The sequence below is a fragment of the Dryobates pubescens genome, chromosome Z, assembly GCF_014839835.1.
Source record: "Dryobates pubescens isolate bDryPub1 chromosome Z, bDryPub1.pri, whole genome shotgun sequence".
In the NCBI taxonomy this organism is placed as follows: domain Eukaryota; kingdom Metazoa; phylum Chordata; class Aves; order Piciformes; family Picidae; genus Dryobates; species Dryobates pubescens.
Window position 1 is genome coordinate 22,786,279 of NC_071657.1, and position 267,122 is coordinate 23,053,400.

Here is a 267,122-nt window from a genome sequence, read left to right on the forward strand (position 1 = left end):
CAACTTCTTTACCCTATCTAGATCGCAATATATCTGAACATCATTGGGGGTTGGAACTAGATGATCCTCATGGTCCCTTCCAACCCTGACTGACTGATACTATGATCCAACAGCAAACCAGTACTACTGCTTTGTTTTATGATAGAGCCAATACTCAGTAGATCATTCTCTTCAGTAAGTTGTAAAGTTGCATTTTGTTCATCAGCATCACATAAAATTGGTTCTCATCAGATCATTCCCAGGAAAAAATAGCTAAAAATCCTGCTTCAATAGTGTTCTGTGGAATAAACATGAAGGGGCAGCTTTCTTTCCTATGTTTTTACAAGCTTTGTTTTGTTTTGTTTTGTTTTGAAGAGCAAACCACAAACAAACAAAACCCCCCAGATGAACCAACCAATTTGGACACACATCTGAACACCACCTTTCAAAACTCAGCACACTTTTGTGCTGATCCCTCTTCCTTTGATTCCTTCCTTCATGCTTGGGATTCTGGCCATTTCTTGCAAAGCCCACATGCTCTCCTCGCTCTAGCAGCATTCCTCACATCAGAATGGAACCTGTGAGAATGAAACTGCCAACATGCTAAGATGCACTGCGATGGATACAATATGAAATAGCTCCTAAAATGCACTAGGTCTTCACATAGGATGTTGGTGTTCAGAAATACAGTGGTAACAGTTTTATACTGCAATTTAGTTTCCTAACCCTGCTCCACTTTCCTCCCAGACACATGTCTCTTTATTCAAGGAAGTATGCTGGGCTGGACAGCCTGCTGCCTGTGTATTTCATGGGTGCTGTACGTTCCATTTCCTTCAGCTGGCAGTGAAGATGCAGCAATGCACTTGTAAGCAATCTGTGTGGGCTACAAGAACTTCAGAGATAATCCAGGCTTCACATTCCATTACGCTGAACCGGGACAATGTATCTGAGAGAACAAATGCATGTTTAAGGAAGAACAATAAAAGGTATATTCCAGTTTTTCATTTGAACCAGATTTCTCAGCTTCCCTGAATTTCTCAATCCTCATAATAACATGCAGCTTTCAGGAGTGAAATGCAATTAATTTAAATTTTATGTATTATTTTTAATGTATTTCTAAACAGATTCCTTATGGAAAATCTGTTGCTGCAGGATGTTCTGGATGATTCCAGAAACAGTTTGTTTTCTCAGTGTTGTGTGTGTAATAGGAAGTACTGTAATAAGCAGGAACAAAAATTAAACACAAGTAAAAGCTTGTTTACAACTGACAATATCCATCAGAAAACATTTTCTTGTCTTGCTAACAGCACAAGGGATGGGTCCAGTGCAAACCCAAGTGCCAGAACAAACTAGTTAAGCATCTCAACTATAAAAAATGAGAAAACACCAACAAGAGTAATTCTTTAAGCTTCTTCTCTTCTGCACTCCATACAGAACTATCCTTGATTACTATAAAGGCAACTATAAAGGCAACTATTTCTTAAATTCACAAATATTCATCTCACCAGTTTCAATTTAAATTAATTGCAAATTAATCATAACATTTCTATAGTGCTGAATAGTTTAAGTAACAGCAGGAGGAGGGAGAAAAAACACCACCAACAACAAACCCACCACCAAACAACACTGTCATTAATCTAGTTCCTGAAATACACATCTGACTTCTAAAGGCAGAAGCCTCCAAACCACATTAAAATGGATGCATGGCTTTGCTTAGAGAGACAGAATTCTTTCCACACACCCTTTATTCCCCTCTCTTTCCCTGCTTCACCTGCTCAAGAGCGATCATGTGCTGCTGCTGCTTCCTGCATTGACCACGTGGTGGGGGCAGATTGGTCATGGACTCCAATGTGATCATTGAAGACATTTATTTAGAGCATCTGAGGGCCTTAGATACCTGCCCAAAGATCAGTGATGCAATGCATAAAAATTACAAAGACCAGAGCAGTGTCAATTAGCTATTCGAACACTGGCATAATATATGGGTAAAGATAACAATCTTGCTCTTACACTAGAAATACAAACATGCATTCCTTTCATTAGTCTAAATTGTTTCTACTTGCTTATCTGCAAGGTCAGGACTGTCTTGGATAGTAAGATGTCTTCATACTGCATTCCAAGGCTTCGAGCTTACTTGCACAGTCTCCTTCGTTTGTTTAATCTGCTATCGCTGTTCCAATCCCCACATCTCCCCCTTTTCTATTAATAAAGATGACTCAATTAACTGTGTGAGTTATCATGCCTTGAGCTCAGTGTACACAGGGAACCCAAATCAAGATGCAAAGACCTACAAACATATCAGACCCGATCTTCAGCATTGCCTTTTACAGTCTGCTTCAAAGGTGTGAATGTTACGCCTCTGCCTTTTCCAAAGATGGTTAAAGGGTGATCTGTGAGGGCAAGGCTGGCCAGGATCCACAGATGGGGAAAATACATGTAAGCAGAGAGCAAGGGTGAATACACCCTTTCACTGGTGTGAATTTGGTCTGATTACACTATGCACTGTAGTTTCTGTATTGCCTCCCTGCCAGAGTGACATCCTGAATATTCGTGGTTCTGTCTAATGTAGCATTAAACACAACACAATAATCCATTTTTACTGATCCTAACATATTGATCTCTTGAGGCTCTAATTCAGCTAAGGGAAGGTACTGAGTCCTTATACTCATTCCTACCCTTGGCGTAATGTTTTTTCTTTCAAATTTCTCCCAACTAAAGCCTCCAAAATTTTTATCCTCCATAAATTTTGTTAAACTGCACTTAATACCACATATAAAATGAAAATTTGAGAGCATAACATACTTTGACTATTCTTTCTTGTGACATAATACCTGAATTCCCCCTTTTTGTTTTTCATAACTTAGAATGAAAATGTCTTTTGTGCCATAATCCATTTTGACATTATTACTTAACTATGACATTCTGGCAAGTTAACATATAAATCCATGTGAACATGTTTCCTGATTACATAACAATTAAGCAATCATGATATTCATTCCTAATTCAGATGTCTTCTGGTGACATTCTTGTGCAATCAGCCTCAGATTGATGCTTTTGATCTCACTTTATCATGGTGGTCATTATGGTCAGTCTTTGGTCTGCTGATTTTAAGCTTCACGGGCACTGCTGTTTGTCCCATCCTTTGATTCTTGTGCTGTCTTTTGCTGAGGTGATTGCAGCACTGAGTTGCAAAATTGGTGTTTCCTGGTCATGGCATGGGTTGGCTTTTCCTTGCTGGTATCACTAAAACCTGTGGGTGATAACACATGTATCCCTTTCCTAGACTTTTTCTTTTCCTGGGATAAACGTTCTTGTGATGTATCAAAAATTCTCCTTTTTTTATTTTTCTTTCTGGTAATTCTTATCTTAATGCTATTGTGAATACAAAGAAAGGAGAGAAAAAACACCCAAACCAACCCATTTTATAATATCCACATATGAAACTCCTAACTTATGATTAATACCAAAAATTCCTAAAAACATTAAAGAATCATGTTAAAATTAAATCATCAAATCATCAAAGCTGGTTTCGCCAGTTTTCAAGAGACAATGTGAAAGGACCTGCCAGAGAGATCCAGTTTCTGGGAATGCAGTGGCAGGATGGATGCTGTCACATTCCAGTGAATGTGGTAAACAGAGTCTCTACCATGGCAAATCCCCTGAACAAGAAAGAAACTCTCTGTTTCTGAGGTACAGTGGGAATTTGGAAACTGCACATTCCTGGATAGAGTCAGATTGTGAAACCTCTGTATGATGTGACTTGAAAGAGAAAGAGTTTCCAGTGGGGTCCTGAGCAACAAGCAGCCTTTGACCAGATAAAGCAAAGAGCAGTCTATGGAATGGGTTTGGGACATGTTCAAACATTAAGAACATTTTGTACATGGCTGCAAGTGACAATGGTCCAACCTGGTGCTTATGGCAGAGCGCTCCAGGTGAGACACACGGATGTCCTCTTGGTCATAGAGGCTGCTGTAGCTGAGTACGTTTTGCCACCCAGCTTGTCTATCACATCTTGCTGCTCCTGCATCAGAATTGGAATGGACGCATATGCCTCAGGCTCTGTCAGCCAAGTTCAATCTGATAAATTCACATCTGCAGCTGTCACAATAAATATTAGCCAGAGTTCATTTTTCAGAGCTCTGGGTCAGCAGAGCGGGAAAACAAGTGACTCTCAATCAGAAATTTCTCATTTTTTAATGACTGATTTGTCATAAACTCTGAGAAAATAACATTTAAAACAACACAAAAGTCTCCATTTACAGATTTGCCATGGGGAGCCAGAGGCCAAATCATCTCTGAAAGGAAGATATTTGAAAATGTGTCACAGCTGGAGACTTTTCATATCTGCACATGAGGGGCTGTATAGAAGATGTGTTCTCTGTGGTTTTGTTGACAACTTCCAGTTCATGAAGTTTTCTTCTGCAATCTTCCTTGATACTTGAGCTAGTGCATACAGCTGAAAACTTTAATTCTTAGAAGAAAGACATACTATTTTTTAGAACTTCTTTATTTTTCATTTACTGTATTATGGGGCTCCTTGCACTGGAAAACAAGAAGATTTTTTTTAAAATATAAAGCTTACTTGGTATTTTTCTGAAGGAAAATTGGCAAACTTTTGTGTTTCTGCAATTAAATCTCATAATGAACAAAAAGACAAATTAATGACAGATAAAAAGACCAATCAGTAGCAACTCAATCAAAATCCCTTAACATGACAGCAGATGCTGATTTTAAAAAGCCATGGCAGAAAGAGAAATGGGTAAGAAACTCCTTTAGGCTTGCCTTTTCATTAGTGCTAAAGCCTGTGACACATTCTGTGGGTTTATGATCTGCCAACAAAATTATTCTTTGAATTTGCCATAGCAAAGTGGTTTTTATGTTAGTCTATTTCCTAGCAAATACCATGGTACTAATTTTTTACTCTCTTTTTCTCCTTATGCATGTTGAAAAAATGATGCATCTTGCTATTTTCATTAATTTAACATTTATATTCTTACACTGTATAAAGTGATTCTGAACACCATTATATTGATGCTGATCAGCATAACTGTGTATCTGACTCTCCTTCTTGGAAGGATGCAGGTAATTTTGGGGGGCAGAATATGCTACATTTTTACTGAATGTCTCTTTGCATGCTGTCAGTTATTTTTTTTTCTTGTAAGCTGTTTCCACAGCTTTGTGTTTGACTGGGAAATTAATGCAGAGGTATGGAGAAATGCCTGGTTCTGGTGGGTTGAGATTTCCCCCCAACATTAACTTTGCCAAACCATCTCAGTTGGAAGCTGATGCCTGGAGTCCACACTGCCAAAGCAGCAAGGAGGCTCCCCTAGTCTAAGTGGGCTTGACAGTGTTATTATCATCGGACAGATCTCAATAGGTGTTCTGTCCAGTAGGTATCAAGTAGCTTCTACAAAGGTCCTGCTTACTTCTATAAAATAGGAATTTCAATGGTTTTAAAACAGTATTTACTTGCTGATCCATAAAGCAGCAAGAATACAGTAATTATAAAAGCCACATGGATTATTACGTGCAAACCTTGTTCACTCTGCTTAATCAAATTGCAATGATAGCACTCTCTGTGAGTTTAGCTTTCCTGGGGAGTGTTTGTGGTTGTGATGGGTTGAGGCAGACCCTCTCCCCACCACGGGCAAAAATGAGACTCAGACAAACGGATTGCAAAAGTGATGGAAAGTTCAAATGGAAAGCGGTGAATGCTTACAGAGAGCCAGAAGCATAGTGACAAAAGAGATCCCAAAGCACACTCAGAAACATCCCATCTCCACCTGAGGGTACACCCAAAACCCCCACTCCTCCACTGCTAGGCTAATCTCAGCTGGCCAGATCTGAGATTGCCCATCCCCCTGGCCTTGGGCCTGGCTAGGCCCAAAAGGCTGGGAGACACCTGCCCCCAGTTACCAGGTGACGGCGAGGGAAGAAAAGAGGAAGTGCCAGGACCCCGCTGAGATCTTATAGGAGAGCAGGGTATTATGGGATGAAATACCTGGCTTCTGTGTCCATCCACTGGGCTGGACTCCTTCGGGACCCAGGAAGCGTCCCTCATATGAACACAGCAGGTGGCACCCAGCCCAAACTGCTACAGTGGTAACAGTGGGGAAAAACGAGGGGAGGGAAGGATGGAGATAGACTGTAATCATCACCTGAAAGGAAAGCCTGAAACAAACTTTTGCAACTTGTAACTAAAGAGCTTTTCTTCTGTGGCTCAATTCTTACCACCTCTGTTGAAAATCTGAAGTACTGTAAATTGTCACACATGGATGCAAGATTCAGAGGAGAGATCCTGAAATATTTTTTTTTTCAATTCTTGCTGCACAGTGAAAAATTCTATTTCTTGAAAGAATAAAGTAATATGTTTTATATACATATTTACTCACTAACTTAATTAGTGTGACATTACAGAATATATCTCTTATATATACCTTATCTCTTATCATCTATATATCTTATCTCTTATATCTATCTTAGAATATGTCTCTCTCGAGATGTTTATAGGTTGCTACATAAAAACTGGGGTGAAAATTTTCTAATTTGCCCTTAGGCTAGAGTGTATAACAGATTTCAAAGCAGCAACAGCGTAAATTGACTACAAAAAATTCACATTAAAGAGGAAAAGGATGAGGATGTAAAATGCTGTAATAAGATACGAACTGTTTATGGGCATTAATGAACTGATTTCGTATTTCTGCTCCTTTGAACAGGTTTGGTACAAGAAAAATCACTCTTATTTAGAAATCCCTCTCTACATTTTGATCTCTGTTGTAGAACATACGGTCATCTAAAGGTGTTCAGTAGTCATTTACTCAGCAGTCTCTGAAGCTGAGACTGCATGGTGGTTTCTTTCCTTTTTTGTCCTGTTGTGTTTTTGTATTTATTTTTGATGTTGGTATTTCTTCTAGTTTCCTCTTATCTTTTAGCCATTAGCAAAAATTCAACTCTACAGGGATGGTGTTGGATGGACAAGGATAAGGGCATGGCTCAGAGCAGTGTGGAAAGAGGTGGTCCAGAAAGTACGTAGTGAAGAAGAAATCCAGAGGACCTCTATAGTTTCAGTGTTTTTTGTCAGCAGACATCTGAGAGGTCCTTTTCGTAATTGCAGGCCAAACCTCCTTTGTGAGCCACAAAACTGTGTGCCTTTTACTTCTGCTTAAAGGGAGAATTGTCTGATGAGCAGAAGCAAGGAGAGGGCAGTTAGACAGGGCAACAGAAACTGAGTGTAATGAAAAATGAAATTATTTGGATAAGACACCAGAAAGCAGTTGAGGAAGATTAAGATAGAGGTATAGGAAACTCGAAGATGGAAAAAAGGGACAAAGAATGAACTAAAAATTGGAGTAGGAATTCTAAGAATAAATAAAATGTAGTACTGCATAAGTTGTCATTTGTTAAATTCTCAAGTACCCCTTTTGATGCTAGATACATGCTTTTAATTTTCCTCCTCTGTTGGCTACTGCTCTATGCTCCCACTAGGAACAACTTAAATAAAATATGTGGAACATAACACATATTGTGCTGAATTCTAAGAGGTAGTATTTCTTAAAATTGTCTCAAAAGCTGACAACATTTTTTCTGTTGTGCCATGCAGATATGTGCAAAACTATTTGGCAGAAATATGCATTAAAAGTAGCATAATGGATTAGAGAGATGTTATCTGCTCTATAGCATGTACTGTAAGACTTGCATTCCAACATATTTTGTTTCTTTTTTTCTGAAAGTTATGCTCCAATTCAAAATAAAATAAGAATCAATGTCATAGTAAATTTGCCTTGATTCTTGGTAAAGTATTCCTGTGTTAACTTATTCTTATAGGGGTGGATGAAAAAGGCACCTTGTTCTGTACTGTGCCACAGTTCCACTTCTGGCAAGTGGGTATTGTTACATATTTCCTGGTTATCTTGAAAAGTCATCTGTTACTGTTCTACACTTAGGTGGTGGAGTTACTTGTGCATACTTTCTTTGATCTCTTAAAAATTGCTCTCTATGACTACCTGAAAGGTGGTTGTAGCCAGGAAGGGGGTGCTCTCTTCTCTCTAGCAACCAGCACTAGAAAAGGAGGACACAGTCTCAAGCTGCACCAGGGGAAGTTTAGGCTCGAGGTGAGGAGAAAGTTCTTCACTGAGAGAGTTGTTCATCATTGGAATGGGCTGCCCAGGGATGTGGTGGAGTCACCGTCCCTGGAGGTGTTCAAGAGGGGATTGGACGTGACACTTGGTGCCATGGTCTAGTCATGAGGTCTGTGGTGACAGGCTGGACTCGATGATTTTTGAGGTCTCTTCCAACCTTAGTGATACTGTGATACTGTGAAAATTCTCTTAAAAATGTATTTTGCTGAGGTGATTGCAGCACTGAGTTGCAAAATTGATGTTTCCGGGTCATGATATGCGCTGGCTTTTCCTTGCTGGTATCAGTAAAGCCTGTGGGTGATAACATATGCATCCCTTTCCTAGACTTTTCCTAGGCTAAACTTCTGTGTGATGGATCAAAAATTGTATTTTTTTTTTTTGATAATTCTTATCTTAATGCTATTGTGAGTACAAAGGACAAAAAAAAAACCACCCACAACAAACAAAACCCCACACCGTTTTATAATATCCACATATCAAACTCCTAACTTATGCTTAGTACCAAAAATTCCTAAAAGCCTTAAAGAACTATGTTAAAATTAAATCACCAAATCAATGTCTAAAAAGGAACAAAAAAGATGTTACATTTCCTAAAGTGCACCTTTTTAAAAATGAACATTTGTTTACTATAATCCATACTTATATTGCAGATTACATATTACATAGAGCTCTTTTGAGAAAAAGAAGGTTTGAACCAGAAAAACTTAGGGTCTGAACTTGTAGAATAACTTATTCTACTGGAAGTTACCCATTATCACTTATATCTTCTTATTATTAATTACCATATTTATTTTATTACTAATTATAATAGTATATGATAATTATAATATGCTTATGGCATTTCTTTTAATTACTTATGATTATGTATTATTTGACATCCTTTATTACAATTACTAAATGCTTATAAACAATCATTATTCCTTATCATTACCATAGAATATAACTATTGCAAACATAAAGATGACAAATCTCCAAGATCCCTTATAATCAGCAATCAATGCTAAAATCATTATCCATATCAAGTTTGCATCTACAATATGCTGAAATATCTTTCTTAGCAGAACTTAGCACTGTTACTTTAAATCTTATATACCGCTTCTGCCAAGCTACAAAAAATGCAAGCAAGGGAGAGATTACAGAGAGAGAAGGAGGGCAGTGAAGCGGGGGGGGGGGGGGGGGGGGAGGGGGGGTCGGGGCTTTCTGCTCCGAAGTTGCTTTTTCGCTAGTTTCTTGGTGATGAAAAATAGAATGGTATTTCTTTAAATTATCGAGGGCTGGTAGCCGCCGATGCTGCTGAAGTAGGAGAGCTACGGGAGTCGGTGCCTGCGCTTGGGCTATAGGAGGGGCTCTGCAGCTAGAGCAGCTGCTCGCCTCTCCTGTGCTAAGGCTCGAAATGGCCAGAGCTGGAGCCGTGGCCTTCCTCTGCTTCGTGCTGCTTGTTGCGCTGCTCACAGTATCACAGTGTAACTAAGGTATAACTAAGAGACCCCAAGGATCATCAAGTCCAACCTGTACCAACAGACCTCACAACTAGACCATGGCACCAAGTGCCACGTCCAATCTCCCCTTGAACACCTCCAGGGACAGCGACTCCACCACCTCCCTGGGCAGGCCATTCCAATGACCAACGACTCGCTCAGTGAAGAACTTTTTCCTCACTTCGAGTCTAAACCTCCCCTGGCACAGCTTGAGACTGTGTCCCCTTGTTCTGGTGCTGGTTGCCTGGGAGAAGAGTCCAACCCCTTACTGTCTACAACCACCTTTCAGGTAGTTGTAGAGGGCAATGAGGTCACCCCTGATCCTTCTCTTCTCCAGGTTAAAAAAACCCAGCTAATTAACAGCAATTAAGCAGCAATTAACAAGGCCACCAAGGGCCTCACCTGCCACCTAAAGGCGGCCCCCGAGCCACCCGCGTAGGCAACTCCAAAACAGCTCGAAACACCAAAGGCTGGGGGAGAAGCTGCAAAAGCCTCTGCTGCCAAAGTCTCTGGATATTGATGCGTTCAGGCTGTCAGCACATTGGTCACAGCCAGATTTCTTAAGTCACACAAAACTCTTTGGCAATCGATGTTTCCCACTTTGTTCTCCAAGGCAGCTTCAGCATCAGACATCGCTTTAATCGCTCCGATCTTGTCCTTCTTAGCATAGTCCCAAAACTTAGTTCTGATCTTATCCCAGATCCCTGGATCATACACTGTCCTTCTAGTGATAGAGAAGTGGTGCTGAAGAGCTGAAAAGAGCACCTGCTAAAAAGCAGAGGTACTGATAGATTTCTTATGTTGCTTAAAGATTTTCAGAAAGGCTTCCAGGTCAGGTTTCTGCTCCCAAGCCATACTTTTCCCCTGGTCTTTAACAATATCTCTAAAAATGCTCAAGGTATTTTCTTGTATTAATTGATTCTCCATAGTTCACAGACACTCACCATTTGTCCAGCAAGAAGGTGACTGTAATGTGCACATACTTGTGTTTCCTTTCAACACCTCTGTCTCAGTTCAACTGTGCTCCGCCATCAGTTCCCTTCCTTTCAGGGGTCTTGCCTAGAAAATTCAAGTCCCATATGCTGGCACCATTTGTCATGGTGGATTGGTCACAGACTCCAATGTGATCACTGAAGATATTTATTTAGAGCATCTGAGGGCCTTAAATACCTGCCCGAAGATTGGTGATGTAATGCATAAAAGTTGCAAAGACCAGAGCAGTGTCAATTATCTATTCTAACATTGACATAATATATGGGTAAAGATAACACTCATGCTCCTACACTAGAATAACAAACATGTATTCCTTTCATTAGTCTAAATTGTTTCTACTTTCTTATCTGGAAGGTCAGGACTGTCTTGGATAGTAAGATGTCTTTATACTGCTTTCCAAGACTTTGAGCTTACTTGCACCGAGTCTCCTTTGTTTGTTTCATCTGCTATTGCTGTTCCAATCCCCACAGGGGCCTACATTCCAAGCTGCATCCACGCTTTCTGAAGAACTAAATCCACTTGCATCCAGGGAATACAAGGGCATCCAGGCTTGGTTTTGCATACTTTCCTATTTTTCCTTATCCCTTACATTTGTAAACCCTCTCTGCTATTGCTATATATACATTTTGTTAAAAAATTACCTCTTTTACTTCCAAACCAATTCCAGACTATTTCTTTCATTAATTTACCTCCGCTACCTGATTTTGTTTTACCTTAGCTTACAGGGAAAGGGTGTGACCGTTTGAGGCTGTGCCTTCAAGAAAGGTGCACACTGGCTAAATGTTTATAAAATATTTTTTTATTCTAAACGAATTTCATTGGCTAATTAAGGGGAGGTGAGATTGTTGGACCCAGCGCAGCTGGGACTTTCCTTTAGTTTTCTCTTCCTTCGCTGTTCCTTTCAGCTGGACTGCTTCTGGGCTTCTGGCCAAGAGATAAGAACTAACTCCTATACCAGGCCTTCCTTTTTTTCTGCCCTGCTAACCACCCTTGTCTCTTTTTCTACCTCTTTGGGGGGAGAAGGGAGGTAGGGGGGTGAAGAGGGCATAGGGGGAAGCCCCCTCTGTTGGGGGTCTGGTTTCTGGTTGAGTTCATTTGCTGTATATTCCTGTATATATTGTAAAATACCTGTATTTGTGGTGTTACATATAATCTGCTTCCTATATATGCTTGTAAATATATAGTCTGCTTTTTCTCCAGCTGGGTTTAGCTGTGGCTTCTTACTCAGTGGGGGAGGGAAAGCAGAGCCCTTTGCTTTCAACCCACCACAAAGGGAAAGGGAGGAATCTTAATTTGGGCTTTTAGACTCCAGGTAAAGCTCAAATCAGCACAAAGAGTCACAGCCACGGTGTAAGGAGAAGCAAGGGCAGAGAGGATGGCCCCAGTGCTTCTAATTCATAAACTTGTTAAGGACAGCAAATGCATATGATATTTTACATTAAAAACTTAGGGTGTTGCAGCAGTTACTTAGCAACTTCTAAATATTTTTAAAACATTTAGAACTATTCAGGCACACAAGTTATTAAAGCTGTCAAATGCAGGAATGCAGCACTTTTCAGTTTGCTTAGAACATGCAATGCCTTTCTTTTTTCCCCCTCAAAAGCTGTAATCTCAATATTTCCCATTTCCCATGCCCCACTCCACTTTCTGTGAATCCAGTGACAGCAACATCTACCTTCTGCATTGTACAAAATATGCAAAACTTTGTCACTTTGCAAGGCATGCCTCCACTACTGCATCTATGAGAGCCATTCAGAATCTAAGGTCCACTTTGACTAGCATACCAATGTGGCAGTAGCATCCTGCTTCTTGGACGCTGGGAAGCTACCACCACTGAAAAGTTATGGGCATCTCCTTCCTTCTCCATACACATCACACAGCAGTTTTAAGTATGTGTTGAATCTTTCATCTCCTTGCTCTTGCTTTCCATACTCCAGCCATCCTCTCTTCAGAGTCTAGGGCAAAAATACCTCCTTTACAATCTCTCTGCTATTGAGAAAGGAGAAAGCATGCAGCAACTCAAGTTTAAAACTTCATCAAACAGCTTGAACAAGGCATCTCTTCTGTGGTACTTGGCAATAGTAAGAGCGTCTGCTGTATGAAAGCGCAAACTAATAAGTAAGAATCTCCTTGTGTTGCAAACTTTCCAAAGAGCATGGGAAGTTTTATAGAAGTTAACTAAATTCAAGTGTCATCTGCAGTCATATTGCTGTGGTAGGGAGAATCTGGAAGCTAACTGAAACAGGGACACTTCATATAAAACCTCCATTGATCCAAAGTAACGTTGAGGCTATTTCGGTCACAAAGACGACAAGAGAAAAATCTAAATACCACCAGTCCCCCACTGCTCTTGGAGATGGGCGGAACAGCATCCTACCTAGAGAATGAGAGGTTATTAAATGAAAGCAGTCTCCCAAGAATCTGTGTGGCGTCAAAGCACAGCTGCATACCAGCCAAATCCAATGTACATTTTTGGACCATAGATTTTATTAGTTTTTTTAATAACTTTTTTTGTGTTCTTCCCACATCAGCAGCTCCAAAGCTTTCATTTTTATAATATTATTGTGAAAGAGAGGTGAATGAGGATAAATCTGTATTCACACCACATCGATACAGATACCTGCAAGCTCTGAAGACTGCCTTACATACCTTCAAACTTCAGCGTCATAGCATGACAGCCACTGTTTACCACTGCAAGTTTTGCACACCATTCTGGTGGCTTTAGGCTGTGCCTTTAAAATTCAGTTACAGATTTTGAGCAGAAAAGTGGAAAAATAAAAATAAATCACTATTGGGTGTAAAAAGGAAAACAAAGGATTGTTCTAAACAAATTAATTGAGTAAATATATGGAATAAGATGAGCTATACCATAGCAATTCTTCCCCTTTTTCTTCTCTTCTGATTTCTGGCTGTTTTTGCTTCACTTGGGAGAGATAACCTGCTTATCGACTGGCTTTGGCTAAGTCTAACTTCTCTGCTCCTCTCTTGTCCCTTTTGTATGGGTCAGGACAGGGGGAGGAGGCAGGGAGGGAGAAGCTAGTAACTTCCCCTGGTCCTTGGCCAGGGGGATCCTTGTGCTGTTTGCTAAATGTAAATATCTGTATAATATTGTAAATACTGTGTATTTTGTACATATTCATTGCATTCCATTGTAGACTGTAGTTCTTCCTTGTAAATACAGATTCATTTGCTTCTAAATGAGTTGGCCTGGCAAAGTTAATATTGTGGGGGGAAACTTCAACCCACCACAACCATGACAATCTTCCACTGTGAGAACAAGCTGATGACGCACAGTCTTTGCACTGAGATACAGAAAGCTTTAGAAACCAGAAGTAATACATCCTAGCAAAGTCTGTATTCACAGTGAGTAACTTTTCCTGATTTTTAACAAAATATTATAAAATTTTCCAGTTTTCTATTTTTCCATCAAGACTTTGAAAATGTTGCTAGCCATTTACAGAGGTGAAAAAATATAGGACAATTATTCCCAAATTGTTTTATAGTATCAGAAAAATATATATGTTATTGTTGCTATTTCATCTGTAGCAGCCCTTTAATTATTCATAGGTGCTTCAAAGAATCCCATTTCTTCAGTTAGCAGGTTGTTGCTACATCTAATTGCATTTGCTGAATGGAGTGTCTATCTTGTGATCTTCTCACCAAGTACACACACTAGAGCAGTTTAGACTTAGTACACCACAATCAAATACAGCATTCAGTATTCAATACCTCTATGCCTTGACCTGTCATCTGAACCAGACCTAGACTTTACTAAAAATTCTATAGCATAGCATGAGAAAGAAAATGGGAATTCATTTATACTTGTGAAAATTCTGTCTTTCCCATTTTTGTTGCTTTCAGTGAGCTGCTAAAAAAAAAAGGGGGGGAAAAGGCTCCATGAAACACTATTCTTCAACCTCCTGTTGTTACCTCCAAAATCTCTGTTTGAAACCAAACCATTTTTCCAGCCCCTGCAGCTAACCAACCACTGCACCTAACAAGCAAGTTCCCAATACAGCACTGCAGCAGATCAGATCCAGAATGGTCTCACTTACTAGATACAATCAGTTCCCAGATAGTCTACTAAATATGCCATGCAGCCCTTCAGTGAGACTCTGTGGGTACATAGGTGTTGAAATTGGACATGGATCTGTCATTAGCTACAGTTACTTGCAACTTCAATTACATGACAATGACTATAGTTTCTCTGAGGTCTCAGAATCACTTGCTGGTGCATGCCCATGTGTCCTGGTTTGAGTTTCCAGGGCAAAAACCCACGGGACAGAATGTAGGTTACTCCTCTCTCCATCCTCCCTCTCCCCCCATACGGAAAAGATAGGCAGGGAAACATGAAAATGGGTAAACAAAAAGACTTGCACAGAATTGGACATTAAGAAAGCAATTTTAGCAAAAATAAAGGGTATTAAGGGAAAAGGGATGGACAGAGAAATTGGGGAAGGGCATAGAAAAAGATATATGTATATACAAACTGAATCAGCAATGGATTAGGCCCAACCACATGGCAAACAGCTCTCAGCCAGCAAGAAGCTCCCCACCAGGCAGCAAAGCAAAAGGGAAGAGAGAGCTTGCCAGAGATTCCTGGCCCTTAAATAGAGGGTAGGCAGGAAAAGGAAGGGAGTAACATAATCCAGTGCCTCCCCCTGAGTTTGGGTTTCCACCCACTGGAATTGAGTTCCACATTAGGGTCCATCCATGGTAAGTTTGATCACTAAATTAAAGTGTCAAATTACATAATAATAGTACACATTTAGATAATCATAGAATCAATAAGGTTGGAAAAGACCTCAGAGATCATCCAGTCCAACCTCATGACTAACTAAACCATGGTTTCAAGTACTACATCCAATCCTTTTTGAACACCTCCAGGGACGGCAACTCCACCACCTCCCTGGGCAGCACATTCCAATGGGCAATCACTCTTTCTGTGAAGAACTTTCTCCTCACGTCGAGCCTAAACTTCCCCTGGTGCAGCTTGAGACTGTGTCCTCTTGTTCTGGTGCTGGTTGCCTGGCAGAAGAGACCAACTCCCACCTGTCTACAACCTCCCTTCAGGTAGTTGTAGAGAGCTGGCCATACTATTCCTGATCCAGGCCAGGATGCCATTGGCCCTCTTGGCCATCTGGGCACACTGCTGGCTCATGTTGAGCCAGCTGTCAACCACTAACCCCAGGTCCCTTTCTGCCTGGATACTCTCCAGCCATTATGTCCCCTTCTTGAGGTTTAAGTGTCTCATACTTAACCATTTGTTATAGCTGCTAACACCAAGCACATAGTTCTCCAATGTGTTGCAGGTTCAAACATTAAAGATCAGATTTAGGCTTTGAACCTACAACCACTGCCAAATCTCAAAAAACACCAGGATTCTGCAGAGCATAGCTAAAGGAAACAAAACAAAACAAAACAACAGATAGGTGTTTAATGCTTAGTACCTAATTAAGAGCCAAAACCCAGTTGCTGGTACTGAATCCTTCTTAAGATTAATTTTAACAGCTGGAAGCCCTCATAGAACACTTGTATTTATTATGTGAATACTAAGACTAACACTGATATAAAGACTGTGGTGCAAACTTACACATTAGCCAAGAAATACAGCTATATTATGAAAGGGAACTGTTCTTCAGGGGCACTCAGGAGGCTGAAAGCTTCTCAGAAAACCATAAGAAACTATTACAAATTTCTAATGGTACTTTAAAAGGTGACTGTATCCAGTAATATGCAAATATGGTAATACAAATCCACTTGAAAAACAGCAACATACATCCATGTAAACTAGAAAAGCAAACAAACAAAACAACAAAACCAAAACCCAAACCCAAACCATAACCAACAGGATTTGGGGTCATGAGCAAAACTAAAACCATATAAGCTGAAAACAAAACAGTTATAGAAAACATTCGAACCCAAAAGGCAAAATAGAATAGAACAACTTACAGTAAGAATTCTCTTTTATTCCCTGGCCCTAGAGAACATAAACATCTCAACCTGTTAATATTTGCTTTCTTGTGGTTGTTGTAATAAACTGAGTGCAGTTGGTTGGATCTTATCAAAAGGAGAGGAATAAATAGGTGATTTTGAAATGCAGAGTTTTACTTCTCCTACAGAGATTACTTTAACTCAAATACAGAGGTTTTGGGTTGCAGAAGAAAAAACATAGCCTCCAGACTCACACAGGCCTTTATGTTTACAACTAACATGTCTATAACTAACATTTTAATATGTATGAAGTATAGCACTTAAGAAACAGCTACAAAACTCTGCTCTGGACCCCAAAAGTAAGAGCTAAATAGCCAAGCAAAAATTTAAGACACTATGTAAATCTATTAAGGGTTACTTCTACAGCCATTTGCCAAGGAAGAAAATGGTTTCGTGGGTGGCCTATCAAAAAAGAGCAGTCATAAAGGACCACTCCAGAAAGGCAGTCAAGCAAAACTGTTCTGACAAAAATTATACTAATACTATAGTTTCATGCAGCAGTTTCTACAGATTCTAAGTAATCTGAGTTACAATTATTTAGTTAAAGCAGCCTTCATAGGAAGTTCTCAGAATACTTCTATTGTTACCAAAGGTCTTTTTGACACTTAAGAACAATTCTGGAATACGTGAGCATGAAAAAGGTATCTCAGCACATGCTCCCAAATACAGCCACACCATTACTCCCAGCAACAACAAATTACTAAGTAAAACAGATACCAGTTATGGATTACACTCTAAGTTCAAAGTATGTTTGGACAGTATAAGTCATTCAATTGCTTTAACAGATATCATATATGTACGTTGATAAACCACACAGTTAGGACAAAATTTATTTACTGATCTCCTTGAGACCGGCCCTAATGAAAACTGTCAAATGATCAAACCCATTGCCTGATTACAGCAGATATCACTAGCAGAGAAGTGCTGAGCTCCATAAAACCCAGCAGCTCTCCCAGAAAAGAATAATTAAATAGACTCACACAGCACTATACTTGGTTATATAGACAGTGTTTTCCTCAGAAGGTGATAATAGATATATAATGTTCTAATCTGTTCAAAGCAGCAAAATATTAGAGCTCTATGAATAGACCTCTATATTTTCTTTATGTTAGATGCTAATACTACCAATGTACAATCTCTTTTATCTCTTCTGGTTTCACAGGTCATAATTCCAAACCATCTGAATTAAGGTTAGAAACATGCCCATGAAATGCCACACCACCATTCCTTTGCTACTATCCTCATACTTCTATCAATCCTATATACCTCAGAATTACTGCTTTGAATTTAATGTGTGTACCTCTGCTTCAGAGACAAGCTCAAAAGTGTGAAATACTTTACACATTTGACTTGTGATAAAAAAGACTGCAAGAGCAAAGCAGGTTCCTCTGTTCAGTCTGCATTTCACAGAGCACCAGCTGTTTCTCCACATAGCTAAATAAAAAAAAATGGCATCACATGCAATCCCAAAAGATGCCTTGTTTAGTATCCTTTTTGGCACTTAAACCTGGGATTTTTAAGCATCTGGGTATTAAAAACAACTATTACCACATTAAATGTTGATGAAGACTGCATTGATAATAAACCAACAATAATACCACCACATAATAGTGCAAAATAAAACAACTTAAAACTATTTGCTATATTTTTACAGGCATAACTACATCTCATGAAAAGAAATCTCTGAGGCATTAAGTTTAAAAGTACTGAACAGTATACTTTGCATGAAGTAAAATAACGGACTTTTACATTAAAATGAAAACCAACTTTTAAAGAAACTGCTTCTATTTAATGATTATTTTTAGAAATACAAACCTCTCACATCACCTGAACATGCAAATTCCTCAAAATTTCACTGGGCCTACTGGCATTATATAGAAGGCATATTTCTTAATCTGTTTTAACTGTCTTTTACTACAGTTTCAGCATATAAACAATTTCAAAACAAGAACAGAGGTTTGAAATGTCTGTCTCATGTGGTAACATGAGGGTAACAGGCAGCTCTACCCTAAATAATCTGCCATCCTGAGATTTATAGGGCCTTGCATTTTTTTGCATGGGAAATTATGACTGATTTAATCTTGTGGACAGACTATCAGTGCTCAAGTCAGCACATAATCCTAAGCAACATGTTTGCTCCCTTTCATCTGAGCCTTAAAAAAGAGGACCTGTCAGGTCTTGTTTCATAGTAACCTGCCAATGCAGCCATGCTGGTTGGTGACTGTACACATGCAGATAGAAAGAACATATGGGTAAGGCACTGGGAAATAATTTTAAAATCTTGACACTGCATGAAGTAGTAAAGGGGGGAAGGAGGAGGTGAAACTAATAACCAGTGAAAGCTTTCAGTGAAATAAACTTTGCTTTCACCTGCTCACTTTTTACACTGTGGTGAAGGTGCATTATGGCCAGATATTGAATCTTGTCCCAGCATGTGGACAAGCTCCCCCTCCTTTCATGGAGGGAAACATTAGCCAGGACGGCACTGACCCATCACATGGGATGCTTGTGCTAATACCAAGAATGGGCATAATTCTAGCTTCACGCTTCCTATAGGCTGAAGCCAGTTGTTTACAAGAGTGCCCATTGGCCAAATCAGGCCTCAAGAAACCTATAAGTATTACCCCAATTTGTAAACACTTCGCCTCCTCTTTCACTTTCTCCTCGCTCCTTGCTCGAGCCTAAGCTTGTGCCATAGCCTCTGCCATTGAGCTCATCGCTATTGCCTTCTTTCTCATATGTGCAAGCAAACTAGTAGCCTCTGTACGACGAGGAGAAGCCAGCATGCAGGCAGACCCGTTGAGCCTCAGCCCTGAGAGATCTCCAGAGATCATCACTTAATCACATGCCTGTGTAACTCCGCCATCGTGGGAGAGGAGTCGCTACTGCGGCTCCGCGCCCTGTAAACCTCAGGGAAATCCAGAGCACTGTCCGTGCCTGTGATCCAAAGCCGGGACCGCTCTGAGAGGGTCCTACCGCTCCTTCGAGCCAAACAAAGGGGAAGCCGCCACTCCGCGCAGCCACGCTTCTTCCCCGGGGCCGTCCATGCCAGCCCCGAAGCCTGTTGCCGCAGGGCCGACCCCACCAGGTCTAGCCCCGTCTGCTACTGCGCCAGATCTGAGCTCCAAGCCTGCCTACCAGGAACTGTTGCCCCGCCCTGCTGTGCATGCCGTCTTTGAGCGTCGGCCCCGTCCCGGGAGTAGCCCTGCCGGCCCTGCCGGGCTGACCGCGCAGGACTGCTCCCTGTCGTGTGAAGGGAACTGCCTGAGTCCTGCGAAGGGAGCCTGCTTACCAGCTAGCCTACTAGGTTCCGTCTCCTCTCCGCTGCCACAGAGAGAGGATTTCCACCCACTGTTGCCGTCTGGACCAGCCGAGGAATCAGCCCGGCAACAGTAGTCTGCTGGAACCTAACCTTGCTACAAACAAAGGACACAGTGTGTCGTCCATGTGCTTTCCACTCACTAACATTCAGTTCAAAACACCCGCATCTACCAGCATAATCTTTCCAGTCCAATCCTCTGATCTACATGGGAAGATCTCTCTATATAATTAGCAGCAGCCAACGTCCTGTTGAGTCGCTATCTGGTGGACAAGCGGCAAAATTGCACCCTTCGTTATATAAATAGAAAGTAATTCTGTAAATATTCCAATTGAGTCTTGATTATAAATACTAAACCACTTATGGGATGTATTTCAAAATCATGCACTAGAACATGTATATAAAATAGTGATTCATTGGGTATTAATAATTTTATAATAATATTTACATATTTTGTATTCTGTGGCCGTTTGACGCTGTGCCTTTAAGGAAGGGGCACACTGGCTAAATGTTTGTAAAATATTTCGGTATTCTAAACGAATTTCATTGGCCAAGGATTGTGGGAGGTCAGATTGGACCCGGGGAAGCTGGGAACTTTCTCTCAGTCTTCCTTCCTTCGCTGTCCCTCTCGGCTGGATCTGCTTCTGGGATTCTGGCCAACTAAGATAAGATACTAACTCCTGTGCAAGGCCTTTCTTCCTTTCCTGCCCTGTTAACCGTCCATATCTCTTTTCTACCTCTTTTGGGGGAGAAAGGAGGTAGGGGGGTGAAGGGGGCACAGGGGGAAGCCCCCTCTGTGGGGGGTCTGGTTTCTGGTTGAATTCATTTGCTGTATATTCCTGTATATACTGTAAAATACCTGTATTTGTTGTGTTACATAGAATCTGTTTCCTTGTAAAATATAATCTCATTTCTCCGACTGGGTTTAGCCGTGGTCTCTTTCTCAGTGGGGGAGGGAAAGCGGAGCCTTTCCTTTCAAACCACCACAGTATTCATAAATTAATAACCTCTTCATCACACACACTTCCTATGACTGGCAAGGGAGAAAGAAAAAAGGAAAATCTATAGTACAACAATACAGGAGTATAATAAATGCCTGGCAATGGATTAGCAGGAACTCCTCACAAACATAGGTTTGCAAACTCCATGTCTTGACATCCATTATGACAGCTTTTAAGATTTTCAGCTGGAAATTTCACCCCTACACGTATGTCAAGTATGGGTAACAGCTCCTGCTATATAGCACAGTGTCACAGAAGGTGCCTGTGATGGGCTGAAAATTACCCTCCAACATATAATTGCCAGGCCAGCTCAGTGAAAGTGAATGAAGCTACATTTACAAGCAAAACTATAATCTAAATATTAAATGCAATGAGTATGTACAAAATATACAATATTTACAAGTATTTACAATTATAAATAGCACAAGAACCCCTCTGGACAAACCGTTGGGCTACTAATAGCTTCCACTTCCCTGTTCCCTTCCCTTCCCCCTGTACATGATAAAGGAGAGAGAAGAGCAGAGAGCTGTTTGTTAATACTCAATCAAACAAAGCAATGCAGCCAAGGTCAGCAGTGCCGTCAGAAACTAGAGCTAATATCTGCTAGAGTGAAGGAAGTGAAGAGAGAGAAAGCTAGTTTACCAAACTAGCTTTATGTTTGTTATATGTCCAATGGGATTTCCTAGAACTTATTATTTTCCATTTTACAATCAATAGTAATTTATGTACATTCTACTACTTTCTGTTCAAGATCTGTGGAAAAATTTCTAAGCACAGCCTAAAACTACCACAGTGCCACCTCAGGAAAAACACATGCAGATACCCAGCTTTCAGATTGTGAAGCAAGAATAAAACAAAGTTAAGCATAAAAGCTTTCTGCTTGAGTAATGAATGCCGAGTTTTTATACAAAACATATTTTCATTTCAAATACAAAGCTAGGGGTTGTGAAATGGGTATGTCCTAAAGGCTAAAATTAATTGTATGGCCTTTCCTACCAAAGAAAATACATCAGGGGAATGTATTTGCTTGGCACAATAAGTACTTGGCACAATTATTTTGGAAATAATTAGGTAAAAAAAATTTACTTTCAAGTTTTTGGGACTTTTAAAAAATCTTATTTTGTGACATAGTTTTACTTACTTGAAATACTTTACTTTTCATTGAGTGTTCCATGCAATCCCAAATAAAGCAAATAAATATGGATATTTCAAAGATGTTCTGCATAAAGTTCAAATGTTTTTGAGAAGATGGGCACAAATGCAAGCACCACAAAAAGTAATCACACTTGAAAGAAATTAACTGCAGGACATACAAGACTAGCAGTGGAATCACGAAACACTACATGCATGCAATACTCATAGAAAGCCACTCTTATTTAAGCATTATTTTACAAGAATTTGTTCTTTCATTGAATGCCTTCAGTTTGAAGACAGCAAATGAAGGTATTTCCATAAACTATCTTAGCTTTAGTTCAGCATCATGAGAGGAAAGGCTAAAAGGGCCCAACTAACACTTCAGTAGCAGAAATGGTTGTTTCAGTACTGAGGAGCATTTGGGTGAGAAATGCAAAAGAACTTCAATGGCAAAATACCTCACTGGATTCCTGAACTTTAATGAAAGTTTTATTAGCGTAGTATCTGTTACAAGCTGTCCTGGTTTAACAGAGCTTGTTCTAAACAAGCCTCATTCTTACCATCAAGAGCAAGCAAAACAACACAAAAAGCCCTGTGGGTTGAGCTAAGGAGCTTCATGGAAATTATATGCTATTTCACCGAAAAGCAAAAGTGGAAGCAGCAGCAGAAGGCAGCCATAAAACAACCCCCAAGCCAGCAGCCAGGCCAGTGGAAAAGACCAACCCCCCAAAACCAGAAACCAGAAGCCTCTCATGGTACAATCTGAACTTCAAGTCCCATGACACTTTGCTCCAGACAACACTTCTTGTTTTAAACTTTGCATGGTATCAGCATGGTGTTGAATACTCAGCAGCAGATTCAGTTGGCTAAACCCATGACACAAGCACACTATTTTCTCTCAGAAAGTTGGAATACTGTTTTGAAAAATAATTATCTAAGTTCCTAAAAGAACATTGAAATTCTATAAGGATGAGAGGAGACAATGATAAAAATCTCACTGTCACACTATTCCTGATACAGGCCAGGATGCTGTTGGCCTACTTCTTCACCTGGGTACACTGGTGCCTCATGTTCATGTTGATCTGCTGATCAACACAGTATCCCAGTACAGTATTCCAGTACATTAGAGGTTGGAATGGACCTCCAGAGATCATTGGGTCTAACCTCCCTGCCAAAGCAAGATCACCTGGGATAGTCTGCACAGAAATGCATCCAGACAGGTTTTGAATGTGTTCAGAGGAGACTCCACAACCTCTCCTGGCAGCCTGTTTCAGTGTTCCATCACCTTCACTGTAAAGAAGTTTCTCATGATGAGGTGAAATCTTCTATGTTCAAACTTGTACCTGCTGTTTCTCGTCTTATTCATAGAATCATAGAATCAACAAGGTTGGAAAAGACCTCAAAGATCATAAAGTCCAACCTGTCACCACAGACCTCATGACTACTAGACCATGGCACCAAGTGCCATGTCCTGTCCCCTCTTGAACACCTCCAGGGATGGTGACTCCACCACCTCCATGGGTAGCCCATTCCAATAGCTAACAACTCTCTCTGTGAAGAACTTTCTCCTCACCTCGAGCCTAAACTTCCCCTGGTACAGCTTGTGACTCTGTCCTCTTGTTCTGGTGCTGATTGCCTGGGAGAAGAGACCATCCCCCTCCTGGCTACAACCTCCCTTTGTATATTTGTATATTCTGCTTTATGTTCAAAGAGCCAACCTATCCAACAATGTAATTCTTTCAGCTGTGTACAACATACATTAATCATACACTACTGCAGATAGTGTATGATTAAATAATGTCAATGTGAAAAGATACAAACACAGTAAAAGTGTTTTGGTTTGTGGGAGGTTTTTTGTTAGTTCTATGTTGTTCAAAACGAAATTGTATTCATGGTCACCTGCTTTCCTGATAAAAACATTAAATCAATACAGAAAAACATACACAGTGTATTCCATTAAAGCAAATCAACATTGCATAGTATGTGATACCCTGAAAGCAAACAGAGGATTAAGTGTGAAAACAGTGAACCTTAAAATGCCTAAATCGTTTAGGCTCGAGGTGGGGAGAAAGTTCTTCACAGAGAGAGTCGTTAGCCATTGGAATGGGCTGCCCAGGGAGGTGGTGGAGTCACCATCCCTGGAGGTGTTCAAGAGGGGACTGGGTGTGGCACTTGGTGCCATGGTTTATTCATGAGGTCTGTGGTGACAGGTTGGACTTGATGATCTTTGAGGTCTCTTCCAACCTTGGTGATTCTGTGAAATAAGTTATTTCTCAGGCATTCATGACATCATCGTTAAAGATAAAACAGTGCACTCAAGGTGCTTTTAATGCCCAGGTCTTATTTCTTACATCCACTGCGAAATCCAACAGACATCAGTTTAGACTGCTGTATCAGCCAACCATGGATTTCTACACAGGTAACAGGCAAAGGCAAGAGCAAATCACACACAGGGCACTGAAGTGAGTCAGTATTTTGGGGCTTTACTTTTTAAAAATTGGCTTAATGCTGAAATAATTTTGCAATTCATTCCTGGGGGTTGCCTGTTTGAAGTTAGTTTTTGATCTACAGTTTTGGTCAGTGTTCCTAAACACTTACTCTTTAAAGCCTGGTTATTTGGTGAGGTACATTATGCAAACTGTTGTATCTCTGCAGCGCAGGTGAAGGGTGAGTTTCTAGCAAGGGAGTGGCAGCACTAGCATATGTAATGTTAGCTCATCAACTCACTGCACTACAGACACAGACTTCTCCTCTGGCAGTGGTTATAGCAAGAGATGCTGATCCCACATCAGGAGCTTTGACTCCTGAGAGCTACACTGAGCTGGATTGTGCACAAACAGCTGCCACAGAAAGATAAGCTTTTCCCAGTCTGAGTCTGCACCACCTTAGTTTAAGATCTGTATCAAGTTTCTTGCTTTCTTTCAGAAGTTGCTGCGGGCTGTTTCTCCCCTCCGCTGCCATCAGAGCAGCCAGAACTGTATCACAGGTGTGTTTAGTGTCCGTGTAGAACAGCAACAGCCAGAAAGGGGCTTAAAGATGTTTTCACCTGCATTGAAGCTCTTGTGACACCTTCAACAAGCTGAATTAACGCCAGTGAAAAAGTGGATTGGATGATGCAGGAAATAATGCCCCAGAAGAAACGCTCTAAACAGAACCTTGCAAGCAGGGTCAGGGCAAGCTGGTACTGTCTCACCCCACTCCTCAGCACAACGCCTTCAATACCAGATACCAGAGACAAGCACCACCATGCTCTCCCAGCCATGGGACAAACCACACAATACGGTAAGGCATGCAAATACCGCTTCCGGAGGCTGCAGTTAACTTTCACCCATCATGCCACATCACAGCATCACCACACATTACATTATGGCCTCCTCACAATGCCTGGACACGTTTGGGTTTGATTTGGTTTCCCGCAAAAGAAAAACACCCAGGCAGCAACGCTAGGCGCACAGGGCTATGACAATTTGCCTGTCCTTCACAGCGCTGCCGCACGCTGGGTAACGCCGGCTGGGACTTTAAACGAGCCGCCGCCGGCACCGGCAGGAGACATCCAAATCAGCAGCCCGCTCGCTGGTGCTTTCCCGCTTCAGGGACCGGCAGTCAGGCAGCTCGGCGACGGCAGCCGGCACTCACCCAGCAGCAGCAGCAGCAGCTGCTTCAGCTCCTGGCAAGAGTCCCGCTTGTACGGGCGCAGCTGCCGCTGCATCTCCGTGCTGATGCTCTGCGACTCCTTCTCGGCGGAAAGGCAGCGGCCGGCCATTGGCCACAGGCATCCTCAGCTCCCGCTGCCGGAGAAGAGCCAAGGAAACCCGCCCTCAACCGTACCTGTGCCTCGCCTTGTCAAGGGGCTGCCACCTTCCCTCCAGCCGCTGGAGGGGCTAGGGGCCTGGGCAAGCAGGCGGCTCCTCCTCCCGATGGTTAATGATTGCAGGTGCGGCAGCGCCATTGCTCTGGAGAAGTGGGGCGACGGGCCGTGCTCTGCAGCCTGCAAGACGCCGGGACGGGTGGGAGGGGAAGGTAGGCGGTTGCTTCGAAACAAAACCCGTCATAAACACAGGAAATAAGTTTAACATTAAGAAAAAACAAAAATCCCAAACAAACCGCACGCATCAAGCTACTAGGTGAAAGGGAGAGGGTAGCGAGCTCTCACCGCGGAGCTTCGGCTCCCCTGGCTGCCTGCTTGCAGGGAGGCGACTGACTGCAGCGGGCGGCTGCCTGTTTGCAGGGAGGCGACTGACTGTCGCGGGCGGCTGGCCTGCGGAGGAAACTGCTTAAGGGGGTCGTCTCGGTCGCCCCGCTGTCACCTCTATCCGAGCCCGGTGAAGGGCACCGGGCCAGCCTGAGCAACCGCTTAGCGCTGTAAAATCCCTGTCTGAGGCTTGCTTGCCCTAATCTCACCTGACCCCTTTGCCTCTCAGTAAGGATGGAAGTTATGATAGACAGAACCTGCCTGCCTTTGGTGTTGTCTGGTTTTAATTGTGGAGTTGTTTTGAAGTTAGCTATATGTCATTCTTTGCTTGCTTAATTAAATCTGGCATTTACCTGGCTTCTATTTTGTAAGGAATACAATCTTGGAAAATCTTTAACATCTAAGTCATGCCTGCAGTACTCTAAGTAGAAAATTAAATAAAATAGGCGAATAAATAAATATTAAATAGAATAGGTCACTGAAATAACTGGAACACAGTAGAGAAAGCATAATTGTTAGCTTGTTTCTTTAAGACAACACAGAATACAATGGGAAAGAGATCATCTTTGAAGGTCTCAGATAAGGAGATGACAGATTGCAGAAGGAAACTGTGAAGTAAGACTTTTTTTGAAGATAAGAAATAAAAGAGACTGTTCTAGACAATTAAGACTTCCACTGTGGTGGGTTGAAAATTCTCCCCCAACAATTTGCCAGACCAGCTCAGATGGAAGCATATGAAAGCTGTAGATTGTAGTTTTGCTTGTAAATACAATGAAATGCAATGAATATGTACAAAATAGACAGTACTGTCCTGAATGGACAAAAAAGCCTCAAAATTGCTCTGAACCAGACAATGAGGCAGAAGCTAGTAGATCTGGTTCTTTAGGCTTGCCTGAACATGTTTCAGAGCCAGAATGAGCCAGGTGGGTGTGCTTTTGGCTGCGTTTGGAGAGAAGGCTTTCTATAGGTTGCAATACCAGGGTTTTATCCCTAGGTCTGTGTTGCTACTGGCCATTATTGCCTCAGGAAATCTGTAAGTACCAGCCCAAAGAGCCAGAACATTGTCTTGCAATTGTCCACGTTCTGGAAGGAACCACAAGCTTCGCTTGGAAGCTGAACTGTATTTCAGTTTACCCAGACAGGACAGCAAAGACCCCTCGCTGTTTTCAGCATTGTAAAGCCCAGGATCAGACACGCATCTTGCCGGGCCGAGAGGTGAAACCCCAGAGGAGCTGAGTCTCCGGGACAGTTTCGTTTGACTGAAGAAAGGAGCGAGGGCTGCTACAAAAGGATTACAGCCAAGGAACCTCCTCTCTACAAAGCTTTCAGCTACAAATCCTTTGGGAGCAAATCCTGCCTTGGCAATAAGCTGCAGACATCAACAGAAAGTGAAACTGTTCTCCTGCAGCCTCCACAAGGTTGATGCCATTTTGGTTTGTCTAGATCTTAACGTGTGCCACGAGGTATTAGGATCAGTGAGGAATTACAGTATCTGATTTTTGTAAGCATCTATTGAAGATCTGTTGCCTTAGGGAATTCTGGAGTTCCCCCCACTGTTGTGGGCAATCGCTGGCTTCATTGCCGAGGTTCCTTTTCTTTACAGTTTAAAGTGCTGTTTGTTGTTTCTGGATTTTTGTACATATTGTTTAAATTGTTACTTGTTCCTGCTGCTGAGGTATCTGTTCCACGACCGAACATCTCGAACCTGTAAATAGGTTTTAATTAATGTTTTTTTGTGGGATTTTTGTGATTAAAAAAAAGTTAATATTTTTATTAATTGCTGCACTTATTGAACATTAATATATCCTTTTTATAGACCACAACAAGTACTCACAATACTTACAGCTATTTACAATTAATAAACAGCACAAGGACCCCTCTGCCAAGGACCGAGGAGCTACTTCTGTTTCTCCCTCCTTGCCTCCTTCCCTCCTGCCCTGTACACAAAAGGGAAAAGAGACAGAACAGAGAAGTTGTTATTAATACCAGCCACAACAAAGCAGTGAGGCCAAGGTCAGTAAAGCCAGGAGAAGCATGAGCCAGAGCCGAATAAGCAAAAAGAAAGAGAAATTATTTACCAAACTAATTCTTATAGTAGGTAACTCTCCAATGAGGTAGTTTAGAACTATCATTATTTTTCTTTTTACACCCAATAGTGATTTATTTGTATTCTATTGCTTTCTGCTCAAGATCTGTGGAAAATTTTTAAAGCATAGCCTAAAACAGCCACGTTCACTAAACAGTCCACACCTCTCTGAGCATGTGTGAACCTTCAGGTCACCTTGCAAACAGATTGAGGAACACCAGAGCATCAGAGTGGGACAGAGTTGGGGGAGAGCAGCCAGGCAGAAAGGGACCTGGGGATAGTGGTTGACAGCTGGCTCAACATGAGCCAGCAGTGTGCCCAGGTGGCCAAGAAGGCCAGTGGCATCCTGGCCTGCATCAAGAATAGTGTGGCCAGCAGGGAGCTGGGAAGTCATTGTGCCCCTGTACTCAGCACTGGTTAGGCTACACCTTGAGTCCGGTGTCCAGTTCTGCTCCCCTCAATTTAAGAAGGACATTGAGATATTAGAATGTGTCCAGAGAAGGGCAACGAGGCTGTTGAGAGGGCTCTAGCACATAAGGAGCCCCATGAGGAGAGGCTGAGGGAGCTGGGATTGTTTAGCCTGGAGAAGAGGAGGCTCAGGGGAGACCTTATGGCTGTCCACAACTACCTGAAGGGAGATTGTAGCCAGATGGAGGTTGGTCTCTTCTCCCAGGCAACCAGCACCAGACCAAGAGGACACAGTCTCAAGCTGCACCAGGGGAAGTTTAGGCTCGAGGTGAGGAGAAAGTTCTTCATAGAGTGATTTGCCATTGGAATGGGCTGCCCAGGCAGGTGGTGGAGTCGCCATCTCTGGAGGTGTTCAAAAAAAGGATTGGACATGGCACTTGAAACCCTGGTTTTGTTAGTTATGAGGTGTTAGGTAATAGGTTGGACTTCATGATCTCTGAGGTCTTTTCCAACCTGGTTGATGCTATGATTCTGGGAACTTCCTACTTTTTGTTAGTAGGGGTAACATACTGCTTTTGGATTTATCTATTTTCAAATACTCTTCTCAAGCCATTTGTAACCCATTCCTAATACAAAGATAATCTCTTAACCAAATACTGAACCTTTATAAACCTTTATAACTTTCGTATATAGTTACATGGGAGGTAGAGCCAAATTAATAAATAATTTATATTTTTAGTAATTTCTGACTCTATTACCTTTTATTCATAACAGATTGTGGTGGTTTGAGCCTTAACTGGGAGTTAAGAGCCCAGATGGGGGCAAGGCTGAGAATATCTCCCCCCTCCTCCCTCCCAACAGAGAGGAAAAAAAGGGAAAGGGAAGGAGCAAATCCATCAAACAATAATTTGGAGCCAGCTTGGAAGTAGAGAGGTAAAGAGTTGTCTTTATATATATGTATATATATATATGTATGTATATATACACAAAACAATAACAGGTAAGGTTCACAAGGGCAAGGAACAAGGATGCATGGGGTGGGGGGGAAACACAAGAATACAAAACCAGTCTCTCTCTCTGAAGAAGCACAGAGGCAGCAGGGAGAAGGATCGGGGCCAACCACATGGCAGAGGAGCAGGAAAGCAGCTGCAGTAGCTCTTGTCCAGGAGAGGCAGGAGCCAAAAAGGACAGCTAATGACTCCAATGCCCTCCCTTTTATACCCTAGCTGGGCAGGGAGCGGGGAGTGGAACAGACTTAGTTTCCCAGGGGGAAAATGCCCTGCAGGGAGGGCAAAGCACTCGCAAACCCTCCACCCTGTTTTCAGAGTGGGCGTTAACCCACCACATGGATGGGTAGCAGGGTTAGGCTTCTAGATGAGGGTGGTTTCTGCCATAATGTAGTGATGTTCTAAACAGTTTTTCAGTGACTGAATTTCCCTACCTATGAATTTTTTAACAGGCTGATGAACTCTTCCCAACCTATTACATGGTATTGCACCTATTTTGTAATCTAAGAACAAGTTAGTACAATGTAAGAAATTCTTTGGCCAGTTTAATACTGGTGTGGTCTAAAAATGCTTAGAACTCAAATAGCTGATTGTCTGATGTGCATGTTGCTGGAAAGTAGCTGAAAAAGCTGTGCTTACATTAAGTTGGGAAAACTTTTAAATCACTTGGGTTTTTTTTAAGTGAGGTGATAGTTTTGTCTGATCTCATGCAGGACAACAGGATTTTCAGTATATTTTCAGTAAATATCTTATAACAAAGTCAGGAAACAGCTACAGGTGCTTCCCGCTTTTTGTTCTGCTTGTACACTGTTAATTCTTCAAGAGTAAAGGTGCACAAAATCATGTGCTGCTCTTTTCTGCTGATTAGGTTTTCATTGTTGTTACACTTCCTGAAGCATAAACACCATCTTCAGATCAGGAGGGTAGAAGCTCAAATGACCAAGAAACAGTCTCTGTAGTGGCCTGGAAGAGAGTGGATAGTGTGGTCTGGGGTAGAGGTAGAAACCTGGAAAAAGCTACAGTAGAAGGAACTTTTAGATGTTTCATAATCTCATGTTTTATTATGTGTTTTACATGGAAGTCGTTGGTTGAATAAATAAGGTAATAAGTATAGAAGCAGGGCTTTAGAAAAAACAGGAGCAAAAAAGTCTGTCTGTGTACATTCAACGAGAGAAGTAACTTCAGTTCTGCTGTTTTTATAAGTTGGGTCTTTTTTTAGATGGTCCCAGTGGCTTCTTGGTTATTGATGATATGTAGAGAGAACTTCAAGGCAGAAAACTTGATAGGAATACTATTTCAGTTTTGCTCCTGAATTATGTGTCCTAATCTGTTCTTACATATCATGAGTGACAGCAGCAGTAGAAAGGTATTGAAAATCCTGCTGTCATTCACTCAGGAAGTACTGACAAAATGAGAAATTGGTATTTTCTGGCCCTTCATAGAGCATGGTCATTTTAACCTGTGAAAAATGGTTACAGGACTTTCATTTGGTAGTGATTCATAACCACTTTTCTTAGGAGTAAACATCTGTATAGAATACAGAGATTCAAAGAGAAACAGACTCTAAATGTTATGCATTTTTCAAAACTAGAAGATTAAAATAAACACAAATTTGCTCTAACAGTCGTGTGGCTTTCTCTCTAGGGTGGGTGGTTTAGTTTCTATTTGGTTTGTTATTTTACACAGTGATAAAGTTTCACTCCAGCTGACTTGTTTATTTTCCTTGCCACTCTGTGTACTTTCTGTGTGTCTTTATTCAGTAACTCACAGTAGCTGTGTTCCTTTAAAGGAATATATTCAGAGACTCTTTCTTACTGGCCCAAGCAAGTTTGACAAGTTCAATGACCCCAAATACTGGTACAATGAAAAATATCCCAGATTCAACCACCCTCCAAGTACATGTTATTTAATATACTCCTTACCCTTACAACCAAAATGCCTGGATTAAATGATACCATTTAAAGTAGCACCTCAAAAGCAGACAATTAATTGGACAAAAATCACAAACCAGTCTAATTCTCAAAAGGCAAAACTAGTCATTTCAGTAGGAGTACTTTGAAAACAGTCATCAGCAGCTCAGGTTTCTTTCTAACAGATAACAGAGGTATCATAGTGAAATATTGCTGATTTTGCTAGCATGGCTTCACCAAGGGCAAGTCCTACCTCACCAACCTAGTGGCTTTCTACACTGAAGTGACTAAATCAGTGGACCAGGGAAGTCCAATGGATGGCATCTATCTGGAATTATGTGATGCCTTTGACACGGTCCCGCACAGCATCCTTCTGTCTAAACTGGAGAGATATGGATTTGATGGCTGGACTGTCCAGTGGACCAGAAATTGGCTGGATGATTGCATACAAAGAGTAGTGGTCAATGGCTTGATGTCCAGATGGAGATGAGTGACAAGTGGTGTCCATCAGCAGTCCATATTAGGACCAGTGCTGTTCAATATCCTCCACAATGGTAGAGACAGTGCAATTGAGTGCATCCTCAGAAAGCTTGCAGATGATACCAAGCTGAATGGTGCAGGTCACAAGAATGAGGGATGAGATGCTCTCTAGAGGGACCTGAACAGCCTGGAAGTGGTCTCAGGAGAACCTTATGAGGCTCAATAAAGTGAAGTGCAAGATCATGTGGATCATTATCAATACAGGCTGGGAGATGATGAAATTGAGAGCAGCCCTGCAGAAGAAGACTTGGGAATGCTAGTGGATGAAAAGCTGTACACAAGCCAACAGTACACCCTCGCAGCCCACAAGGACAATCATATTTGAACCTGCATCAAAAAGAAGATAGAGGTGATTCTGCTACTCTACTCTGTTTTGGCGAGACCTCTGTCATGGTAGGGCCAAACAGCCCCAGCACAAACCCAGACAGACACTAAGGTGTCAAGACATGGTCCCCTTCTCTCCCCTACTTCCTGCAGAAAGCCAGGGTAACTCAGGAAGAGGAACAAAGGGGACAAGACCATGCACGTCTGGTAAACAACCTTGTATCTATGGTAAGGGCATGAGTTCTGGCCACAGCCTGGCAGAACCCCTTCCCATTGGGTAACTATGTGCTAGTTTCATGCCCTGTTGGTCCAATCAACCTCGGGCAAGATTTATATACAGGCTGATTTCTAGTTGCCTGTGCCTTGCTTTTGCCTTGCTTAAGACTTGCTGAAGCCTTTCTCAGCCTTGCCAAAGCCTTGGGGGCTTGAACCTGCTTGGACCTTGTCTGGCTTGAAACTGCCTTGAGTTGCATACCCTCAAGTTGCCTGGTCCAGTGCCTGGGACAAAGCCATGAGCATACACACCACAAGCTACGAGAGAAGCCAAGAGCTTAGGAGTCAGAGCCAACCCTGCTTCCCCTGGCAACCAGGATTTTGCTGTGCCTCAATTCACCCAGGACAAAGTAAGCACCTGTCGCGAGAAGCGTTGTTAAGTCTGCCATCTGCTGAAGCCAGACCAGCCATTGAAGACCACATGGCATTCCTGCTGGCAATCTGCCATGCCTGGCACATGAGTGCCCCAAAGCCTCTAATGCACAGCAGCAGTACTCCCTACTTGGGTACAACCAGTTGTGAGTAATTAATTAACTGCCTCTTTGGCATAGCGGCTCTTGTTTGGTCTCCCCCACACTGTGGTCGAGTGCCATTTCGCTCCCAGGGTATTCTCTTTCTGTTATATTCCTCCCAGTTTGCTTAAAATAGTTAAATTGTTATAGTTGCCCAAATCCTGTGCATTCCCATTAGTAAATATATCTAACCATACATTGAACCTTTTGATATATTTTGGCAATTTTCATATTAATAAATGTTATTCATATGTTGATCATTTTTAATAAAGGAAATATTATATTTCTTTTTGACAACCTCATCTGGAGTAATGTGTCCAGTTTTGGGACCCTCAAGAAAAGAAGGACGTAGACCTGATAGAGGGAGTCCAGAGGAGGATCACAAAGATGATCACGGGTCTGGAGCACCTCTCCTAAGAGGACAGGTTACAAGAGTTGAATTGTTCAGCCTGGAGAAAGGAAGGCTCCAACGAGCCCTTATAGGAGCTTTCCAGTACCTGAAGAGGACCTACAGAAAAGCTTAGAAGGGCTCATAGTGACATGGTGAGGGGCACTGATCTTAAATTAGTTCAGGGTAGATTTAAGCTAAACCTTCACAATGAGGGTAGTGAAATACTGGAACAAGCTGCCCAGAGATGTGGTGGAGGTCCCATCCCTGGAGACATTAATGGTCAAACTTGATGGGGCTCTGGGCAACCTGATCTAGTTGGGGATGTCGCTGCTTACTGTAGGGGGGGTTGGGCAAGATGACCTTTGAAGGTCCCCTCCTACCCAGTGCATTCTATGATTATAATTTAATTCCATAGGCTAATCTCACCTTTGCAAGGTGAAGTTACCCGCTATTTTAGCCACTGTGAACAAGTAAACAACTATGAAAGCAAAATAAAACTGCTGATGTACTTTATCTCATGAGAGAGAAAAAAACAACATTAAGGAGAATGAACAAACGAGGGGAAAAAGATTGTCATTCTTGTAAATGGAAGAAGAGGAGGACTCCTCACTTAAATCCTAAAGATTTGATTAGGCAGGATAATTTTCCTGTGTAACTCCACATGCGCATGCTGCTTTCTGTAAAGGTTTATGTGCAGGAATAAAGCTGCTAGTGCACATATAATTACAAGCCCACAATCCTGTTGTATGAGGAAAGAAATCACATAATCTTACTATTAAACCCACTAATTAGAATTAATGTTCTGTAAATGTTTCAGTATCTGTGGAGGAATTAAACCTGTCATCTTCTGTTACAGTGATAAACCCCAGCAGCAGGCTCTAAATTCCATCAGGTTCAAGTATGTTACAGTGCTGATAAAAACACATTAAATAATGGCAGGCTCAAAGAAGGACTTAGAAACATATTGGATTACAAAATGTTTTGGAAAAACATACGTGTTTCAGTTGCTGGCAGAACCAACAAACTTCTGCATTTATATATTATTGTGGTGGGTTGAGAGAGAAGGCCCAGCTTTCCCTCCCCCACTAAGAAGAATTAACCACAGCTAACTCAGCCGGTGAAGCAAAAGGGAATGCTGTATTTACAAAAGCAATGTGAGACACAGGGAATTTATGTACACAAATATACAGAATTTACAATATATACAGAAATATACAGGCAAGAAGGATAACAGGAACAAAACCCCTGGACAGAGTGGGTTCCCCCCTGTACCCCCTCTCTCTCCCCGCTACCTCCCTTTTTTCCCAAAGAGGTTTAGAGAGAGAGAAAAGGCAGTTATAAGAAGAGAAGAATTTTAGTAGCAAGAAATATTAGTGCTGGATTAATGTTTATCTGTTATCTGTGGCCCTTCTGGCAAAGCGCCCAGAAGCAGACAGGCTGAAAAGGGAAAGCAAAGAGGAACCGAATAGGAACTGGAACTGAGGGAAAATTCCAGCTGCACTTATACTTAAAACTGCACTCCCAATCATCTACCAATGAAATTCGTTTAGAATATCAATATATTTACAAAACATTCAGCCATAGTGTCCCAGCAACTGTCCCTTTCTTAAAGGCACAGCCTCAAACAGTCACAGTTATGTTTTATTGTGTAATATAAATTTCACTAAAATGAATGCATTACTTCCCCCAAAAAAAGCTGTTTGGATGGGCTGTTTTTACTCCTTGTGCTTCACCAGTTCAATCTGAAAGGCAGGAGAGCAATGAAACCATTTTATATGGATCACACAATGACTATGGACACAGTCTCAACCTGTGCCAGGGGAGGTTTAGGCTGGATGTTAGGAAGAAGTTCTTCACAGAACGAGGGATTGGCCATTGGAATGGGCTGCCCAGGGAGGTGGTGGAGTCGCCATCACTGGAGGTGTTTAAGAGGAGACTAGATGAGGCACTTGGTGCCATGGTTTAGTTGATTAGATGGTGTTGGGTGATAGGTTGAACTTGATCTCGAAGGTCTTTTCCAACCTGGTTAATTCTATTCTATTCTACATAAATTCTTGTCTGTTCTTCAGTTTAGCATAAAGCACTCAGTAACAGTCAAGCATTTATCAAAATGTTTACTTGTGCTGACTGATGGCAGAATTTAATTAATTAAACTACAGTTTATGCTAGCTCAACAGGAGCACTCTTCCAATCTTCTGGTATTTGTCTTGGATTTCACAATTTATTAAAATTTTCTTCAAACAGAAAGAAATCTCAAAATTTTTGGCTGCAAGTTATCTGGGTCTGTTCTAATTCCTGCTCAATATTATTCACAATTAGTCCCTAGTTACTAATGGATTATAAAGTGTGGTCAGGTGACAGCACTTCATTGTTCCTTTCAGACATCTGCCAGATATCAGCTTATGGTAAACCTGTTCCTTGGGGACACAATTTAGTGGTAGACTTGGCCATGCTACATTAACTTAAATGATTTTACAATTCTAATCAGATTTTTCAGAGAATATGTCCTGAAGGGACAAAGCCTCAGATGTGCCCTGCACCAGACAATGGAGCAGGAGCCAGAAGGTCTGGTTTTCCAGGACAGTGCCTGTGTTACGCAGGCTGGTCTGAACATGCCCTGGGGGTCCAAGTGGGCTAGGTGTGTGTGCCTTAGGCCATGTTTGGAGAAAACCTGATTCTATAGTGTGGTGGATTGAGAGAAGGCCCAGCTCTCCCTCCACCACAGAGAAAGAAATTCCACAGCTAGCTCAGTCGAAGAAGCAAAGGAATGCTATATTTACAAGCAGATATGGAATGCAGGTTATATATATATACACAATGTATACAGTATTTACAATATATATAGAAATATACAGTAAAGGAAAATAACACAACAAAATTCCCTCCTCCGGACAGAGGAGGGTTCCCCCCGTACCCCCTCTCTCCCCCTACCTCCCTTTTTTCTCAAAAAGGGGTTAGAGAGAGAAAAGGCAGTTATTAAGGAAGAGAGTTCTTATTAGGCTTCAAAGTACATGCAGGGATTAGTTTTGCTTATCTCAAGGTCATTCTGACTAGTTTGCTCAGAAGCAGACAGGAAAGGCAGAACAGGCTGGAACTGAGAAAAATTCCCACTGCACTAAAACTTACAGTTGCATTCTACCAATCTACCAATGAAATTCATTTAGAATATCGATGTTTTCATTGTCTCCACCAAAACATTCAGCCAGGGTGTTGCAACACTGTCCCTTTCTTAAAGGCACAGCCTCAAACGGTCACATATAGGTTAAAGTATCAAGTTTCTGTCTCTTAATCTTTGTTGCCACTGGCCATCATTGTCACAGGAAATCTATAAATGCTAGCCCAAAGGGTGAGCAATTTGCCTTGTTTTCTGGAAGAAGAAACAAGAGCCACTGCAGAGGTTGCAGCTAAAGAACCTCTCTATAGCAGACAAAGCTACAAAAGCTGCCGAGCCCTGAGCTGCAGGGTTGAGAGCTTCTCAAAAGCACAAGCAGAAGAGATACCCCAAATCACAGCCTGCCTGGACAGCCACATCATCTGCCTGCCTACACTGTGCCAGGGATGCATCCTTCACAGAGAAACCTTAACACAGCAGCATCCACATGCAGATGCCACCACTGGCCAGCGTGAGTTAAAATGCACCACATGCTCTTGTGGTTACAAGCACAGCAATCAAATATAGTGGACTGGAGTGTTCTGGAGTGACCAGAAAATCTGATTTATATAGGCGTCTCTTAGCAGGTTCTGTTGTGCCAGCTGCTCTATTGGGTGACTTCTAGAGTTGCCCTGTGTGGGCAAAGCCAGCATGTTGCCAAAGTCTTTCTTTACAGTTTAAATTGCTGTTTGCTGTTTCTGGTTTTTGCCAACATTGTTTAAATAGCTACATGTTCCTGCTGGTGGATACCTGTCCACAATCAAATATTTCAAATTGATAAATAGGTTTTATTAATAGTATCCTCAGGATTTTTATTAATAAAGTGTGATGAAGAGGTTATTAAATTTATGATTATGAAATATTAATATGAAAGTATTTTTAAATTAATGATCAAAATTAGAGAGAATGCAGCTCTGTCGAGTGGCAGCTTCTTGTTTACTTGGCTTAAAAGGGCAGCGGGACTCTCAGAGCGGTCCCGGGTATAGTGCAGTATAGGCACAAACGGTGCTGTGGATCTTCCCTGAGGTTTGCAGGGCTCAGAGCAGTGCTGGTGGCAGCTCCTCTCTCGGAATAGCGGGGACTAGGCATATGTGTGGACTCAGTCTCAATCAAGTCCCTTCTCCCCAGCAACTGGGCAGATCTTACCCTCAGAGGTTGGTCCAGTCCTCCAGTGGCATGGTGGGCTCTCCCGGTCGGTGTGACTGGCTGTGATGATGCTGGGCTTCTCAGGCTCAGTGAAGGTCCTCCCTCTGGAGATAATTCTCAGGTCTGCTTCTCACAAAGCAGAGGCTTTCAGTATGCGTGCATGTACGAGTAAGAGAAGACTTGATAGCTATGAGCTCAATGGCAGAGGCTAAGGCACGAGTGTTGTGCTCTCAAGCAAGTACAGACAAAGTGAAAGAGGGGGCAACTTGTTTACCAACTGGGGCGATACTTATAGATTCCTCAAGGCTGGGTTTGACCAATGGGCACTCTCATAAACAACTGGTTTCAGCCTATAGAAAGTGTGAAGCTAGAATTATGCCCATACTTGGTATTTGCACGAGCACTGCATGTCCTGGGTGTGTGCTGGCCTGGCTAATGCCTTGGCTTTTGTCTTCCTCCTGAAGGAGGGGAAACTTGTCCACATGTTGGGACAAGATTCAGTATCTGGGCATAATGTGCCTTCACCACACACAGATCTTTTGAAAATAGCTTTGCAGTTAGTTACCACCATCCATGTGGGATTTTTTTATTAATAAAGTTATTAATATTTTATTAATAATTCCACCTATTGAATATTAATAACCTCTTTACTATCATAACAGTGTCCAAGGAACAACTACTTCTGCTGCTAAAGACTGGAGCAATGTAGGCATTGAACATCTCAGCCTTTTCCTCATCCTTTGTCACTGTATTTCCTCCTGCATCCAGTAAGGGATGGAGATTCTCACCAGTGCTCCTTTTCTTGATAATGAATTTATAGAGGCATTTTTTATCATCCTTAATGGCTGTAGCTAGGGCAAGTTCTAGCTGTGCTTTGGATCTCCTAATTTTCTCCCTGCATAGCCTCACTACATCTCTACAGTCCTCATTAGAGGCCTGCCTTCTCTTCCAAAGGCCATAAATGCTCCTTTGTTCCTGAGGTCCAGCCAAAGGTCTGTGTTCAGCCAGGCCAGATGTCCTCCCTGCTGACTTGTTTTTTGGCACATGGTGACTGCCTGCTCCTGTGCATTTAAGACTTCTTTCTAAAAGTGCATCCATCTTTCCTGGGCTCCTATAACCTTCAGAATGGCTTTCCAAGGGACTTTGTCAATTTCCTGAACAGGCCAAGGTGGCAGTTTTACTGACACCCCAGCACCACCTTCTTGCTTCTCCAGTGATTGAAAACTCAAAACTTTACTCCAGCCTTTACTTTCCCCACAAGTTTTTCTCTATTCACAAAAAGCAGGTCCAGGAAGACACCTTCCCTGTTTGGCTCCCTCAACAATTGCATTAGGAAGCTATCCTCCACACACTCCTGGAACTTCTGGGACTGTTCTCTCTCTGCTGTATTAAATTTCCAGCAGACATCTAGGAAGTTGAAGTCTCCCATAAAAACAAGGGGTAGTGATTGTGAAATGTCTCCCAACTGCTTATAAAAACCTGTATCCTTCTCTTCGTCCTGGTTGGGTGGTCTATGTATCAGCCTTGTTTGCTTTTCCTCTGATTCTTACCCATAGTGACAACCCTATAATCACCTTCATTAATTTGTACACCTTCAATATGTCTCCCTAACACAGAGGGCCACTCCACCACCTCATCTTCCTCATCTATCCATTCTGAAAAGTTGGTAGCCGTAGATTGCAGCACTCCAGTTGTGAAAGTCATCCCACCTGGTTTTCATGATTATAGCTTTCCTGTGATGGCAGCTTTTCTGTTGCACAATAGCCATGAAAGGCCTCCAGCTCCTCTTATTTATTGCCCCTGCTGCATACATTTGTATAGATGCACTTCAGCTTGGTTAATGTTCCTGCCACTTTTTTGTGGAGAGAAGCCCTAATTCCTATCTGACTATTTTCAGCTGCTTCCACAATTTCTGACCTCTCAATGAACCCACTGTTTTTGCTGCTGCAAGGGTCACCATCTCTCATCCTCAATGAGACAGCAGACTGAAAGACCATACCACTACACTGCCCCATGAGCAGCGGCATGCCATGCCCAGGCTTCTCTCTGGCAAGCCTGGTATCATCCCTATCCCACTGTGAATCTAGTTTAGAGCTCTGCGAGTTCTTCCCAGGATCTTTTGCCCCCTATGAGATAAGTTAACCCTAACTGTTGTGATCAGGCCTGGAGCCATAAAGAACAGCTCATGGCCAAAGAAGCCAAAGTCCTGCCAGTGACTCCAGACTCAAACCCAGGAATTCATCTGATTGCTCTTCTTATCTAAAAGTTCATCACTCCCTGCAATAGGTGGGATAGAGGTGAACACTGCTTTTGCTCCTGATCCCTTAACCAGCTGTCTCAGGATGTCTGTAGACTTCTTGATTTGAGTTCATCACTGTCTGCTTGAAAGATTAATAATGGGTCCAGTAGTTTGACTAGGCTGAGAAGTTTTCTTTTCATTGACTCTGGCCCCAGTAAGGCATCAGACCTCTGAGGAGTGGGTCATTTCTGCAAATAGGGCCTTCCACTCCCTTCAAATTGAGTCCGCTTTTATTACAGGTTTCTTTGCAGTAACTGGCTTCATCACAATTAAGCTTTCAAAAAGGCTATTTTCCAGTGTGTGCAAAGATACTATGTTTTAAAAGTCCCAACATTCACTTTTATAGAAAAAGAAGTGATCGTTTCTGAGTGGCTATTGTTTGTTCATTTGTTTTTGTTTTGTGTTGTTGTGGGTTTTTGTTTTATTGGTGTTTTTTTTTTTTTTTTGAGGGTGGTGGTGTGTGGGTTTTGTTTGGGTTTTTTGGTTTTGGTTGGTTTGTTTTCAAGTAGGCAGGGGCTCACTTAAGATCCTCAAAGCTTTGAGTTGTCAGGTACTGAAGACCCGTGTGTGTTCAACTATGAATGCCAAGCAGTCTATTTTATGCATACCTTTTTAGTGAAGTGGTTATAACGAGGTATATCTGCTCTATTCCTGTAATGCTAAAAAGAAGAACCTCCACTCTTTATTGGACCCAGAGGGGAATATTGTAGCTAAAGATGTGGAAAAGGCAGAGGTACTAAATACCTTCTTTGCCTCCATTTTCAACCATAAGGCAAGAGGACTTCAGAATAACTGGCCTCCTGAACTGGTAGATAGGGTCAGAGAGCAGTATAATGCCCCTGAAATCCATGAAGAAGTAGTTAGGGACTTCCTGAACCACTTGGATACTCACAAGTCCATGGAACTGGATGGGATCCAACCTAAGGTACAGAGCTGGCAGATGAGCTGGCCAAGCCACTCTCCATCATTTTAGAATTATAGAACTATAGAATTATAGAATAAACCAGGTTGGAAGAGATCTTCAAGATCATCGCGTCCAACCCCTCAACCAATCCAACACCACCTAAACAACTAACCCATGGCACCAAGCACCCCATCAAGTCTCCTCCTGAAAACCACCAATGACTGCGATTCCACCACCTCCCCAGGCAGCCCATTCCAATGGCCAATCACTCTCTCTGTATAGAACTTCTTCCTCACATCCAACCTAAACCTCCCCTGGCACAGCCTGAGACTGTGTCCTCTTCTTCTGGTACTGGCTGCCTGGGAGAAGAGACCATCATCCGTCTGTCTACAACCTCCCTTCAGGTAGTTATAGAGAGTGATAAGGTCACCCCTGAGTCTCCTTCTCTCCAGTCCTGGCTCACCAGAGGGGTCCCAGATGACTGGAAGCTGGCCAGTGTGGTCCCCATCCACAAGAAGAGCCAGAAGAAGGAACCTGCAAACTCCAGGCCTGTCAGCCTGACCTCAGTGCCAGGCAAGATTATGGAGCAGATTATCTTAGGGGCAATAACTGCACACCTGAAGGATGGCCAAGGAATCAGGTCCAGCCAACATGGATTGAGGAAGGACAGGTCCTGCCTGACCAACCTGATCTCCTTCTATGATCAGGTGACCCGCCTGGTGGATGTGGGGAAGGTTGTGGATGTAGTCTACCTGGACTTCAGCAAGGCTTTTGACACCATCCCCCACAGCAAACTCCTGGCCAAGCTGTCAGCCCATGGCTTGGACAGCAGCACTCTGTGCTGGGTTAGGAACTGGCTGGAGGGCCAAGCCCAGAGAGTGGTGGTGAATGGTGCCACACCCATCTGGCAGCCAGGTACTAGTGGTGTCTCCCAGGGATCCGTGCTGGGCCCAATCCTATTCAATATCTTTACTGAAGATCCAGACAAGGGAATTGCATCCACCATTAGCGAGTTTGCAGATGAAACCAAGTTGGGGGCAGGTGTTGATCTTTTGGAGGGTAGGAGAGCTCTTCAGAGGGACCTTGACAGGCTGGACAGATGAGTAGAGTCCAACATGATGGCATTTAACCAACCCAAATGCCAGATGCTGCACTTTGGTCACAACCCCATGCGGCACTACTGGCTAGGGTCAGAGTGTCTAGAGAGCAGCCAGCCTGAAAGGGACCTGGGGGTAGTGGTTGACAGCTGGCTGAACATGAGCCAGCAGTGTGCCAAGGTGGCCAAGAAGGCCAATGGCATCCTGGCCTGCATCAGAAATAGTGTGGCCAGCAGGAGCAGGGAAGTCATTCTACCCCTGTACTCAGCACTGGTTAGGCTACACCTTGAGTCCTATGTCCAGTTCTGTTCCCCTCAATTTAAGAAGGACATTGTGATGCTGGAATGTGTCCAGAGAAGGGCAACGAGGATAGTGAGAGGTCGAGCACAAGCCCTATGAGAACAGGCTGGGGGAGCTGGGATTGTTTAGCCTGGAGAAGAGGAGGCTCAGGGAAGACCTTATTGCTATCCACAACTACCTGAAAGGAGGTTGTAGACAGGCGGAGGTTGGTCTCTTCTGCCAGGCAATCAGCATCAGAACAAGAGGACACAGTCTCAAGCTGCACCGGGGGAAGTTTAGGCTCAAGATGAGGAGAAAGTTCTTCACAGAAAGAGTGATTTGCCATTGGAATGGGCTGCTCAGGGAGGTGGTGGAGTCACTGCCCCTGGAGGTGTTCAAAAGAGGATTGGATCTGGCACCTGGAGCCATGGTTTAGCTAGTCATGAGGTGTTGGGTAATAGGTTGGACTTCATGATCTCTGAGGTCTTTTCCAACCTTATTGATTCTCTGATTCTACTTTGTTCAGTTTAAAACTATTGCCTATCACTACACTCCCAATAAAGCGCCTCTCTGTCTTTCCTGTAGGACCCTTATAGGTACTGGAAGGCTGCTGATAATGACTCTCAGAGCTTTCTCTAGGCTAAACAACCACAGATCTCTCAATCTTTTGTTGTAGGGGAGGCACTCCAGTCCCTAGTCATTTTTGTGGTTCTCCCCTGGAATTGCTCCAACAGGTTCATGTCTTTCTTACGCTGGGGCCGTGAGGGCTGAACACAGTACTCCAGGTGGAGTCTCATAACAATGGAGTAGAGGGTGAGAATAACCACCGTCAACCTGCTGGCCACACTTCTTTTGACACAGCCGAGGATGCCATTGGTTTTCTCAGTTGCAAGCACACATTGCTGGCTCATAATCAGTTTTTCATCCACCAATACTCCCAAGTCTTTCTCTGCAGGGCTGCTCTCAGTCCACTTGTCACCCAGCCTGTATTTGTGCTTTGGATTGCTCTGACCCATTTGTAGGACCTTGCACCTGGCCTTATTGAACAGCATGAGCTTTCCCTAATAATTTTTTTTTTAATGCCTAATGTACCTGTAGAAGCTTTACTTGTTGCCCTTGATGTCCCTGACCAGATTGAATTCTACTATGGCTTTAGATTTCCTAATCTGATCCCTGGATGCTTGATCAGTTTCTCTGTACTCCGTCCAGGCTACCCATCCTTGCTTCTGCTCTTTGTAGGCTTCCTTACTATTTTTCAGTTTCTCCAGGAGCTCCTTGTTCATCCATGCAGGCCTCCTGGTGCTTTTCCTCATTTCCTCCTTGTTTGGGTGCATTGCTTCTGAGCTTGGAGGAGAAGAATATTTACCAGCTTTCTTGGGCTCCTGTTGCCTCCTTGGTACTCTGTTAAGCAGATCAAGAGGCCTGCTGTCTTGAAGTCCAGGTTATTGAGCTTTCTGTGTACCCTCCTTGCTGCCCTAAGTATCTTTTAAGTTCAAAGCTATCAAGAGTATTAACTTAGAGGCAGTTGGTAAAGTAATGGCTTGCCAGGCATTCACCAGGCTGTATTTGCCATGTGTCAGAACAGCATGATGTAGAGTGAGCTTTATACCTCTGAGACCACAAAGATTCAGGCTTTAACAGCTCACAGCCTGTGGCAATTCTAACAAGAAAGCTGTGTGCGCTGTCACGTCAAGCAGGCTTTTCTGTTGGTTCCAAATTAGCTAAAGCTGCCTCCAACACTTCTCCAGAACTAGTGGGGAATTGCATGGTGCTACTGAGAAGCTAAGTGTTTTGGAAGATAGGAAATTGTAGTTGGGCAGTTAAGATAGCCAGTCAGATCCATTCATTGGCAGACTGCACAAAAATATCGTACCAATACACCTGCTGTACAGATAAGATACTCCTGGAGTTTATGCAGCCTCAAGATGGGACTACGTAAGGAAGTAACAGGCTTGAGGAGCTGAGGGAACAGAAAGGCCTTCAATGAATGAGTTTTGTTAATAGAGACAATCACCATGGGAGTGTTTATTGCTCATTTTCAGAAGATGCAAGCAGTTATCAAAAAAGCATGCAAGGGTGACTGCACAGAAAGACATGTTCTCTGATGTGATCTGTAACAATGTAAAGATTTTTACTATTCTCTTCTTATAACAACATAAAAATAAATAGCAACTTTGTTCAAAATTTCTAAGCTTACAAAAAATGCCTAATGATCTTTTTTATGAGAAATAGGTGCTTCATTAACTCATACATCTTCAGTATTTTGGTCATTTTATATAGTTGGGTTTTTTTGTCAGGAAGAAAACCTCCCCATATTTCTGATAAGATTTTCCATCATCCTGGTAGCTGACTGCTTTCAGTTTTGCATGGAAAAGTGACTGACATGTCATTCACTTGCAACCTACTGGTGACATTTAAAATTACTCAACATTAAATTCATGCCCACTGAGAACAGAGGAAAATTGTGGGAAAAAAGTACCAGAGGCCTGAAATAACCTTCATAACTTCACATTTAATTTACTTGCCATAAGCATTCAGTTTTCAGCTACTTGAACTAGGAACATTCATCCACCCCAAAGCAGTATGTACAGCTCCTGAAGAAGTTAGAAAATATCTTTGGAATTGGTAAAGTTGGAATTTTGCAAATATATTGGCAAGAAGCTTATGAAGAACCTGTTCTGTACAGTGATGGATAACTCATTAGTATGTGCATAGGCCATTGACAATTTTTATAAACGTGTTTTCTCTGTAAACAAAATTGACTACATTTATTTAAAGCTATTTGCTTATGGTTCACTCACTGTGGAATTGTAGCTAATCTACAAGTATCAAACTCCTTGGATAATCACAATGAATTGAAGACTTCAAATACTGGAATCAGAACCAGATATTTGGATTTTCACCCCAACACAGAGACAAGCAAAGGAATGACAAATGCAAGTCATTTGTTTAACTGCTAATCCAGAGGAGATAGAAATTCAGTCAAGAAACAGCATTGTCTGTTTTTTTCCTTCTGAATTTGACATTTAGATGCGCTGTGACCCTGTAACTAATGTTTAAGCCTGGGAAAGGTGCAAACCCTTTGCCAATGGCAAGTCATGCATGGGAACTACATGACTCTTAGAATTTGCTAAGTGCATGTTTGTTTTTAAAATACTCACTGTGACAAGTGTTTGTTGTGCTACACCATGGGTGATGGGAAAAAAAGGGTCTTATTTCTTTGGTGGATAAATAAATCTCTATTAACATTTTTCTGTGAACACAAACAAAATTTTATAGTAATTGCTAATTAAAATAGATTAAGTTGATTATAAAACTAGTTCCAAATTAATTCAGTATAGTTCTACAACCCGAAAAGCTGAAAGTCATACATGTAGTATTAACACTACAGACATCTCAAAGGGCATCTGAAGGACATCTAAAACATTTTTGCAAAATTGTGGCAAACAGGCGAGGAGCATGAGGACTGGAGGAAAGCAAACATCACTCCAGTCTTCAAAAAGGGCAAGAAAGAGGTTCCAGGAAAGGGTCAACCTCATCTACATCACTGGAAAAACAATGGAGCAGCTCATTGTGGAGGTCATCTCTAGGCACTTGGAAGAGAAGGTTATCAGGAGTAGCCAGCATGGATTTACCAAGGGGAAGTCATGCTTGACTAATCTGATAGCCTATGAGGACAACATAGACTAGGTAGATGAAGGGAGACCAGTAGATGTAGCGTTCCTTGACCTTAGCAAGGCTTTTGACGCTGTCTCCCATAACATCCTTGTGAGCAAGCTTGGGAAGTGTGGAATTGAAGAGCAGACAGTGAACTGGTTTCAAAATAGAGTCCAAAGAGTGGTGATCAATGATGCCAAGTTCAGCTGGAGAGTTGATACCAAACTGGGCTGAAACACCTGAAGGCTGTGCAGTCATTCAGCAAGACCTGGACTGACTGGAGCACTAGGCAGAGAGGAACCTAATGAAGTTCGACAAAGATAAGTGCAGAAGGAAGGAATAATAAACTGCACCAGAATGGTTAGGAGGTAATCTGCTAGAGCAGCCCTGTGGAGAAGGACCTGGGAGTCCTGGTGGACCGCCAGTTATCCCTGGGTCAGCAATGTGTCCTTGTGGCCAAGAGGGACAATGGGATGCTGGGGTGCATTAAGAAGAGTGTGTCCAGCAGATCAAGGGAGGTTCTCCTCCCCTCTGTGCTAGTGAGGCCCTGTCTAGAACATGGCATCCAGTTCTGGGCTCCCCATTTCAAGACAGACAAGGATCTACTTGAGAGAGTCCAGCAGAGGGCTACAGGGATGATTAAGGGATTGGAGCACTCCCTTATGAGTAAAGGCTGAGAGACTTGGGGCTTTTTAGTCTGGAGAGAAGAGTGAGAGGGGATCTAATAAATACACATAAATATATGAGGACTGGGTGTCAAGAGGCAGGGGACAGCCTCTCCTCACTTGTGCCCTGTGACAGGACAAGGGGTAATGGATGTAAACTACAGCACAGGAAGTTTTACCTCAACATGAAGAACAACAGCCTTACCATAAGGGGCACAGAGCACTGGAACAGGCTCTCCAGAGAGGTTGTGGAGTCTCCTTCTCTGTAGACTTTCAAGACCCATCTGGATGTGTTCCTGTGTGACCTGTGCTAGATTCTATGGTCCTGCTCTGGCAGGGGAGTTGGACTCAATGACGTCTGGAGGTCCTTTCCAACCCTTAACATCCTGTGATCCTGTAAAACCTCAAATGATGAGGTTTAAATCATGAAATACACAAAGACATCTGGAATATATATATATATATGTATGTATGTATGTATGTATATATACTTGTTTTTTTTTTTTTTCCCCAGACAGCTACTTCTGGCATTTTGACCACATACATTTTGTTTGTGTTCTAGCATCCATGACTTTCTCATCACTGCTGTAGTTTGTGAAAACTTACTATTCTTCAGCCACTAGAACTGTTGCTGTACTTATACAAGATACTAAGACACTCAGACTCTTGTAGAAAACACCTTTAAAATAAATTTGTCTAAGTTAAAAACCCAATCAACCAACCAAAACCCCCTCAAAACAAACAAATAAAACAAAGCACAACTTCTAGTTTTCATTAAAATCCATGAAATGACAATGTTTTTTCAACATCTCTCTGGACATTCATGAAGTAGGTAAGTATTATCTGTAAGACTATGGCTCTCAGACATCATAAAATGCCCCATATTCTTGCTATGCTAACAGAATTGTAAATGTAGATATAAAATACTTAGAATTTTGTACCTGTCTGTCATGAAAGATGTAAAACTGTGTGGCTTGTCATTATCCTTTCTTTCTGACATTATATACACTACTTCCTAAGTGTCACACAGCTTCTGCATTTATAGCTAGGTAGGATATGGTTGTGGATACATTCTGAGCCTGAGTTTTCTTTGACAGCCTCAAAGTCTTGGCAATATGACTTGGATTTCACCTTTTTATGTTTTCACAAAGGGTTTTTATTAAGTGGTATGATGATTTCTGTGCTGTTATTTTCAGTATACTTTTGGGCTAAACATAAGCAGTTACTCAGTTTTCCGCAAAAGAAAGTTCCCTCCTCCCGCACCAGTAACTTCACCATGTAAATACTTCATAGTGTTTGTTTTCACTGTTGTTTCAGTACATTATTAATGGCCATCTATCATCTGCAATTTTTCTGGCCACTTGAGGAACTCTAAACTTCAAAATACCTTTTACAGCATCACTAAAGATGTCTTCCTAAATAGCAAGAGGTATCTATGTATTTTACAAGTCAACTAGCAAAAGCAGTTTCACTTGCTTTATTGGGGATACAAGGTTTGCCTTCCACGTTTTACAGCATTACACTGTTCCCTTCTGCTGTTATTTGGGGGTATCCTTCTTTTTGAGCACTCTGCAACAGCATGTGTTGTTCAGCTCTTGAACACCAGAATAAGGGAGGAAGGAATCTTGCTTTTTTTTTTTTTTTGACAGGTGCTGAAAGAGTCTTTAAGTGACATGCTAAAATAGTAGCTCATATGCACTTACTTATGAGCCTTAAACAAGTGAACATTCTCCTAAATGATTCTCCTGTTTACTTAAGCTTTTCTCTGCTTATGAAATTCTGCTCATTTACACTCTCAACACAATCATCTAGAACCAGTCCTTTAATTTTACCTTCTAGAGCTATGAAATGTTTTGCTCATCTTGCTTTCAAATCAAGAATTACATTTTGCTGTTTTGACTGAAGTTGCTTGTTTCACATTAGCAGAAATGCAATCAGCATGTATGAACGTGTATATATATAAATAAAAGATAATTATTTAATCCATAAGCACAGAAATCTTCCACTTCTGCCACCATTTTTATACTTTCTTACAAGAGTTGCAAACAATTTCTAGACCATATTAAATACTGCTGGAAATCAATGATCTGTTTTAACAAATGTTAGTCATAACATCATTTGAACACTGCTGACATGTGGTAGAGGATCTAAATAATGTGATTAAGTAAATAAGATGAGGAGAATGGATTCCTTCTTATTCTCATCGTAGCGTCTTGCAATTCAAGAAGAATAGCTCCATCAGCTAAATTATACTGATATTATTGATCTGTTAAAAGAAAGTAGTATTATACAAGGGAGGTATCCAATTTTGGCTTTTACTAGCACTCAGGTTGCTTAACTTAGATAAAGTCAGATACCTAAAACCAGGGAAGTTCTAAAGTACTTGAAGAAATGGAATAATGGATTTTACAAGGAAGTAAATTCTTTAAGCTAAAATAGATCAGATCCTATCTGTAACTGACGGTGCTTCTAGGACACGGTGAGAAAAAGTAGCAATCAAGACATTGACACAAAACATTGTTGTTTCCCAACATCAGCATTTAAAATAAACCAAATATTTGACAGTGTGCAGTAACAAATTGATTAATCTCTAGCATGCAATAATCACAATTGTGGGCAGTTAGTTGTTAAGAGACTCCAGATACTCCATCTTCAGATAAATGGGATTTTATTTGTGGGGAGTGAGTCGTCTTTATTATAAATGTATAAAAGTACAGTATCTATTTCCTGCATGTAAGTTGTCTCTTTTTGTTAGCATCTTATAATCTTATGCAATAACTTATCTCTGCAAGAATACATTGAATTTATTGTTGAATTAATGCATATCTTGAATGTCAGCCTGTTTGTTCCATTAACCACCTTATATAAGAGTGCAGGGAAAAAAAGCAAATATTCAGCAACATCTTGGCAAACAGTTCTCTATTAACAATGCAAACGACATATTAAAATGGGTATTTTGGCCCATTTTGGCCTATACTAACCTACTGTATCCTTTAAATGACTGTATTATGACTAATGGTGTTACAGTTTTGATTTCCGAAATGCCTGTCCACAAGACTTATTGGATCCACCAGTATTATCAATTCTGTAATGATTACCAGAACTGAATCTGGTATGTGAAGCAACCTTCTTTTTATGGGAGACAGGATAAAGACACACACACACAAACTATCAGAACAAGATGGCAGAATCATGGAATATGACTAAATAAAAGGGGTGTTCTTCAGCTGTACTGTACATCATCAATTGTTGAATTTTAGCAGACCAGTTTACATTTAATTCACAAGGGTCAGAAAATACTCCGGCGTGTACACACATAAAGCAGTACTGTAAAAATATTTTCTTTAGGTGGCAGGAAGCAATTATTTGGTGTAATAGATGATTATGAATGGCGAAGGAAAAAGCACCTTGGAACAGGTGTCTTGCAGAGTGACATGGCATTTTAAACACCTTAAGAATGAAAACCTTTTTTAAAAAAGATCTTACTTGTAATTTTTTTTCTCTCCTCTGAGACAGATCTTACATTTTTCCATCCCTACCACCAAATTAGTCAGCTTTAGTGTGACTAGAGTTGGGTTTAGTCCGTGTTTATAAAAATTTGTAATTCTTAAAGGGGAGCAGAAGAGTTCTGATTTTTTGCCCTTTTTTCTTTTCTTGTTGTCTCTTTTTTTCTCTTTTCTTTTTTTTTCTTTTCTTTTTTCTCTTTTTTCCTTTCCGTTTCTCTTTTTTTTTTTTTTTTTTTTTATTTTCTTATTTTCTTTGTTTTTTATTTTCTTTTCTTCTTTTTCTTTGATTTTCTTTTCCTTTCTTTTCTTTTCTTTTCTTTTCCTTTAATTTTCTTTTCCTTTTTTTCTTTTCATTTTTTTTTTCCCTTTTTTACTTTTTCTTTTCTTCATTTTTTTTTCTCCTTCCCTTTCCTTCCCTTTCCTTCCCTTTCCTTCCCTTCCCTTTCCCTTTCCCTTCCCCTTCCCTTCCCCTTTCCCTTCCCTTTCCCTTCCCTTTCCCTTTCCCTTTCCCTTCCCTTCCCTTCCCTTCCCTTCCCTTCCCTTCCCTTCCCTTCCCTTCCCTTCCCTTCCCTTCCCTTCCCTTCCCTTCCCTTCCCTTCCCTTCCCTTCCCTTCCCTTCCCTTCCCTTCCCTTCCCTTCCCTTCCCTTTCCCTTTTTTTTTTTTTTAATTTTCTTTTTTAGAAAAAAACTTTTTTTTTTAAAAAATTTTATTTTTCTTTTCTTTCATATCTCCCCCCCCCCCCCCCCCCCCCCGCCGGATGTAAAAGCAACCAAGACCTTTCAAAGAGCAATGCTTTCAAGTCAGAATATCTAATAGACCATGAAGTGCATAAAAAGAGTTTCAGGTACCTGTTCAGGATTAGGTTTTGAAAGGAAGGAGACTCACTTGCTCCCTTTTCTTCTAACCCCTAAGCCTTTTGTTAACACTGTTTTACTTCTTCAGCTTAGTCAGCTTAGCACTTGTCTGAATGGTAGATTTGCTAAATCAGTAGAAATCCCTGAAAATTAGACTACCAAACCAGTCAAGCAAGAAGATGAGTGGGGTTTTACCTAATTTATTGGCTGGCAAGGTGACATGGCTGATGTAAAAAGGGAGAACTCCATGCAGCTGGGACCTGGGGACTGAGGTCTTGGAGGGTAGCAATGACCTATGTGAGGTCAGCCGCCTTGATACTAGATGTGGTCCCAAGGAGCTGTCCTCTGCGTATTTTGTGCAATCTCTAAATGCTCTGGAGCTCCTAGATGTTTTGGATAGTACATTACAAAGCAGTTGGCCACCAGGTGATGTGATCATAGTATGCAGTGTAAGGTTTTGTCACAACTACACACAATTTATCACACAAAGTTTCTACATCTATTTCACGTACCTAAATATCATCACTTACCTGGCATTTTTGTTCACATTATCTTCACTATCACATAAAGAGAAAATAAATCTTTCCCCACTGACCCCTCTCTTCCTTAGTTTGCAAAAAAAATGAAATGTCAGTAACTATTCACTTCAGTCCTTGCTTAGGTGAACTTGTTTGACTTGAGGAATCTTACTTAAACTGCTGCGATCACACAATAGAGAACACATCATTTTTGCAGCTGGCCTGAAATTCTGTTTCTTCAGTAATAAAGATCTGACACCACTGATGGTCAATCAGGTATGAGCCAGACTCCTGAGAACCAACACACAGGCATCTTCCCATTATTCCCATCATCACACATGTGAACAAGACAAACCAAAGAAACAGCCTGCTCTTGTAATACTACTGCAGTCAGATGTAATGGATACTGAAGAAATTCACCAATTTACAAATTCTGAGAATGTTCTATTATTGAGACTCAGGCCGTTACTTCTTCCCCCCCATGCTTCTGAGTTTCCATTGTAACATAAGCCAAAAAACCCTTTAGCAATACTGTCAGGTGACTGTCTCCTTTGTAACAAACCTTTTGTATTTTGAATGTTCTGGTTGTAATATTCTGGAAATTTTAGTATTTAGACAATAATGGCAGAGCACATATAATTAAAAAGTAATAATGTAATAAAGCATCTATCTGACATTTATCATAGCAAGAATCATTTTAGGAGAACAGTAAGCCCAAAGAATTTTTCAGAAAAGCTAAATTTCAAGGAATAAAAATATTATAGTATGAAGTTATGGTCAAAAATACTGTATTTTTAACCAGAAACATTTTTGAGGGGTAGTTACTGTATAATACTGTGGGGTTGGTTTTAAAAACCCCATTCTGTCCCTGAAGCACCACACAATACATGCATTTGACACTTTAAGAACAGCAAATATGGTTTTTATTTTTGAATACTGCAAGTTTAAAAATGTATCTGACACATCCCCTCAGAACAAAATGAACATTTAAAAATTGGTCAAATAAGAATTTCCTGCAGCATGGTAAATAAGGAATCCAGCAACAGACTTAAACTGTACTTTGACAGAGAAAAAAACCCAAACCAATAGAATTACAGCAAAATTCATCTGGCTGAATTTTCACACTATCTTCAAAATCCCCTTGTATTCCTTTCTTCCTTGCAGCATGGCTACCGTGAAAAAGCTTGAGTGAAACTTGAAGTAAAATCCTTTAAATTGTGACCCTCCATGTATTCTTCACTACCTAGAAATGTTTCTGGTCTGACTGATAAAACTCCTAAATCTTATGGGCAAGCAATAGCCAAAAAAAGACGAAGTATCAGCAGCTTCTCAAACTAAACGCGTGGTTTTGTAAAACTTCTGCTATGCTAGTCAACTGGACAGGGACAGGTGGGTTTACTTGTTTGATGCTTGATTAGATTTTAGAATTTATGGTTTATGTCAAATGAGGGACTGTATTTACACAACTCCGTGTTTCTAAAATACTGTATTAATTACCTACACCAGGGCATTTCAATTTCCTAACTTACGATGGTATCTCCAAAACTGGTCTCTTAGCTAGAGGTAGGCAATTTGTACGTTTTGTTAATACGCAGTGCACATTTCATTACTTCACTAATGTAACGATCTGCAGGACAACCATGCACAGAGCTCCAAGAACAGCAGCACATGTAATAAATTAATTGGTTATATTTTATTTTTATTTCATGTGGGGTAACATGTCTTTGCTTTCTCCTAGCATTTCATTCTTTTGTGAAGAATGTGTAACAAGGAAAGGATCATGAGGCTGTGTGATCTGAAAGTCTTCTCACCTCACAAACAAAGGCTGGGAGTCTAGCAATGTCTTCATATGCAGCCCTTTTCTCCCCATTTAGAGTTTTTGCAAATGCAGTCAATTCTGACTGATATCCAGCATAAAGTCTCTTCTCCACTTTCAAACTTAAAAAAGTGATTCACAATCATGTGGCAGTATGATTAAAAATTACAGTCCATATACCTTGACAATCAAAAGAGTCTGAATTATAAAAAGTAAACTGCCCTTATAGCTGCATCATCCTATATATGTAAGGACAGTGCCAGTTAAATTTCTGAAAAAGGCAAGTTTAAGGTTTCTGTAAAACATGTAAGAACAGCTTTCTTGTGCTAGTGAATATTTAGAATACATGGATTCCCAAGACATTTTCCTTCTCCCCCACTTACGACATTCAAAGAAATCGTATCATTTTGGCAAAGCTAAAAAGGTTTCTGTCCTGATGTTTTTGCCTTCAGCGTCATATTAGAGGCACAAACTTCTGGACTCAAGCACTGTAAGGCGTAGTAGAAACCACCAGATAAAACACCACCACCACCACCACAATGGAATATACTGCAATTGGGAGCAGCTGTGTCATTTGAAAAGGAAATGTTTTTGTAAACTGTCACACTGCAATGCTGTGTTAGGTGATTCATGTAAAGCTTGCCGTGGCATGGTGATGATTTTAGTTTTCCCCTAGAACATGCTCAAATTACCTAAAATACCAGAAGTAGCCCAGTGGCACATACTCTTGAAAACTTTTGCTATCACAATATATCTGTAAAGCATGAATAAACTGGTTTTGTTTTTATACAAAACTCAGGACCATGTTTCCTTCTCCCTTATCAAATATCCCTCTTAAAAAAATAAAACAAAACAAAACCACCCCAAACCTTTGTTAGGCATTGCTGGCTGGGTTGTCATCCTTTTTTTTCCTGCCACAGTTCCATTTACCGCACTGAATCCAGCACAGGCAATGTATTCCCAGGTTAAAAGAAGAGATATTGTCAACACTGGCACTGTGAAAACAGCAGCTCTGATGCATTTATAGCAAGTTTAGGACCAATTTTGTTATGCTGTGTGCAAGAGTTACTGCTCTGATCCCCTATTCAGAATGTCAGTGTTGCTTTTTATAAGCTAGATCTATCTGCTTTAGCTTTATTAAATAGAACACCTTAACTCCTTAAAATCATTAATAAAAGTGACTTTTTGATGGTTGTTGTTGCTACAGGTTGTTATTATATATCTAAGATTTCTGCCGTTTCTGAAAGACTGTTTGACTGATCTGATGTTCCGTAATTCTTCATGGTGTTTTCAGGGCAACAGTGTATGCTGTTTAGTACTTATGTACAATGCTTTGAAATGCCTCTAAATTTACTTTCCTATTAAAGCCCATCAGAAGAGTAACCTAAAGTGAATCTGCCAAAAATAAATTAAATTTATAATTAAAAGCTTGTGTTCCAATCCTAGATACAAAGGTGTACGTTCTTCTAATAAGACTTGTTTCTACACTTGCTTAAAGCCCTGACAAGATTTAAGCATTACTTTGTATGTGAATGGCCTCAATATGGGTGTTTCCATATTCTACTCAGGAATGTGCAAATGATTTTATACAGCACGATGCTAGTACCACTCTGTACTACAGTAATTTTTTTTCTTTTGTAAAATAAAAAACAACAAATCCCTAGTCAGAAATAAACTGACAAAATTTACATTCTTCTCTCTTAAAAAAAGTAAATAAAATAACATTATTTAAAATGTGAATTAGCTATAAGACATACAATTACATAGATACATATCAATACAGCACATTCAATTTGCCAAAAATTAATGATTACAAAGCCAATATGGATGCTGCCATATATATATATATATAGATGTATGTACAATGATTATAGCATTCATAATTGCACTATACCTACAACCAGTTTTAAATTACAAGGTGTTTTAAGAGGGAGTCAAAATTAGCAACTGTTCTTATTATTGTTGTTTTGGAGTTGGAAGGGTTAAGGATGAAAAATGCCTCATTAGTATTTATCGCTAACTTTGGTAAACAACTAACAAGCCATTCTCTTTACCACCTCCCATATGCTGCTTATGAGGCAGCAATTTCTGTGTTACATGTACTCTATTGCTACTTGGCATTGCAGGTAATTGATCCAATCATGTCTCAACTCCTGAGTTTTCTCAAACTTGCTGGCAATCTTGGACCCAGTCAAAAAACACCTTTCCACCTAAGCTGCAGAATAAAGGCTCATCAATGTGTGCTGCATTTCTGTTGTTAAAAAAATTGCACATTTAAATTCCAAGAGAATTTTTCTCACTGTTTCGCTTGCATTGATGTATCTTTTCTAAAGAGCTCTGAGAGACTGTTTCGAATAAAAGCCTATCATATGTCTGAGAATCAATTAACAAGCAACCTTGTAAAGAAAGGTTCCTAAAAGTGATCTCTCACAAACAGTTTTCTTGTTTTACAACTAATGGTGCCTTGATATTACAGAAAACAATCTTATGCCATGTTTGACATAAGGAGAGATATAAGCTGTCTGTAAATTAGTAGACCACATGTGTGTACATGGTGCACCTCATAGCATATTCACTCACACTTGGTTTTGGCATTAGAAAATGGAACAGTTTCTAAAAAAGGGAACACACAAGCTGAAACTGTGGTTGTTTATCATTTGGCAGTTGACTCATTCAGATCAGCTCCCAACCCATCAGTTTGGCGTTTCAATCAGTATCTTCTGTTTCAAGAGCATTGGTTTTATAAAAAGCCAGGTTTGGCAACAATCATTTTATACAATAAAAATAATTTTTCTGCTGTGGAAAAAGAACACTTAAAAAAGCTCTAACTTAAGAAAAAAATCCCACACAACTGAAAAAAACACCCCCACTGTTTCAGGCTGTAGCCACTGGGGAAAACGTAGTGTCTATGACATTTCTATTTGGCATTTGTGAATAAAAGAAGAGAGAAAAAAATGGCACATGGCAATTAAAAAAAGATTCTAACATACTACACATACATCCCAGGTTGTGTCTTAACTATTTCATTACTGTCTTCTCTGCCCCTTCCTGAACTGTGAAAATAAGGCTAAATTTAATATCCTTAGAAGTCTGTAATTCTGTTTAGCAATCCCAATATTATAGTCTCAAAAGTGAAGACAGAATGAAGATACCCATGTCAAGAATTTAGAAACTACAGTATCAACACTTTTGATTATTCAGAGAAAGCACATACTGTAAAATTAGAATGATTGATGACTTAGATTCTGACGATAGCATTTGCCTGACTGAAACACTCAACAGAATGTATTTCACCCAGGAATGCAACTGGAAAAAAGGGAAAAAAAAGGCCATGGTACCTTGTAAATGGTAAGGGTGAAGGGGAAGAAGGGAGAGAGAAAGGGACAGGGAAAGAAGAAACCAGTTTAATTTTGCTTCAATAGCAAAAAACTGCTATCCTTTGTAAATGCACAACTGAGAATTTAAAATACATTTGAGTCACAAGGTTGTGCCTAAAAAAATGAGGAAATGTGCTGTGACTGTACTTCAGCATCTTTTGTTTTTCCTCAATATAGTTTAAATAAAATCATAATATTAACTACAAACTCTGTGGACACTCACAGAGTCCAGGCCGGCAATAAATTAGTATTATGCAAATTGTTTTCACAGATAATACAGTCCCTCTGGAGTATCTTCAATCACATGAAGTTGGTTTTGTAGGGCCTCTTAGGCACAGTTAGACCAGGTTGTACTCCTTCAGGTTTAACTGTAGGATTGTGTCCTTGACAGCAGCAAAGACGAAGCGGATATTCTCTGTGTCTGTAGCACATGTGAAGTGGGAGTAGATAATTTTGTCACTGTCTGGATTTAGGTCCACGAACATCTTCAGGATGAATTCTCGTGCTGCTTGTGCATCTCGTTGTGGTCCTGGTAAGTAAGAAGATGATGTCAGTTTTCTCAAGGTAGATTCATTATTGGATTTTAAGAGAAACTACAAAAGGCTCAGTCTGTGGGTGTGATGTAAGGTAAGACAGGGAACTTTTTCCTAACCAATAGTATCCTCTATTTGGTACTTTCTTCCTGGTAGGAACTATGAAAAATAAAGATGAAAGGAAATTTCAGCAGTTTATTGGGTCAGAGATATCATGGCAAAGCTGCTCTTTTCCTGCTGACTATCCTCTTAAAGATGGTATTTATAACTGCATAGAAGGAAAAATTATCTATACTAATACAGCTTTGAAAATGTAATAGAATTCATCAATGCTCAGTCTACACCTACTAAATTTAAATTATACTTAAGTTCATTTAGCACTGCAACATTTACTAGTTTCATGAAGATTTTGAGGGCAAATGAAGTTACATCTTGAACTGGTCTGACACTGTCACCAACAACAGAACCTCATTTACATAGTGACAGTAAAATACACATGCTGTTCATCTGAAGCGGTTTGATTGCAGAATGCTTGTGTTCTAAGAAATCACTTGTTATCTAAATAATGCATGATAATTGGTGGATCCGACTTTGGCAGGGGGGTTGGACCCGATGATCTCGTGAGGTCCCTTCCAACCTCTGATACACTGTGATGCTGTGATGAGAAGCTCAGTGTGCAGCTGCAGCCCAGAAAGCCAACCATATCTGGGGCTGCATCAAAAGAAGTGTAGCCAGCAGGACAAGGGAGGTGATTCTCCCCCTCTACTCCACTGTGGTGAGATCCCACCTGAAGTACTGCATCCAGAGAGGTGGTGGAAGCCCCACCCCTGGAAATTTTTTAAGACCTGGCTGACTGGGGCTCTGAGTGACCTGATCTAGTGTGAGGTGTCCCTGCCCATGGCAGGGCAGTTGGAACTAGATGATCCTTGAGGTCCCTTCCAACCCTTGACAATTCTATGATTCTATAATGGTTCTACCAGATGTAAATTGAGGTTGTAATTCTCAGGACAGAGAGTAACCAAAACACATGTTCGGCTTTATGGAAGACTGAATGTAAAGTAATGAATTCCATCCTGAAATGGTGAGGATGTATTTACATTCACAGCCAGAAAAACAGTCAGAAGCAAGAACATTAGGCACAAGGTGTTGAATTCTGTTCCATCATTCCAGTGCTGTTTCTGAAGGACATTATTCCTTTGCTCTCCTGTTTCTGAAATACAGGATTCTACAGAACATGCACATTTTCTGTGCTGCCTCCTCCTCCTCCCTTCATCAGTTATGATGTTACATGACAATATAAGTAAGTGATCAGCTGTTATATACAGCTCTGTCCTTCAGTACTTATGAAATCTGCACTTCAGGAGTTAACACATGCTCACATATTTTTCAACACATGGATAATAAAGTGAATTTGTAATACTTCAAGCTTACAATTGCTAACATTTCCAGTTTGGATAACTCTGTAAAATTTAAGTGGACAATGCATGGAATAGAGATCACACATGTTCTGGCATGCTGCAAACTCTTGTGGAGGGGGAGCAAGACTCTGCAATGTATGGGTGTATACACACGAACACATCTGTGCACACACAGACACGGGTGACATGCTTCCCAAGACAGATTGTAAACTCAGCGAAGCAGGACAGAGGACTGCTCAACACCTCTACGTCTTCTAAAACACAACAGGCTCTGACCTTTGGTTTGTCTCCCAGACTACAGAAATGACAACCACAGTAAATCTCACACTATCACAAATAAACTTGCCGTATTTGTGAAGAAAACTGTTAAGACTTTTAAAGACAATGATTTGGCAACCAGCACCAGAACAAGAGGACACAGTCTCAAGCTGTGCCAGGGAAGTTTAGGATCAAGGTGAGAAGAAAGTTCTTCACACAGAGAGAGTTGTTAGCCATTGGAATGGGCTGCCCAGGGAAGTGATGGAGTCACCTTCCCTGGAGGTGTTCAAGAGGGGATTGGACGTGGCACTTGGTGCCATGGTCTAGTAGTCATGAGGTGTTGAGACAGGTTGGAGTTGATGATCTTTGAGGTCTTTTCCAACCTTGTTGCTTCTATGATTTCTTCACAATAAACCACTTACTATTTTAAACAACTTCCTAGAATGTCAAGGAGTTTCATGTAGCTAAATACAAGTACTCTTTCAAAATCTGCTGCACTGTTAAAAGTCTGTATGCCAAGTTTGCTTACCTAATGACACCTCTACTGACTAATCTGATATTTTTTTTGACTGCAGTTCAAGTATGGAAAACTGAAGCCAGAAAGCTCTTCATTCTGGTCTGCAAGTCAGTCCTCTAGTACTAGCCATGCAAGGATGTCTCAAAGACTCCCAAGTGTTGACTCCAGTAGCCCTACCAGTCCATAATCCAATGGCAAACGACAGGAGAAACAGAGTTTCTCTGAACTGAATGGTTAAGTTTTGTCTGTTCTTTCTGGACTAGCATTTAAAACAGGCTTTATTGTTACTTAAGTGGTGACAACAGAGCAGACTCTAGAGTCTTCTCATCTTCAAGATGTCATCCAGTAAACTGTCAAATAAACTTGAAAGAATGAGTGTATTTGTACTCAACTGCCAATTCTCTTCTGCACAGCACTATGAAACTAAACTTCCACTGACTGACTCATAAATAACATGGTCTGATACTGAAGCCTGTTACTTTTTTCCTTCTTCTTAAACAGGAAACAAAATACACATTTTTTCCCTATTATTACTTTCCATATTTGAACATGAGAGATCTAATCTTTTATTCACCTTTCAAATATGTTATTCCCTCCCTGGTGGAACAAAACAGATTTACTTTGGGGTTTTTTGTTAGTTTTTTGTTTTGTCTGTTTGCTTTAGTAGGACCATTTAGCGGTTCAGACTTCTTATACAGTTTTGATTTGATTATTCTCTGTTACCAAGGCCTCTCTACTCAGTTACCTCAAAATTAGCTTTTCACCTTCAGAAAACTTGCTGAAAGTACAGTTTTAGTAGAAACAGCTGTACAATCTCCCATTTTTATTTTTCTTTTATGGACAACCACATTAAGCTTAGCATAAATAATGTAAAATTAAAGGAAAAAAAGAGGTACAATAAAATGATAGGAGTGATACTGTTTCCTTTGAGTGCCACAGAGAACTTACGACACTTCTTCTTAAATAATGAGCCTTACACAAGACCAAACCACAAAAAAAGGAGGGTAACAATGTGTAAAAGTGATTCATGTATTTTTATTTCTTCTTAGCTGTCATACTTACACTTAAATCCTAGCCCCAACTTATTAAAAAGCATAGATTGTGGTCCACGGCTAACATGAAAATACTCGCCTACAAGTCAACAGCTTCCATGAAAGGAAACCCATAGTTAATTCAGTATAAAACCCAGCAAAATACATCAAAGGAGCTATCTGCCTAGCATTTGGACAAGGGTATTACAATTTGCTGTTACTCAACATAAATAGGGCATAAGCTCAGATGTCATGCTACTTACCATCGTATTCTGGGAAATAATCAACTAGATGGGAGTACATAATTTTCTCCTCTAAGAGATCTTTTTTATTTAAGAACAGAATGACTGAAGAGTTCTGGAACCATGGATATGTGATAATTGTCCTAAACAGTGCTTTGCTTTCTTCCATTCGATTCTGGAACAAAGAAGAGGGCAAAATTTTGGTAAATCCATTCCATGTTTTGCCTTCCTACCACCTTTCTACTAATACGCAAAGTTTAAGAAACTGAATTACAATCAAGTAGTTAATTAAATATGCAGCATTTTCCTTTTATAAATTTAATTGCCCAGTTATAAGCACAGAAAAGGGCCACCACTGGGGATACGACCTGTCCAATGCAACATGAAGAAAGCCTTAACAAACCAAAGAATCCAGCATAATGATGAACAAGTGCAGTCAGCTTATGTAGTAGTAGCTGAGAAATACCCAACACAAGTACTGAAGATTAACATTAAGAGAAGAATTTATTTCTTATGTTATTAACATGTAAAAAAGCTAGTACTTTAGCACAATTCTATCTAAAATGATACATGTACTTCTCAAAGCTTCTCCTTTACTTTCATTAGGTTCAAGTCCAAATCCAAGTTCTCTGTTAGAAAACGAGGAGGCAAGTATTACATACTCTTTCACTTCATGTTGCTCTTTCGAAGAGTTACCTTCTACATTTTTGTCATGAAGACACTGGGGCACTGATATTTGGAGAAGAATTTTGCCTTTATGTCACCATAAAATGCTCATTATAAAATTTCTAATAGTAGTTTATAGTGTAGATCCCAAATGAGACACTTCATACTGCTCCTACCCAATATGCTTTCAGGGTCTAGCTACCTTGATGGCTTCGAGTAAGGGCTAGGTGGTAAGACCACTGCAATTGAATAATTGCAATTGCTATTATAACTTAAGAGGACAGAGAATGTGATTGTATACACACAGATCAGCAGGGATGCTGCTGCACTGCTGATACCATTAAGGACCAGGCAACATGAATGAGTAACACAATCACTTCTGGTTTAAATGCAGTGACAGTCACACATCTTCCTCTGAAACATCACTGAAATGGCAGCAGAGTATTGACTCTGGAAGGTGTGGAAGGCATCTCTAGAGTTTCATCTAGTTCAGTCTTTCATTCAAGAAGGATTACTAACAAAATGGGAGAGCACATCAGCCATTCCTGTCTTAGCAAGTCTTGAAAGCCTGTACAGGCAGTGATTTCCCTCTTCCACTGCTAAACTAACACCCAAGGGAAACATGCTTCCTAACATACAGCCTAAACTTCCAAGCTACAATTTTTGATAACATCAAGCTATATATGATAACATTCAAGCTATATATGATAACATTCAGCTTCATAGCACTCTTGCACCTCCTCCAGTAACTGTTGGCAACTTCACCAAACTAAACATGCTCAGGTCTCCAATCCAGTCTTCAGAGGGTCTGTGCTCCAGGTGCTTCACACTTTTCCCCAGCAATTTATGAGATCATGAAACTGCATTTATGAACTTTCTGAAATTATGTTAAGAGGGAAATGGGAGGGAATTGTATTAAGTATGATACACTGATATTTCAGTAGTTTTTACTCTGCAGATGTTTTGCAGGAATTGAAATATGGCCTAGAGGTTTTAAAGTAGCTTTTTTCTGCTTGAAAAGATAAAGCAATATAAATCCTGAGTTTACCATCTTTGGATTAAATATTCTGGCCTCACTATTTCACTTTAAAATGATTTAAGGATTAAATGAAAAGTAGAATACAATTGATTTTTTTTAACTAATCCATCTCTGCTCAACCTTCTGTGCTCTTCCATCTCTGTTTACCTGATTCCTAAGAGCAAATCACTTTTAAGGGATGTCATGGCAGGAAAAAATTATTTCTGCTATGGAATTAATTTATCCAACTGCTTATTATTCCCAGTAATTTCTCTTAAAAAGGTTTTCTCTTACTCATGTTAGCTTGTACCATGGCATGGTCACCAATTTCCGTTATTGAACATACATGCAACATTACCACCATGGTGTGGTGGTTTAGGCTGGGTGCTGGTCCGGATGCCACTGCACAGACCACACCTGGGAGGTCCCAAGGGGTGGACCCAGCCCAGGGGGTGGTCACAGGAAACCAAGAACTCCATTCCCATAATGCCCTGCTCCCCTATAAAATGTCCATGTGGGGTCTTCACTTCCTCTTTCGTCCCCTGCTGCTGCCTAGGTAAAATGGCATGAGCTGCCTCCCTTGGGCCTGCCCAGGCCCAAGGCTGGGTTGTGGGGGGAGGAAAGAGCCCTGGGGGGGGGGGGGTTGGGTGTACCCCCAGGTGGGGATGGGATGTTCTTGTGTATGTTCTGGGATCTCCCTCTTTTGTCATGGTGCTTGTGGGTCTCTGTAAAACTTTCATTGTTGTTTTTTATTGTTTCCCCGTTTAAACTTTCCATCAATTTTGCAATCCGTTTGTCTGAGTCATTATTTCTGCCTGTGGTGGGGAGGGGATCTGCCCCAACCCATCACACATGGTACTTTTAATCAGTTTAATTACAACATATTTGACAAGACAATATTGTTGAACTACACACTGTTCTGAAAAATATCATTATCAGGATGCCCTTTTTCTTTTGTAATGGACAGTTCCACATTACAGTATTTTTCATGGAAATAGGGATAGAAGTAAAAGTATAAGACAAGGCCACCATTGGGGATCTGACCTTCTGTCAGATGCAATGTGAAGAAACTTTGCCAAATCAAGCAAGATTGTGGCTCTTTGAAGAGCACAGGAGCAGTGGGGAGCTGGCAGTATTAAACAGTTTGTTCAAGCACTTGAGCTGATTGTGTAAGCTACCTCTAGCTCACTAAATTGCTTCCAGAAAAATTTTGTTTCAGCTTCAGTGGAAAAGGCTGCAGAAAGAAATTTGTGAATAACTAATGTATAGAAATGAACAGCTGGATATGGCTCATGGCTACCTTAGCAGATGACAGCCATTCTCAGCAGTCTTGCCAAACTTGACAGCCAACAGCAGCAACAGACTGCTGTGGCCTCCCTCACTTTGCAGACAGTTGGCACAAAGAAAATGAGCAACAGGGTCACTGTTTTTACCCTCCCCCAAGATCTGCTGGCCTGGGCAACTTCCCTGCTCTGTTTATGCTGGCAGTCAGTTGTGGATTGCATAAAGACAGATTGATACTGCCAGCCATTACTCCATTTTTCTCATGGAGATATACAGATGCCAACACAAAATTCTCCTTTCCGCCATACAACTTGACACAGTCACCAGTACAACACAAAAATGCTATCATGAATAAAATACTACCATGGAATAAAAAATATAGCAAACTCCATAAAGGAACAGGATTTTTTTAGCTATGAACAGATCATATATACAGTCTTTGACAACATTATTCCAATTTCTTATTAAACACTGTACTTATTTACACACCATTGAACTGTCCAGATTTATGTCTAGAAACTTGTTTTTTTATGAAACATAAATAAAAATGAATATACCTCTCACTATATAAAAAAACCCATGCTGTTAAGTTTTTGTATGATGGTTAAACATTACTAGACATCCTGGCTGTTTTTAAAGTCAGGCTGAAACTAGATGATCCCTAAGATCCCTTCCAACTCTGACAATTCTGTGAAATATAACTAGACATACAAACCATATTTTGTAGTATTTTTATGTGAATGCAAAACTCTTCCTTATTTTTTAATACTTAAAAGAAGTACACTTCTACTATTATTTATTTTAGTCCTATACATTGATTTTTTCATGTTAAAATGATGGATTTCTAGTTCGGATTCTTGTGTTGAGCTTCTCTTTTCTATCTGTTGCTCTGGAAAAATGGGCAACTACTCTTGAAATTTCAGAAATAGTAATATTGGCACAGTTCATAAGCACTTGACTTGAGAAAGTCAGATCTTGAAAATTACTTGAAAAATGCTACAATAACATTTTTCAGCTGGTACCCAGTGAAAGGAAAGCAGCACTTCCCAGTAAACAGTGCTCTGACAGAAAAGACCAAGTACAGTAGTAATATGAAAGAATACAGAAGAAGCAGCAGTTTCATGTCCTCATGATTGTCTGGAGTGGCATCTAGTGGGTGTATTGTATCTTACATATTGAATGAAAAAAGTAGTAACTAATTTTTTTCTTTAAAACTCTTACTAATTTTAATAGTGCCTGTTAACAAAATTGGGATTTCACAAAATCTGAGGGGCTGAATTTTGTTGCAGTGATGTGACAGAAGGTGGTGAGGAGTTAAGATTAATTTTTTAGTCAGTGACTCATATACAATTACATTTATGCTGGTCAGAGATGCTAACTGTAGGAGTGGGGGTATTGATGCAAGAGAGCTTCATTAAAAAAAAGCAGGAGTTAACGTTTCAGAAGTTGTTGAGTATCACAGTAATGAACTACATTATCATACCTGACAAGACCTTGTGCATGTGAATATTTTTTCTGCAGAAGTCTACAGCAATTATGAATGCATCCAGTTATCTAAATAGCTGCCTGGCTGCACAGAAAAACCTACATTGTCTTTCTTGGCTAGAAATTCAGTAAGAGCTGCTATATTGAAGTTGTGAGAAGAAATCTGGAAGCGTAAGGCAAATCATCTACTATATAAAAAAGTAAATACAGAATCAAAACTGGACATGTTTCAGATTCTAGCCACCAGTTTGAACTATGATCTTGCAGCCATGCTGCGTAAATAGTCATCTAAAAAAAAACCTGCAATAGTTGTACAAATATTCCGATGAGTACAAACATTCTGATGAGTAACACAAATGCAGTGAGTGACAACTTCAAATATAACTTGGAAGTAATTCACTGATCTTGAATCTTTCTGCAAACAACCCTGACAAATGAAGTTGCTGCTATAGGACTAGCAAGATAGCTCTGTAGGTGAGAACTGAATTTTTAAATCAGTGAGTGAAGAACTTTTACCTCTCCAACAATTTAAATTTGCAACATGTCATTCACAAATATTTATCAATTTAAGGTACCCAGCAGAGGGACAGATGAACTAAATGACACTTGAAACCCATCAGTCACATGTTCAACAACCGTAAAAATACTGTCCAAAACCATACCAGATCTAAGAGGCGGTCTGACACATTTCTGTCAGATTTTTTCTAAATTAAAAAGTGGCTGTCAAAAGTAATTCTGATGAAGTAACATGAATGCCAGTATAATCAGTTTTCCATTAATACCGATGTATTTTTGAGGGGAGTGGAGGAAAATATTTTTAAGTTAAATTGTCATTGGAAAAAGCCCTTTTATGACAGTTTTGACACTGGTTATTGAAAAAAGTTAAGTGGTAGTTGTCTTTGCTACCAGTTGCTGTCAACAGCAACATTTACCATCAGCATTTCTGGCAGTCTCTGCAAGTAAGGTCACAATCTCCTATTTCCACTATGAACCACCCAATTCAACAGAAGACAGAGGTTCAGCCTCTTACGCAAATACTTCCCAGTACTAATACTTCACATTCAAAAGGTTCTTGATACAAAAACCAAGAAAAAAGTATGTGTGAGCAGATATGAAAAGATAAAATACATACATCAACAAGGTTTGGCACAGGTAGTTAATATATTATTTTCTCTAGTTTCCAAATAAGCAGTTTGGGAGATCTGGAGATTGTATTTTCCATGGAAATAACATTGTTAAATAATTACAAAGACCGTTTAAATATTTTAATTCTGGGAGTTCCTATTAAGACTCTGCCCTGTGGTCAATTGCTCTCAATTGCTGATTCCCAAATGTGGTTTAGTTAGCCAACTTAAGTACTACTCATAATGTAGAGAAAGAAAGCGCTCAGATCTCAGCATCATTTTCTTTCAGCCTTCATGTTAAACTAGTCTGTGAGCAAGTGTGATAGTTTAGGCTGTGCCTTTAAAAGATAGCTTCAAATTCCCTTGCTGCACAGTTGAATGTAAAAAGGAAAACAAAAGATTGTTCTAAACAAATTTCATTGGTCAGATGTGAGATGTACCGTAGCAATAGCTCACATTCTTTTCCCATTCCATCTTTCTGCTGGCATGCTGGCTGTTTCTTGCTGGACGGAGATTTCTTATCAGCTAACCTTGAGAAAAGCATTACTAACTTCTTAATGATACTTTGAGCTAACTGAAATTTTCCTAACGTCTCTCCTTTTCTCTTTTCTTCTAATTAACCAGAGGAAAAAGAAGGGTGGAGGTTGGGGGTGGGTGGGTGGAAGCGAGGCAGCGTCCTCCTAGACAAGGGGGATTTCTGTGCTATTTGCTCTTTGTAAATACCAGTATAATATGGTAAACACTGTATATTTTGTACATATTCATTGCATTCCATTGTAGCTTTGTAAATACAGCTTTCCCATTTTTTTTGCTTCCCTGACTGAGTTCAGCCGAGCTTTTGTTGATGTGGATGGGTTAAACCATCACAGCAAGGAACAGAAAGTACTGGAAGAGAAGTGGCAGCATGCCCAGATGTGAACAGCAAGATAGTTCTGATGAAAAAACAAAATATATGCTTCAGGTAATTGCCACCATACAGAATTAAAGTATTATGAACTCTGTGGCCTCATGCTATTTCTTATTTTTGTCCCGCATAAAAAGAAAGTGCAACTGGAACATTGTACCGATTTGTCACCCATTAAGAGATCGCACTGAGGAGCACTTGAGTTTCCACCTAGGCTTTGGATACTCGGCTCTTTTGCAGATGTATTTGTCCAGATTCAAAACACGAGAACATATGCCTGCATATACATGCCCTTATACACACACAAATGAGTTCACAGAAAAAATACCTAATCTGGGTTTCATGTCATTATTTTCATGTAATTATAATACATTAGACTTTAACTGGAGTATTTTTTAACAAAGCAATGCTGATCCTTTCTATTAGGACAACCTAATAAAATTTTCCATCAAAGGACTGATACGCTGTGCACAGTGCCTTTATTCGTGCCAGAAAACCACCCCATGAAGTTCCTTCAATTTGCAGTTGTAGCTAAAGTACTGAAGCCCTAATTTTCTAAATATCCCATTTTGCCTTCATACAAATGTTACTTCTGGTAAAATCACATGACAGATCTTCAGTGTAAATTAAGTACTGCGAAGGGAACTACATTAATCCAGATATCCACCATCAAAAAGTAGGAGCCTTGAGGGTTTTAAAGAAGGTATGGCAAAACCTTACATCATGACCTCACAGATGCTACTCAAAAAAATCAACCAAAAAAATCTCTTTTCACTTGTCAAGCTATGACTTTTCCACTTAGAGAATAATTTATGCTAGAAAGACCTTGTGGATGTCATCTGGTCCAACTCCTTGCTCCCAGGAAGACCATCATTGTTATTAGATAGACTGCTCATGGCCATGTCTAGACAAGCTTTGAGCATCTCCAGGATGAAGATCCTACCCTTTTAATCAACCAGTTCTACTTCACTCACTCATAGGTAGCTATCATCCTTCAGCCCTCATTATCTAAGAACACCAAGCTGTAACAGCTTTACTGAGGGCCAGTGTATTTGCACATCATTAAGCCACCAGATAATTTTAATGATCCTCTAGTAAAAATGTTTTGGATGAAGCATTTTGTAGGAAAAACTTCTTCCCAGATTATTTAGCTCCCCAGTGCTCCCAAAACAGACTTCACTACTTACATGTCCCTTCTTTTTTCCACCTCTTCTGCTCCACTTAAATGCTTGAGTACCCCACTGAATTCCTACAAGGTATGTGCAGTGACTTTTGGAAATGTTAATTAAGTCCAGCTCCACTGGTTCTGTTCACATCTCAAAGATGTTATGCATTCCTACTCCTAGCATAATGCAAATGTATCCTACTGGTAAACAAACCTGCTATTTACAATTCAGAAAGCTTGAAGACTTAATGAAAGGTTACAGCTGCACTTTGCTGCCGTTACAGACACTGCTTTAAAAGTTTAAAAACTCAGAACAAATCTGTAAGACAGTAAGACCCTGAGCACAGAATGAGAGAGCATCAAGCGGCAGCAAGAGAATTCTCAACATCCTTCACACAAGTTTGGCTGCTACACCACTGTACATTACACAGAAGGAACAGAGCAGGTTCAAGCCCGTTTCTGGGGAATTCCTTCTGTTCAAAATGAGAATGTTTTAAATGTTGGAATATTTTAAAAATGACCACTCATAGAGTCACAAAAAAGATTAAATCTGGTTATCATACCAGGTTAGATGGTGCAGGTCCTTAAAGCAGGTAAGCCATTTATTTCCATTTAGTAAGGAAGTGGAAGTCAGTGGATAGACGAACAAAAGGCAAAAGCAAGAAATCAGGAAAATTGTAACATCGCCATTGTGGACAGACTCTTGAGCAATATGGCTTTTACCAAGATCACAGAAAATATAGATGCTAGAGAATAGTTTAACATGTGTGAATGTAGGACATGATGGAAGTAATGGCAGTATAAGAAACATCTTGAAGATGTGTGCAGGATTTTTTAAACCAGGGAACTAATTCTACTATTATTTTAAAAACTTAGAATCCTTAAGATGTTTCAATCTGCTTCATACAACATTTCCACCAAGAACTGCATTCTGAAATCAAATACATGATTTATAGGGAGGTGGTACTTCCTATAAAACTTCAATACAAGTCAGATGACAACTCTGATGATTAAAGGGAAAGGAAGGAAGTAGCAGGTTAAGAGAAATTTAGTTATGCATCATTATGTTAAAGTTAACAATTTTGGCTGCAGCTAAACAAAATAATTTATTAAAAGAAAGCTTAAAAAAATCCTAAGAAAACAAAAGCTTGAGAAGAATCTCCTTTTCAGATTAAAAAAACCAAACAATGGTTCTTAAAAAAAGTCTCTTAAAGAGGTTGCATAGGATATACAGGATATATAAATGAATTAGACCTGAAAGGTAAAAATGGTTCTATTTGCTTTGTTACTCAGGATCCGTGAAACCCCAGCAAATGAACCACCTATTAAAGCACCGAGGTGCTTACATAAGATATTTGTATGTATACAAAATACATGGCATGTATTTATAATGCTGCACATCAGCGAAACTCTGTACTTGAAAGTCAAATTTGTAAATATTAGCAACACTTATCTCCAATTCTGTTAATACTTGACACTTCACTATTTTTTTTCTTAAAACAAGCAAAGAAACAAAATCCCCAGATTATATCAGATCTGACCAAAATTATTTAACTGGCGAAAGATATTAAAAATATTCATACTGAGTTACTTCCAAGTATTATTTATTCTCAATGAATATTTCATGCTGCCCAGTGCCTCTACAACTTCACGGCCTCTGATGATACCTCAGGAAAGAGTGTCTTTCATTTTTTATCCTCTAGAAGATTCTAAAATTTCACTTAGCCTGTTAATCTATTAATTTAGCTGAACTAAGGAAATTGTAACATGTATTTTCTGTTTTGCCTCTGCAAACACAGAGAAACAAATAATTCTATCTACAAAAAGCATGCATTTTTGTAACTGCCGTAGGTCTACACAAGCTATATGAAATCACAGATAGCCTAAGACTCTTAGTGTGCTAATGCAGAAGGAAAATTCTCCCATTTTCAAGTACTTTAAAGGCAGTGCAAGGATAATGAAATTCGCTTCATTATGAAATCAGATCCTAGAGATGTAATATGTCTTCTCTAGACCTTCCCTAACTGCAAGTGGTTATTTGTACTCCTAAATCTGGGATTCATTTTTCCATTAATTTCATTGGGACCACTACATTTTTTTAAGTATGGAAGAGTAACCTGTGACACATATTTAAATGCAACATATCCTGGATTATGGATTAATATATTTTAGTGAGATTAAAAAAAAAAAATTAGAAAAACAAGTAGATTTTAAAAATGGAAAAGTTCTAAACTGTGCTTTTTGACAAAATTGCCAATTTCTCCTGATTTGCTGGCGTAATAGAGAGCAAAAGCATGACTGATATGACATTATATATCATAAATTAGCAGAGATATAATTCTTCCACCTTTTATCTCAGTTTTAATTCTGTCAGACTGTTCTGAAAAAATCGATCATCTGGTCATTCAACTAACCACATCTTCTGTCACATTGTATCAGGCTGAGGAATGATTTACTTAATTTACAGTACTACAAATGTAATTAGAATATTATGTCCTCTGGATAAAATTCTGTCCTAGTTTCCACCCATGAATCTGGATAGACTTACTCTTTTATTAAGGGTAGAATTTGGAACAGTTTGCTATCCTCTCCTTTTACATGTATTTAAAGAAGAGAAAGGTCTTTCAAAACCGGACATAATCTGAAACTTTTGAGGTATGTTTATATAGACTGCCCAGACTAGTTTTTCTCACACAAAAATCAGGTGTTTAATTATGTATCATTGAGACACATAACTGAGGGAGGAGACATAATGTTGTTTCTGAGTATTGCCTGTTAGAGGAATCATAGTGAAAATACAGCTGGGCACCCACATTTGCTTTTCTTCAGGACTGAAGCCCCCAGTCCTTTAGCTGCAGATCTTTGTCATGTGAGTGCAATTTCATGGATGTATCCTTGAAGGGTCACCCTATATGGGACTCCGAATAACAGGCAGTTTGAATACTCGTTTTCTGTGTATAATGCCCCTACTTACGGAGTACTTACAATATATTCCTCAGAACTTTTAATTCCTCAGAGGGCATTAAGACAAAAGCTGTTCCCAGCTCAATCCCACAAATAACTAGTAAGTAAAAGCCCATGAGAGGCACTAGCAAAGACTCACAACTCAGTACAGCCTCATATGATATATAATCCAAATGTATTTGTCTTGAGTTAGCTAAACAGAGAAAGAAACAGATTTACAACTGAGAATCCAACATGCACTGACTTTCAAAATTCAAGAGTTTAAACCAATTTTATAATGACGCAGGGTCACATAATCACACATACACTGGATTGCAAATAATAATTCTTACAGATTTATGTTTACTCATGAAAATGAGATTAATGAAAAATATATTAGCTAAAAGCACGTTATGGATGAAAAAATAGTAGGTTTCTTTGTAAAAACATGCTATGAGGAGAAAGACTTCAGGCAATAACATGCACTGTACTAATTAGAAAAAGAAAGTAAGCCATCTTACAAAAACCCTAACATTTAATCAGGCCATGAGGGCAATGCAAAATAGCAGAATAGTGCAAGTTGTCAAGTCAGATCTAATTTCACAAAGAGGCACATGGGTCAAATAAGGATTCAGATTCTATCATCATATCAAACTGATAACATACATACAAAGAAAGTAGGGCATTTACACACACTGTGTTCTTTGGTGCCAAATTTTTAATAACTCTATTTGAAGGTAAGTGTGACAAGTACCTCTTGGCTGATTACCAAATTCCCCAAGTTAAATTTCTGTCTGCCCTGCTGAGCCTGCCACAACCCAGTGAAGAACAAAAGTATTTTTCGAGGGGTACATTTCTTAACGCAAGGTGTCAACTAAAACACTTTAAACCATTTCCTGTATTTCTTCTACACCCCCCACACTCAAACAAGGAAGGTGCTGTTTGCTTTGTGTGGAATAAATGAATTCATTCTTCTCTCATGTGTTCTGGAACTGCAATGTTTATAGAAATACAGGGGAGTGAAAAGGTGAGGAAGCACACAGTGCTTCCACACATAAAACAATAAAATCTAGACAGGCTACAGCTTGTTGAAAGGCGAAACTAAGCTATACAGATGAGTGCTTAGCTTTAAAACAGCCTGGATCTATCCCAGAGCTAGCGAAGCACAGGCATAAGACTGCAAAGCACTACTAGTGTACGAATTCACGACTTCAAGAAAGACCTGGTCTGAATTAAAATTATGAACATATTTTAAACTGCAAGACAAAAAGGTTCAGATGTTTAACAGAGAGGTGGAAGAACCATCAGCAAGACAATGAAGAGTTTCATAGCTTTTGCCTCAAGAAGTGTTCCAAAAGTGCAAAGTTGAAAGATCAGAACAGCTTTATGACTAAAAGTCATAGCAGTTTTTTCATAGTAGTTGCAAAATAGTTATAGAAAAGCTATCACAACTGCAGGCATACTTCAGCCATTGGAAAGCTAAAAACATAAAAGAGATTTTCAGTCAGGTGTTCTATTTAGTTCACAACATATGGACCCTTTCAGCTTGTGAGAACATGGAAAAAGTGCATACTCCAAATCCTTCAGTCTAGGAAGATACTGCCCTGTCTTCTACAGGGATAACTTAAGTAATCTGACAAACCAGAGAAAAGTTCTGCACAAGCCAGGATTCACTTAATAGGTAACCAGAGTCTGGCAAATCTCTCGCTGTGAGAAAGGCAGTATGAAAAACAGTGATAAATAGTTTGGAAGTTTATTTTGTAGTTGACATTAAAAAATTGTATAGCTGGCATTTTAAAATAATTTTAACCAATCTTCCTGTATGTGATTTCCAACATAATTTATGACTTGTATAATTAAAAGGCTTAATACATCTGTGTTGACTTTGTGACTACAAAAGACTAACGCCAACAGAAAAAGATCTGACAGATGTTTCTGGCTTGGCTTCAAACAAGGCCTATCTATATCACAGTATCACAGTATAACTAAGGTTGGAAGAGACCCCAAGGATCACTGAGTCCAACCTGTCTCCACAGACCTCATAACTAGACCATGGCACCAAGTGCCATGTCCAGTCTCCTCCTGAACACCTCCAGGGACAGTGACTCCACCACCTCCCTGGGCAGCCCATTCCAATGACGAACGACTCGCCTCACTTCGAGCCTAAACCTCCCCTGACAATCCTGATGATCCTTGAAATCCCTTCAGCCCTGACAATTCTATGATTCTGTAAGTACAAGGCAGAGGACAGGGCATGCATGTCTGCAGGCTGTACTTCTCCTTTTCTTCCAGAGGCAAAGGTTTCACCCAAAGAGCACAACTGGTTTAACAGCCCAGAGTTTTACATGAACAAACGTGAGAGGCAATCACTGGCAAAGCAGAAGGGAGTAGGCAGGTTTAAGAGCAGCACTGTTTTCTTCTTGTTATTTGTTACAGACATTGAAAAGCCTTGCCTGTAAGTGTTGCCAAATCTAAACAGCCCTTCTCCTGACTGGGAGACCTAACTTATATAAACACATTGCCATGAATTGTTATTGACTGCTTTTTAAAAAAACTCTGGTTGGAAAAACCAAAGTACTGAGGCTTAGCATGGGAAAAAAATCACATTTGAGAATGAAATGAATGTCTGTTTTAGTGCAGGTTCTGGGAGGGGGCAGCTAAAGATTGCACAAGCGGATTTTGGTTTGGCATGGTTAATTTTTTTGAAATGCCTTGAGTGAGAGTGAAAGTAAATGGAAGAGCCTGTATGCCCTGCCTAAAAAGCAAAACAAAAATTTCCAGATGCTCCCTTTGGGGCACTGTCTACACCATCAGGCTTCAATCATTAGATCCAGCACACAGACTTCATGTTTATCTATATGTGTCTAGCTTCCATAATTACAAGATAGGTAGTTGGTGAGATTACATAATCATTTTTCTAAGTTCATCTTTGAACGGTTATGTAACTAATGTAGCAATATTGTTCTTCTATGGTGAGATTATAAATGCAAAAGCTGACAGAGCTTCCAGACTTCATTAAAAAATGAATCTTAAAGAAGTTCATCACACAAACATTGATGTCCAGAGACATGCATGTTAACTTTTTTATGTCAATCATTCTCTAGAACAGTCAAATTGACATGCTGTAAGAGTCTACTCCTGGTGTGACTCAACAAAGATAAAATCACTTGCTGCTTGCCCAGACAGTACCAATCCTGGATCCAAATCACCTTGCGACTGCATCGTGATAACACTGGACTGCAGCTGGCCTATAACAATGACCCAAGGACCCAGCCATCACGCCTATAATTTCCTAGCTATCAGATACCCCCAGGAAAGGAGTGTGATGAGTCAATGGACTCTCCACCTGTCTCCTGATGTGTGATAAGTGGGTAGGCAGGGAGATGGAGAGGAAGGAGGCGGAGGCCCTCCCCCCCCTCCATCCAGACCACTGTCCAAACCCACATGAATACACAAAAAGACTTCCTGGGGAACGATATCTGGATACTTATGATTTCCTGGCTCCTGAATTCCTGAGGGACAATGCTTGGACACATACCTAAGGACTAAAAACTGTGTAAAAGACTTGACCACTACTGGCTCAAGAGGAAGAAAAATGCAGAGAGAAAAACGCTGAAGGAGGACCATGCCACTGAGAAGGAAGGAAGCAGACTGAACCCTCTCTCCGTGTCCTAAGTCCCGTTTGCTGCCACTCATGGAGCTGACCCACGCTGCCCAGTGGACCTCATCTCTTCTCCAGCCAAAGCCTCAGCACCCTTTCTCTACAAACACAGCACCTCCTGCAGCACCTTTCCTCCACAGACTCAAACTGCCTTGGGGGGGGTGAGGGGTGTGGTAATATAACTCCTTTCCTCTTCTCTTTCTCTCTTCTCTCTCTCCCTCTCTATCTTCTCCCTCTCCCCTTCTTATTTCCATTTTATTTATGTAATAAATAGTCTAGCTGTTGATATTTTGGCTTCGCTTATGCCTTTAATTTCACAACACGGGAATATTCAAAAGAACTAGTCTCCTTCCCTCTCTGGACTGAGACACATGGATGCAGCCATGAAGAACATTCAAATGTTTTCCTTTTTTCCACTAAGCTTTCAACTAAGTATGTGCTGAAAGACTTGCATACTGCAGTGGAAGTGGGTAACTCATCAATGTCTGGTGAATAATTTAAAACAGTCCTCAGGAGAGATAAAAACTCACATATTTTCTTACTTTGTTCTCTTTTGAAATAAAAACACAATATACATCCCATGCTTTATGTCGAAGAAATTAATTTCACTATTTTAGGGTCTGTTCTGGCTAAGAATCTATAAATTTTGTCTTAATTTCCATTGCCTGTATTTATGGCTCTGCTACATAACACTAACTGCACAAATAGCTACATGAAGGACATTCCTCTATATTCAACTGTATTCCTCTTCAACACAAAAAAGTTATGTTTCTCTGACACACAGCAGCTTTGCCATGTTTGAAGACAGATTCCCTTCCTCCTCTCCTAATCCCTGTAATGCTTCTCATTCCATTGGGTGCAGCTGTGGATGGACACTAGTAGAAGCATCTGCAAGACACCCAGGATGAACAAGTTAAGTTATTTTTTCTTTGAAAGTGGTGTTTTTTTCTAATGATGGCTTACCTCATTGTCTGACTCCACAAGCACTTGATCATATTCACTAAGCGCTACTAGGAACATGATAGATGTGACGTTTTCAAAGCAATGTATCCATTTTCTTCTTTCTGATCGTTGGCCTCCTACATCCACCATTCTGCAAAATTAACATCCATATCAACTCCATGAATACCTTAACAGGTAAAGACACAAGCACACACACAATAACAAAGTTCAAGTTGAAAAAGCAGTTTGGTTTGTTTTTCTTGATTTTTTTCCCACTGATATTTAATAGCAAGTGTTCTGAGTAGACAGCTAACAATATTTACTCTCAAGTCTGATTTGTTTCCCATATTTAAATTACTGCTGGTCTTGAAACCTCCAGATTTCTGAGATACAAAGGTCTCTTGACCCATGATTTGGAAATGCATGCCCTGTGTATTCAGAAGAAACAGATGTGAATAGAATAGACTTGGTGGTTTGCCTTTTTCTTCAAATTACTAGAGTCAAAATTCCCCGATTGTTAAGTCTGCTCATTTTAATAGGATAAATAGAATACAATATGTACATACTAAAAAATTTAATATTCAAAATGAAAACTCAAATTAGCTTGCAGAGTATTCCCACATCATTCTGCATCTCTGTGTAACTTAATATACAATTCCAACCTAATCTGCAATTCAAATTCCATAGTTACTAAACAACTGTACTTGCACTCATGTAGGCAATTTCTCTCTAAAGGGAGAGTAATTTCTCTCTAAAAATCAGTTACACAAGTGTTAACTTTGTATTGTGTAATTTACATGAAATATGAGGAGACATGGTTTTATTTTCAGATTATTCTTCATAATGAAACTTTGATACATATCACTGAAAAGATGAATTGCAGGTTTTCTATCAGTAATAACTGTTTTCAGGAAAAGATTAACTTAGTGTTTCATTAATTTTGACATCTTTAACCTTAACTTCTCATTACATATGGATAATTGCATGAAAATACAATAATCAAGATCAAATTTCGAAAATAGAGAGTGACTGCTTTTGATACACTTCTGACCAATACCCTATATATGGTATTATTAATGTAACAGGAAACAAAAGAAACAAAGCAAATGAGTGTGTTTTTTTCCTTCTACCTGAAAATGACGCTTTGCAAGTCGAAAGGATATTCAATGATCCCTGTTGTTGGGACTCGAACTCTGAGAACATCTTGCTGAGTTGGCAGATAGGTGGAATCTGCTATGCGGTCCAAGTCATTAAGATAGCTATAGACAGGGAGAAACAACAGGAATGCAAGACATTGACACCATCATTCCACTGAGGAAGAGAGAAAGGAAACTTGGAAATGGAAATGGGATATGCAGTAGGAAGAAGTACATCAGAAAAAAAAGCATTATCAGCATAGTAGAGGGGACAAGTATAAAAACATGCTGTATCCTCCCTTCCTGTGCACTTTCACAGTTTCAAGTAAATTCTTGAAGAAGGATAGCACAACTATTCTGAGGAAAATCCTGAACTAGCTTCTTTTTCCATCTCACCCCCTAAAAAATATTTTTGTTCTGTGACTGTATTTTGGAACGGTGTAAAGAAACACTGTTGGTCATTACATGCTACAATGGTATTCACAGGAGCAGGAGAATTTTAAATTAATAAACTGGTATCTGGCCCAACTGTATTGGGATATTCCTTCAGCATGCTTCAGCTGTGGTCTCCAATATAAGCCCTGTTACTGCACCTCTGCACCTTCAGCACAGTGAACCTGTTACTATGACACTGTAATGTGCACATGGCTGATTTTAAAAAGGCAGTAAAGCAAATGCATGTTACTAATTAATTTGATCTCATCTCTGTTACTGGAAATCATGAAATGGCCAGATGGATTTTTTCACCCTCACACAAACCACTGATGTCATTAGGTTCCAAACACATTAACTTATCTTTAAGAAATACTTTTCCTCATGCAGTTCTGCTGAAGTTGTGCTCATTCAAATACTAAACAGCAGCTTTCTCACTCTTCATTCATAGCACCTTAGAGAGCCTACATGGTGCATAAAGAAGTCCTTCTGCATACTCATTGAGTCCTATTTCTTTACCTAGATTTCTTCACTTATCAGATAAAAGTGCTGGTCTCTCTAAACAAGTATCCAAAATTATACACCCAAACCCAGAATCAAGGAAGCCATGTCAAACCTAGTAAGAGTACCTCACAGAAAAAAAGAAAAAAAATCACATAGCATGCACAAAATCCTGCAGAAATTTGTGATACTGACAAATCATAAATAGATTTATGGCAGTTTCAGGCTATGTGTTTAAAAGTTAGCTGCAGATTTCTAGTAGAAAAGTAGAGAAGTATAAAAAAATCACAGTTGGGTGTAAAAAGGAAAACAAAAGACTATTCTAAACTAATTTCATTGGCCAGATATGCTAGATGTACCCTAGCAATCTCACACGTTCCACTTAATTCCTTTCCTTCTTCTCTGGCTGTTTGGCTGTTTTCTGCTCATCTGGGAGGATTCAATCGCTGCTAGCTGACCTTGCAGATAAGGACACTAATGATGCTTTGAGCTAACAGTTCTCCTAACCATTTTCTCTTTTCTTCTAAATTATAGAGGGAAAGGGGGGTGGTTAGGAGAGAGCAGAGCAGTTTCTCCGCTCCTTTTGGGATGCCAGAAGGGGTTCAGGGGGCTTTCCATGCTGTTTTTCTGATTGTAAATACCTGTATAATATTGCAAATACTGTATATTTGTACATATTCATTGATTCCATTGTAGAGTGAAGTTTTTGCTTTGTAAATATAGCTCCCATTTGCTTCCCGACTGAGTGAGCCATCCTTTCTGTTAATGCAGTGGGAAAGTTCTAAACCACCGCAAGATTCTACAGTTCAACAAAAGCAACTTAAAATACATGCTGCATATTTTGGTCTTTGGTAATCACATTTAGCCCCTACCACTTTTTCTTCTAACTTAAAGCTTAATAAACATATTACTGTTTGCATTTAAGTAAAAATGTCATGCCTCTTTGTTGCACAACCTTATTTTAAATCTTTCACTTTTACTATCTTCATGCTGTGAGCATACAGCAAATAGTCAATTAAATATTTTGTAAGAAGAAAAAAACACTTAATTTTGGGGGGGTTTGTTTGTTTATCTTAACAGAGACACTTCTGCTTAAGAATCACCTGTGCTGGAAATCAGCCCTTAGTGAATTCTGTGCACTGTTGATCTGAACCACAGGAGCATATTAAATTCTGCTACTGATTTTAACAGTTGTACAAATTGGTTTTATGTAGGAGTATCATAGGGTTAGAATTGCTTTGGTTGAAAGAGACCTTTTTTGAGACCATCAAGACAAGACATTAACACTGTCAAGTCACTGCTAATCCTTGTTCCCAAGCACCACATCTACAGATCTTTTTAATACCTCTGCAAGGGGTGACTCCCATCACTTCCCTGTGCAGTCTGTTGTACTACTTTACAACTCTTTCGGGAAGAAATTTTTCCTAATATTCGACCTAAACCTCCCCTGGCACAACTTGAGGCCACTTCGCATTGTCCTATTGCTTGTGACTTTGAAAAAGAGAACAACTAACATCCACCTCACTACAACCTCAGACAGCTGTAACAAGGAGTAAGATCTCACCTCAGATTCCTTTTCTCCACACTAAACACCTTCAGTTTCCTCAGCTGCTCCTCACAGGACTTGTGCTCTATACCCCACAGCAGCTTTATTATCCTTTGGACACTCTCCAGCAACAAAATATCCTTCCTGCAGTGAGGGACCCAAAACTGAAGACAGTATTTGAGGTGCAGCCTCACCAGAGCCGAGTATAGGGCCATAATCACTTTCCTGCTCCTTCTGGCCACATGTTTTCTAGTACTGACAGGATGCTGTGGGCCTTCTTGGCCACCTGGACACTCTGCTGGCTCATGTTCAGCCACCTATCAACAGCCCCAGGGCCTTTTCCACTGGTCAGCTTTCCAGCCACTCCCTCCTAAGCCTGTTGTGTTGCCTGGGGTTGTTGTGACCTAAGTGCTGGACTTGTCAGTTAGCCTTGTTACACCTCACACTACTGGCCTCAGCTCACCGATCCAGCCTGTCCAGATCCCTCTGTAGAGTCTACCTATGCCCAAGCATAGGTCAATACTCCTAAACGCTTTAGTGTTAGAATCAGTAAGGCTGGAAAAGACGTCAGAGATCATCCAGTCCAACCTATCACCCAACACCTCATGACTAACTAAACCATGGCTTCAAGTGCCATGTCCAATCCCTTGTTGAACACCTCCAGGAATGGTGACTCCACCACCTTCCTGGGCAGCATATTCCAATGGCCAGTAACTCTTTCTGTGAAGAACTTTTTCCTCACCTCGAGCCTAAACTTCTCTGGCACAGTTTGAGACTGTGTCCTTACTGAACATAGGTTTGATCCCTTCCACCCAGATCACTGACAAAGAGAACAGGACCACACACTGAGCCCCAAGGACCACCACTTATAACCAGCTGCCAACCAGGTACAACTCCATTCATCACAAGTCTTTGGGCCCGGCCATGCAGCCATCTTCTATTCAGCAAAGCATATGTACACTCAAACCATAAGCACCCAGCATCTCCAGAAGAATGTTGGAGGTGAAACAGTGTCAAATGCTATACTAAGGACTGGGTAGACAATCTAAGCTGGGAAGATACATATTTGATGGGTAGACTGTTCAGTGGATAAACAACTGGTTGGCTGGTCACCTCCAGAAGGTAGTGGTCAATGGCTTGATGCGAAGCTGGAGATGGGTGACAAGTGGTGTCTCAAGGGGTTGTACTGGGACCAGTGCTGTTCAGTATGATCATCAGTGGGATCAAGTGCACCCTAAGCAAGTTTGCAGGGGACACCAAGCTGAGTGGTTCACTCAGAGGGACCTAGACAAGCTGGAGAAAGTGGGCCCTAGTGAAGCTCATGAGGTTCAACAAGGCTATGTGAAAGGTCCTGCACCTGAGTAGGGGCAACCTTCAATATCAATACAGGCTGGGATGATGAGATTTAGAGCAGCCCTTCAGAAAAAGACTTGGGGGTACTGGTGGGTGAGAAGCTGGACATCAGCCAAGAATCCCAGAATCACAGAACATTAGAGGTTGGAAAAGACCTCCAGAGATCACCCAGTGCAATCTCCTTTCCAAAGCAGGATCACCTAAGGCAAGACACAGTGGAACACATCCAGGCAGGTTCTGGAAGTTTCTAGAGAAGGTGACTCCACAACCTCTCTGGGCAGCCTGTTCCAGTGCCTCATCACCCTCACTGTAAAGAATCCTGGGCTGCACCAAAAGAATTGTGGCCAGCAGATCAACAGAGGTGATTCTGTGACTCTGCTCTGGCGAGACCTCACCTGAAATACTATGTCCAGCTCTGAAGTCCTCAACACAAGAACATGGACCTGATGGGGAAGGTCCAGATGGGCACCATGAAAATGGTCTGAGAGCTGGAGCACCTATCCCCAACCCTGGATACATTCAAGGTCAGGCTAGATAGGGCTTTTAGCAACTTGACCTACTTGGGGATGTCCCTGTTTACTGCAGGGGGGTTGGAGTAGATGATCTCTAGAGGTCACCTCCAAACCAGTACACTCTATGCTTCTACAGTTCTTTAATATCCACAGCCTTTCCTACACCGACTAAGTGGGTCACCTTGTCTTAGAAAGAGATCAGGCTAATCCAGCAGGATATGCCTTTCACAAACCCATGCTGAGTGAACCTTATCACCTGGTGGTCCTATATGTGCCACATGACAGCACTCAAGATTATCTGTTTCATAACCTTCCTCAGCACCAAGGTCAGACTCACAGGCTGGAAGTTCCCTGGATCCTCATTCTAGCCCTTCTTTGTAGATGGGTGTCACATTTGCTAACAGGCAGTCAACTGGGACCTCCCCAGTTAGCCAGAACTGCTGGTAAATGATGTGAGGTGGTTTGGAAAGTTACACATGAGGATATGCAACCTCAAACTCAATGTCCAGGGGGCTAAGCAAGTTTCTGAAAATCAGAATGAAAGCTTTCCCTGCGGCAACAAGAAGAACTTCCATCAAGATACTCTAAAATAATTAAAAACTCCTTAAGTTTCTCTTAAAACTCATGTAACCACTAGAATAAATGAAAACAGTTAGTTTAAAAAAAAAACAACTATCATCTTTGGGTAAGCATGGTGGTAGGGCCAAAGCAGCCTGGTACTAACCCAGACAGGTGCTGGAATGTCAAGACATGGTCCTCCCCACTCCCTCCTGCAGGAGTTGGGGTACTGTGGGAAAAGGGACAAAAGAACAGGCACTAACAAGTCTGGTAAACAAGTCTCCTTTTGGGGTAAGAGCATGTGCACTGGGCCATGCATCTCCCAGACCAGGCCTGTGTTCCTGCCTTTTATGGCCACAGCCTGGCAGAGACCCATTTCATTGGGTAACTGTTTGCTGGCTTCAGTCACCCTATTGGCCCAATTTAATCTTGGGCAAGTGATAAATGCATGCTGAATTGTATTTGCCTCACCTTGCCTTGAGTTGTCTTGGCTGACTTTGCCTTTGCCTGGACTTGTCTGCTTGGACTCACCTTGCCTCAAGTCGCCTTGTCCAAGACCTGGGATAGAAGCCACAAGCCCTACTTACTGCAAGCCTGAGAAGCCATGAGCCTTAGGAGCCAAGCCTCGCTTGCCTTGCAACTGGAATTTGTGCCATGCCTCAGGTTACACATGAAGACACAAGAGCCCTTCAGGGAATTGTCTCGTACAGCCTGCTCTCCTGCTAGAGCCAGACCAGCCATTGACATCATGTGGCATCCTGCCAGCAACCATTGCCATGCCAGGCACATGAGAAGCGCCTTACAGTCTTAACAGCTAATATACAGCAGCAGTACCCTCCCCACCCCCCCACTTGGGTGGAACTAATTTGTGAGTAAAACAGTTTATTGCCTCCTGTATTTACGATTCTTGTCGAGTCTCCTCTGTGGTTGAGTGCCATATTGTACTGGGATTCTCTTTCTAGTTCTTTCCAGTTTGCTTAAAATGGTTAAATATTGCCTAAATGCTGTACATTCCCACAGGAAATATGTATTCCAGCCATACACCAAACCTATCTGATAAATTTATGGCAATTTTTCATATTAATAAATGTTACTAATGTTTTTATTAATATTAATATTTGCTTTTTATAAATTCACATCAGTAGGAACAAGTATCATTGGGATTGACAGCACTGTGGTTTTTTTTACATCATACGCACTGCTTTTTATCACAGCTGAGGATTTTTGAGACATTGCAGAACTGAACCCTCTCTCTTCAGTTGGGTGCAACTTTCCTACAATACCAAAGCCAGCAAATCAACACATATTCAATTCACTATCATGGCTTCTGTCTTACCTGCATAACACTCTGCTTCCAGGTCCATAGCAATACAAACACAAAACACAAAACAGTTTGTTTTCAAAAAATGAAAGACTAGATTTTTGCATTGCATTAGGAGGGACAGGATGACGGCCTTATTTTTCTGAATAACTGTTCTGCTGGGTTGACTTATTACTTTAAAATGCTGAGAGAATATGTAAATGAATACAGATAACTGGTTACATAAAAAGATGACTGGAATATCCTTAATATTAAAAGACATACTCCCAGCATGTTCTATTTTCAGTTATTACTATTGTAGCTATTTCCACAACATTGAAAATTTCAGACTTCACATACTTATCACAGTTTAATTCACTGGCCCAGTAAAGACTTGTATTTTCAAATCATACCAAAAAAGCCTGAAGTTCTGTTTTTCTTTCCCACATGAAAAATGGGGTTTATAAGAAAGTCTCTCATCCTCAGGAGAATGCAGTACTGCATGCAGAGTCTTTAAGCCTTACTGAACCAACAATTTACTTATTTTAAATTGATTTATCAAGTAGCAATGTTAAATGAAAGCATCAAAACATGCTAGCTAAAGCTAGCTGCACCTTTGCCCATCTTCAGCTGCAGGGTCTTTCACTTGTGCCATAGTTTGATAATAAATTTCTGTCAACATAACAGTGAATGAACAGTACTGAAACTCTTAAAATTAAGCCAATTTATTTGATGAATACAGCCTGGGAAGCTATAAGCTCCAGAAAGAAAGCAGGGTGGATTAACTTCCAGGGCTTTATCTGCAACCAGAAGATGACTTTATGAAGCAAGGACTATGTGAAACATCTCAAGTTTCTGAAGTCAGATGGGTGAATTTACTTTTTTGTGTTTCTGCTTATTAAGAAAAACAATTCACCATGACTTTAAATCACTCACCAAATACAACCCTGAACAAAGTACTGGAAATGTATTGCTCATCTGGTCAAACAAGTTCTGTGCACATACCAAAGACTGAAGCAGGTAAAAGGTATACAGGTATTTTAGGATAAGTGCCTAACTCAAAATGTACACACAAATACTGCATTCAGCCTTTGGAATGCATCTTACTCTTCAGCATATACCAGAAGTACCTATACAAGGACTGTCACAAATAAACCACAAGACTTGTCATAAACATGAACATCCACAAAAAGTGTTGTCAACAATTGTCTAAACCAGATGTTTCCTCAGTTTATTAACTTCAAAATTTAAAATTATACTAAGAATACAGAGAGTGGAAATACCCTGGCAGCTGTCCTAAAGGCTGGTTCAAAAGTGGGTAGCAGCCAGCATTACCACAGGCAATTCAGTTGTACTGGAAGTAGCAACTGTAGAAGTTATTTAGGTATCAACTGTATGGGACTCATGAGTTGATTTTTACCACCTGCTAAGAAGTATCTCACTTTGACAAGACACACCATAGCTATATGGCCTCTCACCCAGAGTACAGTCATTATACAAGGTGGGAAAAACAAAAAAAGGTGCATAAAATTACTTGACAAGGACAAACTACATTGGCCTGAGTAACTGTATAGTACAGACCAAGTGTATGAAGTTAATTATATCTGTAACTGGTTTTGTAAAAATTAATTTTAGTGGCTGCTGAGGTAATTTTCCACAGGGTTTGCTGTAGTGCCAGGCAGAAGGTGCATTACTGAGGCAATGTGCAGTGGCTCTCTCTCTCTCTTTACATCAGCAGAAACAGCCACCCTCTCACAGCGTACTTGTGATCTGCACGCTGACCAGAAGCCGTGGAAGCCTTTTGTTTCCCTGTCAGTGCTGAGAGCGAAGCCCTTATTTTTAAGGCATTTTGCATCATCTAAGACAAGGACCCAGCCTGCAGACAGATTCAGGGAAGCTGCTAGGCTATGGAAATTCTAATGATGCCCTTGGAAGACAGCCCATTTAGAATAGAATAGAATAGAATAGACCAGGTTGGAAGACACCTTCAAGATCATTGCATCCAACCCATCAACCAATCCAACCCACCTAAACAACTAACCCATGGCACCAAGCACCCCATCAAGTCTTCTCCTGAACACCTCCAATGATGGTGACTCCACCACCTCCTCAGGCAACCCATTCCAATGGGCAATCACTCTCTCTGTATAAAACTTCTTCCTAACATCCAACCTAAATCTCCCCGGTGCAGCCTGAGACTGTGTCCTCTTGTTCTGGTACTGGCTGCCTGGGAGAAGACACCAACATCCGCTTGTCTACAACCTCCCTTCAGGTAGTTGTAGAGAGCAATAAGGTCACCCCTGAGTCTCCTCTTCTCCAGGCTAAGCAACCCCAGCTCCTTCAGTCTTTCCTCATAGTGCTTGTGTTCCAAACCCCTCACCAACTTCGCTGTCCTTCTCTGGACTCGTTCCAGCAAGAAGGTAGTTTGTTCACATTTCAAAATAAACTTCAGGAGTGGGATCATGGGGGTAGACTGACTTGCTCCATACTTTCCTATGTGCGTTTTCCATACAGAAATCAGGCAAAGAAGTGAGACTTTTAACTGCAGGAAACTGACCAGAGTTGGTTTAAACAACAACCTTCAACAAGTTAAATATAATCCCTATGACCATGAATAGGAAGCCCAACATTCACCCTTAATTTATGAGAGCAAGATCACCTAATGAAGATAGACTATCAAAACTTATTTGAATTCACTTTCAGCAAATGAGGTATTGAAGCATCTCCAACATGAAGAAACATGGACCAGGCACTTCAAACACCCTTCTCCAGCCATGAACTACTCCTTTTCCAGCATTTCCTGTTAGCAGATTTTTATTCCATGCAATCAGATGACAAGGCCTTTTCTCAGGAGTAATTCTGTAAGATGAGTTTCTGTAACTTAGTGTATAGCCTAATTAATCAAGAGAAGACACTAAAGCATAAGCAAAGAAATGCAGAGAAGATACAGCCTTCATTGATCTGTAATGCTAATTTTCCTTTCTGTGGTTCAAAATGAGATTGTTCTATTCATCGGTACTGCCCTGTAACTCTTCTCTAAGACAGCAGGCAAAATTGATGTGACAAGATGCTGAATTAATATTCACCAGCACATTAATAAACCATGTAGTCAGAAGCAGCCTGCCCGCAAGATTTTGTGACCACAGAAGTCCCCAGAGAGCAGTGTCTCTAAAATGCAGGGCTGAGGGGAAGGAATCTGCTTGGCTCCACATCAGAAATACTCCAAGAGAAACATCTAAACCAAAGAAACATGTTGAGATAAAGGTAATTACTTGCACTGATAAAAGGGACTGTCTAAAAGCACTAAAGATTACCTGTTACCACCCACCCAGTAGACAATGCAACTGTTTCTTAATCTGTATGAGGAGAATGAATACATGGAAAGAGAGAAAGGACAAGTCACAAGAAGCTCTATGAAGTTTCTTCATTTGTTAGATGATTTCAGTGTAACCACAGCTATAAAATCAAGGCTCACATTTCACATGCAAATCAAATGACTTGTATCAACCACATGTAAGAGATAAAGTAGGGCTGACTTTTTCCAAGTATGCTAATAACCATACATATTTACATTTTTTTAACCCCAAACCTCTCAGGTTTACCCCACAGAAAAAGTATTTTCCTTCTAGTTAGGACAGTTCACAGATATGTCTGTCTACAAAATGCTGTATCTCATACACATACAATGCTGGTGCAAGTGAAAACAAAAACCTAAACAAAGGCTATGAGTATGGATAAGTAGGTAAACTATTTAATAAGAATTTATATAATAGCCACAAAAATTATCAAAGGAATGGAACACCTCTCATCTTAAGCAAGGCTAAGAATGTCAGGTTAGAATAGAATAGAATAGAATAGAATAGAATAGAATAGAATAGAATAGAATAGAATAGAACAGAACAGAACAGAACAGGGTTGGAAGAGACCTGTAGTGGGAGGGAAGGAAGGACTGGCCTTTCAACCCACCAAATATGCTTTGTTATGCCATGCCAGGACTGCCTTTCTGAGGGCTATATCAGCATTTTATAGAATAGAATAGAATAGAATAGAATAGAATAGAATAGAATAGAATGGAATAGAATAGAATAGAATAGAATAGAATAGAATAGAATAGAATAGAATAGAATAGAATAGAATAGAATAGAATAGAATAGAATAGAATAGAATTAACCAGGTTGGAAGAGACCTTTGAGATCATTGCATCCAACCTATCATCCAACACTACCTAATCAACCAAACCATGCAACCAAGCACCCTATCAAGTCTCCTCCTAAACACCTCCAATGATGGTGACTCCACCACCTCCCCAGGCAGCCCATTCCAATGGGCAATCACTCTCTCTGTATAGAATTTCTTCCTAACCTCCAGCCTAAACCTCCCCTGGCACAGCTTGAGACTGTGTCCTCTTGTTCTGGTGCTGGTTGCCTGGGAGAAGAGACCAGCCACCTGTCTACAACCTCCCTTCAGGTAGTTGTAGAGAGCAAGAAGGGCTCCCCTGAGCCTCCTCTTCTCCAGGCTAAGCAACCCCAGCTCCCTCAGGCTCTCCTCATAGGGTTTGTGTTCCAAACCCCTCACCAACTTTTTTGCCCTTCTCTGGACACGTTCCAGCAAGTCAACATCCTTCCTAAACTGAGGGGCCCAGAACTGGACACAGTACTCAAGGTGTGGCCTAACCAGCGCAGTGTACAGGGGCAGAATGACCTCCCTGCTCCTGCTGGCCACACTGTTCCTGATACAGGCCAGGATGCCATTGGCCCTCTTGGCCGCCTGGGCGCACTGCAGGTTCAGGCTGTTCAGCCTGGAGACATGAAGGCTCTAGGGAGATCTTTTTGTGGCCTTTCAGTACTCAAAGAGGCCTGTAAAATAGATGGGGATAATCTTTTTACCAAAGTCTGTTGTGTTAGGGCAAGGGGTAATGATTTTAAGCTGAAAGAGGGGAGATTTTTTATTAGTTCTAAGTTAGAAGTATTTTACAATGAGGGTGATGAAACACTGGAACAGATCATCCAGAAAGGTGGTAGATGCTCCATCCCTGGAAACATTCAAGGTCAGGCTGGAGAGGGCTCTGAGCAACCTGATCTAGTTAAAGATGCCACTGCTTACTGCAAGCTAGTTAGACTAGGTAACCTTTCAGTGTCCCTTCCACCTCAAAACATTCTATGATGTCTCTGTCCTTTGGAACGTGGCTGTTCTGGTACTGAATGGTGTTACCCTCCATACTGCTATTATGGTTTGGTGTGGTTTTGGGAGAGTGGAGGTATTGTTTGTTTCTTTTGCAAAACTCTGAACTGGTTGATAAGACTACCTCAAATTACCACTAATTTTCATCAGGTGCTGGAAGACCAACTTTGAAACAGAAAATCCTTTTCCTGCTTTTCTGAAAATGCATCCAACGTGCTTGTCTTTCAGCTCCACATATGCAAAAATGTGTCCTCTTTGCTAACATGCAGCACCACAGCGAACTGAATCAATTTTCAGTGTACAAAAACAAGCCATGAAAAAAGTTAAGTGTAAATAAGTACTCTCTGTGTTTTCAGAATTTCTGTAAAGGTTTCTATTTCTGAGGCTCTACAATACTGATGAAAAGTTGAGGCTAATTTACCACATTCCAGAACTATCCAAGCTTAATCTAAAGTAAAAACAGTAAATCAAAGATCTTTGCAGTGACTCAGAAAGAAGTTTACACTGTATTCTTTTTGTAAGTCCCACTCAGATCCTACCTAGCTGTCTCCCTCAATTTCCTACGTGGCTAAAAGTCACCCTTAGCAAAGCCTAAAAAAAGCAAGTCATTATATATAAAAAGGCTTCTGCATACTTTTCTTAATAGGAAATGCCATTAAAAAAATATACAAATATTAAAAACATGTTCAGCACTGCATAAAAAAAAAGATCCAAAGATCCTTAAAAAATACTGTATACTGTTTCATATACCCCACTTCCCTTTCTGAATTTCCCTATTTCTGTTAATAATATTCAGTTTTTCTATAGGATGCTGTCCTTTATGTCGCAGATTTCACATCCTCCTTTCATAGACTTTCCTTTTATATCATAGGACTATATCTAAGACATAAGTTAGGGTTAGCACAGTTCTGCTGCTCTTCAGACTAACATTTAATTGCTGGTTTAATGTCACTGCAAACTTACACAAGTAAGGCTGTGTAACCTGAACACATGAAAGCAGAATCTACCATTCTGCAAGACAAATTGCCTCCAACTATAGCTCTACTTTTTTTTTTTTTCCCAATGAAGGGAAGAAATATCAATGAGCATTGTTATTTTTAAGCAATGAATTGCATATGTATCTTATAAATTTTGAGCATGATTTTCTCATCCCCAGCAAATCACACATAGAATGTTACATAGAAGCCACACAGATAGTTGTTCTTGCTGCACCAGCGTCAGCCACATAGCATGTCTCACTTTCAGACATTAGTCCTTCTGAAAGGCTCACATGGACACATGATGACCCAAGAATTCCCCCAAGTTTTAGGAAATGGTCTGACTGGTAGAGGAATAAAAATGGAGCAAACAGTAAAAACTGCTGTACTCATACAGGCCCCTAGGGCCCCTATAATGCTCCCTAGAGCTCCTACCGCACCCCCTGGGACCCTTATAGCGCCCCCTAGGGCCCTTACAGCGCCCCCCTCAGGGCCCCTCCAGCTCCATCCCTGAACCCCCTCCCAGAGGCACCGGGGGCGGGGGGCAGTGTTGGGGGGGTCCCCATTCCAAGGCAATAAGGGGAGGGAGGGGGGGGTGTCCCCTCCGTCCCCCTTTCCCTCCCCCCTCCCAATTCATTGATTAACCTTTAATTGAGGCCCCCCCCCCAAAGACATCTTAAGCACTTTGCCCCCCACAGTAAATTATTTTAAGGGGACCCCCCACCCCATCCCCACCCCCCCCAGGGACCCCCTCCTCATTTCCTTCCCCTCCCCCCCTATTTTCTACACATGGCTGCACTTGGGGGGGGGGGGGAGGGAACCCCCACATTGACCCCCCCCATATTTGAGACCCCCCCCCCGATTTTTCAGACCCTCCCCCAGATTTTTTGAGACCCCCCCCCCCATTTTTGAGAAGGGCAGGTCCTGCCTCACCAACCTGATCTCCTTCTATGATCAGGTGACCCGTCTGGTGGATGTGGGGAGGCCTGTGGATGTAGTCTACCTGGACTTCAGCAAGGCCTTTGACACCGTTCCCCACAGTAAACTGCTGGCTAAGCTGTCAGCTCGTGGCTTGGACAGCAACACTCTGTGCTGGGTTAGGAACTGGCTGGAGGGCCGAGCCCAGAGAGTGGTGGTGAATGGTGCCACATCCAGCCGGCGGCCAGTCAGTAGTGGTGTCCCCCAGGGATCAGTGCTGAGCCCCATCCTCTTTAACATCTTCATTGACGATATGGATGAGGGGGCTGAGTCAGTCACCAGCAGGTTTGCAGATGACACCAAGTTGGGAACAGATGTTAGTCAGTTAGAGGGTGGAAAGGCTCTGCAGAGGGACCTCAACCGACTGGACAGATGGGCAGAGTCCAACGGGATGGCATTCAACAAGTCCATGTGCCGGGTGCTGCACTTTGGCCACAGCAACCCCATGCAGAGCTACAGGCTGGGGTGAGAGTGGCTGGAGAGCTGCCAAACAGAGAGGGACCTGGGGGTGCTGATTGACAGCCGCCTAAACATGAGCCAGCAGTGTGCCCAGGTGGCCAAGAGAGCCAATGGCATCCTGGCCTGTATTAGGAATAGTGTGGCCTGTATTAGGAATAGTGTGGCCAGCAGGAGCAGGGAGGTCATTGTGCCCCTGTACTCTGCTTTGGTTAGGCCACACCTTGAGTCCTGTGTCCAGTTCTGGGCCCCTCAGTTTAAGAAGGACATCGAGACACTTGAACATGTCCAGAGAAGGGCAACAAGGCTAGTGAGAGGCCTTGAGCACAAGCCCTATGAGGAGAGGCTGAGGGAGCTGGGATTGTTTAGCCTGGAGAAGAGAAGGCCCAGGGGTGACCTCATTGCCCTCTACAACTACCTGAAAGGTGGTTGTAGACAGGAAGGGGTTGGTCTCTTCTCCCAGGCAACCAGCACCAGAACAAGGGGACACAGTCTCAAGCTGTGCCAGGGGAGGTTTAGACTCGAGGTGAGGAAAAAGTTCTTCACTGAGCGAGTCATTCATCATTGGAATGGGCTGCCCAGGGAGGTGGTGGAGTCACCATCCCTGGAGGTGTTCAAGAGGAGATTGGACATGGCATTTGGTGCCATGGTCTAGTTGTGGGGTCTGTGGTGACAGGTTGGACTTGATGATCCTTGGGGTCTCTTCCAACCTTGGTTATACTGTGATACTGTGATACATTGATCCCTCCCCTTGTGTGCCTCTAGGCATATCCTATTTACTACACAGTAATTCCACCGTAATGTTACAGAAGTGGAACATGGAAGGAAAATGTTATTTTTAACAGACAGATGTGAAAGAATTAAGTGTTCACCTCAAGTTACAAAAAAATTCAAAGCACTAAAATGTATGCAATGGTTTCACAATACATGGAACATGCACATTAGTGAGCAGGTATCACTGGAACACATATCTTTATTTACCGCTAACAGTGTATTCTGAACATGATCTCTGAATCACACTCTGGAGCTCTTCTTACATGGTAAAATACTGGAATCTGCATTTCTGCGCTAACAGCCCGGCTAACTCACCTCACATGACCACAGCTATATACATGGCTGCCTAACTCTAAGAACTGAAATGTCAGCAAATGAAGGAACAGAAGATTGAAAGACTCTCATGTATGTATGAAAATGCCATGGCATGTATAACTGATAAAGTAGTGCATTAAATAACAGCCACTGGCTCAGCTAACAGAGTGGAGTAGGAACTTGAGAGAAAATTATATTAATTACCTGAAGTGTAAGAAAAGTGTCCAGAGAAGGGCAACAAAGCTGGTGAGGGGTTTGGAGCACAAGCCCTATGAGGAGAGGCTGAGGGAGCTGGGGTTGCTTAGCCTGGAGAAGACGAGGCTCAGAGGAGACCTCATGGCTGTCTACAACTACCTGAAGGGAGGTTGTAACCAGGTGGGGGTTGGTCTCTTCTCCCAGGCAACCAGCACCAGAACAACAGGACACAGTCTCAAGCTGTGCCAGGGGAGGTTTAGGCCAGGGGAAGTTTAGCCTTGAGGTGAGGAGAAAGTTCTTCACAGAGTTGTTTGCCATTGCAATGGGCTGCCTGGGGAGGTGGTGGAGTCACCATCACTGGAGGTGTTTAAAGAGGGGACTGAATGAGGCACTTGGTGACTGTTGGGTGTCAGGTTGGACTTGGTGATCTCGAAGGTCTTTTCCAACCTGGTTAATTTCTATTCAATTCAATTCAATTCAATTCAATTCAATTCAATTCAATTCTATTCTATTCTAAATAAAACAGCTATGGAAGTGAAACTAAAGAAAGATCCTCAGTGCTTGTGTAGCAACTAAAAAGTCCTTGGTTGGAGGTACACAATGATGAAGTATTTCTATTTCATGACGCCAGAGTAAGATAAAGTTCTTCAGCAAGGCTCTAGAACACTTTCCACATCTAAAATACGTCCTGGTTTTTCTCCACTAAGGGAAACCCCTTAGCATCATATTAAGGAAATCCAGCAATCAATCTCCACAAATCCTAATTGCAACCTAAATTCAGTAAGTTGTCATGTAAGTGTGAAATATAACTGATGACAGCTGTCTCTCTTACAGTAGGACTGTTGTTTCTGTCTACAGGCTTTGAAAAGCTGTGATATAATCAGACTCTTTACTAGTAACCTCTTTGCCTTTGCGTTAAGCTTCTGTTATCCTGCACAGTACATACTGAATAATCTCAGCTCACATAGTTATTACTTAAGGTAATTCACAGTGTGGTGTTAGTTTACAACTGTCTCACACTGGGAACAGTATCTTAAAAGGAAGTGGTTTAGTGGTAAGTAAGTGGCTAAGTTACCCTGTAACGAACATGGGAAGTGCATAATTTCTATTTATGTGATATGCTCTTCAAATACAGAAAAGTCCAGAAATTGCTTTTAAAAACACACCAACACCTAACCTTTGGAGCATCCAATAGCAAGGACAAAAAATGGAAGGTATTTGCTGAGTCTCTATAGAAGTTCAAATCAACTCCCACAGTGCTGGAAATTTTCATTTTTAGACACTGCTCTCTCCTGTTCTGTTAAACAAACTTCTGATGCATCCTTGAAAAATATTGACACGTATGCTCACAAGATACCTAGTGGACAACAAAGCACTGTGATTTATACATCATATTACTAAGACACACCAAGTTATTGGGCACTGGGTACTTATTTCTGTCTTACCCTTGTGAATCCAGGTTGTAATTTTTACTCATTTTTTCATCTTGCTTCATTACAGAGATTTGAAGCTAGCAAATTCTATGTTGGTGTTTTATTGCTAAACACACATATTACACTTTTGAAACAAAGTTTCCTATTTTCCACTAGCTGTTTTTACTGGACTTACATACTTGAAAAAAGATCTCTACTTGTAAGCACAAATATAGAAAAGGATGTTCTAAAGACTCACGTAGAGTGATTCACAATTCTAATTTAAATCCATAGCACCAACTATAACAGATTATAAACTCATCAAATCTGCAAAAACTCATGTTAAACTGCTGAACACGATGAGCTTGAAAACTACCCAACAGTCAGTACATTTACCTTTTGCAAGGCAAAGTGCTAGCAATTTGCTTCCATGTCTACTTAATGAATCATTCCCTACAATTTTTAATACGATTGCAAATATCCACTATGATCATAATTTCTTTAGAATGAGGTCAAAACTACAGTATTCCAGACAATCTCATCTGAATTAGCATCAGAAGATTATTTCTTATTTTGGAGATTAAGTAATTATATATTTATCCTGCAAGGCAAGTATCTAAAATAAATTTATTTCAACTTTAAAAACAGTAGCAGATCTGTTGTGGAAACAAAGTTATGACCTACAAATACAAGAAATTTAAGTATAAAACAAGCTCTGCTTCACCCTATACCTATGCTTGCTGCTCACTTCAGTTACTGAAACAATATGGAAATACATCCTCAGTAACTTGCCTCTGAAATTTTAATTCACCCTTTATGCACTCTGAAGTTATTCACATTTTTTAACCACTTAAACCAAAGCACAGTATGCTATCTCTGGGGACAATACAAGAGAGATGTCATTGCCCTTTGTAGCATTCTGCACCAACATATGCATGCACAAACTATAAAAGCCATAGGCTGTGAAGGTGATCAGCTCCACAGGACAGCAAACTGCATAAGGCAAGAGGAACTCTACGCAAATATAGCAGAAGAATGTAGTGTGGTGACATCATCAGAGTAAGCCTGAAGAGATCTACCTCATGCATCTGCAGCTCTTCAGTGTTCCAAACTGCACCAGCAAGATACTAGTAAGTTTGTCTTGACTAAGTAACATACGAAGTATGCTAGATAAGAATTCTCAGACTAATATCTCTCTCCAGATGTCTCCCAGACATCTACAGCCCTGCTCCAGTGAGTCTTCATTCATATACACCTGAAAAATGTAGACTGGATTGATGCCCCCAGAAAAACTTTCATATATACTACAAAAATTCTGTGGAGATCATGGGAGGGTTTTGGCACAGCTTTAATAATTAACTATACTGTAGTTTTTAATACAGTTTTGGTCGACATCCCTTACCACAACCTATTTCTTTGACAACAGATGTTAAATTTTATCTGAGCTATATACTGCATTACTCATTACTAACTATGAAGCCAATCTTCATGCAGTTCTCAGGTTCCAATATTAAATTTCACAGTGCTAGTTTATTAAGATTTCTGCCCCAGGAAATGAAAATGTAACATTCTAGACAAAATTTAGTAACATATAAAATTTATTATTGTTGAGTGTAATAAACATAGCTTAACCTAAACGGCTTTTCCTATTGTCTTCCTCACAGCCCAGTTCTTTAAAATGTGGGCTTTGTATTCTTCAAACAAAGCCAGTTCATTAAAAGTCTAGAGCCCCTGTTTAGTCTTATTTACCTCACCACTAGGACTAAGTAATATGTAATGAAAAAGGGGAAAATCTGGGAAAAATTGAAGTTCTAGAGCCTTACAACTTCTATGAATTGTATGGAGGTTTACCTTGATTGCTATTCCCAGCATTCACTACTGCCATACTACATGAAAGTATTATTGTCCAGCTAGTATTTGTGTGTGTCAGAGGAGGGCAAGGTCTTTAGCAAGTATAACAAAAACCCCACAAAACATTAGTGATTAAATATCCCTATTTAGAGTCTACTTTAAGACTTCAAATGATCACAGACTGTCACTCCGTGAAACAAAGAGAGGATACAATCCTAAACTAGATCTGCTTCACTCCTTAAAGTATCCTCTGCATTCATAAGTATAGTATATATTCAGTAAGTATATATTCAAGTATGTATATTTTGCTGCATCTGCATACAAACATGTATGCAGACACATAGCACAAAAAACTAAAAAGTGAAAACTGCTTTATTAGAAACAGAAAATTATATATAGTTGTTTGTAGCCACCATGTACTTACTATTTAGTTGAATCTGATAACTGATACTCCCGTCGTCTATCGTAACACTCCTGAATTCCAGGGTCGTTCCATAAGCTTCTTATTGCATCTACGTAAGGGTTCTCAAAAGTTGACACCTTCTCTACATCAACCTCTCGAACTAACTGCGCATGAGCCTAATTCAAAACAATCAAAACAGTAAAATTACTTCATTTTGTATGCTTGCAGATAGCTTATATTCAGTGACCGTGAATAACAGGAATAGTTTTTCATACTGGCCATATCACAAACGTGTACATGCGGTTTGAATAGCAACTCATAAGCGATGATATGGTGTGTTCAGAAAAAGAGAAACAGTGTTAAATATGGCATTAGTGGCTTTTTTGAGATTACACATATGCCAGTATTATTTAGATGAAATGGATGAAGAACAAATGAAAATCTGTATTCAATTAAGGTTATTTTAAAGAAAGCTTTCATTTTTAGTTTTTCAGGATCAGAGTATGTAAAACATGATGACTGGTTAATCAATTTGACAGATTTAGACTCTGATGGTAGTTGAGAGAATGGAAACAAGGGAAGGAATTTGCCTTTCATAGTGTTAATGAAGTTCTTAAAAGGCCCAAATGTTATCACAAATGTAACAGAAGTTACTACTAAAAATGAACAGTAAGGTTATTACGAATTGTCTCTAATTTCAATTTGTACTATGAATTATGGAGTTCTTGAAAGATAATGCAGGAAACTGGGAGTTGCTAACAGGAAATAATTCCTAATAAACCCATTTTTCTCCTAAATACTTAAAATTTAGTTAACGCTTATAGAGTCAGCACTACCAAACACAGCAGAACAATTTCCGGTTTGTCCTGCAAGTGTTATGTACGCATTCAGCAACAAATCCAGGAATCTGCCTGTCTGTGCAGAGATACGCACACATGCAAACACACACTCACACACAGAGCAGAGAAGACAACAGATGAAAACTTGATCAAACAGAAGAGCTGAGTGATTCAACTCTCATACTTAGCCTGCAACACAAACAAGGTGGCAACACAAACTTCTCAACAGTTTAAATTAGGAGAAACTATACTTAAAGGATGGTTCTTGGGTTTTTTTTAAGAAATTCACCCTTTGTTTGCATGCAAATAATCCCCACTCCACCTTTTTCAACAGTCCAGGAGAATGATGCAACTGCTCATTATTACTTGCCAAAATATTATACCTACAATTGTTGTTTGCTCATGAGGAAAATGCCTCCAAGTTTAGTGAGAAAACCGTGTGTCAGAGAGAGGAGAACATATGTTCTCTATCTTGTGAACACAAATATGAACCTGGGTGTATACAGAAGAGGTTTCATGGTTTGCTATACTAAAGAATCTGCATTAAAGAGGTGTGCTATGAATTGCTGAAACAAGGCTTGGTGTAATGCTAATCATCCTTTATTTACTGACAAGGGCTGGTAAGAGTATCAAACTACCTAAATCAGGACCTGCCTAAGCCCTTTCCTTTTTTACATTCTAGCCTTGGAGAGAAAAGAATGCATGAAGGAATTTTCTTTGTTACCAGTCATTCTTTGTACAAAGCCTAAGATAACAGACCCTAACCCATGGCTTATGGGTAATACAATGAAATGATGAGGATTTAAACAAGTTATCTTGTGAGTTAAATGGAAATGTAATCCACTTACAATGCATCATTAAACACTAGCTGTAGTACTTTTATATTATCTACTTATCTAACTGGAATAATGAAATTTCACAAATGGAGGTTTGGATTTTCACTTTTTTACAATGGGGCTTGAAAGAGGCCTAGAAGGAAGTTGAGTAATTATGAACTTTATTTGTACACTGTTACTAGAGCCCTGATTTTTATCTCACATGTAAGCTGCACTACACATGGAAGACAAGTAATAACTCACCACTGTAGGGCTGCAACCAGGACAATCAAACAAGCTTTTATCATAGAATCATACAATAATTTTGGCTGCAAAAGACCTTTAACATCATAGACTCAGAGATTCAAGAGATTCAGACCCAGCCACATCCTGAGAGAAGAGAGTCACCTGGCTGCATCCAGCAGGCCACAGAGCAAGCCCTCATCAGATGATGTCAAAATTTCTAGGCAGAAAATAGTAACAGCTTCTGAAACTTAAATTTTAAAGGTCCTATTATCGCTACAGTCATTGTTAAGTGATTGTTAAGTTTAGCTGAAAAAAATCAGAAAATTAAATATATAAAAATAGTTTCCTTTTCTGAAACATAAGGTGCTCTCCTATAGAATGGAACAAATGCAATGGCTTTTTTTTAGGGAAAGGAAATCTCTGGGATGGTGCAATTATACCACCAATGTAGATTTAGAAGTAAATAGATCTAAAGAGCTCAAAGCTAACACAGACGTATTCTGATACAACAAATCACAGTAAGGAGGAACAATACCATCATAGTATCAGTCAGGGTTGGAAGGGACCACAAGGATCATCTAGTTCCAACCCTGCTGCCATAGGCAGGGACACCCCACACTAGATCAGGCTGGCCAGAGCCTCGTCCAGCCTGGTCTTAAACACCTCCAGGGACAGGGCCTCAACCACCTCCCTGGACAACCCATTCCAGGGCTTCACCACTCTCACGGTGAAGAACTTCCTCCTCACGTCCAGCCTGAATCTCCCCACCTCCAGCTTCATTCCATTCCCCCTAGTCCTATCACCACCTGATATCCTGAGAAGTCCCTCCCCAGATGATTGACCATGCTATTGGTTTTCTGCTTACTATGCAACTTTCCTGCTTTCCACAAATAATCTTTAGATTCTCTGGCTATCACTGTTAAGCTGCTGCCTAACAAATAAAAGCAACATGAATATATAAATATTAACATTACTATCACTTCAATAGAATATCTGCTTCCATGATATGTCCTGAATATCTGCTTGTGATTTTATCAGCAAACACAACTTCCCTCTCAAAATCCCATACCTACCATAATATTTCTATCAACTGATGCAACGTGTTCAGCAAATACCTGTGACAATCAATGTCTACAGAAAAAAACACAGGTTTTCAAAACAAAAAAGAAAATAGAAAAATATGCTGGAAACAAGAAATGAAGCATTCATAAGCCAAAAAAGATGAAGAGGCAGAGTAAGTAAAATGAATCACTCTTGCCTTGATCTTAGGAAACTTCAACTGTAAAAGTCTTAGCTGTCTCTTGTGAAGAAGGCTAGGTTTTGGACATTCATTCTAATTTTGTTTGTAGTAACAGTAGAGTAATTTACAAGACAACTCTGGTAAAGGAATCAGTAATTCCACATTTTAACACAGTAAAATATTTCTGAATTCATCTTTTGAAATATAAACCCTGACCTTAAGACATTTGTATAATAAAACATAGTACTTTAACCCGAAGATCTCAAAACACTTAAGTGCTAAGTCCTAAGTCCTAAGTGCAACTACATAAAATTGTCACAAGACACAAGTCAATCATTTCCATTGGTGAAAGTGTAACCATATTACTGCTCAACTAAGAGCAATTACCGATAGATTATTAATACATTTGAGAGTAAGATTCAGTTCTGCAGGAAAAAGCAGTTGTTGCCTTCAAACGGTAACAACTTCTGTAAGGAGATAAGTGACTAGAGCACAAAACCTGATGTGTCTACATCATAAATCACAGGAGTGCTTAGTGGCATCCCATACCATATTACCAGATGCCCATGCACAAATACACAGTTGCATGTCTTTACACATCCTCAAGAATAAAACTACACTTCATCTAAACTATTACATCAATTTAGTAAAATGCTTCTGTGATTATTTGAAGAAAAGTTTCCTTCAAATTACAGGGTTCAGAGATTTAGCATAGCTTTATACAGTCAAATAGCCCAGGCCCAATTTCCTAATATACAAATTGCCCTTAAAAGGGTGCAAAGGAAAAAGAAAAACTTGCTTTTGTTGCCAGATCAAGGAAGCCTATCGGATCCTACTGGATGAAAGACAGTGCTTTTATCTTACTAACAGTGCTTATTTTTTTCTCCTGTTTGTTTTTCAGTTCTGGTTCTTCTCTGTTCCAACAAGTTTCTGATTTTTTCAAGTGTACTATTTCAGATAATTGTTTTAGAACAGTTAAAAAGGGTGAGGCAGAACTATATATTCTTATCACTCCCTTTGACCAAAACACATTAGAACTGTACATTGGGATAAAGGCAGAGTCCTTCTTCTGGGAAGGAATAATGAACTGCACCAGTACAGGTGAGAAGGTCATCTACTAGAGAGCAGCCCTGTGGAGAAGGACCTGGGAGTCCTGGTGGATAGGCAGTTATCCATGGGTCAGCAATGTGCCCTTGTGGCCAAGAGGGACAATGGGATGCTGGGGTGCATTAAGAGAAGTGTGTCCAGCAGATCAAGGGAGGTTCTCCTCCTCCCCTACTCTATGCTGATGAGGCCACACCTGGAATACTGTGTCCAGCTTTCAGCTCCCCAGTTCAAGAGGGACAGTGATCCACTTGAAAGAATCCAACAGAGAGCTACCAGGATGATTAAGGCATTGGAGTATGTGCCCTATGAGGACAGGCTGAGAGACCTGGGGCTTTTTAGTCTGGAGAAGAGAAGACTGAGAAGGGATTTAATAAATGTTTATAAATACCTGAGGGTCGGGTGTCCACAGGGAGGGGACAGGCTCTGCTCAGTTGCACGCTGTGATAGGACAAGGGGTAATGAATATAAACTACAGCACAGGAGGTTCCACCTCAACATGAGGAGGAACTTCTTCACTGTGAGGGTCATGGAGCACTGGAACAGGCTCCCCAGAGGGGTTGTGGAATCTCCTATTCTGTAGACTTTCAAGACCCATCTGGATGCGTTCCTATGTGACCTGCACTAGATTCTATGGTCATGCTCTGGCAGGGGGGTTGGACTTGATGATGTCCAGCGGTCCCTTCCAACCTCTAACATCCTGTGATCTGACTGCAGATAAGGTGAAGATATGATGTTTATTCCGCTTTAACACACCATATACAGAAAATGTTGATTACCACATATTTTTAAAAGTGTCACTGGTCACTGAGAATACCCAATGAAGCCATGACTTACACGTCCTGATATTGGCAGGATAAGGATGGAATAGATTTAAGAATAAAGGAAAAGTATTTCTTCAGTTTACTTTTTCAATAGTAGGAAAACTATGGGATTCCCAGGGGATATTTGATCCTACAAAGACTACTTCAAGAGGGAAACATAATTACTTAATAAGTCCTTGCAATTCAGCACTGTTATTAAGGAAAAGTTTCACACTTTAAAGACTTTGCTCTCTGGTACTGTAGGACTACTGCTGGTTAGGGTTTGTCACAAGATCTTTCTGTCAATGAGCTGATGTTACACATCCACAGAGTTGCCACAGATTACTGTAGGCCCATTAGTGACATGTAATAAAAGTCAGAAACTGCTACCAAGTCTGAAATTTTCCTCAGAAACTTTCTGCAGTAGAATTTCAGACCTAGCTGACAGTCAGAAGACAATGTGGATTAATCAGCAGAAACATTAGAAATAAGTCACATCCAAAAATGGCTCTTTTGTGAGACCTGCAAAAGACTGAACTCATTTTAATGGACAATGAAGGCAAAGGACAGTCAAGAACTACCTTACTGTTTTGTTATGCTGTTACTGGGTTTTATTGCCAAAAGCCACTTGAGGTATTTGAGATCAGGTCACAAGACAAAATGGGGAAAAGGGAACTTTATAAACACAGTTATAATGTAAAAGATACACAAATAAATCTAATAATATAACTTTCCCCAAACAATGTCTTTAGCTTCTGGATTGTACTATAAAATAAATATGAATTAAAGCTGTACTTTTAATCTCATGCATGCAATGTTTGATTTTTCTATGGCAGTTATTTTAAGAAAAGCTGGGACCTACCTGGATAGGATGGCTATTGCAACACTTAGAAAGTGAAAAGGTTAGAGCTGTGAGTCAGTCATGTACACATTAGGCAGCCAGAGCCTCACAAAATCCGTTAGAGCTGTATCCTCCCGATTGCGGCGCCACTTGCAAGGTGAACGTGTACACTATGGAGGCTCACAGGGACAAATAAGGATGCATAAATAGCTACTTCATTCTTTCTCAGAGAAATAGTGAAGCCTCACCTGGGTGAACTGGAATCTCTTAGAATTTCAAACTGGCTTACACAGAACAGATTTACTGCAAATCAGCACACACTCATGTATTTCTAATCTGTAATATGACATGTAGTATCACCTATATATCACCAATTTACTGTACTGCATAATAGCAGCAATATTTACTATACTCGTGACATAATATACTACCCACAACCGCGGCACCTCTCTGCCCAAATGGGTTAACTTGTGGACTTCATAATCACCTCAGCAGTGCTCTTCACTGGGCTGTTCAAACGTGTACAACACAAACCCTCAAATGAGTATATTGCATGCATGTTACACACTACAATTACAATTTTACACAACCCTTACTGTATGTCCACCACTACATCATCCCTTTCATGATTCATAAGAAATCTGTTGAGAAGTAACACAAGGAGAAGATATGCATAAACAAAGGGTAGCTCAGCAGGCAAATTTTTCCAAAAAGATGGGAAATTTTATGTAATTTTTGAGGAAACACTCAAAAATCTTACAGCTCCAGGTTACCTAGAAGGGGATAAATCATTCTAGTACGATGGAGCATTTGTCCTCTGTCATGGAAGTCCCAATGACCAAAGAACCAGGCATATAGTGCCATTTCAGGCCTGGTGGCTTTTCAGAGACTTGGAACTTGAAGAAAATTGCAAGGTAAAATTTGTTTTTCAAAAGTACAATGAAAATGAAATTGAAATGTGTTGTAAAGTTTGAATTTATTCAACTACATATAATTCGTAACATCACAGTAATATCAGATCTTTTATTCTCTGTGCTTTTTCCTAAGAAGGAAAAATAGCTACACTCAAAACTGTCTGCCACTGGAAGAGACAGGAGAAACTTACTCCTCCCTCTCTTGGCTGCACAAGATCTAAAGAAGATAGATTAGTGTCTTTTCAATTACCCTTTGAGCTTTCTGGTAACAGAGGTGAAAGAACCAGAAATTTTAACTTTGGATTTTAGTTAAGCTTGATTTCTAGATATAAAATAAAATATGCTCCACATAGTTAAACAAAAATGACAGCTCTTTTATCCTGTCTTAGAAGTTTTATACCTCTAACTCTTCAGGCAGATCCTGAAGGTTTCTAGGAGACCTTTGGCTACTTTCTTTGGTAATATTTTTTATGAGGTCAGATGATTTTAAGCATTACAACTTTGCTTGATAATCGCTGCGTAGGCTGTTGCACTCTCCAAACATTGCTATGGCTAGGAAACATATGCAGGAAGATGGTATCAATGTCTGAAAACTGAACAGTGGATTGCAAAGACCTAGTCTAAAAAACATCATACTTTGTACTTACTTTTGAGTGTATGGCATGCTACATTTGCTACGGATTATAAATAACATGCAACTTTCACATATGCTAGCCATAAATGCAGCATCCCAGCTGAAGTTTTACACATTGGTCCTGAAACAGAGTAGCTAGTGAATATTTTCCTGATACATGCGGCAAGAATCTGTCACTTTTGCTGTTGAGGATCCCAGAAACAGAAACTGCTTTAGTCTCTGGACAAGGTTTCTATTTTGTAGAGCTGGGGAAATTCTACTGCTGAAACCTCCGTATGGATCAGGCAATCGTCATATCCTATCCAACTGCTTTAGCAATTCACCTCCAAATGATTGGTTTTGACTTCTTTGGAGGCTAGATATTCTGCCCTGAAATTGCTCAAGACAGTATGTCAAAACATCCCACTTGATTACATTCACTTCTGCTAAAATAATGTTAATGTACATACAATTATATTCTGATTGTGAACTACAGGTTCCTTTTCTATAATTGCAGAATTCATTTATACACATGTAACTGCTCACTTAGGGTTGCATTACACTGATTCACTAAGTTCCATTTGTTGCCTAGGTTTTGCCTAATTTTGCCTTGTAGAAAACAAAGCAACAAGTAAAGTTCATGCAAGTAAGGAGATTAGAGAACTAGATTTCAAAGTTATTTTAAAGTTATTTCACTACTGGCCTTGAAAATAAAGTAGTCCCAGACTGTTTTTATTTGCTTTCTAAATGTTACTACTGCTTCAAAATTTTCAAATGTTTTCACCAGGTGCCAAAATTCTGTAATTCACACCATGGTTCCAATAAATCCTTAAGATACCCAAGGAAGTAGTAGGAGGCATTTTTAATCCAGTATCTTCAAAAAAATACTGCGCAATAATATTACAAACACTGTACACACACCAAAAATGCAAACTACTGGACTGCTTCTGAATGTTACTCCAGCTGAAACTCCAGGTGTCACTAAAACTACTGCATCAAACTAACACAAAGTAAACACAGAAGTGGGAAGGCATCTACTTTATCTGGTAAACTCAAAGAAGGCTCTCTCTGTATTCAGCTGGTATAAAACAGAGCTGTTAATTAACAACACTAAGAACAATGCCAGCCCCAGAGGCAGGGACACATTTCTCATTTCACTATGGTTTCTCATCATCCACATGGTTCAACAGCATGTCACTGACAAGCTTGTCACCAGGAAGCAGTATTCACAGTATCAAATTAAAACAACCTCCTCACAAGCTTTCCTGAAAAGTATCTTCCACCTAACTTTGCCCATGGGGAAGAAAAAAAAAATTCTACTGCCAGTCTCTCTACTTCCCAAGAAGGTTGGATAAAGCACCAAATTTTTTAATTAATCCTTCTCCTACTTTGTAGCAGGCTTCACATCTTAGTACACGTTTTTGAAGAACAGTGCTCAGTAACAATATTGCAAATAATGTCAAATTTTCCTGCAGTGCTATTTTTGTACAGCAGTACAGTTGGATTTATGGAAGAGAATGTTATGCAAACATGGACAGGTTGAAACTTTCATTCCATAACCACAAAAAATGACTGGCTGTACTACACAATCCTGCAAGAACCCATCACTTCATTCAACCACTGCAATACAACAGTAAGGTCATTAATAAATACGACTTATAAATTATACAGATGTAAAGAACTCCTGCCCAGCCTCGCTCCTGTCCAAAGCTTTAATGAGCCTGGCACTATGGACATTTTTAAGGATCAGAGGAACAGCAGCTTTGCTTGGCTTCATGGACTTAAATAGCTAGAACTGAAAAGACTGCATGTCTCTTTAGAATAGAAGTTATGGTCAGTTCAGAAATTCAGCCTCTCCATCCATCTGCCTACAAAAAATAAACAGCAGAAGTTTTTCTGCGTTTGCAGTCTAGAGAACAAGCTATGGTTCCTTAGAAATCTAGGATTCCCTACCTCACAGGGAAAGAAGCAGGACAACAAGGGGCTCAAATCATCATAGCTCCATTTCAGTTCAGAATAGGAAGTATTACACAAAAAAGAAATCCTGTATCAAATTTATAATCCATACACAATTCATACAACTATAAAGAGGGAAGGGAAAAAAAAAGAGAGAGACTACAGAGAAAAGCATTTCACCTCTGCATTTTTAAGCCACATTTCCTCTTATTTTTAAAGGAGGAGAGTGCCCTCTGCTGACTGACACATAACATCAAAGGTATTTACTTCAAACTGGTACTTCCAGGATCCCTTTTAAAGTAACGAGTAATGCCAGCAGGGCCTTTCCGCCGCAAAAATGCAGCTAACTTACATGTTTGAATTTGTGTGTTGCCCAGCTAAGAACACTATCTTTCTAAACAACTACCTCATGTACTCTGAAAAGAGCTTCACTCACACTAGGCATGAAAAGCTACATGATACCCTATCACCCACTTCTTTTGGGTGCTTTTGTTAATCCCTTTAGGTCTAGAGTAATTAATTGGCAGGACTGGATTAAAGGGGCAATATGTAATCTCAGATGAAAAGCTGTTTAGAACAGGGTCACACAAGTGTGAACTTAGCCCAAAGATGTTAAATATAGCAAAGCAGCATTAATTTCTCTAGAGAAACCAGGCATATTGTACCACGGTGATGGGCAACTATTTGAATATGCCTTGAGGGAGATTTAAAGGAAGTTTTATGCCATGCATGACCTAAAAAAGATAAAGCTTCATGAAAAATCAGATGCACTCATCTAATTCCTAGAAATACATCATATTTCTGAAGGCTAAAATCAGATGCCAAGAAAAGTTTATTTAAGGAAGGATGGTAAAGCAATACCGATTCCCCTTTTCAGGCTTTACTCAAAATACCAGTCTCCTGAAATATGCTGTCAGTTTCTGTCACTAGGGAAGAGGAACAAAACCCTAAAAAACACATCTTGCCTATACAGAAATTACAGAATCAAGTTTTATGGAAGTAAAAGCTTGAAAAGCTCCTTCATTTCCTGCCTAGTGTGTGCAAAATTTATTCACAGACTGATTAACTAATACATATTTTAAAATTATTCACTTTGCTGATTAACCATTCAGTATTTACGGGGAGTGGTCACAATAGGCTTTATAACAATTATGTGGGATGGCTTATTTGTCTGCTGAAGCTCAAAGGGATTACTCTCCCAAAACATTAGCCAAAATAAGACATGGTCCTTATAAATGTACCACAACATCACCAAATGAGGGGAAATACCTTTTTGGAGGGTCCTGTTGCTTTGCTTGCAGTGTATATTTAATAATCCAGTTTATACATGCCATGTTTCAGTGAGAGTTAAATCTATGTGAAAGAAAGTAAAACTGAGGGCTTTTTAAAATTACTTTTGATTAGATTTTACCTGGAAGAAGCTTCTGTGACTGAGTAAGACTGGCAGAAAAGTGACAACAGAGTCTGTTCAGAAAAACTTGTATCCTCGTTATTAATACAACCAGATGTCCATACTCAGTCACCTAATCCTGTTGTGCAATAGACTCTGGAGGTTTTTCAGGGCACAGCAAGGAGATGAAAGTCCAGGCACAAAGTCAGAAGCCACATACTGACATACTGTATCAGGTCTCCTCACCAGGTTCTACTAAGCCATAAATTTCCAAATCTACCCTCCTAGGTTTTGGGATTTGGTTTTAAGAAATGCCCAAGAAATGCCAGCTTCCCAGAAAATCTTCAAGACAAATGCATGACCTTAATATAAAGAAGATGTTGGTGTAGAAAAGACTGGCTGTTTGTGTTAGATTCTGCTATCCAGAAGAAATGCTTATTAATAGGCCTTATCTACCCTGTCCACAGGCAGCTACTTAAGAAATCAGCATGCAGCTGCCACACAGACACAAATATTTCTAAATTGAATTACAGTATTAATGCAACTGCTGGTAGTAAGATTGAACTAGTTGGTTAAAAAAAGTAGTCTCTAGCTAGTCTTCAAAACAGAATATACCATTGATTCACCTCAGACCAGTGCCCTAAAATGAATGAAAAAATGGATTAAACATGAATAGTACTTAGTTTCACTGGATAATTATTGCACTTCGACTTCACTCAATCATTGAAGCTATAGAACACACCTCAGGCCAGCAACACTTCTCCATGTTTGTAAGTATGCCAGGACACTATTAAACAAATTAAAGACAGCACTCCTGGAGGAGAGGAATTAGAAGAAGCTTTACGCTGGTTTTGGAGCCACTTGACACTATCTTTGGAAGTGCTGATTATAAAATCTTCTACAAAATTAATGCAGACCCACAGACACTCTAATGTGCAACAATGATTATTGGGCTGACACTCCATGCCACAGTAAGCACCCGGTTGTGTGCATACCTTTAGGTATACGACCACTGCTGTCTTTAAACAGCCTCTGCAGCCTAAAACACAAAGGAGGAGCAGGCAGCTTATGTAGGATGAGATGCACCTCAATAACATGAGCTCACAAATCCTACTTGGAAACATTATCTTAAGAGGGTGAAATTTTAAAAGGCTGGGAAGTTGAAGAGTATGTGTTAAGGACATGGCTCTGCCATCTCCTTTTTATGGTGATAGATGGTTTTTTTCACACTAGCATTCTGACACTACAACTAATACTGTCCTGGTTCAAGGCAGCCTGCTCACACAAGCAGCCCTTCCCCCTCTCTCCCGCAAACTCGGGAGAGAACGTAACAAAAAAAGCCCTGGGTTGAGCTAAGGAGCTTAATGGAAATGATACAATGTACAATTACCTTAGCCTATTTCACGAAAGGCAGAGGCAGACAGCTGCAGAAGCCAGTTATAAAAAGACCACCACACCCTCGATGCTCACAGCCAGCCCAGCAGAAAAGATCACCACTCAACAAACAAAAAAGAAACCAAAACAAACTGGAAACAGTAACAGGTAACAAGAAGCCTCCCATGTTACAATCTGAACTACAAGCCTACTACAAGTGCTTTGCTCCAGCCAGTACTTTTTGGTTTAAAAGCTGGTGTAACTTCAGCATGGTACCGAGTACTCATCAGCAGATTCAGCAGAACCCCTGACAAATACATAGCCTCAAATGACCAGTTTAAATGACAAGCCCATTTAAAAAGATCAACAGTGAGCCAACAGAAAGCACTCTTAACAATGCATCCTAAATGAGTAGTTATGAGATGTAGCATGCACTGTCCCTTGAAATAAAATCTTAATTATCAAACATATATTGGTTCAGACATCAGCATAACCATGTTGGAGCACTTTGCATTCCACAGAAGTGCTCTCAGTTGTAATCTCTGTCACACCATTAAAATTGTTTTCAACCAAAATTCATTTGCTGTATATTATAATGGATTTACAGTGGCTAAGTGTCACACAATGCATTGATGTCACACTGTGGATTATTTTCAGCTGCATAATAAAAGAATAAAAATCACTTAAAGAAAATTCACAGTACAATTCAAAGGAAACACTGAACTTTTTCTTATTTGTGGCACAGGACAAATGAACCTCATGATTTGCAGATGATTTCAGTGCTGTTTTCTTCTGCATCTTCCTCCTTTCAGTGATTTCCTTGTACAGAACACTATTTGCTGTAAATTTCAACCTACTGCATATTGAACTTCTAAATTTTAGAATACGTCTTAAAAAAAAAAATCAAATTCTGCTATTAGGGTTTTTTTTTTTGGTGCAGTAACCAGTCCTTGTCTTCTCTGATGACAAATTCTCTTTCTTGTTATTTTTCAATATTCAGCTTTTCATAGTACAGGAAAATCTTTCAGAGTTAGGGGCTCTATAATAAAGCTGCTGGATCCTCAGGTCCCAGTAATTCAGCAAAAGAAGAAGTATTTATCTAAAGGCAAATTAGGATCAGCATTCAGATTTACATCTCACAATTCCCTAATCATAGGGCAGTAAAATCATTCCATTCTATAACGGAAAAAAGTAAGACACCAGTTTGAGGTCTGCAAGTCTTTTGATCTTTGTAGGTCACCCTCTTTTCAATTTAAGCAGCAAAAAGCCAGAAGTGTTTCTGCAGTGTTTCCTCCTGAGACCCAGCACATGACTTAACTATAATGGAGAGGGGAAAAAACATATGAAGAACAAAACAGTTTGGACAAGAACAGGAGGCTCTGCCTGTGTACGTTTCTGTGGCTGCTGCCCCTCAGATGACATTTCAGCCTCCTGCACCACAGTGTCACAGGTACTGCTTCAGCTCTGACAAGGAGCCTATGTGCATACCATTTGGAAAATATTAGTGAGGAAAAGAAATTAACTAAGTTTGTTAAAATGCAGGCTCTTCAGGAGTAAATGGAAGTTTAATTAGAAATCATCCTCTGAGCCCACAAAGACCAAAGGTCTGACAAGCAGCAGCATCAAAGTACAAGTATGCATTTGTGGTGTGGTTGGCTTTCAGAGATGTCACTGTTCTTCTCCTATATAATGGTTTACTCTAATGGGTATCCACAAATGCTGTCTGTAAGTCGTACTGCACCTCCCTGCTGCTCCACTGTTGGAATTGCAAGCCACGGCAACCCCATGCAGAGCTACAGGCTGGGGTCAGAGTGGCTGGAGAGCTGCCAAACAGAGAGGGACCTGGGGGTGCTGATTGACAGCCACCTAAACATGAGACAGCAGTGTGCCCAGGTGGCCAAGAGGGCCAATGGCATCCTGGCCTGTATTAGGAATAGTGTGGCCAGTAGGTGCACGGAGGTCATTGTGCCCCTGTACTCTGCATTGGTTAGGCCACACCTTGAGTACTGTGTCCAGTTCTGGGCCCCTCAGTTTAAGAAGGACATTGAGACACTTGAACATGTCCAGAGAAGGGCAACAAGGCTGGTGAGAGGCCTTGAGCACAAGCCCTATGAGGAGAGGCTGAGGGAGCTGGGATTGTTTAGCCTGGAGAAGAGAAGGCTCAGGGGTGACCTCATTGCCCTCTACAACTACCTGAAAGGTGGTTGTAGACAGGAAGGGGTTGGTCTCTTCTCCCAGGCAACCAGCACCAGAACAAGGGGACACAGTCTCAAGCTGTGCCAGGGGAGGTTTAGACTCGAGGTGAGGAGAAAGTTCTTCACTGAGCGAGTCATTCGTCATTGGAATGGGCTGCCCAGGGAGGTGGTGGAGTCACCATCCCTGGAGGAGTTCAAGAGGGGATTGGACGTGGCACTTGGTGCCATGGTCTCGTCGTGAGGTCTACCGAGACAGGCTGGACTTGATGATCCTTGGGGTCTCTTCCAGCCTTAGCTATACTGTGATACTGTGATACTGTGATCAAGGATAATGAATAAAGTAATAATAACTATAACAATAATCATGTTTAAAAAAACCAAAACCAAAACAAACAACCATAAAAAACCAACAACCCACCAAACCCCAGCCCAACAAAAACCAAAACCAAAACCCCAAAACAACAAATTATTGTTATCGACCTCAAAATGTATCCAACCTTCTTCATCTCAATGACTGACAGGTTCAATGGCAATGTATTTGGACTATCTAGTATTTCCATGCTAAGAAGGAAATGATAAGAAGATTTTAGAAAGAGAGGGAATAAACAACAAAAAAGAATTCTCTAACTTCTAAAGTGTTTAGGTCCCTCATCTTTCTTTCACTGACATTTAAAGAAGCATAACTACGGTAGCCTGTATTAAATAAGCACTGCATTAATCACTATCTATATGTGAACTAGAGGAATTCAGTACACCCCTAAAAGGGTCTTATTAAGATCTGAAAGTTGTCCTGTTCTCCTTTCTTTTTCCTAGTATCAGATTATATCGGAAATCTAACCACCATAAATATTTGATGAATGGTAAGTGGCTTGAAAAGCTGTGCTGCCTTTTGAGACAACAGGGTTTTTGTGTTAAAAATGATCTGCCATCCTTCTGTGAGGATTACTGTGAATTCGGTGGCCTCAATTTACAACAGATCTACTTTCGTTAATACAAAGTAAAGCTACTGAGTGCATTTTCCTGCTGCATGTGCCAACCAAGTAATATCAACAAGAAGAGATGGGAAAAGGAAATTACATCTTTAAAGACAATATCCTGTGGGCAGTGTCATCTCCTGCTGTTTCAGGATTACAATTACAAAAGGAAAGCTGTACACCCTGAAACCAAGGGAAGTATTAAAACACTCCTAGAACTGTATTTTAGAGGCATGTTTAAACTGATGCTGCTGTATGAGTCTCCTTACTTTTATCCACAGAATCAAGTGGGTGAGGTACAGAACTTATTATTTAAAAAAGAGGATCTGAAAAAACCCCATATGGCTACAGATTTATTATTATGATTTTTTCATGCTAAAGGCACCATCATACTGATTTTTTGATGTACAACCCTCTCACCACTCCATTATGTTAAGTCCAGTTTCAGTACTAAATGTTCAAGTGATGCACCAAAAGTACTTACACCTGAAATCTCACTGATGAACTGTAAATACTGCTAGAAGCTTGACACCTCTGAAATAAATGAAGACAGGTGGAGTAAGCAGCCCTCTTCTCTTCATCAAGAAGCCTTGCCCAGATTACTGATAGTCTTTCCCTCTAACTTGAGTAAATAAAGATGCTGGAATAAACAATAAGCAGAATAAGTAATCCAGGAGAAACAAAATTACTCATCCAAGTGTCATAGTAGCAAACTGTGATGAATTGGTGACATGAGCCATGCGAAAATGTCATCAAAGCAGGAAACTGCTGCCCCTCATAAACTGCACAGTGATGGAGAAGATGCTTAACAATTTATGGACAACGGAAGAAGCTGGCCAGGTCTATCCATTCTACACTTTCCTAATTGAATTGTGAATTGCTTTTGCAGAATATTAGTGATTGTGTTTTACTGTGGACTGTATTTGATAATCCCTGAAGTATGTTGTCTGAGCCAGTCTGCAAAAGGAATATGAAACTGAAGAATATGGTGAAGTTAACAGCCACAGAAAAGAAGTAAGTAAGCAGGCTGATAGATGAAAAGATAATTTATGAATGAGAAGAAATCTTCCTTTTCCCATTCCTGCTTTCACTGCCTTACAACTGCCTAAGAAGGCTGAAATCAACCTTCAACCAGAAGTACTAAAACCATTTTAATTCCCATCTTAACATTTTGACAATGATACTGCACAAATTAAATCTTTACTTTTTATATTAAAGAAACTGGTTTATTTATTTATTTCTAAATAAAAAACTATGAAACTGCTTGCCAAAGAGATGATAAATACTCCATTCAGCTGGTCCTCCAGACACAAGCACCATCGGTGTGGTTACAGTCATATGCTAATATAAACCATAAAGATATAACTAAGTGAGAAACAATTATCACCTAATTTTGGAAGCATTTAAAATAAAATTTATATAGGAATACATTTTACTGGAAGTAATTTAGATCCACATGAGTTCTAACAACTCACTGTGTTAGGTACAATACAGGTAACAAAATTATTTCTGCCCTCTCTTTGAACTCCAGTACTGTGGACTGTTCTTCAAATTTATAAAAGGCTGATCTTTCTGTGTGTTTACCAATCTTAATTTTTAATTTTCAGAAGTCAAACACCATGTAAATCACTTGCTCTGGACACCATTTATCTGAGTGAGGCTTGTTAAGTGTTTTTGCTACAACCTGTATCATCAGCAAAGACAGCACTCTACCAGTTAAACCTGGAAAACAAGGCTTTGAGAGGCGCTGCACATAGATAGAGAATGGACAAAAGCAAATGCAGAAGCACAATACTTAACACTAAGAATAAAAGCTGAATTCAATGCATATGCTTTGCTACTTTGCAATAGACTAGGCGGAAGTACTTCAAAGCTTTAATTGCAGATAAAAACATTGAGCTATATTAGAAAAGAGCAAATAGAGGAAATGGTGTGGAAGAGGACCTAAGACACTTATGAAGTACATCCTGTATCAATACATGCACTAGAGTATTGCCAAAAGGAATAGAGAAACCAGGTCCAGTGACTTGAAGCAGGACCTTAAAGTGAACTTTGCTGACTGATTTACCAGAAACATGCACATTCACAATCGAAAGAGGATGACTGGAAAAAATAATGAAAGGGGAAAAGAGAGCCAAGCAAAAACTGTTCAGATAGAAATTGCCTTCCCAGATACCATTTAAAACAGGTGAAGGGGCATTCTCCATCTTGTAACTAGAATCTGTGATTTCACTATTCTGATCTACATAGAAAAAGATCATGTCTTTAATTAAAATTTTACATCAGTGATCATGCATTCAGAACAGATCATGTTGCCTGTATCACAGTTATGCTGGAGATCAATGTCTAAGCTATCATTAATACTGCTCAACCACCAAAAAGAAGACTAAGCCATGAAAAATTATCAAATAAGAGAATATGTAATTGTGTTAATGCAATAGTAGGCTGCTGAAGCCAGACAGAAATCATCAGAAATTAGAACTACTAAACAGACAAACGACCAAAATTGTAAGTCATGGAGGAAATAAAACACAAACTCATTCGTGTTCCTTTCTCCATCGAATCCTTATCAGTATTTCTCATATTTTTCAACCACAGCATTCTCCTGTTATTTTAACTTCAGGATAGCCTTCCATCAGACATTAATTATTTCATTAATTTCATTCCATGTTAAGCACTTACAATTTATTCAGATATATGCAAATAATTGTATATGGATACTTCTGATTAACACTCCACAACTTAACTGTTGGGGATTTTCTTGCTGAAGGTTTTGTGGACAGGTTAATAAATTCAGGTTAATAAATTCACCCCTCTCCAAAAAGAAAATGAAGAAAAAAACTTAGACGTTCACTTACTACTGCACTGCAAAATTAACAGTTTCTGTAGGAACAGTTTAAAAGCCAGACAAGTCTCTATTTCCTTTCAAGATACTGAAACCTCTGGGCTCTTTCAGGAAGCTTGGAAGCCACCTAAGTTCCATGGTTTAAATTGAGCTCATTCTCTGACAGGATGAGAGTTTTTACTGACTCATAGGCTTTGCTGCATTCGAAAGCCACACACATTTATCATGCAGTTCCTGAAGGTTTGAAATAATTTGAGTTTCTCTCTGATACATTATAGAAGATGTTTTATATCACATCTATAGTTCCACTGAAGTGTTGCAATTATACTTACTAAGTACTTTTTTGTATTAAGAGGATGGGGTCAAGCTCTTTGCAGTGGTGCCCATTGACGGAACAAGGGCCAACAAGAACAAACCAGAACACAAAACCTCCATAACAAAAAAATACTTTACTTGGAGAGTGACAGAGCACTGGAACAGGCTGCCCAGAGACATTGTGGAAGGTTCTTCTCTGGAGACTTTCAAAACCCACCTGGATACTTTCCTGTGCAACCTGATCTAGGTGAACCTGTGGTAGCAGAGGACTTGACAGAGGATCTCCAGAGCTGTGCTTTGAACCCTCTCGTTCTGTGATATGAATTTAGTTTATTATTTATGGAACATATTCTGGTTTCCTGTAATTTTTTTTTATTTCAATACAGTACTGGCCCATCATTTTTAATCAATCTATTTTAAGATTGATGTACTTTTCTTCCAGTTTAGAAGATGTCTTTTAGTACTACAGCATGTTTAAGGTGCACTTGCTACCAAACTCAATGGCTTCTCTATGTGTAAGCACATAAACACTTAGGAGAATTAAGTGGAATTCACCTAATTCAGACACATTCATTCCACAAACAGTCCTTCATTCAGATCAGCCTAGTTCACTCTGGAAACTAGGTCTGCTCTTAAAAGCTATCAAAAATCAAACCAACATAAAAAACCAAGCAAACAGAAAACCCCAACCAACCAAACACAAGCAATAAAACACAACACACACCAAAAAAAAAAATTTAAAAAAAAAAGAGAGAAGAAAATTGGAGGGATGGGGGGGGAAAGGCTGCACTACAATGGAGATACGGCTTGCATCAAGAGTTCCCACTCCCAAGCTCATCTGCGAACTTTGAACTTTGCCCTACTTTGGACCTTGACTCTGGGCCATTTTAGACATTCACAGATGATATATGAAAATGGAGACTACTAGTTATAATTGTCTCCATTACTTGGCCCATGAATGAGACAGGAAAAGCCTTCTGGGTGATTTTTGGCCTCTTGAGAACAAGGTGGTTTATTGCAATTTTTAAGGTGCTAGTTTCATTTCTCTAGAGAAGCACATTACAATAAATGTTCATGAGTTTGTAACTAAATTGGGTCACTAATATTTATTTACTCAGGGGACTATATATATTTCTGAGTCTGATTCCTCACAAGGAGAATCAACCAGATAGTAGGTCACACTCAGGTGGGCTTGCAAAGCCAACAAACAGCTCAAAAGACCCAAAACTGTTTCAGTACAGGAAATTTTAGGAGGAGGAGCTAAGCAGGAGTGTTATGAGTGCTGCAAGTCACTGAGGCTATCTCCAATGCAGCAATGCCTGTCCACACAATCACAACAGAGAAAGATGCAAGAATGACTGTAGGAAATACCAATGAGCCAAGTACTACAAAATTTCTGTGGTGTTATGTCCTTCATTTGATTTTGTTCATGAGCTATCTGCTAGAAATATTGTCTTCAAATGGCAATACAAAAACCCCACGAAATTTTCCTAGAAATGTAACTGGCCTGCTTATGTTGTAAAGTATTCTACAGTGTTTCAGTACAGACTGAAATGTATTCAAAATGCACAATCCTCAGCCAAACTTCATAGGTGTTCTGAATTCCAACATCTAAATTACAGTAATATCTGAATGATTTACCTCACATCCCCTTTTGTATGCATAATATAAACTCTTTCTAAAGCTGATCAAGGCTAAAGACTTGCTGCGTAAATCAATCTCAGTTATTTTGCCTGCAATTTTCAATGTGAGATCAGTTGTTATGGCAATATCTTTTCTACTTCCCTAAACAAAGAACAGCAGATATGTATTTATTCCACTTTGAAAATCTGAAATCTTTAACTGGAGATTTATTGTGTCTCTTGGATTATGAGAGTGCAAGTTATAGTTGAATGGAAATGTTTTAAGACAAACTCTTTTTATAATTGGTGTGAGTCTTGAAAATTCTAAACCAGTCTTTCAGGCATTATTTACTGAAGGATGAAGTGTTCATAGTAGTTACATCTTCAAAATGCAGACACTGGATAACTTGAGGATTCTCCCCAACCTAGTCTCATTTTTATTCTTTTTATTCTTTTCTCATCAGTTAACCTATTTTGTGAGTTCCAGATATATTAGCAACTATTTCCAAGACAGGACATAATAAAACTGCAAAATAGAAGTAAAACTGACCCTGGAACTACATTCCTAGAAACCAAGCCTTGGGTGGTGTCATGGGTTGAGCTGAATCTGCGGCTGTTATTCATACTGTGCTGCAGTCATGCAGCTTAAGTTTTCAGTATGGTTAACAGTTGAAATTAATTTAGGACAATAAGCTGATCTATTAATTTTACTACCTATTTTAAGCTACTTCACTAAGAGAATAGTAAGAAACAGTATGCATAGGAGTTTTTTCATTCTGGTCTGTTTCAATTTTTTATTTTTTTTTTGTCTCAAAATAAGGCAAATGTCCAAAGTCAACAACTGTCAGAGCTACATAACATTTTCTGGCTTAATGGAAACCAAAAATTCAGTAACTTGGAATTACTGTACAGTAACTAGTATAGTGAGGCTCTACAACACTGCTTATCCAATAGAGTATTATATATAGACAGAAAGAAAGAATTGGGAAGGTGCTTCACTACTTCAGAACAGTTAGTGGATAACGGAAACTTTACATAAACAAATTTTGAAACAGCCACAGCTTCTTCATCCAGAGGAAGCAAGGACACAATCTCTCAAAGAGAAGCTAAAGGAAATGACATAACTCCTTTCATACTTCTCAGCATATTCTGCCAATACTTGTTTGCTCCTGCATAACTCCTCTACTCACTTTCAAGAACTATTACATAGGAGATGCAATTAAAATGAGAAATGCAAGCAAGTAAAATAGTTTTGCTATCCTAGACTATATGCAACATGAAACATTATTTCATGGCATAATTTGAGGAGGTGAACTCGTATTTCCCTACAATGCAGTAAGAAAAGTGTTCTAAATGAAGTATTATCCTGTTCTGAGATAGGTAATCAACAAGATATCTGAAAAGAAAAATGATTTTCAGAGACCAGGTTGTACTTTGTCTTCTAAATTTAGATCTTCTTGCATGCATGTCAAGTCTGGGATTTATATCAGTAACACTTTAAAGTGAGGACACAAGAAGCTTGACAAGTTTTATGTTTTATGGACAGATAAAGTGGAGAAAAAGAGCAAGAAAGTGCTGGCCTGAAAAGAGCTACTTGAGAACTTAAGAGCACGAAACAGTGCCAGTTCAGACTACGATTCTACACAATCAGGTGCATTTCCATTTGAATTCCTTTTAGATTAATCTGCAATTAACAAAGGTTTTCCCTCCATTTTCCCTCCAAACTTATTTGCAAATAAGTAAATAAATTTGCTAGCCGGGACAAGAGGCCAAACAAAATTTAATCATAAACTCCAGCCAAAGGACCAGGAAAGCTGCAGAACAGAATTAAATAAAGAACCAGACAAAGACGGTAATTTCATTACAATTCAGGATGAAACAAACTTTCCACTAGCTTCATCAAAACATACAAAGAGTCACAAAAAATTTTCCATTAAATCATATTTTCAATTGTAATCTGACAGACAGGTCTCTGGAAGATACTAAAGGCTTCTGAAGAAATTATTTTATTCTATTAAAATTTCTTCTCATATACATTCAGTAAACAGGTGATACAACTTAAAGTTAAGACGCTGTCTTTTGTTGTCCTTTGTCAAAAACACATTTAGCCAGTTTATGCATCCACATATATAAGAAAAAAGAATAAAAATTCTTGTGAAAAACAGGAAAAGAGGTAGCTAAAATTTCCTAGAATTCCCATGGGTTGCCTTCCTGCTTCTGTGCACTGAGAAAAAGAAATCTGTTTCAACTCCTCTAGTACCTGCTGTGTAAAAGAGTTAGGACAATCCATTAAAAAATGCAGCACCCCAAGAACTGCAAGCATGAAACTCAAATGCATTGGGCAAGATTGGGAAGGGAAGATTCATGATTCCCACAGACTTCTTGGTGGGGTAGGTGACAGATAGCTGACATCATACTGCCTGAACTGCCCCCCACAGGACCTTTGAATTCCATACAGGCCAAGCAGAAAATGATACAATGGTACCACTGCCCCAAGTGAAAGCCGAAAACACAAGCAGCTATCTTTATCCTACCAAGACTCTGAAATTAAACAAATGATCTGAACAAAATTAAGTTCGCTAATGTTCTGTAAAACAGTAACATAACATGAAAATAATCCAATCCTATGACAAATCACTCCAAAAAGACCATCCAATCAGGAAAAAGAAGGGTATCGACTGTTTTCACTAAGCAGTTACTGAAACAGCTAATAGACCCATTTCCCCAGATTTGTGAAGCTGCAGAAGTATTGCTCAGCCAGTGCAAATCTTCAAAATCAGAAGTAACTGGAAATAATAATACGAATGTATACAGCACAACTATAAAGATATGTTCAGCACAGTGTTTCCATCTGACAAGCACTCCTACAGGTGCTGCCACAGAAACAGCAGACAATGGGGGGAAAATCTATGCATCTTAGTGCATGTTATATTTGCTAAAGGTAAGTAACAAATACAGTAATCTTTCTGTATAGTAAACATTCAGGCAAATTGCCAGCCTGGGCAAGTAAACTATGAAGAATCTTTTTACAGTTCCAGTTTTCCCTAACTTACTACTCTTACTGAACGCAGACATTAAACCTGCACAGCTAACCACGGTAGCAGAAAGGTAAGGTTATTTACCACACTGGCTATGATCCAAGCAATTTCTGAACACAACATTAGGAAACTGAACAGTTTTACAATCCTAAATTAAATTGTCTGAACTGTTGTGGTGCCTATTTCCTAAAATTTGATTTTCTGAAATATCAGTGGAAGAATAAAACCAGGCATAAATTCCTCATTAGAATGAAAACCCTCATGGGAGGACAGAAGAGCTTGACTGAATCCATGGTTTTGATGGGGAAAAAAGGCAAAAACCACCACCAAAAAAGAAAAAAAAACACCCCAACACCCTCAACCAAAACAACAACAGCAACAAAACAACCAACCAACACAAAAAAAAGCCACAAAACAAAACAAAAAAACCCAAACAACCCTAAATTCCTAGTTGAATTTTGTTAGTTGAACAGATTAAATGAGACACTGGCACCTGTTGGAACAACCAACTTTGGAAGCCAGTAAGTCTAGAGGCAAGTGCAGAATTGTTTTCTTAACAGAATCTTTGTTACTGCACAAGAGTATCTTTTGGCAGCAAGAGAAAATGTATACTATGTACAGGCTAACTGTTCTTCCTGTAATGTCTCTAGAGACATATGAAGAAGTCTGTGGACAAAAAAGAAGCAAACAATAACAACGCCTTGACAGTTGGAGAGCAGATAACCAAAGGTCTTTCAGAAGAACTGGAAGACCCTGAATGACAAAACAAAACAAACAACAGCCTCAAAATCTGAAGGACCGCTGGGTACTATATTCTCTACCTGATGATAGCTACTTTATTTTATATTGTCCTTTTGAGAACAGTGTAAGGAGTAAATGGTTACTGAACTCTGCAACTGACATAAATTCACTCTATATAAATACTGATGAAGTTAAGAATGATTGCCTTTTTACACTTCTAATCCAAAAGCCTTTTTTAGTCTGTGAAGAGAAAAAACTAAGGAGCGGTATATACTGGATTACATGCCACTGCAACACAAATTGCAATTATCACATTTCTGCAACCTCACTTCCACTTTGTCCCCTCTATTATTCCTTTCCCCTGTTCCTCATATTTTCCATTACTCCATGTATTTCCTCTTCATTCTCGCCCTGTAGCCTTTCAAGTTCCTGCAAGGTGCTGCCAAAACTTGAACAGTTTGTGTTAGACCCCATGCTACGTATAAATACTCTGGCTTCCAAAGGTGTGTGCACCTTAGGAACAGAGAAAATAGAAAATAGTAAACGCATATGAGCCTGCTGTGATACCCTACCACAACATAAAATCTTCCTCACTGTGTCTGAACCTTAGAGAAGAGAGGCTTCCAGCACTTCCCTAGCAGATCATCATCTCCTTAAAACCAAACTAATTAAAAAAAAAAAAAAATCCTAAACTTCTAAGTTATTTTTCAAAGTCATGAAAGAAAACCAAATCATTATGATCTTTATATACATTCTAATGTACCTATAGTCCAATTCTGCCTCAGATTCAAACATACTCTTTTACCAGAAGAAGTCTACATACTTGGAACTACATCGTTTTTGTTTAGTAGTTTTAAGGCAGTTTATATATTCAGTAAGAACCTGTCACCACTTAATGTTTCAGGAGAAAAACCCCACAGGACAGAACTTATATTACACTCCTCTTTCCCCTCAGGGAAAACATAGGTAGGGGAAATAAAAAGTAAACAAAAGGACTTGCACAGAGTTGGAAGTTAAGAAAGTAATGTTAACAAATAATAAAAGGTATTAACTTCCTGACCCCTTAAATAGAGGATAGTGGAGAGAATAACATGATCCAGTCACCCCAAGATGGTTGGGTTCCACCTGCTCACCTGCTAACCCTTAAACCACTACAGAACCTGTTTAGGCAGGCTGACTGTAAATGTGAGTTTTAACACATTTATTAAACACATCTCATACAGTTACTAAATCAAAATTATCTGATGGTAATTCTGAATGTACTTAAAATTAGTGAAACAGTTCAACACCTCTATGTTTTATATCTACTAAGTGCTTATTCACATTTTGTACCATGGTACAGCCAAAGTACACAAAAAAGAAATTTCCTTCTAGGGCAGCAGATCATCTATAGAAGCTTTTAATCTTGGCAGATGAAGGGATGAAGCTGTGGTGGGTTGAAGTTTCCCCTAGCATTAACTTACAAGCAAGAACTACACTCTACAATAGAATGCAATGAATATTTAAATATATACAGTATTTATAATATTATACAGATATTTACATTTAGCAAACAACATGAAAACCCCCTTGGTCAGAGTCCAGGGAAGCCATTCCACAACAGGCATGACTGGAGTGGACAACAGGCACGACTGGAGTGCTACACTGGGGGGCTACAGGCTCTTTAGGAGGGATAGGCGAGGGAGGAGAGGAGGAGGGGTGGCTTTGTATATTAGGGAGACACTTTCTGCCTCAGAACTTGAGGTGGAAGATGAGAGAGTTGAGAGCCTGTGGGTTAAAATCAGAGGGCAGCCCAACAAATCTGACATCCTGGTTGGAGTCTGTTATAGACCACCCAACCAGGATGAGGAGGTTGACGAATTGTTCTATAAACAACTGGAGGCTGTTTCAAGATCATCAGATCTTGTCCTCGTGGGTGACTTCAACCTGCCAGATATCCGCTGGGAACTTAATTCAGCAGAAAGAAGGCAGTCCAGAAGATTCCTGGAGCGAATAGAGGACTGCCTCCTGATGCAGCTGTTAAGCGAAGCTACCAGGGGGAAGGCTGTGCTTGACTTGCTGCTCTCCAATAGGGAAGGGCTGGTGGGAGATGTGACCGTGGGAGGCTGCCTAGGGTGCAGTGACCACGAGATAGGGAAGTTTTCAATATGCAGGGAGATAGGGAGGAGCACCAACAGAACCTTCACCTTGGACTTCTGGAGGGCAAACTTCAGCCTCTTTAAGAAACTTATTTGCAAAGTTCCCTGGGTACCAACCCTCAGGAACCGAGGTTGGTACCCGAGGGGTCCAGGAGGGTTGGACCTACTTCAAACAGGAGCTCTTGAAGGCACAGGAACTGGCAGTTCCCATGTGCTGAAAGATGAGCCGGTGGGGAAGGCGACCGGCCTGGATGAGCAAGCAGCTCCTGGAGGAATTAAGGGGAAAAAAAAGGCTGTATCACCTTTGGAAGGAGGGGAAGGCTTCTTGAGGTATGTTCAAGGAAGGGGTTAGATTATGTAGGAATAAAATTAGAGAGGCAAAGGCCCAGTTGGAACTGAAGCTGGCCACCTCTGTCAAAGACAATAAAAAGCAATTTTACAAATATATCAACGCTAAAAAGAAGGGCAAGAAGATCCTCCACTCCTTACTGGACCTGGAGGGGAACACGGTGACCAAAGATGAGGAAAAGGCTCAGGTCCTGAACACCTTCTTTGCCTCAGTGTTTAACAGCAAGGCAGGAGGTCAGGACGAGTGGCCTCCTGAGCTGGGTAATAGGGTCGGGGAGCAGTGTGATGCCCTGGAAATCCATGAGGAATTATTTCGGGACCTGCTGAGCCACTTGGACACTCACAAGTCCATGGGACCGGATGGGATCCATCCTCGGGTGCTGAGAGAGCTGGCAGATGAGCTGGACAAGCCGCTCTCCATCATTTTCCTCCAGTCCTGGCTCACTGGAGAGGTCCCAGATGACTGGAAACTGGCCAATGTGATCCCCATCCACAAGAAGGGACGGATGGAGGAACCTGAAAACTCCAGGCCAGTCAGCCTGACCTCAGTGCCAGGGAAAGTGATGGAGCAGATTATCCTGGCGGCAATAACTGCGCACCTGAAGGATGGCCAAGGGCTCAGGTCCAGCCAACATGGATTTAGGAAGGGCAGGTCCTGCCTCTCCAACCTGATCTCCTTCTATGATCAGGTGACCCGTCTGCTGGACGTGGGGAAGGCTGTGGATGTGGTCTACCTGGACTTCATCAAGGCCTTTGACACCGTCCCCCACAGTAAACTGCTGGCTAAGCTGTCAGCTCGTGGTTTGGACCACAACACTCTGTGCTGCGTTAGGAAATGGCTGGAGGGCCGAGCCCAGAGAGTGGTGGTGAATGGTGCCACATCCAGCTGGCGGCCAGTCACCAGTGGTGTCCCCCAGGGATCAGTGCTGGGCCCCATCCTCTTTAACATCTTCATTGACGATATGGATGAGGGGGTTGAGTCCGTCATCAGCAAGTTTGCAGATGACAGCAAGTTGGGAGCAGATTTTGGTCAGTTAGAGGGTAGACAGGCTCTGCAGAGGGACCTTGACCGACTGGACAGATGGGCAGAGTCCAACGGGATGGCATTCAACAAGTCCATGTGCCGGGTGCTGCACTTTGGCCACAGCAACCCCATGCAGAGCTACAGGCTGGGGTCAGAGTGGCTGGAGAGTTGCCAAACAGAGAGGGACCTGGGGGTGCTGATGGACAGCCACCTAAACATGAGCCAGCAGTGTGCCCAGGTGGCCAAGAGGGCCAATGGCATCCTGGCCTGTATTAGGAATAGTGTGGCCATCAGGAGCACGGAGGTCATTGTGCCCCTGTACTCTGCATTGGTTAGGCCACACCTTGAGTACTGGGCCCCTCAGTTTAAGAAGGACATTGAAACACTTGAACATGTCCAGAGAAGGGCAACAAGGCTGGTGAGAGGCCTTGAGCACAAGCCCTATGAGGAGAGGCTGAGGGAGCTGGGATTGTTTAGCCTGGAGAAGAGAAGGCTCAGGGGTGACCTCATTGCCCTCTACAACTACCTGAAAGGTGGTTGTAGACAGGAAGGGGTTGGTCTCTTCTCCCAGGCAACCAGCACCAGAACAATGGGACACAGTCTCAAGCTGTGCCAGGGGAGGTTTAGACTCGAGGTGAGGAAAAAGTTCTTCACTGAGCGAGTCATTCGTCACTGGAATGGGCTGCCCAGGGAGGTGGTGGAGTCGCTATCCCTGGAGGTGTTCAAGGGGAGATTGGACGTGGCACTTGGTGCCATGGTCTAGTTGTGAGGTCTGTTGGGACAGGTTGGACTTGATGATCCTTGGGGTCTCTTCCAACCTTAGTTATACTGTGATACTATGATACTACCCCCATCCCTCCCCCCACCTCCCTGTCCCAGGAGAGAAAAGGAGCAGAGAGAAAGCAGTATGTTAGACTTAACTAAACAGCTCAGCCAAGGCCAGCCAACAAGCATGTTAATCTCTCCTGAGTGAAGCAAAACAGCAGAGATCAGGAAAGAAGAGAATGGTTATGGTACAGCCCATCTTATTCTAGGTATTTATCCAATGAACTTGTTTACAATAATCTTTTGCTTTCCTTTTTACGCCCACTAGTGATTTACTTGTATTTTTCTACTTTTCTGCTCAAAATCTGTAACTAGATTTTAAAGGCATAGTCTAAAACCACCACAGAAGCACATTTGCAGCATTTTTCCAGTTCCTCTTCCTGAGATTAGTACTAATGCATACCAGCTAGGAAGCACACTTTCATACCATTAACACCGCAAGACCAATGATACAAGTCACATGGAAAAGTGTTGTCAAGCTGAACAGGTTTTTTACATGCTTACATAATTTTGAGCAGTTTGTAGTATGTTATCCGAGTAAAAACTGAAGGCCATCTATTTAAAGAAAATTTCCTTGCTTTCTTCTCCCACTCCTTTTATTTTTGGCATTCTGGAGAATCACGGATAAACCGCATTTTAGCTTTGTTAAGATAATTGACTTGTTACCTGACTACAAATCACTGTGAGGGATAATATTAGTGCTACTACCCATGCACATACTGAGCAACTCTGTAACAACCACTAGTGGAGTGATGTGTATATCTCCACTCCAGTATGGGATAGGGGATACAAGGACACATAAACCGTGGGGAAGGACACAGGGAATGACTTCTAGCGATATGACTGTACTAACTTAAGAGTACTGTACAAGCTGACAAACTCTTATGAGACTTCTGATTATTAAATTCATCCTCTTTTTCTACCTTTTTAGCTAGTATATCAAAGCAAATTTATACCCACTATGCTTATTTTCATGGAGCAGGAACTGAAAGAGTTCATTTAGTGCATAGGGCTGCTGAACTGTGCAGAAGTTAATAAATTCTGACATTTCCTCATTAATTTTATGCCTTTATCTGTACGAACTAATGATTTTAGTCTCTTATGTCTTGAACACTGGCTCATAAACTCCCTAAGCATTACTATAAATCAAGCACACTCTAATATATAAACATGTTGCTATGCAGTTTTCCTGTCTACCACACCATACAGTATTTTACACAAACTGGAATCTGTTCCTAACTTCATTTAGCATTCAGTGCTGAAAGTTTTCCCTTACACATTTGATATAATCTAAGATCTTGCATTTTTTTATTGTAGCAGTGACACATTTAGAAACAAGTTAACATAAAATTATTTTAGAACAGATAATTCAGGATTGGCATGTTTTTATCCAGTATGTTTCAAAATTACTTCAACTGCAAATGCTTACATCAGTGTGGGAACCCCCCCCCACATTCCTACCAAATACATTTATCAGAAGATACACAACCATTGATTGTGTACATTCAAAATAGGTTCTATTTTTTTCTGAAAAAGCTGCAAACACTGCAGTATCACATCCTCCTTTAAAAATGCTTGAGAATGCCAATACTAATAAAGCCAAACTTCCTAAGACCACTATCACTCATTGTTTACCAAAACACAATAAACAAGGAACAAAGGAGGAAATTGATAAAATATCCTTCTTGAAGAAACATCTTCTGCCTACTGCATTAACACTGAGTGGAAAGCAGTTGAGAAGCAGTTTCATTGACCCCATCAATATATCAAGCAGAGCCAGTTGCAATGACTTTTTCTGTTGTAAAACCAGGACACTGGATTAGGTCTCCTGCCCCAAATCCCTGCATGACAGTATCTGCATCCACAGCTCCCGTGGAAACCTGCTTGGTTTATAACACATATTAGCCACTTCCGTAACTCTCCTCAGCTGTTTGGTTTAGTTCAGTTTTCAAGGCTATTTCATTAATAACTTGAGCTCTAAGTGCAGCACTATTACACTGATTGCCTCCTCCTTTTGTATTTACAGATACAATAAGCATGAATCACATGCACATTAAAATGGTGCTGCCTTCCCACGTTAACAAGCAGAAAGCTGAGTTGCTTGTGCTGCTCTTCATAGCTCTCTCAAACACCAACAGAAGGATTTAACAAGTTTACTACCAGTCTTTGTTATGTTGCTAACGCTTAAGGGATGTTACAGAATGCAGTCTTCTTGTCCTGGAGTTGTTAGGGAAGAGGCAAACCTAAAACACAGCCTGGGACAGGAAGCCTTAGAGGGACACATAGACACAGAGGCTTTCTTCTTCTCTTCCTACATTGAGGAAGACTGATAAGGCCATCACCTTATAATCACAACCTAATACAAAGGGAAGCCCCAGAAATTCCAGTCCAGCAACTTTAGGATATGTAACAAATCATTAAGAGAACGCTGCTCTTCCTTCTCCAGCAGCTATTTACTAGGTGTTACCAAAACTTTAAAGAGAAGTATAGCCCACTGTAGATGAGAATTTTCTCTTGTAATTATTATTTTGTTTACTTCTGGCTCCTTAGGTTTACTTTTCCTGCTTAGTGGAATAGATGTGAAGAGTCTCCAAAGACAACAGCCAAAATGAACTGGTAGGTGAATGGTCATGAAAGATTCATCAACCACTATCAAGTGCATGACTTCACCAAGTAACCAGTAAATACTTCCCACTTAGTTCAACTACTGGGTGCACACATTCACCATTTATTTTGAGCCTCAGGACCAAAAACAGAAACACCAAAAACATATATAAACATACCAAAAGTATACAATTTACTTATCATTATAAGATTTAATTCAGTAAAGTTCTACAGTAAGTTTTCATTTCAGTTAGGAGACAGAAAAGTAATGAATGAAACATTTTAAAAGAACACAACTAGAAGGTGATTCATCAGCACTATGGATTAAGTAAACATTAGTCATTTCTAGTTTGCTTGCCACCAATTATCCAAACCGATAGATTATCTAAACAAAACCCACAAGTTTCTTGACCAGAAATGTTACTGCTGACAGCACTCTGTAGTGGACTGAAAGTCAACTGTAACAATACGCACAGAAAAGATGCACTGATTCCCGTAGGAGGTCTTTAAAGAGTGACATACTTTGGGAGAGGAAGACAATCAGCTACAGACCTAGCTTTTAAGCATTTAAAATATATTGACCCCAATTATACAACCTTTGTTCGTGCTCATGAATTCTTACAGGAAAAATCTGGTATTAGTTTGAGCAAGTGCTCATCAACAGGATTAAGAGGTCAACCACTGGACTTATTAACCCTTGGGGAAGAAATAGAAAAAATCTGAGACAGATTTAGTTCAACTTATACTACAAAGTTTAAAGATTTCTTCCAAACACTTGTTTAATGTAGTTTTTACACTAGATTTGTAAAACATGCTTGGAAGGATGCCTGAGGACAAGAAGGAAACACCTCAGGACTGAATAAATGGAAAGAGCAAATAAATGTTTGCTTACAATTTCAACTGCATCTTTCATCTTTCTTCAGGACAAGGAGCAGGAAACCTTTCACCATCTCTGTCTAATCTGACAAGTAGGCACTACAGCTCCTGGACCAGTGGCAAAATACTACTTAATACCTACAGCAGATAATCATAAAATCTGAGGCAAAGGTGTTTCCATGAGAGAACGGGCTCCAGGGTAAACTACACATTTCTGCTAACTGCAAGCAAGTCACCTGGCAGCTGAACCACAGGCTGTTGATCTAGAGTAGCAGTCAGGTGCTGGTTAAAAAGACCCATAAAAAACAAGCAGATAACTGTAGATTAAAGGCATAAAACCAGAGTGTTTCCTAAGTCAAGCCTTTTTGCTACCTACAGCAGTTTATTTGGCTTGCATTGCAAACCCTACCCTGTCACCAACTTAGCTGACCTATGGACTATACAGGTGATGTTTGCGCAAGTGTATTTTCTTGTAGAAGTCACATGCCTTATGAGTCCATGCTGCATACCAACACTGACAAGATACAGAGAGTAGAAGAAAATGCTGATAAGCTGTGTCAGTGAGTTTTCCTGGAGCAAGGCTGGTGGTGCAAAAAAAAGAGCTATCTTCTCAGAGGTCTCACTATGCTTTCACTCTCCATCCACTATGCACAAATCCACTTCTGCTAGCAGCAGCATTCAAGTGGAAGAGCTGTAAGACGAGGCAATAACCCTTGCCTTCCTAATTGTTGTATCTGAGTTCTATTCAGTTGCAAAAAAGTACCTTTCCATTTTCATGTAACTGAAGTAGTGATAGCGGAAGGTTAAAAAGAATCAAGTGCATTAAAAAAAGGAGAAGAGGAGGCAACGTAGGGGAAAAATAGGATAATAGCGGAAAGCACTAGCATTTATTTATTACACAATCCTACAATTTCCAAAATTAATAACAATTTGTGACACCTTCTTACAGAAGGCAGATTTGCTAAACTTCAAAAAAAAAAGAACAAACTCACAAAAATCCTCACAAAAATGGGATGGGGGGTGGGGGGAAGGGAAGAGTCACTAGAAGTGGAATTAGCAGCTTAGTTATGTGCGTTGTTGAATCCACATTTAGGAATAAAAGCACTGACATCAAAAGCCCCTCCCTGTGTCTAGAAACTGCTAGTACCATTAATAACCTATTAAAACAAACAAACAAAAAGCTTTAAAATGCTGTCAGACATATTTTCACAAAGAGCAGAGGTTTTCTTTTTAAATATTTAAAAGAACTGATGACAGAAGAGGCAGCATGAATTTAATCAGATTAAAGGAGATTTACTGCAGCTTGTCTTCTGATTATTTCAGAAATAAACTGTATTTGTTGAAGCTAACATCTCTTTTCCTGCCTTTTATACAGACCATATTAAAACAGAAGCATTTTTGAAGAGTAGCTCTTTATAAACTATCTTACAAGTGAAATTGTAAGTAAATCACTGCTGTTACATATCTAGAAGATGGAATTTCACTTCTTGAAAGTAATCTTTCCACCATAAAAACCCAACAAAAAAAACCCAACCAAAATCAAGCCAACCAAACAAAACCAACCAACAAACAAAACTCTCAAACAAAAACTCCCAGGATAATGTGTGCAATCCCTGCTCAGAGGTAAGTGAACAGAGAAAATTTCTGGACATGTAATACTTTATACCTTCACTCTCAAAACAAAGGTGAAAATATGTGTAATTTTTTAACTGTTGGGGGGGGGAGGAACGGGGGCAGAGGGAGAGTGTAGGAATTGTCTGTCCCAGTTTGGGTGATAAATTAAAAAGAAGCCTTCAACAAATAAATCAAGTCTGAAGGAAATTAGACTTAGTAGCAACATTCAGCTCCTTCCTTCATCCTCTGGTAGACCATTTTCTCATTTAGCTTAGGGAAATGGTTTGTTCTTTGCTTTAACCAGTGGAATGTACATTTAATTACCTACAATATCTGCAAAGCCAGCAAATACATGTATGTCAAAAATTACCCCCCAGAAAGCATCTGGTATTGACTTACTGACATTTATTAGAAAGATTTATTTTTGCCCATGAAGTCTGAAGCCGAATCTAGAAAGCTAGCAAAGCCATATATGCTCAAAAGACTGAATAAACCTGGAGTGGGGGCAGAGAAGGAAAAACCAACAGAACAAAACATGCTAAGCATAAAGTAGTGATACATACTCTCAACACCGTTCTGACTGGTGAGCTTTATAGCTCCAGACACTACTGCAGGTTAAACTAAAAGATCCTCTGGGCTGACCTAACTTCGACCAGCTGCTAATGGATCTGGCACATACTGCCCTTCTTTCCGTATTTCATCAAAGCCCAAAGGTGTGGTCTAATCACACCTCTGCACACAAATGCTGCATATGACTGCAGGTAAGTGTATGTCCTGAAGTGTCAAACCCCAAAACATGCCCTAACCCAGACAATGAGTTAAGTACCTCTGAATGTGCAAACCTGGACATTTCTGGGGTACAGATGGTCCAGGCAAATGCACACCACACGTATTTAACCTTGTAAGCACCTGTGAACATGTGTGCCCCTGGCCATGTTTGGATATGCCTCATCCTACAGGTTCAGTTATCAGGTTTCTCTTACCAAAGGGCATTAATTGTCTTGGAACAGTATTTAAACCAGCCAAGAAGGTAGGCAGTTTCCCTTTTCTCACCAAGCAAGCAACAGGAGCCAAATGCTGCTGGAGTAGCAGCTGAAGAGCCTGCCCTAGCAGGCCAACGACCAGTGGGCCTTGTACCTGGACCAAAGCAGAAAGGGAAAAGGTCCAAGAGAACAGATCCCAGAAGAGCCATGGAAAGGCTACAGCCTGGAGACGGAGCACACAAGAGAGACATAGGCCCCCTAGCCCTCTCCAAGCCAAGGGCAAGTTCCAGACCGTGAACTGGGCATGAGAGGAGAGAGTAGCCCCTAGCCCTCTCTGAGCCAAGGGCAACTCAAATTTGCTCTCTACAACTACCTTAAGGGAGGTTGTCTCCTCTCCCAGGCAACCAGCACCAGAACAAAAGGACACAGTCTCAGGCTGTGCCAGGGGAGGTTTAGACTGGAGGTTAGGAGGAAGTTCTACACAGGGAGAGTGATTGCCCATTGGAATAGGCTGCCCGAGGAGGTGGTGGAGTTGCCATCACTGGAGGTGTTCAGGGGAGACTTGATAGGGTGATTGGTTGCATGGTTTAGTTGATTAGGTGGTGTTGGATGATAGGTTGGACACAATGATCTTGAAGGTCGTTTAGTTGATTAGGTGGTGTCGGATGATAGGTTGGACATGATGATCTCGAAGGTCTCTTCCAACCTGGTTAATTCTATTCTATTCTATTCTATTCTATTCTATTCTATTCTATTCTATTCTATTCTATTCTATTCTATTCTATTCTATTCTATTCTATTCTATTCCATTCCATTCCATTCCATTCCATTCCATTCCATTCCATTCCATTCCATCCCATCCCATCCCATCCCATCCCATACCATCCCATCCTATTCTATTCTATAGTCACAGCACCTGGGAAGACACCAGTGTTGTGGCAGGGCCTAAGAGGCCCAGCACAAACCCAGATCGGTCCTGGAATGTCAAGACATGGTCGTTCTCTTCCCACTCCCTCCTGCAGGAGTTGAGGTAACATGGGAAAAGGGACAAAAGGACAGGCCCCAACATGTCTGGTAAGCAAGTCTCCTTTCAAGGTAAGAGCACATGTACTGGTCACTGCTTCTCCCAGACCAGGCGTTTCTGCCTTTTATGGCCACAGCCTGGAAGAGTCCCTTTTCACTGGGTAACTATTGGCTGGCTTCAGTTGCCCCATTGGCCCAACTGAATCTTGGGCATGTGATAAACACAGGTCGATTTCTAGTCACCTTGCCTTGCCTGCTTGGCCCTGCCTTGTCTGAATTGCCTTGCCTGGACTGCCTTGCCTCAAGTTGCCTTGCCTTGAGTTGCCTGGTCCAAGATCTGGGACAGAAGCCACAAGCCCTACTCACTGCAAGCTGAGAAGCCACGAGCCTTAGGATCCAAGCCTCACTTCCCCTTGCAAATAGAATTCATGCTATGCCTCAGTTTACCCAGGAAGATGCAAGAGCCCTTCACAGAAACACATTGTAAAGTCTGCTGTCCGGCTAGAGCCGGACCAGCATCGAAGACCACATGGCATTCCTGCCAGCAACCAGCCGTGCTTGGCGCATGAGAGCACCCCAAAAGGCCTCAACAGCTAATACAGCAGCAGCAGCCCCCTATTTGGGCTGGAACTCTTTGTGAGTAATTAATTCCTTGCCTCCTTGGCGTAATTGTTCTTGTCAAGTCTCCCCACCCTGTGAGCATGATTTTGCATCAGGGGATTCTCTCTTTCCCTCTTATTCCTCTATTGCCTGAATATTGTATATTCCCACTGTAAATATATATATTCCAGCCATACATCTAACCTATTTAATATAAAAACCCAAATACCCCCAGAGCAAAACAAACACAAAACAAAACAAAACCCCACAAAACCAAACCACAAATCTTAACATGAATAAAAATATTTAACTACCAAATCCAGAATGGCAAAAAACCCAAACCAAACCGAACAAACTGTTTAGGTAAGAAGCTTATTTCTACCCTATTGAGAAACAACTATGTAATGACTGAGACCATTACTAAACAAAAGTATCTTCAAGGGACTAACTCTTAAAAGGCAGGTTCCTGACAACTCAACCTACATACCATCACACCCTACATCCACATTTCTTCCAAATCCCATCCAAGTCATATTTATTTAAGTTTACCCTCATTGCAAGAGCTTCATATGAGAAATTTAATTTTTATTCCTTTCCCAAGAGGAAAGAATTAATAAAATCCAATACTAATGTAGCTTGCATCAGTAATACAGGACACAGTAAGAAATTGTATTAAAATGTTGACTAGCCAGAATCTGATTCCATTTTATGTTGGCAAGGTTTCTGTAGGTAGTGTCTGTTTCAATACACCCAGACAGTTACAAGAGCTGCTTTGAGATGCATTCATAAAAGGCTGTTTTCCACTCCATATCCTAGTCAGTAGAAGATAAATAAAAAAAGACCTACTGGATCACAGAAATGCATTCTAATGCTAATTAAGAAAATGACTCACTGAATAGTACTGACCTCAGTGAAGAAAAATTAAAAATATTGTTGTTGCAGTTTATTTGTCAGATGGGCAAAACACACCCACATTGCTGATTCATATGGTATCAGACAGCAGTACACAGGAAGTTCTACAGGAAGACCACAAAAGATGACAAGTGTCCAAAAAGGGACAGATAGGCAGCCACATAGCAGCACTCACCATTGGAATCAGGAAACAACAGAACTTGTGAGCTATGGCTTCTCTCCATCCTTAGTATTAGATCCTCAAAAACCAACTTCTTCAAAATATACATTTTCTGAAACAGAGCTGAGGAATAGTTGTGCAATTTTTCATGAGGGAAATGCAGTGAATGAGCAACTCTGCTATGGCAGAGGCAGCCAGTGCAAGTCATTGTTTTTCACACAAGAATGACATGAACTACAAGGCTTCACTGCCATGCCCCTCTCTGGTTAGCATGGTTTTATTTATAAATATTGCCCACCAGATGAACAACTTCTTTGAAAGGAAGCTTTTCATAATGAGTCTAATATTGAAGCCATACAATTTGTCTTCCTAGTCAGTGGTGTTAGAACAACCCACAGGTGAAATTAAAAAAAATAATTCTAAAACTCAGCTTGGGCAAATGCTAATGAGCACCTAGGTTCCTCTCTAGAGTGGGAAGACTTGGACTGCAAGCAGTAAATGAACTATACACAACACAGTATCATCCCCAAATTCTAGAACTTACTTCTAAAAACTAACCAGCCTACACAAATAGACATAACTCTAATAAATCACAGAAGGATCCTTAGAAACTTCCTGATCATATTTTAGAAGCCACCTGCACAGTTTATGTTCTCCCTTGAATACCTCACTTATTCTCTATGGGCAGGTGCCTCTGCAACCTCTGAGGTGCTCTTTCCATTCACGTATTCCGCAGTTTCTTCATATGTGTCTTTAAACACTTTTCCGTATGTGCAAGTGTAAATCACCCAACACCAACTGTACTGCACACCGCAACACATACAGGCACTGGTTAAACATTCTCTATGTCTTTAAGTGATGTTGTAGTCCAACACTGAAGGCTCCTCCATTATGATCAACAAAGAAACAGTAAAATCCTTTTACTGCACAGTAGTTTTCAAAAGCTGCTCTCTTTCAATAAAGAAAGTATTGAAGTCAGTTTCTTCCCCAAACTGTTACTGCACTCTTAAATCAAAAAGCCTTAAAGTATTCTGTCCCATGCCTTACTTCTAATTTGCAGACTACTGGCTGCAAGAAAATTTAGAGCATCCAGTATGGTTTTGCACTGTTGTGAAGGGATTAATTTTCAGTTCTTTATTTTTACTTATACAGTTTCAGGTTTATAAGAGAAAGTAACTAAGCCTTTACCACTAAAGATTTCAGTAAGTCCTTTTTAAATCATAGCTTGAATAAAATCAGCTTTTAAAAATGCACAGGGTCAAAGGAGTCAGATAAAAATGTACATTAATGTTTTCTTCAAAATATTCCATCCCAGAATCAGCTTATTTCATGAGTTTATGAGTAAGGGGGGGGGGGAAAAGAAAGCTTCTTTCCATCATGATGGGTGCCTTTAAGAAATGAGGTTAGCCTTCAGAAGCTGGTACAATAAATTAGTCTGGTCTAAGTTTCATTTTCAAATTATCTTTGTAGGTATATTGTTATGGCTTAAGACACTGAAATGTATTCTCGCACAGACAATCACCTTGATTGGTACCCTTAATAAAAAGAAATATAGTTAAAAACAAAAGTAACAGAAAAACTCCTCTTCTAAAAAGGTGGACTGGTAACTGGCACCATTTTTGCTTCTACACTTGGTTCAGAAGCAGTATTTTAGTAAACTGCAGAAAACTGCTATTATATCAGAAGAATTCTTAATCTTTTTACACAGGACACAAATCCTGCTTCTGCACAACTAAAACTTGCCATTGTAGTCTGACAGAATACTTAGTGAATCCTGTGGGTGTAAAAACTATTTTATAGGTGGTTCATACTCAGCAGATTTCTGCTTTAAATGATCCCTGAAGGAGCCTTGAGTAAAGAGTGCTACCATGTTTTCCCAGTTCCAAATACTGAGTTGTGCAGAAACAGCAGTAAAGAAACTACTGGGTTATCTCAAAAATAATTGTAACTGACTAAAGACACTAATACAAAGACATACAGAAAAATCTAATTTGCACTTCGTTCTAAAGCTCTTCACAAATACAGTATGACATAGTAGGTAGAAAAAATTTCTGCAGTCATAAAAAAATTCTGAATTCAAGATGATGCTTTTCCTTTGCAACATACAGAGTAAAATCTCTGTAGATTAGATACAGAATAGATCATGACTCAACATTAAATCCCATCCCTGTGTTTTTCTATTATTTGGATAAACAGAAACAACTATCAAAATAGCCATGAAGTGGTTTAACTATCCCTGAATGCCACAGTAGGGTCTATGAAGCTTACATAGTGACTATCTCAACAGCTCTTCCTATGTGGTACATGCTCACTGTTCCTCCAACCAGCCCAAGTCTGCACTGCTGGAGTTCAGGAGGCAGACAGATAGGCCCAAGGCTTCTCTATGCTGCAGTGACAGGCCGTAACCTTTCCATCATTTATGTGTAAACAGCACCATTTCGCTATGGAGAAGAAGAGCTGGATAAATACTAGAGATGAGATGCTTTTAAAGGCATAGCCTAAAACTACCACAGATGCAAAGAACATTTTCACAGATCAACAGCACTCATCTACCTGCTTGTACAGTTATCAATACATAAAAACGACTTAAGTTCTCAAACAAGAGGACACAGTTTATCAAGCAAAACATACCTAGAGAGCATCTCCAAATACCAATGACTCAGGACATAATTTACATTTTGGAGATTTCCAACCTAGCAAAAGATGGATGTGTAACCTATAATATACTGCAATGCTTAGAATGTTAACAACTAAACAGTAAGTCAAATTTTAGTCACAGCCAATACACCACATTCAGAAAAATGGAAAGCCACCATCCTGAAATAACCTTAATTAAGAATAAAAAACTTTTGATTGTAATAGTTCTTCCACAGTATCACTTATCCTAACCAAGTGCCCACAAACTCTCATATATGATAGCAACTAAGGAAATGGAGAGACACATGAGAGTTAGAGAAAAGTTTAGAAGTATCAAAAGCAATGGAAGTTGCTACTCCTCCAGCCCAGTGCTAAACCCTCTTTTGTCATGCTTGAGATTGTTCACATAAATGACTTGATCATAATAAGCAATTTTCCCACCTAGCAAGTATCTGATACAGTGAAGATCTGCAAGTTGTTTTATCAAAAGTGACACACACCACTACAGCCTTCTGTTGTTATAAAGATTATTAGGAAAAAACCCTAAAAACATGACTAAAGTAATTCTTAGATTTCCAATCTCCTCTTCCAGATGCAAAACACTAGACCCTTGCCTCATCTCTATGAAATAACCAAAATGAATACAAAGTCTAAGAGTGGAACTAGATAAGCCCATAGTCTGAAAACGGGTAGACGTATGATCAAACTCATGAAATGCAAGTACGGAATCAACCCTTCATGAGCAAATTTTATTCATATTTTAACCAGGGAGAAAAAAGAGCAAAATAATCTCTGTGAAAGAGTAGACAACCAAAGAAATTAAGTACCTCTATTAGGCAATACATCCCACAGTATAAAACAAACTACACTTGAAAAGAAGAAGAAAAAGGCTGTGTTGTGTTTTGCTTTGGATTTGTAAAACAAATCTCTTGAATAACACTAGCCAAAGCTGAATTTGATTGCAGGACAAAGCTTTCTAGCAGATGTTCTAACTTTTGCCACATAGGAAGAGCAACCTGCACAAGAGGATGACAAAATTTGCGGAAAGGTATGGTCCACTCTAGCTGACCATTTTTTCATGCACTGCAGTAACCTTAATTCAAGCAACTTTTGTGTATTACTAGAAATGAACAATGAAGACATGACATTTCAAGAACTTTCAGTCATTCTACATAGCATAACTGAAACATAACTGTATCCAAATTTATTGCAGGGAGAAAATATTTTCATAAACTGCAAGAGGAACATATAAGAATATTCCTTCAGAAATAAATGCTGGATAGCCTTAGTATGTCTTCTGCAGAGATAAATTGAACCATTAAGAAGCTATTATTGCTAAATATTTTCCTCTAAGAAATATGTACATATAATTATGTTTATTTATGTCTAAAAACATGTTGTATAAATACCTACATTTACATAACCTTTCTTAATTATGGAATTCAGAACCAGTCAAGAGTATGAAACTTTGTTACTTTATAATAGATGCCAAACTCCCATTATACACAATTTTCCTACAATTATGGTCTTTTATCCAATGCATGAGTGATCACAAAATCTACAAAAATCTACAAAATCTACAAAAATTTGCCAATATTATTACTACTCATTTGTTCTGCACAATAGCAGAAACAGCAAAAGGGTGGAACCAGAAAGATAAAGCACGGACATCACGTTCCACACGAGTGCTTTTGTATATGACTTATCATTTCCTGTTAGCAAAGAGTAGTTAATCACTTAAGAAGTTGTATTGGAAAAAAAAAAAAAAAGCTTCACTTAAAATGAAATAGAGAAGGAGGAAGGAAGAAATCTTATTGCTCTGCAAAAACAGAGGAGCTAAAATTTAGTTTCCAAGTTTACGTTGAACCACATGCTAAGATAGTCTCCTTATTTGATATCAGTGAAATTGTCTAGTATTTACTGGGAAAGACTGTTCATTTATCTGTCTATTTATTTTAAATACAGATATTCTCAACTCTTCATGGGAACATTCAACCCTGCTTGTCTAGCTTTCTCCTGATACACAATCTTGGTTTTGCTACACATAGAAAATTATCCAAACTTCATGCTTCTGTTGGGGTAAAACATGAAAAAGTTAAGCAGAACATAACAGAGGAAGCAAGCAAATTACAAACCCATGGAGCAGTACAGGCAAACACAAGGGACTCTGCTCAGAACACAGAGCAAGCAAATGAGTGAGCTGGTAAAAAAAAAGAGAGGATCTAAATTAGCATGTGTTGAGGTTTTGGGAGCTTTTAAAATTTTTATTCAAATATAATGGAGGGGAAAGAACAGAGAATAGGACAAAATGGCATGGCCACAGGTAAGAAGATACAGACCTGCTGAGGTCAAGTGTACTTAGTAAGACTGGAGGTGCCAGACAAAAAGGGAAGCCATGACAGAAGTAAATGACTGACAGAAGGAGACTGAAAAAAAGACAAGAAATACAGTAACAGGTTGGGATCTTGTTACGATTGTCAAAGTCCTTGTCAAGGACTTTCTATGAAGTGCTCAGAAAGAAACTGTTTACGGCTTTACTGTAGCCCCTAAAGCTCATAGGAGGAAACATGGCTATCAGGGAGATGGGTTTTACCTCACATTATAGTATCACAGAATCATAGAACCATTTACTAGAAAAGGCTTTTAAGGTCATCAAGTCCAACCATTAACCAAGTACTCCCAAATCTGCTCATAAGCTCCATGCCTACATGTCTTTTGAACACCCTGAAGAATGATGACTCAGCTACTTCTCTGGGCAGCCTGTTTCAGGGCTTGACAACCCTTTCGGTAAAGAAGTTTTTCCTAACATCCAAGCTAAGCCTTCTCTGATGAAGTTTGAGGCCCCCTCCTCCCATCCTGTCACTTGCTGCTTGAGAGAATACACCACCAAACACCACAGCTCAACATCCTTTCAATTACTTGTAGAGAATGGTAAGGTCTCCCCTCAGTCTCCTTGTCTCCAGATTAAACAGCCCCTATTCCCCCAGATGCTCCTCACAGGACTTGTTCTCCAGACAAACTAGATAATTCTCAGCTTTGTTGCCTTTCTCTGGATCCATTCCAGCATCTCAACATCTTTCTTGTAGTGTTGGGGAAAAAGCATAACACAACATGGGTCTGTGAAAAAAACAGGTGTCATCAGTTCCTGTATCTGAATACCTGTTGCCAATGGACCATGATACTTGATATCTAACTATACTCTCTTCCACATTGGCTGGCTCTGCATCAATGTATTTCTTGCAAAAACGATGTATGTGGAGCTCAACAGTATTAGAAGCATTTTCCTCTCCTGCAAAGGTAACTTCTCTGGTTTTAAGTGCATGGAGAACACTTGAAGAGTCCCTTGATTATCCCTGTTCCAAACCAATAAACATGTCATTTCACCATCCCAAAAACATCATCCTTGCTTTTTAAAAAGAAGAAAACAAAAGGTGAGAAAATCCACACAGTCCGCATCATCAGGCAGCCAATAACCCTCCTAGGGTTTGCACACTTCTGCTTTGGATTCAGTCCTTCATACTCTTTGCGTATCAAGTGAGGTGTTTGCAGGAGGGCCTTTCCTTCAACACAGGTTTGTTTAACATCAAGTTTCACCACAGAGATCCAGAACATTTAAACATCTCCAATTGTTTATTCGAGATAAAAAATTATGCAGTCGAACTCTCTACCCTCTCCCATTGTCATACTTCTGTCTGTACTTTCACTTGTTTGCTCTGGTGGATTTGGGTGACTTAGAATAGAATTAACATGGTAAACATGGACTTAAAGATAATACAAGTAAGGTTTTGTACTTTGAGCATTTCCCATTATTTACTTATTTTCACTCCAAAAAAAACCCTCAAAGGAATAGGTATAAACACAGAATTACCATTACTCACATTAGTTACCTTGTTATAAATATTTGAGAAGTCTCACAGGAAATTATAGGTATGGGATTCAAGTAAGATTTCCTGCCTGTTTATCACCACAGGGTGACACCTTCCTGATACTATCTGCTACAGCTGAGGTGCAATGTGTCTTGGAAGCCAACTTGAAAGTGAATAGTGCAGGTTAATAGTGGGTAGTCAGTGTTTAGTATAGCAACAGATTTGTTTAGAACAGTAACAGATGTTACAACTTCTTAACAACAAGAGAAAAAATAAAAGCCACCCATGTATTCTTCCCAACTTCAGAAGTACTAGACATGTTTAGAACGTAAGAAAAGGGAAAAAAAGAGCACAGAAAAGGAGGGAAGGGTTTCTCAGACATTGTGTGGAATACTGGGTATGTTAAAACTCAGAAATTAAAATGAATGTTCTTATTTCAGTATTTGAAAAGAATGACAGAAGCAGATATACAGATAGCTTTCTAAAAACAACAAATCCTGAAAGTACAAACCTGCATATTTTTAAAAAATGTGCATTTGAATACCTGAGTTAGTACTGTACACTCATGAAGTTTTGAAAAGACAGGCAACTTTGAGTATTCTATATAAAAACTAAGGCTTTCCTGTGTATCATAAAATACTTCTTACTCTAAAATCAAAGCCCTGGGAGGAGAGGCTGAGGGAGCTGGAGTTGCTTAGCCTGGAGAAGAGGAGGCTCACATAAGACCTTATTGCTCTCTACAACTACCCGAAGGGAGGTTGTAGCCAGGTGGGGGTTGGTCTCTTCTCCCAGGCAACCACCAACAGACAAGAGGACACAGTCTCAAGCTGCGCCAGGGGAGGTTTAGGCTGGATGTTAGGAAGAAGTTCTTCACAGAAAGAGTGATTGACCATGGAATGTGCTGCCTGGGGGAGGGGTGGAGTCACCATGACTGGAAGTGTTAAGAAGAGACTGGATGGGGTGCTTGGTGCCATGGTTTAGTTGATTAGATGGTGTTGGGTGTTAGGTTGGACTTGATGATCTCAAAGGTCTTTTCCAACCTGGTTAATTCAATTCAATTCAATTCAATTCAATTCAATTCAATTCAATTCAATTCTAATTGCATCCCAATCCATTCCATTCCATTTTATGTGACAACTTCAAAACCTCTACTTCAAAAGTAACACAAGTGCAATAACATTTACCCAAAATGAAACTAAAAAATATCTTCTATGACAAATTCTGAACAGATCATTCTCAGTCATTATGTTAAACCTCAGTAATTTTCCAAAGTTTAACATGAAAAAGAAATGCTTTTCATGTTATAGTGCTCTAACATCAGTTCTGACATATTACTTTCTAAACATTAATAGCTACATTTCTCAACTTTGGTAACAAACCTTTAAGAATAGCCCAGACAATAATGCAGCACAAGGCTTTTCAGTCTCTGCCTTCTTAGTTGTACTGGTGACTATGAAGGCAACACAATTCCAGAAGAACTAACTTGGTAAACTTAACACTTGCCTCTTGCTACATTGATTATATTAAAATATTTCAATCCAGGTGTGTTGAGTCCTCAAATGCTATCATCTTGCACTCAAAGAAAGCCTACTTAACTAACTTCTTGATATGAGAGCACTGCAAATTTCAGCAACATTCTGAGATTTGAAATGCTTCAGTTTTAGCAATTTCCAAAGTAAATAAATTGTTACAGTAAGAGAAAAGCATTTCTACTGTAGACCCAAAATCTAAACCAGAACTTGATGAATTTGACAAAAAAGAGAGTAACTTCTCTTAAGGCCCGATGGCATCAATACCAGCCTGAGCTGCAGCTTTCTGAACTATTCTGCAAACCAGCAACTGTGCTAAAAATACATTGTTACTCAAACTTTGAGATATTCTCTCCAGGGATAGGATTTCCTGCTAGGAGCTTCAAATTAATAGGAAGTGCCCTTCCTGTGTTTTCTAGGCTGCTAGATTAATGAGTTTGTTTTCAACAGCCTTTAGGGTAAAAAAAAAAAAAAAGGCACAGATTAACCAATTGATTGATGTTCACTGCTTCAAACTTAAATGATTTTGTATACAAAGCCTAAGTGTAGTAGACCACAAACATCTCCATTCTGGCACAACGGTACATCAAGTTTGGTTTCCTCTGTATTTCCAAAGGACTTCACACAGTCCTTGTCTGTGATCTTGTCAGTTAGCAGCTTCTACTTCATTCTCCTGTGCAGCCCTATTAGAAACTGATGGGAAGAAGCTGAGCAGAAAGACAGACTCCCACTTTCAGGGAAATTGTTTTTATACAGGGAAAGTGAACAACTCTGGTCATGTGTATACAGCTATGCCAAACCTAAACGACTTATTCCAACTGTACAAAAATATTACATAAATTCAGCACTCTAAACTTAAAGCAGTAACTCCACAGTATAATTTGGGGGGAGGAAATTCCAATTTACAATTAGGACACCCAGACAGCAAGGAAAAGTGACAATCAATACCAGTTTTGAAGATAAAACGACTGTGCTACATAATCAACTAACTTTTCAAGTCAGTATGGGGGATGCTTTGCACACAGCAAAACCATGGTGCTGAAAGGCTGAAATACACAGACAAATGCCATTTTCTCTTATACATTTGATTTTGACTTCTGAGGGATGAGCAGAAACTACTCAGCTCCCGCATGCAGACTACAAAATTCTTTTTCACCAATTAGAACAAATGTTTTAATATTCTTCATTTTCACAAAAATCCCGATTCCTCATTAAAAAAGGTTGACAATACAGATTTTGACAGACAGGACACTGCCCCAAATATGGATTCTTTATGTGGCGTGCAAAAGCCAACTGACATACAGAGCTGAGATATTTGTTTTATTCCATACCTATGCAGAAAAGGGTGCTAGGTGGTAGTTTTTCACAAAGCCATCACACTGGCTGAAATTCACAACAGCTGTTTACACAGCAAAATTTATTAGCTACACCTAATGCCAATGCCTGCTAACTGGTCATTGGTTACTTTCTTGCTTCATCATAAAGATACAGCTCCTTTGAAATTCACTGCGCATGCTTACAAAGAATGGGGTTCGTTTGGGTAGGGGGATAGTCTAGCTAAGAGGTGTGAGTTTTCACATAATAATGATATTACAATGAGATAGGATCCACATCAGGACACCAGTTCATAGGAGTTTGCTGAATTCACCAATGTTAATCCGAAAGGATGCAGGTTCAATGTTCTGGGAATCCCTGACCTTTCATCCTTGGTAAGGTTCCCCTGGAATCAGTCATTGCAGTACACTCTTAAGGTACACACTATTAGTCAGACCATTTCATCCTATGATAAGCAACACCAGCCTAACTTTAAACAATCGGGCACCAAAGATTCTCCTGACTTTCCACTGCACAAACACAGGCTCCTGCCATACTGGTCATTGCAACATTGCATCACCAATAAATTGATGACCACCAGCAATAACTCTGGCAGAGTTAAGTGGAGAATAAAAGTTTCTTTAACCTGCTAATAGGCTTTATCTTTTCTACTTCTAAATTAGATGTTTTCAAACACATACAGCAGTTCAGTTCCAATAACTAAATTCCATATATGTAGATAGAAGACTTCAATAGTAATACATATTTATTTAACCCTCTTCTCCCCAGTTAATAGAAACTTACTTCTTTATTGTAAATGTCCCTGCTCTTCAAAAGTTTCTGATACTAAAAAAAGTATTAACGTAAGTATTATTAAATACTCTTCCATATGACTGAAAGAAAGGTGAGCCCTGCACTTGTGGGAGCTCTTAAACGCTTCACCCAACAGAAGTTGCTTCATAATGGCTCAACAACAGAAATCAGAACAAGTTCTCAGGAACTGCTACCAAGTAAAATTGTACCACTCCTGTGGCAAGAACTGGCAGATACAGCCATGCAATTTTGTGCCTTACCAAGTATTCAAATAAGTATGAAGCATTTCACTCTCCTTCATGGAATACTTGAATTATTTTACTCATCTATTTTTAAATAGATAAATACATAAAATAAATAAATAGATAAATACAAAAAATAAAATTGGAAAGAAGTCAGACTAGTCAGAGACAAAGCTTCCAAATATTTCAAATTATACAAACACAACCAACCATAAAACCACTTAGGCTGGAAAAGGCATTTAAGATCAAGTCCAATCGTTAACCTAGCACTAGCAAGTCCACTGCTAAACCATGTCCCTGAACACCATGTCTACATGTGTTTTGAGCACCTCCTTGGATGATGACTCAACTACTCTGGGCAGCCTGTTCTAGTGCTTGACAACCCCTTCAGTGAAGAAATTTTTTCTAATGTTGAACCTAAACCTCCTCTAGTACAACTTAAAGCTATTTCCTCCCATCCTGCCACTTGGTACTTGGGAAAAGAGACTGACACTCAGCATTCCTCCATCTCCTTTCTGTTAGTTGTAGAGAGTGATAAAGTCTCCTCTCAGGCTCCTTTCCTATAGACTAAACAACTCTAACTCCCTCAGATATTCCTCATAAGACTTCTTCTCTACTTCCTTCATCACCTTTGTTGCTCTTCTTTGGACCTGCTCAGGCACCTTAATGTCCCAGTTGTAGTGAGAGGTGCATTCAAGGTGTGGCCTCACTAGTGCCAAACAGAGTGGCATGATCACTTCCCTACTCCTGTGGACAAGATGCTGTTGGCCTTCTTGGCCACTTGAGCACACTGCTCGCTCATATTCAGCCAGATCTCAACCACTACCCCCAGGTGCTTTTCTGCCAGGCAGTTTTCCAGCTACTGTGTCCCAAGCCTGTAGCATTGCCTGGAGTTGTTGTGACCCAAGCGCACGACCTGACACTTGGCCTTATTAAGCCTCATACAATTGGCCCTGGCCAATCAAGCCAACCTGTCCAGATGCCTCTGCACAGCCTCCCCACTCAGAAGCAGAATGACACTTCCACTCAGACCGGTGCAACTGGCCCTGGCCAATCAAGCCAACCTGTCCAGATGCCTCTGCACAGCCTCCCCACTCTGAAGCAGAATGACACTTCCACTCAGACCGGTGCCATCTGCAAACCTACTGAGGTTGCACTCAATAATACCCTCAAACTGATCACTGAAAATGGTATTTAAGAGAATTTGTAAAAGCAAACATGTTTTCTCCTTTAAAATTTCAGTAACAGCATGAGTCTCAAAAGAATCTCTTACAAGGTTGTGTTGAAAATTTTATTTCACAGTATGTTCACACATAAACAGGTATCTCTATCTATTTTTCTAATGTGATTTCTTTCTACATGCAATGATAATGCCAAACCTTAACCAGTGACATTCTGCTACCAGTTGGAAGAATGGCCTAACTGTGCTCTGGCCAACACACGGCATGGGAGAAAAAGTCAAGGGGCAACAGTCAAGCAGTAGCCTGCCATTAAACCTCTGCTCTGCGACAAACCCCCAAGGTATCTTATCAGGAGCAGCTCTCTTCTTACAAGCAGATTCTTTGTGTTGTCAAAGTAACAAAAAAGGGCAGAGAACTAAAGTGAAGACTGGAACATGCCCTTTTCTTCTGAGGTTTGAGAAAGATTTGCATGAGGCATTTCCTACATTAAAAGAGGAAAAACTTCAGGCACAGACATCAAAAAAAAATCTCACCTTGTTATGTTCATACTTGTATGGGATTTTGAGGGTATCCATGGCTCGGATCATGGCCTGCATTGCTGTAAATATATTCTGGTACACCAGTTTTGTAAAGCCCTTTTTGTCTTCATCAGAGTAACCTGATCCATGAATGATTCTCATCTGCTTGATAAACGTGCTTTTGCCACTCTCTCCCGTGCCTGCAAGACAAGTAAGAAGGATATGCTTTAGCCACTGGACACAAACATGACTTGTTTTGTGCAATTCTTAAAGCTTGTTTAAAGCAGGGCTGAACAGTGTCAGGTGGTCCTTGCACGGTAACTACAAGGACCAGTTCAGTGTCAAACAACAGTATCAGTAGCAACCAAAATTACCACTGAATTAAAACTTGCATTTTAATTTAGCAATTAAAGTAATCAGTAAAACAAAACTCAAAAATATATACATAACATATGTTTTCACAGATCTTCCATTCTGGAAGGTGTAATTGTCCAAAGCATGTAACTTCAGGTAATTACGTCAAAACAAACATAACAGTACTGTAACTATTGCAGCCCCAAACTTGAAACTTCAGAAACATATGGTATCTGTGCTAATTAAAATTTGGCTCATTCATTAATAGCCAGACATTTCCTCCTTCCTTTAAATTTCTTTGTACTTTGTACTAGAAGTAGTTTGTTAATGAACACTGCTGTCTATTTGTCAATTTTAAGTTAAAATCTTCTTGCTGGAAATTTCACACAGGATACATCACACATTTTTCCTTTACTCTAGTGCAATGAGCTCATTCTCTGTGATTAGAAGAGCTTATGTATTTTATTCCTGCATTTGCTCAAAAGGACTAGTTGAAATTCAGAATAAGCAGTTGCACAGTCACATAAACCCTGCATTCAACCAGCGACTCAGCTCTGCAAGAAACAAAATGCATGCACCAGAGTGCACTGCTCAGCACCATGCTGTTCGGCCTTTCAGCCTGGGTTTTATTTTAATAATTTCTGTAAAGCTTTCATACCTGGTAACCATAATAATTGTGTCCTAGGATGAAGGTAGCCTTATACCCCTTACATACTGTTTTACTTGCTGGTTTAGGTGTCTTGCCAGAGAAGTGTGTTTCACAGCAGTGCAGTGCAAGGATAAAGAAGCAACCCTTAAGCATTTTTGAGAAAGCACACACTGCAAAAAACTAAAAGCTTTTGCCTTTACCATGAGCATCATCCCTTCAACACTTCAACACAACCAGCACCAGAACAAGGGGACACAGTCTCAAGCTGTGCCAGGGGAAATTCAGGCTCGAGGTGAGGAGAAAGTTCTTCAATGAGAGAGTCGTTTGTCATTGGAATGGGCTGCCCAGGGAGGTGGTGGAGTCACCGTCCCTCGAGGTCTTCAAGAGGAGATCGGACATGGCGCTTGGTGCCATGGTCTAGTCATGGGGCTTGTGGTGTCAGGTTGGACTCGATGATCCTTGAGGTCTCTTCCAACCTTGGCGATACTGTGATACTGTGATACCTTCAGTCCTATTTCCCACACACATAAACCAAAATCCTAACATAAGTCTTTACACACATATTCCCAGAAAATCAAACACCATGTTACATACTGACCAGTTTTACTTTATCTGGGGAGAAAGTGGTTATTATTGTAATAAAGAAGAATGCGCGCTAAAGCTGAAAAAGTGAGACCAAGCCTGCTTCTATGCTCCACCTTCAGGGGGATCCTCAGCCTGCAGTGTGGTCAGCAATGCTGAACTAAGTGCACAGGCTGCCTCTGCAGGACACTGCCTGGCCAATGAGCAGACCTTGCCCCACGTAATCAGACAAATTGATGCTAATGAAGCACAGGTCTCTGCCAAAAGGGTGATGCAGCATGGATCATCCTAGATCAGTGAAAATACTTTAGCCTACCCTTAAGACCACTACAGTTCTCTTTTTCTGAAAACTATGAAACAGTATCATGTCCTTACACATAAAGTGAAATAAAGTGCCATACCACAGGTTTTTTAGTAATTCTGTAGCACTGTACAGCTTTCCTGAAGATATATAAACATTTAGTGCAAATACCTGTTCAACTTGAATACACAGAATGGTATGACAAATTACTTTTTTGATGTGATCAACTATTTTACTGAAGATTCTGCTTTAATTAATGCAGAAAGTAATTTCCACCAAATACCTCTGAATCAATGGAGTACAAGGTGATTTCTGCATTTGGTCCTGATGCTTGCCTTTCTGCATGGGAATCCAAATTTCTTCAAAATCCCAAACTACAAATTTAGCATAGAGATAGAACATGCTTTGATTATCTACACTGGTTTAGTATCATGAGCTTCTAATTCCTTTAATTCTTTATTGGGAATATAGGTAGAAATTGATTAGTGTAGGAAGCTCACAGTTTTATGGTCAATGACATCTAGTTGGGGTCTGAAACAAGTGATGTTCCTCAAGGGTCACTATTGGGTCAAGCCTATTCAATCATCTACCACCTGGATGTACTCTCAACAAGTTTCTATTGACACGAAACCAGGAGGAGTGGCTGACACACCAGAAAGCTGTACTGCCATCCCACATGATCTGGACAGGTTGGAGATATGAGCAGCTAGTAACCCTACGATATTCAACAAGGACAAGTGTAGGGTACCACACCTGGGGAAGAATAACCCCCGGTTATCAGTAAATTTGGTGGCTGACCTGATGGAAAGCAGTTTTGTGAAAAAAAGACCTGAAGTCCTAGTGGACAACAGGATAACCATGAACCAGCAATGCACCCTTATGTTCAAGAAGATTAATGATATCCTGGGATGCATCAAGAGTGTGACAAGCAGGTTGAGGGAAGTTCTCCCCTCCCTTGACTCTGCCCTGGCGAGGCCTCATCTGGAGTGCTGTATCCAGTTCTGGGCTCCCCAGTTCAAGTGAGACACAGAACTGCTTGAGAGGATACAGCAAAGGGCTATGAAAATAATTATGGAACTAGAACATCCATCTTATGAAGAAAGGAGGAGGGACTTGGGGATTTTTAGTCTGGACAAGAAAAGAATGAGGAGGATCCTACTCATGCTTATAAAAATACTTCAAGGGTGGGTGTCAGGAGGACAGGACCAGTCCTTTTTTTGTGAAGGACCAAATGTAATGGGCACAAACTTGAACCTAGGAAGTTTGATATAAACACTAAAATCCAATAAAGAATATAAAATTTAAGTCTGCATCTTATTCAGCTTTGTGGTTCTGTAATTGTGTGTCATCGTACTAAGACTCTGTCAGCCAAATACCAGTAACAAATTGTACCTGATAACATAAAGACACAGATATACACACACAATGTACTCTTTTCCCCCCGTGTATATGAAAAAAATGTATGTATTGGATATACATATAACACATATCTAACTACTCATACATACATGAAAATGGTATCTCTCTTTTTGAATGCCATCTCAAAAAATTTCTCAAGTTTGTCCTTCCCCAGATCAGTGCTTAAAACTACTTTCTTGTCCCTGTTTGTAGACAACTTTCTGGTTAAGTCAGAGGCAATGATGAGAACATTTTGGGTCCTCCTTAACTGCATGGAGTGTCACACACACAGGGGCAAAGTGTGAGAAGTATCCTGGTGAAAAAGGATACCATGTCAAAGCTCCAGCACAAAATGCAATAAAGCAGAATAAAAGAATATGAATGACAGGTAATAATAAAACATGCATTATTGCCCACAGCTTACTAAGAGGTGAAAATATAGGAACTCACAAGAACTTTACTTCTGATGGCCCCTCTTAGATTGCTACAATGCCTCAAATAGCAATAAATTTCCACTTAAGTGTGGGATAAGTCTCCTTCTCTGGAAAATTTCAAAACCCACCTGGATGCATTCTTGTGCAGACTACCCTAAGTGATCCTGCTTTGGCAGGGGAGTTAGACCAAATGATCTCCTGAGGTCTCTTCCAACCTCTAATATTCTATGATACTGTGATAAAGTACTAAGAGCTTCCCACCTTACAATCTGTCAAATCTCTGAGCATCTCCCCAGAATTTTTTTCTTCTAATAGCAACAAGGATTAGTGCATCAACAGGAATTTTACAACCAGATACCTGAAATCCTCCCCCTCATCAGTATGATCTCCAAAAGAAGAAACAGGAAGGAAGTCACCTTGCTTAAATGCACCAGTAATTCCTTACGTGCATGCTTGCACACATATATTTACACACATATCACGCATCACTTACTGTATTATTACTTCTTCTGCACAACCTGCAAAAAATTAAACTACAAAATGCTGAAACACAACACTCTTTGCCCTATGAAACTTACATAAAAACGTAAAACATTGTTTATTTGCAATAGGTTACAATGCACCTACTGGTAGGCTAGCTTCAAAACTTGTGGTAGTGGAAAAGGAAGATAGTGGAAACTTAAAGAGTAACACAAGAATAGAAGCCCAGGGTAAAAAAGTTTTCATTCACATGGGTGTGTAATGCACACCTGTATTTGGCTTTGCATTTCTCTTCACTTTATCTTAATTAGACCTAATATTTTCAGTGATCAAATATAAGGCTGTTTTTAAATTAAAACAACAACATGCTCTAAGGAAAATCCATGCTGGCATGTGTTAATAAAACAAATTCTGCTGAGTTATTTTGAGACTCTGCTTTTATTCCTAACTTTGACCTATGAAGAGGCAAGAAAAAATAAAGGTTTTATTTTATTATTTGGAATTTTATATTTAAATTAGATAGCAAAAAGACATTCTTAATATGTATAAAAAGAAAATGCTATTGAACACTACCCTGGCTAGTCACTCATCCACATATACTCACTAATAATTGCTGAATCAACAGTGTGTATGTTTGCAGAAGGCTGGCTTTTAACTTGGGGCTCAGCGGCAGAAAGAAATCCTGAAGTATCTGCCAAGTGAAGATTCATGGGTCAGAGTGGAATTAACACCCTGTGAAGACTGCACACAGCCTGACCCTTCTACTTGCTGACAATATTGCTACTTCCAGTATTAATACACCTACATTATTTCATCAAACATTTACCCAGAAAAAGTAGTGTTTTATGCACTGCCTCACCAATTTAAAGAAAAGTAGAGAAATCAACTTCATCAGGTATGAAGTAGCAGAATAACTCCTGTGACTAGTAACAGTTAAAACAGTAATAAAGAGGTGACACATGAGAAGAAAAATGTTTGATTTAACTATAGGGTTATATTTCACTTGGAAGAGTGTTTTATGTCCTCTCTGCCACTACTAATTATGCTATAGGGAAAACAAAAAACATGGTTATTTTCTGTTGCCATTCCAGCAGTGGAATGCAGCAGGATCACATTTCTGCTGAAACTGAGTATGCCCTTGTATGAAAACATAAAAACTGCAGAACTCATGCCTTGAACTGGCTTGGCTATGTAGGAGCTAAAATACCCAAAATGTATCACATGAGATCAGCCTGGGAGCTGAAGCAAAGGATCCACTTTGTCCCACCACTTGGAGCAGCACTTCCAGGCTCACCACTGAAGGTCACTGTAGGACGTCTCCCTCCTGTAATTATCAAACTCCTTATGTAACAGATTACCCCTCACAAGAGTTACTTGATGTTAGGAAACACTTTTGATGGTGTTTCAGTTCAACTAATGGAAGGCTATAGAACAGGAAAGAATCTGAAGTTTCAAGTAAGACAGCAAAATAAAACAGAGAGGGAGCTAAAGTCTCCAGGCATCTGTTCCTGCGTATCTCTTTCTTTTAACTTAATGTTAAAACCTGAATGGAATCTACTAAGTTAGGAGAGAGCCCAAGAGAGATCTAACCCAAGAGAGGTCTAACGGAGCACAGGTTTAAATTAAGAGCCATTAATAAAAAATGTGGGAGAGGTGCACATACCTCTTGCCAACATCATTGCCAAGTGTTTGGCCCACTGACAGAATCTCTAATTAAAATCACTACATAATCATTTTCCTAATTATTTTGTTCATAATCCACAACTGCATATTGCACCTGCTTTCACAAATGAAGCATATAATCACTTTGCTATTCACTTAATTACCTTGTCTGTATCATTTTAGTAATTTATAAACATTAAGATGACTATCAATATTCTATGAAAGAAACCAAAATATCATTTTGTTTATGACTCATGTCAACAACAAAGGAGAGCCTGACAAGATAAGTAAAGATTCCTTCCAAAGAAAGACCCAGCAGAATATTACAAATACAGTTCAAGAAGTGGAGAATTGCACTGAATAAGTAATGTGAAACATCTACATTGATCTAGTGTGAACTGTTTCAAGAACAGCCTTGAATGTCTTTATGACAAGCTAAGCAAATGTTGCCCACTACAGAACATTTCTAAAGCTGCTGCACATTGTTCTCACCTAGACTATAAAAACCCTATTAACCATCTTCAAGAATGACTTTTATTCTCTCCTTGATTATTACATGCGTTAAGTATCATACTGTACTAATTAACTTCTCCACAGTATGGGAACTGAGTTCTCTTACTTCCTTTAAAAAAGCAAAGAAACCTCCCATTACATAGACAGCTAGTCAATGTTTTCTAAAGCAGAGAAATCCTCTTAAAAATTTAATCTAGCAGTTTGAGCAGGTAATAAACTTTGCTTGTCACTCTAGTGCAGCCACTAAACTCAAAGAAATAAAACTAATACTTATCTTAATTATACCACTAACACAATTACAAACAGTCAAGTGACTGCTACAACAAAGTAAGGCATTGAATTGCTGACAATTAGAAAGATAGAATTAAAATTTAAAATTCAGTTGATACAGCTTCTTAAATGAATATTAATTTGAGCTTTTCAGTGAAACAGAACCTCTCAAACTGTTTTACAAGAAATTCAGTTAATCAAATATAGCTTTGTGGCGGATAATCAAAACCAGACTTCACTACTATGCAGCCCGCACAACTTGTTACTTGAAGTCAGCATCTTCCTCTTTCCATCTTCAGTTCTGAAGAAAATAACAACCCAGAATCTGAAACAAAAACATCCCATCAACCTTACCCCGTTCAATAAAGCAAATGACCCTCCTTATTTTTCAAGCTATAATCAGGTAATTTTCACAATTCTAGAGATAGCTTCTTACAGTTTGGGTACAATTCAGAGGCAAGAAAGCAAGAGAAGAGATATGCTGGCTGCTTTCACAGAGGAAAAGGAACTCCTCAATATATCACTGAGCTTGGTAAATGGGTTCAGAAGAGGACAGAACCCCACGCCATGTGACCTTCCTGCTCTTGAAAGGATCCCTCTGAAATTAGGAACTCCACGAAGAGAGTCTGTGCTTGTGTTTCATTTTACACAGCTCGGAGAAATTCCAACAAATCCTGCCCCATCCATGCCACAAATAAAGTTTCAACTTCAAAAATGTTTTCTTTATGTTACTCAGAACTCCACCTGTCAGCAGGCCATTGAAAATCTGTGCACTCCACACTGTCCATGTGAATGAACTCAGAAATGAACACCAGTATTAGTGAAAGACAGCACTATGCAAATTCTTACCTTCCGTGAACAGAGAAAAGGCTAAGCCTGTCTTTAGAAACTAGTATGTAATTCATTTCTACACTAAATCCAAGGGCAGAATATGGCACTGGAAAGCAGACTTACTTAAGGCACCAATATGTCAGAGTTGATCACTGCACCCAAAGGTGCTTGGTTTTCACGTAAGTGACATGCCAGATATAAAAATCCAGGTAGATAAACCAATATCCTCATCCCATAAAATTTTGGGTTTTTATTTCAACACTTATCTTCATTCAGGTAGACTGAGGTTTAACTTCTTAACCTTTTCTGTATTTCACCTACGGTTTTCCATTTGTGCTCATAAATTGAACTGAAAATGCTAGGGTTCTACAACAGATCGTATTACCCTACATGTCCTGCAGATCTCTCAGGAGCTGAATTTCTCCAGGAAACCTTAGTTTCCCACATGGCAGGATAAATCCCAACTTAGCTCTGAACTTCATTAAGGAAGATAGTTACAATAAAGGGGTGGGGGGAGAGGGGAAGTAGTACTCTTCCCATTAAGTAAACCTATGTAATAGAAGGTTTTAAAATAAAGTTGGGGGAAAAATGTAACCATGTTTAAAAAAATAGTTTACAAGTTGGTTAAAACTCAAATATCTCAAGTATCTCAAGTAAGATTTTTCTTAAGGGAGGGCAGTATATGGAGAAAGAAACCACTTCAGGCTTATTACAAAACAGTGTTATCAAAGTATCAAGATGGTTTGATGGTAAATAATTTCGGTATTATCAATATATTATAAAAATTTATTGTCTTTTGTACTTTTAAATACAATTGCAAAATTAAGTAATAGCATCTACTCTTCAAGCTGATGTTTCATTAAAGCTTAAAGTACTCATTTTCAGCTAATCAAAGGGATCATGATCAGGCAGACATAATTTGCATTCCTTGTAACTCTGAAAGACACCATTTCAGGCACAGTATACACCACTTTGATTAATCAAAAGCAAGCACAAATATTGTTAGCATTCAAAGTAGTTTGGGGGTTTTGTTTTTATCTTTTTTTCCCTGTATTTTTACCATGGGAGTGAATAAGATATCATTACTACTTTAAAAAAATAACTGCGTCTTTAGAAAAAAAGGTCACCATGTCTAAGATACAGAAGCAGATATTTTTTTCCACTTTTTCCCCCAAGCCTCTGTGGTTTAACATTCTTCTACTCAAGCGAAACTTCCATCATTATAACTGAAAAAGGAAAATCTAGATCACTTAACTTTTTCTACTATCAAGCATAATTATGTACAAGAACATGTCTACAACAGCTGTTTGCCATGCACACAAATGCTTATAACTTTGCATGTCCTGCTTTCATGAGACATAGTTAAAATCTTTGTGATTTTTTTGATTTATGTTTTAAATAAATAGTGAAATACCTGGAGAATATACCTGATGCACCATTGTGTCCATGAGGAATGCTGATGAAACCCAGTATGTTATGGAATTTGCTTATTTTTAACAGTTTAGTGAAACACCTAAAATCACACTTTCCAAAGATTTTTTTTTTTTAATAAGGTTTTGCCTATTTTGTGTTTGAGCCTGACATCAGCTTTTGACCTGCCACTCATACAAAGAGCTCCATCAAGGAGCTGAAAGGATATTACAGTAAAGTGTTACGTTGGTTTAACACAGTTTGCTCCAACAGACAAGCTCTGCCCTGCCCTCCCCTCTCACCCCCCCAGATCGGGAGAGAAAATCACACAAGAAAGACTAGGTTGAGATAAGGAGTTTAATAAGATGATATACAACTACCTCAGCCTATTTGGCAGAAAAGCACAGCAAAAGCAGAAGCAGCCATGAAAACAGCACCTCACCCTTCTAAGCCTTCAGCCAGACCAGCAGAAAAGACCACCACCACAAAAACAGAAACAAGAGACACTGACTGGAAACAGGAGGCCTCTCATGTTACAAACTGAACTTCAAGCCCTATGATATTTTGCTCCAGACAGCACTTTCCTTTTAAAGCCAGCATGATGTCAGCATGGTATTGAATACTCTTCAGAAGACTCAATTGGCCAACCCCCCCCAACAAACATTTTGTTCCTTAGAATGTGAAAATACTTCAAAAGTGATTATTTTGCTATACCAAAACTAGTATAACTGTTCTACCATTAAAAACAAAAGTCACAGGAACAGTAGCACTACCATTATAATGCAATATTTATGTCAAGCAGCATTTCTGATATTACTATATAACACTATCTTACATTAAAGTCTATGAACAGCAAGTGCTTCTCAGAGGTTTTGCAGATATTTTTTTCCCTCAAGAATGGTTATTTTTCCCTCAAAATTGGTTGAAGCACCTTCCAGAAAAGATATTCCTTCGAATTCTAGGCTTTAGCTTAGATATCAGGTATTAGATATTAGATACTTTGTACTCAGCTCCAGTGAGGCCACACCTTGAGTACTGCACCCAGTTTTGGGCACTGCAATACACAAGAGATGTCAAAGTGCTGGAGCAAATGCAGAGGAGGGCAACAAAGCTGCTGAAAGGCCAGGAGAATAAATCTTATGAAGAGCAACTGAAGGAGCTGGGGGTGTTTAGTGTGGAAGGAAGGATGCTGAGGGGAGACCTCATTGCTCTCTACAACTACATGAAAGGATGTTGTGGAGAGGCTGGTGCTGGTCTCTTCTCACAGGTAATTAGTGATAGAACAAGAGGGAATGGCATCAAGCTACAACTGGGTACTTTAGACTGGACATTAGGTAAAAAATTTTCACAGAAAGAGCAGTCAGGCATTGGAATGTGCTGCCCAAGGAGGTGATTGAGTCACCATCCCTGATGTGTTTGAAGGTCATTTGGGGATATGGTTTAGGGGTGAACTTTGTAGAGTAGGGTTATTGGTTGGACTTGGTGATCCTGAGGGTCTTTTCCAGCCTCAATGTTCATGTGATTCTGTGATCATAGAGTACTTCTCCTGTGGGGAAAAATGCAAACAAAACTGCAAACAAACAAACAAACAAAAGAACAAAAAAACCATTTAAGTTTCAACTTTCTTATACATCCTCCATTCAAGACAGAGTCACAGAATGTTAGGGGTTGGAAGGGACCTCAAAAGATCATCTAGTCCAACCACCCTGCCATAGCAGGGCCACCTAGCAAATGTTACACAGGAACTCACAGTTCCATCATCTCACCCACAGAGTTTTTGAATGTCTCCAGAGGAGACTGAACAACCTCTCTGCGCAGCCTGTTGCAGTGCTTTGTCACCCTCACAGTGTTCTGCCACTTTTCACATATGGAACCTCCTATGCTCTAGCTTGCACCAGTTGACCCTTGTCCTATTGTTGGACACCAATGAGAAGAGCCTGGCTCCAACTTCTCTACACTCAACCTTCACCTATTTATAGACAATAATAAGGTCATCCCTCAGTCCTTCCAAGCTACAGACCTAGCTCCCTCAGTCTTTCCTCACAAGGGAAATGTTCCACTCCCTTAATCATCTTTGTGGCACTGAGCAGGACTCTTTCAAGTAGTTCCCTGACTTTATTGAACTGAGGGGCCCTGAACAGAACACAATATTCCAAATGCAGCTTCACCAGAGCAAAGTAGACAGGGAGGACAAGCTCTCCTGACCTACTAACCATACCCCTTCTAACATACCCCAGGATGCCACTGGCTTTCTTGGCCACAAGGGCACATTGCTAGCTCATGGTCATTCTGTCATCCACCAGGACTCCCAAGTCCTTTTCCCCTATGCTACTCTCCAACAGAGCAGCCCCCAGCCTATATTGGTACATGGGGCTGTTCTTTCCCAGATGCAAGACTCCACACTTCTCCTTGCTGCATTTCATTAAATTTTTCCCGGTCCAACTCTCCAGCATTTTCATATGGATTTAGATGTATAAAAAAAATGACAAAGGAGATTGTGCTGGTACATAAAGAGTTAGGATGTTTTTCCACAAAACTGTTTGAGGTCTTACTGTCAGGTTATGCACTCCTGAGAAGACACTCAAGTTGTCCCCTTGGCCTCCTCTACTCATGTTTTTTTTATTGTTCATGCTTCAGGGTGCTTCATGTCTTCTGTACTAGTAAGTTTCTGAACATGCCATTAGACAAGAATCAATACTAGTATCAAAATCAAACTTGTATCATTAGAAACATAAAGGAACTATATCTCTAATATTGGTATGCAAACAGCTGTTGGAGAGTTTCTGTGGGGTCCACTGCTGGGGCAGCAAAAAGGAGGTGTGATGGGAAGTGGGAGGACAAGGCAAACGTAGATACCACTTTCTAATAAGGAATCATGAGGTGACCTAGGAAGTGCTTTCTTCTTCCCCTATAGGGGCAGGATTCCTCCCACCCTGTCTTTGTCCCAAGGTCATCACTCCACAATTGCAGGGCTGCAGATGCAGGGCTATACACAGCCCCAGGACTGCCACCTTCAATGTGAAAGGTTCTCAGAAGATCCTAAGGAACTCTGAGAGAGGCTCTGTCCCTAAGAGACCTGTACTTTACACCAAACACGATACACAATGAGCCTGGGGAAGCTGACAGCACATGATAAAGAACTCTGGCACGGCAGCAGCAATAGAATAAAACCAAATTACTCCATTTTTATTTTCATCCCTCAAACTAAGATGTTCAAGAGTTGGATTTGTGTTCCCTGTTTCTGCAAAACACAGTGTCACCTATGCCTTTATGTATTTCTCAGCACACACAGGGGAGGGCGTGTGAATGCAGAGACCTGCACGCACACAGAGCTAAACCCAGGCTGACTCAAAAGCCAAGAGGAAAGCACAGTCTCAGATACTGTGGCACAACTCCTTCAGCTAATGGCAGAGCATTCTTAGCTTTTAACTGCTACCTTATCCTGGAGAGTCACTAGCTATTTATTTTTTGCTTCCTTCTTGCAATTTACATCTTCTCAACCATTGATAAGGAACCATACACTAACCAAGTAGCTCCCTAAAAACGAAGCTAACTCCTCTGCAAACCTGTTCCCTTTGCAAAGAGAGGTGATCTCAGACAGACATCTCATTAGCTGATGGGAGTGACACAGCTGCTGTATCATCATTACCTCAGGAAAGGCAGACTATGCTTAATTTCAACCATTTCAAATCTAGCAAGATTTGAATACTACCAGTAGAAGAAAGATTCAACAAATTAATGTTTTAATAATTTTGTTGCTTATTTTAATGTAAATATACTTATATGCATATTTTGTTATGCATGCACAAACACAGCGAATGATAAAGACTCTATAGACACAAATATACTACTGACACTCTCTGAGTTTAAGAAATGGGGTCAAGGGTAACACTACCAAAGAACAATTTTATAATTAATAGAAGTATAATTAGATTCTCCACCAAAAAAAACCCCAAAACAAACCAAAACAAACAAAATCCACCCCCCCAACCTCCACACAAACCCCATCCTGTTTCTTATTAAAATGGAAAAAAAAAAAAAAAAAAAAAAAGCAAATTGAATAGATAAATTCCACGAGGACATCCTTGTTAGCCTTACATACCACACCATATCGGCATTTCCATGCTAAGTACATGGTTACAGAAATGTAATGTTTTCAGATGCAGCATTTGCTCATGAAAATAACTGAAAAGCTGACAATTTTTAAGTTTGGGGGAAGCAAAGGATAAAAGCTACTACTGGGTCATTAAGAACATGATATGAGAACATACCAGGGACAAGAGGGCAGATTTTACTGGTCAAAGCACCGAGTCACATCATTTTACATTTACATTTCTAACAGCATAGTGTACTAACATGCCAAGTCACTTAAAGGTTTGCTTTCCTGTGGCTGAAGCAAATAACATTTTCATGTTCTGCTCCTCCAGCAGAGAAGAAACTGGAAGACAGCAGCAGGGTGGAGCACTGGTGCATGGATGTCATGCACCACACATGCTCCTTCAAACAACCAGCTTGAGCCCAGCTCCAATACCACCGATGTGCTCAGATCAGTTTCCAGCTACTTCACAGATGTGCCAACACTTAGGGCTCCACAATTCCTGTGCTCTTTTCAAGAGAAATTGCTGGTTCTCTTTATAATTGTGTTATTATAGGCTGGTTTATTACCTTATAAAGGTTAAAAAATAATAATTATGACACTGTCAATCATAACACAATGGCAACCATGCAGAAGCAATATGCTTTGGTATCACTCAGAAAAAGCATCCATTTGATGGATATTTTTACAGCTGTAGAAGAAATCTTAAGAAATGCATGAACTAGATGCATTTGGAATTACAGCTACTGTTTTTACTCAAATATCATCAACTCTAGCCAGCAACATGTACCATCCAGATGCAGCTATTTACCTTAGAAAAAAACGATCTCCTTCCTCTCCTAGTGTCTCATCACAGCTTTGACCTCTCCTCATAGATACTTGGTTTCCTGCTTAATGGAAGTCCACATGCTGTTCATTGGCATCTAAGTAATTGGCATTAAAAATCTTGGTTTGCATCTGAGAGGAACTGATAAATTCCCTTATGTCCCTGGGTCATTAAGTTTTCTACAGTTCTGAGTTTTGGGTTTATAGCCACTCACATAATTCTACTTTTCACCAGTTATACATGTGTCTAGTTTCACAGAGATGACATTGAATATATTTCTACTAATTTTCCCTGCTATGGAGCAAGATACTCCAGAACATGTTCCTATTATTCCTATTCTGATTTTGTAAACCAAATATATACAAATTTAACTTTTAGCACAAGGAATCATAATGCAATTGCAGGTCAGACACAGGCAAGGTAGTGATGGGAAGAACTAGTTTCTCTTAGCCTTTTTATTATTTTTTTTTCTTTCCAGAGGAAACTCTTACTTCCAGGAAGTAAACATTTATTTTACGTGGCATTCCTTCACTCAATAGTCAAATGAAAAGTGTTCCAGTCCACATTTTTAGTTTAGATTTTAGGCTATTAAAATGCTATATGTCAACATTCTTTATAAATGTTTTGTATAATTTCAGTTCATCTACAACCCACCAACTAAACAACCAAGTCAGTGTCAAGAATAATCTCTGAACAGACAAGCTACTCTATTTCAACTGCATCTCCACACAATGCCATTACAGTTTATTCAGAAGTCTGCACGCTGACACTCCATGACCCTTTTGATTATTTACCTTTCACTAGAAGGTGCATTAGTTGTCTTCAGTAAAAGCTGTGGCAACAATCTGCGACAAAGTAAGCAGAGATACAGTAATCTGTACTCAATACTGTATACCAGCTTCCAGTTATACAAATGTTTCATCTCCTACACAATAGATGGCTGCAGACAATCTGGCATTTGGTTAACTTTGAAAGACATGTGAAATCTGAAAAAGTTCTAATTTTTTATAGCCCTAGACACTGTGGTCTGAGGCGTAAGACAAGTATCTTAGCTTTTTCTCTTCCCTTACACAGGTATTTCCTGAATTAGCAAGACATCCTTATTTCTGTAGATGAACAGAAGATAAACTTTATGCTGGAAGACCACCTACTACCTGGCAGTACAGGGCTGCCAGCCATGACATTTCCCTGCTGCAGAAAAAGCAGAACCTTCTATGTTTGTACACAGCCTACATGCCTGACACATTAATAAAATCACTGGGCTTTCTCCGCAGCCACAATGGAACCACACTGTTGGCATGCATACAGTAAGCCTGGCACTCCCAGAAACCACGGACACAGTGGCTACAGTATGTGTGTACACTGCTCAGAGCATGAGTAGGCTGTGTAAGTATATTCACTGGCTGCAACCATTTCCATGGCACTTAACTGTCCTACGGATTATTCTGTACTGCCTCTACAAGAGTACAGATTAATGTGCCCTAACATGCTGAAGTACCCACATTTTGAAAAGAACAACATTAAATTCAGCACACATTGAACTGTCCAAAGCTATGTTTATTTGGGCTATTCCAGGCAGAACCATTACAAATTACAAATGAGAAAACACCGAGATCTCTTTGTGGCACTGGCATTCACTTGAGAGCCTTTTACAGACATAATCCTGGGTTGAATCAAACCATTGCTGATAGGCACTTGCATTCTGAATGAGCATAATAGATGAGTACAAGTGTCAATCAATTTGAAGCTCTACAGGTTGAAGAAAGCAGACAGGGCAATGGCTTCCTAAGTTTTTGCTAGTGGACTAGTAAAAAGTAATGTGTCTCTCATGCTGGGAAATGTCATCCAGATCATACAAATAGGGAAAAAGTTGTCCTGAAGCTTTACTGTAGCCAGACATCATGCAACCATGCCTGCAATTCACTAACTAGCCACTAACAATTGTCTTTGATTTATGAACCATGAAGGCCTGCTGGAAAAGGAACTGGACTGGGAATTAGGTTCTACTCCTGACACCTTAGGTTTTGGGAAATACAATCTTTGTTATGTTTTTTCTTTATTGCAGTATTTATTAAAAAAAAAAAAAAAGTGGAAATAATTTTAAAATCTGCAAACTCAACTCTCTGCAGAAGATAAACGGTTTAACCATCCCAGCTGGTATCTCCCACAAGCTAAGGATCAGTGAACCTAAGCACATTACACAAATACATTGTAATGACCTTAATGTCCTGTCACATTATAGAGATACAGTCTTAAGCACCTACCACTAGCACTGAACATTCTCACACTGCAAGAGCAGTTTGGTACATGCCTCCTAGGGCAAAAAGGCAATTCCTTTAGTGAGATTCTGGTATGGAGCAGTTGCTTCATATGTGTTTCTGAGAAATATGTAACATGTATTTGTACATCAAGTTAAAGGAATCTGGCTCGCTTTAAGCATAAAAAAAATGAAAGGGTTATTTTGTTAGACATAGAGCTGACACACACAAAAGCCTGAGAGGCCATTTATACAATTTCCTTACTTTTAATATCAGAAATATTATCACTATCTTCTGGTTTTAATTTAGATGTTAACAAAGACAAATAATAACCAGGGTTTTGACAATCCTTCTCTAATCAACTAACTGTGTTGCAATATAAACTTACTGCAAGAAAAGTGAAGGGCAAGTGAAACATCACTAATTATTCAAATAACTTAAAAGACATAATAGAGGACCATACATTCAATGTTTTTCACATAATGGACAAATGACTTTAAATTACCACTGAAAAAGAGAGCAAGTAGCTCATGTTCTTAGTAAAACTTAACTGAAAGATATTTCTAAACCTAAATGAACCTATTACAAAGAATAAATACTTCATTATCTCTCAACAGTAGCAGGGAAGGAAAATTCCAGAGGTAAAATGACAGTTCTGTAACTTCTGTGAAAGGCAGTAGCTAACCACCAAGGCCAAGTTCTTGGTCCATGTATATAAAACGGGATTTGGAGATGCTTGCAACCATAAGCATTTTTCCAGTTTAGCTGTGCCTAGTAGCTCGGAAAGTCATTTAAGTTGGAAAAGACCCTTAAGATTATCAAGTTCAAATCTTAACCTGGTATTGGCAAATACACCACTAAATCAGGTCTCTAAACACCACGCCTACAGTCTTTTAAATACCTTCATGGATGGTCACTCAACCACTTCCCTGGGCAGCCTGTCCCAGTGCCTGACAACCCTTTCAGTGAAGGCATTTTTCTTAAGATTCAATGTAAACCCGCCCTGGCAAAACTAAGGACATTTCCTCTTGTCCTATCACTTGTAACTTGGGAGGAAACACTGACTCCCACCTCACTATAACCACCTTTCAGGTCATTACAGATAGTTATACAGACTCCCCTCAACCTCCTTTTCTCCAGGTTAAGCAACTAGCCTTCAGGAACAGCAAAACTGTCACCTGAAACCACTTGCCAGAGCACTCCTCTGGGTATGCACAGAAGAGTCTTTTAAGCTAAGGCAAACACTTGAAACAAACCTTCACATCTCCCTTACTCACTGAGCTCTCTTTCATCACAATCAAAATATCTCCAAGTGAGAAGCTAGACTTCTTTAGAATGAAATCAGGAAAAGTGGAAGTTAAGGACCACACCTAATGCATTCTAGACACAACCAGGCATTTAACCTCTTGATTAGACCCTGATTTAAAGTAAAAAAAAAAAAAAAAAAAAATGCCCTGGAAGATGGACATCAGGTTTTCAGCACCTACTGTTTTGCCCTACAAACCCACTCTCCCACTCACATTATTTGCTAACTTAGGTACAGCCTTTGTCTCCACTCCCACACCTATGATCACTGTGATAATAATAATTAGCTACTTCCTTCCTTGCCAAGGTGACGGACTGACTGATTAGCCAGTGGGTGTGTAGCACTCTGAAAATGTGCAGGGCTATGTAATGATTTCCTCTTACTACAAATACTCTTATGTTATTATCAATCAAAAAGAGAACAGTGTGAAAACAAGATTAAATCCAGAATATCCTTGATTCCTTTACAGTAAAATTTTGTTTCAGTTGATTAAACCACCCTGATCATAGCATGTTTATTTCAGAGAAGTTAATATTCATCTGACATGCTGACTGAAAATTCATGTATTGATTTTAGTTAGGATACAGTTCTCCTAAGTAGAAGTATGCCCTTTTACATAGCAAAAGCTTTTATAGGCCATAAAAACTTATTCAGCATTTATCAACCAGGATTAAAAAAATAATTACATTTTTAACGAATATTCAATGCTGCTGCTACTCTCACGATACACAGAAGCTGCATGTACCTACCACTGTTTTTGTGTATTTCCTACTTATTTATTCTTGCTTAAGAGAACCAGATAAAATTTTTAAGGAGTTAATGGATACTTACATTAGATTATCTTTGATGTATCTTTAGGGTACTGTAGTTAAACTTCCAGAGTTCCTTACTTGTCAGGCTTGGCAGTACAGCAGCAGTTGGTTGTAAAATTTAATTTGTGGAGTTTTGAGGCTGAGGCAGAAGTCGACAGGGCAAGGCACATCCTATTACAAAAGCTCATCTGTTAGGGATGAGATGAGAAAGAACTTCCCACCTGAAAACTAGGGAGGGCTCTGTAACTATGGGGCTTTGACTTAGGCTACTGACTGCACTGCTCTTTGTGGGAAGTTCAATGATTGTCCTCAGCAGGACTTTTGTGGATGGCTGTGAGACATACTTCCCTCACTTCAACAGAAGAATGACTGAATTTAGGTCCAGCTACATGCATACTAGTATTTCACATCTGTACTCTGCTGTTTTGTATTTCTACTGAGCAAAATCTGCACTTCCTCAGTTTTTGACATCCAAGTTCCCCAGCTGTTGGCAAAACCAAGGAGTGGTTGCCACAGTATGTAAACTAATTATCTTATCTCCCAGAGGGACTCATCTGACCATTTAGTCCACCAGAGCAAGCCTGACAAACAGCGTGCGCACATTTCCCCCACTTCAAAACGCAACCAGAGGAAGAAACAAATCTTTTTACTGCAAAACTTTCCTAAACAACTTATTGTTTAGCAAAATCTTGCAGGACATGGAAAAAAAACTTTAATGGATTTCTCTTGTTTGATCCATTCAGCTCAAATCCCCAACTTCAAGCTCTCAATAAAGGTAGCTCACTGTCAGCCTACACTACTGTAAGTCTTCCATCCTTGCACTAGATACAGGAAGCATCAACAGATAAAGGGAACAAAACCAGTGACATTCTCACTCTCAATCAAAAGGTTGTCTCAGTTTCTGCTCCTGCCATTTCTGCACATTTACACATGCACTTAATTCACTCACTCACTCACTCAATTCTGCCCAGGCTTTCAAATCAAGTCAATGGGTAAGCAAGCTGGGCACTGAAGTGGTTACTGGTGGAGGACCCAGTGCTCTTCAGGAATCCTGCAATCTCTCTAGAACAGATTTTTCAAGTCCAGGTAGACTACATTCACAGCCTTCCCCACAAGCAAGGAAGTCATTCTGCCCTGTACTCAGCACTGGTCAGGTCATACCTTGAGTACTGTGTCAAATTCTGGGCTCCTCAGTTTAAGAAAGATGTTGAGTTGCTGGAACATGTCCAGAGGAGGGCAACAAAGCTGGGGAGGGGTCTGGAGCACAGCCCTGTGAGGAGAGGCTGAGGGAGCTGGGGTTGCTTAGCCTGGAGAAGAGGAAGCTCAGGGGAGACCTTATTGCTGTCTACAGCTACCTGAAGGGAGGTGGGGGTTGGTCTCTTCTCCCAGGCAGCCAGCACCAGAACAAGAGGACACAGTCTCAAGCTGTGCCAGGGGAGGTTTAGGCTGGATGTTAGGAAGAAATTCTTCCCAGAAAGAGAGATTTGCCATTGGAATGGGCTGCCCAGGGAGGTGGTAGAGTCATCATCACTGCAAGTGTTTAAAAAGAGCCTGGATGAGGCCATGGTTTAGTTGATCAGATGGTGTTGGGTGATAGGTTGGACTTGATGATCTCAAAGGTCTTTTCCAGCCTGATTAATTCTGTATTATGTTTTCTGTATTCTGTTCACCTAGACATTGCAGCATGATGAGGATGAAATGTATGCAGTTAGGTGTGCAAGCCTGCCAAGAGCTGCAGTCTGAGAAGGCATTAACTAAAGAAGCAACATAGATGAACTGCAAATATATTACCAAATTTTAGTGTCTCTGAACAAAATTTAGAGGAAGGAATGACAGAACCTTTCACACACACAGTAAAAAATATTAATCACAATTAATTCTAAGTACCAGTATGACTGCATAAATCAAATATAACAGCATTCAAATGCATCTCACAATAGGTTTTTCAGAATAAATTAACTACTGGTGCCACCAAAAATGTCAGTACTGGACTGCACGCAATTCAGAAGAATAAAAAGGAACTTCTATACATAGTTACTTTTTATGGAATTTTAACAAGATGTTCCCAAGATATTTAAATGTGAAACTTAAAACATTTAGTAGAGTATTGGATAAGACTTAACTTCTCCAAGGCAAGCATTTCCAGTCCAATGTAAACTAAGCCATGCTTCTTTGGAAGCACTGGTAGCTCAGTCTCTTTTTTCATCTCAGTCTATAAGATGGCATGTTAGAGGGGGAACACCATCATCTATAATAGCAACATCTCCTGCCTCTCTCCTCTGCTACCTGAAAATTTTGTTCAGTATGTCACTTTCCCAAACAGAAAAATCTATTGTGTGAACATGAAGATCCACAACATCCTCAGCTGATGGCAGATTCCTTATAATTTAGAATCAGAATTATACAGTAAACTTTCTCATACATCATACATCAGAATCATACATCAAACTTTAGTAACTACATCAGACTGAATGCTCATATTTGTTTGAGAAGTGATGTTGATTGTGGATTCATTAATTGATCCAGGAATAAAGCCTGGTATAATTTCCATAATTTCTTTTGAAATGTAACTTGTAGAACTGTAATTACAGCAAGATACTTGGAAGCAAAGTAGGCTCATGATACCTAACGTTACAGAGACACCGTCATCTTTACAAAAAGAGGAAATACTCCTAGGCGATATTTTGGTGACAAGAATTGCAATAATCTGCATTATCACAAAAACAGTCTACTGAACTTGCTGATGGGCTTTAAAGGCCTCTCTGAAATTCAGAAGATTACTTGTGAAAGCAATAAACTTTGGGATTTTCATTATGAATCAGTCAAGAAGGACTTCCGTTTCAGAAAGACTTAGGGAGGGGATCTTTCTCCCCCTTTGTGAAGAGGGATTGATTAGTAAAGAAACTGAGTAGGAAGGGAGAAGGACAGGAAGGCAAAACCTTTATTTACAATGGCAAACCTAAAAATTCTATTCCAGGTTTCCTTACTACCGTCTCCTCAATGAAGGAGATTTGAGATATTCCAAAGTACTTCATCATAGAGCAAGACTGGAAAACTAGCAAGCTGAGTATACTGGTCTGCAAGATGAGTGCACACCACTCTGAGCTTTAGGGTTTTCCAGACTTCTAATCCATAATGTGGAATAGGGCTTGGTTATTTGTTTCCTTGGGTTTGGTTTTTTTGCTGGGTTTTTTAAACATACCTTATTTGGCAGAGGGCGGGATAAGACTAAAAGATAAATCTTGGTAGGAATCAAAGGCCTCAGTACATTTAAAGCAGGCTACTATGAAAGTACAGACAAAAAGATAATCCATCATTCAAACAGCTTTTGCCTTCCTTGCATCTACTGGTTTTCACAAAGAAAGGAAAGAAAGTACTATAGCCCCAAAAAGCTGACTTGACTAACAGCCATTACTGAAACCATTGAAGGAGAGCCTGTGAAACTATTTTTCATCATTTGCTTTCTCAGTTCAAGACACAAGGAAATTCTACAGGTTGAGGGCTAAGAAAAATACTTTTTTAAAGCAACCCAAACTCCATAAAACCAACAGAAACTCCAGAAAAAAAAAAATCCACAAAAACAAAAACCCCACACAAGTCCATTTTAAGAAAATAACATTAAAAATCTCAGCATAACTACCCAATGGCTCTCACTTGCTGAAGTCCAGCCTCTCCCAAGGGCTTTACTGCCTAGTTACCACAGAAGCACTGAGCAGCAGTTTCACATTGAGAGAGATGTACTGATGTGCCAATGTTCCCATTGCAGTGCAGCCTGAAGACTGTTCTATCTCTCATAAATTCAGCTGCATAAGATGTCTTACTGTAAGACTTGGCTTCTAAGAATGGACCTGGTCCCTCTGCAGAAGATGCAGAACTCTTCACAGCAGGCTTCTCAAGCCTGTGCTTCTCAAGCTGCAACCTGAAGCTCTTTTCCTTTTTCACAGAAGTACTAAGCAGCTGATGCCAGCATTTAGTAAGCACTGGCAAATAGTGCTCATCAGATGGATAGGCCTTAACCACTGTGCATGCAGTACACGGGAGAATCCTGGAGGTGCCCTGAGGTGTAGAATAGAATAGAGTAGAATTAACCAGGTTAGAAAAGACCTTTGAGTTCAAGTCCAACCTATCATCCAACACTATCTAATCAACTAAATCATGGCACCAAGCACCCCATCCAGTCTCTTCCTAAACATCTCCAGTGATGATGACTCCACCACCTCCTGGGCAGCACATTCCAATGGCAAATCACTCTTTACATGAAGAACTTCTTCCTAACATCCAGCCTAAACCTCCCCTGGTGCAGCTTGAGACTGTGCCCTCTTGTTCTGGTGCTGACTGCCTGGGAAAAGAGGCCAACTCCCACCTGGCTACAACCTCCCTTCAGGTAGAAGGCAATAATGTCTCCCCTGAGCCTCCTCTTCTCCAGGTTAAGCAGGCCTGGAGAGGCTCCCTCAGCCTCTCCTCACAGGGCTTGTGCTCCAAACCCCTCACCAGCTTTGTTGCCCTCAGGCACAGACAAGTGTGTAGGCACAGACAAGTGAGGGATAGCTAATTCATTAAAGTGCACCCCACCTGGATGCAAGCCAGCCCCTGAGAATAGCTCAATGAGCTTGCTCAGCTATATTTAACAGAAATAACACATGAAAATGGCACATGTACCTGAAGTACACTCCATGATACAAACTACTTTAAATCCTGTGAATTATAAATATGTAAATGCCCCACACTCATTATTTTGAACATTTTTATTCCATACCAGAACAAGCTAGAGGTGAACTCCTAGACAAGTAAAGAATACATGACCAAGTATTTCATACTGGGGACTAGTTACTGGATTTCTGTGGAAGATGGAGTTGCAATATTTGCATCCTTTTCATTGCTAGAAAAGAAAGAAAAACATTCAGAAAGGTCAGCTGGCCAGAGAGCTCAGCGTACTGTTGCACACTATGTGTGCATTTGTGTGTGTGTGTGTGCACGTTTATTTAGCATAAACATATAAGGAAGATTAAAATTAAATAAAAATCCAATGGAGACATTACACTGTACAAATGTTCTAGATGCAAAAAGAAACCCAAAGGATGGGTAATGTATGGATGTAAAATTGATCAGCAAGGTATCATTGAAACAAAGATTTACGCAAGTGAAAGTTTAGCAATTAGGGTTTTTTTAATATATATACACTTCAGAACTGGCTTGCAGCCCACGATCTTTAGTATTTTTAAATTCTAATAGAGAAAAAAATACTCAAAAGCTGATGACTACGTCAACAGCTAATGCAACACAAAACCAAGTGAGGATTCATAAACATTTTAATGCAAAGGGAAGGAGGTCTGATCTCCCAGGACCATGTAACTGATGCTAGAAGTCCTCAAGTAAATTATCTTTGTATTTCTGCATGTTTACAAATTGTAATTTCTATGCCAGAAAAGCACCAGAGAGAAGTATTTCCTAAGAAAAACAATGTGGAGGACCAAAGGCAAAAGTAATGGCAGAAGCATGTGATTACAAGTCTGTAACATTTGCCATTTTTGTTGCAAGTGGTGTTCCTCATCTTTATTGATGGTTTTGATGAAGACACATAGCGTGTCATCAGTAAGCTCACAGACGACACCAAGTTAGGTGGGAGTGTTGATCTGCATGACGGTAGGGAGGCTTTACAGAGGGACTTGGATAGATTGGATCAATGGACCAATGTCAATGCTATAGGCTTCAACAAGGCCAAGTGCAAGGTCCCGCACTTGGGTCACAACAACCCGAAGCAATGCAACAGGCTTGAGGAAATGTGACTGAAAGGCTGTCTAGCAAAAAGGGAAGTGAAGATTCTAATCAACAAGCAACTGAATATGAGCAAGCAGTATGCCCAGGTGGCCAAAAAAGCCAATGGCATCCTAGCTTGTACCAGAAATGCTGTCTCCAGCAGGAGTAGGGAGGCAATTGTCCCCTTGTACTTAGCTCTGGTGAGGCCACACCTTGAGTAGTGTGTTGTTTTGGGCATCTCAATACATAAGAGATGTCAAGGTGCTGGAGCAAGTGCAGAGGAGGACAATTAAGTTGCTGAAGGGCCTGAAGAATAAATCTTATGAAGAGCAACTGAAGGAGCTGGGGCTGTTTAGTTTGAAAAAGAGAAGACTGAGGGGAGACATGAAAGGACACTGTAGAGAGGCTGGTGCTGGTCTCTTCTCAGAAGTAACTGGTGATTGAACAAGAGGGAATAGCGTCAAGCTGCAGCAGGGCAGGTTTAGACTGGACATTAAGAAAAAAAAAAAAATCACAGGAAGAGTGGTCAGGCATTGGAATGTGCTGCCCAGGGAGGTGGCTGAGTCACCAATCCTGGATGTGTTTAAAGGTCGTTTGGATGTGGTACCTGGGTGTACGGTTTAGGGGTGAACTTTGTAGAGTAGGGTTATCGGTCGGATTCGGTGATCCTGGGGGTCTTTGCCAACCTGAACATTTCTATGATTCTGTGATGCGTAAACGTTAAGTCCAGGGCCAGTAGTGGAGGTATGTAGAGTAGAGTAGAAGTACATTGTGCTTCATGAATACTGCTTAGCAAAAGCTGACAGGATGACAAGTCTAAATATCTGTATTTAGATTTTGAATAGGAGTAACTAAACAGCCTAGACAACATCAATTCTACAAAACAAAACAAAAAGAGAAAAATAATAAAAGCAGCCTGGACAGAAGAGGGGGTAAAAGCAGAAAGCTGGAATAGTTAAACCAAAAACTGGGGAGATTTCATAACTTGTTAACAGAAATTCAAACAAAGAACTCCGGGATTCCACATGAGACCTTGTTTGGCTGTTTTTTTAACCACAAAACCCTTAAAACAATGTAGGTCATTCATTAAGCTGATACTTTAGAACACTCAAAGACATACACAGCTTGCACATATTTATGTTTTGGTTTTAGGGAAACACAAACCACATTTGCAATGACAGCGGCAGCACCCGCTGAAGATAAATGTTACAGAGGATTTATTGAAGTTAGATCATCACTCAAGAGGTACAGACACCTCTTACTAAAGGTAATTAAGCCTGCCTTCTAATGCTTGAAATATCACCCAAAAAAAACGCACAAAAACCAACCTATCACCCAAACAAAAAACCCCACAAAAACAAGCCAAAAACACAGGATGGGAAAGGAACAAGGGAATGAATGCATACCTAGAGCTGTGCAGTACATTTGAGATCATTTACTGTACGAAGTCAATGGTTTTGAGGAGCTAGGTATCTGCTAAGCAAGTGATCATACAACAAATCAACACAGCATGCATCAATAGTTGTTTAAGCAGTAAGTATTAAATTACATAGGTGAAAGTCCTCAACAGACAGCTGTCTTCCAAATATGATCCCAGTGATATTAAAACTGGGGTGAAAACTTAGATATTTTCACCCATGAGACAAAAAGAAACTTTTTTCACCTACAAGAGAGAATAAAAGCATAAATTAATTACTGATAGTACTTGTTAAGTGACACAAAAGCTGTGGGCTGGTGAATTATGAAAAGGATATGAAGCTGAAAAGTAATCAGAATAACCAATAAACCAGAAACTGCGAAGACTGTGTACCTGTTAAATGTAACCAGCCATTTTGGCTGCGGAGCCAATCGGCACTGGCACCCAGGACCGTTGCGCTTGAACCGAGAGCTTTCTCCTTTGCTTTTGCTTTCTTTTCGGGGGTTTGTGGGTCAGGAGGACCCCTCATAGGCAGCGAGGTCCAGCAGGGTCTTCCTCTCACGAGCCTGCTCAGGATTGTGACATCAGCTGCGGGAAGTTTAAAACCCGCTGGGGCTGTGCATGCGACACCCTTTTGGCTGCAGAGCCTTCTGCCCAACTGCACGTGCAGGGGCAGCCACCTCCATGGCAGATCAGATAAATCACACAACTTTGGTGGAATATGTATTTTTTTTTAATAACTAACAATATAACCCTGAATCATGGTTATTACTTCGAAAAAGGCTATTAGAAAAACAGTATGTACCCACACGGAGTTGGTGCATCAGTGCGCAGGAGTCCAGGCTGCTGGCTGCAGAGAGTGCTGGAGCCTGGCACTTAGAATGGTGGGGGAGGGAAGGAGAGTACACCTGTGTCATGTGTGACCAGGTGAACTTTCTCCTCAATCTGGTGGCAGAGTTAAAGGATGAAGTGGCCAAGCCGAAGGATGAAGTATCGAGGCTCAGGTCAATAAGGGAATGCGAAAGGGAGTTAGATATGTGGGAGTAGGCTCTGCAGACCTCCCCTGCTGAGGGAAGCATCGCTGGAAACAGGGAAGGATGGATACAGGTCCCTGTCAGGGGAAGCAAGGGGAATCCATGCTGGCCCTCTCCTCCTCTTCCATTGCCCTTGCATAATAAGTACGAGGCCCTGCAGGATGAGGGCAGTGTGGATGAGAGGGCTGAGGAGCAGCCATCTGGGAGGATGCCAAAGGCAAAGCAGTCCCCACCAACTATAAGGACCAACTCCACGGAGGAAAGCAGTTGTTGGGGACTCTCTCCTGAGGGGGACTGAGGGACCCATATGTTGTCCTAACCCATCCCACAGGGAGGTATGCTCCCTACCTGGGGTCTGGGTAAGGGACATCACAAGGAGACTCCCTAATCTGATACAGCCCACTGACTACTACCCATTGCTGGTAGTGATGAAATTTATAAGAAGGGCACCAGAGTGATTAAAAAAGAATTCAAGGCCCTCAGACGACTGATGGGGCAGGAGCGCAAGTGGTGTTCTGTTCAGTTCCCTCAGTGGCAGGGGAGTACACTGAGAGGAACAGGAGAACCCATGCCATCAACAATTGGCTCAGGGGTGGTGCCAGCAATGGAATTTTGGGTTCTTTGATCATGGGGCAACTTTTACTGCACACGACCTGCTGGATCCTGATGGGGTGCAATTATCTAAAAAGGGCAAGAGGGTACTAGCACTGGGGTTGGCAGGGATCATTAAGAGGGCTTTAAACTAGGTCTGAAGGAGGTGGGTGAGGAAACCAGTCTCTCTGGAGAGGAGACAGTGGGACACAAATTAGTTGAGAAATTGAGAGCCTAGCTGAAGTGCATGTACACCAATACACGCAGCCTGGGTAACAAGCAAGAAGAACTAGAAGTCCAGGTCCACCAGGAAGACTATGATATAGCTGCCATTTCAGAAACATGGTGGGACAATACATGATTGGAGTACTGCACTGGGGGGTTACAGGCTCTTTAGGAGAGACAGGTGAGGGAGAAGAGGAGGAGGGGTGGCTCTGTATAATAGGGAGTCATTCTTTGCCACAGAACTTGAGGTGGAAAATTAGGGGATTGAGAGCCAGAGGGATGCCTAACAAATCTGACATCCTAGTTGGAGTCTGTTATAGACCACCCAACCAGGATGAGGAGGCAGATTAAATGTTCTATAGGCAACTGGAGGCTGTCTCAAGATCATCAGATCTTGTCCTTGTAGGGGATATCAACCTGCCAGATATCTGCTGGGAACTTAATTCAGCAGAGAGGAGGCAGTCCAGAAGACTCCTGGAGTGCATGGAGGACAGCTTCTTGATGCAGCTGTTAAGTGAGCCTACCAGGGGTCAGGCTCTTCTTGACCTGCTGTTCTCCAATAGAGGAGGGCTGGTGGGAGATGTGACAGTGGGAGGCTGTCTAGGGTGCAGTGATCATGAGATAGTTAAGTTTTCAATATGCAGGGAGATAGGGAGGAGCACTAACAGAACCCTCAGTTTGGACTTCCAGAGGGCAAACTTCACCTTATTTAAGCAACTTATTCAGAGAGTTCTCTGGGTAGCAGCCCTTAAGAACCAAGGGATCCAGGAGGGTTGGACCTACTTCTAACAGGAGCTCTTGAAGGCACAGGAACTTGCAGTTCCCATGTGCTGAAAGATGAGCTGGTGGGGAAGGCAACTGGCCTGGATGAGCAAGCAGCTCCTGAAGGATTTAAGGGAAAAAAAGAGGTTGTATCACCTTTGGAAGGAGGGGAAGGCTGTTTAAGGAAGTTGTTAGATTATGCAGGAGAAAAATTAGAGAGGCAAAAGCCCAGTTAGAACTTAAGCTGGCCACCTCTGTGAAAGACAATAAAAAGCATTTTTATAAATATATTAATGCTAAAAAGAGGGGCAAGAGGAACCTCCACTCCTTATTGGACCTGGAGGGGAACACTGTAACCAAAGATGAGGAAAAGGCTGAGGTCCTGAATACCTTCTTTGCCTCAATATTCCACAGTAAGGAAGGAGGAGTTCAGGACAAGTGGTGTCCTGAGCTGGGTGATGGGGTCGGGGAGCAGTGTATTGCTCCGGAAATCCATGAGGAATTAGTTCAGGACCTGCTGAGCCACTTGGATACTCATAAGTCTATGGGACCGGATGGGATCCATCCTAGGGTGCTGAGAGAGCTGGCAGATGAGCTGGACAAGCCACTCTCCATTTTCCTCCAGTCCTGGCTCACTGGAGAGGTCCCAGATGACTGGAAACTGGCCAATGTGATCCCCATCCACAAGAAGGGACGGATGGAGGAACCTGGAAACTCCAGGCCAGTCAGCCTGACCTCAGTGCCAGGGAACGTGATGGAGCAGATTATCTTGGCGGCAATAACTGAGCACCTGAGGGATGGCCAAGGGCTCAGGTCCAGCCAACATGGATTTAGGAAGTGCAAGTCCTGCCTCTCCAACCTGATCTCCTTCTATGATCAGGTGACCCGCCTGGTGGATGTGGGGAAGGCTGTGGATGTAGTCTACCTGGACTTCAGCAAGGTCTTTGACACTGTTCCCCACAGCAAACTGATGGCCAAGCTGTCAGCTCGTGGCTTGGACAGCAGCACTCTGTGCTGGGTTAGGAACTGGCTGGAGGGCCGAGCCCAGAGAGTGGTGGTGAATGGTGCCACATCCAGCTGGTGGCCAGTCACCAGCGGTGTCCCCCAGGGATTAGTTCTGGGCCCCATCTTGTTTAATACCTTCATTGATGATATGGATGAGGAGGTTGAGTCAGTTATCAACAAATTTGCAGATGACTACAAGTTGGGAGCAGGTGTTGATCTGTTAAGAGGGTAGAAGGGCTCTGCAGAGGGACCTGAGCTGACTGGACAGATGGGCAGAGTCCAATGGGATGGCATTTAACAAATCCAAGCGCTGGGTGCTGCACTTTGGCCACGGCAACCCCATGCAGAGCTACAGGCTGGGGTCAGAGTGGCTGGAGAGCTGCCAAACAGAAAGGGACCTGGAGGTGCTAATTGACACCTGCATGAACATGAACCAGCAGTGTGCCCCGGTGGCCCAGAAGGCCAATGGCATCCCGGCCTGCATCAAGAATAGTGCAGCCAGCAGGGGCAGGGAAGTCATTGTGCCCCTGTACTCTGCATTGGTTAGGCCACATCTTGAGTACTGTGTCCAGTTCTGGGCCCCTCAGTTTAAGAAGGACATTGAGACACTTGAACATGTCCAGAGAAGGGCAACAAGGCTGGTGAGAGGCCTTGAGCACAAGCCCTACGAGGAGAGGCTGAGGGAGCTGGAGTTGTTTAGCCTGCAGAAGAGGAGGCTCAGGGGAGACCTTATTGCTATCTACAACTACCTGAAGGGTAGTTGTAGCCAGCAGGGGGTTGGTCTCTTCTCCCAGGCAACCAGCACCAGAACAAGAGGACACAGTCTCAAGCTGTGCCAGGGAAGTTTAGGCTCGAGGTGAGGAGAAAGTTCTTCACTGAGAGAGCTGTTCGCCACTGGAATGTGCTGCCCAGGGAGGTGGTGGAGTCACCATCCCTGGAGGTGTTCAAGAGGTGATTGGACGTGGCACTTGGTGCCATGGTTTAGTCATGAGGTCTGTGGTGACGGGTTGGATTTGATGATCTTTGAGGTCTCTTCCAACCGTGGCGATTCTGTGAAATAATGAATAAAACCACCATGAACAGCAATTATTTCCAAGAGTATTTAAGTCTCTACAGTCACCTGAACATGAGTACTGTAGTGTCATAGCTCAGTAGATTGTTCCACTCCTTCAGTACTCCTTCAAAAGCAGTAACTCATGGCAGAAATTTTACTCCTATACTTGTAATAAATATACACATCATTGTTCAAGTCTCATCATCTGTAGTTCAGCATTAATTTTCAAGAGTCAAAAGACAGCTACAAGAATGATTAAAGCATTAGAAAATCCACACTACAGATCTACAGACTGAACTATAAACCATTCTGACTGAGACAGAAACATGGAGTATTGCAATCTTTTATTTTTTTTGTCTTCAATCCCCTTGCAATCTTTGGTATCAATACAGGCTGGAGGATGATAAGATTGAGAGCAGCCCTGCAGAAAAAGGACTTGGGGTTACTGGTGGACGACAAGCTGGACATGAGCAAACAAAGAACACCTAAAGCCCAGAAGGCCAATCTCATGTTGAGCTGCATCAAAAGAAGTGTGGCCAGCAGGTCGAGAAAGGTGATTCTGACACTGTACTCTCTTGAGACCTCACCTGGAGGACTGTGGCAATCTCTGGGGCCCAAGACATCAGAATGACATGGACCTGATGGATTGGGTCCAGGGAACAGCCAAGATGATCAGAGGGAGGGAGAACCTGTCCTATGAAGACAGGCTGAGAGAATTGGGGCTGCTCAGCCTGGAGAAGAGAAAGCTCAGGGGAGAACTTATAGCTACATTTCAGCATGTGATGGGGTCCTTCAGGAAGGCTGAGAAAGGTTTGTTCGAAAGGGCAGCAATAGGACAAGGAGCAATGGTTTTAAACTGAAGCAGGGTAGATTTAGGTTAGACATAAAGAGGAAGTTCTTCACAAGCAGTGGTGAAATACTGGAACAGGTTGCCTAGTGGTGCGGTTGAGGTCCCATTCCTGTAGACATTCAAGGTCAAACCTGATGGGGCTCTGACCAGCCTGATCTAGTTCGAGATGTCTGGGCTCACTGCAGGGGAGTTGGAAAAGATGACCTTTAATGGTCCCTTCCAACCCCATGCATTCTGTGATTCTGTGTGCTTGTGCATTTATGTCAGAAAATAAATTCCACTACAAACAGGTTGTATCAGGCAGGTTGCTGGGATTTTGTGTAACAGCCACATGTTTTGGTTCAAAAACCATCCCACAACCAAAAAAACAGACTAAACAAAACCAATCAACCAATACATGAACCAAACAAAACCCACACAAGCCACCTGAACGTAAGCCAGCAGTGTGCCCAGGAAGGCCCAGAGCATCCTATCCTGTATCACAAATACTGTGGGCAGCATGAGTAAGAATTAACCATGCCCCTGTACTCATCCCTGGTGAGGCTGCACACTGAATACTGTGTTCAGTTTTGGGCTACTCACTGCTACAAGGGCATTGAGGTCATGGTGCATGCCCTGAGAAGGGCAACAAAGTTGGTCTAGAGAACCAGTCTTATTCAGAGCAGCTGAGGGAACTGGGGACAGCTGAGTCTAGAGAAAAGGAGGTCAAGAAGAGACCTCATTGCTCCCTATAACTGCCTGAAATTCTTGTGAGGTGCTGGTCAGTCTCTTCTCCGTAGTAACAGGACGAGAGGAAATGGCCTCAATGAGTGTCAGGGTATATTTATATTGGATACTAGGAAAAATTTCTGATCTAAAAGAGTGGACAAGCATGGGAAGAGGCTCTCCAGGGAAATGTTGGAGTCAATTCCCCTGAGGGTATTCAGAAAACACGCAGACATGGTACCCTGGAACATGGTGTAGTGGGCATGGTGGTGGTGGGTTGATGGTTGGATGCAATCATCTCATAAGTCTTTCCAACCTTAATAATTCTATGATCCTATAAGCAATCCTGAGAGCTACTGAGTACAGTGATATATTAATTGCACAGTGAGATCACTATATACAAACTACAGTCTAGATAGTAGCTTGATAATTGTTTTAAAAGAAAACATACCTAATCAAAAAATCACATGGGCCCAGGTGCACCTCATTAAGTTCAACAAGAGTAAGTGCAAGGTTCTGCACCTGGGCTCAAACAACCTTCACAATACAGAGTAAGCAGCCCTGTGGAAACAGATTTGGGGGTGCTGATGGACAAGAAGCTGGGCTTGAGCAGGAAGTGTGTGCTTGCAGCCCAGAAGGCAAAGCACATCCTGGACTGCATCAAAAGATGTGTTGCCAGCAGATCCAGAGAGGTGATTCTACCACTTTACTCTCCTCTGGTGAGACCTGACCTGGAGTACTGTGTGCAGGTTTGGGGCCCTCAATGTGGGAAGGACATGTACCTGATAGCGAGGGTCCAGAGGAAGGCCACAAAAATGATCAGGGGGTTGGAGCACCTCTGCTACGAGGACAGGCTGAGGGAGCTGGGGTTATTCAGCCTGGAGGAGAGAAGGCTTGGGGGAGACCTAATAGCAGCCTTCCAGTACCTGAAGAGGGCCTACAGGAAGGATGGGGAGAGAATTTGCAAGGGCCTGCAAAGACAGGACAAGGGGCAATGGCTTCAAACTGGATATCAGAAAGAAGTTCTTCACTATGAGGGTAGTAGAACACTGAAACAGGTTGTGCAGGGAGGTGGTTGAGGCCCTTTCCCTGGAGATATTCAAGGTGAGGCTTGACGAGGCCCTGGGCAGCCTGGTCTAGTTGGGAAGGTCCCTGCTGACTGCAGGGAGGTTGGAATAAATGACCTCTGGAGGTCCCTTCTGACCTGGACCACTCTACGATTCTATGATTAATTGTAATCATACATGAAATTGCCATGCAAATGTTGCCAGTCCATGTTTAACATACAGTAACAGAAGGCATTCTGCATTCTCAGTAAGCCATTTGCAAACACAAGTGTAGAGAACACAAGTGTATCATGTAAGTATGTGCCCTAATGGCTTGACAAATCATATATGCAGCAATTTTGCATAATTATCAGTAAACAAAACCTTATTTTGCCTTCTTAAACAACAAAACTTGTACATCTCCTCCTGCTTTACTGTGTTTCTATTATTTAATGGAAAAACTCCAGACCAAAAAAATGCAATTAAATAATTTAAATATTGTATTTCTCACTCTAGGACACGAAATTGTACACCAATAAAGCCTGTACATAAAGAGATTCAGCCAGATTTTCTGAGAATAATAAAATTTAAATTGTATTAGAAAAAATAACATGGTTGTAGATTATATTTTTTAAGAGGCAGAGGAATGCCATCACCCAAGGAACACCTGTGTCAAAAGTTTCTCCAAGGGAAAAAGAAAACTTCAAAGTGTACATATTAGCTTTACTGCTCAGTGTCAGAGGTTTACAGCTGTCATTGAGAGCAGAGCCACAATTACAGTATTAGCAAACTGTGTTCACATTGTTTATCTGATTTTGGTTCAAAGGCTAAAATCTTTAGGGATTATCACAGGCCTAGTTTTTAACACAAACTAAATTTAGTAATAATAGTAGTGTGTTACTCTGCTGTACAACCAAGCACCCACCAAATTCACAGTGACTCAGAATTCATTATCATCATGTCTTATGTACAAGACACAGGAATTAATGGGATTAAGTAAACAAACCCCAAGAGAACAAAAACTACTTTGGACAAAGAATGTTTCTAGATTCCAGATATTTCTAGATCACAAATGGTATTAAAAGCCAATCTTAAATGACTACACACTAACATCTTTAAAAGTAAAATATTACTGATGCTAACATCAGAATTAGATCAAATGTGCTAATAGTCAATTTGCTCAAATCCAGTAATTCCCATGAACCTCTTAGTTCTGTTTACATAAAATACTCCATTTCACATACTGATGGAAGCAATTTCACTCTTAAATTGTCCATTCTGCCATTCTCTGAAATCATCTGCTAAACCAGAAGACAGTCATCTAAGTGAAATCCATCTTTTCATGGCTCACAGTAAATGTTTATTATCTCCTCTAGTTTACCATTTCAATACTGAAAAAAACAGAGACTATGAGGAAACTGAATGTAGTACACACACTTCTAAAAATCTCAGCCTATTTCATCTCAAACACTGTCTTCTCACCAAGAAAACAAAGTATATTTAAGTGTGTTTTCAGAGGGAAAAGGGAGTTAGATTTGTGATGCCAGGCTCTGCAGAACCCCTTAGCAAAGGGAGATGACACAAGAAAACAGGGGGGAATGGATACAGGTGCCTGTCAGAAGGGGCAGGGGAAACCCCTTCCAGCCCCCCTCACCTCCTCAGTTGCCTCACATAACAGATACAGGGCAATAGAGGTGGAGGGTGAGGTGATTTTGGAAACACAACTAACACCATCTGGGGGGCTGACTAAAGCAAATCAGTCCACCCCTCACATCAGACCCTGTACCCCAAAAAAAAGGAGGAGGGTAATTGTTATTAGTGATTCCCTTCTGAAAGGAACAGAAGGCCCCATATGTCAGCCGGACCCCTCTCACAGGGTAGTTTGTTGCCTCCCTGGGGTCCAGGTCAGGGATGTTACCAAAAGGCTGCCAAGTGTAGTACAGCCCTCTGATTACTATCCCTTGCTAGTTATGCAGGTGAGAAGTGATGAGGTTGATACCTGAAGTAAAAACAGTCAAAAGGGACTTCAAGGCACTGGGAAAAGCAGTTGAGGAATCAGGGGCACATGTAATTTTTTCATCAATACCCTTAGTTGCAGGCAGGAATGCTAAGAGGAACACCAAATCACGCCTGATTAACAAGTGGCTCAGAGGTTCGTGCCACAAACAAAATTTTGGGTTCTTTGATCTTGGGGAACCTTATATGGCTCCGGGTCTGCTAGCGACAGATGGGGTACATCTGTCTCAGAAGGGGAGGAAGATCCTGGCACACAAGCTGGCAGGGCTTGTTGAAAGGGTTTTAAACTAGGCTTGAAGGAGGAGGGGTTAAACACAACAGTACCATAGATGAATTGATGGAGGCTGAGGGTGGTAAACCAGAGATAGGTGTGAAACCAGCTGCCCAGCTGAAGTGTAGGTACACTAATGCATGCAGTATGGGTAATAAAAAAGAAGAGCTGGAAGCCTTGGTACAAGAGAAGTATGATGTCGTCGCCATCACAGAAACATGGTGCATTGACTTGCTCACACGACTGAAGTGCTGTAATCAATGGCAACAGACTCTTCGGGAGAGATGGATGAGAGAGAAGGGGTGGAGGAGTGGCCCTGTATATTAGGGAGGCTCTGGATGTCATGAGAGTAGAGATTAAGGATAATCGGGTTGAGTCCCTATAGGTAAGAATTAAGTGGAAGGCCAACAAGGCTGACATCCTGGTTGAAGTCTATTATAGACCACCCAACCAGGAAGAAGAGGTTGATTCATTATTCTTTAAGCAGCTGAAGGTTGCCTAAAATCACTTGCCCTTGTTCTTGTGGGTGTCTTTAACCTGCCAGATATCTTCTGGGAATTTAACACTGCAGAGAAGAGGCAGTGTAGAAGGTTCCTAGAGTGTGCAGAGGATAGCTTCTTATCCCAGCTGTTACGTGAGCCTACCAGGGATGCAGCCCTGCTCGACCTGCTATTTACAAATAGAGAAGGGCTGGTGGGAGATGTGGTGGTCAGAGGCCATCTGGGGTCCAGTGACCATGAAATAATTGAGTTTTCAATATGCAGTGAAAACAGAAGGGACATCAACAAAACCTCTACATTGGACTTCTGGAGGGCATACTTCAGCTTATTTAAGGAACTAATTCTGAAAGTCCCTTGGGAAACAGCCCTTAAAAAGCAAAGGGTTCAGGAAGGCTGGACCTACTTCAAGAAAGAACACTTGAAGGCACAGGAACAGGCTGTCCCAATGTGCCGGAAGACAAGGCAACGAGGGAGACAGCCAGACTGGATGGGCAAGGAGCTTCTGAAGGAATTAAGCAAAAAAACAAAACAGAGGGCTATGTCATGCAGTAAAAAAATTAGAGAGGCAAAAGCCCATTTAGGACTTGGACTGACCACTGCTGTGAAGGACAATAAAACATGTTTCTACAAATATATTAATGGCAAAAGAAGAGGCAAGGACAACATCCATTCTTTATTGGATGCAGAGGGGAATGCAGTAACAAAAGACAAGGAAAAGGCAGAGGTAATAATTTGTCTCAATCTTCAATAGTGGGACAGATTGTCTTCAGGACAAGTGACCTCCTGAACTGGCAGATGGAGCCAGGGACCAGTATAGTCCCCCTGTAATCCAGGAGGAAGCAGCAAAGGACCTGCTGAGACATTTGGATCCCCACAAGTCCATGGAATCAGATGAACCACCGTAGAGTGCTGAGAGAGAATTGAATAGAATAGAATAGACCAGACGAGGTTGGAAGAGACCGTCGAGATCATCATGTCCAACCTATCATCCAATCCACCTAATCAACTAAACCATGCAAGCAAGCACCCTATCACATCTCCTCCTAAACACCTCCAATGATGGTGACTCCATCATCAGCTGGCAGATGAGCTGGCCAAGCTGCTCTCCATCATTTTTGAACAGTCCTGGCTCACTGGAGAGGTCCCAGACGACTGGAAGCTGGCCAGCGTGATGCCCATCCACAAGAAGAGCTGGGAGGAGGAACCAGGGAATTACAGACCTGTCAGGCTGACCTCAGTGCCAGGCAAGATTATGGAACAGATCATCTTGAGTGCAATCACACAGCACCTACTGGCCAAGGGTGCAGCCAGCATGGATTTAGGAAGGGCAGGTCCTGCCTAGTGAATGTGGGGAAGGCTGTGGATGTAGTCTACCCAGACTTCAGCAAAGCCTTTGACACAGTCTGCTACAACAAACTCCTGGCCAAGCTGGAAGCTCGTGGCTTGGAAAGATTCACTTTGAAATTGGTCAAGAACTGGCTGGAGGGCCAGGCCCAGAGGGTGGTGAATGGTGCCATGTCCAGCTGGCAGCCAGGCACTAGTGGTGTCCCCCAGGGATCAGTGCTGGGCCCAATCCTGTTCAGTATCTTTACTGGTGATCTGGATGAGGGGATTGAGTCCACCATCAGTATATTTGCAGATGATACCAAGTTAGGAGCAGGTGTCAGTCTGTTGGAGGGTAGGAGGGCTCTGCAGAGTGACCTTGACAGACTGGATAGGTGGGCAGAGGCCAATGAGATGAAATTTAATAAGGCTAAGTTCTGGGCCACTCAATTCAAGAGAGATGTTGAAGTACTGGAATGTTTCCACAGAAGGGTGACAAAACTGGTGAGAGGCCTGCAATACAAGCCCTATGAGGAAAAGCTGAGGGAACTGGGGTTGTTCAGCCTGTAGAAGAGCAGGCTCAGGGGAGACCTCATTCCTGTCTACAACTACCTGAAGGGAGGTTGTAGCCAGGTGGGGATCGGTCTGCTCTACCAGGCAACCAGCAACAGAACAAGAGGACAGAGTCTCAAGTTGTGCCAGGGGAGGTTGGCTGGATATTAGAAGAAGTTCTTCACAGAGAGAGTGATTTGCCATTGGAATGGGCTGCCCAGGGAGGTGGTGGAGTCACCATCCCTGGAGATCTTCAAGAAAAGACTGAATTGGCACTTAGTGCCATGGTCCAGCTGATTAGATAGGGCTGGGTGATAGGTTGGACTGGATGATCTCAAAGGCCTCTTCCAACCTGGCTGATTCTGTTAATATAGTACACACACACACAAAAAAAAAAAATCTCAGGCTATTTCATATCAACATTGTCTTCTCACCAAGAAAACATCAATTATATTTGGGTGTGTTTTCAGAGGATAAAAACCAAACAAATAACTCTACCATCCAGCAGTCAGGCTGGTAAAATGTGTTATGTCTTTAATCCTAGGAAATTACTGATTACCAAAACACTCTAACGATAGAATAGTTTGTGTTGGAAGGGACCTTCAAAGACTATTTAGTCCAAGCCCCGCTGTCATGGGCAGGGACATTTCACTAGACCAGGTTGCTCAAAGTCTCATCCTACCCAACTTTGAACATTTCCAGGGATGGCACATCCACAACTTCTCTGGGTAACCAGTCAAGACAACTGCTTAGTGGCCTGTGCTCAAACACAAGCTACCAGTTGTGGCACTGTTACCGATGACCAGGTACATGTATCATAACTACCCCTAATAAAAACAGGTAGCCTCAATAAGGGAGGGATTTAATTGGCATGAAAATTAACACATTTTTGGAAAATACTTCTAAATGTCATGTTCCATCAACACACAAACATGAAACAAAAAGGAACAAACCAGAATTTATCCAAGGCTATTCAAATTAATGCCCAAGACCATGCACGTTTGGGGGATTTTTTCCCAGCACAACCATGCAGTGTCTCAGTTTCCAACTTTTTTCCAAACTTATTACAAGTAACTGGAAAAAAAATATAAGTGAGAAATATTGTAAGAACCATTATATTCTCTCCTACAACATCAAATGATTTAAAGCATATTCTGCTTGTTCCAGAACAAGTATTTTGAGGTTTCTTCTTGTTCTTAAAAAAAAAAAATAATTCCTTTGTGCAAACTGCCTTTAAAAAATTTTCACTATCAACCTAAATGTTGATTTCAACACCATCTAGACAACACATGGCAAAAAAGCAAAAATCAAATAATCCAAATATCTGGATGGGTATATAAGAACCTGCTGAGTATAGATGGTTCATGCTTTTAGTTCTCAGCATTTAATTTCCGTTGCTTTTACTGCGGTATGAGAGATGAAGTGGCACATACCAATGCTTAGTAAAATCAGTATCAGAGTAAAATAAATGTTCCATAGTTGATCCTCAGTTTCCAAAGCCTGATCAGTTCCTGAAAGCACACAGAATGATGGCATCTTTCCCAACTTCTGTGTCTGAGTTTTTCCTGCATTCTAAGTTAGCAGTTGCTGCTACAGAAATCTGTTTGACTTTCTGCCTGACTCTTATTCACCCAGAAACATGGGCTGGGATAGCTTTTGGCATTCTTTTCCAACGTTTTGTAATATAAAGTAATACAGTTAACATTAACACTGAAGACAAGTTAAAACCTCTCCTGTGATGGGTTTATAACAGGAAGAAAAAAAGTAGCTTTAATAGAAATGTTCTCACTTGACAAATACTATCTTGTATCTCTTGAGTTTGCAGGTGGTAGAGGAATGAACTAGCCAGGGACCAAGAAGTGGTATGCTAGCTGCCAGTTAAGTACATAGGTCAGGTACTGTGACAGACACAGTAACAAGACTAGGCAGTAATGTATATTCTGTGCCATGAAAGCAAATACTGTGCCATCTAAACCACTTTTTTTCCTATATAAAGAATTCGAAAGTGTATGTAATTCATGTTCTTTCCATAGTACCCCTGTTTAGAAAACTATGATCAAGAAGGGGATTTCTTTTGGTTGATTTGGTGGATACACCGTAACTAAACCAGCAACTTCAAAACTCTTTGATTCCTGTTTACTGGAAGAATCACTAACTGTTTGGGTTTCCATCAAATACAATTACACTAAACTCCCACAGAATAGTGAACTTAAGCTCTTACCTCGGATTTACGTTAAAGGTGCATAACTCCACCTGGAAAACACTCTGATCCAAATGTGGTTATACTTACCAAGATTAAAGCTGTATTTTCAGTTAACTTCAAAAGAGTTAAGGACCTAACTACATTGATCTCTTCAGAGAAGATAAGACTTCAGGGAGAAAAAAGGGAACACAATGTATTTCAGATGTTGACTGCCCTTTTCACAATTTGTCTTAGAGAAAAACAATCCCTTATTCAACAGATTTATACCTGAGGCAGAATCCCAAAACATTTTGACAAAGACCACCATGGCATTCTCCTAGACGCTAAAGTAAAAGCACAGATAATCAATTAGGACAAGACCTCAAGTAGACATTTAAGCCATCTACTTGCTCCCGCACCCAGGCACTAGACAAAACCACCTAGACTCATTCCTAACAGATGCTTCTTCCACACATGGAGCAAGTCAATCTAACTTGGAAACAGCACAGCTCTGAGATAGAAGTGTCAATACACATCTGAGCTGGGCTGAGGTAACCATGATACAGTCTCTGTCTTTTCAATTTAATGAATCACTAGGAGTTTCCACTTTCAGAAATTTTCTGACCTGCTGTTGCTTTACTCAAGCTATGCATATATTGCATACTGTCTCTTTCTCAGAGACAGACAAGCTGCACAAATGCAGTAGAGCCCACCTAAACCATATAGTTTGTATCAGTAGTTTGCTTGATGATTCTGTCTGAATGGAACAACAAAGAATGAATCTTGTTTGATAGGGTTTACTTTTCTTTCTGGAACAACCACACTACTTTCTCAAATACAGAGCAAAATCAACAATAGTGCTTTTCCGTTGGCAACTGCATCTACACAGGAGTTCTGAGGGGAGAAAAACAAAACAAAACAAAACAAAACCAAAAGGAACTCTACAGTAAGTTACATGCTAAGCATAGTGTGCAAATTAAATAGTTTAATTATTCCATGACATTTGTCCTTTGAAAACCCACAAAGGACAAAAATCTGTAGACAATTTCCCTTCAGTTTAGACTCTGTATCAACATTACTTATTGGTGGAACAATGTGCTTTCAGAACATTTAAGATTTAATCTTTAATTTAGCTTGAAAAAACATTTGTACTGTTCCTGGAACTCTCCCAGTAATTTTCAGAACTTTTAACTTCTGAATCTGTGGCATGTCTTAGACTCGCATAAATGCATGCAACTTCTTTGCAGAGTTAACAATACTTAAAGCCTGCTGCATGCTACCTTCTTCCATGCTATGAACAGTGAATATGTGGCTTCCCAGTATTTCCTGCACTGTAATTCATCCTTGGCTTTGTACTGCATTGCTGCTCTTCCTTCTTGCCAGCTCAAGGTTTTATAATGAGAATAAATAAAAGACAAATGCTGAAAATCTTCTGTAACATTATTAATAATAACTGTTCATACAGAGCAGCATTTCAGTACAAGAACGTATTTCTCCTGAGTCTTCAGACCATGCAGCAGGGCAGGAAAGAACGCTTGGGTGTTCATAGCGCTCCATTACTATAACAAACCTTATAATGCTGCATCACACCTTGTTAGGATTAATTTTTCAGAGACTGCCATATTATTTCAAAACAAATGCTGTCCCATATAAAGAATACATTATACATCAACAATGTGAAGCTGCTGAAAAAGCGGAATTACTTTTTCTTAACTTTGCAGCATATGCTCAAATGTCTATTCTTAAGAGATTCTTCTGCTCAGCATGGAATTTTCCCACCTGCATTAATTCAGTATTTTTTTGTCAATGCAAGACAGAAATTTGCGGTCACTTGGCCATTTGACATATGAATAAAATTAAATTAGTCAGAATTCTGTGACTATTTAGGCACAGTGGGTGTAGATCACTTGTAAAGAAGTAAAACCAAACCAGCCACAAACTCCTTGTATTGGCTGAAAACAAAATACTCATTCACAATGCACTAAATGCCTTCTTATGTTCTAAATATATGTACCTCATCTGTTATCATACTGATATCCAAGTGGTGATTTGTGTTTCCCTCAAAAAAATGAGGTATTTTTACATGTCTATATAAGAATGTATTGAGATGTTTTGCATCCAGAAAAGAAATAAATTTCCTTAGAAATAGCTTATGCTTAGTAAGAGATATTTATCAGTCTAGTTAAAACATGTATCAAGATGCATGTTAACTATTTTGTTCATTTTACACTTGTAAATAGGTGCTGTGGTACATACCTAAAATTATTTGACAGTGTTCAGTGTAAGACAGACCCATACAAATTAAAAATGACAGCAAAAATAAGGAAGGTTGCCATTTTCCTAGCTAAAGAACAAAGTTACATAAAACTAGTGTACCTCCTTATTGGCTTAATGGACCCATTTCCCCTTCAACTTATTTACAGAAGTCTTAAGTCTTTGCTAATTTACCAAGTTCTGCACCTAAATCTTTAATTTAGCTGACACCAACAGATTAAAGATGTAGATGCACAACTTGTAAGAAAATAAATGCATATATACACGGTATGCTTACTGATTATTCACCTTGTGTTCAAAAGCATCTCCCCACATAAGCCTGGTTGCCATTCATACCAATTCAAATGGCTTATCACCTGCTTCCTTTGTTAATGCACAGAGAGTAAAAGGACACTGGTATGAGGCAACTCTCTTCATTGACGTATCTGCTCTGACAAATGGAAGAAACAATTACTCCTTAAAAAACGTTTTGCTTATGACATAATACCAGGAAACGTGCCACAAAATAGAAAACATGTCACACACCTCCCATACTTAATTTGGCCAAGGTTTATAGATGTGTAGGCATAGACAGCCAGCTAGCATCATAATGCCAGATTACTTTCAGATACTCAAGGCATTCCTCACTGAGAAAACAGCATATACTATAAATATATAGAGTGTACAGGCGAAGGATGTGCAAAGTTTGAAGGTTTACAGCTACAATCTGTGACAGAAACCCAGATGCTGCATTGTGAGACCAAGCAAAATTTCCACTGATGACAGGCAAAAAGATACAAAAAAGAACCACAGCACGTGGCTTCTACTACTTAACAATAAATATGTACACACATGCTTAAAATAAAAGCATACAGAATACTGTACATTTTATTTGGCACATCCCAATATAAACCATTCAAATGTCTTCCTTTTTTTCCAATTATAAAAACAACGTGTTTTCACAGCTAACAGCAAACAATGGATGGATATTAACAAATGTAAACTCTGGAGAATACTCATAGGCTCTTACAAAGTGTTCAACAGCAATGAAATCCACAAGAATTTGGTAAATATGTGCGATTAAGATCAAATTCAGTCAAAGACTGAACTTGTTCTGAAGTGCCTTGAAATATTACAGACAAGTGTTGCTAGCCAAACTATTACTCTGTTTAAATGCTTCAGTATTTCTGAATTCTGGCTTTTCAAAATTACAATAGTAAATAAATACTTTGTCCTGTTCTAATCAGTTCCAAAAATTAAGCAGTGAAGTACAATAAAGTCCTTAAAGCTCAGATTTTAATGTTACACTACAAAGGAAATTTTACTTTGAAACTAATACTCAAACATAATCCTAGTAGGCAGCAAAAGTTTTCCATAAATGACTTAGCATTTTAAACTCTTTGATCTCACAAAAAGCAAAAGGTTATCACCACTAATACACAAAAAGGGTGTAGAGCACAGAGTGTGTGACACAATAACCAAAGGAAACTAGTGCAAGAAAGCACTGTATCTTCCAGGAGTTAAGGGGGAATTTTTATTTATTTTTTTCAAATCTTCTTTAAATTTGCTATTCCTGTATTTGTACATACATATGCCTTAACCTACATACATATCAGAACACAATCTGGGATAGATAGGCTTCTTTGTGCCTTTAAATATTTTGAGTTAGTAATACCTTTCACTTTGCACTTGCAGGAAGTCTTAAGATCACACACAATTAACATGGCTCTGCTTAAACTCCACCAGGACTCTCCATATTGCTAAAGGACATGCCTCAGTCCTATATTCAAAATTCACTTAGGCTTTTAAGTGCCACTAACTTTACAGTAGTGGGACTTAGATGTTGGCATTTCTTAAAACATAGGGAAAAATAAATTAAACCAAGAACAACCAAAGAACACTGGAACAAACATAAAATAAAACTAAACACCACTAGTAATTTAAGTTTTGAGAGGAAAAGATGCCTAATAGGACAGTAAAAATCTATTCATTTTTTCTTAAAGATGACTTGAGGCAATTTCAAGTGTTTTTGTGCTACCAGTCTCACTATTTTTAATAACTACTTTTCAATTCCAGGATGGTTATCTCATAACCACATAAATGACCCACAGAAATTTAATAACCAAGCAACTGCCTAAGCTGGGACACAATGGTAACTGAAAAACTAATTTAAAAAAACCAACCAACAAACAGAAACATGATGTCAAATACCTATAATATATCCACTAATAATAAAAAAAAGTTTCCCTCAAAATTTATTAACAAATTGAAACTTGAGTCTCTACCTAATCCCCCAACTCCAACAGTTGTTCACTACTATACCGCAGTTTAAAAGATGAGATCATTAGGTATTAATCCAGACAGCTGCACATGCGCACACACTTTCAAACACAGGACAGAGATTGACAAAGCAAAAGACTAAAAATGTGTGCATAGTAACAATTTCTGTACTATTTCATTACCCAAGTATAAAGATACGCTGCCAAGTACGAACAGCAAAATGTGCATCTCTCACAAGCATGTCAGAAGTCTTGGTTTGTACTGACAATGATGAATGCAAAAACTTTTCATACAGACACTCAGGACAGTTTTCCTCAATGCTTCTCCCTTGTTACTCCTCAAGTCACTTCATACTGTTTGATCCAAAGTGATGCCACAAGTGGATCAAATCTACCATCACCACTTTACATTACTGCTGCGAGAACCTTACAAAGCAGTACAAGCTCCACATTACTGACTACAGAAGTGGACCTCTGAATTTCTTCTCTGGGTAACATACAATAGATTCATTCAGTAAATTTCATACATTATTGAAAACCTGGGAAAAGCCTTAACATAACTGCAAGAAAAAACAAAAATATACCACCTGCCTCTCCTGAAGCGAGACTGTATCATTAAGTAATTATACTTGACTCTCCATAAAATTAAGCAAAGGAAAGCGACCCATCCCCTATTTTATCTTCTTCGTGAATCTTGAATATGCACTTCCATAAACCAAAATCAGGCCGAAATGAGACAGAACATTATTACTGGTAGTGCTGCATCTGTGTCAACCACCCCCTTCCCACACCCGTAAGGATCCGAACATCTTTCCCTGTATCCAGGAGAGGGGCTGCAGGAAACAGCATATTCACACAGAACCACTAACGTGCATTCCATCTGTTCTTTTCAGTTCTCCTTACCATACCGAAAAAGCATTCGACTCCCCCATTGTGACTCGTTTCATATAGATGACCCGCGACAAAAAATCTCCAGCATAAACATCCCGCATCCACTTGGAACATCCTCACTCATCCACACACCAGACATTGGTGCAGACGTATTTCAAGGCCTGCGAGTCCCAGGCAGAAACCATATTATCTTAAGTGCTACACAACATTAGAGAGCACACGGGATATGAACATATTTATATTCAAACACATTGTTTTAAAATAAGCCGAATTTCTTTTACATAAACACTGCTTTTGCACAACTGCAGTTCTACAAAAACCACCCCTGTTTTAATTAAAGAGAAATTATACAACAGATTTTATTTCCTGACCAATGAGTGGATTCTGAAGGTATTCAAGGACCTGTCATCCTCCTGCATACTTCAGCTTACTCCTCAGCTTTATGCATGCATCTGGGCCTTTACGGTTAACCCGTCTTTCTAAAAACTGATCTACAAACTGAGCATGAACCCCTTATCCCATTTTACTTAATTAAATGAAAAACACAAAAAAAATGCAACCGGTGAGCTAACAACTTCCCCGAGGTTCACAGAACAATGCAGATACGAAACCAGCCACCATCGATCCACACAGCAACTCCCCCCGCGAGTCCCTTCCTTAATACGCTTCCTGGCCACCGCTCTCCCGCACACACCACCACTCTCCCAATACTGACCTATCGGCCGCCGCGGCCCGGCACCCCCTCACTTACCCACCATCCTTCCCCTCTGCATTTCAGAAGGCCACACCAAGTCCACCTGCGGAAGCCGCAGCAGGTCGGCCCGCGGGCGGGCATACACGCCCCACCGCGGTAGGGGTACGGCCTGCGGCTCTCCGCGGCAGCCGCGGCGAGAGCCCGGGGGCAACCCAGCCGGCCCCGCCGACGCCTGCCTCGCCCCCACCGTGAAACGCGGCGGCCTGGGCTGCAGACCCGGAGGCACCGGGGACGCGCGTCCTGGCGGCGGCCCGATGAGAAGCGGCTGCGCCAAGCCACACAGCGGCAGCCGGCACTCACCCAGCAGCAGCAGCTTCAGCTCCCGGCGAGCGTCCCGCTTGTCCCGGCGCAGCTGCCGCTCGATCTCGTCGTTGATCCGCCGGGCTTCCTTGGCTTCCTCGCTGAGGCAGCACGCCATGATGGACTCCAGAGTCATTCTTCCTAACTGGTTCAGACACAACCCCCACCCACCCACCCCCCCTAAAATCACACGCACACTCACACACACGCACCCCGCTGCACCGGCCCTGGGGACTCAGGCGCTCTCTGCTGAGGAGCCTCCGCCGGGCGCCGTAGCACAAGCGCAGGCAGCTGCCTCTATGCTACACAGGCGAGAAAGAGACAGGGCCGCTGGCAGCGCGGATCCCCGCTCCCTCACGCTGACACCCGCCGCTACCAACTCCTCCTCGCCTCTAAATCATGCACCTAACAACATGGAACCATCCGCCGCGGCGGCAGCAGAGCTACCCAGCCGATCCGCGCCGCTCGCCACCGCCGCCCTTCGCCCTGCCACTTCCCTCGCCGCCGCCCACAGCCCCCGAGTGTCCCTGGTGGATGATATCCCCACTGCCCTTCGACGCGACTACCCCACCCGCTGTGGAAATGCTAAAGCCCGCTAATCCCTCCCCCGCTCCGCACACACATTTCCCTGTCGCGCCCCCTGCCCTGGAGCGGGAGCCCAGCTCCTGGGGGCGGACGCAGTCGCCGCTGCCCACCGACCGAGGCGCGCGCCTAGCTGCAAGCTGCCTGGCTGGAAGCTTCCTGACGAACGGCCCTGCTTCCTGGCGGAGTGGCTGCTCGCCCGTCTGGCAGGGGCAGCAGCTGCCGCGGCTCGCCCCTGTCCTACCAGGAAAGACGAGAGGGAGAGAGGGCGACAGGCAGACGCCGGGGAGGGAGAGAATGCAAGAAGAATGACAGGGACTAGGCTCGCACGGCTTTTCAATGGCTGAGCTCTGCGGGTGTGGTGAGGCAGAAATATGGCCGACCGTCTCTCCCGCTGCCTCTCCCGCGCCGTCACACGCCGGGGGCGAGCGGCCAGGGGAGCCGGGCCCCCCTGGGCTGCCGCCTCCAGCCGGGCCCGGCGCCCCGAGGCCGTCCCCGCCCGCTCTGCGTCGGCGGCGATGGCGGTGGAGGGCAGGGGAGGGGAGGTCGGGAGAGAGAGCGGGCGGTTTCTCACACCAAATGGCCGCGAGGAATGTAGCTTGCTCCGTTTCGTCCTGCAGGGCAGCGCTGCCCTAACACCAGGCGTTGTTGTAGGCTCGACTTTATTTTGTTTTCAGTCAAATACACACATTTTTATTTCATGCTTGTCCTAGAAGAAATAACTTGTGGTGGTAGGGACGGGGAGAAAGTGACACCTTGAGAGGAGAGAAGGGACAGAAAAGGCAGAATTGCTTTCTTCACCTTCAGCCGGAATTAGAAAGCAAAGCGGGACACACGTACACTTCCAGGCACTAACACGTTTTTATGCCCAGAGTTCCTACTCGCCCACCACATGTAGGGCAACACCTGCCACAGAAGCGGTGGAACACTTGTCCACCTCATTGAAAGGCAGCGGTATACACCAGTTTGTACTCTGCTGTTGTGACCTCTATTCAGACTATGCTGTTAACTGTCAACCCTTCCCACAGCCCTGCTCGCCTGGAATCCCAGTCCCAGAAAAATTGTCCTCACATAGCATCCAGTAGCCCCCAGAGTGATGGCACACAATTGGATAGGATGTATTGACGCAGCTTCTAGTATCTGTGGATTCAGAAACTCCTTGCAAAACTCCCAACACCTGCCCGCCCTTTGCCCACCTCCATATTAAACTATTTGTACATCTGCTGGGGAACGTGGCCTATATAGTAGGTAGTGGGGCACATCACTCATCGTCTAGCTTCAGGTGTGATGCACTTTCCAGTACCTGTTGACATCTGTTTTGAAATTAATATGCTCCTTCCTAAAAGTCTTAATATGTACTGACAGTATGAATTAATTATGGTCCTCCATAAAAGCATAAGAGTGGGAGAAGATTAGGAAATGAGAATAAAATAGTAGGAAAATAATAGATTCAATCTATTTTTAGAAAAAAATGAAAGTTACTTTAAAAATGCATTCTTTTCATGTAGATCAGTGTTGTATTAGTATGTATAAAACCAGCTGATATAACTTGGATTTTTTTTTAAGTTACATTTCTTTATTCCATTAAATGAGTAAGATTTTTAGTCAAAATTGTGTAATTCTAGTTATTAGTAATAAAGTACATTTCATTCAAGGCATTTTCTCTGTTTAAAACATATGTGTATGTAGGTATATCTATATATTTATATGTCCTGTGGTCCCAGATATTATTAAATCCAATAACCACTTCTAAAGATTGAATTACAGAGACAGCTTAAATGTGAATAATAACAAAAGGAAGAGGGGGTGGGGGAAGAAGTGGATTTCTTCATGAAATTAATTCTCAGCATACCAGGGCTTTCTTTTCAAAACCAGGGCCTAAAAGGGAAAGATGGGTTCATGATAGAGGTCACAAGAGATAGTTGATGGATGTTTTGTGCCTGGAACTCTGGTACGTGAAGTTCAAACCTGCAACAACCATCTTCTGGCATCACATCTAAAGAAAGGATATGAATGTGTCCATGAGTTTGCAGCCTTTGGGTGAACTGTATCAAAATCCACCCCCAAACTGAGGGCACAGTGATTCTATTATAAACTACATACCTTAGACAATGTGGTAACAGTCCTCAGTAGATGAAGTCTGACTCAGCTTTCTTAACCAACTCTTATATTCTCAGTGTATGAGGCATGATCACAGTATGTGCCTTAAATGCAGAACTGTCATTTAATTTTGCATTTGTAACAAGAAAAGACACTCTAGGGACTGTAAATTTAATCTGTATGTGCCACTCCCATCAACATCATTGGATTTTAAATCTCCACTGAAAAAATATCTTCAGATTTTTAATGGATGAGCCATCTAGCCCTGAATCTGGCATCAGCAGATAGCCATTACACAGTTTTACCCGTTTACTTTGTGACTTAGTGGAAGTCAGAAGAACCCCATTATAGACAATTACATGATAATAAACCTATGAGGAAATTTCTTTCCATTCATCAACTCCATGATGGTTGGCTTTTGTTTTGAAAAATGAAACATTCTTTATAAATATTTTATCCTAGCAAGAGCTATCAGTAAATGACAAGCACCATTATTGTCCGTACAGATAATTATTATCCACCGATAATTATTATCCATAGATATTATCCATACTTTTACCTAATCCTGGACAGATACTTCCTGATAAGCTTCCCTTGTAGCATTAATGATCTCATATTCCTCTATCCAAGTAGTCTCCAGTGCATGGCTCATAGCAACCTGTTGCCTGTGAGATGTTTTAATGTTGCTTACTGCCACAGGAAATTAAAAATGAGACTGACAGAGGGAGCAAATTATGGTATTAAGCACCCTGCATCCACAGTATTCTTGCTGAGAAGCCTGTGAAGACTGGGAACACACCACTCTTCATATAATTCTCTGCACTCTTCTATCCCAGTTTTTACATTCTTTCTATATGTCTTTTCTGCCTGAGGTACATTTTTTGTGATGTTTGACAATTTCCAGACAGTATCTGAACTCAGTAATCACATGACAGTAGAACAGCAGATTGTGTATAGGAGCATTTCAGAATCTTCATAGTTGGGTCAGTTAAGCCATGGATTATCTTGGAAGTGCTTTCTGATTGACATGTTTTCATATTGCTTTGCACAAATACATCTCAGTCTTGTGAGTACTTAGTTAATTTAGAGGCCATCAGGATATGTGATTAGAGAAAACTACCCTTCCAGCATGCCATCCTAATTTTGTGGTTTTTTGTTGTTGTTGTTTTGTGGTTTTGGTTTTCGTAGTAGTAGTATCATAGTATCAGTCAGGGTTGGAAGGGACCGCAAGGATCATCTAGTTCCAACCCCACTGCCATAGGCAGGGACACCCTACACTAGATCAGGCTGGCCAGAGCCTCATCCAGCCTGGTCTTAAACACCTCCAGGGACAACCCATTCCAGGGCTTTACCACGCTCATGGTGAAGAACTTCCTCCTCACATCCAGCCTGAATCTCCCCACCTCCAGCTTCATTCCATTACCCCTGATCCTATCATTACCTGATATACTGAGAAGCCCCTCCCCAGCCTTATTGTAGGCCCCCTTCAGATACTGGAAGGACACAATTTAGGTCACCTCGGAGCCTTCTCTTCTCCAGACTGAGCAACCCCAACTCCTTCAGTCTGTCCTCATAGGAGAGGTGCTCCAGCCCTCTAATCACCCTCGTGGCCCTTCTCTGGACACGTTCCAGCATGTCCATATCCCTCTTATAATAGGGGCTCCAGAACTGGATGCAGTACTCCAGGTGGGGTCACACCAGAGCTGAGTAGAGGGGAAGAATCACCTCCCTTGACCTGCTGACCACACTTCTCTTGATGCAGCCCAGGATCTGATTGGCTTTCCGGGCTGCAAGTGCACATTGAGAGCTCATATTGAGCTTCTCGTCCACCAGCACCCCCAAGTCTCTCTCCTCAGGGCTGCTTTCCAGCCAGTCACTGCCCAGCCTGGATTTGTGCCTGGGATTGCCTCAACCCAGATGCAGGACCCTGCTCTTGATCTTGTTGAACCTCATGAGGTTGGCTTGTGCCCATATCTCCAGCCTGTCCAGGTCCCTCTGGATGGCATCCCTTCCCTCCAGCGTGTCTGCTGCACCACACAGCTTGGTGTCATCAGCAAAAAAAAAAAAAAAAAAGTTTTATTTGGTTTGGTTTTGTGGTGGGTTTTGTTTGTTTGTTTTTTAAGGACAACAAGGTTGTATCTGCTACATGACAATAATACATAACATCCAGTCTTTGCCATTTCCTTCAATCAGTTTGTTCCATCCAGTATGTGTTGTTTTGACAAATCACCTTCTGAAAGTTTCCTAGTGCAATTTTTTTCAAAGTAAAAGCTGATTGCCAAGATCCTATGGTACAAACTAATATCTAGGAAAGGGTTAAAACCCCCTATTTGTTTATTCCATTTATGTGCAATTTAAAAAAAAAAATTTCCTTTTACCTATTTGCATGTCAAGGATCTTACTGAATTTTGTCTGAAAAAGCACAAGAATTGTTTGATATTCTTGTCCTCTTCAAATGCTCTCTTGATCCTCATAATTTTTCCTATGAACGCCAGTGGAGGGATGTTCAGTAGTGTATGTAGCCATACATGCCATACACATTACAGCCTAACATAGCATGCTGTGGAAAGCCTTAGCATTGTTTCACGTTTATCTTGGCAATCTTATGTAACAGGTACTTCTTTTTCTGTACGAGTTGCCTTTATTAACAGTTTCAGGTGTTTGCCGCAGCTTGCAAAATTACAGTGACAACTCCTTAACTATACCCCCTGCCACTGCCAGAGTCGGTGGCAGTGCAATGTCTGACTCCATTCCGGCTATGCGAAGTGGGAAGCATGAATGAAGTGACGAGAGCTGGGCTCCTTGCCGCCTCTGCACGTACCTCTGTGGCTACAGAGCATGCCAAAGGAGTAGTTGGTGCACGCACATATGTACGCACGTGTGTGCTTAAACCTAAGAGTTCACTTCTCAAAGACCATTTATCCTCCACAACCCTGACCGGAGCTATACAGCAGCAGTACTGGGGGAACCCACCTGGCGATGCCAGCACACCCCAATGAAGGGCATGCCCTGACCTGGATGCCACTTGCATGGGCAGCATGTTCCAGCCCGCACCCCGGTGGCGTCCCCTGGCAGCTAGAAGGCGTGCCACCCAGCTGCTGGCAAGGCCACGCATTTGTGGGCAGGGGACATGGTGGGTGTCTGGTGCTGTCTGTTTCCTGCTCCTTCATGCTCTATGGCGAAAATGGTGATTTTTCCTTCCGTCTAGCAGGCAGGACCCTGATGAGGTCAGCATTGCTGCATTTCCGCCCTCATCCCTAGTGCAGTGAGAGCTGCAACTCCCTGCCATTGCGCAGGGTGTGACAACTCTTGGACTGTCTAGCCACTACCACAGGACTAGCTCTGCCCCACCACCAAGCAGCCACTGACAGAAACCACCCTTCGTGGATCAGAGAAAATTCTCTGTAAAATAGCACCTCATGGCCTGCTGTTTCTCTCTAGATGTCTGTGCTGTCTAGTGGTAGGTTTGGCTCAGGGGTGAATGAAGTCTTGACCAGAGTTTGGTTTTCCTCTTTCTGGATAGGGCAGTCAGAGGCTGAAAGATGAGGGAAGGTGTCATTGCAACTGCAGGGACAACAGTGAGACCTAGGCTTATAGTTGCTGTGAGTGAGATCGTTCCCGTCAGCAGCACATTTTGTCCATCAGATGGCTGCTGTGGGCATCAGGCCCTGGCACTCATACTTCAGGCAAGTGGGTAGAAGAGACAGAGGGAGACTCTGCCCTCCATCACTTTACAGTTTTCTGTCCTACACTGCACCGTCTCATCCTCAGTCCTCTCTAGTGGCTGCCCAAGCACTCACTGGCTGATTGAACTCCTTAACTCTGCATGGAAGTGTGCTTAGTTATGACTGGTTTGTTTGGTTGGTTTTGTTTCATTCAGAGTTTGCATGCTGTTAGCTTAAGGAATTACATTGGCTTCCCAAAGGTTAAGATGAACCTACTCAAGAGAAGTGACCCATAGGCACAAGGCGGTCAACCCTTCCTTTGGCAATAAACAACTGATTAGCTGCATCAGCCAGATGCACAGATCTGATGGAATATGATCAAAGTCCTAGCTTTTAAAACAAAAACAAATCAAAAAACAACAACAACAACAAAACCCAACACTTGACATAGACATACGACACAAGTTACATTATTAGTTGAGGTTGAGTTGATATCACAGTGTTACATTACCTTAGTAGAAAGACATAACTGAGTGGTCAATATTAGCACCTGCTGTCTCTGTGGTGACTTTTCCTATTATTTATTTACTGCTTTTGCATTAAATGGATGCCAGTTATGAATCCAGGCTATCTGTTTGTATTTTTGAACTACACATTAAAATTTGTTCTCAAAAGTTTCAGCAAAATCCTTGATAGTGTCCCAAAATCTAGTCTGTGGAATACTCGTCTCCATCTCTGTGACATAAATTATAAATCTGTATTTTTGTGGTATAGGAATACTGCTATTTCTGTTAAGATACCTTTTATGCTTATTTATTATGTTCTTCACATTTAAGCCTATTTTCTTTCACCTTCTTGAATTAAGATTTTCAACAAGGCAGTTGTTATTCTTTGTGGAGTTCCTGTTTTTGTGCAGCTCTGAAATATATTACTCTTAGCTATTGGTGTCATGCCTACTTAGTAATCTACAGAGACTTTGTGTAATGTCTAGTTCATTTGCAGTCAGTTGGACATCTCATGTTTTGCCAGATTAAAAATGTTAATGACACTAGATGTTTGGATTATTTACTAAAACCTAAACCATTCATTCCTTATTTTTCATTTCTTCTTCTACAGTCTGCTCTTGGATACACACTACCTATTTCTGATTTCATTCAAGTTTCATAGTATTGTAACTCACATCATCTTCAATGGAATTACACTGGTTTTCATTATCATACATAGCCATATCAAACCCTTCACTCCCTTCAAAATGTTCAGCATGCACACTGTAATGGTGCAAATTCTCCAGTTTCTTCAGCAAGTATTTCATTGTGCATCCTCAGAAACAGTCTAACCATTAGAATAATCTGATGTGCAGTCATTCCTACCTTATTTCTTTGTGGCAAAACAGGAAGACAGTATCTAGACAGGGTTAGTTCTTTTAGCATGTCATTGGGAAGTATTATTCATAATTTCATCATCCAATAAGTGTATCAGCTGAAGTGATTTTTTTGCTATTCAAAGTATATCACTGTAAGAATTGTGGATAACTATCTTGCTGTCTGTAACTTTGTAGTGGAAGACAAACCCAAAATTAAAGCGCACCAGAAATACTTCTCACAACCTTAGATCAAAGTTTAGTATGTAAAGTGAAAAATGATCATCTTGCATTATACAATTTCCTCAGTTAAAATACTTAGGCAATGTCTACCCAGACAGAATTGAGTGCCTGTGGGTTAAAATCTGAGTGAGGGCTAACAAAACTGACATCCTGATTGGAGTCTGTTATAGACCACCCAACCAGGATGAAGAGGTTGATGAAATATTCTACAGGCAACTGAAGGCTGTCCCAAGATGATCAGACCTTGTCCTTGTGGGTGACTTTAACCTGCCAGACATCTGCTGGGAACTTAACTCAGCAGAGAGGAGGCAGTCCATGTAGTGAATGGTGCTTATGGCCAGGATTGTGCCCCAAATATTTCTAGAGCATACTTCTGTGTGTGTGTCAAACCCCTTTGTTCACCCTTCCTTTCTGGAGGCGGAAGGGGGTGGATCCTGGCGCCACTGAGTCCAAGGAAACAACCTGCCTGGGCGTGTTCTCACCCCGGTGGTACACAAGGGCCAGCTTATATATTTGTTTTCCTGTTTACAGCATATGCTTATGCCATATTGGTAAATATCAGTTCCTTGGTTAATCTTTGTTGTAGCAACAGATGCTCATTGGACTAGTATTCATTGGGGCAAATGGTAAATAGGGGTTGTTTGGTAAACAAGTGCCCCCACACTCATGCTTGAGCCTATGTCTGTATGCGTGTCAGTGCTGCTGTGATCCACCTTGCCCGGGACTCAAACCAGTGCTCCAAGAGGCCTCACGGTACTTTGCCACCATCACCCAGCTGCATGCAGTGCCGCGGACAGTACCCAGTGAGATCAACAGCTGCGTGATCCATCACTGCAGGAGAAAACCATGGTAGCCCATGCGAACCACCGTTCCTGAACTGCTATAGCCCCGCCCCACCCCGCAAGCGGGGACCCTTTGTATCCTGGGAGAAGCAACAACCACGCGGCACAGCCATGCGGTCGGTGCCATTTCCTATTTCCTTATTACGGCATATCTGTGCCACATTCTCCGGACTATAAACATACTATTAAGGAAAGATTTCACAAAGTTCTCAGCTTGTGAGTAAGCCAAGCCTGTCTTTATACAATTTCAGTTAGGGTAGCATTCATATTGCTTCGGGTGGAGGGTTGCCAGTCACTGACAAACCCCTCCCCCGCCGCTTTTCAAATCAGCTTCGATTCTAAATTCTATGAATCATTTGATTTATTTGAAGTGCCCATGTATAAACATTCTGTAAAGGTAGTTCCACCAACCAAATATAGATACCTGTGAAGGGTGACTGTAAATACCCCATTGCAGAGTTTGTATGTATAGAAATAAACTACTGACATATATATTCACTGATATCTTTGCCTCTCATTTCTGAGGGCACATTCACAACAGTCCAGAAGGTTCTTAGAGTGTATGGAGGACAGCCACTTGATGCAGCTGTTAAGTGAGCCTACAAGAGGTCAGGCCCTGCTTGACTTGCTGTTCTCAAATAAAGAGGGGCTGGTGGGAGATGTGATGGTAGGAGGATGCCTAGGGTGTAGCAACCATGAGATAGTGGAGTTTTCAATATGCAGGGAAATAAAGAGGAGCAATAACAGAACCCTCACTTTGGACTTCCGGAGGGCAAATTTCAGCTTATTTAAGCAACTAACCTGGAGACTACCCTGGGTAGCGGCCCTTAAGAACAAAGGGGTCCAGGATGGTTGGACCTCCTTCAAACAGGAGCTGCTGAAGGCACAGGAACAGGCTGTGCCCACGTGCCGAAAGATGAGCCAGCAGGGAAGGTGACCGGCCTGGATGAGCAAGCAGCTCCTGAAGGAATTAAGGGAAAAGAAGAGGATGTATCGCCTTTGGAAAGGGGGAGAGGCAACTTGAGATACATCGAAGGATATTGTTAGATCATGTAGGAGAAAAATTAGAGAGGCAAAAGCGCAGTTAGAACTTAAACTGGCCACCTCTGTGAAAGACAATAAAAAGCATTTTTACAACTTTTTTAGGATTTAGGAAGGGCAGGTCCTGCCTCTCCAACCTGATCTCCTTCTATGATCAGGTGACCCGTCTGGTGGACGTGGGAAGGCCTGTGGATGTGGTCTACTTGGACTTCAGCAAGGCCTTTGATACTGTCCCCCACAGCAGACTGCTGGCTAAGCTGTCAGCTCGTAGCTTGGACCACAACACTCTGTGCTGGGTTAGGAACTGGCTGGAGGGCCAAGCCCAGAGAGTGGTGGTAAATGGTGCCACATCCAGCTGGCGGCCAGTCACCAGTGGTGTCCCCCAGGGATCAGTGCTGGGCCCCATCCTCTTTAACATCTTCATTGATGATATGGATGAGGGGGTTGAGTCAGTTATCAACAAAATTGCAGATGACTACAAGTTGGGAGCAGGTGTTGATCTGTTAAGAGGGTAGAAGGGCTCTGCAGAGGGACCTGAGCTGACTGGACAGATGGGCGGAGTCCAATGGGATGGCATTTAACAAATCCAAGCGCTGGGTGCTGCACTTTGGCCACGGCAACCCCATGCAGAGCTACAGGCTGGGGTCAGAGTGGCTGGAGAGCTGCCAAACAGAAAGGGACCTGGAGGTGCTAATTGACACCTGCATGAACATGAGCCAGCAGTGTGCCCCGGTGGCCCAGAAGGCCAATGGCATCCTGGCCTGCATCAAGAATAGTGCAGCCAGCAGGGGCAGGGAAGTCATTGTGCCCCTGTACTCTGCATTGGTTAGGCCACATCTTGAGTACTGTGTCCAGTTCTGGGCCCCTCAGTTTAAGAAGGACATTGAGACACTTGAACATGTCCAGAGAAGGGCAACAAGGCTGGTGAGAGGCCTTGAGCATAAGCCCTATGAGGAGAGGCTGAGGGAGCTGGGGTTGTTTAGCCTGGAGAAGAGGAGGCTCAGGGGTGACCTCATTGCCCTCTACAACTACCTGAAAGGTGGTTGTAGCCAGGAAGGGGTTGGTCTCTTCTCCCTTTAGCCTGGAGAAGAGGAGGCTCAGGGGTGACCTCATTGCCCTCTACAACTACCTGAAACGTGGTTGTAGCCAGGAAGGGGTTGGTCTCTTCTCCCAGGCAACCAGCACCAGAACAAGGGGACACAGTCTCAAGCTGCGCCAGGGGAGGTTTAGACTCGAGGTGAGGAGAAAGTTCTTCACCGAGAGAGTCATTTGTCATTGGAATGGGCTGCCCAGGGAGGTGGTGGAGTCACCATCCCTCGAGGTCTTCAAGAGGAGATTGGACATGGCACATGGTGCCATGGTCTAGTCATGGGGTTTGTGGTGACAGGTTGGACTCCATGATCCTCGAGGTCTCTTCCAACTTTGGTGATACTGTGATACTGTAACGCTAAAAAGAGGGGCAAGACCTGGAGGGGAACAATGGAGGACCTAAGGATGGTCATCAGACGAGTTCCAGTATCAGAGCAGGAGTGGTAATGGTCCTTGCCTGAAAACATAAAACCTCCCTGGACAAGGGGATATATGAATAAGCAGAGTATTGGTGGGATTGAAGGAGGCAAGACCTGGTAGACCTCTGTAATTGCCACGAAGAAGATTTAGAACCATGGTTGTGAGCAGCAACCCCATAGGCCATGTGAGTGGAATTGCAAGTCAAACCGGACTCCTAATTCCCAGGATTAACCACAAAGAAATATTCTCAGGCAAGGAACATCAGTTGTTAAAACTGGGGTATTTTGTTGTTTGTTGTAGAATTGTTGCCAAGTTAGGGTTATTATGGCTCAAGCCAAATGTAGTAGAAAGAAGGGGAGGCTGTGCCTTTAAGAACAAACACTGCTGGAACACACTGGCTAATGTTTTCGGTACTAGAACCAAAACATTCTGATATTCTAAACGAATTTCATTGGTTGATAAACAAAAATTCAGCTTTAGATTGTGAAGCAGTTGGAATTTTTTTTTCCTCAGTTCAGTTCGGTTTGGGAGTTGGGGGAGTTTGGTGTTTCAGCCTGTTCTCCCTGCCTGCTTCTTCTGCGAACTGGTGGAGTTGGCCTTCAGATAAGCAAACACTAATCCTGCATGGGCTTTTGAAGCTTACTAACAGCTCTTTTCCTTAGTAACTTGCCTTTCTCTCTCTCTAACCCCTTTTTGGGGAAAAAGGGAGGTAGGGGGGGAGAGTGGGGGGTTCCAAGGAGGGGATCCCTCCCTCGGGGAAGGGATTTTTGTTGTGTTATTTCTCTTTGCTGTGTATTTCTGTGTATATATTGTAAATACCTGTATATATTGTGTTATATATAACCTGCTTTCCATATATGCTTGTAAATATATAGCTTGCTCTTTCGACTGGGCTAGTTGTGGTTTCTTACTCTGTGGAGGAAGGAGAGCTAAGCCCTCTCAACCTACCACATTATTGGCGCCCAACGTGGGGCTTGGTGACAAATTAGTTTGATTTATTGCTTGCTTGAGTCGGACGAGCAAACATGAAGGTGTTTTGGCTTTCAGAGCGTCTGTTCTTCTCGGTCTTTGGTGTATTGATCTACAAGTATTGCCTGGGTATGATTATCGATCAGATAGGTAAATATATAATGCAAAAAATGTATTTGTGGTTTAAGTACAAGATGCAGCTCCTATATGATCGGTGCCTGAAACTCTTTTGGGTGAAAAGATACAGAAATGTAACATCTAACACACTCCCTATTGAGATAAAGGAGTTTAAAATTCCGGTCGGTGAAAGGGTAATTTTAAGTGATGGCTGGGATCCAAAGCTGATTTTCTTGATGTGTGTAGTCCTGCTGCTGCTGATAACTAATGTGTATTTGTTGGTAGCACTGTACCGGGAGAAAAAAGTGTCTAAGGCATGTTTTGTTATAAAATGGAGGGTTAAGAGAAGAAAACACCACCCTGGCTCTGTTTCAGGAACATCCAGTGAGGATGATAATGGAGAATCTGTGTCAGTTAAAGATAAAGCTAAAAAGTCAATCGGCAAGGCAGCTCTAAATAGCAATGGTGATGATTCTGGCAAGCAGCCAAGGGCTGTAGTAGCCCCAAACATGGCGGCTCCCGTGTCCTCGGCAGCCACCATTAATGAGGCAAAGTCATTTCCTCCTTCTTCCATGGCAGGAGCAGAAGCGTCCTCCAAAGCAGCTAATCTGTCTCAAAGCTTATCAGCTTCTGATAATAAGGCAGCTGGAAACCCAAACACAGCTCCAGTAAAGCAAGTAGCAGTTTTAACAACAAGGAGGGGTAAGACTAAAGCTGATTCAGGAGCTGATGGGGATGCACAGCAAGGATGTTCTTCTGGGGAGGAAGAGAAAATTTGTCTTAAAAATATAGCTGAGTTATTGAGATCATCAGAGGATCGAGATGCATCTCTTGGTAGGACAGCACCTAGTGGTGGTGCTTCTCAGCCTAAAGGGATCCTTGAGAGAGTGACAGAAAGGTTGTTTGGACAACAAGTTGAGGAAGAGGAGGCAAAGGAAGAAGAGCAACAAGATGACATAACCGACTGCTCTTCACCGCGTGAGGAATTGCGAAATGTAAGAAAAGACTATCTCAGAGCAGATAAGGAGCCAGTTCTTGCTTGGCTTGGTAGATGTTATGATACAGGCGCTCCAGCTCTAATGGTTGGAGACAAGTCAGAGGCTCAGCTAGGAACTCTCTCAAAGGATAATGGAATAGACACATCTAGGCAAGGCTCTCGGTAAGGTTAATCTGTGGATACGCCTTTTAATGGCGGTTCTCATGAGATACCCTTCCCGAGATGATCTTCCATGGAATCCTAAGCCCTGGACTACCATAGATGAGGGAATTAAGCGTCTGAGAGAATTTGCTGTTAGAGAGATACTCTATGGTGAACATGAATCTCTGAATCCTGATGATGGTCCTGTAGGAAATGGTCTTGCTAAAAAGCTCATCAAGCTTGCTCCTTCCAATTATGCAAACATTCTGGCAAGCAGAATTGTAGCAAGAAATTATGGTGGAGCTCCTCCTACAGTTGGCCAATTCCCTGATCAATTGAGGCAATTGGATGATAGCATGACACGTGTTTCTTTGGTTTCAGCCATTGAAACTCTGTCTGGTGAAATAAAGAATTGCATGAAAGAGCTGAAGGATGAATTTAAGAACACCATATCCCAATTGGCACAAAGAGATGATTCCAATTCTTCCTCCAGGTGGGTGCGGGTTTCATCTGTGAGGAATAGACATCCTCCAAGGAGGTCATTCCAAAACAGATCAAACCAAAGCAGACCACCAAGGCAGTCACGTAGGACTATTTGGATTACCCTGCGTGATCAGTTTGGTGAGAACATGAACAGGTGGGATGGCCAACCAACTTCTAGTCTTTTCAGGAGACTGAGAGAACTGCAAAGTGGCAGAACCCGAGGTAGCAATACCAGAAGGGTAACTGTTACTTCCACAGTTCCCCAGGACAACTCTAGTAGCTCCAACAGTGGCTCCAGTTTTAACACTGCACAGTGTGCTCGTTGCACCTATGGACATGTTCCCCATAACTAGGGGTGCCCTGCCTCCCGCCAGGGGGAGGAGAGGGGTAATAGAGATAACAGAATCTATTGGGATGTGTACATCCAGTGGCCTGGCACTTCGCAATTTCAGAAGTACAGGGCCTTGGTTGACACAGGAGCTCAGTGCACCATATTGCCATCAAATTATCAGGGATCGGAGTCCATAACTATTCTGGGAGTCACTGGTGGATCTCAAGAGTTAAGTAAGGTAGAGGTTGATATAAGTTTAACTGGTAAACAGTGGAAGAAACATACAGTTGTGACCGGACCTGATGCACCTTGTATTTTGGGAATTGATTTTCTGAGAGAAGGGCATTTCAAAGACCCTAAAGGTTACAAATGGGCTTTTGGAGTAGCTTCTGTAGAAATTGATAGACAAAAGCTGAAACTATCTGCTAGACCTGAGCTTTCTGATGAAGCTGCAGTTGTGGGACAACACAAGATTCAGGACATTAAGTTGCCGGTTGCTTCTCGGACTGTGCATCACAGACAATACAGAACCAACCGTGACTCTTTGTTGCCCATTCAGAATCTGATTCGTCAGTTGGAGAGTCAGAAAGTCATCAGCAAAACTCATTCACCTTTCAACAGTCCAGTGTGGCCTGTGTGAAAGCTGAATGGAGACTGGCGTCTGACAGTGGACTACCGAGCCCTCAATGAAGTAACACCGCCTAAGAGTGCAGCAGTACCAGACATGATGGAACTCCAGTATGAGCTGGAATCCAAAGAGGCCAAATGGTATGCTACCATAGACATTGCTAATGCATTCTTCTCTATTCCCATAGCAGAGGAATGCAGGCCTCAGTTTGCTTTCACCTGGAGAGGAATCCAGTACACTTTCAAAGGACTGCCAATGAGCTGGATCCACAGTTCAAGCATCTGTCATGCAGTGATCCATGATGCTCTGGAGGAAGGTGGTGCTCCAGAACACATCCAGTTCATCGATGATATCATCGTCTGGGGTAAAACTGCTGAGGAAGTCTTTGAGAAAGGTAACAAAATCATGGACATTCTTCTGAATGCAGGTTTTGCCATCAAAAGAGACAAGGTGAAAGGTCCTACCACAGAGATCCAGTTTCTGGGAGTGCAGTGGCAGGATGGACGCCGACACATTCCAGTGGATGTGGTAAACAGAGTCTCTACCATGGCAAATCCCACGAACAAGCAAGAAACTCTACATTTCTTGGGGATAGTGGGATTTTGGAGACTGCACATTCCTGGATACAGTCAGATTGTGAAACCTCTGTATGGTGTGACTCGAAAGAGGAACAGTTTCCACTGGGGACCTGAACAGCAAGCAGCCTTTGACCAGATAAAGCAAGAAGTAGTTCAAGCAGTGGGACTGGGACCAGTCCGAGATGGTCCAGACATTAAGAACATTTTGTACACGGCTGCAGGTGACAATGGTCCAACCTGGTGCTTGTGGCAAAAAGCTCCAGGTGAGACACGTGGACGACCTCTTGGTTTCTGGAGTCGAGGTTACAGAGGTTCAGAGGCTAATTACACTCCAACAGAGAAAGAGATTCTAGCTGCCTATGAAGGAGTGAAAGCAGCTTCTAAAGTAATTGGAACTGAATCACAACTTCTCCTAGCTCCCAGATTACCAGTTCTGAATTGGGTGTTCAAAGGCAAAGGTTCCACACCACATCATGCCACAGATTCCACCTGGTCCAAGTGGATGGCTCTGATAACACAGAGAGCTCGAATGGGAAATCTTGAAAGACCTGGTCTGGTGGAGGTGATCTCAATTTGGCCTGAAGATACCAACTGTACTAAACCTCCAGAGGAGAGACTAACTCGTGCTGAGGAAGCTCCTCCTTACAATGACCTTTCTGATGATGAGAAGTATGCTTTGTTCACAGACGGTTCCTGTCGTCTCGTCGGGAACAAGCGAAGGTGGAAGTCTGCAGTGTGGAGTCCAACACGCCGAGTTGCAGAGGCGAAGGATGGAGAAGGAGAGTCCAGTCAGTTTGCAGAGGTAAAAGCTGTCCAGCTAGCTCTCGACGTAGCTGAACGTGAGAGATGGCCAAAGCTTTATCTCTACACCGACTCATGGATGGTAGCCAATGCTCTATGGGGTTGGCTAAAGAACTGGAAAAAGAATGGCTGGCAGAGGAAAGGAAAACCCATCTGGGCAGCCGACCTGTGGCAAGACATTGCTGATCGAATCGAGAGAATTCCAGTGAAAGTGAGACACATTGATGCTCACATTCCTAAGAGCAAAGCTACTGAGGAACAGCAGCACAATCATCAGGCAGATCTAGCTGCAAGAGTTTCTCAAGTAGACAAGGACTCTGAACTTGATCTCGACTGGAAACACCGAGGTGAGATATTCTTAGCTCGGTGGGCTCACGATTCATCAGGACATCAAGGCAGAGATGCAACATACCAGTGGGCTCGTGACAGATCCATAGACATTTCCATGGATGCTATCACACAAGTCATCCATGACTGTGACATTTGTGCTGCTATTAAGCAGGCAAAGCGAATTAAGCCCTTGTGGTATGGTGACAGATGGTCCAAGTACAGATATGGTGAAGCCTGGCAGATTGACTACATCACTCTACCACGTTCTCGTTCTGGTAAGCAGTACGTGCTTACTATGGTAGAGGCAAACACTGGATGGCTGGAAACTTATCCAGTTCCACATGCAACTGCACGCAACACCATTCTTGGCCTGGAGAGACAGATCCTGTGGAGACACGGAACTCCAGAGAGGATTGAGTCAGACAACGGAACTCACTTCAAGAACAACCTTATAAAGAGCTGGGCAAAATAGCATGGTATTGAGTGGATTTTCCATATTCCCTATTATGCACCAGCTGCAGGGAAGATTGAACGCTACAACAGTTTGTTGAAGACCACTCTCAAAGCCATGGGAGGTGGATCTTTGAAAAACTGGGAGAAACATTTAGCACAAGCAACCTGGCTGGTGAATAGTAGAGGTTCAGTGAACCAAGCTGGACCAGCACATTCAGATCTGCTACAGAAAGTAGAAGGGGATAGAGTTCCTGTTGTTAGAGAAAAGAATCTGTTAGGTAAAACTGTTTGGGTATTTTCGCCCTCAGGAGAGGCTAAACCTGTCCGAGGGGTGGTTTCAGCAGAAGGTCCTGGTCACACTTATTGGGTAATGCAAGAGAATGGTGAAATTCAGTGTATTCCACAAAGAGATTTAACTTTAGCTGAGAGAGTTTAATTTCAGACTGTAGTACAGCTACAACGCGTCCAAAGGAAGAGTCCCTGAGGAATCTACGGTGCACGAACCCTGAGAACCCTGAGAGCCCTGAGTCAACTGAGAGTCCCTGAGTCCCTGTTTCCCTTTTCTTCGCTTTGTCGGCAGAGAGACAAACTGTTTTCCATTTTCTTGATTTTGGATTTTCTTGGACTTCTGAATCATCTACATCTGAGTATAGCCGGAATGGACTATGAACTTTACTTACAAACTGTAAATGTTGTTCTGGATTGGATGGACAGTGCGAACAGCCAATGAAATTGTTTAGAAAGGGGTGGACTGTGGTCGTTTGAGGCTGTGCCCTTAAGAACAAACACTGCTGGAACACACTGGCTAATGTTTTCGGTACTAGAACCAAAACATTCTGATATTCTAAACGAATTTCATTGGTTGATAAACAAAAATTCAGCTTTAGATTGTGAAGCAGTTGGAAATTTTTTTTCCTCAGTTCAGTTCGGTTTGGGAGATGGGGGAGTTGGAGGTTTCAGCCTGTTCTCCCTGCCTTCTTCTTCTGCGAACTGCTGGAGTTGGCCTTCAGATAAGCAAAAACTAATCCTGCATGGGCTTTTGAAGCTTACTAACAGCTCTTTTCCTTAGTAACTTGCCTTTCTCTCTCTCTAACCCCTTTTTGGGGAAAAAGGGAGGTAGGGGGGGAGAGAGGGGGTTCCAAGGAGGGGATCCCTCCCTCGGGGGAGGGATTTTTGTTGTGTTATTTCTCTTTGCTGTGTATTTCTGTGTATAAATTGTAAATACCTGTATATATTGTGTTATATATAACCTGCTTTCCATATATGCTTGTAAATATATAGTTTGCTCTTTCGACTGGGCTAGTTGTGGTTTCTTACTCTGTGGAGGAGGGAGAGCTAAGCCCTCTCTCAACCCACCACAGGGAGGGATTGTGAGAAATTGTTTTTAATATTTGGCTTTCGCAAGGGGAGTTACTGGGGACCGTGGGGTTCAATGGTTGGGCTGATTGATTAGTGATGGTCTGTATTGTGTGGGGTATTGGGAGAGAAAGGTGAGGCGCCAACAGGTCTAAAGACTGGCCAGGTCAAAAGTGCAGGTTTTGTCTCAGTCCTGATGGAGAGGGGTGGGAGCGTGCTGGGGAATAGATGAATATGTACGTTTTAATATAATAATATGTATGTTTGCCATCTATATAAGTTCAACTCGTGGTGTTGGGGTGCGCCTCTAGCAAACTCTCTATGCGCCCAGCGCTGTGTTCCCTTTATTTTATAATAAACTGGTTATAACTTTCAGCAGTGAGTTCGTTCCTCACAATAATTCATGCATGGATAGGGACACAAACTACTTAATGATTACTGTGAATGGGTGACTAAGAGTGATTTGGTTATTCAAAAAGTTACACTTCTAGTCTGCTTATAGGCAGCAGGATTTGCACATTGAAGCTGAACAAACTCCAGGCTAAGGCCCCTAGAACACTGTGAGAACACTGTTTTCACACATAGAATGTAAGACACTGTCTTTGGCAGCAACTTCAATAGTCAGAGTGCTGTAATCAAGTGTGCCAGAATAAGAACAACTTCAGTGTGAGATCACCATTTATATAGGTTGTTTCACCATGATAGCTAGTGAGCTAAACATAAGGGACAAAGAGCCATGATCAGCCAAATGGCAACAGCAGTTTTTCTTCTCATGATTATGACAAAGTTTTGGCAGTGTTTGTCATATCTCCCCATGCCACCTACTTCCAGAAAGAGAACTTGAAGGCACAAATACAGGCTGTCTTAGTGTGCTGGAAGATGAACCGACAGGGTAAACAGCCAGCATGGATGATCAGCAATGAATTTCTTAACGAATTAAAGGGGGAAAAGGGGGTGTATCATATTTGGAAAAAAAAGGGGAGGCAAGCCAGGAAATCTTTAAGGATGTTGCTAGGTCATTTAGGAAAAAAAGTAGGCAAAAGCCCATTTAGAACTGAGACTGGCCACTTCTGTGAAGGACAATAAAAAATATTTTTATACATATATTAAATAGAAAAAGAAAGGGCAAGAACAACCTCCACTCCTTATTGGGCATGGAGGAGAATATAGTAACAAAAGAGGAGGAAAAGGCAGAGGTACTTAACACCTTCTTTGCATAGTTTTTCAATACCAGGATAGGTTGTCTTCCAGAGAACTGGCCTCCTGAGCTGGCAGATGGAGTCAGGGAGCAGTATAGTTCCCCTGTAATCCAGCAGGAAGCATTATGGGACCTGCTGAGCCACTTGTATCGCCACAGGTCTATGGGACCGGACGGGATCCATCCTAGGGTGCTGAGAGAGCTGGCAGGTGAGCTGACCAAGCTGCTCTCCATGATTTTTCAACGGTCCTGGCTCACTGGAGAGGTCCCAGATGACTGGAAACTGGCCAATGTGATCCCCATCCACAAGAAGCGTCAGATGGAGGAACCCGGAAACTCCAGGCCAGTCAGCCTGACCTCAGTGCCAGGGAAAGTGATGGAGCAGATTATCTTGGCGGCAATAACTGAGCACCTGAGGGATGGCCAAGGGCTCAGGTCCAGCCAACATGGATTTAGGAAGGGCAAGTCCTGCCTCTCCAACCTGATCTCCTTCTATGATCAGGTGACCCGCCTGGTGGATGTGGGGAAGGCTGTGGATGTAGCCTACCTGGACTTCAGCAAGGCCTTTTACACTGTCCCCCACAGCAAACTCCTGGCCAAGCTGTCAGCTCGTGGCTTGGACAGCAGCACTCTGTGATGGGTTAGGAAATGGCTGGAGGGATGAGCCCATTAGCAAGTGGTGGTGAATGGTGCCACATCCAGCTGGTGGCCAGTCACCAGCGGTGTCCCCCAGGGATTAGTTCTGGGCCCAATCCTGTTCAATATCTTTATTGATGATCTGGATGAGGGGATTGAGTCCATCATCAGTAAATTTGCAGATGACACCAAGCTGAGGGCAGGTGCTACAAGCTGGGGACAGAGTAGCTGGAAAGCAGCCAGGCAGAGAGGGACCTGGGGGTACTGGTTGACAGTAGGCTGAACCTGAGCCAGCAGTGTGCCCAGGTGGCCAAGAAGGCCAGTGGCATCCTGGCCTGCATCAGGAACAGTGTGGCCAACAGGAGCAGGGAAGTCATTCTCCCCTTGTATTCAGCGCTGTTTAAGCCACAGCTTGAGTACTGTGTCTAGTTCTGGGCCCCTCAGTTCAAGAAAGGTATTGAGTTGCTTGAACATGTGCAGAGAAGGGCAACAAAGCTGGTGAGGGGTTTGGAGCACAAGCCCTATGAGGAGGGGCTGGGGTTATTTAGCCTGGAGAAGAGGAGGCTCACTGGAGACCTTATTGCTGTGTATAACTACCTGAAGGGAGATTGTAGCCAGGTGGGGGTTGGTCTCTTCTCCCAGGCAACCAGCAACAGAAAAAGAGGACACGGTCTCAAGCTGTGCAAGGGGAAGTTTAGGCTTGATCTTAGAATGAAGTTCTTCACAGAAAGTGTGATTGCCCATTGGAATAGGCTGCCCAGGGAGGTGGTGGGTCCCCGACCCTGCAGGTGTTTAAGAAAAGATTGGATGAGGCACTTAGTGCCATGGTTTAGCTGATTAAATAGGATTGGGTGATAGGTTGGACTCGATGATCTTGGAGGTCTCTTCCAACCTGTTTGATTCTGTGATTCTGTGACTAAACTCAAGTAAAATGAAATTTAAATGTTCTGAAGAATCTGTAAAGGCTTGCTCTTTGTGCTAACTTACTTCTCTGCTGGTCCATATGCAGTTGAAATTTTTTCTCTTTGATTAGTATGTCCATTGTCACATTTGTAATTATAAAAATCCTTTATGTGTCTCTGTTATCTGGGCAATCTTTTCACTCAGTCAGGATTTTGCTCTTGCATGGGATGACATCTACAAACCTTCTTTTATCTACAAATCCAAATCACTTTGAGGTGGAATATTTAGGCATGTTTCTGTTTTCTTTGGAAAATTACACTAATGTGCTTGATATGATTGTAATGGGTTGGGGCAAACCTCCTCCCCACCACACGCAGAAATAACGACTCAGACAAACAGATTGCAGAAGTAGTGGAGAGTTTAAATAGGGAACAGTGAGTGTGTACAAAAAAGAAACATAGTGACAAGAAAGAGACCAAAATAGACCCAGAAAGACCCCAACCCCAGCTGAGAGTGCACCCAAAACCCCCAGGGCTCCTCCTTCCCCCTGCTACTGCTAGGCTAGTCTCAGCTGGCCAGATCTGAGACTGCCCATCCCCCGTGGCCTTGGGCCTAAATCAGGTCCATGGCCGGGAGATCTCTCCCCCAGTTACCAAGTCTCAGAGAGGGAAGGAAAGAGGAAGTGCCAGACCCCACCGCAAAATTTATAATGGTGCAAGGGATTATGGTAGAAATACCTAATTTCCTGAGTCCACCCACTGGGATGGACTTCTGGACACAGGAAACACCCCTGGGCACCCAGCCCAAACGACGACAATGATATTTTCAGAAGTAGTAACCTGGAATTCTATGCATTTTAAGTTACAAAGCACAGAAGACACCTGAGAAGATTCCAGCCAGAACAGACCTGGATTTTGCAGACATTATTTACCTGAGATTCTCCAGCCTTGTATTTTGATGCCTGTCTCAATGTCAGTTATGGTATCAGTTGTAGAGACTAGGATTTCAGGATGAATTTTGAATCTGGCACTGCCATGTAAATGAACCAAGAAGCTTGTCTGTATGCAGTTGATTAGTCATGTGCTGTGCATCAAGAATAAGCCTGAAATAAAAGCAAGATTTAAAGTGATTAGACTGCATATATAGGACTTAACGATTTGAGGCATGTCAAAAGTATTATCTGTCTTCTTCATTTGCTATAGCCTTGAAATGATCACACTAGGTCATAGAATAGCTTGAGTTGGAAGCGTCCTTAAAGATTGCTTACTTAGCCTGGAGAAGAGAAGGCTCACCTAAGACCTTATTGCTCTCTACAACTGTCTGAATGGAGGTTGTAGCCGGGTGGGGGTTGGTCTCTTCTCCCATGCAACCACCGCCAGAACAAGGGGATTCAGTCTCAAGCTGTGCCAGAGGAGGGTTAGGCTGGATGTTAGGAAGAAGTTCTTCACAGAAGGAGTGATTGGCCATTGGAATGGGCTGCCCAGGCAGGTGGTGGAATCACCTTCACTGAAGGTGTTTAACAAAAGACTGGATGAGGAACTTAGTGCCATGGTTTAGTTGATTAGATGGTGTTGGGTTATGGGTTGGACTTGATGATATCAGAGGTCTTTTCTAACCTGGTTAATTCTATTCTAGTCTAGTCTAGTCTAGTCTATTCTAGTCTAGTCTCATCTAGTCTATTCTGATGGATCTGCACCTTTGAATAAACTAAGAAATTGACAGTAGAATCATGTTTAAATTTTAGGTGGGATGCTGAGAACAGTTTTATCTGTATTTTGGATTAACATTGGATATTCAAACCTCTTGTATTTATTGCGGGGAAACTGCCATTAATACCTGCTTGTGCCAAGAAACTGAGATGTGCCAGGAAAGGAGTGTTGAGCTCCCCCTAGTGTTCCACTTCCTACGAATACTGAAAACCTGCGGTTTGCTCCTATGGGCAAAATGTCAATCAGGTGGAAAAAAAATTAACAATAAAGAAGTACCTTTTACTAACAGCGGAGAGAACTAGAGTATTTAATTATTTTTTGCCCCTGTCCTGAATGGACTAAAAAGCCTCAAGATGGCTCTGAGTCAGACAATGAGCCAGGTGGGTGTGCTTTTGGCCATGTTTGAAAAGAAGGTTTTCTATAGGTTGCAATACCAGGGTTTTACCCCTAGATCTGTGTTGCTACTGGCCATTATTGCCCCGGGAAATCTATAAGTATCAGCCCAAAGAGCCAGAGGGTCATCTTGCAATTGTCCATGCTCTGGAAGGAACCACAAGCTTCGCTTGGAAGCTGAACTGTATTTCAGTTTACCCAGACAGGACAACAGAGATCCCTCACTGCCTCAGCGTTGTAAAGCCCAGAGGACAATCACACGTCTTGCCGGGCCGAGAGGCGAAACCCCAGAGGAGCTGAGTCCCTGGGACGGTTTCATTTGGCTGGAGCAAGGAGCGAGCGCTGCTACAAAAGGATTACAGCCGAGAAACTTCCTCTCTACAAAACTTTCAGCTACAAATCTTTTGGGAATAAATCCTGCCTCAGCAATAAGCTGCAGACACCAACAGAAAGTGAAATGGTACTCCTACAGTTTCCACATGGCTGATGCCATTTTGGTTTGTCTAGATCTTAACGTGTGCCAGGAGGTATCTGGATCAGTGAGTAATTACAATATCTGATTTTTATAAGCATTTATTGAAGGTCTGTTGTCTTAGGGAATTCTGGATTCTCCCCCCACCCCCACCCCGGTGTGGGCAATCGCCAGCCTCATTGCCAAGGTTCCTTTTCTTTACAGTTTAAAGTGCTGTTTGTGGTTTCTGGATTTTTGTACATATTGTTTAAATTGTTACTTGTTCCTGCTGGGGAGGTATCTGTTCCACAACCGAACATCTCGAATCTGTAAATAGGTTTTATTTAATGTTTGGGGGTTTTTTGTGGGATTTTTATGATTAATAAATTATTAATATTTTAATTAATTACCCCACTTATTGAACATTAAAATATCCTTTTATAGACCCTCAACAGCCCAAGTCCTTAGTATTCTCAAAATTGTTTGGCATTTATACCATAGTGTGCATGACTGTGTATATTTTGACATTTAACAGTTTTCCAAGTTCCCTGTGGAAAGACAAAATTTAATGTTTGTGCATGCATACAGTTGTTTTTATTCCATTTCCGTGTCCATGAAAAGAGTCCTAGATGCTAAAGAAAAAAGGTACATCTTCTTTGTAGTGATTTCTTTTTCTATAAGGAGAATTATGAACTAATAACATATTGATAACTGTACATTCTGAAGCCAGTAATGCTGTTCTCTCTACAGATACTTTGAATAGAAATCAAATCAATTAAACTGAGCCTTTGGGTTCGACTCAGAACAGGGTGGAATTTATTCCTCCAGAAAGAATGCTTAGCAGTGTCATACAGCTAAACAGTCAATAAGAAATAAACACGGGTATGTTTTTTATATTGAAAGGTGAAAGACAAGGAAAAAATAAATTTAAACAATAAAACACTATGGTAGATACTGCCTACGCCTTCAGGTAAGCCAGCACTGATACAGTTTCTCACAAATGCATGTGTCCTGGAAGAGGCATTAATAAGACAGTTAAATCTGTTTCGAGCCACTGCTCCTTTCTCCTCCCTCTCTGTTACAGGGTCTGGATTGAGGTCGAGGAGCCTAATAGGCACCTTTAAGCCTGCCTGGAGGGGAGTGGAAGCTGAACCCGATTCCCGAGCCTCACATTTCAGAGAGGCGACTGCACGTGTCAGATGCCATGAGAGAAGGCGTGTGCAGTTTACTCACCACATAAACATTTTGAATTGATTGGCGGGATTTGAATGGGTAATGTGCCACTGGGCCGTTCTGTTTTCGAAAAGGGAATTTATGCTCGTACCTTGCTGGCTTGTTACACTCAAAGCCTGCATGCTAGTTACTCTCTCACCTCGCTCCCCCATTCTTTAATGGAATTCAAAGTGGCAGCAAGCACCCTACTTGGTCCTTTCTCCAGGGCAATTAGCTTCTTTGTTTAGCGGTGTAGTGCTAAAGTTGGGCCTTCACCGCAGCAGCGTGCTCTCTCTCATTTTCTCTGAATCTGTGGATACTGCCTGGCAGTTCGTGAGTAAAATACGCTATTTTACCTGGTTATTTCTGAGGTTTACAGCTTGTTACCTCGTAGATAGCTCCGTTGTGAACTCGACAGTGGTTTGTCTATGCCACCCGAGGCAGCAGTGCTGTTTAGTTTCGCATGCGCAGAGAGATTCTAGTTTGTTCCTCTGAATTCCAAGTTCTGATTCTTCTAGAATAACAGTCTACTGTTTATTAGCCTTCTACCTGGTGTAATTAACTTTTTATTGACCGGGCAAACGAAACTGAATAAATTGGGGAAATAATTTTTTATATTTGATAAAATAATATTAATATTTTATTATGTTTCTGGTCAATAAATTCATAAACTATAACAACATGGAAGAGCTACAAACACATACAGATAAGAAACTAAAACGTACTGCTAAACTCTGTATCTTGGGATACCAGAATACAGGGATACCATGGGCTTCCCTGAAGAAGCTTTTAATGTGAGTTGTACTCTCTTATAACTGCTTATCTACATAAATATTTCAGAAGTACCTTGTGCCTTGACATTAACAGACACTGGCAGAAGTAAGTTTCTTTTAATGCGAATCCTGATTAGCAGTTAGTCTCAGACAGAGTTTAAGTAGGACATTATCCCAGGACTTCATAATTTCTGTCACTATTTAAATTTTGGTTTTATTAGTGATATTTCTTAAATTGGGCAAAGTCTTTTGATTCTGCCTCTCTCTCCCCCACCAAGCCCACCTCTCCTCATCCCAGGCTTTTGTTTTGTCAGTGTATTACCGAAGTATGTATGGGATGAATACTCAGTTGACAAAGGAGATTTTTTGGGTCATGGCGGAAGTCTGCTGTGTTTCAGAATACTTGGAAGCTCAGGGTAGAAGTTAAATACAATGTTGAAATAAAGAAAAGTTCTCCACTGACTTGCTGCTGGAAAGTCAAATGCGTTTTATTTTGTTGTAATTGTGAGAAATCGTTTTTAATATTTGGCTTTCACAAGGGGAGTTACTGGGGACTGTGAGGTTCGATCATTGGGCTGATTGGTTGATGATGGTCTGTATTGTGTGGGGTATTGGGAGAGAAAGTTGAGGCGCCAACAGGTCTAAAGACTGGCCAGATCAAAAGTGCAGGTTTTGTCTCAGTCTTGATGGAGAGGGGTGGGAGCATGCTGGGGAATATATGAATATGTACATTTTAATATATTAATATGTATGTTTGCCGTCTATATAAAGTTCAACTCGTGTTGTTAGGGTGCACCTCTAGCAAACTCTCTATGCGCCCAGCGCTGTGTTGCCTTTATTTTCTAATAAACTGGTTATAACTTTCAGCAGTGAGTTTGTTCCTCACATAATGAAGTTGCACTTTGTAAAGGATACAGAGAATGCCTGTTTATATGACAGGCCCTTTGAATTCAGAACCCACAGATAAAAATCACGAATACAGTGCACACAGATACCAGAAGAGAGCTGATGCCTTTATGTCAGTGATACCATTGTTTCTGTATGTATTGTAGATGAAAAGACAACCAGAATGAACATTTATGTTCTGTTCATGATAGAGTTTATTCCTCCAGAAGTCTATGAGAGAAATGAGGCAGATATTGTGTTTGAGCATCTGCATGAATGCATCTACATTTTTTTGTACATATTTCCTTTCTCTTCTCAGCTGTTTGGTGACCACTGAACTTTGCAAGTATTTATGAATGGCTTATTTTTAAACTCAAATACAAATAATCAGTTAAATCTGATGAAAAAGAAGCCCTGTGGATATACTGAAAAGCAGAATTAGTCTATTCCTGTAATTTCTTGCACAATGTACCAAGAAGCAGTGTTTTTCATATGAAAAATATCCCACAGGAGCCTGGAAATCTAAGTGCATCAGATGGTTTGCCTTTAATGTTCCCCTTTTAAGGCTGAGTTCACAATGCATTGCACACTGTTTGCATTGTAGTTTTGAGATTTTCTTGGAAAAAAGCTTAAGACATTAATTCATCACATAGAAGAAATGGCACAGAAATGGCACAGAAATGGCAATGTCACTATTGTTCTTTTTCAATTTGCACATGGACTACATAGAATACATAGAATAAACCAGGTTGGAAGAGACCTTCAAGATCATCACGTCCAACCCATCAACCAATCCAACCCACCTAGAAAACTAACCCATGGCACCAAGCACCCCATCAAGTCTCCTCCTGAAAACATTCAATGATGGCGACTCCACCACCACCCCCGGCAGCCCATTCCAATGGGCAATCACTCTCTCTGTATAGAACTTCTTCCTAACATCCAACCTAAACCTCCCCTGGTGCAGCCTGAGACTGTGTCCTCTTATTCTGGTACTGGCTGCCTGGGAGAAGAGACCAACCTCCGCCTGTCTAGAACCTCCCTTCAGGTAGTTGTAGAGAGCCAGAAGGTCACCTCTGAGTCTCCTCTTCCTCAGCCTAAGCAACCCCAGCTCCCTCAGTCTCTCCTCATAGGGCTTGTGTTCCAAACCCCTCCCCAACTTCATTGCTCTTCTCTGGACTCGTTGCAGCAAGTCAACATCCTTCCTAAACTGAGGGGCCCAGAGCTGGACACAGTACTCAAGGTGTGGCCTAACCAGTGCAGTGTACAGGGGCAGAATGACCTCCCTGCTCCTGCTGGACACACTGTTCCTGATGCAGGCCAGGAGGCCATTGGCCTTCTTGGCTGCCTGGGCACACTGCAGGCTCATGTTCAGCCTACCATCAACCAGCACCCCCAGGTTCCTCTCTACCTGGCTGCTCTCCAGCCACTCTGACTCCAGCCTGTAGCACTGCATGGGGTTGCTGTGGCCAATGTGCAGAACCCGGCACTTGGATGTGTTAAATCTCATGCCGTTGGACTCTGCCTATCTGTCCAGCCTGCCGAGGTCCCTCTGCAGAGCCTCTCTACCATCCAGCAGATCAACTCCTGCCCCTAGCTTGGTGTCGTCAGCAAACTTACTGATGATGGACTCAATGCCCTCATCCAGATCACCAATGAAGATGTTAAAGAGGATGGGGCCCAGCACTGATCCCTGGGGCACACAACTACTGACTGGCTGCCATCTGGATGTGGCACCATTCCCCACCACTCTCTGGGCTCAGCCCTCCAGCCAGTTCCTAACCCATTGCAGTGTGCTCCCATCCAAGCCATGGGCTGACAGCTTGGCCAGGAGTTTGCTGTGGGGAACAGTGTCAAAGGCCTTGCCGAGGTCCAGGTAGACCACATCGACAGGCCTCCGCCCATCCACCAGGAGGGTCACCGGATCATAGAAGGAGATCAGGTTGGTCAGGCAGGATCTGCGCTTCCTAAATCCATGCTGGCTGGGCCTGATCCCTTGGCCATCCTGTAAGTGCTGTGTGATTGCAATCAGGATGACCTCTTCCATAATCTTGCCTGGCGCTGAGGTCAGCTGACAGGCCTGGAATTCCCTGGCTCATCCAACTGGCCCTTCTTGTGGATGGGCACCACACTGGCCAGCTTCCAGTCCTCTGGGATGTCTCCAGTGAGCCAGGACTGATGAAAACTGATGGGGAAGGGCTTGGCCAGCTCATCTGCCAGCTCTCTCAGCACCCTAGGATGGATCCCATCTGGTCCCATGGATTTGTGGGGATCCAAGCTGCTGAGAGCTCTAACCTCCTGCTCATGGAACATAGGGAAACTATGCAGCTCCCTGGCTCCTTCTGCCAGCTCTGCAGGCCAGCTTTCTGGAAGACGTTCTGTCCTGCTAGTAAAAATTGAGGCAAAGAAGGTGTTAAGTACCTCTGCCTTTTTCTCATCCTTTGATACAACATTTCCCTCCATGTCAACCAAGGAGTGGAGGTTGTCCCTACCCTTCCTCTTGCTATTAATATATTTATAGAAGGACTTTTTGTTGTCCTTCACAGCAGAGGCCAGTTTAAGCTCCAATTGTGCTTTTGCCTCCCTAATTTTCTTCCTGTATGATTTGGCCACATCCTTAAACATTCCGTGGGTTGCCTCACCTTTCTTCCAAAGATGATACACCCTCTTTTTTTCCCTTAGTTCTATTAAAAGTTCATCACCCATCCAGGCTGGCCATCTGCCCCGGCGGCTCATCTTCTGGCACATTGGCGCAGCCTGTTCCTGCACCTTCAACAGTTCTTCCTTGAGGCAGGTTCAGCACTCCTGGACCCCTTTATTTTTAAGGGCTTTTTCCCAAGGAACCCTCTGAATTATTTCCTTGAGCAACCTGAAGTCTGCCCTCCAGAAGTCCAGAGTGGAGGTCTTCTTGCTGCCCCTCTTAGTTTGACTGAATACTGAAAATTCAATTATCTCGTGGTCACTGGCCCATAAACACCCTCCAACCACCACATCACCCACCAGCCCTTCCCTGTTGATGAAGAGGAGGTCAAGCATAGCCTTACTCCTGGTAGGCTCACGCAGCACCTGGGATAAGAAGCTGTCCTCCATGCACTCTAAGAACCTCCTAGACTGCCTCCTCTCTGCTGTGTTGAGATCCCAGCAGATGTCAGGCAGGTTGAAGTCGCCCATGAGGACAAAGTCAGGAGATCTTGAGACAGCCTTAAGCTGCCTATAGAATGCTTCATCAACATCTTCCTCCTGGTTGGGTGGTCTATAACATACTCCAACCAGGATGTCTGCCCTGCTGGTCTTCCCTCTAATTTTCACCCACAAGCATTCAACCTGATCGTCCCTAATCTCCAGCTCAATAGCATCTAGTGCCTCCCCGATGTACAGGGCCACCCCTCCACCCCTTCTTCCTTGCCTGTCTCTCCTGAAGAGCCTGTAGCCATCAATTGCAGCGCTTCAGTCATGTGAGTTGTCCCACCATGTCTCTGTGATGGCAACTACATCGTAACTTTTACTACTGCAACAAGGCTTCCAGCTTCTCTTGTTTGTTACCCATGCTTCGTGCATTAGTGTACATGCACTTCATCCAGGCTGCTGGTTTCACCTCTGCGTCTAGCTTATCTTCCCCAGACTCTTGCCTGAGGGGACTAGTTTCAGCCCCCTTCCTCCCTGAAAACTAGTTTAAAGCCCTGTCAATGAGACCTGCCAGTTCCTTCCCAGAATCTTTTTACCTTTGGGGGACAGGCCATTCTCATATACTGCGACTTTCCCTTTCTCTGGGACAGATGTACTCCATCTGTTGCCAGCTGACCTGGTGCAGTAGGAAGTTTACCAAGATCATAAAAACCCAAAATTCTTTTGACTGCACCAGCCTCTAAGCCACTTGTTGACTATAGCTGCTGACTTGTTCCCTATGGTATTCCCTGCTGCAACTAAGGATATTGATGAAAAAATTATTTGTGCACCTGACCCCTCAACCAGATCTCCCAGGGCCCTGAAGTCATTTTTGATAGCCCTGGGAGTTCTGGTTGCAACATCATCATTCCCTAACTGCATAACTAGTAAGGGATAGTAGTCAGATGGCTGTACCAGTCTGAGCAGTCTTCTGGTAACATCATTAACTTGGGCTCCAGGGAGACAACAGAGTTTCCTATGAGATGGGTCTGGCCGACATATGGGGCCCTCCATTCCCTTCAGAAGGGAATCACCAATAACAATTACCCTCCTCTTTTTTTGAGGGAGCAGGTCCTGATGCCAGGGGAGGGTTGTTTAACCTTAGGCTGCTTTGCCTTAGGCTGTTTAACCTTAGGTTGTTTACCCTTAGGCTCTTTAGCCTCAGGGAGAACCCCAGACGGTGTGTCCTCCGGCATCGGGATCACCTCATCCTTGATCTCCAGTAATTACAAATGACCATGCCCCCCCCCTTACTTCCTGATGTTTTTGAGTCATATATGCATTCTATTTTCAGTGACCTCAGATGAACTGGCACATAGGAAAAGGCCTTAGCATGAATCAAAATTATCCTAAATGTGTTCTGGCATACATGCCAATGATACCAATACCAAGTAAAGGTTTTGCAATAATAATCTGACACAATGATAATGTGTCATCACTAGGTTTTGGGATGATGATTTTTCTGTTGGAAGAAGCCAAGCAATGGATAGACAAGCATGAAAACAGAAACATTAAATCTCACCACAATAACATACAAGTTGAATTTACATTTTCATTTTTTAAAGGGGGAAAACCCCCAGGTGCAAGTGGTGAGTTTAATTTCCATTCCCAGATGGTTTTCAGAAAAACATGACTTACTATATAAGTGATTGGGGAACTCCCACATACTGCAATTTCTAATTAATTGACTATTTGCAATATACTTTCTGAGGTGCTTTATGTTACCGTCATGGCAAGTAACAGAACTCTAAGAATTACATTCACATTACGAATACATTTCCTAGATTGGGTATCAGAGTAGACTTCTACACTAAAAGAGTTATTGGTTACTGGGTTAGGCTCCCCAGGAAGCTGGTTGGGTCACCATCCCTGGAGATACTCAGGGGACACATAGATGTGGTGCTGAGGGACATTGTTTAACACCAGTCTTCGTAGAGTTAGATGATAGATTCAATTATCTTGGAGGTCTTCTCCAACCAAAATGAAGCTATGATTCTATGAACCTAAATTTTTAATCTCACAATGGCCAGATTTGTTTTTAACGTAATTTCTGAGTTCAAGGTCATTATCAGCACCCATGATCAAAGCACTTTTGACTGTTTATTAGGATTTTCTTTGTTAAATATGACTTAATTTTTCCAGGCAAAAAAGCATGTTAGCCTTAGCACATACACTGAACTTTATTTGAGGTTCTGTGCTTTCATTATTTAAAGTTACAATATATTTCTATGCTAGTTATCACTGTTATACCCATCCTCATAAAGTTTCTTTTAGACTTTTCACACATAACCTTAAGACCTTAAGATATTAGTGTACACACACACGCACACACACACAAAGGTAGTATTCTGTAGTATATATATAGGTACTAATGATTAAGTTTCTCTGTAGAGTTCAATATTCCCCATATGAAATCATATTGGTTTTTTTACCATTCTGACTTTCAAAAAATAGTTCAGCAAATGCCCATTTGTTTTGGCCTCAGAAAACTGAACACCGTTGGGCACAAAAACAAATGGCTTAATAACATAACAGCTTCAAAAAGACCACCTTGACAGGATGTCCTGCAAGAGGCATTAACAAGACAGCTAAATCTGTTTGAGCCACTGCTGTTCTCTCCTCCCTCTCTGTTGCAGGGTCCTGATTGAGGTCGAGGAGCCCAATAGGCAGGTGCTGTTAAGGCTGCCTGGAGGGGGTGGAAGCTAGATCCCAAGCGTCACATTTCAGGGAGGCGACTGCACATGGCAGACACCATGAGAGAAGGTGTGTGCAGTTTGCTCGCCATACAAAATTTTGAACTGATTGGTGAGATTTGAATAGCTAATGTGCCATTGGGACGAGATGTTCAGTTTCCAAAAAGGGAATTTATAGGGGCAGACTTTGAATGCTTATATGCTTATATGCTCATTGCTCTCTCATCTCATCCTCTCCTTGCCCCACCCCCCATTAATGGGATTCAAGGCGGTGACAAGCACCTACTTGCTCCTGTCTTCAGGGCAATTAGCTTCTTTTGTTCTAGCAGCATAGTGCTTGAGTTGGGCCTCCACCACAGCAGCATTCTCTCTCTCTCTCACTTCCTCTAGTTTTGGACACTGCCCTTTTGGACTATGACTACGAACTCAGAACATCCTTCGGTCACCAAAGGTTTTGGTAGTTAACAGCTTGGCGGTTTGTGAGTAACTTACGCTAATTTACCTGGTTATTTCAGAGGTTTTTAGCTTGTTGCCTGTTGATTAGTTCTGTTGTGAACTCGAGGTGGTCCATTTATGTCACCCGAGGCAGCATTGCTGTTTGGTTTTATGCGTATAGGGGGATTCCAGTTTGTTCCTCTGGATTCCAAGTTCTGATTGTTCTAGACTTTCACTCTACTGTTTATTAGCCTTCTATCATGTGTAATTAACCTGTCATTGACCAGGTAAATAAACCTGAATCAAATTGGCTTGGAAAAATAATTTTTTTATATTTAATAAATCGTAGACATATTTTATCATATTTCCAGCTTATCAATTTGATATATAAACTAAATCACAGGAGTAGGACCGAATTCAAAGAAACCTTCAGCCATCCTGAAAATAAGCACAGAGTGACTCATTTAGCAGTTATAGGCGTCACTATTATTAAAAAGTCACCATGAATTAGCAAGCTCCCTTATTACTAATGTGGTGGGTTAATGTTTCCCATTCACATTAACTAAGCACAACCAGCTCAGTTGGAAGGAAATGGAAGCTGTATTTATAACCAATAAGTACAATCTACAATGGAATGCAATGAATATATGCAAAATATACAGTATTTACAATATTATACAGGTATTTACAATTAGGAAAAAAAATAGTAAATGTCAAAACAACCAGGGGAGCTGCTCCACTCCCCCCTCCAAACCTCCCAGACCCCCCTGCACCAAGAGAGAGAGAGAAGGTGAGAGAAAACAGTGTTAGTCTTATCTCAAGGTCAGAAGCATTATCTTCCCAGCAGAACAGCCAGACCAGAGAAGAAAAGAAGGAATGGGAATGGAAGTAAAATGTGTAAGATGTTTATAGAACACTTGCTTCCATACTAGACATTCTGTCCAATGAAATTAATTTAGAATAATCTTTTATTTTCCTTTTTTCACCCAATAGTGACTTATTTATATTTTTCTACTCTTCTGCTCGAAATCTGCAGCTTAATTTTAAAGGCATAGCCTAGGACTGCCACAACTAAGCAAATATGACTTGTTTGATTGTTCAGCGTTTAGGATCTGTTTCATTTCTAGCTGTCCATTTAGCACCTACTGATCTCAACCTCATAATAATCTCTATCTTTTGAATGAGCATATTGAGTCAATTATACATGTTGTGTAATAGTTTCCACAATGACCAGTTAAAAAAAAAAGTAGAAATTTAATCTGAGTTTATTTAAGAATTGCAATAAAGATCATACAGATGTTTACTTTTACACAAAGACTTTTGTGGCTGCATGCCACCGGATGAATTTTTATGAACTTTGACTAATTGTGATAATCCGACATAAAATTCAGAAAACTTTCAAAGGCATTCAAGCATGCTAAATAAATCATATTTTGATTAAATCCTCACAGAGACTCATAAAGGTTTTGTTTCATGAGACAATGTTTAAAATGAAGGTTTACTTTTGCATTAAAACCATTATTTTATTTATATCCTGCTTGTTTATATTAGCATGAACAGCTTAATATTTGAGAATTAAGAAATGTTAAACATGTTCTCTACTCAAAAAAACCTGAGTAGAGCTTCAGCTGATAAACTAAAGCCTTTAATTGCTGAAGTACATTAATACAGGTCCTACAGTGAATGTTTATTCTCTCAATAAGAGCAAAGTTTAATCAATATGTTTAGAAATCCTGACTATTGACTCCTTAAGTAACAATAAATAATAAGTATCTGTACAAATATATTTTAAAATATTAACATCTAGATATGTGAGAGGAGTTTGATAGTAAAAAATATTATTTTATTGTATATGATACAGCAACAAGTTGCTATTCTTAAGATCACTTACTCTATTTTTCGTCTCTTCCTCATAAAAATATCAGCTATGATGTGAAAATTGCAAAGCACTTAGCTGTAGACTTGGCTCAAACATATTTACATACATGAATGACAGTTAAATGACTTTTAAAGTGTTTGGCCAAGTAAGTACAGGTTGCAAAGCTAAAAGCCAAAGGAAGAGACTTTGTCTTGTCTTCCTTTGTCTAGATACTGGATAACTGAAGTACGTGACAGCAGGTCTTAAAGGCAGCTGTACTGTGAAAAAGAAAAATAAAGAAGTCAACATACGGGAAATTTCAGGTGGATACTTCAGAAAGCGGACAGGCAAAATTCATCTGCAAATGCATTTCTTTCCTTAGCATAATTCTGAATACAGAGAAACAGAGATAGCAATGGGAAGGAGTCAGAGATGACTCAGATCTGATCTAGTAGTTAATTAACTACTGTTCCTGATCTATAAATGTATGTATGTAAAATATCTAATAAGTGCAAATTGTCAGTCAGTACTCTACTACATTTAAAGTTAGTAGAAGATAGAAGGATTATTGCATAAACTTACTCTATATATCTTAAATGATGAATGCAAAAAATGTCACATGCTGACGTCTAGTGTCAGGTAAGAGATCGCTCAGCCTTGAGGGTAATCTTGAGAAGTATCCTTGCTCAAGAGGAGATCGCTGCTGTGCAGCCAGGTGCTCTGCAAGGAGACCTCAACAGGTCCTGATGACTGCAGATATTTATAGTGTAAGATGGTTGATTTGTAGTCAGACTTTCTGCTGTGTTAATGCAGTTTTGGCTGCTTATCAGCCCAGTCTCCAGCCAAACGGGTTTTCTTGGGTTTGATGCTGTGTTCTCACTGATAGTTTTCTACAATAGCATAAACTTTGTTTAGGCTTATGTGCTGGGCATCTGCCTGGGGCAAAGTTTAGCTTCAACAGGAGGACTGCTTCACACAATGTACATTTGGATTATTTTGCAGGATCATGACTCAGTGGATCTCCTGTTGCTGTTGGCAATTCAATGTAACCCCCTTGAGAAGTACATGGAGCTGAAATTCTTAAGACATAATTCTTACCTTCACAACTGGAAGCAGATTACAGTATCTGGCCACTTGAATGGTTGAAGGCTTCCTTTGAGGTTCCAGCCTAAATGTGTTTGTTCATGGGATGCTTCATTCACCACATAAGGAATACAGGGGTTCTTCAACACTGTCTACTCCAAGTCCCTGTCCAGAACCTTCTTGTCAATTCCTTTCTAAGGCACTTGCACATAACTTTTAATTTGCATTTGTTTTCTTCTAGCATTGTCTCAATTGAAAGATAGTTATTTGGATCAGTAGAATTAGCTGTCCGGTACTGGACAAATACTGGCTACATCCCCAACTGGAACTGGAAGTTCTCCCTGGAGCCTTCTCTTTCTTCAGGCTGAACAGCTCCAACTCTCTCTGCCTGTTCCCATCGGGAAAGTGCTCCAGCCCTCTGATCATCTTTGTGGACATCTTCTGGACCCTATCATCATATATCATATATATCAGTACATAGTAAATGATGTTGCTATTTTTGTTCACACTTTCTGTATCTTCCACACTCATTATTCAGTAATTTCCTAACTTTGGGGCAATTAATTTTCTGGGTGATTTTTTTCATTGTGATGTCTCTTCAGGTTTATAACAATATATGACTTTCAGAATTGAAACAGATAGTTTTCAATATAACTTTTGGGGAAATAATGGTTTTAGAAGACTTTTTTAGCCGGGTGATTGATTTTATCAAATAGCAATTTTGAATAATAGGTAATTTAAAATATTTTAAAGGGGAAACAATGAGAAGCAGAGTAAAGGTTTTCTGTATGTATCTTGCAATGAGACAGAAACAACAAAATTATACTGCAGGCCAGAACATAGCTTTTGAGAACAAAAAGAAAGACAGTGGAGGAGATGTAGGAAAAAATCCTATGTCCATTGAACAACTTCTGCTTTCCCTTTAGGCTTCTTTACATGGACTTGGATCTCCCAAATCTACTAAAATGAGTGTTAATCAATGGAATGGGTGGCATCACTGGCTATTGCAGAGAGAAAAGAACTGCATCTGTTTGGCTTGTGCTCAACACAAGATTTCTAAAACAATATTTGCCCTTGCACTTAGGTTTTTGGATTGATTGGTTGGTTTTGTTTCTGGCTTTTTTGTTTGTTTACACCTTGTCCAAATTTCTCCTTTCTTTTCAGGCTGTCCAATGTGTATCTTCAAACCACTGCTCCTGTATCCAGAGCCTACTCTATGTTTCAAGAGTTTTTCTGCAATTGCTTATTGTCAGAACAACTTCTTTCTTTATATCAAGTTCCACACTGTAATGGGTTGGGGCAGGTCCCCTCCCCACCACAGGCAGAAATAACGACTCAGGCAAATGGATTGCAAAAGTGATGGAAAGTTTAAATAGGAAAACAACAATAAACAGCAATGAAAGTTTTACAGAGACCCACAAGCACCGTGATAGAGATCCCAGAACATACCCAAGAACATCCCATCCCCACCTGGGGGTACACCCAAACCCCCCCCACAGGGCTCTTTCCCCCCCCCTCCCCCCAACCCAGCCTTGGGCCTGGGCAGGCCCAAGGGAGGCAGCTCATGCCATTTTACCTAGGCAGCAGCAGGGGGCGAAAGAGAAAGTGAAGACCCCGCATGGACTTTTTTATAGGGGAGCAGGGCATTATGGGAATGGAGTACCTGGTCCCTGTGACCACCCCCTGGGCTGGGCCCACCCCTTGGGACCTCCCAGGTGTGGCCTGCGCAGTAGCATCTGGGCCAGCACCCAGCCTAAACCACCACACACATCTCTTTGGATCACTCAATGTTCCTTACTGTGAAAATTCACAAACATTTATTTATTTATTTATTTAGCTTCATGTGGAGTGCCATGAGCAAGATATTGAGATTTTGTGGTTTGTTTTATACATTTTGTATGTGTTAAAGTAATGCATCCCATTCCAGTATAATGCAAGTTACACTTGTTATTCTGCTAGAGAAGCTGGCAGCTCATGGGTGAGACAAATGTGCTCTTTGATGCACAGAGTTGTGGCAAATGGAGTTCAAACCAGTTGGTGGCCAGTCACAAGTGGTATTCCCAGGGCTCAGTTTTGTGGGCAGCCTTGTTTAATATTTTTATCAATGATTTGGTTGAGAGGATTGAGAGCACCCTCAGTAAGTGTACAGACAGCACCACATTAGTTAGGAGTGTTGATCTGTTTGAAGGTAGGAGGGCTCTGCAGAACACCTGGACAGGCTGGATCAGTGGGCTGAGGTCAGTTATATAAGTGTGGTGGTTTTAGCTATGCCTTTAGAATTTAGTTACAGATTTTGAGCAGAAAAGTAGAAAAATATAAATAAATCATTATTGGGTGTAAAGAGGAAAACAAAAGATTATTCTAAACAAATTCATTGGATAAATTGTGGCAATGCCAGCGACGAGCAGTGTTAGCAATCTGGCAGTGCAGGCCTAGAGCCTGACATGCATAAGTGCAGAGTCAGCTATCAGTGTACCAAACAGTGCTGTGCCTGCAGCATGTAACTAAAACAAGGCACTGGTAGCTATAAACACAGCAAGTTATCTTGAGACAAGAGGACATGCACCTGCATCAACAAACCTCGCGTGTCATCAGTAGTTGGACCAAGAATCTATAATAGTGTGATGTGTGGTCACTCATAGGGAACCAATGAGTCCATGCCAACAAGGCACTCTGAGTTTATATAAGTTGTAGAAGTTCCCTTGCTAGGCACTTCTGCCTGTCCTATCCCTTCTTCTTCCATGCTTTACTTTACTGTGCTATACTCGCACCCTAGGCCTGTGCCATAGGCCTGCAATACTGGAACAATAAAGGATCGATACTCAATCATATTGGTCAGCTGTATTGATTCCAACCTCTGTCGTCAATAAATATCTAGAATAAGATGAGCTGTACCTTAACAAGTCTTTCCTTTTCTGATCTCTTCTGTTTTGCTTTGCTTGAGAGAGATAATGTACTTTGGCTGGCCTTGGCTAAGTCTAACCCACTGCTTTTCCTCTCCACTCCTCTTTCTGTCTTGGAACAGGAGGCTAGGGGAGGGGCAGTGGAATGGCTTTCCTGGTCTCTTACTGGGGGGAGGTTTGTGTTGCTTGCTAATTGTAAATCTGTGTATAATATTGTAAATACTGTATATTTTGTGTGCATTTATTGCATTCCATTGTAGAGTGTGGATTTTGCTTGTAAATACAGCTTCATTTGCTTCTGAGTCAGTCTGGCAAAGTTAAAGCTGGGGGGGTGGAACTTCAACCCACCACAATGAAGTTCAACAAGGCCAAGTGGTGGGTCCTGCACTTGGGTCACAAGAACTTCAGGCAACATTACAGGCTTGGGGCAGAGTGGCTGGAAAGTTGCCCAGCAGAAAAGGATATGGGGGTGCTGGTTAACAGCCAGATGAATATGTGCTTAGATGGCTGTGAAGGCCAACAGCATCCTGGCCTGTATCAGGACTAGTGTGCCAGCAGGAGTAGGGTAGTCATCATGTCCCTGTACTCAGCATTGGTGAGACTTTGCCTTGAATACTGTGTTTAATTTTGGTCACCACAGTATAAGAGAGGCATTATGGTGCTGGAGCATGTCCAGAGAAGGGCAACAAAGCTGATAAGGGTTCTGGAGAAGAAGTCTTACTAGGAGTGGCAGAGGGAGCTGGGATTGTTTAGTGTGGCGTGGAAGAAGCTGAAGGGAGACATTGCAGCCATTAGTTCTGCCTTTGGCTCCTGCCTTCCTGGACAAGAGCTACTGCAGCTGCTTTCCTGCTCTTCTGTCACATAGTCAGGCCTGATCCATCTCCCTGCTGCATCCACGCCTCTTCAGAGAGACTGGTTTTGTATTCTTGTTTCTCGTTCTTTTTTTTTCTCTCCCATCCATCCTTATTCTTTGCCCTTGTGAATCTTGTCTGTTATTGTTCCAAGCCAACTCCAAATTATTGTTTGGTGGATTTGCTCCTTCCCTTTCCTTTTTTTTTTTTCCCTCTCTGTTGGGAGGGAGGAGGGGGGAGCAGGGGAGAGATTCTCAGCCTTGCGCCCATCTGAGCTCTTAACTCCCAGGTAAGGCACGTTGGCACCTCCAACGTGGGGCTTGGAAATTAATACTGTATTTGGAAAGCAACACTTTTTTCTGAAAGAAAGGGACTGGAAGTAGAGATGTCGATTTTGAAGAATCTGATGGTCCAAGCTTTTGCATGGGTGTTTGGCTGGATCTTTTGGACCCATAATCTACAAATTTAAAACTTACCATGTGGTGTGGATAATGATAGAGATACTGCTCAACTGGATAAAAACTTTACCAATTAAGTTGGGCATGTATCTCTTGAATTCTTTGAATTTTACTGGCAGTGGTAACTTATCTAACACAGGAAATTTTCCTGAAGCAAGCTATGAAACTAACGGTGTAAAAAAAAATGTCTGTGGTGGAAAATTGCTTTACATTGCAATATGCTCCATATGCTTAAATATAATCCTTATAGGGGTGTTGTAGTTTGAGCTGGGTGCCCCCCTGGTGCATTCACTTCCTGTGTCCATCCCTCTGGGCTGGACACAGGAAGTGAATGCACCAGGGGGGCACCCAGCTCAAACTACAACATGCCACCCCTGTATTTCATACCATAATCCTTGCACCCAAACACATCATCAGATCAGAAAACTTCTGATGACATGTCCGGCAGAGTCCATATCTTTATCTGGGTGTCCACTCAAACAGTCTCTCATTCAGGCTCAAGCATCAGTCCATTCCAGTTGTTCTTCCTCATGTGATGGAACCTCCCAGCGACGCAGTCCTTCTCCTGCAGTGTGAATTCCTTGTGGACTCCTTGGGACATCCTGGTCACCTGGAAATACCTCACAACTTCTCAGCCAAGCCTTTACTCTCATATTCAGCGGCAAATTCTCCACCCCTGGGGCAGGCCAGTCGGAACAATCCGGCTCCATGACTGCCTTTTTCAATCCATCCAGGGTGCCGCAGCCAACCACTTTCACGCGGACCAAAGCTACACGGATGCATGTCAGAGGCACTCCGCACCCCCCGGCTGGGCGCTCGCGTACCGAGGCAGGACAGCATCCGGCTGCACAACCTCCACCCCTGGAAGAGGGAGGAGCTGCGCCACAGCCCACTGAAGAAGCAGGGAGGCGGAGCCAGGTACTCGGCGCCATTTTCGGAACACGTCGGAAAACACCAGGGAAAGATTTACAGCTGCCGCCGCCGCCTGAACGCAGCCCAGCTCGGGCGGTGCCGCCGCCGCCGCTTGAACGCGACCCGGCCCGGCCCCCGCCGTCTCTGTCGCCGCGATGCAGAGTCCGAGTCACCTCCAGCAGTCGCTTGCCCGCTCGCCGCGGGTGTCCGCCCCCCGCAGCGGCCGCGGGCCGACCACGCTCTGCTTGCCGCTGCCCCTCCTCCGCTCCCTGCCACTCCGCAGAGAACGAGGAGAAGGCAGGTCTCGCCTTCTTAGGCTACTCGAGCATTCTTAAGCTACCCTGGGCAGAAAGTCACAGAAAGAACCACCCCTCGCTGTTCCCAAGCAACAGTAGGGGCTTCCATGCCATCAGCCACGCACCAGGTATCCTTCTGCAGTCCACAGGAGTTCACACAGTCGCCCCGGTAGCACAAAACCTGAGCCCCAACTTTCCAAACCCAAACCGACGCCCAGAACTAAATTTAAACTCTCCATCTTTTGCAATCCGAGCTGCAGTTGGCCCCACGTTGGTGCGCCAAAAAATGTAATGGGTTGGGGCAGATCCCCTCCCCACCACAGGCAGAAATAACGACTCAGGCAAACGGATTGCAGAAGTGATGAAAGTTTAAATAGAAAGCAGTGAATGTTACAGAAAACCCAAAGCGCAGTGACAGGAAATTGTGTATTTCCTACCATAATTCTTTGCACCACTATAAGATCCAGTGCGGAGTCTGGCACTTCCTCTTTCCTTCCCTCTCCGAGACTTGGTAACTGGGGGAGAGATCTCCCGGCCATGGGCCTGACTGGGCCCAAGGCCACAGGGGGATGGGCAGTCTCAGGCCTGGCCAGCTGAGACTAGCCCAGCAGAGGGAGGGGGAAGAAGGAGCCCTGGGGGTTTTGCATGCACCCTCAGGTGGGGATGGGATCTTTCTTTGTCACTGCGCTTTGGGTTTTCTGTAACATTCACTGCTTTCTATTTAAACTTTCATCACTTCTGCAATCCGTTTGTCTGAGTCGTTATTTCTGCCTGTGGTGGGGAGGGGATCTGCCCCAACCCATTACAAGGGGCATTTGCTGGGACCATGTTGGGTGGGGGAAGAGCTAACCCATTAAGAGCTGTTTGAAGGGTGATAACACACTCCTTTGTACTCTTTAACGACTGGGGAGGGGGTGTGTCTGCTGTGGGCATTGTGAGCACTCTGTAAACACAAAGAGGGAGGGGTCGGGTTATAATGAGTGTGCCAGATCTCAGCCTGAGCCTCAGCACAAGGGTTTGCCCCACCACCAGCAGTTCCACACTTAACCCCTGATGCTCCTGCCAACGCAGCTTCTCTAGCACCTGTAACCACAAGCAGGAAAAAAAGGCAAAAATAATCTCTGTTATAGCGTTTTATTAAACACAATACATCAACGAATAGAAAATTTTGGCAATTTATTCAGTAGCAAGGCAGGAGCAAACACAGCGCTGGGCGACAGGGGAGTCTCCGCTCCGCCAACTGCCACACTTACGGCAAGTTCCAGTCCCCCTTTATAATCTTCGTCCTCTTGGTTGACGCCCTCCCTCTCGAAACTTCGTGACACTACTCTGCGCATGTGTACTCAATCTCTCCAGGTCTCCCCTGCCTCCTGTTGGTCGCAGTGACGAAGATCCCTGGATGGCAGCCTTGGTCCCGCCCTGTGGGCATACCCATGTACACAGAGTATGGCTCTATGGATAAAACTAATCAGGATGTACATCCCATTCTATCACAATTCCCCCTCTGTCTTCATCCTGATTTGTTTTGTCCATTTTATCTTAACAACTCTTCCTCCGCCAGCCTCATTAAATGGTGGCCTAATATAGTAACATAACCGGCACCCTTCAAACCAGGGCATATATAAAATCCCGTCGGGTTTAACATCTAATTACAGTGTTATCCCAACCTTAAAGCTTGGGGCTCCAACTTCAATCACTGTTTTCAAAACCCCATTATAACTATTACTTGTTTGAACCATAAAAACAAATAAGCCAACCAAAACCACTTGTAAGGACTAAAAGGGTCTACAACATCGAAAATCCACTCCATGGTCTTGCTTTTGTATCTCTACTAATTTTCTTATTAGGGGTTCTTGATCTCCACTATTTTCTACTCCTCTGCCTCGCTCATCAGCTCAGGTACCTCGAGCCACGAGGGGTGTCATCTTCTCGGCAGCAAGAGTATTCTTCAGGAGTCTCCAGAATAACTGTCTCTGTTATTTGTTACAGAGGTTTATGGAGGGATTTCCTGGTTATCTCACCCTTTGCCCTTTACAAAATATTAGATTTCAATGCTTTAACAAATACAGATGGGATTTAAATAATATTGACTCAGGTCAGTTCTTTTTCTTATGTATAGTAAGCCTCAAGTCCCCTGGTCCTCAGGTTACTTGCCACTCTGGTCCTGAATCAAAGGCTTCCTTTTGGTCTGGTCCCTCCACTGGTCCTTTGATCCTGCTAGCATGTGTCCATCCCTTTTCCGCTGTCTGAACTGCGGTTTCTGTGGTTAACAGCACAAGGTAAGGTCCCTCCCATGGTGGAGCTAGGGTAGTTTCTTTCCAAGTCTTAATCAATATCCAATCTCCTGGTTGGATGTGGTGCAGTTTTAGGTCCAATGGGGCCCTTTGTGCCAAAGCCCCTTTCTTCCACAATTGTTCTCTATACCTCATCAAATTTGTTATATAAATGTTTAAGTCTTGTTCTTTTAGTACTGGATGATCCAGAGGTCTCTCAATATTATAAGGCATTCCATACAGCATTTCAAACGGGGAAAGTCCCATATCAGTTCTAGGCTGTGTTCTAATATTCAACAGGGCCAGAGGCAGACACTTTAGCCATGACAATTTGGTTTCCATCATTTATTTTGTCAATTGTTTCTTTATTTCCCCATTCATTCTCTCTACTCGTCCCGAACTCTGTGGGTGCCATGGGGTATGGTGATACCATCGAATTCCCAAAGCAGCCATAGTTTCCGTAATGATTTTGGACACAAAATGCGGACCTCTGTCTGAATCAATAGATTCCACCACTCCATACCGGGGAATTATTTGTTCTAAAAGTATTTTTATAACCGCCTGGGCAGTGGCTTTTACTGTAGGAAATGCCTCCACATAGTTAGTAAGGTGATCTACTAACACCAGCAAGTACTTGTATCGCCCACTCTTTGGTAGTTCAGTGAAATCTACCTGTATATTTGCAAAGGGTCTTTTTGCTGCTGGCTGCCCTCTCTGTCTAAGGCCAGCCTTATTAACCTTCAGACAGGTGATACATCCCCGTACTATTTGTTTTGCCAAATCATCCACCCCAAAACACATATATTTTATAGTAAATTGATCAACAAGTGCCTGCGACCCCCAATGAGTTTTGCTATGTATCTTCCTCATAATATCCATAGCAACTGGTTTGGGTAAAACTATCCTGTCACTACCCGGAAGCCTCCATTCCCCTTTTAGGTTTTCTCGTAAACCCATTTTATGCATCTTCTCTTTTTCTTGTGTGGTAAAACTGTATAATTTCCATGGAGGAGGTTCCTCTGTCTCTGGGGGCCAATCCTCATATCCTGGATCCTTGCATACACAGTCTACAACATACATCCTATCTCCTCTCTTATGAATATAACAAGGCTTCTTCAAATAAATTCTCCCACAGTTCTCGCACTTCATTCCCTGCTGTACGTGTAGAGTTAGAAAAGCCGCTCTTTTTGCTTCCTGATCAGCTATGTTATTTCTTCTGCTTCTAGAATCTATTCCTCTCTGATGCCCTCTTACATGAACTACAGCAATTCTCTTAGGTTCTCTCAGAGCCTTCAATACTGCCTGTATCAATTCCCTATGTATTAAGCCCTTTCCTTGTGAATTTATCAGTCCTCTTTCCTCCCAAATCTTTCCAAATGTATGTACTACCCCATAGGCATATTTTGAATCAGTATAGATGGTACCCTCTTTATCGGACAGTATCTGTAATGCTCGTAGCACAGCATACAATTCACACGCCTGTGCTGACCAGGACTTATTTAGTGGTCCCGACTCTATTACGGTTAACCCTTTCCCTTCAATTATAGCGTATCCTGACACCCGCTTTCCATTCACCAGTCGAGATGATCCATCAACAAATAGTTTTTCCCCTTCACCTAATTCTTCCTCCTCCAAGTCTGGGCAGATTTTTGTCTGTTCTTCTATAACTGGCAAGCACTCATGTGTTAGGTTCCCTTCTCCGGGTGTCCCATACAAGAATTGAGCTAGGTTCTGTAGGGCGGTTACCTCCAAAGATAATTTGGGGGAGTCCGGCAATATTCCCTCATATTTTAGAAGGCGGGAGTCCGTAATCCATTTTTCCGCCTTTTGCCGCAATATCCCTCGGATATTGTGAGGGATAGTACTTTCAATTCTCCATTCAAGGTAATCTTATTAGCCTCTTCAACAAGTAACACACATGCCACTATGGCCTGTAAACAAGTAGGCCATCCTCGACTCACCGGATCCAATAATTTAGATAGGTACCCCACAGGTTTCTTTCTCCCCGCCCAATCCTGGGTTAATACCCCATACGCAGTTCCATCTTCTATATTTACAAACAAGTAAAAGGGTCTCTTTGTATCCGGTAAGCTCAATACCGGTGCATTGACCAAATCCTGCTTCAATTCATCCAAACTGTTTTCATCTTCTTTACTCCATTTCAATAATCCTTCCTGACTTAATTTATTATACAAAAACTTTACTTTTGCACTATAATTTGCAATCCATTGTCAGCAGTATCCAACAAGCCCTAATAATTGCCTCACCTGCCTTTTATTTTGGGGGGCTGGCATCTCTAAAATTCCTTTTACCCTTTCGGGGTCTATCTTCTTCTCCCCCTTTCTAAGATAATGCCCTAGATACTTCACCTCTTCCTCAACAAACTGTAATTTGGCCTTCGATACCTTTAATCCCTTTATACTCAAAAAATTCAATAACTGAATACTTTCCTCCCGGACTTCTTCTTCTGTGTCACCAGCAAGGAGTAAATCATCTACATACTGAATAAGAACCACCCCTTCCCTGGTCTGGTATTCCTGTAAGATTTGCTCCAAAGCTTGTCCAAACAAATTCAGGGATTCTGTAAGCCCCTGGGGAAGCACCGTCCACCTCAACTGCTGCCTTCGATGTGAGATAGGGTCTTCCCATTCAAAGGCAAAATAATCCCTACTCCGCTCATCTAGGGGACATGCCCAAAAGGCATCTTTCAAGTCTATGACACTATAATATTGTTTTTCTGGACCCAGTCTACTCAACAAAGTATATGGATTAGCTACCACTGGAAAACGAGCAACTGTTTTTTTATTAATTTCCCTCAAATCATGCACTAATCTGTATGACCCATCTGCCTTCTTCACAGGCAAGATGGGGGTATTGAAAGGGGACATACAGGGTTCTAAAAGACCCTTGTCCAAAAGTCTCTCTATCTCTGGTTGCAATCCTGCCTTTCCCTCAGGGGAAATGGGGTATTGCTTTATACGCACAGGAACTTCTGGATCCTTAATAATAACTGAAAAAGGGGTTATATTCAATTTTCCAACACTTTCAGGGGTGTACCAGACCTCTGGGTTAATCCTCGCCTCATCCTCCACCCTTAAGGGGCAAAGTCTAATCTTTATTTCCTTATTCACTACCTCTATGTTAATATCTAACTCAATAATTAAATCTCTACCTAGCAGATTAAAATCTGCTTCTGGAACTAGCAAAAAGTTTCCTATTCCTATCCTGGAGTCTGTCTCTATTAACACATCCTTTATTACTGAGACCGTAAAGGGTTCGCCCTTAGCTCCCACTACTTGAGCCATTTCCTTAGAAAAACTACAACCTTTTGGTAATTTTTGCACAGTTGATCTTTCGGCTCCAGTGTCAAGTAAGAACTCAACCTCCTGTTGCTGGGGACCAATCTTCAATTTTATCAAGGGCTCCTGATGTCTCTGGGTCCCCAGCAAGTAGAGCCCCTGACCCCTCTAATCTTCCTGAAACTCTTTTTCATCCTTTAATCTTTTCCTGCACTCCCTCTTAAAATGCCCTTTTTTTCCCACAGTAATAACACACACTAACTTCTCTCCTTTCTGCTGACATTTCCTTTTCCCGCCTTTGTCCCCCACCCGATCTTGTCCTGTAAGAAGCTCCAGCCTTCTCAGCCTCCTTCACCACCGCTACCATAATTCTAGCCTGCCTGCACTGATTCTCCTCGTCCCGTCTTACATATACCTTCTGTGCTTCTCGTAGTAACTCATCCAAATCTCTGTCCTGCCAATTGTCCATCTTTTCCAATTTCTTATGAATATCTTCCCATGATTTAGCTACGAACTGTGTTTTTAAGAGGGCTTGTCCCAATTGGGTCTCGGGGTCCAAACCTGAGTACATCTGCAGGTTTTTCCTGAGACGTTCCAGCCACTCAGTAGGTGATTCATCCTTCTTTTGACTCTCTTTGAATGCTTTGTTAATGTTTTGTCCCCTAGGTACCGACTCCTGAACTCCCTGTATATTATTGTCCTAAGGTCTTGCATGTGGATTCGGTGGTCTAATTGTTGATGATTCCAGTTTGGATTTTGTAAGGGCCATTTGGTATCCGCCAGTGGCCCCTGGGCATGCTGAGCATCCCAAATTTGCATACCCGCTCTTCTAATCATGTTTTGTTCTTCTGCCGTGAATAGAATACTAAGGATGGATTGCAATTCTTCCCAAGTATAAATGCTAGGTCCTAGGAATTGATCCAACTTCTCCGAGACCCCGAAAGGATCTTCTAACAATTTTCCCATTTCTTTCTTAAAGTCCCTGACATCCCCGGAATTCAAGGGAATTGATACAAACCCTATTATTGGGTTCGGACCCTGCCCTCCAATAGGCATTTCCCAGAGTGGATACAGGTTTTGGTATCGTTGTGCCCGTCTCCGAGTTATAGGTCCCTCCAGTGTCTCTTCAGAACTGCTACCTGGATTATAAGTTTCCACTAAAGGTGTCCCCTTAGGATGCAAGTCATAGCCCTCCAGAGGAGCACTTGGGACCAAATTATGGGCTTCTGCTGGAGGTCTACTGGGGAAGGGGTTATTTGGGGGAGGAGGAATCCCCTTAGGAGACAAGTCATAGCCCTCCAGAGGAGCACGTGCTGGAGGTCTATTGGGGAGGGGGTTATAGCCCTCCAGAGGAGCACTTGGGATCAAGTTATGGGCTTCTGCTGGAGGTCTATTGGGGAGGGGGTTATTTGGGGGAGGAGGAATATATAATGACTCCTCCTCCTCTTTTCTATGTTTCCCTTTCTCTTTTAATGGGTACAATGAAGCACCAACTGCTGGTTGTGTTGCCCAAATACCTGCATAATCTCTCTCCTCCTGATTTACAGGAGTTTTATCATTCACCCACAGATTAAGTTTCTGCCTCACCCAGTCTTCCGCTGACCCAAATATTGGCCAGAAAACATTTGGGAAGATTTCTTTCCCTCCCCAAATAATTGCACAGTAGTGAACCATTTTTTCCTTCGTCTTGTCTTTAATATTCGGATAATGTTCCCAATTTTCCAACATGAATCCTAACGGACTGTCTCCGGGTATCGGGGGGAGTTCTATAATGGTTAAGGACTTGCTCCTTCCCTGTCCCATCTTCTGGAGTACCTCTCAATCAACCAATGTTCACTCGCTTCCCGTTTCGTGGCTCACGCTCTCGCGAGCAATGAGAACCGCACTACTAAGGGTCCACACTCGCTTGGGGAATCCGAGCTGCCGGTTCCCCTCTCACACTCACACACAGTCACTGCAACTCCAGGATCCCTGACCCAGACCGAACAGTTCCCGCAATTACTCGTCTTCGTCCGGACCTTTGTGCACAAAGTTTTATAGGGTCTGCCAGCTTCCCTTTGCTCCAATACCTTGAATTTAGGTTCGTCGGTACAACCAGGGTAAGGTTGGACCACCAAGGCCACTGAAAATCAAGTGGGGTGCCTCCTTGGAATGATCACAAGCCCAACCGCTTATGTTGTATCCAAGTCACAGCACCAAATTTGTTATAGAGTTTTATTAAACACAATACATCAACGAATAGAAAATTTTGGCAATTTATTCAGTAGCAAGGCAGGAGCAAACACAGCGCTGGGCAACAGGGGAGTCTCCGCTCCGCCAACTGCCGCACTTACGGCAAGTTCCAGTCCCCCTTTATAATCTTCGTCCTCTTGGTTGACGCCCTCCCTCTCGAAACTTCGTGACGCTGCTCTGCGCATGTGTACTCAGTCTCTCCAGGTCTCCCCTGCCTCCTGTTGGTCGCAGTGACGAAGATCCCTGGATGGCAGCCTTGGTCCCGCCCTGTGGGCGTACCCATGTACACAGAGTATGGCTCTATGGATAAAACTAATCAGGATGTGCATCCCATTCTATCACAATCTCCAGGCACAGATGATGAGGAAGGCATATCATCGGGGCCCAGCAGTTCACAGAACCTAACTGTGGATGAAGACGAGTCAGATCAGGAAATCACTGTTACATCCCTGTCCAGAAAGGAACTAAGGCAAACTCGTCTGGATTATGCAAGGAAAGAGGGTGAGCCAACACTAAGCTGGGCCCTGAGATGCTGGGACGAGGGGGTGGACACAGTGGACCTGGATAAGAGGGAGGTGAAGCTTTTAGGCTCCCTGACTTGTGATGCTGGTCTGGACAAAGAGTTAGCCAAACTTGAGGGAACATACACTCTCTGGGCCCAGATCCTCAATGCCATGAAAAGCTGGTACCGCTCAAGAGACGACCTGCCCTGGGCCCCAGTTAGATGGACAGCTATGGAACAGGGCATTTGGTATCTGAGACAGATGGCCATGATGGAAATAATTTATGGGGATGGCCAGCTCCCTTCAGACCCAGATGAGGTGCCTATAAGATGGCTCTTTGTAAAGAAACTTACCCAGGATGCCACTCAAAAATAAGCTCCCACATTAGGAGGGATACTCCTGACTGGACAGGATGGAAGTCCTAAAACTGTCTCTGTGAGTGCCAGTGATTTAAGGGAATATGAGGACAGCAACCACTGATCTCAGCCATAGAAACTATGGCTAAAGACATTGTCAAAGAGAGCAAGACCTCCATGTCTGAACTGAAAAAGGGGAGAGATACCTCCTTTTCCCCTTCTCCTTCAGAATGGGTCCAGGTTTCAGCAATCAGGAACAGGTGGCCTTCCCTTAGGAGATCACCATAAGCCAATGTGGGAATGTCAAGGGGGTCTCTGTGGAGGATCCTCTGTGACCGTGGAGAGGACATGGACACCTGGCATGGGCAACCTACCTCTGCCCTCTGGAACAGTGTGGGAACTGCAAGGTGGCCACAACACGGATAACACGTCCAGGAGAAGGGCTGTCCCAGTTTCCCGGAGTGGTCCCTCTCCCTCAGGAGACCCTTCCCCTAGTAACAGAGGACCCTGTGACAAGTGTGGGCATTGCCACCAGCATTAGAGGTGCCCTACCTCCAGCCAGGTGGAGGCTAGGGACAACAGAGTGTACTGGGACATTTGTGTGAAATGGCCTAGTGCTTCAGAAGCCCTGAAGTACCGAGCTCTGGTGGACACAGGGGCCCAATGCACCCTGATACCATCGAGGTACAAAGGAGCTGAGCCCATAAGCATTCAGGGAGTCACAGGGGTCTCACAAGACCTGACTGTACTGCAGGCTGAGATAAGCCTGACTGGGAATGAATGGGGAAAGCACGACATAGCGACTGGTCCTGATGCACCTTGCATTCTTGGCATTGACTTTCTGCGGGAGGGATGCTTCAAGGACCCTAGGGGGCACAAGTGGGCATTTGGGGTTGCAGCTGTAGAGACCGCAGGCAAAAAACAGCTGTCCACCGTGACCGAGCTGTCGGATGACCCCTCCATAGTGGGCAGCCATAAGGTGCAGGATTTGAAGTTACCTATTGCCTCTCGCGTAGTACATTGGAGGCAATACAGGACCAACAGAGACTCTCTGCACCCCATACACCAACTGATTCGATGACTGGAGAGCCAGAAGGTGATCAGCAAGGCTCACTCCCCCTTCAACAGCCCAATATGGCCAGTGAGGAAGGCAAATGGGGAATGGAGACTGACTGTGGACTACCATGGCCTGAATGAAGTGACTCCTCTGATCAGCACTGCTGTGCCAGACATGTTGGAGCTCCAGTACGAGCTGGAATCGAAGGGGGCCAAGTGGTATGTCACAACTGACATTGCTAATGCCTTTTTCTCCATTCCCATTGCAGAAGCATGCAGGCCACAGTTTGCTTTCACCTGGAGGGGAGTACAGTACAAATGGAATGGGTTGCCTCAGGGCTCAGCTCAACCATCTACCATGAGGTGATCACAGTATCACAGTATAACTAAGGGTGGAAGAGACCCCAAGGATCATCAAGTCCAACCTGTCTCCACAGACCTCATGACTACACCATGGCACCAAGTGCCACGTCCAATCTCCTCTTGAACACCTCCAGGGATGGTGACTCCACTACCTCCCTGCGCAGCCCATTCCAATGACAAACAACTCGCTCGGTGAAGAACTTTCTCCTCACCTCGAGTCTAAACCTCCCCTGGCGCAGCTTGAGACTGTGTCCCCTTGTTCTGGTGCTGGTTGCCTGGGAGAAGAGACCAACCCCTTCCTGGCTACAACCACGTTTCAGGTAGTTGTAGAGGGCAATGAGGTCACCCCTGAGCCTCCTCTTCTCCAGGCTAAACAACCCCAGCTCCCTCAGCCTCTCCTCATAGGGCTTGTGCTCAAGGCCTCTCACCAGCCTTGTTTCCCTTCTCTGGACACATTCAAGTGTCTCGATGTCCTTCTTAAACTGAGGGGCCCAGAACTGGACACAGTACTCAAGGTGCAGCCTAACCAATGCAGAGTACAGGGGCACAATGACTTCCCTGCTCCTGCTGGCCACACTGTTCTTGATGCAGGGCAGGATGCTATTTGCCTTCTTGGCCACTTGGGCACACTGCTGGCTCATGTTTAGGTGGCTGTCAATCAGCACACCCAGGTCCCTCTCTGTTTCGGAGCTCACCAGCCACTCTGACCCCAGCCTGTAGCTCTGCATGGGGTTGCCATGGCCAAAGTGCAGCACCCAGCACTTGGACTTGTTAAATGCCATTCCACTGGACTTCGCCCATCTGTCCAGTCAGTCGAGGTCCCTCTGCAGAGCCTTTCTATCCTCTAACTGACCAACATCTGCTCCCAACTTGGTGTCATCTGCAAACTTGCTGATGTCTGACTCAACCCCCTCATCCAGATCATCAGCGAAGATGTTAAAGAGGATGGGGCCCAGTACTGATCCCTGGAGGACGCCACTGGTGACTGGCCGCCAGCTGGATGTGGCACCATTCACCACCACTCTCTGGGCTCAGCCCTCCAGACAGTTCCTAACCCATCACAGAATGTTGCTGTCCAAGCCACGAGCTGACAGCTTAGACAGAAGTTTACTGTGGGGGACAGTGTCAAAGTCCTTGCTGAAGTCCAGGTAGACCACATCCACAGGCCTCCCCACGTCCACCAGGCGGGTCACCTGATCATAGAAGGAGATCAGGTTGGAGAGGCAGGACCTGCCCTTCCTAAATCCATGTTGGCTGGACCTGAGCCCTTGGCCATCCTTCAGGTGTGCAGTTATTGCTGCCAGGATAATCTGCTCCATCACTTTCCCTGGCACTGAGGTCAGGCTGACTGGCCTGGAGTTTCCAGGTTCCTCCATCTGACCCTTCTTGTGGATGGGGACCACATTGGCCAGTTTCCAGTCATCTGGGACCTCACCAGTAAGTCAGGACTGGAGGAAAATGAAGAAGAGTGGCTTGTCCATCTCATCTGCTAGCTCTCTCAGCACCCTGGGATGGATCCCATCCGGTCCCATGGACTTGTGAGTGTCCAAGTGGCTCAGCAGGTCCTGAACAAATTCCTCATGGATTTCTGGGGCATCACACTGCTCCCTGACCCCGTTGCCCAGCTCAGGAGGCCACTCATCCTGAACTCCTGTCTTGCTGTTAAACATTGAGGCAAAGAAGGTGTTCAGGAACTCAGCCTTTTCCTCGTCTTCTGTCACAGTATTCCCCTCCAGGTCCGATAAGGAGTGGAGGTTCTTCTTGCCCTTCTTTTTAGTGTTAATATATTTGTAAAAATGCTTTTTGTTATCTTTCACAGAGGTGGCCATCTTCAGTTCCAACTGGGCCTTTGCCTCTCTAATTTTTTTCCTACATAATCTAACAACTTCCTTAAATATACCTCAAGAAGCCTTCCCTTCCTTCCAAAGGTGATACAGCATCTTTTTCCCCCTTAATTCCTCCAGGAGCTGCTTGCCCATCCAGGCCGGTCACCTTCCCCGCCAGCTCATCTTTTGGCACATGGGGACCGCCAGTTCCTGTGCCTTCAAGAGCTCCTGTTTGAAGTAGGTCCAACCCTCCTGGACCCCTTGGTTCCTGAGGGTTGATACCCAGGGAACTTTACAAATAAGTTTCTTAAAGAGGCTGAAGTTTGCCCTCCGAAAGTCCAAGGTGAAGGTTCTGTTGGTGCTCCTCCCTATCTCCCTGCATATTGAAAACTTCACTATCTCGTGGTCACTGCACCCTAGGCAGCCTCCCACAATTACATCTGCCACCAGCCCTTCCCTTTTGGTGAACAGCAGGTCAAGCAGAGCCTGTCCCCTGCTAGGCTCACTTAACAGCTGCGTCAGGAAGCAGTCCTCCATTCCCTCCAGGAATCTTCTGGACTGCCTTCTCTCTGCTGAATTAAGTTCCCAGCAGATATCTGGCAGGTTGAAGTCACCCACAAGGACAAGATCTGATGATCTTGAGACAGCCTCCAGTTGTTTGTAGAACAATTCATCAGCCTCCTCATCCTGGTTGGGTGGTCTATAACAGACTCCAACCAGGATGTCAGATTTGTTGGGCTGCCCTCTGATTTTAAGCCACAGGCTCTCAATTCCCTCATCTGCCACCTCAAGTTCTGTGGCAGAGAGTGACTCCCTAATATACAAAGCCACCCCTCCATCTCTTCTCCCTCACCTGTCTCTCCTAAAGAGCCTGTAACCCCCCAGTGTAGCACTCCAATTGTGCGTGTTATCCCACCAAGTTTCTGAGATGGCGACTATATCATAGTCACCCTGGTGGACCAGGACCTTCAGCTCCTCTTGCTTATTGCCCATGCTGCGTGCATTGGTGTACATGCACTTCAGCTGGGCTGCTGACTTCTCAATTGCCCCTAATTTGTGCCCTACTCTTTCCTCTGCAGAGGGACCGATTTCCTCACCCACCCCCTTCAGACCTAGTTTAAAGCTCTCCTAATGAGCCCTGCCAACTCCAGTGCTAGGACTCTCTTACCCCTTCTAGATAAATGCACCCCATCAGGACCCAGCAGGTCGAGTGCAGTAAAAGTTGCCCCATGATCGAAGAAACAAAAGTTCCACTGCTGGCACCATCCCCTGATCTAGACTGCCTTAGAGAAAGGTGGAGCCCCTGAGCATCTGCAGTTCATTGATGACATCATTGTATGGGGTGAGACAGCAAAGGAAGTTTACTAGAAGGGTAAGAGGATAATTGATATCCTGTTGGAGGCTGGCATTGCCATAAAGAGAAGCAAGGTAAAAGGGCCTGCCAGGGAGGGGGAGGAGGGGAGTGGGGGAGAGATTCTCAGCCTTGCCCCCATCTGAGCTCTTAACTCCCAGTTAAGGCTCAAACCACTACACCCTTGTAACAAGGATGGAACAAAAGGAAATGACCTCATATTGCTCTATTTGGTATCAGGAAAAATTTCTTTACTGAAAGAGTGGTCAGGCATGGGAACAGGCTGTCCAAGGAAGCGATGGAGTCACCGTCCCTGGAGTTGTTTGAAAAATGCGTAAACATGGCTCTGCAGGGCATGATTTGGTGGTCATGGCAATGTTAGGTTGACAACTGAATTGATGACTTTTATGATTCTATGATTATGCATTCATGAGCTTCCAAGAAAAATACAATAAAACTGCCTAATGATGACACAATGAAAGAATTATTTCCCCACTTTAAGCAGAAGATATACAGGGTCTACTGATACATCTTTGCTTGAAGAACATTACCACCTAGCCACAAAGTATCCTCTCAGGCTTCTGGATAAAAGTGACATGGAACCGCCCTAGCAGCAGTTCCTAAAACCTTTTAAAATAGTTGTATCTAGTATATGTTAAAAACCCAAACAAAATACCAAGGGCACGTGGCCTAGAACTACACAGGAAGAAACAGTGAGAACAAGAATTAGTTCAAGAAATTCAGCAAAATTATGACTGGTGAAGAATACATCATTTGCCAAAGTGAAAGAATTAGGTCTGTTTTAGGAGTCTTCTCTAGAGGAAAGACATCTGGTACCTCATTCAGTCATTTCATATATTCAAAGATCTAAAACAGCAATAGGAGGTGTCTGTAAAAGAAAACAAGTCATGGTTATAGTCACAATGACAAAAACTTTACATAAAAATGAGAAATCTAGCCAAAGAGAAAATATAAAACACTACAGCAGAAATTCCAAGTCTCTCTTATTTTTTAGTGTTTTAATGATAGACAACTAACTAAATAGCTTTCATAATGTTGTCAGAATATTGTCAGAAGTGCTATGCAGGCAATGACTGAACAACAACAAAAAAAAAGCAGCAGAGCAATACAGCAAAATGGCCAAGACCTAAGTATTTGAAGTATTTAAATACTGCTTCAGCTGTATGTATAGGATGATTAAAGACCCGGGATATCTGTTGTTGTAACAGGGAAGAGTTAACTGCAGTTTGATTAGGAGTACCCAGCTGCCTGGGGGTGCCTGGGAATACCTGGTGTTTGACTAGAAGCTCCCAGGTGCACGGTAAGAGTAATGGATAACATGTATTTGTAGGTGGTCTACCTGGACTTCAGCAAGGCCTTCAGCAAACTCCTGGCCATGCTGTCAGCCTGTGGCTTGGACAGCAGCACTCTGTGCTGGGTTAGGAACTGGCTGGAGGGATGAGCCCATTAGAGAGTGGTGGTGAATGGTGCCACATCCAGCTGGCAGCCAGTCACTAGTGGTGTCCCCCAGGGATCAGTTCAATCAGTTCAATCAGTTCATCCTGTTCAATATCTTTATTGATGATCTGGATGAGGGGATTGAATCCACCATTATTAAATTTGCAGATGATACCAAGTTGGGAGCAGGTGCTGATCTGATAGAGGGTAGAAGGGCTCTGCAGAAGGACCTTGACAGGCTGGACAGATGGGCAGAGTCCAACATGATGGCATTTAACAAGTCCAAGTGCCAGGTGCTGCACTTTGGTCACAATAACCCCATGCAGCACTACAGGCTGGGGTCGGAGTGTCTGGATAGCAGCCACGCAAAAGGGACCTGGGGGTAGTGGCTGACAGCCAGCTGAACATGAGCCAGCAGTGTGCCCAGTGGGCCAAGAGGGCCAATGGCATCCTGGCCTAGATGAGGAATAGTGTGGCCAGCAGGAGCAGGGAAGTCATTCTGCCCCTGTACTTAGCACTGTGTCTAGTTCTGGGCCCCTCAGTTTAAGAAGGACATCAAGACACTCGAATGTGTCCAGAGAAGGGCAAAGAGGCTGGTGAGAGGCCTGTAGCACAAGCCCTATGAGGAGAGGCTGAGGGGGCTGGGGTTGTTTAGCCTGGAGGAGGTTCAGAGGAAACGTTATTGCTCTTTACAACTACCTGAAAGGAGATTGAAGCCAGGTGGGGGTTGGTTTCTTCTCGCAGGCAACCAGCACCAGAACAAGAGGACACAGTCTCAAGCTGCACCAGGGGAGGTTTAGGCTCGAGGTGAGGAGAAAGTTCTTCCCAGAAAGAGTAATTTGCCATTGGAATGGGCTGCCCAGGGAGGTGGTGGAGTCACTGTCCCTGGAGGTGTTCAAAAAAGGATTGGACGTGGTACTTGAAGCCATGGTTTAGTTGGTCATGAGGTGTTGAGTGACAGTTTGGACTTGATGATCTCTGTGGTCTTTTCCAATCTTATTGATTCTATGATTCCTCTGTTGTGGTGGTGAGATAAAGCTCAGTTCTTTACAAGGTCCATTGTCTGACTCAATCCTCTCTGGAGTCCCGTGTCGCCACAGGATCTGTCTCTCCAGACCGAGAATGGTGTTGCGTGCAGTTGCATGTGGAACTGCACAAGTTTCCAGCCATCCAGTGTTTGCCTCTACCATAGTAAGCACGTACTGCTTACCAGAACGAGAACGTGGTAGAGTGATGCAGTCAATCTGCCAAGCTTCACCATACCTGTACTTGGACCATCTGTCACCATACCACAAGGGCTTAATTCGCTTTGCCTGCTTAATAGCAGCACAAATGTCACAGTCATGGATGACTTGTGTGATAGCATCCATGGAAATGTCTATGGATCTGTCACGAGCCCACTGGTATGTTGCATCTCTGCCTTGATGTCCTGATGAATCGTGAGCCCACCAAGCTAAGAATATCTCACCTTGGTGTTTCCAGTCGAGATCAAGATCAGAGTCCTTGTCTACTTGAGAAACTCTTGCAGCCAAATCTGCCTGATGGTTGTGTTGCTGTTCCTCAGTAGCTTTGCTCTTAGGAATGTGAGCATCAATGTGTCTCACCTTCTCTGGAATTCTCTCAATTCGATCAGCAATGTCTTGCCACAGGTCAGCTGCCCAGATGGGTTTTCCTTTTCTCTGCCAACCATTCTCCTTCCAGTCCTTTAGCCAACCCCACAGAGCATTGGCTACCATCCATGAATCAGTGTAAAGATAAAGCTTTGGCCATCTCTCATGTTCCACTACATCAAGAGCTAGCTGGACAGCTTTTACCTCTGCAAACTGACTGGATTCTCCTTCTCCATCCTTCACGTCTGCAACTCGGCGTGTTGGACTCCACACTGCAGACTTCCACCTTCACTTGTTCCCGATGAGACGACAGGAACCGTCTGTGAATAAAGCATATTTCTTTTCATCATCAGAAAGGTCATTGTAAGGAGGAGCTTCCTCAGCATGAGTTACTGTCTCCTCTGGAGGTTTAGTACAGTTGGTACCTTCAGGCCAACTTGAGATCTCCTCCACCAGACCAGGTCTTTCAAGATTTCCCATTCAAGCTCTCTGTGTTATCAGAGCCATCCACTTGGACCAGGTGGAATCTGTGGCACGATGTAGTGTAGAACCTTTGCCTTTGAACATCCAATTCAAAACTGGTAATCTGGGAGCTAAGAGAAGTTGTGATTCAGTTCCAATTCCTTCAGAAGCTGCTTTTACTCCTTCATATGCAGCTAGAATCTCTTTCTCTATTGGAGTATAATTAGCCTCTGAACCTCAACTCCAGAAACAAAGAGGCTGTCCTCGTGTCTCACCTGGAGCTCTTTGCCACAAGCACCAGGTTGGACCATTGTCACTTGCAGCCATATACAAAATGTTCTTAATGTCTGGACCATCTTGGACAGGTCCCAGACCCATTTTGCTTGAACTACCTCTTGTTCTACCTGGTCAAAGGCTGCTTGTTGTTCAGGTCCCCACTGGAAATTGTTTCTCTTTCGAGTCACATCATACAGAGGTTTCACAATCTGACTGTATCCAGGAATGTGCAGTCTCCAAAATCCCACTATCCCCAAGAAATGTAGAGTTTCTTGCTTGTTCATGGGATTTGCCATGGTAGAGACTCTTATTTACCACATCCACTGGAATGTGACAGCGTCCATCCTGCCACCGCACTCCCAGAAACTGAATCTCTGTGGTAGGACCTTTCACCTTGTCTCTCTTGATGGCAAAACCTGCATTCAGAAGAATGTCAATGATTTTGTTACCTTTCTCGAAGACTTCTTCAGCAGTTTTATCCCAGACGATGATATCATCGATAAACTGGATGTGTTCTGGAGCACCACCTTTCTCCAGAGCATCATGGATCACTACATGACAGATGCTTGAGCTGTGGATCCATCCCATTGGCAATCTGTTGAAAGTGTACTGGATTCCTCTCCAGGTGAAAGCAAACTGAGGCCTGCATTCCTCTGCTATGGGAATAGAGAAGAATGCATTAGCAATGTCTATGGTAGCCTCTTTGGATTCCAGCTCATACTGGAGTTCCATCATGTCTGGTACTGCTGCACTCATAGGTGGAGTTACTTCATTCAGGGCTCGGAAGTTGACTGTCAGACACCAGTCTCCATTCTGCTTTCGCACAGGCCACACTGGACTGTTGAAAGGTGAATGAGTTTTGCTGATGACTCTGACTCTCCAACTGTGAGAGACTAAATGCTTATCCCTCCTTGTGTGACTCAACAAAGATAAAATCACTTGCTGCTTGCCCAGACAATAGCTGATATGTGTTGGGCAGAGCCACTGGAAGGTGCAAAGATAACATCAATCACTGGACCACAGCTGGCCTCACAACAATGGACTGAGGCCACCTTCGGGAATATACATAAGACAAGATAATCTCCACCCATCAAGTACCCTGGCAAGGGTAAGAAAATGGATTCACCACCTGTTTCCTGATGTGTAATGAGTGTGGGGGCATGTAGATGAAGAAGGAGGACATGGAGGCCTCCCCCCTCCATCCAGACCCCTGCCCAAACACACAGGAATGCACAGAAAGATTTCCTGGGGAACAATACCTGGATATGTACCTAAGGATGATTTCCTGGCCCCTGAATTCCTGAGGGACAATACTATGACACATACCTAAGGACTAAAAACTGTGTGAAAGACTTGAACCACTACTGGCTTGGCAGAAGAAAAACGCAGAAGAAAAACGGAGATGAAGTAAAACACAGAAGAAGGACAATGCCGCTGCGAAGGAAAGCACAAGAGAAGCCCAGGACAATGCTGCTCTGGAGAAACGAGGCCATGGAACCTGGAAGAAGCAGATGGCTCTCTCTCTGTGTCCTAAGTTCCGCCTGCTGCATCTCATGGAGCTGAAGAGGCTGTCCAGAGGACTACATCTCTTCTCCAGCCAAAGGAGAAACACCCTTATCGGAAAGCATGCACGGACTCCCTTGTTGGTGAGGCAGAAATCGTTTATTGGTACAGAACAAGCAGCTTATATAGGAAAAATTGAGCAGGGTAAGCAATTCCCTGACATTCTTGCACCACTGCTGCTAATTGAGTTTTCTCCTTTGATATGCAGCTGTCCATTGTTATCTTCATCCCATATCAGGTTGATCTTCTCCAGCATGGAGGCAAGTGTCCTCCTGTCTCACACTTCAGGTTGTTTACCATGGTCAGCTCTTCTTTATCATCAAGCCATCCTTCCAGTATCAATGTCCTGTTGTTCTTTCTTGTCCTGAAACCTTCCATAGATGCTTTCTGCTTTCCTACAACTCCCCATTTTTATATTGTTTAAAACAGCAGCCATCACTTGTGTCCTGACCATCCCCGTATTCCTAAAAGCTATTATTACAAATACCATTAACACTACAATTACAATACCAATCACTACAAGGATTCCACCTATAACCCACACTCATAAATTCAGACCTGAGAACCAATTTTTTGGATTCAGCCAGCTAAGATCTTTGTTCAGTGCTTGCCATGTTGAATCAATCCGCACATGTTGTATATCTGCTAATTGCAGTTCCAGCTGATGCTTCAATGTTTGGACATTATATTTCAAGGAGCTATCAAAGGCCCATTTTAAGTGTGATCTTACTGACTTCCAATCATGCTGAGAGTCATTCCAAGAGAAGGATGTTACACACATGTCGTTCTTATGATATTCCCAATCACACTGCAGCATCATATGGGTCTGCAAGGCAGCTTGTTGGTCTCCTAACCAAACAACGCTGGCCTCAAGTGCATATAAACTTTGCCATTATTTCCTCATCTATAGCTTCCTGCATCTTCAAATCATTTGTCACACTGGTTAATAAAGTTCTCACTGTGTCCGCAGTTTGTATGCCCTTTGTCAGAGCTGTAACTGAAGCAGCAGCAGATGCTAATATTATCACAGATGACATTATAGCAAAAATTAACCATCCCACAAATCTTTTTGCCCTTTTTCTAGAATCTTTTAGTCCCTGGTCTAATAGCCTGATAACATGGTCCAATCCATTTTCACTCTCCCATGCTCTTGTCATATTCAGAGGAATCCATACCTCTGGCCTTCTTCGGAAGGGAATAATCATGCTCTGCTGATCAATGTCTTTATCAATAATACAAGTCTTAAAAGTAATATTGCTACAACTAAGATGATATATGCTTGATTCATTATAGATTATACAATCAATGCCTACTCCTAATACATATGGGTGGGTAGTACACACAGTAGCAGAGGAACTACATAGTACACGTTCTACTAAAATGCCTTTACATGAGAGGTCTTTTATATTGTAACAAGGCAAGTCCTTCTGACAATACATCAAGGAATCTTCAACATTAGAGTTTAAATGAGAAACACAGCCTCAAAACATACAAAGCTGGTACTGCCAGGTTCCACACACACATCCTTCAGATCCTTTTTTTTTTTTTCTTTTTTTTTTTTTTTTATGATTCCACCTGGGTCCTTTTACACATTTTTGGTGAGCTGTTGGATCACGCTTCACCCCCCGCTCACCACTTATGGGAGAAGCCCTTAGCTGCTCTGGGAGGCACACCACTCCCCTCACCTAATGGTCCTACCAAGAGGGAGCGGTGGCTTCAGCCCTCTCCTTGGGCTCTCGCCAGCAACTCACAATCACTTCTAATTGCCTTGTGGATAGTCCATCTATCGCTTCTGTTGGAATACCTTTCTTCTCACCCACTAGGAGACAAAAGGGGGATTCAAAATGATGTTTTAGTTCTCTTAAGATATCATATGACAGAGACTGATACACGGGAGCAGTCCCACCTCCCGGTTTGTGTTCCATCACTACTGGCATCCCACACATCTGTAACATTTCTGTATTTATAAAACCCTTATCATCTTTATCCATTAAAACATCAGAAATTGAAATGTGCAATCGTGTAGCTACACTTGGAATATGTTCATTAATCAACAATCCATTAGACATTTTAACACCATCCTGTACATTGCCTCCTTGATAAAGCATCCCGTTATCCCTCACCCCCATATTACTCATAGTAGTGGCAGGAGGTACACAAACACCTCCATAAGGTGGCGGGGGGGTAGACAAAGCCCCCGCCTGCTGGGGTATAGGAACCGAATGAGGCTGAGGGTAAAATCCTGCTGGAAAAGGAAAGGGATAGGGAACAGAGTTAACAACTTCGTTAGTGGTATTTAAGGAAAGAGAGGAAGGTAAACTTGGTGCTGTGGGTTGGAAAAGTGGCTGGTTTGATTTGTTGAGTGATTCTTGAGTAGTGGAGCTGTCGGGATCAAAAGAAATTAGTTTTTCATCAGTTACTTGAGTCGGTGGTTTTGACTTTGCATCTGGTTTTCTTTGTTTCTTCTGCTCTGGCTGATGATTTGCTCCTTCTGCAGCTGCTACAGCTGCCTTAAGCGGAGGTACCTGTGGATATAAACCTGGCTCCTTTTCTGTAGCGGTGGAGCCCTGATCGAAAGGATCATCCAGCTCTGGGTCTGACTCAGAGCTGCTGTCCGCGTATTTTGCATTTGCATTAGGCAATGTCTTAGACTTCTTAAGGGGCACGTCAAACGGCCTCTTTCGCTGTTGAACTAGGAGCTTTTGTGACCATGCTCATTGGTGGGTCATCAGTGCCTATTCTTTCCTCCCCCGTGTGCCCTGCAGCCAGACCGCTTGTTTCTGCCTGTGTTGTGTTGTTTGTAGGAAGCTCATCCTGCTTCTGAGGGGCTGCACGGGTAATGGGAGTGTTTAGGGTCCCCGAGGGTGAAGTGCTGTTGGATTTACTCATTAGCGTGGTCAGCGCTAGCCATAGTATGCGCCACGTTATTAAAATGTCTGGTGAAAAATCATTCCCGGATTTTTGTTCTGAGAGGGTCTCTCCAGCCCTGTTCCACTCTGTTAATTCGTATGTCCCTGATTCAGGATACCAGGGGCAACTGCGATTTATCCACAGCAAAAGAAGGGTAAGTTTTTGAGAGCTCAGTCTATACCCTTGCTCTTTGATAATTCGCATAAGCACATCATGGTGCAATTGCTGTGATCTCGTGGCTCCTTGGCCCATATTCTTCCCCGGCCACAGTCCCCGTACCTGACCTGCAAGTGTAGGGGATGGACGCATCGTCTGCTCACTTCTCCCGTTCGGCTCACTGGGGGTGCAATCCGAGGATGAGTCTGAAGAAAGATCTCACTGAAATTCCCGATACGGGCACCATTTTGTCGGAAAGCATGCATGGACTCCCTTGTTGGTGAGGCAGGAATCGTTTATTAGTACAGAACAAGCAGCTTATATAGGAAAAATTGAGCAGGGTAAGCAATTCCCTGACATTCTTGCACCACTGCTGCTAATTGAGTTTTCTCCTTTGATATGCAGCTGTCCATTGTTATCTTCATCCCATATCAGGTTGATCTTCTCCAGCATGGAGGCAAGTGTCCTCCTGTCTCACACTTCAGGTTGTTTACCATGGTCAGCTCTTCTTTATCATCAAGCCATCCTTCCAGTATCAATGTCCTGTTGTTCTTTCTTGTCCTGAAACCTTCCATAGATACTTTCTGCTTTCCTACACACCCTTCTCTCAGAAAATCAATTCCCAAAATACAAGGTGCATCAGGTCCTGTCAGAACAGTAAGCTTCTTGCACTCTTTACCAGTTAAACTTATATCAACTTCTATCTTAGTTAACTTTTGAGATCCACCAGTGACTCGCAGAATAGTTGTAGGCTCTGATCCCTGATAATTTGATGGCATTATGGTGCACTGAACTCCTGTATCAACCAAGGCCCTGTACTTCTGAAATTGTGAGGTGCCAGGCCACTGGATGTACACATCCCAATAGATTCTGTTATCTCTATTATCCCTCTCCTCCCCCTGGCGGGAGGCAGGGCACCCCTAGTTATGGGGAATATGCCCACATGTGCAATGAGCACAGTGTGCAGTGTTAGAACTGGAGCCACTGTTGGAGCTATTAGAGTTGTCCTGGGAAACTGTAGAAGTAACAGCTACCCTTCTGGTATTGCTACCTCGGGTTCTGCCACTTTGCAGTTCCCTCAGCCTCCTGAAAAGATTAGAAGTTGGTTGACCATCCCATCTCTTCATGTTCTCACCAAACTGATCATGCAGAGTTATCCAAATACTCCCACATGATTGCCTTGGTGGTCTGTTTTGGTTTGATCTGTTTTGGAATGACCTCCTTGGAGGACGTCTATTCCTCACAGATGAAACTTGTATCCATCTGGAGGAAGAATTGGAATTATTTGCTTGTGTCAATTGGGATATGGTATTTTTAAAATCATCTTTCAGCTCTTTCATGCAATTCTTTATTTCACCAGACAGAGTTTCAATGGCTGAAACCAAAGAAACACGTGTCATGCTATCCTCCAATTGTCTCATTTGATCAGTGAATTGGCCAACCGTAGGAGGAGCTCCACTATAATTTCTTGCCACAGTTCTGCTTGCCAGAATATTTGCGTAATTAGGAGGAGCAAGCTTGATGAGCTTTTTAGCAAGACCAGTTCCTACAGGAATTTCGTCAGGAGTCAGAGTTTCATGGCCATCATAGAGGACCACTCTAACAGCAAATTCTCTCAGACGCTTAATTCCCTCATCTATGGTAGTCCAGGGCTTGGGATTCCATGGAAGATCATCTCGGGAAGGGTATCTCAGGAGAGCTGCCAATAAAAGGCGTATCCACAGAGTAACCCTACCAAGAGTCCTGCCTAGATGTCTATCTATTCCATTATCCTTTGAGAGAGTTCCTAGCTGAGCTGCTGACTTGCCTCCAACCAATAGAGCTGGAGCACCTCTATCAAAACATCTACAAGCCAAGCTGGAACTGGCTCATTCTCTGCTCTGATGTAATCCTTCCGCACGTGTCTAAGTTCTTCCCTTGGTGCTGAACAGTGATGAATATCATCTGCCTCATCCTCTACCTCCTCTTCTGAACTTCTTGTCCCCATAATCCTGCTGACACTCTCCTAAGGATCTCTTTAAGTTCAGAAGCACCACCACTAGCTGCTGTCCTATCAGGACCTGTAATTTGCCCTGCATCTCCATCCTGTGATGGTCTCAATAACTCAGCTATATCTTTAAGACAAACCTTCTCTTCCTTCTCAGCGGGCTCTTTTTTAGCAGAAGTTCCTTCATCAGCAGCAGCACCTTGCTGTTTCCCTCATCAGCTCCTGGATCAGCTTTGTGCTTTCCACTTCTTGTATTTAAAACTGCTACTTCCTTAATTGGAGCTTTGTTTGAATTTACAGCTGCCTTAATAGAAACTGACAGGTTTTAAGACAGACCAGCTGCTGTGGAGGACACTTCAAGTCCTGCCGAAGAAGGAAATGGCTTTGACTCTCTAATGGCTGCCGAAGACCTGGGAGCCGCCATGTTAGGAGCTGCCGCCGCCGCTGGCTGATTGCCAGAATCACCAACAGCACCGTTCAAAGCAGCCTTCCCGATAGCCTTTTTAGCTTTATCTTTAACTGATACAGATTGTCCATTCTCCTCATCACTAGAAGTCTCTGGAGTTGAATTAGAGCTATGCTTTCTTCTCTTTGATCTATGCTTAATAACGAAACAAGCCTTAGATACCTTCTTCTCCCAGTACAGTGCATATAACAAGTACACACTAATTATCACCAGCAGCCCGATTACACACATGAAATAAATCACCTTTGGATCCCAGCCATCACTTAAAATTACTCTTTCACCTACTGGAATCTTAAACTCCTTTATCTCGATTGGAAGAGTGCTCTCTGTTACATTTCTGTATTAAGCCAAAAGAATCCCAGACACTGGTCATAGAGAAGCTGAGTCTTATACTTAAACCACAAATATAATTTATACATTAAGTATCTGCCTAAGCAATCACAAATCAATCCTAGAAAATACTTAATAGATCAGTACAGAACAAATTGAAAAGACTAGATGCTCTAAAATCCAAAACACTTTCATGTTTGCAACTCCGACTTGAGCAGACAATAAATCAAGCAAATTTTGCCCTGCTTCTGGACAGCAATTATTCACAAGCCCTGAGTTGGGCCACCAATAAATATTGTAGTGGTGAGACAAAGTTCAGTTCTCCCACACACACACAAAGAAACCACGGCTAACTCAGTTGAAGAAGCAGAGATGAATTAAAGCTATATTTACAAGCACGATGAAATGCTGATGATTATATACACAATATACAGTATTTACAATATGTACAGAAATATACAGCAAAGAATGTAACACAGAACAAAACTCCCTCCTCCAGCCAGGAGGGTCCCCCCTCCCCTGTACCCTCTCACTCCCCCTACCTCCCTTTTTTCCCAAAAAGGGTTAGAGAGAGAGAAAAGGTAATTATTAAGGAGGAAATTCTGTTAGCTCAAAGCGTATGCAAGAATTAGTTTCTTATCTGTTAGTTCAAGGCTAACTCCGTCCTGTACAGCTGTTGCTCAGAGAGAGACTGAAACAGACAGGCCGAAAAAAGACAGACAGAACTGACTGAGACTGAGACTCAAACTGAACTAAAACTTAAAGGTGCATTCTACCAATCTACCAATGAAATTAGTTTAGAATATCTTGTTTTCGTTCTTCCACTAAAACATTCAGCCAGAGTGTTCCAGCAACTGTCCCTTTCTTAAAGGCACAGCCTAAAATGGTCACATCTGTTTATAAAACTAAGTGGGGATGGGAATGCATTGAATGTGTTGACATCCTGAGCTAAGCACAAAAGTCCTTCAAACTCTTGTTTGACCGCTAATGGACCTGAGGAAGATGAAGATGAGGAAGACTATTGCTGGGCAGGGGGAGTGTGAACTCCTGAGTGGGCTGCACGCATGACCAGGAGGGTGATGAATTACATGACACAGTTGTGAAATATGGGGGGGGGGGGAGAGGGGGGGGGCAGGGGCTTTGGCCCCAAGACCCAGCCTCCTGTGATTGTCCTGGTCCTATGTCACAGGACGCAGGACCCTTAAAAAACCTGAAGATTGCTGCTGGCAGGGTTCTGCTACTTCTCTGATCCAACGAGATTTGGCCTCGCAGGGATGCCCACCCAGGCTGGGGACAGTCAGCTCCACCATTTTGCGATCTTTGGTACTGCTGTGTTTCTCATAGAGTGTTTAAGGTAAGATAGCTGTGCTTTGCTTGGGATTGGGCTCTGCTTTTGGCTTGTGGGTAGCTTGCGGGGTTGTGCCTTGCTTTCAGCTTTCGTGCCTTACAATGCTGTGGCGCAACCTCATCTGCCTTTGTAACAAATAAAGACTAACTTTCGACACTTGTGGTATGTGTAATTAATTAATTCCTCCTTGAAAAGAACTCAACTAATACAGTCATATAAGGACAGGCTGAGAGACCTAGTGCTGTTTAGTCTGGAAAAGAGAAGACTGAGATGAGATGTAATGAATGTTTATAAATATCTGAAGGGTGGGTGGCAAAAAGAAGGGGTCACACTCTTCTCAATGGTGTCCTGTGGTAAGAAAAGGGGGAATGGATACAAGCTAGAACAGAGGAAGTTCTGCCTCCACATGAGGAAAAATGTCTTTACTGTAAGGGTGACAGAGCACTGAAACAGGCTGTCCAGACAGGTTGTAAAGTCTCCTTATGTAGAGACTTTCAAGTCCCATCTGGATGCATTTCTGTGACCTGCCCTAGGTGACCCTGCTTTGGTAGGGGGGGTTGCATTTGATGAACTTCAGAGGTCTGCTCCAACCCCTACCATTCTATGATAGTTACTAAGAAGTTAAAAAAAAGGTCTTATTATTGCAGAGTAAGTTGAACTTCTATATACAGCAATTAATAAACGCAAGAAATTAAGAAAAGCTATTAAAATTACATCATCTTGTTAAAAATTATGGTGTAAGTTGGCCTCTGGTGTCCCAAATAGGTATTATTAGGTGTCAATTGTGGCAAACTTTGGTGCTCTAATATATGTCTTCTTTCTACATTGAATAAGTGAGGCTACTGTAACTGTCTGAACAGTTTGTGACCACAAGACCATGAAATACTCTTGAATGACAGGAAGATCATATGTTGGGGGTTTTATCATTTATAAAACAAGAGAAAGTGTTGTACATACTGCATTCACATAATTCTGTGGTTCAGGCTGAATTGGTCATAGCTTGATCATATGTTTTATTACCTGTAAATCTAGAACAATTCTTGACTGACAGTATCTTATTAAATTTTGTAGCAACCGATCAATGATCCAAACCTTTATGCTATTTTCAAAAACAGAGTGTCCATAAAAGATGATTACTAAAGTTTGTGGGCTGTGAAAATGCTACAAATGAAAGACAGGGATGCAGAATGAGACATCAGCTGTAGATTCATCATTACATGTATTACACCTGTCCACTGCATGATGCCTGCATTTATAGCCTACACAATGATTAATATACACCAAATACATTTGACACTTCCTCAGTACATAGCCCGTAAGGCAGATCTTTGTTAAGGGTACAAAAATTTGATTAAGAATAAATAAATGGGGGGGGGGAAAAAACAACTTTTCACTTCAGAGGAGTAAACAGAATGCAAAGTAAATCCAACAAATTAAATTCTGAGGAAAGGGACACTCAGCATTGTTTTTTAAACAAAATCCAAGTTTCTTAGAGAGCACCTTGGAGCAGGTTCTCTGCACTAGTATGAATTTTAACTTTGGAGATGTTTTTATACTGACCAGATCCATGGCAGTGGGGTTGGAACTAGATGGTCTTTAAGGACCCTTCCAACTCAAGCTATTCTATGACCTAGTGTGATCATTTCAAGGCTATAGCAAATGAAGAAGACAGATAATACTTTTGACATGCCTCAAAATGGTAAGTGCTATATATGCAGTCTAATCACTTTAAATCTTGCTTTTATTTCAGGCTTATTCTTGATGCACAACACATGACTAATCAACTGCATGTGGGGTCAGAGTGGCTGGAGAACAGCCAGGCAGAGAGGGACCTGGGAGTGCTGGTTGATGGTAGACTGAACATGAGCCTGCAGTGTGCCCAGGCAGCTAAGAGGGCCAATGGCATCCTGGCCTGCATCAGGAACAGTGTGGCCAGCAGGAGCAGGGAGGTCATTCTGCCCCTGTACACCGCACTGGTTAGGCCGCACCTTGAGTACTGTGTCCAGTTCTGGGCCCCTCAGTTTAGGAAGGATGTTGACTTGCTGGAACGAGTCCAGAGAAGAGCAGCAAAGTTGGTCAGGGGTTTGGAACACAAGCCCTGCGAGGAGAGGCTGAGGGAGCTGGGGTTGCTTAGCCTGGAGAAGAGGAGACTCAGGGGTGACCTTATTACTCTCTACAACTACCTGAAGGGAGGTTGTAGACAGACGGATGTTGGCCTCTTCTCCCAGGCAGCCAGCACCAGAACAAGAGGACACAGTCTCAGGCTGCACCAGGGGAGGTTCAGGCTAGATGTTAGGAAAAAGTTCTATACAGAAAGAGTGATTGCCCATTGGAATGGGCTGCCTGGGGAAGTGGTGGAGTCGCCATCATTGGAGGTTTTCAGGAGAAGACTTGATGGGGTGCTTGGTGCCATGGGTTAGTTGTTTAGGTGGTGTTGGATTGGTTGATGGGTTGGACACGATGATCTTGAAGGTCTCTTCCAACCTGGTTTATTCTATGTATTCTATGTATTCTATACAAACAAGCTTCTTGGTTCATTTACATGGCAGTGCCAGTGGTGCCATGATTCAAAATTCATCCTGAAATCCTAGTCTCTACAACTGATACCATAACAGACATTGAGACAGGCATCAAAATACAAGGCTGGAGAATCTCAGGTAAATAATGTCTGCAAAATCCAGGTCTGTTCCGGCTGGAATCTTCTCAGGTGTCTTCTGTGCTTTGTAACTTAAAATGCATAGAATTCCAGGTTACTACTTCTGAAAATATCATTGTCGTCGTTTGGGCTGGGTGCCCAGGGGTGTTTCCGGTGTCCAGAAGTCCAGCCCAGTGGGTGGGCACAGGAAATTAGGTATTTCTACCATAATCCCTTGCACCATTATAAATTTTGCGGTGGGGTCTGGCACTTCCTCTTTCCTTCCCTCTCCGAGACTCAGTAACTGGGGGAGAGATCTCCTGGCCATGGACCTGATTTAGGCCCAAGGCCACGGGGGATGGGCAGTCTCAGATCTGGCCAGCTGAGACTAGCCTAGCAGTAGAGGGGGGAAGGAGGAGCCCTGGGGGTTTTGGGTGCACCCTCAGGTGGGGTTGGGGTCTTTCTGGGTCTATTTTGGTCTCTTTCTTGTCACTATGTTTCTTTTTTGTACACACTCACTGTTCCCTATTTAAACTCTCCACTACTTCTGCAATCTGTTTGTCTGAGTCGTTATTTCTGCGTGTGGTGGGGAGGAGGTTTGCCCCAACCCATTACAATCATATCAAGCACATTAGTGTAATTTTCCAAAGAAAACAGAAACATGCCTAAATATTCCACCTCAAAGTGATTTGGATTTGTAGATAAAAGAAGGTTTGTAGATGTCATCCCATGCAAGAGCAAAATCCTGACTGAGTGAAAAGATTGCCCAGATAACAGAGACACATAAAGGATTTTTATAATTACAAATGTGACAATGGACATACTAATCAAAGAGAAAAAATTTCAACTGCATATGGACCAGCAGAGAAGTAAGTTAGCACAAAGAGCAAGCCTTTACAGATTCTTCAGAACATTTAAATTTCATTTTACTTGAGTTTAGTCACAGAATCACAGAATCAAACAGGTTGGAAGAGACCTCCAAGATCATCGAGTCCAACCTATCACCCAATCCTATTTAATCAGCTAAACCATGGCACTAAGTGCCTCATCCAATCTTTTCTTAAACACCTGCAGGGTCGGGGACCCACCACCTCCCTGGGCAGCCTATTCCAATGGGCAATCACACTTTCTGTGAAGAACTTCATTCTAAGATCAAGCCTAAACTTCCCCTTGCACAGCTTGAGACTGTGTCCTCTTTTTCTGTTGCTGGTTGCCTGGGAGAAGAGACCAACCCCCACCTGGCTACAATCTCCCTTCAGGTAGTTGTAGACAGCAATAAGGTCTCCCCTGAACCTCCTCTTCTCCAGGCTAAATAACCCCAGCCCCTCCTCATAGGGCTTGTGCTCCAAACCCCTCACCAGCTTTGTTGCCCTTCTCTGCACATGTTCAAGCAACTCAATACCTTTCTTGAACTGAGGGGCCCAGAACTAGACACAGTACTCAAGCTGTGGCTTAAACAGGGCTGAATACATGGGGAGAATGACTTCCCTGCTCCTGCTGGCCACACTGTTCCTGATGCAGGCCAGGATGCCACTGGCCTTCTTGGCCACCTGGGCACACTGCTGGCTCAGGTTCAGCCTACTGTCAACCAGTAACCCTCTCTGCCTGGCTGCTTTCCAGCTACTCTGTCCCCAGCTTGTAGCACCTGCCCTCAGCTTGGTGTCATCTGCAAATTTACTGATGATGGACTCAATCCCCTCATCCAGATCATCAATAAAGATATTGAACAGGATTGGGCCCAGAACTGAACCCTGGGGGACACCGCCAGTGACTGGCTGCCAGCTGGATGTGGCACCATTCACCACCACTTGCTAATGGGCTAATCCTTCCAGCCAGTTCCTAACCCATCACAGAGTGCTGCTGTCCAAGCCACGAGCTGACAGCTTGGCCAGGAGTTTGCTGTGGGGGACAGTGTAAAAGGCCTTGCTGAAGTCCAGGTAGACTACATCCACAGCCTGCCCCACATCCACCAGGCGGGTCACCTGATCATAGAAGGAGATCAGGTTGGAGAGGCAGGACTTGCCCTTCCTAAATCCATGCTGGCTGGACCTGAGCCCTTGGCCATCCCTCAGGTGCACAGTTATTGCCGCCAAGATAATCTGCTCCATCACTTTCCCTGGCACTGAGGTCAGGCTGACTGGCCTGGAGTTTCCAGGTTCCTCCATCTGACCCTTCTTGTGGATGGGGATCACATTGGCCAGCTTCCAGTCATCTGAGACCTCTCCAGTGAGCCAGGACTGGAGGAAAATGATGGAGAGCGGCTTGTCCAGCTCATCTGCCAGCTCTCTCAGCACCCTAGGATGGATCCCATCTGGTCCCATGGACTTGTGAGTATCCAAGTGGCTCAGCATGTCCCTAAGTACTTCCGCATGGATTTCAGGGAAACTACACTGCTCCCTGACCCCATCTACCAGTTCAGGAGGCCACTTGTCCTGAAGTCCTCCTGCCTTACTGTTGAAAATGGAGGTAAAGAAGGTATTTAGTACCTCAGCCTTTTCCTCATCTTTAGTTACAATCTTCCTTTCTAGGTCCAATAAGGAGTGGAGACTCTTCTTGCCCCTCTTTTTAGCATTAATATATTTATAAAAATGCTTTTTATTGTCTGTCACAGAAGTGGCCAGCTAAAGTTCTAACTGGGCTTTTGCCTCTCTAATTTTTCTCCTACACGATCACACCTCTCCAGTGATCCAGGACCGTTGAAAAATCATGGAGAGCAGCTTCGTCAGCTCACCTGCCAGCTCTCTCAGCACCCTAGGATGGATCCCATCCGGTCCCATAGACCTGTGGGGATACAAGTGGCTCAGCAGGTTCCCTTAATGCTTCCTGCTGGATTACAGGGGAACTGTACTGCTCCCTGACTCCATCTGCCAGCTCAGGAGGCCAGTTCTCTGGAAGACAACCTATCCTGGTATTGAAAAACTATGCAAAGAAGGTGTTAAGTACCTCTGCCTTTTCCTCCTCTTTTGTTACTATATTCTCCTCCATGCCCAATAAGGAGTGGAGGTTGTTCTTGCCCTTTCTTTTTCTATTTAATATATGTATAAAAATATTTTTTATTGTCCTTCACAGAAGTGGCCAGTCTCAGTTCTAAATGGGCTTTTGCCTACTTTTTTTCCTAAATGACCTAGCAACATCCTTAAAGATTTCCTGGCTTGCCTCCCCTTTTTTTCCAAATATGATACACCCCCTTTTCCCCTTTTAATTCGTTAAGAAATTCATTGCTGATCATCCATGCTGGCTGTTTACCCTGTCAGTTCATCTTCCAGCACACTAAGACAGCCTGTATTTGTGCCTTCAAGTTCTCTTTCTGGAAGTAGGTGGCATGGGGAGATATGACAAACACTGCCAAAACTTTGTCATAATCATGAGAAGAAAAACTGCTGTTGCCATTTGGCTGATCATGGCTCTTTGTCCCTTATGTTTAGCTCACTAGCTATCATGGTGAAACAACCTATATAAATGGTGATCTCACACTGAAGTTGTTCTTATTCTGGCACACTTGATTACAGCACTCTGACTATTGAAGTTGCTGCCAAAGACAGTGTCTTACATTCTATGTGTGAAAACAGTGTTCTCACAGTGTTCTAGGGGCCTTAGCCTGGAGTTTGTTCAGCTTCAATGTGCAAATCCTGCTGCCTATAAGCAGACTAGAAGTGTAACTTTTTGAATAACCAAATCACTCTTAGTCACCCATTCACAGTAATTATTAAGTAGTTTGTGTCCCTATCCATGCATGAATTATTGTGAGGAACGAACTCACTGCTGAAAGTTATAACCAGTTTATTATAAAATAAAGGGAACACAGCGCTGGGCGCATAGCGAGTTTGCTAGAGGCGCACCCCAACACCACGAGTTGAACTTATATAGATGGCAAACATACATATTATTATATTAAAACGTACATATTCATCTATTCCCCAGCACGCTCCCACCCCTCTCCATCAGGACTGAGACAAAACCTGCACTTTTGACCTGGCCAGTCTTTAGACCTGTTGGCGCCTCACCTTTCTCTCCCAATACCCCACACAATACAGACCATCACCAATCAATCAGCCCAACCATTGAACCCCACGGTCCCCAGTAACTCCCCTTGCGAAAGCCAAATATTAAAAACAATTTCTCACAATTATTAAATCCTAGGATCAGTGCATAGACTTCATTGAGTCATTTTGCCTTAAATCATGCACCTTCCAAGGCCCTGTACTGAATGATCACAGCTCTGAAGTCATGTCTCTGTAAAATCAGGTCTCTACCTCCCCCCGCCCCGCGCCAGGAAAAGGAAACGGTAATTTCCAGTGAGGTGTAAAATTTCTTTCTAAAATCTGTGCCGCTGTTTTTAGCAGACTGTCTAAAACCTCTGCTGCTCCTTTCTACAGCTGGTCAATGCCACACTGCACAAAACGCTCGCGTGGGTATGAGGGCGGAAAGGAGGCCTCGGCAGGGGTATTTGTGGGGCGATAATGACTGGAATGGTTTCCAGCACCATGCCGGTCCCGCAGCGGAAGGGGGCGATGCACCTTGCCGGCTCCGGCAAGAGTGAGTTGGAAGACCTTAACACCGGCAAAGCCTAGCTACCGACCGTCGCAACCGCGCCAGCGCCGAAGTAACTTCCCGCCGTGGTCCAATAAGCGCACGCCCTCACGGATCCCGGCGGATCGGGGCGGGCCACACTCTTGGGGACGCCCCGCCCCTCGCGCGCAGGGCAGCAGTTACAGGGGGAAGAGACTCCCGCGGCCCCGGCGCGCGATCTGACTCACCCTGGCTCTGGGTGCGGTCGTTTCCAATCTGCGAAGGCAGGAGGCCAGAAATCGGCAGCAGCCAATCGGGGTGTCAGCCTCGTCCGCCACGCGGCGGCGGGCGGGCCAGCGGCGGTTGAGATCGCAGGGAAATGGCTGTGTGCGGAGGCAGGCGGATCTCGTAATGGGTGGCCGACGCCGGCGGGCTCGGGGGTAGGTGGGAGGTTACCGTCGAGGACCATGGGCGTCGGTGCTGGACGAGTAGCCCCCGTGCAACCATGTCTGTGCCGTGATGGAGGAGTGGGCAGGGGAATGGTGGTCTAGCTGGGAGTTCGCAGGGGACGGCTGAAGTGGCTTTCAGGGAGGAGGGACCGTCTGGACTGCGGGGAAAAAGCGGGCTGATGCCTGCGCGGCGAAGGGTATCGATTGTGGGTGCTTTCGCTCCCGGGGTGTATCTCTTGTCCCCACGGCGGATGGCGTACGGCGCAGTCCCCGGTTTGTCCTGGACTGATCAATAGTGTACTTTGTGGGGGAAGCGGAGCACTGAAGTGGTTCCCGCGCTGGTGTCAGTATTGAGTAGGCTAAACAGGAAAATGTACCCGTTATAACCAGAGGTGTTCATTTGCGTGTGTTACGTGGATTATATACTTAAATACAGTGGTTCCTCGAGTTAAATGAAATGTGTTCAGTCCTGGCAGACCATTAGGCCATGCTTAGTAAAGTGTATAAGCGAACAGTAACCATGTAGGTAAGCTGCTTCTGTGTGCCTTGCAGTTCTGGATTGTATCCACGGTCAGTGGTCTTGTATGGGATTTTTTTGCGCTCCCCTTACCCCCCCCCCACTCCCCGCAGAACTTACTAAAAACTGTTAGCACGGAACTGAATTTCTCAATTTTACTCAGTGGTTTGTTTCTTTCCACTTTGTCACTAGCTGGTAACATCTGATGTCTTCTTGGACCAGCATTGAATTTTTGCCACCTGTGTACATTCTTGGAGCAAGTCAGAATATTCTGGGGTTGTGACTTCCACGCAGAGGAGTTCTAGATTATGTAGTTGTTTCTCAATTGCAAGTTATTTGGGGTCTGATTAGTTTGTCTCTCTTCCTTTTTGCCTGCAGGTGAATTTAAGTGCTAGGACCAGGAGTTCCTTTCTTTACTTCAATAAAAGGTGAGGTGTTCCACTGTTACAATGAAAGCCACTATGAAAGAATATTGCTTAAGCTCTGGAAAGAAAAGGCTGACTTCTGCATTGATACATCTCCTAAGTCAGTGGTGCTTCACAATTGAGGGTCACTTTGTGAAGCTGAATTGTTGGATTACAGATTTGTTGTTTCCATGGCCACAGTGTGGTCATTATCCAATGCTAATAAATCAGAGTTGAAATAAAAAGGTGTGGAAGGACTATTTTTGGAGCTTCTATTTCTATTATTATTACACTTTCAGTCATCCAAATACTAATAATGTGGTGGGGTTTTCTTAATTATATTCTTACGAAATGTTTTCCTCGTATGGCTTTACATAGCTGGTAATATGTATTCCATGTTGA

The 267,122-nt window shown here is 41.9% G+C and overlaps 1 protein-coding gene across 1 annotated transcript; it reads right to left on the minus strand.

Moving 5' to 3' along the window:
* Positions 1-54,494: 54,494 nt before the first annotated feature.
* LOC104297493 (guanine nucleotide-binding protein G(q) subunit alpha) lies at positions 54,495-191,196 on the minus strand. Its single transcript, XM_054178174.1, has 7 exons — positions 191,042-191,196; positions 145,108-145,292; positions 96,042-96,196; positions 77,271-77,399; positions 76,162-76,291; positions 60,970-61,123; positions 54,495-57,478 (listed from the first exon to the last, which is right to left on the minus strand). Exons 1-7 carry the CDS (start codon positions 191,175-191,177, stop codon positions 57,288-57,290), a joined length of 1,080 nt encoding a protein of 359 aa, XP_054034149.1. The 5' UTR covers positions 191,178-191,196; the 3' UTR covers positions 54,495-57,287.
* Between the last annotated feature and the right edge of the window lie 75,926 nt (positions 191,197-267,122).

Coding starts and splice junctions, on each gene's coding strand:
- LOC104297493 (XM_054178174.1), bottom strand. CDS start 191,177: ATGACTCTGGAGTCCATCATGGCGTGCTGCCTCAGCGAGGAAGCCAAG. Junction 145,293..191,041: donor GCTGAAGCTGCTGCTGCTGG/GTGAGTGCCGGC, acceptor CTTGTCTTGCAG/GCACGGGAGAGAGTGGCAAA. Junction 77,400..96,041: donor TTATCAGATTCAACTAAATA/GTAAGTACATGG, acceptor CCCTGTCTATAG/CTATCTTAATGACTTGGACC.